The sequence below is a fragment of the Haliotis asinina genome, chromosome 14, assembly GCF_037392515.1.
Source record: "Haliotis asinina isolate JCU_RB_2024 chromosome 14, JCU_Hal_asi_v2, whole genome shotgun sequence".
In the NCBI taxonomy this organism is placed as follows: domain Eukaryota; kingdom Metazoa; phylum Mollusca; class Gastropoda; order Lepetellida; family Haliotidae; genus Haliotis; species Haliotis asinina.
In genome coordinates, this window is record NC_090293.1 from 22236773 (window position 1) to 22525130 (window position 288358).

The window sequence follows — 288358 nt, forward strand, 5'->3', positions numbered from 1 at the left end:
GTAAGTTCAGGACACTAAAAATGCAATGTCGCCAGTAATGGTCGATAGTTAAATAAGGTATGGTGCAATGCTGTTGTTGGAATTGTCAAACATTCATGTTATTTCTTGAAAAAGTCCCACCGCAGTGTATCAAATCCATACTCAAAATTTTCTAGATGTTTTCAAGTCGCCCAAACTCGTCTAACCTACGTAACGTTTCAATTATCACCCGTGACGTCAACATACAACCAGAAATAACTGCATTTGTCATTCAGAAGGGTTAAGAAATAGTCACTGAATATAATTATATTGTTAGCGTTAATGTCAACATAACAAATCATATATGTTTAGCATGGCAATATAACTAGATTTTGTGAATGTCGCATTTAAGGACCTAACCCCAATAATGTGTATTTCTTCCTGTAAGCAATCCCCTAACAAAAACTGAAAACACTCAATACATAATTAATGAAAGAAGGCTTCAAATATGTAACGTGAACGCGCATAAGATGACAGGTTTTGTAATTATATGTCTTAAACTCCATAACGTATTATTTCTGTATTCTACACTACAAACAAACAGTATGTAGAAACTTAAACGCGATGACGTCATATAAACTCTAAGGTACATGCAACTTTCTGTGTGTTTAATGGACACTTTAAACATTTTGGAACATGCAGTGAAGTAACTCATTAAATATTCACTGAGTCCATGTGAGAGGACTGACTTCCCTCGCAGCTTGTGACAACTGGGCACTGGCAGTTGTAAATCGGTTCCTAGGGACTTGGAGCAAAACCTATCGGTAATCGGTGTTTTTCTGGGTCTTCCAGAGCGAGGTCTGTCCTGTACTCTACCAGGGCTCTACTCTGTCGTGGGCGTTTAACTGTCTGAGCTATGGCGTGAAGAAGAAGTTGTGAGGCTTCAATATTGTCTGTAGCTTCTTTTACAGGAAACTCTGATACATGCTGCATGGGAAGTCAGTCTTCTCACATGGACTTGGCTGTTGTGTTTCGGAGTTTGAATCAAACATGGTGCTGGCTTGTTGCAGCACACTTGTTTTTTGACAATGTTTCATTCCACTCAAACTCAATGAGTATTGAACCATGTACTTCACTATATGTTGCAGCATGTCGTTGAAGGTGCTCATTAACAAAAGGTGTATTTATCTTTAGTATTAATGAGATTATCAAATGTACGTTTATGTATGATTATTAAATTTTAGGGTGTTCCCATACTTTTTGTTTGTAGTATATGCACGGCAAAGTGAACATTACTTCACAGAGTTCTTCACATGCTTCACGTTTCCTGTGGACACGTGATGGACTTTTACGTTTACCTTTTGATGAAACGGACAATTTTGATATATGTATCACGTTCAATTTCTATTTTAACCTCCAGTGTTGCTAAGTATCGCATGTGTTGCTTTATCAACCCGTTAGTCGCCTCTTACGACAATCACAGTCACCTTTTATGGCAAGCAAGGGTTGCTGAAGGCCTAATCTACCCCGGGACCTTCACGGGTTATAAAGGCTCGAGGTAAACAAAGATTATTCTGCTTCAACAGAATACATATTCCTCTTTAATTTGAAAAAAAAATGACTGGCTTATCATGATAGGAAGAGATAAAATCTAAAGTACATAATAATTCTCATTTCCGTAAGAGACGATTAAGATGGTGCATTTGGAGGTGGCATATCTCGAAGCCAAAAATATCTTGTGGGTGAATTGTTTGTTTGTAATAGGATGGATGTTTGTTTAATAAATAAGTAAGTAAATAAATAAATAAATAAATAAATAAATAAATAAATAAATAAATAAATAAATAAATAAATAAATAAATAAATAAATAAATAAATAAATAAATAAATATTTTGTTGTTGGTGTATGTGTAACCACCATTTGATCAATTATGCTAGAATGACTGTTTATCGCAAGAGGAGATTAACGGGATCGGTGACCTGATCGGTCAGGCTCGTTGACTTGGTTGACACATATCATCGTATCCTCAATTGCGTAGATCGATGCTCATGCTGTTGACCACTGAATATCTGGTCGACTGTTTACGGACAGATGCCATATAGCTGGAATATGTTGCTGCCGACAAACATGAGGTCCTGAAGACTAATTCTAACCCAGATTTTCAGATTTCAGAATTAGTTGCAGGTGGGTTTAAAACCGACGTTTCAGTTCTTGGCGAGCAATATGGGTTATTCTTAGCATGGCACACTTGTTAATGCAACTCAATTGAAATCATCATCAAGATTGGTCTCATGAATAGAGTGCCCTGTTTGGGTCTATAAAAAACCCCTCATTTTAAGTTTTCACTATGGTACCTCTTCCCCTGTCCTTCCCTTGCCCCTCTTACTCCTCCACAAGTTCCCCCTTCCCTTCCCTCCCGTGAATGAGTGAGTGGGTGAGGTCACAGCAATATTCCTTGTGCGGGATGAGGTTCACACATTGTACCCATGTGGAGAATCGAACCCGGGTCTTCAGCGTCGCAAGAGGAGGCTTTAACCATCAGGTTAACGTTACCCAACCGTTCTTTCTTAAAAGAACTGTAATGACCTTGGTTTCTGCTTTCAAACTGTAGTACACGTTGACCTGGTATATCCTGCACTCTGACCATCAATAATTACACTGTTATGATGTGGAATTCTGTCTGTTTCTCCTGACGAGGGTGCGTCGCAAATAGCATGTATATCCGGTGAGGCGAAATATCTGTTTCCGGCTGCAGATCTCTACGATGTAATTCAGCCCCCGTTCAATATCCCAAGCGATTTTGTAAACACATATCTCGAGAACTCTCAAACTAATCCTGTTCGTGCATATAGACATTTACACTGTTAAACTTCCAAGTCTAGCTCCTCGGCGATAACTTGCACTACTCTGTATGAGAACAGCGATCATTTGCAAATCATCTTGACCGCAGCCATTTTGCTTGGCATTGTTGATATTCATTCATACAGGTTGCAACATCACTACTAATATTTCGAAAAATACTTGCCATACTCCGTTAACTATGAGTCATCACACAAAGTGGGTGGGTAATGGCATAAAAGAAACTTGACAAGGACCCTAAGCCAAGACTCTCTCCTTCTGTTATAGTTAAGAACTAAAATGACAGTTAGGGAGCATTCAGTTACTCATGCTGACACGAGCGTTCGACATATTTGCACAAAAAAAGATTACTCGCTTAACACCTAATTGTAGATTAACCTTATCACCGTTCTTAAAAAAGTAGGCCGATGTGGCCTACTTCTGATGTGATGATGTACCATATATACTTTATTTGGCGTTAGACGATCAATGTGAGCCAGACCAGCTTCAGGGTAGGCAGCGCTTCCTCGTCTTGTTCCTTATTAACGGGATGAATTGCCTTGTCTACTGTGTTGACACTGGCGACGTGGTGTTCAGTGACCAGACACTAGCACATCAACACAACCGCTGCAGGTTCAAGGAAAGGATTCCCAGTGGAATAACACTGGAGGACATGGATAGCTACAGCATAACGCCAATGTGACCATCTGTAGAAAAAAAACACAAACTGGACATGAATGGTTGTACAACCAAAATACCATTGCTTATTAACTGCAAATTCATTCATTCAGGAGGTATCTGAACATGCATGATCATTCATTTTCATTAGTCAGTGAGTAAGTGAGTGAGTTTAGTGTTACTACCCATTCAGCAATATTTCAGCTATATGATGGCGGGCTGTAAATAATAGAGTCTAGACCAGACAATCCAGTGATAAACAGCATGAGCATCGATCAGTGCAACTGGGAACGGATGATATGTCAACCAAGTCAGCGAGCCTGTTAACTCGATCCCGTTTAATCGCCTCTTACAACCACAATTGCCTTTGGTGGCAAGCATGGGTTGCTGAAGACCTATTCTTCACGGGTCCATTTTCTGCACCCGTGATATTTAACCTGTTGTATTGCTGGTGTCACCACCATAGTGTTAAACTGTAGTCTTGTCAAAGGTTATCGGCAATATTTAAACTGTAGTGTTGCTAGTGTCTTGTCAAGTGATATCAGCAATATGTAAACTGTGGTGTGGCGTCCGTCACCAGCAATGTGTCAACTGTCATGTGGCTTGTGTCACCAGCAATAAGAAAACTGCATTACAATACTGTGGCAGGTGTTATCAGCAACTATGGTTATGCCTCCAGCTTGATCAGTAATATTAAAAGATGTCAGACTGACATGTGAGTACTAATATGCCAGATGAATTATGAGGACAAGACCATTCGAAATACTATTCCAGTACCCAATGTCAGGCGATCCATCCATATGGTGCTTACAAACCTGGAATCATAAGTAGCTTAGACCATGATCCCAACCCACATTTGCAGGTTTCTGGTTTGCTCAGGAGACTCTCCGCATAGCAAACCAACAACTAGATCACCAGTGTCTCACTGCCTCCTTCAGCAGGATGCTGTTTGAACCACATTAATATCTATCTATTCTGGTTTAGACAGCCTTGAGATGCAGAACTGACAACTGCAGGATTGCAGAGCTTTATAATGATGATAAATGTACAAGCCACAGACCGGACTGAGTTGTGTTGTGATGACTTACTTGCCAGATTGGACAGCTACCGGTTTTGACAGCTTTAACAGTACCCAGTCACTCTGGCTGCCATATACCTGGAATATTGCAGAGAGTGGAGTAAAGCTAACCCACTGTTAGTCTGACTGTGGAAGCAGCTACACAGTCTGGATGGTAGAAAGTTGTGAAGTCTCTTCACTACTCTAAAACTTGTTAATTGTAACCAATCTGTAAACAGAACAGTAAGCCAAATTGCCCATTTGCACCGAATGGCATGGACTGGCATGGACTGGCATGGTGTAGAGTGGTGGTGTGCAACGTGTGATGGCATGGCGAGGCGTGGCGTGGCACCTATCATCACACATTTTCACCATTCACCAGGTCCTTCCAAATCAGCATTAGGGCATCTCAAAGCTGCAAGGTTCACAATAAACCAGTAATAACTGTCCACTGGATGGTTACATCATAAACCTCAGGCATTTTCAATCCAACAACGGCAGCTCAATGTTGTTCAGGTCATATCTGACACTAGCATATCTGCCACTCTTTTCAACACAACACAAACAAACTTCTCATTTAGTTCATTTTATTACAGTAGACAAACATTACAGCTGTGTAGGAGGACCACAACTACCATTAGGTGCTCATGCCACAATACCGAGCTGGAAGAAAATCAGGACACATGAAAACTTTATCCTTGCTTTCCAATCATGGCTACTCTACAAGAACACCAATTGCTCTAGATATGAAATTTCAAAATTGAATAGGTACCGCAAATCCCTAATGTTCATCAAGTGGATGAGTAATGAATGATAAAATCCATCATTTTCATCCAGGCTTTTCCTATTTAGCTGATGATTTTTGACTTAATGGTGCTTATCTTGAGATGCTACCAGAATCAATGGTTACTGATGAATGTCACAAAGGCATCTAAATTCTGGACATTCTTCAAAACTTTGGTTGTTCAAATGAATTACATTTACAATAACAACAATCTGATTTGTTCATCTACACAGCATTTACTAAGACACAAAAGTGTAACACATTAAAAATTTGCAAATGAACTTGATGACAATTTAAAATAATGGTAACAAAATGCCTTTCATCTGAACAAAGATGATCGAATGAATTCATAACTGACTGAGATGATTAGCTGGTGGACTGCAGATGCACAGCATCTTGGATCTCGGAAACAGTTTAGTGATAGAGGAAACTCTTTCTTGGAAGGATTTCAAACAGTTCGGGAAAATTTTGTCCAATCCAATGATGCCGTTTACAGAACTTGGCATTTCAATACAAATATAAAAAGGTAATTGCTGCACATAAAACACTGTGAACTGTCCTTAAAACAAATCTGTGAACAATCGACTAGCATTATGATCAAATGAAATCAAGGATGCAGAGACTTGGAAATTGCAAAAATCGTCGATTTAGATACTCCAATTTAAAAAAACCCTGCAAAATCATGTTGGCAAGACTGATGATGGAGGATGTGATAACAATATTTACCCTATATATACACTACAGCATGAAATGAGCAAAATTAAGTCACTGCAATACTTGACATTGTGTGAATATTGAGACAAATTCTCAGTGGTAAATGTACCAGGGTATGAAGTGTCAATTCTGAGTGTGGTAAAGTGCTAGCAGAGCTTACAACACACACGTGATCTAGCTCAGTAGAACACCGACTCAAATGCATGTGCAGAATGTCTAAACTGTTCTGAAAGTCTCACAAAGGAAAACTGGAAAATCAGGAAGGTCTTCATTCTCCGTATCCATCTTCTTCCTGTGGTGGTTCTGCCTCGTTTTGCATTTCCATGCCGGGATAACTTCCATTATTGTCTGGTGGTGGTGCAGACTCTTCTGGTGCTGGTGGTTCTGGTTCTTGAGGAACATTTCCGCTCCCGTTGATGCCACCATAGCCATAGTCATCACCCTTCTCAGTTTTGACGACGACTTCATCAAAACCATCATCACCACCTTCTCGTCGCCTGCGCCGTTCCTTGCTGCGACTACGGCGACTGCGCTTCCTGTCACGGGACCTGCTCCTTTTACGATCACGGGACCGACTGCGTCGCGAACGTTTTCTGTCCTTGGAACGTCCCATTTCCTCTTCTGAAACAAACAAACAGGATTAGGTTATGTTCATCCTTTCACCAAAAAGCATTCTTTTCTCCCTGCTCTATTATATATCAAAACAATACTGAATGTGTTTCATTGACAAAATACTGATGTATGCAAGTGAGTGAGTGAGGAAGTTTTGTTTTACAACGCTCTTAGCAATATTTCAGCAATATCAGGGTGGTTGACACTAGAAACAGGCTTCACACATTCCTGGTGGGGAAGGTTTTTGGCGTGATGAGCAAATGCTTTAACCACTAAGTTACCACTCCAGTATCACTGATGTGATGATACGCAACAATCTGATATGTTCAACACAGTATTTGGTAATACTGCAGCTACAAGACAACAGCCAGTATCTAAAATACAATAATATTGTAAAGATCATGTATTGTGTATTCTTAAATATTCAATTCTTGTACCTTCAGGTGCATCTCTGTCCCGGCTTCTCCTTCTCTCACGACTGCGAGAACGACGCTTCTCTCGGCTCCTACTCCGGCGTCTGGGACGTTCACGGTCTCGCTCACGGCTGCGACGTTCTCTCTCCCTGCTACGGGAACGTTCACGGCCTCCTCCACCAACACCTCTCTCATCCCCACGGAAACTGTGATATAAATAAAGATTAGTCTATACATGATTATGGAAACAGTTGACGAGGAGCAGGACTCTGAGCTGGAAGCGGAGGCGGAGGTCGGTGACACAGTAAGTAGTTAGCAACTGATAAGGAGACACTGACGATAAATACTGCCACAATGGGACACATTTTGAAACACAGCATCTGTTAGCCCTGGCTGATCTCAATGATCACCAATTTGTTACATGTACGCTTGAAAAAGAATCAAGACCCTGATATGTTATAAAGGCCCTGTAACTGATCCAGTCTAAGTCCATGTTCAGGATCAGAAACTTTCACTGTGTTCTTTGTGAGTTTGATTCAACTAATCAAGTGTATGAACATTCCCATATAAAAGTCTACACACTGCTGACATATGGGCAGGTGCTTCACTCATTGCCTACATTTGTGTGTGCAACATTTTATGCAGATAAGTTCTTTATGACGCTATGACACCTGAAATATTGTTTGCATTCATTCACTTCTTCCATATTGAACATAATAACAGTGTTTCTAACAAATGGAGATCATAGGGTCTGTGAGGTATTGCTGTAATTACTCTATCAAGAGACCCCCAAAATATCTATTTTTTCAGCTGTTCTTTAGTTTTACCCTAACTTTCAAACACACAACTGGATACTGAAGTTTCATGCATCATCTTACAATGTAAAGTGATATTTTGGCGTTCAATGTATTTCAAATATGCTTACTCAGCAAAAGCTTTCATGCTCAGTTTTATACAACAGACCTCTCCGAAGGTCATATTATTTTACTTTTCTATGGGTGCTGTGACAAGACTTAGTGGTCCACCTCATCTTATCAATCAGTTAATCATCCATTAATTAGTACGTACATGCTGAACAGCCAAGACAACTAAGCTATGTGTGACAACAAAGAGCTCTCACCTCTCACGTGCGTACTCATCACGTCCAGAGAACCGCGTGTTCTCGTCTGGCCCACCTTTGCGGGTTCCTCCAAGTCCACCTCCTGAAAACCAATGAAACAATCATGTACTTGTGTTTGCCTTTTATATCCCACAAATGAGACTAAGCTGAAATATCACTACAGTTTAAGAAATGGAACATAACAGCGAAAAGAAAGCTTTTCGACACCTGTTATCAGCTGTCAATGTCACATTTCAAATCCATGGACTAACAGATTCATATTTTCATCTTGGAAAACAATATGTCTCAAATCCACTGGTAGGGCTGGCTTAACCTGCTCAATGGCTGTGCTACATGAAAATCAAATACACAGAGTCATTCAAAGCATATATATTCTTCAGACTATGATTTAACAACAAATATCGTCTTTGAGACTTGTAGTAAGTGTAGATCATGGCGTTATGGCCTTAAAGACTTGCGTAAATCTAGATAAGGGTGATGTGATCTCAGAGACTTCTGCAAGTCCAGTCAGTCCAGAATTGAGTCTTGTGCAATTCAGTCAGTGTCATGTGGCTTCAAAGACTTATGAAATTCTAGATCAGAGAGTTGAGGCCTTGTACAGGTCTAGATCAGGGTGATATGGCTGTACTGGAACTTATATTTACACTGCAATGTCTAGAGTGACACCTTTATCCCACACATCGGGTTAATTGTGTGTAAAGAAACCAGCATTCCCTGCCCCGTACATTGTAACAATGGCAGTGTAAATATAAACCCTATTGATCCTTCACATCAACAATTAACCACTGTCAACAATTAGAGCTGACACCATGTCGTGCATGTCCCCATCTCATCAACTCAAATAGTACTTATCAATAATCAGTTTGGACAATGGTCATGCGGGCAAGACAGGCACAGACAAAGATACTGATTCTCGGCATTGTCATCAACCAATTAAACAGCTGACACACATGCACTTTGGTTCCCGTACAAGTGACTGCAGATTAATGGCAGATTCACATGAACCTGCGTCAGATGGTGCTTGGCACCAGTTGTTTATGGGACGGAATTCTTGCTTCAGCACACAGAACAGAAGTCATTTGGTTTCTCTGGGTAATGGAAAGCTTTCCTTTGTGAAATCAATTAAGATTTCAGAAATTTGTATACAGTACTTTCTACTCATAATGATCACAAACTAACAAATCTACCTAATTTGTCTTTTTTAAAATTGGCCAGATTAGAAACTGTAAAATGTGTTAGTGCAGTCATTGTTGCCCTTTGATTGAAGATCTGATCCTGTCAGGGTTCTGACTGACGTAAGAGATCCCGGATATATATCCAGTTGATAGACTGTTCATCATGAATGTACTTCGTTTTGAGAAGGACGGGTCTTGTGGAATACACCTCGGAAAAAGCCCTTACAAAAACCTACAGGTAGGAGGCCTAACAGTAATTACTACTTGAACTCTGTGGAGAATGTTCACTCACAGATACACTTCCTGTTATTCTGGCTGAAGAATAAGCTCGTCAAGCATTAAAGTCTGTTGTCCACAATATGGTTCCCATCATCATCATCATCATCATCATCCTGTTTGCCACAATCTTATTAGGTTCTGTTGGACAAATTTCTTTCTTTGATTATCAGGTCTATGTTGTGTGTTCAACTTGAATAACTGAATAAATGTTTGCTCCTTCAAATGATATGATCTGCCTCATTGAGGAGATCGTCAAGCATTAAAGAGGTACTCCTAATATAAACTGTACATTGCTCTTTGCTGTTTAATTGTTCACTCTTGTACATTCATAAACTGCTAAACTGAAGTTTAGGAACACCTGATTTTTTCACCTATTACTATTATAGCTTTGACAGATTAAAAAATTATAGGCGTAAGGAAATTATTTTCAGAAAAATATACATAAAACATCTGAGAAAAATATTGTGTAAAGTTATCTTACTGTGCTGAAATAATGCCAAAATGGAGAAACTGGTTCTAAATGATTCATAGCAGAAAAATATCATATAAAAAATACTGACCAAATAACCAGAAGGGTGTTTACATAATATCTAGAAACAGAAACAGACATTGACAAATGCCCCACACCTGTAATCTAAATATATATACTGGAGTATGTAGCAGAATGCCTCTAGCTTACATCATCAGAAAGTGAAATGCACTGATGGTCTGAAAATGTCACATCCGTTTGGGGAAACATTAAAAGAAGTCAAATGCTCACAGCTTACATTATAAGAAACATATGAGCACTTATAATATCGAAGTAACAGTCAAGTAAGATCTGATGTTTCCAACATCATACAAAACCTTCATTTTACGCCATGGATATAAGAAATCTGTGAAGCCTCTTGGTTCCATCTAGAGAACTCGATTGATTTCATGGAAATTTATGGACACTATATTGAATGACATTTTTAATAAATGAAATAAAATAGGCTAAAACATAAGTCCAACTTAGGGACTTTGGTCATTGCATTGGTCATTCCCTGTTTGTAACCCACATGCCAGAACAGCTGAATGTTCCATGCCAGTACAGGTTTCCAGCACAGTGATTGGGAAAGAGAACTTTGACAATGGGCCTTTTTCAGGATTATTAGTCATTTCCTGAATTTTGAATGGGCCACTGCCCTTGTTTCAAACTCAAAATTTTAACGGGCCCATGGCACCTGCCTTTTCCAATCCCTGCAGCACCCCATTCCGATTCTAGGATGGAAAATGTCCACAACGGCACATGTAGATCTGATGTCAGGATAGGTACATGGAGTAACTTGAAGATGCCTGCCTCACTCTGAGAGCATGGGTTCAAAACCCAGATGGGTCTCAAAACCAAAAGTATTAGAATACTACAGGTGTTGATGCAGCTAGAAAATCACCACCCTCTCTCAATGAACACTACCCACCTAGTCGCCTGGGTCGCCATCCTTTAACAGTCCGGCCTCGCTCAACGTCCACAAGTACACGACGCCCATCAATCTTCTTACCGTCGGCATGCTTATAAGCAGCTAAAAATATAACACAGATAACAAATGAAAATACAAATAGTGTCAAGTTTTTCAGGAAAGGAAGCAGATTCTACAGAAATCTACACTCACTCGTGTCATACTTACCAGTTCTTTAATAACAATCTCTATGACAATTGATTGTGCAATGATTTCTTTTCAAAGGGAAACATACCTTGTAACTACAAACGAGATTTACCTCCATTTCAGCTGTTTTCAAAAAAGTGATCAAAGAGGCAATAAAATCACAAGGATGTCTTTGCATTTTCAAAATTCTCTCTGGGCCAAAAGAGTTTCCTGAAAAATGTCACGGTTAGGAACGGTTGTTGCTTAGCAACGAGAGTGCAGATCTCTATGGGTTCACCTTGTCTCACCTGTATTTCTGAAAAACAATGTCACTGTATAAAACACTTATCCACACTTATCCATTTTTCAGAGTCCAACATTCATAACAAACTCCTATTCCGATCCTTGCTTACCACTAAGGACAGGAAGGTAGAATGGTATAAATGTATTATCCAAGAATCAGGTTAAAAAGGTTGAGAGTTTAATCATTCCATCTTAAGCACTGGAAATATTTCTGAAGGTATCAGAACATCAAAATGTAGTCTAGTGTGGATAAGTGTGGCATTTTGAAACTTGACACAGGTCATCACATTCCACTGTTATCTGAAAACAAGCTTACCTCAGTTAACTAACACAAAGTGTCATTCATACCTACCTGCATACAAAATTTAGAAATTTGGAAAACTTATAACCTGAAGTGTAAAGAGCCCTAGTCACACGAAAGATTGAAAATATTAGAACACTTACTCCACCCTACCTACCCAGCTCACAACGGATGGTCCCTTCCTAAATCTGGACAGACTTGCAAAGGCGGAATACATGGTCGCCATGGAAACGACGCCATCTATCTTGCAGTCCTCCGGGGCGTGTTTTACTTACCCGAATAACTTACCCGAAATTAAACCCTTTCTTACCTGACCACATGGAAAATGTCACATAAATTGCATTACAAAAACAGATTCCCTCCCTTAACATTTCAGGATAAAATGTGACAGTTTTTGAGTAAAATATTGTATGCATTCCCACTTACTACCCACCCGTGAGTTCATTACCCCTTAAAAATATGATTGGCTTCACAAAAACTAAAAAAAAAAAAAAAAAAAAAAAGTTTTCTTGTTAAGAATACCAATTGAATATCCAGTGCTATTTTATGAGTGCTGTTTGAATGAAATAAGTCAGTTATACTTATCATAGCACACACAAATCTATCCATCCAAAGAAGATTTACTCATCCACATTTTAAGTCATTCTAAAGAAGATTTCATTGCGACTGGACAAGATCTGACCCGGCTGTATAATTTTGAAACAGAATGTTTAAACCAATCATTTTGTCCCAGCTAGAGTACACCCACGCTTACCACACATACAAACCTATGTGACTGTGTTAAGTTTGAGCAATCTTTCGTATGTTTAGGCAACATGGATGCCCCGTTAGGCCATCATGTTTGGTTGATGTCTGAAGAGAAATAAGGAATAAAGCCATTAGTCTCAGAACCTAAGTAATACCAGCCAAATCCTGCATGTACACACACATACCTAACGGGTGCACTTACAACACCCACCAAGATTTCAATTAGTTGCACAATTTAATCACTTACCAATCCAAATTTCGTACCCATTTCAATCTCCGACTTACCAATCATGAAATTCTTGGTATGCTTACAACATGCGTTTTTTTCCTTTTGTTTTCATCAACCCTGACTTACCAATCCTTATCGTGGCTTTCCTATTTCTCTTCAAATGCTAACACATTTCATCCATCATTTTTTCTATAAAATCTGCAGATGTCAAGATTTTCGAAGCGTTTGTTACAAACGACGTGAATATCTTGTATCATCCTAGTACACTTGCAGTAACATAAAAACTCTGCTGAAACAGGAACAACATTAGTAACATCAAAAACATCGCAAGACAAAACATTCAACCCGATTAGTCCAATCCCGAACAAACCAGGTGAAATATTAAACAGGTAACATACACTTCATTCAACAAACCGAAAATAGATCAAAATGGAGAGGCATAGTCTTTCAGGGAAGATAACTCTGGTGTGAAGTTTCATCACGTAGAAGATCAGTGTTTACAACCAACGTGGAGCTACTTGTCAATGAAAACTAATTACTCGAAAGGTCATTATTCTCAAGGAACTGATCAATGTCTAACAGCCTCTCAATCTGCCACATATATCTTGATACAGCGACCAGGACACTTTCGAGATGGCTGGGGAATACGTGATGAGGAGGCCAACTTCATTATCACACCCTCATGCAATACAGGCTACATATATTCTTTAATCTTGTCAGAGCAGAGGCGTTTTATCATTTTTCAATATTCCCCTCTTGTAATGTAGGAATATATTCTTCAGTTGTGTCAGATAATTCTGCATCATACTTATTTATCAGTGTAGAGTTACAAATTACCCTCGGGCATGCTTTCATAGTACTTGATATGGGAACCCTTAAATCTTCAATTCACAACAACAACCCAGTGACAGTCTCTTTCAGGCTATCATTCTTAATTTGATCTTGTAATATAAGCTGAATATATTCAATTTCTGTGAAGCCGTAACTGTACAACATGAACACAGTCATGTGTTATAGTCATGGAAGCGCCTTTATCTATCAGAACAGAGCTATAACAAACTCACTGTCTCCTGCAATAAATGATATTTTGCTGTAACCATATTATTATCTAACTGCTTTAGAAATGATACCCCTGATATCGAGTCATATTTTCTTACCCACTATCAACACTGTAGATAATTAAATATAGAGTGGGTAATAGTCGCCATGATCTCATTAAGAGCCAGACAAGTACTTCATTATCAAATTACAAGCAATAATTAGGTGTTTCATTATAAGTATTCATTATAAGTAGGTATCAGTGGTTCTTTCGGTGAGTAGTATGGCTCCATTACAATAAGTGGCTTCACACCTCTTCTGCACCAATACAAGCCCAGGCACAGTTCATTGTGCAGGCTGGGTTAGAAATCGCATGCTCTTGTCCTTCAAAATTACATAGTGATGTATCCTGTTCAAAAGTGAAACAGTATTAGTTTGTCATTGAAAGTTTGGAGACAATTTGGGAATAAGATCTTTTTGTTAACTACCACTGCCTGTCACAATTCATCATGGTATGGAGCTGTCAGATCATGACCTCGTGACATGAAAGTCAGTTTGCTGATTGAAACCTGCTTAGTCATGAAGACAAGGTGTCCAAGCTTGTATCAGAAGGTCCATGGCCCATGTCTTGGGCCTTCCGATTCATTCATCTGTTTCAGAAAAAGAAAACATTCAGAAGAAATATTTTGGACGCGGGATAAACTTGATTTCTTTGCCCTACCCAGCAGCCACTAACATGTCCATAACAGAAGAATGATGCAGACAAAAAGGGTATCGAACAAACCCTGGACACTACAACAGAACCAAGGCCAGTTACCACACGAAAGGAACAAGCGAGCATGACACTGGTGAAAACTACTGAGGGATGTGAAAGGAGTAATGATCAAGCTGGGCCATAATGACCAAACAATGCCTAATGATTGGGAGAACAGCCAGAAGTCCATCAACTGGCAGGAAGAGATCATCTCTCAAGTGGAAACATTGGTGGCAGAACTTAGTCCAGGGCACGTGACCAAATCCTCTCTCTCTAACATTTAAGAATGCTGCGTATATGCAATAATCCTGGGGACTTTGGATCCTAGACCTGCACATTTATCAACAACAGCTTCGCTAGCTATGTCTTACACAGCCTGTATGTGACATCACAGCAAGTGTAGCACAAACATCACCTGGCAAAACGTGAATGAACACAAACAGCTCGAACTGTGGCTTCTGTAACCACCTGCTGCCCTTCTTAGCAACTGTGCAATCCCTGTTCTTCAGAAGATTCCACCACCAGTGGCATTGCAAAAGAAAAAGTTAAAGTAAATTTGGGCATTTATTTATGTTTTGAAAGGAATCTCTTCTCTACCACTGCCAGGCTGAGTACCTTCAAATGAACTGCTCCGAAACCATGACACCACAGCTCAACAATACTGACTGGAGTCCTGCTATTCTGGTAGCACATGAATGGTCAAGGGATATTACAATCACCAGATCCTCTGGACACCAACTTAGCTTAATGGGGGAGCCGAGTAGTGTAGTGAATGTTGATGAAGAAGCTGATTGCGACTTTCCACGAGACCCCCCAATTGACCGTACAATGGGGCATTCTCCTTGCCAGATGAATAAACACAGGCCCTCATCAGAATACAACAATACAACCTTGTCAAACATTTGAAAGACATGAAGGAGGCATTAATCATATCCTCAGACGACAAGCTTTGTGACATTGTATCAACCAGACAACTAGCTATCTTCACTGACAGTGACAGCACCTTACAAGTAGTCATTGTCAGCATGCACGAATTGTTGGCTTCACATGTCATTACTTGTTGCAAAATAATTATGGTCATACTCATCAAGATGGTTCCACATACAGGTATTACTGGTGCTATATTAAATAAGCATTTTAACAAATGATTAAGACGCATAACTAATAGACAGTGTCAGCACTTGACAAATGGTCATCGTCACCAAGGTTGTTCGAAATGCATGTATTGTTGGCACTATATTCCATCATATTTGTGGCATAGATATAATACTGGAGTAAGTTCCATGACAGTACTGGCATATGAGAAAGGGTCATCCTCCTAGTGGCGCTTCTGCAAGCTTAGATACAGTACATGTTGTTCTAAAGCACATCCTTTTTGTTGAGAGATGGTCAGGAAAAATACTGTTACAAGCTTGGAATGTTCAGAAGCAAATGACTTGAAACCATAATGTTTAAAGGTTTCAGATGCACTGGTGCTTCACTGGACCCAAAACCAACAAACATGAAATAATTAAGACTACCATAAATTTCAAATTCAAAGAAAACCTTTTCTGAATCATTTTCCAAAATGTTAATGCCAACCTTTCCTTTAGCATCGAGAAAATAAGCCTAACATAGCATAGCCATTTACAATACATCTTATAAATACTGTCATTTTCCATAACTTTAAATCCTCCTATCACCCCTGCTCTAATGAGACAATAATGTGATATATTTGCTTTGTTTTCATCACAAACATCTCACATTTCCTAGCATTCCCTCATAGTTTCTCAAAAATCAATAAAAGAGCATTGTGGATTTTCTGCTGTTACACCAAGACTGGATTGGGAGAGCGGCATCTCTTCCTTTAACGTGTACTTTGAATGTCGCTTTGGCAACAACCACATATCAATCGGCTTTAACAAGGAACTTTCTCTTGTCAGCAAATAATTATCTGCTTTTTTAGGTTTAAAATTCTCCAAGATTTATACCTTGATGTTGAACAAGCATTTACCTAGAAATAATTTTGTTTAATGGTACAAAAAGATCTTGTTTAACTGCACACTTGACTAGTTTAATATGCATCCAAAGTAAAACTACTTTATATTTCAAGTTTCCATGACAAACACTTCCCAATTTATGTTACACTGTAAAGTGTGCTTCTTGAATAATTTCCAATTAAACTGTAGTAGGTTTTAAAATAACCTTGATTAGTTACATTTTGAAAGTGAGGTGTGTAGGTTGGAAAGTAAGGGAATGGGTTTGAGGTGTTTTATCAGCAAGCGCCGAAGTCGGTCTGTGGCTTCTTCAGTGGGTTGTTGGCAAGGCACTTGGTTCAGAGAACTGCAGACAAGAGTGACAGAATTTCATACTGCCTGGATCTTGTCCGCCCACCACTTTAACCCCTTGTATCTCACAGTACAGCACATGCTAAGGAGTATCAGCTTATATCATCATCTTGGAAGTATAGTTTGCCATTTAAAAAGCTTTTTATGCTTCCAATTCTCTTCTATGCTGTTGATGTAGCACAGACCATGATTTGCCTAACTGTCTGATCGAACTGATATGGTTTGGTTATTACCTCATACTTTGTTAATATAGTTAGGGTATAAAAGTACTTATGACATTAACTTTCGTGACCAGTACTGACATGGAAATCAATGTTTTCATGAATGTGTGCCTGGCGAAGAACTCGTGGCTTTAAAGAGAGCACTGATTTGAACATAAAGACCCAGATCACCATTCCTAAAGCACTTTTTAGTGGAGTTTCAAAGGTTAATCTGTGTCTTTTCAAAATATCCTCATAAATCGACCCAGGAAGACACAATCTTCTAATTTAAAGGCTCCATATTTAAGGGCCTCACCATATTCAGATCAGACTCGCTTTAAGCGTAATATTCACTTTCAGACCATAAAGGCAGCAGTACAGGTTATCTGTAGCCTGTTGCTTGTGCAAAGAGTTAACAGAGGGTGCTGGCAGAAGCCTAACACACGGGGATGTCGGATCACTGTCATCGAGTGCTGGTGCTGGTGCTGGTGCTGGTGTTGCTGTTACAACTGGGGAGACACTGGGGTATTACTGATTCCAGTCACTGGCGCTGGCTGGATATTCTGACACAGCCTGTTATGTACAGATAGGTCGACAAATTATGTAATTTCCCCCTGCAGAAAGTATTCATTCAGCCGAGCTGATGAGAGCTTTGCTGTAACGACACCACCGTTTCAAGCTGAAAGGCACAAGAGAAGACCTGCCCTATCGAAAGCCATTGCGGTCTAAAGCCACCCCAGAATGCCAATTTCATGCTTTAATCATTTTGAAAACATTAGCATTCTTTTTCTTTTGCATCTTATTCCGTCCACAGAGCAGCTACAGACAATTTGCCTGTAAGACAGTTGCATACTCAGAACCATTCTAGATATTCGTTAGAACGTAAACGTGAACAAGTTAAATAGCTGATGCTGTCATGGTAATATTTACTAGCTTCATTACTCTCAGTGTGTTTGCAGTGAAGCATGCAGGTTCTAGGTAGACTTGTTTCACATTGTTAAACAAAAGAAGCCACATATTTAATGCATCCACTTAATCTGTTATACAAGGGGTTCAAATTATATTTTTTAGAAAGTTACTTGTCCTGATTAATATTCCATTTGCCCTGATTTTTACTGCATAATCCTGATGTTGATATTATCAAAGAATAAATCAACATGGTGTCTGATGTTAATGTTTACTGGACTTTTTATCAAGAAATGATATATAGCGAGAAAAGGTAACTTTCCTTTATCATCACTTCAACATTTAATAGCTACATTTTGTGCAGATTTGAAATGAATCCAAGGTTATTTGCAGTTTGAAAACATAATTGGAAGTTAGCCCATATCTAGTTGCCCATGGACAAGTAAGATGCCATTATATGAATGCTCGAAATGAAAATTGACTTTTTAATGAAGGCTATATTTGATATACATTCATTTCAGAGACTTACCAAGTCTACTCAACAGAACTATGCTCCCTAAAACTAAAGTTACTTATATATTAAGAGCCATTGCCAATAATGTATAGGCAATTAGCCGATTATGCCATAAATATTCTAATCTAAGCAGGGAAAATAAGCTGCAGTTTTCAAACTAATTACCTAAAAATATACTCTGGCCCAGTTAGCAAACCATTTGAGCTTAGTGCAAAACAGGATTTAAAAAGAATCTTGGCACCTCACTGGAACCTGCCTTGGTGTTAACTAGAACCTAGAAGTACCTTGGCGCTAAACAGGATGCTTAAAGAACCTTGGCGCATGACCGGATCCTAACAGTACCTTGGTGTACGCCAAGGCTCCTAACAGTACCTTGGCGTATGACTGGATCCTAACAGTACCTTGGTATATGACAGGATCATAACAGTGCCCTGGTGAATGGCTGTATCCCAATCGGACCTTGGCACATCATGACTGTATGCTAACAGAATCTTGTTGCATAACGGGATCCTAAATGATCCTTGGCACTTCACTGGATCTTGACAGTACCATGGTGCTCAACAGGATGCTTAACAGGATCTGTAAAGAAGCTTGGCGCATGACAGGATGCTAACATCACCTTGGTGCATGACTGGATCATAACAGGACTTTGATGCATGACAGGATCTTAACTCTGAATCCAGGGTGAATGACCGAACCCTCACAAAGACCACAAAGGAACAACTTCAGTGGAACATCCGTGACACCACCAGAAGTATTAAACTAGTGATCTGGGCATCCCACTGAAGCCTTATTCAATTCAGGATGGCGCACCATGTCAATTACGAGGGCATACTTTTTGAAACAGATGATTCCCAGCAAAAGTCTGGCAGTAGGCCAGATACCGACGGATCTGACAAATTCAGTCTTTATCGAAGAACCAATAATTGGTACTCAACACAATAGACAATATCTGAAATGTGATTACCCCAGCCTTGTCCCTGGAGTCCGTGGATTCTTAGTTCTATATGGGATAACAGACATTAATTCTATGTTGCATCAAGCTAGAATCAGTTTTCTGGAAGAAGGGTATAATGTAGCAAGGGGGAAGTAGACGCAGAGACTGTAGCATTCAATGAAGAGACTGTGGATTGTCTGAGGAGTGGTGCTACATTCCTGGCATTCCACAGACTAATACAATACCTTCATCAAGAAACTTAATTAACATTATCAGCCCTGAAATCTGTTACCAAAATAGACAAAGCGCCATATTCTGTAAATTTAATTTGAGATCAACGTTTTTCTAAACAATTTGACAATATTATTATAACCTTTATGTTTTTGCCATACAGAAATTAATTCTCAGTCAAACCGATTTTTTTCATCTTTATTTTAAGCAAGTTGCATGTCAAGCTGTATTTTCAGGAACAATTTTTGATAGATTATGATGTATGATTTTCCGTTGCTGATCTGACATCGGCAAATTCCTCTCGATGTTTAACAGTCTGGTGCAAAACCTCCGTTTTCTGATAAGAGTTTGTCAAGCGGCAAAAATAAACGAATTGGACCAGTAATTATATATCGCCAAAAATATTGCAATAGCTGATATAGTTCATCCGGTAGAACAGAAGCAGTAATGCAGAAATCCCTCCAGCAATATTTCAACCATAATTAACTTCACTGCATCGGTAACTGAAACATCCATACACTGTAATCATAATTCAGCCACATCATTCAACTGGATTAAAAAATCCTCCTCCGTTTCAGCATTGTATAATGAGCAGTGGGTAGACCCTGCTGCCTTTCCAGTCCGTAACAAGTGAGAAGGAAAAGCCTTGCTCCACACATCTAGCTCAACTGATGCTTTACTGCATGGAACATGCTATCAGTTATGTGGCAGAATGGCTTGCCCGCTCAATATGTTTTTCAACACATCATAGTGGCATTTCTTTAGCTGGAGCAATACTCCCAAGAAAACACGATCAAGTTTCTGTTAGCCTAAAGCTTGTTCTGTCTTTAAAGCTGTTTTATACCACTTCACAGAGGTAGTCATGTAAACGCTTCAAGGTCAGGTTGATGAAGACGGGTTCACGTTTCATCTATAAAAACTGTCCTTGATTAGGATTAAAATGGACAACCTTGACGGGCCGAAATTGTTTGATTTTACCAAACCCATGAGAAAATAAAATGTTGGCCAATAATCGGAACCTTTGATAAAAATATCCCCATATATCAATTGAATATCAAGTTTTTCCTCATTTCCATCCTTCTATACTGCTAAAAAAAGTTTAATCCATCAAAATGAGCTAAAATAGGAATGTAACTGCTTGGTTGTTAAATTTACAGGATATTCATTAAGCAAGTTGGGAGAGGTCTACGAAGTTGTTTCAACTGCTGCCTAGACTGTACCAATTCATTTCTAGTTCCCTCTGACCTTGACGAAGCATATTATCAAAACATACTGTATTCAACACATAATGGACCTGTTCCAATAACAATCCTTCACTCTTTGAAAACAATAAAGAAGTGTCCTTCAGCAATATATCTCCTTCCCATCTGCACCACAAGCTGTTTATATCACACAGATGTACCAGTTTGGAAGCAGTCATCATTTTATGTTTCTCATGCACCCTGGGCATCTTATATGATGAATATGGTAGTTCTAACGATCTTACTCATTGATTCGGGCAACACATGGGCCATGATCGAGCTTTATCGATTTCCACTTCCCTATTTCTGCGTCTGGCGTCTGTCAAGATGATCTGTTGCATAATTCGTCGAAACAAGCAGGTGGTCCTGCACCGGAAATAGCTCTTTCTTATAAACCTAAACCTTCAATTAGATCTGTCCAAAAAGGGCGCTTTAGACATTCCTTGCCAAATTATCATATACAAATGTTTTTCTCATTAGGCAACAGGGTAATTCAAATTTCTTTTACTCCAACGGAAATGCTCTTTCAGCATTATCAAACCTCTGACCAAAATGCATATCGAAATTTTAATGTGTAGGAATTTACTTTCTCCATGATGAGACAAAGTTCATGACCATTTTCTAACCACAAAGTCTCACATCTGTAGTCAAGTTTAGGACAGAACTACTGACTACTACTATGAAATAGACGGGTGAGTGAGTTTAGTTTTTGTGTTGTTTCTCAGCCATATTCAAGCACTATCAGAGCAATGCTACCATGAAAACAAATATTTTTTCCATCATACGATAGCTGTTGATTAACCGGAAACATTTTTTACCCAACAGTGATTTTGTGTAGCTGTAATTAGAAGCAGGATGCTCCAATCATTTTATTCTTGTAGATAAAGAGAATTATTTTTAGGACCTGAATTGTCGCACCCCCTATTACTGTATACGAAACATTCACTTGTCTGATGAGAAATAATTGGAAACACTGTGTTGCATTATCAACTGGTGCATGGTGTCTGGAGTGAACGTGTAAAAATTAGGCATTTGGCAAGGGCAAGGGGCAGTAACTCTGCAGCAATGTCCTCGAGACAGCCCTCCAATTGATTTGCAATTTCACATGGCAAGGGACAAATATAGGGGCCCAATGGTCTTATTAGCAAGAAGCCATTCATGAGATCAGGGGGCTCCAAGTATGGAATAGTTATTGAATGGGAGATGGAGTCCACTGCATTCAGGAATATTCATGCTCAATGGGAATGGCCTGTAGAGTGTATCTGTATCTTGCAAACAAGTGGTTGACAACAGAGAAAAGCAATATCGACTTTTAAAGCTACCAATACTTGGTTGGTTGGTTGTTTAATGCCACACTCAGCAATATTTCAGTTATACGGTGGCAGTCTATAAATAATCTGGACCAGAAAATTCAGTGACTAACATAATGAGCATTGATTTATGCAACTGGGATTGGATGACGTGCATCGACCAAGTCAGAGACTCTGACCACCAAATTCTGCCTTTCATGGGTTGTTTAAGACCAATTCAAAACTAGATCTTGATTGGTCAGTAGTCTAAAGAAATTGTTGAGATGAGGATGATGGATGATGGAGGATGGATGATTCAGGATGATGGAACTCATACTTTGGCGGGGCAAGTGCTCTTGAATCAGTGCCTACACCAGTCATATAGCCTTGTAAGATACCATGGGGCCAATCCTGGTCATATCCCCATATTTTGGTACACCGATTCCGAGGACTGAATTGCAACCTTTAGCAATATTGCTTTTATCCACTTCTAGGTTGCTGTGTCTGAACTGTGTGAAACAATGATCATACTACAAGTCATTGGTATTTCTGGGCAGAGATCGCTACCAGCTGGACTGACATCTAAGCTATTCAAGCAGAAAGCAACCTTCAACCACTCATCTACCGCACTGTTGACAGTCACAGAAAGAAGAAGACATGCCTTTTATCTTGACATTATTAGCACGATAATTACCTTTTAGTAAAGCTGAATATTGTTTTGAACGTAACTGTAAACACCAATGTGGTATCAATCATGGATTCATCATTTTCTGTTTTGAAAAAAATCTAGCAAAGCTTTCAACTCAGAGTTATCTTCCCTTGAAATAAAATTGTGGGTCATAATCCCTTTTAATCCATCTGCACTAAGACTGATGGACTGATGGACTGATAAATGGATGGATTCCTTTACATATCAGTGTCTGAAGTATTAATGGTTCCTTTCCTGGGGAAAATAGAAAATGGCTGCGGTTATACTCACAATGCATGTCTCGTTCATGTTCATACTCGATGAAAGCATATCCTCGTGGTTTTCCGGAATTCCGGTCATGGATCAATGTAATCTGGAAGAAGAGATTTATCACATTAGGAGGAGAGCTAAATTGAATCAAAGGCTTATGATGTTAATAAACCATGTACAGAATGACACAACAATCATTTTTAACAACCATAACAGAGGCTTTGTGAACCATCTTCTGTCTGTTTAGGCATGCATGTGTGGGCATTTGTCTCACCAAGTAACTGAGTGGGTGTCGGAGTTTGAGTGGGTAGACGAGGGAAAGAATTTAGGGTGATGAGTGAGTTGGTGAGCATAGTGGTGGGTTTGGTGAGTGAGGTGGCAGATTTAGTGAGAGAGGTGGCGGATATGGTGAGCAAGGTAGTGGTTTTGGTGAGCTAGGTTAATGAGTGAGGTGGTGGGATTGGTGAACAGGGTGGTGTGTTAGATGACGAGTTAGTGGACAGTTTGGTGAATGAGTGGGTTGGTCAGTAAGCTGGCCAGCAGCCAGACTACGCAAGTCATTTTACCATGTACACTTATTGAATTACACATAAAACATTAGAAGAAAAAAACAAAAGACTGAAATTGTACTATTTTATGTGAATCAGGACATGATACAAATCTTTTTTGACATTGCTTTGGTCTATTTTCCTGTTGTGGAACCAATTTCCTGAAGAAAAACCTCACATTAGACAAAGTAGATTGCAGTTCTGTGGGAGGACAGGCTAATTTCAACGAAGATAAAGAAATAACTTAAACAGCTTATTCATGTTATGTACCAAATATCCTTGAGCCAAAGCAAGAAGAATAAATTGGAAAAGTCTCATGCTTGACAAATGATATTATGAGTATGTCGTGAGGAATCATTTCTCCTCTCAGTCTCCATTAATCCAGTCTGATAAGTCCTGCACTGAGGGCAAGGAGAGATGAGATTATGGCGCTGCATCACTGTTGGTGATGGAGGACATGTCAATGGAAGAAAAACATTCAAACTGATTGACCGAAAACCGATACAAATGACCAGTGGTGACAAAGGCGGGGAGGATGGGCTTGCCATTTATAGTAACACCTAAACTTTAATAACTCACTGATGCACGACATAAAAAATATCGAAAGGACAAATTTTTGTAACAGGTTATTTCATTACAATGAACTCACAATGGACTTACCATGAACATATTGATATTTACTATTACCATATTGGCATAAAAAGGAACATAATGGAAAGGCCAAGACAATATTGGCATTATCATGACCACACTGGCATCATCACGACCATACTCACAGGTATTATCACGACCACATTGGTATTTCCATAACCATACTGGCATCATCATGATCATACTGATACTATCAAAACCACACTGGTATTATCACGACCACATTGGTATTTCCATGACCATTCTGGCAATACCGTAACCATACAGCTATTGTCATGACCACAATGGTATTTCCATGACCATTCTGGCATTACCGTAACCATACTGCTATTGTCATGACATTGGTATTTCCATGACCATACTGGCATTACCGTAACCATACAGCTATTGTCATGACCACAATGGTATTTCCCTGACCATTCTAGCATTACCGTAACCATACAGCTATTGTCATGACCACAATGGTATTTCCATGACCATTCTGGCATTACCGTAACCATACAGCTATTGTCATGACCACAATGGTATTTCCATGACCATTCTGGCATTACCGTAACCATACAGCTATTGTCATGACCACAATGGTATTTCCATGACTATTCTGGCATTACCGTAACCATACAGCTATTGTCATGACCACAATGGTATTTCCATAACCATTCTGGCATTACCGTAACCATACAGCTATTGTCATGACCATACTGGCATTACCATAACCATACAGCTATTGTCATGACCACAATAGTATTTCCATGACCATATTGGCATTACCGTAACCATACAGCTATTGTCATGACCACAATGGTATTTCCATGACCATTCTGGCATTACCGTAACCATACAGCTATTGTCATGACCATTCTGGCATTACCGTAACCATACAGCTATTGTCATGACCACAATGGTATTTCCATGACCATTCTGGCATTACCGTAACCATACAGCTATTGTCATGACCATTCTGGCATTACCGTAACCATACAGCTATTGTCATGACCACAATGGTATTCCCATGACCATTCTGGCATTACCGTAACCATACAGCTATTGTCATGACCACAATGGTATTTCCATGACCATACTGGCATTACCGTAACCATACAGCTATTGTCATGACCACAATGGTATTCCCATGACCATTCTGGCATTACCGTAACCATACAGCTATTGTCATGACCACAATAGTATTTCCATGACCATACTGGCATTACCGTAACCATACAGCTATTGTCATGACCACAATGGTATTTCCATGACCATACTGGCATTACCGTAACCATACAGCTATTGTCATGACATTGGTATTTCCATAACCATACTGGCATTACCGTAACCATACAGCTATTGTCATGACCATAATGGTATTTCCCTGACCATTCTAGCATTACCGTAACCATACTGCTATTGTCATGACCACAATGGTATTTCCATGACCATACTGGCATTACCGTAACCATACAGCTATTGTCATGACCACAATGGTATTTCCATGACCATTCTGGCATTACCGTAACCATACAGCTATTGTCATGACCATTCTGGCATTACTGTAACCATACAGCTATTGTCATGACCACAATGGTATTTCCATAACCATTCTGGCATTACCGTAACCATACAGCTATTGTCATGACCATTCTGGCATTACCGTAACCATACAGCTATTGTCATGACCACAATGGTATTTCCATGACCATTCTGGCATTACCGTAACCATACAGCTATTGTCATGACCATTCTGGCATTACCGTAACCATACAGCTATTGTCATGACCACAATGGTATTTCCATGACCATACTGGCAATACCGTAACCATACAGCTATTGTCATGACCACAATGGTATTTCCATGACCATTCTGGCATTACCGTAACCATACAGCTATTGTCATGACCACAATGGTATTTCCATGACCATACTGGCATTACCGTAACCATACAGCTATTGTCATGACCACAATGGTATTTCCATGACCATTCTGGCATTACCGTAACCATACAGCTATTGTCATGACCACATTGGTATTTCCATGACCATTCTGGCATTACCGTAACCATACAGCTATTGTCATGACCACAATGGTATTTCCATGACCATTCTGGCATTACCGTAACCATACTGCTATTGTCATGACCACAATGGTATTTCCATGACCATTCTGGCATTACCGTAACCATACTGCTATTGTCATGACATTGGTATTTCCATGACCATACTGGCATTACCGTAACCATACAGCTATTGTCATGACCACAATGGTATTTCCATGACCATTCTGGCATTACCGTAACCATACAGCTATTGTCATGACCACAATGGTATTTCCATGACCATTCTGGCATTACCGTAACCATACAGCTATTGTCATGACCACAATGGTATTTCCATGACCATTCTGGCATTACCGTAACCATAATGGCATTACAGTGAACACATTTCGCATTATAGACTGATTCCTGGACTCTGGATATACATAGCTTTGATAGTAACAGAGGAACCCCATTGAGATGTGACATACAGAACCTGAGGAAATCTAGACTTGCTTCATTTAGTGCTTTAGCACTGCAGAGAAGGCAAGGCTGTACAGAAAATGAGCACAAACTTCAGGCTGTTCATAATAGCTGTTGTAAACTGTCCTTGAAACTATTTGCTGTAAACTTACTTTCTAAAGAATGAAATGGTATGCAGTGTCACATGACTGAAGGCTCTACTTTGCTGGGTAAATACAAACATTGATTTTAAAATTTAATGGTCTTAGCAGTTTGCTCCTGAAATATTTGAATCTACGGACCATTTAAATCTGTAACATTATGCATTGGGCGTATGACAAGGACTTTCATGCTTAATTTCAAACACTGATGAGGATACCAAAACAAATGCACTTTGCAACTGTTCCGGAAACCAGCACCAATTTCCATCAAAATGTTTCCATAGAAACACATAAAAATCTTTAAACAAAAAATAACTGCAAAAAGGTACCATCAGAGCACATGCTTCAAATGGAACGGTGTCGCACCACATCTTGGAACTGTTTGGGAACTAACCTACCCTGGTTGAATAAGTTTTCTGGAAGAGATGGCCATGGTCGCTGCAATTGCTGATAATGGATAGTTTATACAGTCAGTTTTACTGAGACCAAGACATTTCTCTGACATATCTGCACCATAAAACAAAAACTAATAAAATCCTGTTTATTGCATTTCTTTCAATTACAATGTTCAGTAAACTGAACACCATACAGTCTTTAATAATAAGTACAACAATAAATTCTGTCGACAACACTATTCTATCAAAACAATTGGCCTTGGAATGAAAACTCTTGTCAGAGTTAAATCATCCTTACCATTCTTCAGTGCAACCACTTCAGTGTTAAGCATCCCTTTTCTTATTGAGGATTTAAGTTCGTAAGTATATTGCTTTTTCATCAGACTAATAAACGGCATAACAATGAAAATGGTTAAGATCCACTAAGGCTGTCTGGGCAACCTTCAGTGCCAAGAGACAGCGTCGTGAAGGCCACGAATGACGCAATGAGCGTAGAATCCACCTCCCTTATTTCAGTCTCAACCAAGCTGTCAATCATGACCAAAACAATAAGTCTGTTATAATGGCATGTGGGTCTCCTGGTGGCCAATAATAACACGCAAAATTTCCTGTTTGGGACCAAAATGGAATAACTATCAATAAAATACAAATCTTGCATGCGCTGCTACTGGTTCATTGCGCAATTCAACTCAATCAAGCGGGAGATTTTACATCTTTGTTTCAGGACTTAACAGTATCGGGTGTACTGTCCTGTCTCCTGTACCGACCCAACTAGTTAATTCATTCCGCTTCAGTTACCATTATTACTTGACTCTAGGGAAAGCTTTCCCCTTCCTGATATCAATCAAATGAGACCATTATACTACTCTGATCATTAACTTTGTCAATTTGTCAATTTTGAGGATACACTATTACATAATTTAGATAACATCACCAATAAATGGCTTACTCGGAGATTAAGATGCTCCAAATCATTTCCAACAGAATAAAAAATTCAGACCGAACCAGTATGTGATCCTAAATTACAAAAAGCACTGACTGAAGTGACTTCAATTTTTTCCCCACAGCTGAACATGAACAGTGGTGTAATAACCTCCCTACTTAGGATTAAATGTCTGCGGATGTTTGTGGCAGCTCATCTATTTCAGGAAGGTTGGAATTTCTTAAAACCTGTCCTCTTTTGCAGACCCTTCTAGAGCTTTCTGTCTACAGAGAACCATGTGTCTACCGTCCAGCCGGTAACCTAGCTTCCAATAGATGCATCCTCATGCCCCTTGCGAAGTCTCTGAACCTAGCCAGACATGTTGAGTTGAGTGGGCAATTATACCTTCATCAAAATGCCACCTTGCCCGAAACACATTTCATGAATACAATTAATTGTACATGTCAATTATAGCGTAATTGTATGCTTACATTTGCAATCAATCATTATGGCACGTCTACCAGCCTTTCGCTGGGGTTATTTTGCATTTTTTCCCTCCATGATCATTTTCTCCATGCACCCATTACCCTCTTATATTGCTGATCACTTACTTAGTCCCAGTATCACCCGCTAATGATACTGCACATCAATGTTTAATCATTAGTAATACCTTTGGGAACAAACAGAAAACCCAAGTCTCAATGCTTGGTTGAATAATACTGGCAATATTACGTTCTGGTTTGGCACTTAAATTGCAACTTTGTGTTAATATCGTTAGTATTGAAATATATCAGAGTTGTGTATTGATTAAACTGTATTTACAGTGACTGGCAGAATCTAGTCCAGCTCCCAGCTGTGAGAAGCGTGTTGTTAGCTACAAAAGGTTCTGTTTAAGTAGCAGGCATCAGTCTTTAATCATCGTTGCAGAGACAAACACACTGGCTGTACGTGCAATTTCCATCAGTAGATGGTAGTGTCTATATTACATCGGCGACACAGAATATGCAGCTGGGCATCCATGGGAAGTTCAGAAACGCAACCTGCTTATTAATCAGGCTTGATCATGTGCAGCCATTCATTTCCCTGGGATCATTGTCAGTAGAAAGACACCCCTTTTGACTTGAGATACTCTGCTGTGAAAAGTCAGTTTTTCTAAAGGATGCACTTGGTGTACATTAGGCAGAGAATGTCTCAGTACATAGACAGACTGGTAATTCACACCTCAGATCCCAACCTATGGAGCTTGATCATGTTTGAAGTACATTTTGACAGAATCCAATCCCAGACTGGGGAACATTTGCACCTGAAATCTCACCCATCACTTTTTTATAACAGACTCCTATCTTTCAAAAAACTCCATCAAACTCAGAATTACTACTGACATTAATCTCTTCTTTAATTGGATACCATAATTCATCAAAACACCATGTCCAATCACATATCCATATTCAAGACTGATTCTCACCCCTTCAAAGAATCCAAACCAAAATTGACCACCTCTCCGAAAAAATTGAGACAACATTCCTTAAATCCAATCCTGAAGAGAATCTCTGCCAGTACTGAATCCCATCCCTCAGAATCCAACACCATCAAAATATTCCCTGCACTTATTCCACATGCCAACAACCCTAGGTGCAGTCAAACTCAGTTACTGGGCTAAATATCTCAAAAATAGATACCCCAGGTTCAACCAGAAGACAAATCTTTCAACAACAACCGAGAATAATGACTTAGACATACGATATGCACCTTCACAAATTCCATGAAAGTTACACCATAATGACTTCATGAATGCCATCTCTGAAGAAACAGGGCAACTCTCCTGTAAAAGCCAGAAGAATTCCCCTATGAATGTCTGAGCAAGGACAGCATGTCTGAGGGGTCAGCGCGTGTGTATTATCGCAATTATTTGTTTGGCGGAGATTGAGTTACTGTTTGTGTTATGTGTTTACTGCTGAAGCAATGCATGTTTCCAAGATGTCTGACCCATTTGGGTTTCATTGCCATCACTTCTGTTTACAGAACAAATACCTGTCTGATTGATACATGTCTTACTCCAGTCCCTAATCACCTACATTCCCTTTAAATGAGCAAAAATAATGCGACTTGTGAGAACAAATGCTTGCACACAGCTTGTAACATTCATTCATACTCATGCTAGATGGAATGATCAGAGCTTTACCCACCCCTGTTCACTCACTAAAAACGGATAATTTTACAGAATGCCTTGAAAATTGTCATATAATGGTTCTGAAATGACCAAAATAGGGACTTTTCAGCAAAAATACTTTCTGACATTTTGGGATAAAAAAGATGAATGGGTTTCACTGTGCATTACCAAGTTATATAATAACTAAACTACAAATGAAAAGAAACCATAAATCCCATTAAGAAGAAGCATATGAATCTGATGATATCTGGCCCTGAATATGTCCCAGAAGCAAACAACAATAAAAATGTCAGTAGACAACCAAACCTCTTTCCTCCTAATAATTAAGTCTGTAGGTAGGGGTTCAAAATTTTCTTAAAAGCCACTTGCCACAGGGCAGGTAACTGTAAGAAAGTAACTTGTTGTGACTAATGTTCCACTTGTCCTGATTTAATGACATAATCAAGAGTGATAAATAGCAAAGAAAGTTAACTTTACTTTATTATTATTGCGCAATTTACTACCTACATTTTGAACAGACATGAAATTAAATCCAAGATATTTGCACTTCAGAACTAAAAGTGGGAATTATCTAGTAGCCCACAGATAAGTAAGATACCATTACAGTGCACTGTCTAAACCAGACCAGCTTAGGACTGAGTAAAAAGTCCGAATCAGACAGCAGTCCAGGTTACACAGAAATTTCCCGTATCAATGCCTGAAGATGGTACTGTAAATTCAGTCTGGACAATACAGCAATCTAAGAAATACAGAGTTCTTGTTGGATAGAATGCACTGTATTTGATTTCTTGAAATGAGAGCTAACATGTCCCCAGTGCGGGCGATGGGATATTTGAACAGCTGATAGGTCCAGCAAACAGGCCTCAGTTTGGGAAAACCCAGGCGACAAAAAAACCCCAAAACAAACACTTTGTTGTTGTCTAGTTGTAAAACATTGGACAGTAACCATCTGGTCTGGCTTTGGAAGGAAGACTGCTGGTATTAGCAACAAGTCAAAGCACTTCTCACTGACTATATGCTGCTGACCTCTCTCCACAGCTAACCCTGAAGTCTATTATCAGGGAAATAGGCTAAAAAACTAAATTAATGACCGCCATAATTTATCATCAGAATGTGGGATATGCAATTTTCATGTCACTGACAAAAGATTATAAACAATGTTGGGAAATTAACACATACCACTGTCATTTGAAAAGTTTTTCATTGACAAAAGTTCATCTGTATTGATTCCAAACGTTTCATGCCCACATTAATTGACCGCAGTTTGCAATATGAGTCTCACCTGTTAATAAAACCTTGACGGTTATCGGAAAGTGTAAATTATAACCACAATAGCTGTGTCACAGCTTTGGGTGTACACATACTGCAGACCTGGCCTCAATACGCCGATCATGTCTTCCCATCAATGGCATTTATTACAGTCAGGAACCTTCCTATCTTTTGTCCACTCACAGACGTTCTCCTCTTCATCTAGATTTGTCTTGGACAAGAATTAATGAGCTAGATTCCGAGACCTAATGGACAAAGCATTTTCACAATCAAGAAGTGTTTAGTTTGAGCCTCGGATACGGAATAATTGGTGGAAGGCACCGTGTGAAACAGGTACATTGATCACGTGTAACAGATGTACGTATTAAGACTGTGAGAAGGAGCACGATATTCAATTCAAGGCATACTTCGGAGCTTACAATTCAGTACCTTGGGCAAAACTGTGGATAGCTCAGCAAATACTGGATACATATGTGCAAATGTGCTGGACTTGTGTTACTGTTGACGGAGGATATTTCACGTGACGCTTTTGAGAGGAACAGAACAGGAGAGCCGGCCACAAGTTTTTAACCAGGACACGAGGAATATACATGCAAGAAGTGCAGTAGAACTCCACAGTGCAGTTGATACTCCAAGAACAAACAGGATCTGGTGACCACATGTAGCTCTTAGAATCCATCCCAGGAATCCAGTTATCTTCTGGCAGCGTTGCACTAGAGTAATTCATGATGGTGGACCAATGACTGCATGTCATTCCATGAATGTCTATATTACCAATCTCAATAGAGACCAAGCAAAGTGCCTCAGTGGGCAGGCGAATTGTTCTTCCTCTGATATTAGCAGGAGCAATGTCTAGACTAAGGCGACTGGTGAAAAAAGTTTGAACATTAACTCAACCACATTAGCATTTTCACTCAATTTGTCAATCCCGTGTGGGCCAACTTAACCCCACTTTCAACTTCTCATTACAGCAAAAAGTTACTTCAAAGACTTTGGTTATCAACTGTTGGCTGGCTTTTAAATATTTTCAAATTTGCTTAATTTCATGAAAAGTTAATAACTGCATTCTGAAAGGTTATTACCGGATTTATTTATCTTTTTAAAGTTTTTATCCAGCAAAGACAGAATCTACATAATGAAATATGCAGCTACTGCAATTTCCAGGTCATGATCTAACTTACGAGACGTACTTAATCAATCAGGTAACAATAGATGCCAGGTATGAAACATCTGAGTATGTATCATGTAGTGAGCAGGTAAACTTCTAATCTTTATCTAATGTGTGCTGACAACTGCTGGTTCAATATTTCAAAGCCTCCAAGATACTTTATTGACATCAGTATTGTGTTTACTTAAATGTTCAGATTGTACAACCATTCTATGGTTAGTGTTAATGCATCTAGGTCAAGTGTCTCAAGTGTAAATTTTCTGAGTTGGTGAGGTTCATAATCGTGCATTTCATGAACAGATTTTTTAAACACTGACAACACATTTATCCACTGAGAAGAAATGAGATCATCATGGACAGCAGTGTATTTCGGGGTACGTAAACAATAAATATCAAATTCGATCAATCCTAATCAGGAAAATTTCAGACAATAAATCAGATAACTATAAAGTAATTTATGTTTGAGGGGAACACCTGATATTTCTTTTCTAGACGTGGACAGTCCCTGCAAACATTTAAGCTATTTGCCAATAGCTCCCCTCTGTCCAACCACTGAATGCCAGGTGACACTGACAATGTCCACAAGCATATTAATGGTTGTGGAAAGATTTGATGGATGCTGTGTCCTAATTAGAAAATGAAACAAAGCACCTTGCTACAACTGTATGGTCAATCCCAAGTTCTCTGAATAGCCTTTGATCTTTGATTGCGTGACAGATCTCAGGTGTGATCGTGGCTTTGGTGAATATCGCCTTGTGAAGGTTGGCTGTGGGGGAGGAGTACGAGTTGTGACCGTGAGAAGGTGATATACACCCACCATAGGGTTGCAGCACATGTAGTGTGTTAGCCAGCTAGAGTTGTAGACAGGCCCTACTTTACATTTACCACATCTGTCAGCACACCAAGCTATGTAGAACAAGCTGGTGTGAGTAAACATTGTGGCATCTTCATCAGGGACTCACCAGAAACAAACTATACTTCAAACCAGAATCATCGCCAAAAACTTGACGACCTTTCCCTATGAACCATTAAGACCTGCTGAGCATCGCCTACCTGCAGACGTCGGGAGTAGAAAGACACGGTGTAGGAAGCCACGGAGCAGTAGTTACTATGAGCAGTTCACATCAGAACCATGGGGGACGTAACGAGAGAGAAGGGGATTGTACCAGGATACCAATGAACAGGGATACTACTATGTGAACAGGGACAGGGATGTACGCATCAAGATGGATCTGGTCTAGTGATGCACACGAACCGGGCGCTGTTTGTATGGGGGGATGAGAAGGTAAGACTGCCTCCAGTTCTTCAACTTCTAACTAATCATCCTTAACTAAATTCCAAGCACTACCAATACAAGATAGCTGAAATCAACCCTTTCAGATTTACTCCAAACTGTTGAAAAATAAACTAGATCCTGTGAAAAGATCGCGAAGGAAATGGTACGACATGAATGCAAGTAGAACGTGACTCCACTTACGACCATCTCTTGGCATACAAAGACACTGGTTGTAACACAATGGAAACTGAATCCCTACCGAAATGAATGACTAAAAAAAATGCAGCCAAGCTAGACCATAAGCATCATGCGGCAACATTTGGAGAGTTCAAAGACAAAAAAGTGTAAAATGTTAACAGCTTTACCACGCAGTGGTAATCCAAGCTCAAACTGCAGTAGCGAAAGTTGCTCTCAGTTTTGTTCTCCACATATTTTGAGAATCGTAAAGCTGCAGAGAAGTCAAGTCAGGAAACATTTTTATGGAAACAGCTAATGACGCTGAAGAGTATATCAATCACCTCCTACGTCTCATGTTATACTGTAACTGCACTTAAACTTTCTGCAAACGGATCAAATTTGGTACTCTGATCAGGTCAGGTGCATTTGCAAAATTTCTTGAATTTCTCAATTAAACCAAAAATTAAACTTCTTGTGTCAAATTTTGCATGAATATGGGTTTTACATTGACCCACAAAACCAAAGCTATTTGATCATATAAGAATTTAGTAAAATATTGAAATAGTGTCATGTGTTCAAGATTTGATCATAGGACCTGTACACTTCTTGTCAAGAACTTGTAAAATGAATGCCTCTGTGCGCTCCCCAAAATGCCACATTTCTTTTCTCTGCACCGATTTCATACACTAGCGCATTCTGGGAAACACTCTGCTGTTAAGATCCTGTTAAAATCTGTCTTTAAAAAATCATTATCTATGGTATAGTATATGTCACCTAAATTCTTGAAAAAGGAAACCAATACTACCAAATTGGGTGACAATCTATTATCCCGCCAGAGGATAATGCATGTATAACACACCTATGACATGAAGACAGTATGCTGCCCTGTGAAGAAAATATGAACACATTAAGGAGATAACAAGGGTTAAAGACTGCTCTCAGCAGTCATTCAGTGGTCTGGGTTATGGGAAGACCTCTAGTGGAAGAGTCGCTGCACCTCCAACACTCACTGGAACTATCTTTCACCAGATAATGACAGCCCTACCTCGTCCCTAATGGCACCCTAAAATAGCTGCAGGTATAACTTAATTATTTCAACTCTCTCTGCTCTCTCGAGCATCAAACTCTGGTAGTAATATGCACCAACGGTGGAAAGTAAAAACAAATCCATTATGTCCTAAGTTTGTTAACATTTAGCAAGTAGAACCTCTGACTTGCATTATATTTGACAAAACTCTGGAAAAGCAAATGCAGGGACTGAGGACTTTACTGAAAATCAATTCCTTCCTTCAGCTTGTCTTTTCACAAGTTCGAGTCGAACTAGTTCTGGTGTATCTAAATCAAATGTTTCATCATATCAAAGGATTCAATATCTAATAAAAGGTGATTTAAAGTTGCAGACTGTTGCACAATTAGATTGGAGCCTGCTTCAACCGCATGGCCCTGACAGGTAGTGGTGCTAGGACAATATACACCATACTATACACGAGATGATATTTCTGTGTATCCCATGTCAATTCCAGAGCAAAGTGCTTCAAACACAGCTCTGAACTCATTTCACATCTCCACGCACTGTTCATCACCAAAAAACTTACATCCAAGCTAACTCCAATGCTCAGGATTTTTCATCAACACAAAACATTTTGCACCACGACTGTGAATACAGCATGGAAATTGCATACCTTGATAGTATTGTTGGGAATTGGTTGAAATCTCACAATTGATGATTGGCAATCATCGGGAAACTTCAGCTGTTACTGTAGATAAGTATTAAGAAAAAACATGCTGTTTCATGTTTTATGAAGGAACTACACAAACTGTGTTTCCAAATTTCACATCAAATCTAAAAATGTGCAACTTGCTACTATAAAGCAATGACTAATATATCATGAACGTAAACTTCCCAGTCTTCAAGAAAAATTCAGTTGTGAAGTGAGTTTTCTAAGAATCTAACACGTTTTCAGGCCCTTACAATTCCATGATATGTTCCATCACCAAATATTTCAAACACTTTAAAGAGTAGTAACAAAATTGTTTCTGTTCGAGTGTGAGAAGATGTGATCGATTGTTTGATTGTATGGTCACTCTGACCAATCTCGATTATTTCAATTAATCGGAACACCACTTGACAGAATGGCGGAGTCATTCAAGCACAACCACAGAGCACAAAGCATGACAAATGCTGTAATACATGCACATTACAACACATTATAAGACAATGTATTGCCCATGAGAATCCCAGTGATGAAACCGTGCTCTTGATATTCTGCCAATCTTTTTCAGCAACTGTATAAACACACAGGTAAAATTATTTCTCACTGCAGATATTTATATTCTTTAAGCAAGCAGTGATAATGTGTAAACTTGGATGCCCCTACCTTCTGCAACATCCAGCTCTGGCAGCCTACACTACATCCCTCCCCACATACATACGATGTTGCATGCTTAGAGCAGTCTGCCTGTAAGTCCATCATGGACGATAGTGCATGCAACGCTGCAGTTTTACTCACAAGATACTTCTTGCACCTTTTAGAACACAAGGTAAAGAAACAGATGAAATGCACCTGCTTATTTTTGGAGCATTAGAGTTTGGCTTAACAAAGCTGTAACACTGATTGATCCATTCTCTTGTGGACTTATGTTCATATGAACATAGTACTTGATTTGTGAAGGGAATTATTAGCAACTTCTGTCGACAAATCAGATGGAAAACAAAAAATAAGAAGCAATCAACCAATTTGTATTTTTCATCAAATATACATAAATATATATAAGATTTTTTTCCCGGAATATATCCAAACTGTTACCAAATTAAAACTAGTTTTACTTTAAAAACCCAATTCCAAATATCTGTATACGTGGTTCAACATATCCTGGTTTATACATGAAAATTAAGACAACTGAATCTGGTAAACATATTTGCCCTGATCAGTTTGCTCGCAGGATGGTATCTTAGACTGATCAGAAACATGGTATCTTAACAGTGATTTTTTCAAATTGCCTCTCCATGGCCTTGAGATGAATACCAGCTGTACAAGCTTGAGGGGAATGTGCTCCCATGTGGTATGCTGTCTATTATCACAATGTACTCAGACTGGCTAGGGCTTAACTGGAAACATACCTTCGGCATGTGCTTATAGTTGACAACTACTAACTTTTCCACTGAACCTGCTGGACTAGTAAGTTCAGTTTTACACCACTTATAGCAATATTCCAGCAATGTCAATGTGGGTGACACCAAAGACAGGTTTTCACACATTGTGCCAATGTGGGGAATCAAACCGAGATCTTCGGAGTGATGAGCGAAACGCATTACCTAAAGGTGATCCCACCACCTCGTCTGTTAGACTAAGGTTCAAACTAGGGATGTCATGATACCTATGTTTCATGAATCTATATGCATCACGATACCTATGTTTCATGAATCTATATGCATCACGATACCTATGTTTCCTGAATCAATATGTCTCACGAAACCTACGTTTCATGAATCTATATGCATCATGATACCCATGTCATTTTCGAGGCATTACGTAAATTCAGCTACATGTTGAACATTAATATTTCAAATTATTTAACTTTTCAAGAAAGATCAACATGTTTTTATTCTAAGCGACTAAAATGTTCTAATTTCCCTTGTGTGTGCATGAAAAATAATCATTTACAACTCTCATAACATGAAACAAACATAAAATGTAATGATACATAAACAAATTTACTCTGGTTCTTTCAAAACTTAAGATAAATACAGTTTTGAATGTATCAATAATTGCATCATCTTAGAAAAAGTATTGATGCATGATCGATGTACTGATGTATCCCTAGTTTAAACAGCTTTAGACTTCATATAATCCAGGTTAGTCATGCTGGTCCTTTTTAAGTTCACTTCTCCTCCACATTTAAGTCAACGTGGAGTGTTGATCATAACGTCAATCACTGGTTTAGACTTGATCATATGGACACCATTTAGATGCAGCATGTGAGCGTACAACAAAAATCATTTAATCAAATTCAGAGTCAAAAGCAGTTGTAATTGAATTAAAACTCCTAAATCACTTACTTCAATTTTGTCAGTTTTTCTGATCTCAATAATTTACAGCCATTTATGACACATATTTAAAAATATACATAATAGTATATAATATAATATAATATTTATAATATTGGAGACACAGCTTGCTGCTCCGCTTGTGTTTGATTTGCCGAATGAGTCAATCACTATGTTAAACAGAATCAGATCAACAAATTGAAAGGACCCCCTAGCTTTGATCCTTAATTTCCAAGCACTTCTGTCAAAGCAAAAATCTAGTGTTTTCGAACAGGCTAACACTTCCGTCTACAGCATCAATCCCTCATTAATGAGGGTTCAGCTCCAGCTCAGAAAAGGTCAGTGTTGGTGGAGACATTGACTAGTATTCCCTTGATGGTTACAGGTATTTTCAACACGAAGGAGGATTACACAGCATAGGTGCAGCTATTTACGAGGGGCTGTTGATCTGAAGCGGATTAACTGCCAAGAATTCCGCGTGGATGTTGAGCTAGGTTAAGATATATGTACCTTGACTTCTCTGACAACACTGCCAGATATTTTATGTTCCGTCATTTAGCAGTCTATCCTAGCGGATCTGCAGCCCCTCGATTAGGTGCATTGGAGGTTAACTCGTGTAATAAGTTCCCAAACACAAACCGAGTAAACGACTTCACAGGTGGCACAGCACACACCGCCCTCGCAAACAGACCCAAAGGCAGCCAGATTAAGATATTATCAGATGTTATGACGAAAATTTATCTCTGTATGTTTCTAATCAAACTGTTTAGGTTCATGGTTCCAAATATGTCTGTTTGTCGATGTTTATTAAGGCCAACTCAGCAATATTTCAGTCCTATGGCAGCAGTCAGTAAATAATCGAGCCTGAACCAGACTATCCAATGATCAACATAAAGATCATTGATCTATGCAATTAGAGGTTCAAGATATGCACAGATTCAAAACTAGCATCAAAACCATTTTAGTATAATTCAAACTTCAAAGAAGTGGTCAAAAAACTTACTACAGGTCTAAACTTAATGGTTTAGAAGTTTAATGTAATTAATAAACAAAAAAGAAAATTGCCAAGAGTGAATATTGACAAACAAAAACGATAAATCATCCCCGTGAAGAAGGATACAGGCCACTGCAAATTCTGCCTCATCTTGGAGAGATGTTTCATCTACAGAGTACTTTATAGCTCACTAACTTGATAGTGAAGAAACTGCATGTTATCCCACACTGGAACACGTTATGCATACAAATAATACATACAATAACAAACAGAAGCATTGCTCACAGTATTTTGTCAGCCTTATTTTGTATCACATTAAGTGGGAGTGTCTCTGTTACCTTATGTGGGAGTGCCATTGAGCCGTACTGTCAGAGTGGGTATTTCATTACCCAGCTTTGAACAATGAGATTCACTCATTCCATTCTTCCAGCATGTTTGCAATAATTAACCAATGTGGGCGAGTCAATATAGATGTTGTGTCAATACAGATGTAGATATATTTACTAGCACTCTACTTTGTAGATCACTGGTAATTCTTGTTGCTGCAAGGTAGCCATTATTTTCTTATTAATGCTAATTTTCACAATGTGACCCACTGTGCTCAGAGTTCATTTCAAAGCTTTAACTATTTATAATCCCTCGCCATTCCATTCCTGATTTAACATCCATACACTTCCTAAGGTGACATTTATCTCATAGCATTGCATGCTGAAACTGAAATTCAGCAATGAAAAGACATCAATAACATGTCTCTTGTGAAAAACACCCTTCTGATACATAAACCCCATGGTGAAAGTGTTGAAAGAGAAAAGTGACAAGATTTATCAGAAGTCACATCAGAACCACAGATAATGTGAACAGAAGGACTTAATGGTGTTAAGAACTAATCCTTCAATAATCAACAGGGGTAGAAAATGATCAAATGTTTCCGGGAACCAAGAGTACAAGCCATTAACCACAGCCAAGCATACTATTTCTCTACACTTCAAAGATGTTATAATCCAGTGAGTTAAAATCAGGTCCTTTAGCTGGTGCCAGGCTAAAATGACAGCATAGAGATATAATTTAAAATGAGTCCAAATTGAGTTTAGCAGTGAGAATGAAATACTTGTCCTGAGTATCTAATTTCTGTATAACCAAATTTTAAAATTAAAGTGCCATTGGGAAAATGGAACAGCATTAATCATATAATAAGTTGGATTAATAATGTACTTAGTTTTATTTGTATTTTTCACATGCAGACAACCAAGTGTGTTTCAGCATCACTGAACTATATGTCATCAACTGTTGATTGCATCAAGTTATCAGGGCTTTCAGCAGAGGCGTCATGCATCTCATAACTTTCGCATCTCATGTTGATAAACAATATGTTTTTTTATTTTCTGTAGTATCAAGACATGTTTTTGCTGTGCTATCCCACACTTTATCATCACCTCCATATCTGAAACACATACTGTTTATCTATTAATTTGATGACTTGCAGAGTACCGTGATATTAATAGATATTCCTGCTGACTTAGCATTTTATCTCCCACTGCATCGTGGGGCACAGCAACATCGGTCAGCAACAACTGTTACACAAATAATTCTAGACTGAAATAATTTAACCAGGTACTAAAGAAATAAACAGATTCTTAATTTAATTCAGTCTTGAGGAAACAGTGTTATGAATGCATAATGTTACACAGCAGCATGGCGAGAATGTTAACTCAAGACTTCTCTGATTTGTTCTCATGAGGTTCAAGACAGATTCTACAGCATACAGTCCAATATTTGAAGGGGTAGGGGTTTTGGTAGCTAGGAGTTTCAAGGATAGACATTTTTAGTCACACGTTTGTGGTCTTGGGGTTCGAGAGCTTAAAAGCTTCGAGAAGTCAGTTTTCATTTACAGCAATCAAGTAATGGTATCTCACTTGTCAGTGGGCTACCAGATAATTTCTGCTTACAGTTTCAAACTGCAAACAAACTTGGATGTCATTTTATATCTGCTCAAAATATAGTTATTAAATTGACAAAGCAGGGCCATCTTTCTTGGCTATTTATCACTTTTTGATAAACAGTCCAGTAAACATTAACATCAAATACCATGTTGATTTATTCTTTCACAATTTCATTTCATGATTATGTCATATAAGTCAGAGCAAATGGAAAATTAGTCAGGACAAGTACCTTTCTTAAAGTCACTTGCCCTGTGGTAAGTAGTTTTCAAAAAAAGAAAAACTGAACCCCTGCTTTAAGGGTCTGGGGGCATGATATCTGTGGGCATAAAATCTCAGGTCTGGAAGTTTCTTTCCATGACTTGTTTCGGGCAGTTTTATTTAAACATTGTAACTGAAGTCCATAAAGTTTAGACAATTATTCTTCAGTGCAAGACACAAACATTGATTGAGGAGCTGTTGGCTACAGGGACCAAAGAAACAAGGATCATCAGGGTGATCATGGAATTTCAGTGGTCAGTGAAGTTCAGATAATGTTTCAAAGGAGGGCGCCACCTCAAACCACCAAACACATGTGCCTCAAACTTATCAAAAGCGTCCCATGCATGTTGAATTACACTACCAACACAAAGCGGGGTGGTGGGTCAGCCTAGTGTTAACCAAAGACTCTGGGTTCCATTCCCCAAATGAGTACAATGTGTGAAGCCCATGTCCCTATAAAGTGATATTGCTGTGATATTGCTGGAATATTGCTGAAAGCAGCGTAAAGCTCACTCATTCCAACATGCAGCTAGCGAGTGGTCATGTCTGAAAAGGATCAACGAACTTTTGACAGAGTGGATACCAACACATGCAAGAAGAACTTAACCTCAGAGCCCCTTTTGAACATGCTTTCTGACCCTTGCTGATTCCATCACGCACCCCTGTTGTAAATGCTGGTGCCTGAAGATTGAATACATTGACTGACAGAAGTGTCATAAAAAGAAATGCGCAACTTCTTACTTGACAGCTCAAAGTCCATGCAACTGATCAACAATTGTGGATTTAACCATGGCTTCACTTCAATGCTGCTGTAGTCTCATAAGATCCACACAATGTCAGCTGATCATAATTGAACAAACTACCATCTATTCATTCCCTCCTAAGGGACCATGTAACTGATCGAGCCTTTCATGTCTCAGCTTTACACTTCCTGAACACAATTTGAAATCCAGAACAATCACTGCCTATCAATACCAAACTGCATTTTAACAATAACGCAATTAGGTCCAAAGGCATCTGAAACTACAAAACCATTCATGCATAAATCATGTTTCCATAGCAACAAGAATATATTTGTATGTAGGCTACAAGCACAGGTGTCTTAGTTGACAATCAAGAAGCATTAATGCCATAGCTAAGGATGAGGATAGCTGGGTCACTGTAAACATCTGGTCCTTCAGACAGCGGCAAATAAATTTGTTAAAGGGCAAACTATTAAAACGAATCATACAGATATCTACACAATGTATCCCTGTACGTTTAACAAAATGCTTTCTCATAACTGGGAGCCATTCACTGACAATTTGAGACATAGATCCAACCCACAAGTAAAAGATATGATGCTCCTGGTAGTAATGCCATGTTTTTGCCAGAAAGGATCATTTCCCCATATAATACCCTTGTTATAATGCAAAAGTGGATATAATGGCATTTGTCAATGGTTTGGGGATGAAAAGGTTTTTTTCCCTCAGGTGGTACAATATATTGAATCAAAATAGAAGTACTTTCAAAAAACACCATAAAGAACTTGTGATAAAACCAACAATTCTATGGTAGAACTGAAAAATGCATGGACAGAAGATACCCCATATCGAACAAGCATTCCAGCCAAAACTGTCATAACAAGCGATATTGTGACATTAGTTGCTTCATTTCAAGAAGGAGAGTAATTTTAAGTAATATGCATATTCCAGAATTAAAAAATCAGAAATAAGAACAATGGCCACAAAATAGCATATATGAAGAATAAATACATTTACAGAAGAGTTACTGCCCAAAACACTGGTGACTGTCAAAAATGTCTCCTTCAAAAATTATATTTTTGTTCCGTATATATATTCTGAGAAATCAATGTCATGAATAAATAACATAGAACCAGTGGCCAATGATACAGTGAATCCCATATGATCAGATCAGGGTTTTGTCCAGAAGAATGCCCTAAGAATCGGTTCAAAGACACATAGCGACCTTTTGACACAACAGAATTATAAAGCTTTTAGGTTGACTTAAAACAATAATGATCCTGGGAGAAATGATGGAAATAATGGATGTATAATTGTGATGGGAATAGGATTGAGATAACAATTTCCAGGAATGCTGACTTTAGTTCTCCATTATTTGCAAACACAAACAGAATTTGCCTCTCACATCTTGACTCTCTGCCAGCAAACGAAACAGTGTTGATCGAAATGTAATGAGATCATTTGTTTTTGTTTTGCACTTTCAAAAAACATGAAAGCTGTGATTTGTAAAGATTATTTCAGAATTCGAACAAAGGTCACCAGTTTGAAGAAGCTTTGAGGAGATGTGACTGCCTGCAGTCTTCAAGTCCATGTGTTTTAGAAAACCTTGAAGTGTGTTGCATCACTCAGACGCTTAAGAATATTTATATTCAGCATCACCTGTGTCGTATTTGATAACTCAAGCACTCCTGGTTGCTAACGGTTTCAAGATGTTGAGTATTATATTCCGTTTCATGTCGTTTGATAACAATATGAAAAGTTGCAAGTGCTCAACATATCCTTTTGACGTCAAGTATCAGTGGCCCATTCATGACTACTTACTCCGCTGAAGGCAATTTGTAGCAAAAAAAAAATATCGAGGGAAATTTCAAGGGAAGTCTCAAGTCAAAGAATCTTCAAAGTGAATTACATGACTGCCTATATCCAACTTGAAGGGAAATAACTTATGTAAGAAAGAAGTATCTCAAACAGCTGTGAGCTTATCTGGATGGCGATTCTTGACACAACTGACTGATTTTCAACACTGTTAAAGAAACACATAAAACAAGCTGATGCATTGTAAGGCTTCAAACAAAAATCCATTGGTGAACGCGAACATTGACATTCATCTTGAAACAAAACTGATCAAATGATATTCAAAGTCTGCCAAACAGAGACAGTCACAGTTCAACTTGTCATGAGGTTACTGTGGAGCTGTTGGGAAAATTGGTAAAGGCGTCATTAAAATTGGACAGAGACCTTGTAAATTAAATTGCTGAATTTTATTGGAATATTAGCTGACAAAGGAAATTTGTAATTCTGAACATTCAGTAATAATCCCCAACATACCAAGCTATTTATGAGAAAGGATTCAAAGCCTGACTGAGTCATGTTGTGTGTCTTGGTTCTTCCATGGTCAAAATAGCCACTGCTGTAGAAATTGGAATAATTTGTTGTCTTCAATTAGTGTTTAAGTTCCAAATGGCATTTCTGACACCAGAGCTGGACAGGAACTGGCCAATTAAAGCATCACAAAATTTGGAGGTGGTCTATGCTAAGTAGCAGTTCAGTCTGCTTGGACAAATTGAACATGCAACAAACAACCTCTGACTGCTTCATTGTTGCTCATCACTGGACTTGTGTAGCTCTTACATATACTATCTAAAAGAAGTTAAGGTCAACTCAAACCCGCAATATGACGAAGGGAAGGAACAGAAATGACCTTCACACATTATGTCCAAGTGGATAATCAAACCTGGGTCTTCAGTGTGACATGTGAACGTTTCAACCAATAGGCTACCTGACCACCCCAGTAGGAATATGAAACAGTGGCCCCGTAATAATTTTAAGTGGCATATGAAACATTTGTCTAGTCTGGTCAAGTTGTAGGGCTTCGTAGTTTAGGTGATTAAGATTGGTTTGTTGGTCAGACTTGGTGATCAGGCTGACTGTTCACTCCACCTCCAAGAATCATGGGTTTGGTCAAGGCTTGACAGGTCACACAGTTGCACAATGGGTTGGTGCCTAACTTTGGCCTTAAATGTAATTGTGATGGTCCTAACACAATGTAATACTGTGTGAAGGGTGAAGGTCAATGGGAATCACATTACAGTACATAGCATATTCAACATTAGAAGTCACATGAATAGTATTGATATTTCTGATGGGAGTGGTGTTCAATTAGTTATGCTGCAATAGTTCCAAGAAACCCCAGTCAGCTCAGATAGAGTTGCAGACATTCTGCAGCACAGACAAGGTCAAAACATTCCATACTGCAACTGCTGTGATATGTACTAAGAGAAATAAATAAAGGATCACAGGAAAATTCAAGTGTAAACGTAGATTTTTTCAGTTTTCATCACCAGCTTTGAGTGGTGCTGTAGTAAAGAAAATTGGAAATAAATAAAGGAATGCTCAAATGTTCCTGCAATCCTTTATTTGGTTCTCTCAAGTAAATTTTCAACTAATCCCTCCAAGGCATGCTATGCGATAACTCATGTGTCCTTCACTGCAGCATTTGTCCACCAGTGTGGTATAACAGTACATATACTGAACCTAGAAAAATAGGGATCATGAACAGAGGTCCAAAAACATGTTGAAACGCCACCTGCCACAGTGCAAGTGACTTTACGAAAGCAACTTGTCCCGACTAATATTCCACTTGCCCTGATTTTTCAACACAATGAGTAATGTTAATGTTTACTGGACTATTTATCGAAGAGTGATAATTTCACTCTCTACTTTATTATCATTGTGAACTTTAATAGCTTCATTATGAGCAGATATGAAATTAAATCCAAGATTATTTGCCGTTTGAAACCATAAGTGGAAATTATCTAGTAGTCCATGGACAAGTAAGATACCATTAGCGGCGGGCGATGGGATATTTGAACCCCTGATGAACACTTCAGGAGATACTGTTTCATACTGACACTATTGCACAAACCTATTTTGGTTGAGTATGTATACTGGAAATATCTTCTTGACGTCAATTTCTGCATCTGTGAGATACAACGCATCTTGTCCATGCTACTCTACTGTTAAAACACCTTCACAAAGGGATCTCAGCATTTTAAGCCCATCAATCTTACCCAGACCGACTCCCCAGCTTTGATTGCTTCGTGAACATGGTTGTAGGAGATATGTTTAAGATTGGAACTTACCCTCTTGACCGGTCCGTACACTTCAAACTCTCTCCTTAGTTTCGACTCGCTTGTATCGTAGTTCTGTAAACAAAGAAATACTGGTTAGACCAATGCTGTAAGCATAGGGGAAGAAAGCACGGATGACAAGAGGACGTAAGAAGTCAGTTTAGAAGGCTCTTAAGTCATGTCTAGCCTGAAGATAAGTGCCCCAATCTACAAAGTGTTCGTAACTTCACGACAAGTTGGAACACTATAGTTAATCGTAGACTTATGAATGCCATAGCACCAATTGTAGATTGTGACTCTGAAGAGTAAGTTTTTCTCGGTATACCACTCCTCTTCAACAGGCGTAATTGTTGATTCTGTATCAGAAGAAACATGATACAAAAGTGCACAAAATGACAAACATGAACGATTTCAAATGTCTTTCTAGAAAAACAATATTGAGATTTCCATCAACCTCAAGCAATCTGAGGATATTAAACAGAATAATTAGTTTCAAATCTTCTTTTAGCATTCTCCAAGGTCAACCTCATGTGAAGCCAGGATTGGTTGCATGCCCCTCGAATATGCAGATTAATCACGCCGATCTCAGAACCTGTCTCACAGAACCAGCCAATACCTACATCAATCAAAATCAGGGGACTTCAAAATTTAATTGGAGAAATGACGCATTACTCCAACATGATAGTGAACTGACTATTCCTTTCCCAATGAATCACTGTCACATTACTTAACCATGCACAGACTGTACAATCAGTACCTAATAGTGATAAATGACTTGTTGCTCAACCAAAGCAAATTAACTTGACATTCATCTGAGATGACTCCACGTCATGACAAAAATATGCCATCAGTCTGTTTTGGTCTCAGATGTTGAATATGACAGATGTGTTTATACCCATGCAAAAAGTATACTCCAAATTTAAGATCATTCCACTGGAATGACAATTTTTGGCATGATAACTTTTGGGTTATATTTATATCACAAAAGAACTCAAAAAGAAAAAAAACTTGAATAAAAAATATTCATTTTTATAACTAAAACTCATAGAATTTTTAAGAAAATAAAAACGGCAAAACAAATTGAAGAAATTCCCTTCCAAAAGTCTAACAAGCCATCAAGGACGAAAGTCACTCCATCTTGATGACCTTATAAAATACCAACTGGCTGAGGCCAGTGACCAAACATATAAAACATGTTAGAATTTCTTTACTGGTAATGGACAATACATTCCCCTCATCGATATACACATATGTTGACAGGTTGAAGGAAAAAGAAGTACTATAAAACCATTTCTATGCAGGGTTTACTTTTTACGGGGTCTATTTGAGGATAATGACAAATCCAATATCACCTAATGCACTTCTAACGACAGATTCCCCTAACACCAAAATATTTGTACAATGCTTTTATATACTTTGTCGCTATCAACCATTCCACAATAGGATACAGTTAGTCTACAGAATCAATACCTTCAGCCTCCTGAAACGCAGTACTCAGATTGTCTGTTTAACGAATAACTAATTGCAATCAATTATATTGCAGTCCAGAGCTAGGTGGATGTACCTAGAGCAGAGAAGCTGAAACGTGTAGCTCTCTGAAGGGAAAATCTCTAGTGTTCTTGCCGACATGCTATCACAAAAATACCACTCTAACTTGTTTAACCTATAAATTACAATAAAAAAAAAAAAAAAAGGTAACTAAAAACAAAAAACATTCTTGACTCTTTTGAGGTGTATCAATGAAAAGGGTATACGTATGTGTGTCCCAAAAAGTTGACTCTGCACTGGAAGAATATGGAAGTTAAAACATGGAAGTGGCCACCATCTTCAGCACAAGATTGGTTACTTTCAGATTTAATGTGGAATAACATCCTAATCCTATCAAACGTTTGATGGTACAGAAATAAACTTCCATAAGTTCAAGATTAACCAATCCGATTATAGGCGACATTGACGGCAGCAAGTGAAGCAGTGTGTATTTTCACCAGTTGCAACTCAAACATGATAATCTGCTCGTTCTAATTCCAGAAATGTGATAAATTACCATAACATCCGATGTAAATGACCATTAAGGATGATTTACACTCCCAGAACAGAGAACAGAACAGATGCCACTTCAAGATCACCCTCCCCTAGGTCAAGACCAGTGGCCTGTTTGTTTTGCTGAGAAACAGATGGTCAAGAGGGTAAAATACAATCAGCAGGTTGAGGAATAACAGCTAGTCGTTATTTGCTTAGTATGGTCATAATGTCTTAAGTACACTTGGGGTGAAAGGACTCCGTAGGGTCATGATACATTATGTATCACAATACATGGGTTTAATATGATATATATCACAATACGCATGATTACGCCAAACTGAGACGATGCATCAGAGCAGGTTCTAAACGAACAAGATGCTCGAGAAATATTTTTGTTGTGGTCTTTTGGTAATGAACTCAACATGCTTGTTACAACACATTTTTCATAATATGACAAAAATGTTGCATCACTGAAAGAGTAAGGACTATATCGTTTTGTGTCTTTATCAATACAGAAACAGACGTAACATCTGATATCGTTTCTTCAGATTAAATAATCCATGATGCATTTGTGCACCTGTTATAGCCAACATAAGGATGATGCACAGATCTATCTGCTCAATAATGCTCCATAAATGAACTTCACACAGCTGCTAGCTGACACCCAAGTCAAAATAAGGTAGGAATGATTTATGATGTTGCCACGAAAAGAGAACCCCATTAGGAAAAATTATGTTGAATAATGTTGAACTTAAATATCCATGATACACAGAATTAAATAGCTGCACTCCCCTGTGTCACAGGTTTTTAACACCAATGCGTGTGATTCAGCCACTCAGCTCAGTGCTACGTGGGCTGGGAGATGAATTCACGCTATAGCTTCATCCTTCAATCCTGACACAAAACTGTTTTTTGTTGTCAATGACATGTCCTTGGTTGTTTTATACTGTTCAACATTTGCTAAGGATCCCACCTTGGACCAAATGAGGCCATTGTGATCCTTATCAAATGCTGAACAGCACACATTCATCATACGTCTGCATGTCATGGTTACCAGAAACCTTGGTTTCAAGGTCGTGGTCAAGGGTGCCAAGACTAGCTAAACTCCCATGAACTACTTGCCTACCCTTCCAGACTTCAATCTGAGTCTGCTCCAATTATTTCTACAATCTTCAGCCATATACAACAGGGAACCAGCAAGGTTCCCAGATACATGAAACTAGCTGACCGAAGTTATCAAATTCAGAGGATATTGGCCAATTTCACCACAATCTCTGGCACATTTAATGAAGTCTTTCACAATTTTTTCTTGGTGGCCAAAAATGCATTCTTTTTCAGCCTGGTGCATCCATCCAAAAACTGCTAATCAATCTTGTACCTATCCTGCTATTAAACCGAACATGAAAAACGTCTCTTTCCTGCGTAATCAGGCTTTTCATGTCGTAATAAGCATTGATCCATGAGATTTGGTCTCTGTTTTTACACTTAACTGCAGAATTATCCTTGCATGTGTAGACAATTAAGGCTTCCTTGGGGTAATATCCTCCCAAAATTTATAAAAATATTCCCATTTGCATTTAATGATAGGAGAAAATTTGTCTGTTTAATGCAGGAACAACAACTGGGACAAGAAGTTTTCTTTTCATCTTCCGATGATAATGGAGGGCCAACTACAGGCACTTAGCTAGTTTATCTCAAAGGAGAGGACCAGTGATGGACATTTAGTCTATCTACACTGGTTATCCACAACCATGTATTCAAAAGTCGAATCCTTCTTGACTGATAACAATATCTGCATTACAAGAACACCAACAGCGTTGCTTTTGAACATTTTCTTAATTCCGAAGCCTTTCTTCGGAGCTGCTTTCAGTTATTTGGCTACTTTTCACTTTAAAGAAAAAAACAGTTTCTAGATGAAAGGTCATGCTTTCCAGATTCCCTATTCAAAACATCTTGTGATTATGTTTAAGACATAAAAAGGTGACTCTTTAACCACTCATCTTGAATTCTCCAACTCTGTGTTACAATGATCAATCATCACCAGTGAAAGTCAGACTTGGACAGTGAAGCTGGGTAAGAGCTTTCAGTCAAGTCCAGATTGTGTTAACGATGGTGGTTCTTGCTAGACACTTCCCACCCTGAAGTCAGAATTACTCTTATGCCAGGGTGAATGCTTCATGTCCCAAATGGAATCTCGTACAGTGTGAACAAGGGACCTACACACTTGACAGAGTTAGTCTCTGCACTGTGAATGTGCCAGTCACTCAGTTATGTAATCGGCTGTTTGCCATGCTGATCTCAACTGTCTGTACACGTTACACATTAGGAAGCGAATCGGAAGGGGCCTTCACCTTTACTAATTAAATTGTAGGTGGAGCAAATGTTAATGGGCTGTTTGAGAAAAGTGGTTTGACAGAATCATGGAAAAAAATTGGAGGAAAATGTCAGAAAGTTACCAGAAGAAGGATTTGTGAACTTATGTGAAAGTGACCTTGGGACAACACAAACGGGTTGCCACAAACGGTTGGCACTGCTGGATGAGGTGCCTTTGATCTGAACAAAGAAGAGGAAATAAAGCAGAGCCATGTTGTTGGTAAACACGATGGTTTGAAGACAAGGTCTCTTGGGAACAGACAAGATTGATGATAAATTCAAGCAACTGCCAGTGATATATCTCTGAATCATAATACCATGTTACCACATGTCATTACAGTGAGAGTGATAGAAAATTGGGTTTAGTGCCTCTTTGAATGGTATTTTCATTACATCCCAGAGTGGAATAGATGGAAAGTCTACAAAAAGCAGGCTTCAGAGGATTATCACTTTGAAAGTATGTATGGGTACCATGTGCATGTTGCTGAATGATAGAGTTTCCCAACTGGGTTCAAACTGATTCAAACTTCCGATCAATGGATCCATGAAGATCCAGGTTAGAACTGATCTCCAGTAACCCATGCTTGTCATAAAAACAAGACTAACAGAACTGGGTGGTCAGGTTCACTGACTTGGTTGACACATGTCATAGGTTTCCAATTGTGCAGACTGATGCTCATGTTGTTGAACACTGGATTGTCTGATCTAGACAGGATTATTTTACAGACTGCTGCCTATATTATAGCCATCATACTGCTGAGTGCGGAATAAAACTAACTTCACTCCCTATGATCAGTGGACCCTGGTCAAGAGGAACAACTGACCAGCAAGTAATGTCATGCATGAGGTAACTGGATGTCTCAAACATACAAAGAGGTAACCAGTGACGCAAACAAGCCCATTTCTACTGTGTATCATCTTCACGAACATGACCACCACAGCTCAGATTAGCAAAAATATGTGACCAATCTCGAAGGTAAACAAAGCAGTTCCTTCTTTAGGGTTTGTTTCCATCCTGCACTAAACAGTTCCTTAATCTCACATTAACTTTTTATTTTTGCTCAGCACAGGAGTGTGTGTTTACATGAAAGATTTCTTCAGGGTCCTTTTTTTAAACCAGCTGAACCTAATTAGGGACAATCAGCATTATACTCGACCTCCCTGGATGTTTTCTAACAGCTCAGAACACTTGTGTAATGCCTCTCATGTCTTGGCAAACAAATTCCCTCAAATGCGTTGGAAGCACCTCTAGCTCTTCCTGTTTACTGCATAATGTTAATAAATGAACTTGATGTTTGCACAGATAGCCTGAACTATAGTCCAGGTTTTGCTGACTGCAACTGTGGCTTTATATTCCTTGAAAGAAGTTAAGCACCACCAATTCTTTCCTATTACTGTAGGTAATTTATCATGACAGATTATCCATAATGATGAATCAGGTCATGGTAAACTTTTCCTGAGGAGTATGTGTGTTCCACATTAGCAATGTAAGCAGCTTCAACACAGTGTGCATGCAGTCTGACTTTTATGACTATCTGAATAATTCAACTAAACACTAAAAGTCATGTGTGTCAATAGTTTCGTACTTGGCAACATTCCAGCAGTCTTTAAACACTTGAGTCTGGATCAGACAATCAAGTGACCAACAGTGTAAGCATCTATCTACACAACTGGGGTAAGATAACGTGTCAACTAAGTCAGTGAGAATGACATCTCTATCCAGTTAGTCACCTTGGATAACAATCATGGGTGGATGAAGGCCAATTCCAACCTGGATCTTCACGGGATTCAATAGAATACTTCATAATCTAACATTGAAATCCCAATCTGTTGGTGGCTTTAGACCAAGACTCTGCAGTATGTCTCGGGGATGCTTTGATATTAGGTGTCATTCAATGTCATTTAGACTTCAAGCATGGTCAAGGAATATCTCTTCCAGGAATATGTCTGAGTAGCTCTTCATAGTACAGGCTGCTTTAGAAATTCCATCTCATACTTGTTGATTTGCTAAATCCTGAATGTAGTTTCCACCTGATTTTATTTTTTGTGAACACATAGTGCCACTCATTTTCAGTGATCCACTCACAGGACTCTCACTGCCCTTGTCAATATTTGTAGGGAAAGTGTAACTGACAATTTTCTTGCAGTGATGTTCTATATCTACATGATATGATACAGAATGTCATGGTTCTTTGTACTTAATGCCTCCCCTAGTAACAGATGGATCAGGGTCATTGGGTCTGAATCCTGGCTGAACATGTGGTAATATTTCCTGAATACCAGCATGTATAGAAGGTTATTCTGCTGGCAAAGCCGTCGTATCACATAGCTGAAAACAGTTGTCACAACATTGTTTCTCTAAACATTAACTGTTACTTCAGATATGAAGCAATAACAGTCTATCCATCTGTGATAATGGTTCAGATAATTGATATCTGTGACATGACAAAACTGTTACACAGTACTGAACTGTCGTAGGAGTTGTAAGTCTGAAAATAAACTATTTGTTGCAACAAAACTCTGAAATGCCCTGTGATGCAATTATACACATTGTGTCGACTTCGATCACACATCCTTTGAGCAGTCATACACTCTGCAATGCAATCAAACACTGTTATGCAGTCACAACCCCTGTGATGCAGTCATACATGTTGCAATGCAGTCATACACTCTGTTATGCAGTCACACACTCTGCAATGAAAGAATACCATCTGAGGTGCAATCACAACCTGTGATACAAGCATATTTCCGGAGACATACAATGATACTGTCACATGATCTGTCACTAAGTCATAGTGAGTGATAGAACCACAATGTGACAAAGTGTTACTATCTGATCGAGAGTCATACAGCAGCCTCTTCATAACTCTGCTAATGATCGTGTCCATCTCTCATTCCAAACACAATGAGATGCTCTGTGCAAATCCCTGACCACTAGATCAATCCAAGTGTCCACTCTCTTCATTGGCTCCCCACCATGGCTGCTTCTAAATATTGGTCAATTGTGGCAACTGGACACACATCACAGAGACATCTTTCACAGCTGGAGCTATTCTCCAGGACCGACAACTGCCTGTTTTCTGACATATCAATAAATCGCCAAGCAAACTATCTTTGTACTAATAGCTAATGGTAGTAGTGGGGGCATTCAAGGTGGATGCTGATAAATACCTCAATTAACAAGACCTCTCAGAAGGACAATTGTCGATGACATCTTTAAGTTGTTAGCCTGTAATCTGCAGACAATTTCAGTCAGCTTGGTCTTACAGAGGTAGTCAAGCGTATGAAACCATGTCTGTTTGTGAACAGACACCAAAGGAGGGACTTTCCCCATCCATTTGTGTAGCTCGAGGCATCATCTGCAGTTGGGTCACGAATCTTAGATTCCTCCGATACTCCATCAGACAGCCCCAATTTCTTCCTTATCAGCAATTCTTTTTGATAAATTCACTTGTGATTAGAAGCACACTGGTTGTGATCGGTCCTGTAAGTGGCGTTGACAGCACACTTTCTCTGACCACCACATAGGTGCCGAGCCTCAGGCTCTGGCTACTTCAATTATTCATGGTTTTACCATAAACACCATCGCATCTTGCAGAAAAAGACCCTGTCTTTAGGTAATAATTTACCCTGAGTTTGGGTGAAAACATTACCCACACTTTCTATGGAGGCTAGGTTCACTACCCGTAAATCTGATTAGATGAAAAAGCTTAAAGAACAGGAACAGGACAATGGAGAAGTACTTCCATCCCACAATCAAATCTAGCAATACTTACCAGGAAGGTGTTTTTACTTATCTAATAAACTGGTGTATCTGTCCTAATCTAGATCAATCCAATCAGTTTTGCATCTTGTTAACGTTTCAGTATGTTGCTGATGATAACAGCGGCAGGAAAACACATCATGTAACTTCAGGACTCTAGGCACTACCAAAAATTTCTATCAACAGAACTTGAAACTCACTTCAATAAGACACTGATGACTTTAACACTAAAATCCAAAGCAACTGGTTAAGATTGTAAAGGTGTTGGTTTTAGAGCAATGTTCCATATTGCTTAATTCAGATTTGCAAAATCATAATGATATTATTTATATAGAATCTCACCCAAGTGCAGACTCATATCAGTTAAATCAACATGAGCTGATAACGTCTTGGCTTGCCAGGATATTTTTACTATTATCACCGAGTGTTGATATAACTGATATCAGTTGCCAGGAGGGTTAGATTACATTTATCATCAAAAATCATCTTCAATAGTTTTTAAAGAACAAGACAAAATTGGATTCGAGGACACGGATGCCCCCAGTACTGTAGGAAGCATTCCCCACACCAAGTGTGGTCTGGTGACTAATTTCTAGTAAACAAGTTCAATAAACATCTTTATCTTACCTCACACATGAATGTCGATTTCTGATTGGTTATGTGCCCTTGTATTCTTTTTCAATGTACCACGCTTACAGACGATGTATTTTTTTTCAATGTACACCGCTGGGAATGCCAAACTGAGCCCATGGACCCCTCGTGACCAGTGACCAGTGACCAGTGAACAACTTATAATGCAACTATGAGATGCACACCTTTCGAGTCCCAATGAAACACATGTATAAGCTTTAATTGATTCTGCTGAGCAGTTTTTGTGGAGAAGTGGATAGACTTAATCCCCTATTTCACTATCATAAGAGAAAAATTCCACAAAATGTATCTAGGTTCAAATGTCTCTAAACATACAAAAAACTATAAAACACAAAAATATGAGATGCACACCTTCAGAGTCTCTATATAAGACATACGTAAGCTGAGTTTTGTGCTGTGGTTTTTGAGGAGAAGTGGATGAAGTACACCCCCTGTTGTATGGGACAAACAGGATGAATAGAACAAAACTTAACTAAGTTAAAACATCTGCAGAAGTGACAAAATTAAGAAACTGGATGAACAAGGTATGAGAATGCACACCTTTAGAGTCCCATTTAAACACACATAGAAGCTCAATTCTGTTGAGCAGCTTTTGTGGAGAAGTGGATATATGGCTGGGCCTAAAAACATCCATCTCTGAAAACTGTACTACCATTAGACTTGCAGTGCAGTGATGACATAACATTGTGATGTCATCAATTTATGACATCATAGCATTGTTAGGGAGTTGTACAAAATCTACTGTCAAAATGATATCTCCAAGGAGATAAAATATGATCTCACACAAGCAATATCTCTATGGAGCAGAGTTTTGGATGATAAAAACATATACACCTGAAAAAGTTAGTCAAATATTCATATGCAAGAAATTACTCTCTAATAAAAAGGAGAGGACTCTCTACCTGTTGATTTCCACAATTATGATCTCACGTTGATATGATATTACTGACCGATCAGTATCTAGACGTTTCACAAACAAATGCAACTACATGAATCATATTCCATTAACTTGTGTGGCGAAAAGATGTTGCCATGGCGGCTACTACCCTGGAGTCATTCTTTCTTGATGTGACATGAGAAATATGTCCTGGAATCCTGATAGATTATTAATGATGAATTGTGTTTATCGGGGTGAAGTATCCTGTTACCAATTGTACAACTCTGAATGGAATAATTTGCAATCTTTTCTTGTATGGATACTGGCAAATCAAATTTGCATTTACAATTTCACATTTCAAATAGCAAATACAAACCTATCTTTGTTTTCAATCTTCAACTAACTTCTAGTATATAAGAGATTTAACATTGACAATTACAGCTTGCACACATCACGATTTTAAACATATCAAGCCAACATTTCAATACGTTTCAACTGTATTTTACCCTGTAATTACATACATAAACACAGTTTCGACAATATTTTCCAAGTATCAAATTTGAATAAGCGTGTATTAATTCTCAAAAGCCATAGTTATATGTTTAAGAGTTACAAGAGTTAACTTAAGGCTACTGCACACATATACCTAAGCCAGAGAAGATCTAAACGCTGACTTCTCTGGCACACAAGTCTGGAGACGATGAGGTGTTTTTGAGAGTCTAGATTGTGTTAACGATGGTGGCTGTGTTGAGATGCATCATGCTATTACAATTTTCTCAACAATTATTTCTCCGTGGGCTATAATGTTATCTCCGTGTGGATCAATACCATGTTCCCTATTAATTTTTAATGTTGTCGTATCCCAAAACTGTTACCACTGAAGTGCGAGATTGATTTTTTAACACAGCTGGGTTGAAGTCTTGACAAAATGTCCAACTGTGGGAGCAGATTTACTTAATTACTGAAATCATTCTTCATATCTTTTCCACATATCACTGCTCATGACTTAGCCTACAATCAATAGACACTCAGTGTAGACACTTCTGTCCTAAGACTGCTGACATAAACATCAGAAACTGGTGTCTTCCCTCTAATGTGCCCTTCCTGTGTGAACATTAGTTTATCATGTGATAGCTATTGCATGTGACTATCGACGTAGCTGATGAGCTGATCACTTGCCACAAAAAGCATGTGCTGTGCTGTGGAGAGATTAAACAGCGGATCAAAGCTCTGTGTAGGCATCTTATGTCCAGACACTTAAACCCTGCAACTTGATAAAGTGGTATATTTGATTTTGTATTTACAGGAATCTTTTCAAAGAAATAAATCAGAAAATTAAAACACTGAAAAGTGTTTTAACCCACTGAAAGAAGGATTGCCAGGTTTCTATGCACCTGTCTGAATCTTATGCAAAAACAGTACATGGTACAGACTACCCTGAAGGTATATCCTATGAATCAAATGCACACCTATTCACTTACAGTTGTCTACGAAAGAAAAGGGTCCTAAATGTCATAATGAAATCTCAAGGCCGCTCACTCCAAATTTGTTTTCAAAATATTTTCAGCCAGTCATCTTGTGGTCTGAAACCAAGTGTCAATTAGGGCTAGTAAAATATGCCACTTCACTCTTGGAATTTTGCCTCCTGCACACGGTTCTTCAAGAGGTGTTGATGGATGACAAGGCACAAGAATACCTATCATGAAAACATTCAGCGCATCACCTATATACGATGCAACAGGATGATTCAAACACTTGAAAATAAAATTAGGCTGTAAAGAAGGTTTTGCAAGTGAAGAATGTCAACCCAAAGATTGTTGAGTGAGCAATGAGTAAGAGGGTAACCCAGGTCAACTCGGCTTTAACAGGTCAGAATGACAGCCACTACAATGACCCAGAGCTGAAATGTAACTCATGGTTAAGTGACCCTGAAAATGCCCCACCTTTCTGCAAAACAGGGATTCCATTTGTTTTAAGAACTTGATATTTTCTGGTTTGTGAGGTACTTCAGAAAAACAGGCTATATTTTCAACAATTGGGGACTGTGAACTGTTCTTCCATACATTAGCATGTTCAAGCCCCAAAGACATCTGCATGTGCTACAACACCCAAGCACCTGTTATCTTGGGGGAATAAGCACCTTTAGGGAACAAGCACCTGTTATCTGGGGATTATCACTTCTAATTGATCTCTCCTACCTGCTGCTTGCAACAGTGGGAAGAAATCTATCACTGCAATCAATGTGGAAGTAATACATGGAAGTGTGTTTCCCCACAAACCATCAATAGCACTTGAGAAAATCCTTCCTTTTTTTCACTGTTAACGATAACCTGACAGTGAGGGTATTAACAAATTAGCCCCACTCTGAAAGACGTTTTACAGTAATGATTTCATCTTACACTAATTACAGGACTTGTCTGACGTTTCAGTTTGTTGTTGAATTCAATACAGCCAGTACGTGCTAATTGGAGACAGCCAGACTGAGCCATCATAAAAATCCATTTACTAACATACCAGGGTAGGATTACAGCTCTTGCAACAGATAATGGAGTCTTGCATTACTATTCTGATCATTAGCAAACAGATTTAAGAAAAAACAACACAACGTTTACATAAAGTGTGGGTGATTTGCTTTCAATATATTCAGCGAAAAATCATTCCAATCTAGGTTTACGTGTCATTATTTTGCAACATAATGTTTATGATAGAGTATGTTATTAAAACATGGTCTTTGGTTGGTATGTTATTAATTATCATCATTCTGATGCCACTTGGCTCCAATTTATGAATATTGATAATCAACAATTTACACCACAGAAACATTATTAGTAGTATTTCCTTGATTAACATGGACAATGAAAAATAAGACAAATTCAATTTTAAAATGCAACGGATCAGTTGTTTAGCAATACCTATCAAATGCTGGTCTTCTTTCTTGAGCTACAAAATACACATATAAAATATTCCATCTAATAATGAACCGAGATCTGATGATAGTTGTTAAGTGGTATACAGATGCCAACTATTCAATCAATAACACAAATGGCTTTTTTGATAATCATTACAACGTTTCATGTAGGAATTCTGGTCCAAAGCATCCTCAGGGTGATTAAAATGTGGACTGAGGTGACCAAAATCTGTGATGCCTGTGTGTGTATAGCGCAGCGCCATGCCATACATTTGTGTTGTCATATTGTAGACTAGTAGCAACATAGCTAGAATCTGTGTTAATGCTTGATGAAACAAACTCTGGCCTGTACCTAATTCACAATACCAAATCATGCTATCAAGCTCATTTGCTAAGGTAAGTGACAACTTGTTAATAAACAATATTCAAGCTGTTTGAAAAGTAATCAGTACATATCAACAAACAACCACCATTCATTTCACGTATGTTCAAAGCAGACAGAACAAACAGAAACAACTATATGTGGTGCAATTATCATGGATGGGTTCAGTTTACCTTGTTAACTCCCGTTAAGTTCATTCTTAATTATCACGCTCCACTGCTTTAAATCTTTGTGTGTCTTCATGTTGAAATGAGAGTGCACCGAAAAGCAATAAATATTTAAAGCAAGGGAGATGTAGGGGAGAAGATTGGTTAATACATGACAATCAAAGTTGTGACCTACCTGACAGCCCCAGCCATGCTTAACATCACATCAATAGGCAATCATTTATTCATTTTCTCACTTTCTATGGCAGAAGAGGTAATGTATGAATCGGTTATACACCCTCCGGGTGCCTAACAGCAGAGTCAGACACAGCAGGAGATGCTGTGACAGGATTCCTTGCCGTCATCGTGGAACACCTGTACAACAGTAGTATCACCTGATGCTAGCCTGCCAGCCTGCCTGCCTGCCTGCCGCCTGCTCAGTTGTTAGCTTGGCTCAAAGACGCTTGCAGGTAGCGAGTCCTCTGTGGTCACCGGAGCCACACACATGGAAACTCGGATGACATTTCAGATGCAGCAATTAACACCAATCCAGGTGCTATTACCCATCAGTGAACAGAGAAGTCTGTCATCCATACATGAGTACAACTGCTAGTGGGCAGAGTAAGATATATTACTGGGATTTTACGACATAGATTTTCTGCGTCTGCCTGTTGCTGCTGCCGCCTCTACAATCCTCCTCCTCCTCCGTTCCTCTGTATGTGCGTGTCTGTTTTAACGACAGGGTGGCATTAAAGTCGACAGACTCTGGTTCCACTTGTCAATGAAGTTGGACGGCCACATTCTAACTCCTGAGTGCAGTATGTTTATTAAACTGCATACATTATGCTCATAGCTGTAGGAAGTGTTGTATCACAAGCTTCCACCTCCTTCTCCATGACTCTGTCGGGAAGTGTGACCCTATACTTGTCGTCCCTGGGGAGGGGGTTCATCAGCTCAGGAGGACACATCTCATGCTGTCCGAAGGTCTGGTAAACCAACCCCACTGTCGACCACCACGCACATGTGTGATTATAGTGCTCTCTCTCACTCTGGCCAGTCAGCTCAGCTTCACTGATTAATCTGCAGGAAAAACAGCATGGAGCCGCTTGGTGATAGTGTCGTGTGTCTGTGAGAGACTGCACCCACCTCTTACTTCATGTTGTGTGACCAGTGCGACCATTCATGACCCACGTTGGACGACTCCACACCATGCAGAACAGGCTCCCCTAGCACATCAACCTGTCACTGGTCACATGGTCAGTTCAGGGAACACAGACTCCCTCACACCTGGATTACTTGATTCCGCTGGATGTCATTCATTAAAATGTTAATAAATCTGTGATATAATGTAGTGAATGGATAATGCTTGGATTACCTTAAGTTTTACCACCACCACTTCTGCTACTGGCTCTGCCGTCGCTGCCGCAGGCTCACCAGGACGTACTGCAGACCAATGACAATGATATCGTACACAGGAGGGGTACGTACTTATTTACCATTACCTCTATTGTCACATGTCCAAATTGTCCTTAGGTGATGGTATCAAGCCACCACCTCCACAACATACAGCCTCATTAAATCCAATGGCTCCTCTCAATATCGTATGTATCACTGTCAAGGCATCTCAAACATTTTTGCAGCGTCTTTGACAAATCTCTAGCTCTAGCAGATACATGATAAGAGTGATTGTCTGGATACAATCAGGCAAGAATGTTATGCTGGGTAGTGTAATCTATGCCATAGCACATGGTTGATACTTGTTAGTGAAGCTGCACCATGCTATCTCAGCCCGTAATTCACTTGTGATGCAGGGACTGAGATACACAAGTTGGTGAAAACATTTGGAGGGTCGGCTGCTGAGGAAATTCAACAACTTTCCGTTGTCAATGTTGTGGGTACAACTCAGTACAGTGACAAGCATAATATGTACAGGTGGGCAGCAAGGGATAGGTGAGGAAGGGATGAGGATGAAGAAAGCTGTGGGGTGGGGTTGGTGGGCGGCCTGTAGGTTGAGTTTTCAAATTCAATCTGGGCCTACTGCACATGTCAACACATTTAAACAGTGAAGAGGTGACCCTGGCTTCAACACTGTCATCAACTTAATGTAAAGCATGCTTTACAATGGTTCTTATTACAATGAAAAAAGCCCTCTAGGAAAATGCCATGCTGAGAAATCATATAAATCATTTAAAAAAATAAACAAAAAACTTAAAAACAATCTTCAATGAAAACATACTGACATTTTGATCCTTGCATTTAAAGAGAAAATGAATGAGTTGTGAGAGGTGTAGGCAATTCCATTCGGAAGGCAACAAATGAAAGACTCGTGTTGCCTTCCATAGCACTGGGAGGGTGTAAGTAAGCATGTCCATAGAATAGTCAGGAATTGAAAGTGTCATAAATACTTATTGCAAAAAAAATTTAAAAAAATAAATAAATAAATGACACTTGGGTCTATATGTTGGTTGATACAAGAAGTCATTAGAACTGTTCACAGCTTGATGATGTACAAAATAATCCTGCCAAACTATTACAACTGCAATAATGGGCGATTGTGTTGCACATGGGATAATTTCACTAACTACAGAGGCGGTAACCAACAACTGTTAATATCCCTCTTAATGCCTATAACAAGAATTACGTAAATGAAATTAACATTACATAAGTATGGTGGAACAATGAACCAAAACCTCTTTTATACTCAAGAAAAATAGTGGTCATTCACTCCAAAATTGCTGCATACTGCAGCAAGAAAGTAAATTGTATTGGATATTATGTCCCTAACGGGAGAAACAGATTGATTATTTCCCCCGTGTTAGAAATGGGCTCCAGCAAGTATTTAGAGAGAATTGTCAACATGGTGATTACTGATGTAAGGCATGTATTGATTTACACAGTGCCTGCTATTAGCCTTTCACACTTGTACCGAGAGATAGGCATCAGGCACACTAGTGTGACCAATACCGTACACGGTGCAACATTGGCCCAATTCTTTACTGCAGTAATTCAGTCACATATCTCTCAACAGAGACCAATACCGTACATAGTGGTATGTTAGTCCATCTTGAAATTCCTTTGTTGCAGTTTAGTCACACATTTCCCACAAATGACCAATACTGTACATGGTGCTATGATGTCCCAAACTGAGACTGCAGTTCAGTCACAGATCTTACACAGGCGACCAATACCATACATGGTCATATGTTAGCCCATGTGGCCAATAGAATTAGAAGCTACTGTTAGTTGAAGACGGTCCTCACTTACAGCTCAAAGGCCTTGTAAACCCCTATGTAATGTCCAAACCCAAGAATTGCTCCTCATTTGAAGCAACACAAATTCATTCAGCTTTTTTTGGGTTTTTTCCCCCCTGAGTTTTGCTATAGTCCATCATGGTGTCCCCAATATAGAATGTGGTCTTGCCTAGTGGATAAAGTTTCATGCCAAATATGCCAGTTGGCACATGAGCACAATGTGTTAAACCAATTTCTGGTGCCATCTTCTTCAAAATTCCTGAAATATTGCAATGTTTGAATGTTTGAAAGCCCCACCACCACCCCCCACAGGACGGGTTATTTTAAAAATGGACTGTCAGATTTTCACATTCTCCTGCCTGATGGTCGGGTAAAAATTTAGACATACACATGAAGCTCTTCACCACATTTCAGGGTAATAAATCATTATTAATGCACTCGTAAAAATGAAAGATTAAGTCCAATTGGATGATAAACTACATCGCTTGTGAAACCTAAATCATGTGGAGACAGGTTAATTTTCGTCAGGGCTGGTAACTTTTACATGTAAGTGGACCAGAGGTCAGGCTGAATTTTTCTTTTTTTTAAAGTTTCATACCCTGAATACTGCTTACAAATTGGCATAAATCTCGACTCCTCACCATTCTGTTACACCTTCATCACAGTGATGGATCACATATACTGAAACTACGCACTTAGATCATTTAACATTTTGAACTCTAAGTCCACAAACTACCACAACTCTTCTCTGAACCTCAGTGGTTTTCTGGTGAAATTTAACTCACTCCTTACTACCAACACCCCATAAACATGTTACATTCATCTGAATTTTCAAACAAAACTGGCAATGTAAGTGTTTTCTCTTAACGCTTATCAATAAATTCTTCCACTTCACAAGAACACCTTGAATGTTGCAAGTCTTATCATATCTCTGTGTTTGGGCTGCAAGATAATTTTATCAAATTTGGCATGGAATGATTCCACCTGCTGACTGTTGTCATAGCACAGCTAGACATACATTGCAGTTCATCATCAAATTGTGTTACTTGTATTTTCTATTTTTTTTGAGAAAATTTACTTTTGCTTCACTAAACCCACATTTCTTCTTATTCAATACCTCTTAAACTGTTCATAGTGAGTGAGTGAGTGAGTTTAGTTTTATGCCACTCAGCAATACTTGGTACTACTGACAGTTTGATTCTTCTGCACAAATAATGACAGTTTGCAATCTGCCTTTGTATATTGTTTCTCATAGCCCAATGTGAACTGTACCTACAAACTCAACTCACTACTTGGACCTACACCCCCAACACAACACACTGCTTGCTATACATATTCCCTACACCCCAACTGCACACACTACTAGTAGAATTATGTCCTGCTCCAACACTTGTTCTCTGTACTTGATATTTATGCTGCTGACAGAGCCACAAAGTCTGACACCTTCTTGTGTACCATAGTCGGCCATATAAAGATTCAGTAATAATCTTTATGCCTTCCATGGTGGCATTAACTGACACTAACACTGATAAGACAGTTGTGAGGATGTTATGTTGTCTTTAACTGCAGGCATCATGGTTGCCAACCCTTTTTTGTGAGCAAGCGGAATTTGGTCACAGGTCACAAACAGTTACTATTCTGGTACCACCTACAGCTTCGGCCTTGTACTCAAATGCTCAAGATTATAATCAGTGCTTCTGGAATTCAAAATCAGGATCCTAGTAGCTAAGGGACGTAACTCTCCAGACCATCCCTGAACACACTGTCACAGATTTCTTTTCCCAAACATTAGTGGCAAAATATGGGTGTGTTTGGAGTGATGAAGTCATTTCCACCTGGCTAAAACAGTCAGGGGATTTTTTGGTAAAGGAAAATAAGCACAGAGACATTTTACCTACCTCATAATTCCAAACTGACTATGTCATTTCAAACCTAACAGCTATGCCAGCCAGTTTAAACGGATGATGGGTTTCTAATAATAATCACACAGCTATCTCAAGATCTGCAGTACAGAACTGACTGCCATTCATGGTTTTTGACACACCAAGGCAAACAGGTTACTGCTGATCACTTTTCCTGTCACAAAACTAAAATACTCACTCCATGACATCTTGGCTACTCTTCCTGATTGCCTGTTATGAAATGTCCTCAAGATATGAACTTAATTGCAATGATTTTATGTCTGTGCCTTCCCTACCATACTGAACCAATGCCAGCTTTTCCTCTTGGTGTTCAAGACTTTCATCACATCCTAAATAGACAAGTTTCAATGGCAAAAGACAGAGCTGTAATGATGTCACCTCCCTTCCAGCCATTGTGGTGTATACTGGTTTGGACGACACCTTACAGACACAATCATAAAATATTAGCTTAAACAAACATACCTGCATTTTCCCAGATTGTTCTCTTGGCAATCCCTGCATATCTTCCACATACAACCCCGATATAATGTATTCTTCCCATGTTCAATAAAGAACTTGTATCCCTCAACTGACAATTTATTTACACAATTACTAAAATATTGATGAAAATCAGATTATAGAGCAATTTTGGCAATCAAGGTTATGGATGCACCTGATATAAATACTCTCACTTCATACATGTGAAAGTATTCATGAGTTTGTAAGAGGAATTGGGCATAATTCAGCATTAAACAAGCAACAACAGATTACCACTGGACTAAACAAATCAGTTACTCTTTGTCCTTTGTACACTGACAATTCAATGACAAGGTGTATGTTGATCAGTGTTTTTCAGGCTACATGCAGCAGTACAGTAGCTGTTGAGATGACAGGCGCCGATCACTTAGCGTGGCGTTCAATAACTCATTGATTTCTGTGTTGGCTTCGTGCTACCCGTAAATGATAATGTGAGTTGGGAGTGATGGCCGTTGTATTGACTGTCATCATCAGCCTCCTAATTAACAATCATGTTTTCGACAGATTCAATCATGTAGAAAGTTTCTATTGCACACCTCAGATAGCAGAGTGGAACCAGTTTTAACTTCACATTAGATAATGTTATTTTATAATGCACTCAGATAAGAATTTACAGCAAAAATTCAAAATAGAGAATCCACGATTGAAGTAATGGCAAAATGTGACAGATTTCAAGCTAATGCCAGTTTTACTGACATAGATACTAATACAAATGGTGGTTATGCTATGTATAATTAATAACTATCTGACGGTAACAATTTCATGCGTTCTTGCATTGACTTTGCCACAGTATTTCGCTCTCGACTGATATCAATTTTAATTTATCATTTGATACCAAACATTCCTTTACTCTCGAAAATTGTATTATCTGTAATTACAAACTTTATGAATGCTTACAAAACAGGCAAAAGCTTTTACCATAACATCTATTATTCAGCAGAGAAAACTGGCTTTGATAAAAAGGGTAATAGATGAATGTAAGGTACAGCCTAGAGAGTTTATGACGATTAGGACGAGCTGAGAGTAGGAAGTGACACTAAACGGAGTAATGCTGTGGCATTCTGCCAAATCCTTGACTTCTGTGCCTACAAATGGTGATAAGATTGAATGTGTAAGCAGTAAATTTCCTTTCCAGACCTATCTTCAGCTTCCAAGATGTATAAATGGAATTTTGCCTGTGATCAATAGACAGGGTTCAGTCTTCCCCTTTGTCGCTAAACATTCATTCTGGCAAACTAGCTCAAAACAGGGTCAACTGACTGAACGAGAAGCGTTTGTAACACTTGAAAGAGAACCATCTACTACAGGAGAAACAATCACTTTCACCAGTTTACTGTAAAGGAACTCTTCTACAGTAAAACCTGTTGCAAGAGCTGTTTTACATTGCTGCAAAACTGTTACGCAATAGGAAGAGACTGTTACTGAAGGTCTGTTGTATGGTGTTATGGAACTGTTATGCAATAGGCAGAGACAGTTATTGCAGGTCTGTTGTATGGTGTTATGGAACTGTTACGCATTGCTGCCAAACTGTTACGCAATAGGCAGAGACTGTTATTGCAGATCTGTTGTATGGTGTTACAGAACTGTTATACATTGCTGTAAACTGTTATACACTGTTGCAGAACTTTCATAGAACAGGCATACAGGTTTCTGCAGAACTGTTATAAGGTGTTGCAGAGCTGTTATACACTGTTGCAGATCTGTTAACAATAGACAGAGCCTGTTACTGCAACCATCATACACTGTTGCAGAACTGATATACACTGCTACAAAACTGTTATACAGCAGGAGGAGCCTGTTACTACAGCTGTTGCACACTGTGGCTGACCTGCAATACTGTGTGGTAGAACATTGTAGTACACTGTTATGTAATTCCAGGACTATTCATTGTCTTGCTCTAGATAATCTGCGAACATCTAGGCCAATATAGGCCAAAGTCTTTGCATGGGTGGTCTGTCCAGGAGATGTCTCTCTATCAAACCCCCGAACCATATTATTTTCCCTACAGCCTAGCCCCCATGCAATGCTAAAATCCTAAAAGAAACAAGTCTGTATTTCTGCGGTTCTTGACCTCTTGTCTCCTTTGGGCTCTTTTTTCAATTTATTTGTTACAAACAAAACTATATGTATTCAGAGACTAAGCGTTAGTCTATACAGGTGAGCATAGATCTGGGTTTGGGAGGTTTGCATTTTGTCCTATTTCGCACACAATGAAGTTTTTCAAAGCTAAACTTGTTTTCACGGATATTTCCTAACCAGCAACTTGTTCTGGATATTGCCTTAGGTTTTTATTAGGAAAATTCACAGTTCAAAACAAAGCCGTCAACATCACAAATACACAGTCATCCATTTAAATGTATCGGAATGATCAAATGATCTACTTAGAGTGAAAAATGATTCACAGCAATTCTAAGAGCAAAAGGTCTTTGGTCCCAAACAATTCCCAGACAAGTTTTCTTGATCCCGACATTTAAACGAGTTACTTCCAGCCACAGATACAAATGCAGCAACCATCTGTCCATGCAGTCTGGTAGCTTTGTCCTTCCTGTGTGACTGCATCCTCTGTTAGTGTCTCAAATAATCCTCAAGCATTTCCAAACAGTCAACCTTTTTCCCAAATTGGCTCCAACACCCAAAAATATTTTTGACTGTTGTATTACCTTTACAAAAATGTTAGATTAGCAATTGTCATTTGAATGTGACAGAGGAGTAGAGATCTGTTTGCCGCATAAATGGAATTATTATGATAAGGAAAGGAAATTCTCTACAACCACATACCAGGAGATCTAGTCTTATTGCTACACTTCTCATTTCAACAATTTCAGAATTGTCCCTTGTCATACACACATTGATACATTGATTATTATCTGAGGGGTGGTGGGGTAGCCTAGAGGTTAAGAATGTTTGCTCATCACACTGAAGACTGGCGCCTTGATTCCTCGCGTGTATGATGCGAGTCCCATTTCTGGCGTCAAATGTGGTGATATTGCTGAAATTTTGTAAAATCTGGTGCACCACTAAACTCATTTCCTTGATCAGCGCTAATGGTAATCTTGCCTGAACTAAGCCCAGTCACCCAATCCACTAAGTCGCCCTTTATAAAAAAAACCTGGGAGGTGAGTCCATTCCACAGGCAGCTTGTGGCACAAGCCTAAATACAGTATCACATTTTCACTGACGATTCTTTCTTCTCATTATAACACTACAAATCTGATTTATAAAGTAATACCTTCCTCATCATAAAAACCTATGATATAGATCATACACATCCAGGAGCTGTAGTTGCAAATCTAATTCCCTAAGGACAAGTAATATATTCTTGTGGCTTATTGAACTTTACCTGAGATAAGAGGACTACCTTTTCCACCTATTCTCCTTGAAAAACCTATGACAATGAAAAACAAGTTTTCCATGCTTCAGTCAACACTGTATTATACAATCCACCAAACAAACATCTGACCAATACCGTACACGGTGCAACATTGGCCCAATTCTTTACTGCAGTAATTCAGTCACATATCTCTCAACAGAGACCAATACCGTACATAGTGGTATGTTAGTCCATCTTGAAATTCCTTTGTTGCAGTTTAGTCACACATTTCCCACAAATGACCAATACTGTACATGGTGCTATGATGTCCCAAACTGAGACTGCAGTTCAGTCACAGATCTTACACAGGCGACCAATACCATACATGGTCATATGTTAGCCCATGTGGCCAATAGAATTAGAAGCTACTGTTAGTTGAAGACGGTCCTCACTTACAGCTCAAAGGCCTTGTAAACCCCTATGTAATGTCCAAACCCAAGAATTGCTCCTCATTTGAAGCAACACAAATTCATTCAGCTTTTTTTGGGTTTTTTCCCCCCTGAGTTTTGCTATAGTCCATCATGGTGTCCCCAATATAGAATGTGGTCTTGCCTAGTGGATAAAGTTTCATGCCAAATATGCCAGTTGGCACATGAGCACAATGTGTTAAACCAATTTCTGGTGCCATCTTCTTCAAAATTCCTGAAATATTGCAATGTTTGAATGTTTGAAAGCCCCACCACCACCCCCCACAGGACGGGTTATTTTAAAAATGGACTGTCAGATTTTCACATTCTCCTGCCTGATGGTCGGGTAAAAATTTAGACATACACATGAAGCTCTTCACCACATTTCAGGGTAATAAATCATTATTAATGCACTCGTAAAAATGAAAGATTAAGTCCAATTGGATGATAAACTACATCGCTTGTGAAACCTAAATCATGTGGAGACAGGTTAATTTTCGTCAGGGCTGGTAACTTTTACATGTAAGTGGACCAGAGGTCAGGCTGAATTTTTCTTTTTTTTAAAGTTTCATACCCTGAATACTGCTTACAAATTGGCATAAATCTCGACTCCTCACCATTCTGTTACACCTTCATCACAGTGATGGATCACATATACTGAAACTACGCACTTAGATCATTTAACATTTTGAACTCTAAGTCCACAAACTACCACAACTCTTCTCTGAACCTCAGTGGTTTTCTGGTGAAATTTAACTCACTCCTTACTACCAACACCCCATAAACATGTTACATTCATCTGAATTTTCAAACAAAACTGGCAATGTAAGTGTTTTCTCTTAACGCTTATCAATAAATTCTTCCACTTCACAAGAACACCTTGAATGTTGCAAGTCTTATCATATCTCTGTGTTTGGGCTGCAAGATAATTTTATCAAATTTGGCATGGAATGATTCCACCTGCTGACTGTTGTCATAGCACAGCTAGACATACATTGCAGTTCATCATCAAATTGTGTTACTTGTATTTTCTATTTTTTTTGAGAAAATTTACTTTTGCTTCACTAAACCCACATTTCTTCTTATTCAATACCTCTTAAACTGTTCATAGTGAGTGAGTGAGTGAGTTTAGTTTTATGCCACTCAGCAATACTTGGTACTACTGACAGTTTGATTCTTCTGCACAAATAATGACAGTTTGCAATCTGCCTTTGTATATTGTTTCTCATAGCCCAATGTGAACTGTACCTACAAACTCAACTCACTACTTGGACCTACACCCCCAACACAACACACTGCTTGCTATACATATTCCCTACACCCCAACTGCACACACTACTAGTAGAATTATGTCCTGCTCCAACACTTGTTCTCTGTACTTGATATTTATGCTGCTGACAGAGCCACAAAGTCTGACACCTTCTTGTGTACCATAGTCGGCCATATAAAGATTCAGTAATAATCTTTATGCCTTCCATGGTGGCATTAACTGACACTAACACTGATAAGACAGTTGTGAGGATGTTATGTTGTCTTTAACTGCAGGCATCATGGTTGCCAACCCTTTTTTGTGAGCAAGCGGAATTTGGTCACAGGTCACAAACAGTTACTATTCTGGTACCACCTACAGCTTCGGCCTTGTACTCAAATGCTCAAGATTATAATCAGTGCTTCTGGAATTCAAAATCAGGATCCTAGTAGCTAAGGGACGTAACTCTCCAGACCATCCCTGAACACACTGTCACAGATTTCTTTTCCCAAACATTAGTGGCAAAATATGGGTGTGTTTGGAGTGATGAAGTCATTTCCACCTGGCTAAAACAGTCAGGGGATTTTTTGGTAAAGGAAAATAAGCACAGAGACATTTTACCTACCTCATAATTCCAAACTGACTATGTCATTTCAAACCTAACAGCTATGCCAGCCAGTTTAAACGGATGATGGGTTTCTAATAATAATCACACAGCTATCTCAAGATCTGCAGTACAGAACTGACTGCCATTCATGGTTTTTGACACACCAAGGCAAACAGGTTACTGCTGATCACTTTTCCTGTCACAAAACTAAAATACTCACTCCATGACATCTTGGCTACTCTTCCTGATTGCCTGTTATGAAATGTCCTCAAGATATGAACTTAATTGCAATGATTTTATGTCTGTGCCTTCCCTACCATACTGAACCAATGCCAGCTTTTCCTCTTGGTGTTCAAGACTTTCATCACATCCTAAATAGACAAGTTTCAATGGCAAAAGACAGAGCTGTAATGATGTCACCTCCCTTCCAGCCATTGTGGTGTATACTGGTTTGGACGACACCTTACAGACACAATCATAAAATATTAGCTTAAACAAACATACCTGCATTTTCCCAGATTGTTCTCTTGGCAATCCCTGCATATCTTCCACATACAACCCCGATATAATGTATTCTTCCCATGTTCAATAAAGAACTTGTATCCCTCAACTGACAATTTATTTACACAATTACTAAAATATTGATGAAAATCAGATTATAGAGCAATTTTGGCAATCAAGGTTATGGATGCACCTGATATAAATACTCTCACTTCATACATGTGAAAGTATTCATGAGTTTGTAAGAGGAATTGGGCATAATTCAGCATTAAACAAGCAACAACAGATTACCACTGGACTAAACAAATCAGTTACTCTTTGTCCTTTGTACACTGACAATTCAATGACAAGGTGTATGTTGATCAGTGTTTTTCAGGCTACATGCAGCAGTACAGTAGCTGTTGAGATGACAGGCGCCGATCACTTAGCGTGGCGTTCAATAACTCATTGATTTCTGTGTTGGCTTCGTGCTACCCGTAAATGATAATGTGAGTTGGGAGTGATGGCCGTTGTATTGACTGTCATCATCAGCCTCCTAATTAACAATCATGTTTTCGACAGATTCAATCATGTAGAAAGTTTCTATTGCACACCTCAGATAGCAGAGTGGAACCAGTTTTAACTTCACATTAGATAATGTTATTTTATAATGCACTCAGATAAGAATTTACAGCAAAAATTCAAAATAGAGAATCCACGATTGAAGTAATGGCAAAATGTGACAGATTTCAAGCTAATGCCAGTTTTACTGACATAGATACTAATACAAATGGTGGTTATGCTATGTATAATTAATAACTATCTGACGGTAACAATTTCATGCGTTCTTGCATTGACTTTGCCACAGTATTTCGCTCTCGACTGATATCAATTTTAATTTATCATTTGATACCAAACATTCCTTTACTCTCGAAAATTGTATTATCTGTAATTACAAACTTTATGAATGCTTACAAAACAGGCAAAAGCTTTTACCATAACATCTATTATTCAGCAGAGAAAACTGGCTTTGATAAAAAGGGTAATAGATGAATGTAAGGTACAGCCTAGAGAGTTTATGACGATTAGGACGAGCTGAGAGTAGGAAGTGACACTAAACGGAGTAATGCTGTGGCATTCTGCCAAATCCTTGACTTCTGTGCCTACAAATGGTGATAAGATTGAATGTGTAAGCAGTAAATTTCCTTTCCAGACCTATCTTCAGCTTCCAAGATGTATAAATGGAATTTTGCCTGTGATCAATAGACAGGGTTCAGTCTTCCCCTTTGTCGCTAAACATTCATTCTGGCAAACTAGCTCAAAACAGGGTCAACTGACTGAACGAGAAGCGTTTGTAACACTTGAAAGAGAACCATCTACTACAGGAGAAACAATCACTTTCACCAGTTTACTGTAAAGGAACTCTTCTACAGTAAAACCTGTTGCAAGAGCTGTTTTACATTGCTGCAAAACTGTTACGCAATAGGAAGAGACTGTTACTGAAGGTCTGTTGTATGGTGTTATGGAACTGTTATGCAATAGGCAGAGACAGTTATTGCAGGTCTGTTGTATGGTGTTATGGAACTGTTACGCATTGCTGCCAAACTGTTACGCAATAGGCAGAGACTGTTATTGCAGATCTGTTGTATGGTGTTACAGAACTGTTATACATTGCTGTAAACTGTTATACACTGTTGCAGAACTTTCATAGAACAGGCATACAGGTTTCTGCAGAACTGTTATAAGGTGTTGCAGAGCTGTTATACACTGTTGCAGATCTGTTAACAATAGACAGAGCCTGTTACTGCAACCATCATACACTGTTGCAGAACTGATATACACTGCTACAAAACTGTTATACAGCAGGAGGAGCCTGTTACTACAGCTGTTGCACACTGTGGCTGACCTGCAATACTGTGTGGTAGAACATTGTAGTACACTGTTATGTAATTCCAGGACTATTCATTGTCTTGCTCTAGATAATCTGCGAACATCTAGGCCAATATAGGCCAAAGTCTTTGCATGGGTGGTCTGTCCAGGAGATGTCTCTCTATCAAACCCCCGAACCATATTATTTTCCCTACAGCCTAGCCCCCATGCAATGCTAAAATCCTAAAAGAAACAAGTCTGTATTTCTGCGGTTCTTGACCTCTTGTCTCCTTTGGGCTCTTTTTTCAATTTATTTGTTACAAACAAAACTATATGTATTCAGAGACTAAGCGTTAGTCTATACAGGTGAGCATAGATCTGGGTTTGGGAGGTTTGCATTTTGTCCTATTTCGCACACAATGAAGTTTTTCAAAGCTAAACTTGTTTTCACGGATATTTCCTAACCAGCAACTTGTTCTGGATATTGCCTTAGGTTTTTATTAGGAAAATTCACAGTTCAAAACAAAGCCGTCAACATCACAAATACACAGTCATCCATTTAAATGTATCGGAATGATCAAATGATCTACTTAGAGTGAAAAATGATTCACAGCAATTCTAAGAGCAAAAGGTCTTTGGTCCCAAACAATTCCCAGACAAGTTTTCTTGATCCCGACATTTAAACGAGTTACTTCCAGCCACAGATACAAATGCAGCAACCATCTGTCCATGCAGTCTGGTAGCTTTGTCCTTCCTGTGTGACTGCATCCTCTGTTAGTGTCTCAAATAATCCTCAAGCATTTCCAAACAGTCAACCTTTTTCCCAAATTGGCTCCAACACCCAAAAATATTTTTGACTGTTGTATTACCTTTACAAAAATGTTAGATTAGCAATTGTCATTTGAATGTGACAGAGGAGTAGAGATCTGTTTGCCGCATAAATGGAATTATTATGATAAGGAAAGGAAATTCTCTACAACCACATACCAGGAGATCTAGTCTTATTGCTACACTTCTCATTTCAACAATTTCAGAATTGTCCCTTGTCATACACACATTGATACATTGATTATTATCTGAGGGGTGGTGGGGTAGCCTAGAGGTTAAGAATGTTTGCTCATCACACTGAAGACTGGCGCCTTGATTCCTCGCGTGTATGATGCGAGTCCCATTTCTGGCGTCAAATGTGGTGATATTGCTGAAATTTTGTAAAATCTGGTGCACCACTAAACTCATTTCCTTGATCAGCGCTAATGGTAATCTTGCCTGAACTAAGCCCAGTCACCCAATCCACTAAGTCGCCCTTTATAAAAAAAACCTGGGAGGTGAGTCCATTCCACAGGCAGCTTGTGGCACAAGCCTAAATACAGTATCACATTTTCACTGACGATTCTTTCTTCTCATTATAACACTACAAATCTGATTTATAAAGTAATACCTTCCTCATCATAAAAACCTATGATATAGATCATACACATCCAGGAGCTGTAGTTGCAAATCTAATTCCCTAAGGACAAGTAATATATTCTTGTGGCTTATTGAACTTTACCTGAGATAAGAGGACTACCTTTTCCACCTATTCTCCTTGAAAAACCTATGACAATGAAAAACAAGTTTTCCATGCTTCAGTCAACACTGTATTATACAATCCACCAAACAAACATCTCATTAAAAACCCTTCGACAGTTAATTGACAATTTAGATGTGGAATGTATATTTCTCTAACCAATCAATAAAACCTTTTTGAATAAATTCATACCAATAACTTGATGCGCCAGCTTATCCCACATATAATCAACTCATTACATGCATGCATTGTTGCATTCATTTTTTTCCTCAATGTACAAATTCAATTTAGAAACATTCACTGTAGTTACTTTTACAAGGGTACTTACCTGCCATCAATGGTTAATTTTAGAGACAGAAAACAGTTTAACAGTACCTGCTAACTGTGATCAAATAATGCCAAAATAACATCTGATGGGTATGTGAATGGTGACAAGATCAACAAAAGGTAAATCAGCAGCACAGCTATGGAAATTAGAACACATCTGCTTGATCAAAACATTTTGTTATTTTTCACGTATCTTCAGGGCAAAAGAATTTCAAACAGTTAGGACGTACTGCTTTATGTCATTCCTACTTGAGGCAGTTGAAGATCTTGGTTAATTTTGATCTGAGCCATAAACAGAGCACTGGAATTATCAGACAGTGTGTGGCCTTGCGGACAGTGTAATGCTTAACATGCCGAGGACCAGGTTCAGTTACAGTTGCAGTGAATATCAAAGTGTTCCTATCCAAACTATAGACTCAGACATTACTTCAATATGATCTGACAAGCACAGCAAAAACAGGCAGAGCGAATAACAGCAGTGTCATCTAAACCTTGTTAGCCACCTGGAAATAAGAAAGTAATTTTCTGCTAGAGGCAATAATGTAATGTTGCATTAACATTATTCTGGCATGTGATGACTCTGCAGTTATGGAAAGAAAGCGTAAAATGTCAGAAATATATTGCTGATGGGTAATTCCTATTCCTGTATAGTGGGTATTTAGCTTTTGAATGGCATTTTGTTGGATGTTCCTTGCGATCTAAACATAATCAAAATGTTAGATGGTGTATTCTTCAACCCTATGGCAGTATCAACTACTCCCTGGGTGAACAAATCAAACGCATCCACACCAAACCAACCAGAGTTGAACCCACCCTTCTGCACGAGCAATCACTGCTTGACCTGCTGGGCCTCTACAGAAAGGATTGTCTCGTTTAAATAAAAGCAGTCTGGAGGGCGATAACCTCCAAGCAAGATTACCTTCTACTCCGACTTGTCTAATTCGACCAATAGAAATACAAGCAATCATAGCTCAACAGGGCTGCTTCTTCGTGCAGAAATGTACATGAAAGTCACACAAGACTGCATGTAGTGTACAGGGAAAAGGTTTTACATCAATTCCAGCACCTCAACTTACATAAACTGAGGCAATCAATACCGCCTGTATAGAGATACCATGACACAATGAGCTGCACTGTGAAGGGAGAGCCAGATCTATTGGGAGCTCCCTATTCACATCAGCAGGCTGGCCATAGGGTTCAGACAGGTCAACACTCCAACTCACTGTTACCCACGATGCAACACTCCCTGGATGTCATTGGAGAACTGAACTATCATGCAACAACCATAAACACAACCAATAATGGGCTATTGGCCTGTAAAACCTGGAAATTGTCTAAGTAGAGAAAAGACAAAAATCAATCTTATTGCAATTCTGGATTTCTTTAAAAGTTAATGAAGCAATGACATATCACAGATACAAACACAGACACATATAAACTGCAAACTAAAATAAAAATGATAAAACCTCCAACAGTGTTTCAACATCACAACAATCTCGTGTAGCGTCATCGTCCTGTACTGGCTAACAAGAAGATAAAGTAATCACTGTCGTATCTCAGCGTTGCAGAATGCTTGTCAAATGATTGTTTGGGAGTGAACACTGTTTTTAAACCACTGTCAGAAATATTCCTGAAGGTAGGAACCTGTAAAGAGTTGTCCATACAAGAAAGTGTCTTGATGAAACATGGCTTCAAGGCATGAACAAGGTTTTACACTGCTTTAAGCTATAACCTGCAACATCATGACAAGAAATGGACTTCACATTGTGTAGTCATGTCAGGGAACAAAACCTGGGTCTTTGACGGGATTAGAGAATGCTCTAACCACAAGACTATACAAACACCCCTAACATGGTTTCAGACTACGATGACAGGCTATTAAAGTCACTTTATGGAATATTCCAAGCCTTAAAAAATTCTCAACACTCTGTAAGCAGAAGATGGTATCATGACTGCGAGAATAAATTGACTGGCATTGAAAACCAAATATGGACACAATTCCTATCCATCTTTCTTAGGTTTCTCAACAAACATTACTTTTGCCATTTCCCTCACACTCTTATTTCTGATTCCCCTATAATTTACCCAGATCCTATTTCAGCAAGAGCAGATCTGGGTCTCTGATGTAAAAAACTTGAAACCCAATTCACAGTAGCCTCTCAAAAATATCAACAGAAACACATGGTCTTACAGTAAGGTCAGCTGGATAAAAACATAATCGGATATAGGAGGCATATTTGTCACAGCAGAAAAAGCCATGACTAATTTCATGCTCAGACATCTCTTCCCTGAGTAGAGTTCCTGATCGGCTATGCCCTTGATGGAGAATGCCCAAAAGGCACGTATTACGTCAATGTACCGACTAAAACCATCAAATAGCATAATCGCTTTCACGACTGAGACAGAATTTTGTAACATTTCTTGAGGGTGTTCTTACATGTACTGAACAATGACAGGGGAAAAAGGGAATTCAGAGTGATGGGTCTTGGCATAATGCGATTTCATTTCCACTGGAAACAGACTTTCATATTGCATATTCCCATGAGAACTCTTATTATACAGATTTTCAAAAATTTCAAAACGTTTTTTTAAGTTTTAGGAGGCAATTTTTTGTGAAAAATTGCAGCTGACAGGTTGGCAAAGTAAAGAAAACTATTCGGCATATTTATCATAATCTGAAGACAATAAGTGAAAATTGTGCCAGGCATGCCTTGCTTATGGAGACTTTTCTCATTCATACCTTTCCTGCACCTTCCTGTCTAGCGGTTTAACACCTGCAAAACTAATTTGTCAACTCAAAGACACCTTTTGTTAACTATCTTGCAGTTAAACAAAATATACACAAATATTTTGTAAAAAGATAAATTAAGACTTGGTTGCTAAAAAATATTTCCCATCAATAGTTCACATTCTTTCCAGAGTAGGTGGAATGTAAACCCTGAAAGTACAGCCTGGGGCTGAAAACTCACATCTATTAAGCACATCCCATGTGCTACATCAGCAAATCTTATTATCTCCTCCTGTAACATTTTCACCAAGTCATCACTTCAGCCTGAAATGTGTGTAGGTGTATCATATCTATTCAATTACCTTTCATGATGCACATCAATTTAAATTTTGCTGACATTGAACAATCAAGAACTCCATTAACCTCTTGAGAAATGTGCCGTCTCCTTGTTTTAGGTGCATTTGGCAGCAATATCATCTTACATTTTCTCCATGGAGAAATGTTATTGTTGTCTCTACTACTGTGTAGCCTTCAGTCATGCTGTCATGAGCTGACCTGAATTTGACATAGAAGGGGCTCAACAGCATCACTTGATGTTCTAACTCAACATACAGCTGCTGGGTATCCTTTCTTTGTGTCTTTGGGAAAAAAGTTCAAACATGTCTGAATGCAACCTAAAAAACTGTGAACTCAGTTTTCATTATTAAAGTAATACGACACAAATATACATGAACCCAACTTTCTCATCGGCATGTGTTGGGCTTTTTTTTTGTTTGGCAGAAGTATCAGTTATGTATGTTATGTAACAATGTGCCTAAGTATCAGTTCTGTAATTTATACAAAATGCCCAACTATCACTTTCGTATTTTATACAATGTGCCTAAGTATCAGTTATGCATTTTATACTATGTGCCTGAGTATCATTTCATATTCATACAAAATGCCCCAGTATCAGTTACATATTTCACAAAATGTACCCAAGTATCAGTTGTGTAATTTATAAAATGCCACCAAATAACAGTTAATATACAATGTGCCAAAATATTTGTTTCATATCATATACAATGTACCCAAGTTTATGTAACATACTGCATACCATGTGCCCAAGCATTGGCAATGTTTTTTCATACAATGTGCCAAAGTATCAGTTGTGTATCTTATACAAAGCCCCCAGGCCTCAATTATATTTCACTATGTCAACTCAATGCTAGATGAAAGATCATGAACGCATTCATCATTTCCCTTTGAGGAAATCTATAAGTACTGGTGTGGTGCTGATAAACCTACAAATCAGAGCTCATTTGGGATTCAAACCCATCATCATGGTTCCTGCACACAAAAAGGATGCAGTTCTGCAGAGCAATTCACACAGCCTTACGTGACTGGGGTATGCTATGAATGGATTACACCATGTACACATTATCTTTCAGAGCAGTCATCATCTCATCAAGATTTACTCATCCATCCTTGAAGTCAATATGGTACATCTTGTGGAATAACAATTATCCGCTGTGAGCTCACTTAAAGTTATGAAAGCAAACCCTCCTAAAACATTATTTATAACCCTTGAGAAGAAATGGTTATAGCTGGCAAACAAGATACCAGATAAATCCTTCCCTATTCATACAAAATTATATTCTTTCATACATATGCCCTGATGTCAACCCAAACCTATCGTGCTTCAAGAGAAATAAACAACCCAGTACTCCAAATGACTTAACTGCCTTTAAAATGCCAACCAGACCATTTTGAGAGTTCTTGGCAACACTGCAGAACATAAAGTGTGTGAAGAGGATATTAGTCCAAATCAATTCTTTTGCTTAGTAAATAAAACAAGTGATAAAGAAGCAATGAAACGATCGCTCAAAATGGTTGATGATTTACAGCTATTGACATCTTGTCCCGAAGAGGAACTGTCCTCATAGGCGCTGCATGTCAATAACACCCAATCTGAAAGTGAAATCCAATTCAATACGTGACTTGTATACGCATGTATTCAACATGTCAACGCAGATGATATTTCTGAGAGCCTTCGCTTCGAAACATATTAGGGCTTTTAAGAATGTAAATAATACAAACTAATCAATGGTTCACAGTTTGAATGACATCAGAATATCTGAATCTGGCTGAAAGGCTTCTATATTTTATGACTATCCTCTTAATAACAGATATCAGATTGCTAAATTCTGATTCTGTAAACTTCCCCATAAACTTCCATTGCACTACACAGAATACCACAAGGAATGATATTATGTAATTTAATATTAATTAACTGGTAACTAAAAAGGTGCAATATGGACATACAAATGAGCACAAACATTAATTGACATTCCAGATCTGATATATTATGTTAGTCTGTTAATAAAAACGTGAGTCCATGACAGACTTTCAAAGTTAATTGCAACACTTTGAAAACGAATATTTGGGGGAAAGTATTTCCTATTTGTGCTAATTCACAAAATGAATCTATTTTGGAATTGGCTATTTCTGAAAAGTAAAAAGTAAAAGTCTAAAAGCGAACTTTGCCATCTGGCATTTAAATAAAACAGATCACAGTGATGGACCAGAATGCACTCTATCCCTTTTCACTGTGATCCTTATAACACCAAGGGACAAAACTCTGCTCATCCAATATGTAGTGGCACTTAAGATGTAGCAATTGGGATTGTGCACATTTGACAGCCATGCTTTCAGGCAATTCACACTGCACTTGTTTCAGGGTTACAGGGGAACAGTCATGTTCTTGAATTATCAAAACACTTTCTTGCTGGGCAGTCAGCTCTGTTGCATGGGCCTTGGTGTGGTCTACTGCCAACACTGAATGCATTTGTTTTATTTCTATGGGCTATTACCAGTGTGCATTCCACAGTGTGATTACTACCAGATTGTCATGTAAATCTTATAGGAAAATGAACTACCTTTTCCTGGGTGGTACTGGCAACAGACCCAATGGAAGCATGTTAAAGACCGGAAATACATGTTGGGGTTTGGAAGAAAACTGTGGTGGGTGAATGAATGTTGTTTCATGCACATGCTCTGAGGTGAGGAGGTGTTTAAGCAGGACTGTAAATCAGGGTTAATGGGTGTGTGAGTTGGCTGACGTCTGCCAAGTTGGTTCAGATGGGCCAGCTCTTTGATAAGTGGGCGGTCCTTTTTATGGTGGATGAGGTACTTGATGCTTGGTGATTTGGGGGGTTGAGTGGATACCAGTGCTTGGTTGATGGGTTGACAACATCACAGACAGTGTAGCAAACACTCACCACCCTAATGCACTGGCAGGAAACATGGACCATGTTAACTGGCGTCTAATAAATGTCATAACGCATGAAAGGCATGATATAACAGACACAATTCAATAATCATTACATACAAAATTGGAGGAAATAACCATTCATAACCAATGATGTTTTGAAGATATGGAAACAACTGGAGGAACCTGTTCATTAAATGAATTTAGCTGCACATTACAGACCATTTGAACTTCATAACTTCCAAGTGGTTGCATCTTCTGATCAATTTTGATGGGGCTCCTGAGTACACTGACCAATGACAAATTAGGATGCAAAGACAGGTTAAATGAAAGCAGACAGCTTAGGCACTGATGAAAACTAACATTAGTCCTTACATCTCACTGAAAATTAACAGTGGTTCATCATTCATCTGACTAGATATGCCAAATTCATAAGCGCCCATTTGAAACAAAAGAACTGCATCTGGTACAGAATTATGGCACTCCTATGTTTGTGAACTAAGGAAGAGACATTTACCATTTTCGAAAGTCATGGGTAAGATGCTTGCGGTATTGTCACTAATTTTGACCAATCCAAACATATAGTGGATCCTGGCATACTAACAGGGGGTAACTATTCACAACAAAACCTAGTGCCTTGAAATACCCAGTATATCATGAAAAACAAACCAGTGTATATCCATTTTGTACAAAGCACAACAAATAACTTAGACTGAGCTTGGTTTTAAGCTGCTTTTAGCAATATTCCATCAATAGTCACAGTGGGAAACAGCAAAATGAGTTTCACACATTGTACCCATGTTTGGATTTGAAACCAGGTCTTCAGTGTGACGAACCAACGCTTTAACCACAAAGCTAACCCACTTCCCTAAATGACTAAGAAGAAAGTGAACAACATTAATACGTTTCAAAGGGCACCTGTCAAGTTTTTAAATAAATAATTCACAAATCTCAAAGCAGGATGATGTATTGGCTTGCTGAAAATATCCTGATTCAGAATCAATTTTACAATCACTTTTCAGCACGACATAAAAAGTTGTTCAAATACACTGCCTGTAAATGCAGACGGATTCTCTGATGGGCACATGCAGAGTTAGTTAGATTATTAAATACTGTATATTGGCTTGAATCATTACCTTATTGAAATTCCACTGAAGTCAACTACTGGAAACAAAGAGGACACAGGCGATTTATCCTATATGATGTTGCTATTTTTGACCAAACACCAACAAACCGCATCACTTATTCAACCTCTGACACACAATGAACATACTCCACATTAGGATGTTCTGAAATGTGATTGACTTAAACACCCAGGAGACATCATTGTCCATTAAGTTCATTAATGCACAAGAGTTGCTCCATCAGTTACTGGATCACAACTTCATTCAACTTTTCTTGGGATTGCCTCAATTTCAACCAGCTATTGTATAACAAGTCGTATGTCCCTGTGGTATATATCCACACAACATGTGCCATGTTTCTGAGGATGATAATAGTGATGGAAGGCGAAACTCTAACCGAGGTGTGTCGACATTATGAAGAAGGACCTGTTGCCAAGAATCACATCTGGTCCAAGACAGAGAGGGGAAGGAAACCTCTCCAGCACCAACTCATCGTCTCCAGTAACTTCTCACTGGCCCTCTACTGCAAACCTTGCCCTGTTCATTACAGAAATGGCTTGTTGACTGTGCTATTCTTTACACTGCCACTGTTTATTAATTATTAGTGTCACAGTTCTGTTCAGGCTATGAGCTGACAGGCAAGTTGCGGCTGACTAAACCTTAGAGTTGAAGTGTGCAGGTTGTACCGTTTGTAAGGAAGCATCGCTAGCGTCAATGCAGTGTGTGACAGACAAGGAGGACATTCCATGGTAAATGGAGAACTGACATGGATACCGACATACACAAGCAGTTGTGCCCCGCTGAATGTGTATGCTCCATGTAGCAGTTACGATTCTACGTCCTGGCTGTAAATGATTAATTCTCAGCTTCAGTAAGCTGGTAGTGGAGTACCGTTTGTTCTGGATGTTGATACTCCCTTGTCTCTGTGAGGAAGGTGTTTCACGCTTGTCTTTTCTATTCTGCCTCCTCTGGCAGACCATAGTGGACGGTGTACCATGGGATGAGTAGCAGAGTCGCGTGATATGTCATAGTGGTCACTTTCCTGAATGTCCAATTCAAGTGTCCTCGTAACTTCCGCCAACTACTGACATGTTCCGTATAGTGAACCGAGAGGTAAGAACATTGGATATTACCCACCAAAACAGCGACAGGCTCCTAATCTTGTACATATGATAAGAGGATTATGTTACTCACACTGAGAGCAAGTGCAGTCTTGTCGCAGACCTGTTCACTGCGCTGAAACTGACATACTTTTTACTGATTCAAACTTCCACCAACTTACTGACATATCCCATTAATACAACAGCAGTACTTGCAAAATGTACCAAACCGTGATAGTACCATCATATACTTTGCTGGTTTTCATGTTTAAGTATTTCAAGCCATTGTATCATACAATGGAACTTGTCATTGCATCATTCTTCGGTGATTACAAGGGAGATTAGCATTAACTGGACAATGCAAAAATGCCACTTAACCCACTGCGACTGACAGCTAATTCATAAATTGTTCCCTTTCATTAATTACTAGTTGCTTAAACGCTGGCCTCATATCAACTGATTTTCTTCTGTCTTTCTTGAAGACAAAAATATATAAGGTCTGACTGAAAAGTGAAGCTCCATTTACAAGAAAAATGAATACATGTTGCAATCTTATTTCAAGTGAAGAGTTCATAAATGATGATCATTTTAGGAGGGGTAGTGAGGGAAGGGTGGTTGTGTTGGTGTGCAGGGTTCCTGTGTCTTTTCTGACAGTTCAAGAACCCAAGACCACTTGATAATGGATGTGTACCTTTATCATCAGGGTAGCTTTAAGAAGGACCACTTGACTTTCAGACACCATTTCAAACATAAAACCATACATCAATCCTCTTTTCATGGCATCAAGTACTTTAAAACAAAACATGTTGTACACTTATAAATTCATCATGTAGATCTGATGTCAAATGTCACACGTGTCCTGATGATAGTAACTATTTTAGTAGCGAATTGTTACGGTCCACATACTCATGACACCAGTGGCAATTCACAGGTTTACCTAATCATTGGTTTAGAGTTGGACTTTGGCCTGCAGAGTAATTAGTTCCAACTGAGCTCACAGTTGTGCATTTGCAGGACATGATGCGTGCCTGCTTGATGAAACACACTCTCATAATTAGTAAATTCTCCGAGTTAATGCATAAATGAGCTCTGTCCTGTGAATAAAATGTTTTCTCTGTAGCATAATTATATTTGCCATTCGTGGCACTGGGTAGCTGGAGGTCCTTGTGTCCTCAAAAGAGTCCACTGAGAGATGAGTAGCTGAACACTGCAATATACCAGATTTGTGAAAAGGATCTATAAATCGAGTCCAGGCAACACAATGATAGACATCATGAGCACCAATATATGCTACTGGGATACTGTGACATGTATCCACAACCCTGACCATCAGTTCCTGTTGTTCGCCACTTGTTATAAGCATGGGTCAGACAAATTCTAACTCTGATATTCTTTGAGTCGAAATTAGTGGTACTAGCAGCATGTGTCTTGTGTATATTTTCAAAGCTGACATCAACAGTAAATATGAAGTAAAAAAAAAAAAAAAATCAATATACCTGCATTTTAAACAAATGAAAGTCTCCAATGGAGGACCTACCTTTTGAAAATGTTGTAACAACACTCAAAAGAGGACCAATATACTACATAGAATACTTTCTTCATATTTTCAACAAGAAATAGTATGTTTGAGAATAAGGATTACTTGTTACAGTATCCATTAAATCAATTAAAAAGCTTTACCTTATTCAGTACAAAATCATTTTCTCACTTAGTCTGAGAAACATTTGTCAGTGGATGATAGTTCCCTGACAACTGACTGACAGGATACTCATGCTATTCCCCTGACAACAAGATAGGACAAGTAAACTGACAACTGAATCAGGAGTCAAAAGCAAAAATCTCTTGAAAGAGCCAAATTCCCCATTCTGGTTCTGCACAACATCTTGGTGGTGGTCTAAGGTGTTTGTTGGATGTGCTCATCATGTAAGCCATCATCAGTTCACATAACTGTAAAATGTATTGATGTGTAGAAATCAATAGATCTAAACTGAATAATTCAAGAGTTGTTTCAATTGTTTCACAATGTTTAAAACCGTGTGCACAATGAAAAACGCCTTATACTTGACAACCCTGTAGAATCAGGAACATGAAGATTCATGGGAGGCATCAGTTCAAAAACATTTTCACACAAAAACAGCTGAAGCACATTCAGCACAGCAAAACAGGTAATATAAGTATGCACTTAATATATATTGAACAAAAGGGATCTTGAAATATTTTTCTGTGAAAACAAAAGCAAAAATTGTATCAAAAATATTCTTCGTCTGTACATGACCACTAATTTCATTGTTCAGAGTACCATCCAATTTTCAAATTGGGATGTTTATTTTGTCATTGAGAAAACACAGAAAAGTTCGTAAAAATATTCCCCACAATATCCATGATCCCTAATTCTGTTGCTCAGCATATCACCCAATTTTCGAACATATGAATCCTTCAAACAAGCAAATAATGAAAATGTTATATTGATCTTTATCAGACACTCAAGCTAGGCACTTACTGGTTTTGACATCAGATGAAACAACACATATATTAATGTGTGAACAATGTACATCACAAATTCAGAAATGAACCAGTACTTCAATATATTCATAGTTTTAACAATACAAGCAGCCTGGATTATTCAATGACAAATGAACTGGTGTAGTATAATAGAGTAATAGCAGGTGCTTGATACATAATTAATGCACTAGGACATGTAGGTCACATTTGTGTCTGAATGAAACAGCCTTTTGAAATTGAAATTGATTTTTGTTATGGACTGTATTCTTTCCAAACTGCTTCGTTTTTAGTTAAATAATTGCTCAATAAGTCTAACTGAATTCCATTGACTCATGTATAGGTACACGATATATCTCAATATTGATCAATGACTTTCATTGGACAACAGTTCATGGGTAATACATGACTTCAGAGTTGTAACTAATACTGATGATCATGGATGTAAACCAGATTCTGAAATGTTGACAATAAATGTCTTAACAGTGAAACAAGAATCAGACTGGGTGAACACCAACTCCAGTATTCCACACCCCTTGACCTCTTCCTTTGCTAGTGGCTACATTGTTACATTCCTGTTAATTTGCAGTAATTATTGTCAACAGTCTGTTGGAATGTAAATGGTACAAAGACAGTCATGTGATACAATGTAATCAGTTGTGCCCTATCCCAATCAATGCCAGCATCCAATATGTCATCTCACAAAGTCCATTCTTTCAATGCCAGCATCTCTCAATGAGCAGAATCCTTTCATAATCCCTGCCAGGAAGTCCTTCACAAAAACCCTGTATGGAAGGTAATGCATTTTGTGAATAGTTGGAGCTGATTCTTGTTCTATCCCAAATTAACTCAACCTGCACACTACCAGAAGCTGTGTCATAAACAGTGGGCTGACAACATTAATGCAAGCATTTTGTAATGGAGTAGATATAATTTGGTGATGCGAACGCAGCCAGGATCCAACAGGAACGGTGCCGGTGCTCCAACACATGCTTTGAATCAGGGCAACAGACCAAAACCCATCACCATCCATTTCAATTTATCAACCATAGTAGCCAAAGGTCAAGGTCACACCGACCCATTCTGTCACAATCGCATCCTGCCAGACTGAACCTCGGTCAACATGATACCAAGAGACACATCCCAGAAATTCCAAATAAGGTCCACCAACGTGGCCATGTAATAAGATGTTATAATGATTATAAATAAATAACATGCCATGAATATAAATACCTGCAAACTTGACACAACTACAGTACTACTCAAAGTTAATATGACTAAGTTTCCAATGCAAAGTGTTTCTGTAGCACATCATACTGAAGTTTCAACTGATAATGACAACACATGTAAATCAGCTTGTCAAGTCTTCAGTGTTCATGTTTCCTTGTAACTGATTGACATGTGCAAATATATCCTAGTCACTACTCCATCCATGCTTCCACCAATCACAATGACTCCTATCTCTTGAAGTCCTTGGGGGCCACATCAAAACCTCAAATAAACTTAAATGAAAACAACCTCCAGAGTAACATCATCTAACGATAGTGTGATGCTGTACATGATTGATGTGCCCATAAACTGCAGATGAAGCAGACATGGACCAAGGCTGGGTTGTAAGCTTCCGATTGTGCAAGACTTTGTCAAATGGGACAGATGCATCGAACAGCCTTGTCAAGTGAGAATGTTTATCGGAATAATTACCAATGTGTAGCTGCCAGTTCAATTGAGTATTCAGATCTGTAAGTGTGTGGTAAACCTCATTATACCAAGCCTGGCCTTGTATCATAGCCCTGTAGTAGAGTGCATGTCTGTGGAAAGGAAGGCATCACCAACAGATAGTACAGTAATTACCAGCTACTTAACAGTTGGTATCTCTAAAAAGCTGATAAGAGCATCTGGGACAAAACCTAATTAACTAAAACAGTTTCCAGAAAGAAATTATGCATAAGTTTATTTTGATTCCAAACCATTTCAGAATAAATGAGATACTTTGTATAGTCATGTCCTGAATTAATGACGAGAATTAACATGAGATATGTTTATAGCGGCAGTAAAAGGGTGAATTCCTCATATGTATGCACCTTGATATCCCCGGGGATACTGTTAACAGAAACAGCTGGCTGTGACAACCAAAGAATGTCAAAACCGGCATTCAACAGCTCCATCATCATTATGTACATGGAAACATGTGAACTTGCATGGAGTATATATCATATACACAACAGACATCATATACTGAAAATTACCCGCTATACCTTTCTGGTTTTTATTTTGTATCAATTTCCTTCTGATTGAATTAGAAAAATTGTTTCTGTAGTCTTCTAAGCTCAATCACTTCACTTCTGATAGGTGTATATCTCTACTTAGACTAAAACTTAGTTTCTGAATATACATAATTTTTTATTGTCGTAAATAAACCCATTTCAGTTGAAAAGGAGCCACAAAGAAACCTGCCCACAACCTACCCACTTGATACAGTGGTTTCATCAAAGCTCCTTATTGACCAGGCACTGTCAGCTATTCTTGCTGACCGACAAGTGCTGGACAGCATCTGGTCAAAACTGCTCCTTGACAAGCTGCTGACGTCTAAAGAAGAGACTGTTGGTGTTGATGACCCTCACAACAGATACACAAGTGTCTTGTGTGGCCACTGATTATTATATTGATAGCCATATAATAGTGTCTCACTAAACACTGCCCAAGAAACTGGCCTCAGCGGTCACTAGCTATTGACCATTTCCACACTGGCCATCAATACCAGGAACCGGAAAGGGCACCTGTTGAGCAGGAAATCATCAACAGCAGGACCTGACAAAGGGCACTTGTTGAAATACAGCTTGATCAAGTTCTGATTAGTTCAACAGCGCTTTGCTTCCAGGGAGTCTGTGCAGATAATCTCTCACTGCAAGTGCTTCACAGTAACTATGGTATATGAAAGGGCATATATTAGTGATATTACACTGTGACAGCCATACTTACATACGTTATGAGGAAAGCTCCCGAGATCATACGAGTTCTATGGTGCCATTAACTATTTACCCACACAGTTATTGTGGATGGCAATTTTCATCCCCTCAGGGACTGCTTTCAATTTAGCCCGACATTTGAAATGCCTGTATGAATGAACAGACACCTTCTTTTACAACGTATTATGCTGTATTAGAGATTGCACTGGACAAGAATAGCACAAATTCTTGTCCTTTATCGGCGGATTCCAATTCTCACCTTGAACCCGCCACCACCTTACTGTCCGCAACCTTTCAGACTCAAAAAAGGCATAGACAGCTAGACGGCTGTGTCAAATTTCCCTGGCAAAGTTCACCATCCAGCAACTACTTTACTGCATGTGACATGATACAAAATGTAACTCTCTTTTACGAAGATAAACATTAAGAACAGTTAGAATGTCATTATACAGCTGAACCTTCATTGATTATCCCTGCCTAAAAATTGACAAAAATGTTTCGTTGAAAGAATCAAAACAAAGATTTCTTAGTCCTTCAACAATAGTTCTATACGATTATCACAAAGATCAACTTGACTGGGTTCTGGTTATTACACATGCAAATGAAACAATAGGTTCATTCACTAGGTCAGTGAATTCATTGGCAAGCTGGATTGTTTCATGTAGGTAATTGGACGCAATGAGACAGTTCGTTCATCACCAAGGCCTGGCAACAGCTGTCCCTTTATATACATGCACACTGCACACCACAGGATCATTGTTGTAAGTCCCTGAAGTTACGGATCTGCTTTTATTCATAAATTATCCTTCCAACTGGCAAAGAATCATTCACAGCAAACTCAAAGTGGTACAAGCACAATACTTAGCGTAGGCTGCGCGACAGTATTGGGAATTTTTCTAGCCTGTAAATTACCTGCACTCCTGTGAAGATTCAAGTTCAAACTGATCTTCAATAACCAATGTTAGAAGTATGCGTTGCCTAACGAAATCGGCTGGAAAGGTTCAGTTACTGTTGACACATTATTGTATCCCAACTGCATGGACCAATGCTCATGATTTTGATCACTGGTCCAGACTTGATCATTTACAGACCGCCGCCATACAGCTGCAATATTGTGTATGGCATAAAACTAAACTCACTCACTGTAATACCTACAAGAGGTAAGTATCGATACTGTGAACCCTTTCTAATCTAAAAACCTACATACAATAGACATTGGTATTAAGTGCCTAGTGTACATTTGTATCACTACATGGGACACTATGCCTTCAAATGACCTACAAGAATGCTGGAGGAAAATAACACCATAGGAATGCCAGAATGGTTTCCCAACCTGACAGGACTCAACACACGTGGCAGTGTTAAAACACATATCAGTTTCATAACATCAATAGAGCTCATTGATCTGAATTCAAAGTGATCTTATCGATGCTGTGACATATTGCCCAGGTCACAGGTGCCTAGCATGGCAAGAGAGTGCCGCAGGCAACCCTTTCGTGTGTTGATTGGCCACTTGGCCTGCACAGCCAGACTCCTAACAGCTTGTAATGAATGGATAGAGAGCCCTACGGGAGTGACGCCGCCACCTATCAACTCAATCCAACAGCCACTAGAACAGTGAAGAGAGGTGTGCCTGCATGGAGAGAGAATTACAAAGAACTGTTGGCTCTGACTTGTTCAAACTGAAACCCTGCTCATTCTACCCCAGGCCAGGAACAGTCAACACTGACTCCTTAACACAAGTCTTCCTTCCTTCTAATATGGTTTTTGTCCTCGTTATTGCTTGATGGATTCTAAATGTTATATACTGACAGAATGATAAAAGGTACATTAACATCTAGTCTCTGATATGAACATATTCTACATAAAAAGAGCTTGTAGTTCAAATAAAAAATAATGAAAATCAGGCTTTCTACTTGAGACTTGCATGGGCTTTGTTCTGACATATTTGCTACGGGGTGTGTATGACAGACTTGGACTATGGCACCAGTTACTGACGGGAGTATATTAGGAATAAGAGTATTTAAGGCTACTGAGAACTGTATTCCATCTACACCAGCTTAATTTGGGGAGAAAGCATGAAGTCATACAGACATTTATCGCTTGTAAAACCCACGTGAAGGGGTATAGTGTCAGCAAGCCAAGAAACCTAATTTGTGGACATCAAGGACTGAGAACCATGACAATTGGGTTTTAACATATGTAAGTGATGCAAATTGTGGTGCCTTACAGAATTGGCACAATCTTGCCTCTGCAGATACGGACATATTACCCCAAGCTTGATCAGATGTTCTTTCATCCATTTTTCAAACTCAGAACAGTTCTGCCATTAATCAGGTGATGTCCAAAAACATTTTATCTTCACAAAAAGACTACATTTAATTTACTTTAAATGCGAGTAGACGAGACATTTGAAATTCAACTCCCTTTACTTAGAACAATAACTACAAGATCTTACTATTGTAAACATATCTATGTCACAACATTCACAGTGAAGGGCACAGCCTGTTCCTGAAAGAAGACAAAACCTACAACACCAATCATCACTGCACATAGTAACTTTAAACCTGACATTTCAGTCAGAGAAGATATGAGATACTAAACTGCAAATGTTTGCCCATTTGATTGTGATCCGACTCCATTAAAGATGAGATGAAGCCACCTTGACATTCAGCCTGTGCTATTTCATATATACCAACTTGACAAGGCATCCTTAGAATAGATAACAATCTGCAAAATGTCAGCAAATTTCAGTTTTCATTCATGCCGAAGGACAATTACCGATGTCTTCAATGCAGTTAAGTTCCTGATTATTGCGTCAATTTGCACTATATTCACAATATCTGCAAACTTCCAGCCACACAACAGCCGATGAACAATTGTGACCAGAAAATCAGTGATCAATATCATGAGCAAGCAAACATCAGAGTCAATGACACGCCATCTAAGGAAACACCAACACTGACCACTTGATTCCAACTGTACAACAGGCGATGACCTATCTTGACCAGGCAATCCAGTGATCAATATCATGAGCAATCAACCATCACAGTCACAGACATGTCACCTACAGAATCCCAAACACTGACCACATGATCTGACAAGCTGTACAACCAACATGAGTCAGGAGTCAGTTCTAAGACAAAATCATTTCTAGTATAAGTTCTTGCGCAGACAACATATGGAATTGTTTAGTTTGACGGCACTACAGACCTGTCACAGGTGAACGCCCTTGGATCCATCTTGAAGGCAATGTAGCATGTACTTCCTGGTTTCACATCAACAAGTCTGTAATTGGACTGCTTCTGCACTCATTAACTTTTATGACATATTTATCACATCTACTACAGTCCTTTGATGTTCTTGCCATTGTATTTAACCACTGTTCTTCCATCAAGTTCGGTTCTGTCAAAGCAGGAAAATTAGTTCATGGGAGAACATATTAATGGTAATCCACCTCATAAAGCTTGTCTCAGGGGAAAAAGAAGTCTGATATATTAAATGGTAAAGTATGTTCATTTGTTCCATATAACTGGATCAAGGATATTATCTGAATGGAATAAAACTGTTCTACTATTCTTTAGTCTTCAGCTTATAGGTTTTACCAGACAGATTACAGGTGTCTAATCAAAATAATCTCACTTTAAAGATGTGCGTATACACAATGTTATCTTTGAGACCTCTGCTCAGGTTCCAGGAAACAGTCTGGGATTATTCTTACAGAGCTGATCTGCTTATTGCCTCGAGACAGCTGGACATAATAGGACGACATACTGTCGCCTCCTTCAATTCTCTAATGCCAGCCTTTAAACAGAAATAAAATAGAACAAAAAACGTGTGGGCCAGCCTAACATACTTGTTTGATGGGGGGTGTATCATTATTTTTTATGCATTTTTGTTTTTAGGAAACCAAGTTTTTTGTTTGGACATCAGGATAATTGGTTCAGATGATACGTGGACAAGATGGAACCCACACGTCTCAATTTGGCATTGATATCACTGACAAAAAAGACTAAGGAAGTTAAAAAATGTCAGTCTTGTCCAATTATCCAATAGACTGGGTAGTAATGATGACAGAAGCTGGATATAGTGACCTTATACACCTCTGACTGACAACATTGTTGACATTTGCCAGGAAGAAGGCATTGTGCAACATTTTCTGCAGAGGTCTTTGGTGTGAGGGTGGAGGCATTACACAACTCTGTTGACCTGGATAGTGACTCACTCACAGAAGACAATCAGGGATGTTCTTCCAGCCACTTGACTTCAGTGAGTGGGAGGCCAACATGACAGGTAGAACACATATTGATGAGTCAGGTTAGCTGACATCAGCCACATGTACCGACTGCAAGAAAGACAACGAGGCGGCGGTCATGTGTGGGGAAGAGATCGCAGCGGATGAAATATTCATCTTTATTGCAAAAGACCATCCTACTGATGGAGACGGCCTTGACATAATATGTCTAACTTGACAGAATTGTTCTAGTTGGGAAAATCTGACTAGGATGAATTCAAGTAGCCAGTTTGCTTATCACAAAAGGTTTTCTGAGACTCGTCATTTCAGCTTTGGAACATTTGTTTTTCTCTTCAAATGTAATGACTATTTGTTTTTCTGGACAGATCATATTCTGACTGAGATGGAATTCCTTTAGTCAGTTTGCATATCAAAAAGCGTATTCTGAAGACTCATGATTTCAGCTTTGTAGCTTTTTTTATTTTTCCCTTCAAATGTAATGACTATTTGTTTTTCTGGGCTGATCATATTCTTTCACTATTTCATGCTTAAGAATGTAATGTCTCTTTAACAATTTAATCCGACATGGGGGTGGGGGGTGGAGGGTGGAAGATGGAGGGTGGGGAGGATTTCATTCAATATAACATGCTGGTACTTAAATGTAATTGACTCTACCTACTTTCAGTAGCACTAAGAGCTGGAGTCATCACTCCTTTAACACCAGTGCAGTGCTTTCATTGATTTAAGATATACAGCTATGGATCTTGGCATGACAAGCGTGTTGCTAACAGCACCACATTGACAAGACAGTCTACATACTGCATTATTGATCAATACACATCATCAACACATTTAGGTGGGAATCTTCAGAGATGCTTGTCTGGAAATGACTGATCAGTTTCACGTGACTGATTGGGGATTTCCTACACCTACCACTGTCTCATGGCGATCAATTCTTAGGTAAATATATAGTATGTGTGTCAGAGAGTGTATCTGACTCACAAGATGGAATAGAATTCTTTTAGAAAACTGGGTGGATTGTGGATATGTATGTTGAGTTTTCCAATACTAGGTGGCAATCTTTGTTCGACAGTCTGGGGGTGGAGGTCTGGGGTTGGCAGGACAGACACAGATTTTCCATGTCGGCATAGAGAACTCTGTCAATGAGTGTGTGTTAGTGAGTCACAGGGTGTAGGGTGGATCCACCACTAATTGTGCAGGTAGAAATTCCAGGGATTTCCCCATCTCTGGAGGTGGCATGACTCAACGGGCATAATATCTAGTGGGTCCCTTCAAACAAATGAATGTATCTCACTTGTAAGTTTATCATGTAATGAGGTGGACGATGCCTTTCTCCAGCTGGATGGTATGTTGTTTTATTCTATATTGCCTTCTTAAGACTTTACTGTATCACTGACAGTTCTCACATGAGCGAGACTGAACTGTGTTTTAAGCTAATTTTAGATAACATTCTAGCAATATCACAGCTGAGGACATTTGAAATGGGCTTCACACATTGTACCCATGTGGAGACTCGAACACAAGCCTTCAGTGTGATGAACGATAGCTTAAACTACAAAGCTATTCAATCACTTGTTTCAAAATTTTCTGAGCCTTTGGTGTCTTCTGGTTTTCAACAATTTTATTTGAACCTCTCAAGAATTTCTCACGAACCAAAATCTTTACTTTCAAACGTATCAAGAAAAAATTTGAAAAATTGAATTTGACTGACAGCAGGATCCTGTATTGCAGGAAAAGTCTTGAATGACAGGAATGTCTTCTGATATGAATATTCAAATTACTTCTATTGTGCCAAACTGGTTAATCACAATACAGACATGGCATGGAACTCCTTCAAGTCATTTTACTTTGGTTTATCCGTGATTTCGGTTCTCTTCTTCTTAGTAAGCAACATGGTAAGCTTGGCAAGAAATTCTTTAGCGACAAATACAGGGATTAACTTACTTACAACAAAGGCAAGAGCAACATGAAAGGGATTAAAAAGACATCGCAGCTTTTGTTCAAATGAGGAACTTTCTGCTTGATGTCTCCAAAGGAGAGACAATTGAAATGCAAATTGCAGATTGAGCCAACATCAGATGAAAAGTTCCTCTTGCAAAACAGCGGAAATGACAAAGGCTTTTACCCGGACTAGTGGTATTAATTTAACTTTCTTGCAGAAGTTGGACACAATTTTTTTCTGTTCGGCTAAATACAACACTCTTATAAAGCACTGTTTTGTAGTTGTTTTATAGTACCACAAATCCAAACAAGAGAATTACAGTTTTACTAAATGCTACCTCTAAATAACTGGTACACAATGCAACTCAAAGATCACTGTCGCAGTGAATCTGTGAAGCACTGATGAAATACCCACAACAAATATGAAATAATCTAGTGTTCAAACTGTTTCGGAGGCATTCTAGAAGTTGTTAGTAACACGACTGACAAGTCTTTCTCGATCATCAGCTTCTATATTGTGCAATAGCGTAATGTTTCAGTGTACTTCTATTGACTGTAAGTATCTATACTGAAATGTTGCTATAGCACAGGAAAGAAGTTGATCAACCATAATGACATGTCATTCCTGATTTAGTTTTCAGGGTAGATCAATGTTGTTGATAGTGAAGCATCAGATGGTTCTAAACTTGAATGGTATATCACTTAACTAAGGCTAATACCCTGGATACTGTTCAAACTTGTTATGTTAAATAACAGCTCCATGTATGTTAAATAACAGCTCCATACACTTATATTCTGACCGAGCATGGGTAACCCTTGTCAATTCAGCACCATATGAAGAAGGGCCTGTATATTAATGACTGGGAGATGACAGTCTAGTGATTGATATTAACAGCATCGAACCACTCAGCTGGTTCACACAGGGAAACACCAAGTCAGCCATTCTGACCATCTGATCCATTTAGTCACTGTATTCATACCCAGAATCCGTTGGTCCCTGAACAGCCATAAACAATAGTTTCCATCACAGCATGGTTCCCAGTTGCCCTCTTGGCAGCGCATTTACCAAGTTAGGGCCATGTGTTATTTCAGACATTGTCAAGATGTAATTAGGGTTCCATTAACTGTTTGACATAATTACAGCAACATGATCAATTACCAAGTACACCTTACGATGCCCCAAAATATACAAGATTAGGCATGAACCTGACTATAAAAACGTAATTCCCCCCTAAAATATCAACCTAGCTGAAAAGGAATTTACTGCTCAAATACCGGGGCAATTTAAAAATCTACAAATCTGCCACACGTGATTATCACAAAAATGTTTAGGGTTGTTCTAAACTTGTTTGAGACATGACAGGTTAACGAGAATCCCACACGTGATTTCTTTGAGGGGAGGGAGAAGGCAAAGGGGGAGACATAAGTGGGGGGGAGAGGAGAAGAACATGATGTAACTCTTGTAATGAGAAAACATAGGTGGTCCAGAATGGGTTTTTTTTAAAAGTTTAACCATACAATTCCAAAGCATGTTTTGAGGCATATCAGATCAACCATGTTGGTGTGAAAGAAATATGAGGTGTTAAACAATTTTTTCAGGCACGACAGATTTACCAATGAAATATCAAGCTGTTTTTCTTTGTTTTAGTAGTAATCATCTATGTCATGTCAAGTCACACATACAGTGTACACTGGCATGTAAGCCTGAATGTGAATCAACAACACGCGTTCATCAAAAACATTAGCTCCATCCATCATGAATTCATGAACACAATGATCCTGAATACCCAGAACAGCACAAGGTAGGGAAGATGGGGCCTCAGATCAGTGCTGAAAAGCCCTATTGAGAGCAAGTATCAATATTTAAACACACTCTATACTGTCTATTGATACCTTGTTTCATCACATACCGCCCACCTGCCTGTCACTCACATTTAACTCCATCACTTAAGTTTCTGTTTTTTTCTGCGGTGTAATAATGAGAAGAGTTTTCATTAACAGACCATGTGTTAATGTGATGAAATTGCTTACTTTCACTGATACATGTTTGGCGTTGTTTGAATGAGGTCTTAATAGATTCACTGGAGTATAAGCAACATGTGTTGTAAATTACCTGTAACTCAACCATTACCTGGAACTATCACCCAGGTAATAAAACAAGTCATTTTAAAAATAGTATTCAGCAAATGTCAGTGTGTATACCAATGCTGGTAAATCAATCATATTTAATTTGTCAGAACACTTTGATCTTATTTAACAAATATATGTTTTACAAATTATTAAAGTTATCTTTCCATTTTTGTTCACTTGAGCAAAGCAATGCCAGGACTAGCAACTCTAACTCCAGTGTGTTATCCAAGTCTTTTGATAACAGAAGCACTAAAATAGCTTTGTCAAGTAGGCCAAGATCAATGTATGGTTTTGCTATTAAGTATTGCGTTGATTTGATCCCATAATGGCATTGCCTGGATCAAACAGACAAATGGCTGTTTTTAGAGGTGGTGGGTGGACATGAAGTGTATTTAGGGAGACACAAATATAGGAATGGTGTGAACACTTCGTGTGTCTGCATAGCAGATGTTTTCAAATTCAAACAACAGTTCTGTAGTGCGACATTACACTCAGTCCCAGGTATATAATGATCTTGTTTCATCATGTATCTAGAAAATCCAACATAATCCAAATGGATCCTGATTGATTTCAATCAAATCCAAAGCAAATAAAGTTCCATCTCGTCACTTTAGGAAAAATATATAAAATGAAACTGAAAGATGAGAATAAAACAGGTCGATTTTAACCTGGCAGATTTCACATCCACAACTGAAAGCCGCATAGCAGAATTAACACTGTATCATTTGATACAGGATATTGGTGAGGTCGAGTTCTGGATTAGAAGCTTCAGTGTAATATCACTTCTAGTTTTGATACGTTCCCCAGAAGAGCAGGCTCTGATACTGACAGGCAAATCATGACACACATCATAGAATATTGACCTTCCTTTTGAGATCAGCTTTTGTGATAACATTAGCCTTCATGACATACCATCATCAGCTTTTGTGTCATCAATTAATGTGCCACCATCAGTTATTGTGACATCATTGGTAATATCACAATCAGTTATTATGACATAATCAGTTGTGTCACCATGTGTTATGACATCGTCAGCCGTTACATCCACCCGACCCTACACCCTTCAGTCAATAAAGTAAACAGACCCAACCCAGTCTGGAGATTCCCTATGGCATTGAGCGAGTAGGCAAAATACCCTTCTATGATGATTCAGCATATATGTGCCAGATTATATTCATGAAGCTGATAACCTGTTGTTGATACGGAACCGTTTCTCCATCACTGCGTACGAGTCCTACGCTCGCATCTTTAACTCAACTTATTCATTGCTTTCCCTGAAGAACTTACTTCACTTCACATAAATCTAAGCAAAGGACAATCTCCATTATAATGGCCCTATCACAACTGACCCATAAGTGGAATGGCAAAGTCAGCTGATTGGCAATGTGCCACACAGTGGAATGTTGCGATATGATCCTCAATGGAGTTGTTTCGGCTTTCCTGGATCTGCACCACAAGTTAGCGTGCAGAAAGTTCAGTGATACAAACTTAAGTCTTCTGCTGCGCAATTCACCTTCAACTTACCTTATAACACCATCTCAAATTGCAGCATATCAAATCCAACACAAAATGTTTTCATTTGGTCACTTTGGAGAGAGTCATCAAAATGGCATGGAAATTTTGGTATAACATTATTGAAACATAACTTCAGTATGACATTCTACTTTGGTAAGACAGAAATATGAATGCATGACAACTTTGGTCAAACAGAAGTTCGGACAGATAAGATTTTGGTCAAATAGAATTTGGGGTCTAATAAATAGAGGATACCAAACGACCTACCGTGTAATACCATTTTTATTAAACAAGTTAATGACTTGGTATCAAACGAGCGAAAGTGAGTTTGATACTAAATCTTTAACGAGTTTAATGAAAATGGTATTTCACGGAAGCGAGTTTAGTATTCTGTTTATTACTCGCCAACATAAATTGACAGAAACTGAGGCAAAATTGCCTACAGTGTGAGGACTCTCAGCTTTCAAGTCCAGCAAGGTCTAGTAAAATCGCGACATCAACATTAGCATTGTGACGTCACAACTTTGAACCATTTTGACGTCACAGGTCAAACGGTATTACACTAGTGTAATATTGAAGTGAAAATATTACACTGCAGTATCTTCCACGGGCGAGTAATAATATCTTTTCCTCCTTTCACGGAGACCAAATAAAACCTGACAAGATTCAAGTCATAAATCAATGTTCAACAAGTATTTTTTTCAGGAAGCCTGTTGTACTAAAACATGTTCGCCTTTTGTTTATGTTTAATAATTTGCACTGATTGTGAACTACTGTATCGATGTTGCCAACCTCAAGTTTCAGCTTGTTTCATGAGCTCTGAATAGTTCATCATCCACACAAATGGGATATGATAACATGTCAACCAAGTCAGCATGCCTGACCACCTGATCCTATTAGTTCCCTCTCATGACAAGCATGGGTTGCTGAAGACCAATTCTAATGCAGATCTTTAAGGCTTAATTAACTGAGCAAGATCATATGCATCATTGACTAGAAGTTTACATACTGGTATAGCAATCCAAAAGTACTTGTGAGTACCAAAGTATCACAATGTTATTAATAATAAAAAAAATTGGTACATATCAATAACAAATAAATAATTATCAATAGACCCGCATTAGAAAGTTCAATGTCAAATAGGAATTGTGTTACTCATATTAAACACTGGGGGTTAAAAATTGAAATTACTGCCTACCAATTGTTCCTGTTGACAATATAGATCATTAATAGCAGTGAATCATTAATAAATTGCTCCTGCTCATACATAAAACTGTACTACCATCAAGTATGTATGTTACTTCAATTTTTTAGCGCAGTGTACACCGTTCCTGCATATTACTGGTACAATGTACTCAATAACCTTGTCATCAAATGATGATGTACAGGAACATGATGTATTGCTTTGTAGAATCATGAAGGCAATTCTGACTGAACTAACATATGTGCAATGCTACCATGTGAATGTTGACATTAGTCTGTGGCTGTGTTTCGTGGATACTGTGGCTGTTCCTAAGTAGGGGTTAAGGAGAAAACACTTACAATTCTTGCAATAAACAGAGTCTTGTAGGCTTCACCGGGTGCAGTGGAGGCTGGGTCCCCTGAAACAACAGATACAATGAAATTATTACAGTGGAAGGAGCATCTGGTTGTGATGACAGTAAGCTTGGGATAAGGCTTAAGACAATTTACCACTTACATCACTGCACTGAAGTGTATTCCTGTTATATCATGGCATGTGAATAATATTCGGGTTATATCAGGACATGTGCCTAATATTGGGGTATAATAAGGGTTGTGAACATTCTGGTTATACCATGGAGTGTCAGTAATATTCAGGTGAAGGCATGTGAATAATATTCTGGTTATATCACTGCATGTGAGCAATATTCCATTTGCATGAAGTCGTGTTTAAGCAGTGTAAGTATATCACTGCATGTCGCCTAGTTTTGCGTGGAAATCGTGAAAAGATGCTTGCATTTAGGTGTAAGTAACTCCTCGGGTTTGTGACTCTAGACAGATGTTTGAACCCATGGTCACAGGTTGCTGGCACATCCAAGGGACACAACTCTGCTAAGCCAAACAAAACCATGTTAATGATGCGACACGATCCTTAATGTCAGACAAGGAATGTAATCAAATATGCTACAGGAACTAAATATTTATGGCGGCCATAATGTACATGAGTAGTTATCAATACAACATTTATACAAGCTCTGTACATCACAAGTCCTTTCCAAATATAATTCATACGTTGATAATGCATTTGTGATCAATATATATCTTTCCATGACTATCTCTATTCGTCCTGAATTTGATTGCAGGGCTCTAACATTTCCTTACCTAAACTATGATGCAATTAAGTCACACCCGATATAATTTCGATGAAACAATTCAACGGTTATAATAATAAACATGTTAAATTCAATGCTAAAGAAGAATAACAAACCACATCAACTTGAATTAATGTGAAACAACAGCCTCCGTAAGTTATCTTTCAAGATCCAAAACAAACAAATCCAATGACAATGAAATTACTAATACTCAAACAAATAAATTTGGTAATGAAATAATTTGTTTGAAATGAGATCCAAATGTAAATAATCGTAAGATTTTCTGTTTTGCTCATATGTACAAAAAACATTTTTCTTTCATTTCAAAATGGATTAGCTAGCTTAAGAATTGATCCTATCATCAATTATCATGCCGAGGTATGCATGGACAATTTAAGCTGAAGCCCTTATTGGTGACAGTCACCAAGGACACATGTGTCTCTCCAGCACACTATGGTCGAGACAATTGTTTCTTTTCCACCATACATTGCGTGCCAGAGACTTTCTCTTCCTGGGTTTTACTGCACACAAGTTCATAACGAGCAAGTATGTGAAAACCCCAGGGACATGCAATATCAAAGTTTATCATATAGATAGAGTGGCTGGTCTCCGGGGGCAACCAGGAATGAATCTAACAGCCACATACTGGTGAATACACATTCATAATGTACAGTAGTGTAACTTCAGGTTCGGCTGTTATTACCAGGAATCATTACCGGCCATAATGGAATCTTATATCAACATTTACAGAAATGCTTTGATATGATTAGGCATTTGCAACTGAGTGAGTTCTGTGTTGAAATAAGGAATTGGGAACACTTAAATGTAAAGGATCATAAGCCATTTAAAACATGTCAGGGTCATCAGCTTCTGCATTGGCAATACAGATTTACAAAGTTTTTTTAAAAAATATCATGTTTTTAACTTCTGTCACGATCACATCAGGTAATTCTCACACAAAGGCCAAGCTGCTCTCATACAAGATGAAAAACAGAGCAAATGATAAATAGGTCATATTTTGATTTCATTAAGAATCAAATTAAATTATCTGTAAGGAAGGCAGGCATGTAATAAGGCACTGTATCTCTCAAAGCATAAAATTCAAGAGAAAGTGTTTATTTCATCAGAAATCAACAAAGGATGCCTATTTTAAGCTTGTGTATTGTTTATTTATGTTCCCCCGAGAAGATGAGAGCCAATTAATAAGACATATGATGTTCTGTCCGCATATCCATGTCACTGAAACCCTGCTACAAGATTAACATGCACAAGGCCTCTTGAGAAATGTCCCAGCTCAGTAGACCAGTGCAAGACAATATCAGTAAAAATCAATTATTAATAACTACTGGAAAATCAAACAGGCAGGATAGATTTTTTGTCCAGAGACAAATTAGCTTCTGCAAGTATAGTAAAATCAAACATTTTGTAAGACACAAACAACTGTAGCATAACCAGCTTGGAGGAGTTGTGTCCCCTTAAGTGTTTCTCAGAAAGTGTGAAAATGTAGCTCTGGAGTTATATCGAGAGTTTTGAAAAATATCGATATTTAGTTGTCCTTGTGATAGAACTGATGCTGAAAGTTCAGTGGTGGCTTGATTCCAAGACAATGATTTCTGTCCTTTAGCCATCACTGAGATCACAAACAAGAATCCCTCCCTGCACTAAAGTACAATGTGGTGCTGTGAATTTCCCAGGGCAGTAATCTGGATCTGCTGAAAGGACGATATTCTGTCCAAGACAGCACAAAAAAATTCAAATTTATTTTCACAATTTCTCATATTTTATAGAAACAGGGATAACGAAAAATCCATTTTTGAACAGTATTAAAAACATTTCCATAATGTTCTGCAAATGCACAAAGTTATGAATCCAAGATAAATCCCAGATATATTTTGCCAGTCACAAAACATATGACTTCCATTGTGGAGTGAGCTGACATATGATGTAATGGCAATAATTCTATACATTCTGAAAGCTGAAAATCAATGGTTACTGGTACCAAACTGCTTGAAATGATTCATATTCAATTTTGCAACACAGCACTTTTTAACACTAACTACCTCAAACACAATGCCATTAGCTCAGAGTATGTTATATTTTCCTTGCCTGTGAGGTAAACATTTTAGCGATTTAGTTGTTAATGATGCCTGTTTTCTCAATTTGGGGCTCTTGATGGTGAACTTCATGCACAGCAAGGGCTACACCTCTTCCATGTCCCATTTACCTGCTTCTAATCATTTCGCCCAAAGCAAACCATCCTGGATGAACATACATTGAAGTCTGTGATCTTGACAAAACATGCAAATATTTATAAAAGGAATAACTATCGAACCTTTCAAAATCTGAATGACACGCAAGCTCCACTAACAGAGGAGGTTCAATACTAATGGAGATCTGCCATTTTCATTCCATCGCCATATTTATAAAAATGTTTGAAAACGGAGGAAAGAGTGCAAGATCCATTTTATTCAACATGACAATATCAAGCTGTGCTCAAAATTACCCTCTCTTTGGTTTTAGAAAATGTCACTATCTTTGATGTTGAGAAAAGCACAACAAAATTGCTTCCACAGGTAACTGAAATAGCAGAAACAAGTATTTCGCCCAAACTGTCACAATATTATTATCCTGCTGCATGAAAAAAACAAACAAAGCAAAAACTTATCACAGAGTTGTCTCCCTTAGACTGGTTGGCAAAGTGCACAATTGTTTTTTTGCAGGGGTACAAGGTCTCAAAAGATATCTACACTTTTTCTTTTGGCAATATAATACTTTACCAAAAAAACAAAAGGTACAGAAAATTTCCATTTATCAGATTATAACTGCTCGTGGCTCAAAGATACACATCTTTACTCACGACAAATGATCAAAAAACAACTCTTTTTATGATCAAAAGTTACTAGTGACAAGGGGAATGAAAAATGTTTGTTACACAAGCAACAAATACACTTTAAGCCAAAGTGATCTAAAAAGCATTGGAACCTACTATATAATACTTGCATTACCAGTACCAACACATGATTATAAATCACAAAGCCTTTCAGATCAATGACTGTCTTAGTCCAAGCATCTTAAGAATCTCCAAGAGTTATCTCCCTTCTACCACAGAAGCAAGTCTGCAAGAACCAACTTACTGACATCAAATACAGCAATATATATACATATGCCATTCTTAAGGTATCAAATTGTTTCAGGCAATCATCTTCTAAAAGAAATGTCAACCCTAACATTCCATTATTTTTTTCCCACTTTGTCTCCATTGAGAAATGAGACCTTCAGAGTTAGGCACATTCAAAGTGACATCAAAAATGAAGTTAGTGATAAAGTAATTTTCCGTGTGATCCATATTGCTCCTTATCTATATAACAGAATTCTGAGTACAAAGGGTCTTGTTCAATTTTGCTCACGTAAAACAATGGGACACATATCAATCTGGACAGTCTATTCAATACACATATTTCATCATTCCCTCCTCCCAGTGTTCACGAATAGTGTCTGACCCTCTGACAAATCTGGCAGATTTGCCAATGGTCAGACAGAAGTCCCCAACCTGCTGACCCCAGTGTCTGACTGAATATATTCCAATAACTTTGTCTGAAGTTGTTATTTGTGGCATGTAACACTTGTTCACTGTGTATAAATTTAGGTTTATAATGTTTGTCATAATATTATGTTAATAATTTCAAAGCCGATTATGAGAAATGTTAAATTTGAAATGTATGTTTTATTTTATTCTGTGGGTCCTGTGAATTTTCAGTGGGTCAGACAGACATCTAAAACTTACAGGACTCTATGTCCTGTTACTTTGAAACACCATTCAAAAACACTGGGTCCTTCCCCCGCACCCCCCGCCTCATTTGGTATGCAACATTTGTTGGCCAAGACATGCAATGCATGATCTCTACATCCCTACTTTTGCCACAACTATCACCCCAACTACCCCATCCCTTCTAACAATATTACATAACTTTCCAAAGGTTTCCAAAGGATAACACAAGTTTTCGTAGTTCAAAATTTACACAAAAAAACATCTACTCTTCCCGTCAACATTAAAGCAAATATTGGCAGTGTATTTTCCTTACTACATATTTCACTCCCACTTAAATGCTATTTTCCCAATGTCCATCAGCGCTTTCTACTGAACTGCCTTCTTAAATTAATCTAGCCAGACCATTCCACATGTCACTTGCTATTAGACATGTTTCAATTACACCCTAATGGAAGCAATGGCCTTACCAATACAACAGCACACACACATATATCCTGTGAGAGGACAGGAATAAATGTTCAACGTAGAAGATAACAAAGGAATAGCAGAAAATGCAAAAAGTTGAAGATATTTCTGCAAGACTAGGGACTGTACTTATTAATCACAGCATATCTATGATATTATAAAATACCACACAGGTACTCTTTTGTAGGTAGCCACATAACAAATGGATTCTAAACCAATCTATTTTTCATACTTGACACTTTAAGGTGGTGAAATAGGGCATAAAGTGAGTTCAAGATGATTTGACTTGTGCATGTATCCTTGTCTTGAAGAGATACTATGCAATAATTTAATATGTATTTCCATCCTAACAAATCATACTAACTCCAAGCTAATCAGCTGTCTCCGCTTGTCTGAGCAGGAGACAGGGTTACAAGAACTACCATCTCTGAACATCTTATGGTCTGATGTAGTCAGGGTTTGAACTCCAAGGTCCATGTGGATCCTCTACTGGAAACCTCAATCTGAAGTTTTCACATATACAAGAAAGTGATAAGTGGACACTCTTAATTCAACATTATTCTTCATGGAAATCATACAGCTGTCCATGCTCCTCAGAGCTAAGTCAATATGAAAGCTGGACAATATAAAACAATATACACCAGTCTTGCAGAGGCGTTATTATTCACAAACCATCTACCCAAGTGTCTCCTGCAACGATTCATGGCAAGCAACATTTGCATTACACAGGGAGGTTGGACCTTCAAGTCCCAAACCACATCCCCTAGTTTCCACGCCAACTGATGGCGTCATCATGAGACTGCAGGACTAGTTGCATTGTGCTTCAAAAACATGTCCTAATTTTGGCTCTGCATAGAAAACCAATACCAGGCATAAAAAGCATTAATACTGATCCTGTCAATTTCCAAGTCATTGGGGAAAAGCCTGATCAAGATTTATGGTGGTAGTGTGTAAGCTAACATTAATAAGATGTCAAAACAAGCCTAAAGATGTTTTATTGTTTATGTAAATATGCAGAGAAATAAGTTCAGTGCACATCACAAAGCTCTTCTTTAGAAAACAGTGCCAAGGCAGGGGTTCAAAAATCCCATCGCTGACGCCTGGGACAAGTCAGTTTTCATTTCGGGCAATCAAATAATGGTATCTTACTTGTCCGTGGACTACTAGATAATTTCCACTTAAGGTTTCAAACTCCAAATAAACTTGGATTTCATTTTATATCTGCTCATAATGTAGCTACTACATATTGCAATAAAAGTAATTCAGAGCTATCGTTCTTTGACATTTATCACTCTTTGATAAATGGTCCAGTAAAAATTAACATCAAACATTGTGTCATAAAATCAGGACATGTGAAAAATTAGCCAGGACAAGTTACTTTCTTGAAATCACTTGCCTTGTGGCAAGTCTGGTTTTTTCAAAAAAAATTTAACCCCTGCAGTGTATAAAAATGGCCACTTTGTGTTACTTGATGATGGTTTCAACTGGGATCCAAGATTCTCACACTTAAAGTAACTAATTGAAAAATCATTATGTTATGTGCCTTCAGTGAGTGAGTGAGTGAATGAGTTTAGTTTTACACTGCACTCAGCAATATTCCAGCTATATGGTAGCGGTCTGTAAATAATCGGGTCTGGACCAGACAATCCAGTGATCAACAACATAAGCATCAATCTGAGCAACTGAGAACCGATGACATGTGTCAACCAAGTCAGCAAGCCTGACCACCTGATCCCATTAGTCGCCTCTTACGACAAGCTCAGTTGCCTTTTATGGCAAGCATGGGTTGCTGAAGCCCTATTCTACCCGGGGAACTTCACGGGTCCTGTGCCTCTAGCACCATTGATAGTAGTATATATAAACTTTTGTGTACCTTACTTGTAAACAAGAACAAACAGAATTTTACTGAATGAAGCCACATACAATTTCAGTAACACAGAATATTATCAGTTCAGTTTAACTGATTCGATTGAAATTTTGAAAACAGACTTCAGAAAGTTTTGATTGTTCTTGGAAAATCAACATCTGATGTTTCTCAGAACCTGGCAGTAATACTGAGGTGCCTCATTCTTTGATGCAATGTGAGCACAATTTATATCACTGTAATTCAGTTTAACCAAACATAATACATGCTTCAGCACCATGGCAATGTCAAAAAACTGTATCTATGACATCACTAACACCACATCCAGACACACAAAAGAACCCTATCAAAAAATGAAGAGTATCAGTTACCATCCATCTATGCTATTCCTATAATCCTGCTTATCACACCTCGTCTTAATACCCCTAAACTGTCCACAAAGGTACGATATATATCTCTGAAATACCAGCACTTTTATAATCAAGAGAAATGATCAAATCAAAAATCCATGACAGGAGACATTTATTTTTTTTAATCTGGTTCATAACATTCAGAAACAGTAGTCAATGCTCATGTCAACACTAATATTTTTTTTCAATTTTACTTGCATTATCTGTAGGTAATAACTTCAAACAACGTCAATGTTGAGGCATAAAAGAAATGAGAGTTCGTGTAAAAATAAAGTGGTTCAATGTTCACACCAGTTCAATCACACATGAAACATTCTATGTGATGACATGACATTATCAACACTAATCTGGTCAATAAGACCATTTTTCACCTATTTACCCATCAATCACTGATCAATGAAGATAATTTGTTTACTAACGAGAATCTCTGCGATACGAGAAGCATAACATCACTCACACCTCATACATCATGTTTCCCTCACAACCGCCACACGTAACTAACACAGCGAGACTCAAGCCATATTTGCCGAGTTTAAAACATCAATACAAATCATTAAATTCCAACATTCCGCTCCACATCCATTGAGGACATGTGATATGCAGCGATTAAAATCTCTCGCATTCAGTGGCCCTAACCCAGTCATTGATCAAGTGGTTGATCACAGTGCAACGCTTTGTTTTCTGGGTAGTCTCAAATACTGGACAACATTTCGAATCAGTTAATGATCTCCAGCGCTGGAGCATATTGACCCCATAGTTCTGTGATTGGAGTGTTTTAATTCAGTCTTAACTCCACCCAGTATAATATAGCATGCATGGGGAAAAATGTATAACAGCTTCTTCAACCTCGCGTCACTTGGCATTAATGGTTATAACGCTTTCAAAACTGGATAAATTTCATTGAATTCAGAATTTTAAAAAGAATCAAATTAAAGAATTCAGTTTTATGACGAAACACCTCATACAATGCAGCAATACGAGCAACTTGCATCCTGCATGGCATCAAACATACTGGCAATCACCTTTCTGTGTGTAATTTGAATGTTAAGTAAGGGTTGACATAAAAGATTGACAATTTGAAATAATGTCAGTGATAATATTATACATAAACTTATTGTTATAGAATATAGATTTAATTTACTATTACAGTGCAAAAAATTAAGTTTTTATTCATGAGTTTTTCCAAAATATCTTAAGGATGCTATTTTTGGTTTAATACATAAACATGTCACCTATCAACACTGGTGTGAAACATATTTATGTCATTCTGATTTCTTTTGCATTTACCTCTCTAATATTTATCAATAATCAATCAATATTCAGTCAAAGATTACCAATCTGTGATCTATGTCGATAGCCAGCTGTAATGTCAAGTGGGCATGGATAGTCACTGCTCTAACTGATCTATACTGTCTTGTCAGGACACAAGGAGCAAGCATGTTCTATATACCATTGTCTGATGAGGCATGTAAAGACTTACATAGATACACAAAGTTACCCAGTCAAAGAATCTACCAATGAAATATCACTAGTACTGAGTTGTAACACGTACTATGCACTTCAAATGTCAACCTGAGATCATGTATCATGATACGCAACGTATCACACCCCTCATATCACCCCCCAACAATTACATTCGACATACTCTTTTAACAGGACCAACAACTGGAGTATGTGATTAGTCAATGTACTGTGATACGCAATGTATCACACCTCTCAAATCACCGCTCCCCCTTGGTAGTTAGGTCCCGTATCAAGACATCCCTGACATCCTTTCTCACTAGGACCAACAACTGGAGTATCTGAATACTCCATGTACCATGATACCCATCCTGTCACACTCCTCAACCCACCCCTGATGATCCTGGTTAGGTCCCTTTGCTGACATCTACGACATCTGCAATCCCTTCTCAACGGGACCAACAACTGGAGTATCTGAATACAGCTGTCAGGACTGACCACTCCTCCTGGACACTGCCTTGAGACTTGCACATTGATTACGACTTAATCGATACTACCACCGCTGGCACCAAATGCGACTCCTACTGCAGACAGCTCTGAGGCCCAAACCAGATTGATACAATAATGTATTTACATCAGCCAATTAGGAGTCCCTTCTTTTCTGCCCACAACACAACCCCTAGTGATTGGATCACCACACTCGTGTGACGCAGGGCAGCTTGTAATCAAACCCAAATGATATTTACAGCATACCAATAAAACTTGCCACCAAGTTTAATCAATTTACTGCAATACTATCGCATCAAGAGATTCTTGGTCCACAATTAAGATGTTATTTTATCAGTCTATCCGTTTCAGTTACGACTGATCTTATGAAAATCATTTCGTATGCAGGCCATAAACCTGTTGTCTATGCTTCCACAATCATTCAGTTGAGAAAGTTACTACCACAAATTAATCATTTAAGTTGCATTTATGGACACTGGGTCCAGAAACCAATCCTACAGTAGAGGCCATAAACACTTGTTGAAAAAACAAGGTCACACCAAGGTCACCTCTTTCCCCTATAGCAAAACCAGTGCATGTAAATTCCTGAGGAAATTTGCCCGATTTTGCTCATTAAGTCTGAATAATTGATGAAGTAGTCACCAATGCTGATTAAATTTGCTCCTTGCTACATGCATGAACCAGTGCCTGCCAAGCCAGTCTTTTGGCCAACTTGACTCAACACACAAGTCCAGGCTTTTCTAGTTCAAGCATACTTATCAGGAGAAAGAACACAAGCGCATTATTTGTTCCTTTGGAATTTTGTCATTCAGTTCCAAGTACCAATGACAGGTAACTTTTAGTTAGAGAGATAGAACAGTATCTCAAGATTTTAATACGACAATTCCGGACGCTGATCAAGCTTGATGTTCAAGTGCACCAAATGTGTTTGTGATTCTAGAATTAGCAGACACAGGTTTTGGCAAGACTTTTGTATTCCAACTGCAATAATCTCCCATTTACTTGTGATACATACCTAAAATGTACATTTATTATAAATATCTTACATGTTATCTTCAGATTGTAATTTGTTGCACTAAACTACATTTTCAGTGGATGTCACTGTGTGAGTATTGTTAAATTTGCGACCTCCTCAATGGAACACTAAAATGCACCACAGTGCATTCTCAGTAAATAATTTTACTGAAACAAGTGCCTCGCTAAATTTTTTTTCTCTCTTCAGCCCCACCATCACAAATCAGACTTCGCCTGACAATGCAAAAAAGTAAACTTTATCAATCACTTCCAGGGTAATATAACCAACGGGGGAGTTTAACAGCTTTTTGAGAAAGGCGGGCATACTCTAAAGGACAAAGGGTGGGACACACTTCATTTTCACTCAAGTTTCAATGGTCACTTAACAATATTTTAGAACAATGGAGGGGTGCGCACCCCTGCAATATCCCTCTGGATCCACCTATGACAAAGCCTCTTCACACAAAGATGATCTTGGAAGTAGCAAAGATGAGGAGTATGTTGATAATCTATACTTACAAAGGGCTAGGTCCTGTTCCAGCTTGTAAGCATGCTGTTCTGCACGTTCCTTGCGCTGAAATTATAAACATTTATTTGAATCAATTTGAAAAATGCAATATCAAGCCAATACGTGGATGTTTCAGTTTGACACAAAAAACAAAACCAATTGCTATTTAAACATTGCTTTCATTGCAAACATTGGATTGTGCCCCACGAGTCAATTTCCTGTCAGCCAACAATGCACAACCAATTCAACCATGCACACAACTATTTCTTACTGACGTCATGATCAGGAAACAACTGTTTCCCATTTAATGTCATCAGAGCAAGGAAACAACATACCCTGTAACAATATCCCATTGGAATACTGTGTAATAATATTATGATCATTTCCCACGTGACATGTTTTCAATGCAGCAATAATTGTACATGTTATATTCTGATAATTCCCATGTATTAACATACAGTACAGTAGTATCTACGGATGGAAAACTTTCATTTGACAATACCATATATACTGTTCTGTTTGAACTTAATCAAACCTGCCCATGTTAGATATGAAACCTTTTTATTCGCATAAACCAATAGCAACAAAACAGTTGACAATGGCTGTCCAGTTCTAAATCTAATACGCTCTTGGTAAGATCTGTTTTAAATTTTAAGCGTTTTAGTGAATAAACTTGTTACAAAGATTTCTGAGGTTGCACCTGTTGACGAGGTTGGTTAGTTAGAGAATATATATTTGATGATCCATTATTGTATACTATGTGCATAGGTGCATAAAATTCAGCATTGTAAGCCAGGAAAGGCATGGAAGAAATATTTTTGGATTAATGATCATGAAATTACTTTGGACCAATTCCAACAATTTCAGCTTGGGTTAGCTTTAGTTAAGCTTTAAAACCCTTATAATAAACAAACACAACTAATTAATATTTCCCTAATCTCACAACTGGGAGTAAGATGACATTTTGTTCAATGGCCTCTCAACCATGACGCCCACTGTGTACTGGTATGCAATAGAAGACACAACCTCTCTAATATCCCATAGACAAACTGAATAACCATATTAAGTTGATACCAAACCATGACTTCGGCTTTGTATTGACTTGTAAGTCTTTAGAGCCACACACACATTGTGAGCCTACTAAATGGGCCAAGTTGTCAAATGTTATAAAGCTAAATATAGCTCATTCTTAATAACATGAACCCAATGGACAAAAACTGTTTTCAGAAAGCCAAAGTGTTCTTCAGAACTGCCCTTTCCCATGACCTTTAAAGAGAACATAATGAAGACTTTAAGCTTAATCAATGTCAAATTTGTGAAAAGATTTTAGTCATTCCTTGCATGTTTAACAAAATCTTGACAGCCTGTTAGCTTTCCACATTTATCATTCAACCATTAATATATGTAATAACAGGAATGCATTATCATGTAAACATTTAAACTGATAGATTGAACAATGTAATATGTTATTTTGGTTATTCTTTTGTTACTAAAAGGTAGTTCAGTCTTTGGAGATTCTGACAAATTACCATTTCTAACAAATATGATGTCAGGATTAGAATATCAGGTATCTGGATACAGTAGGATAATAAGGGGCAGGTACCCGAGTAGAACATTTGGGGCTGTCCTAGCCCTTATTCTGATCATCACTTTTATATTTCACTATTTCCAAACAAGACTGTACTCGACAGGCAGTAAGACAAAGGATAGCCATTAAAAATATTATGCTGTAAATCCAGATTAGTGTGAGCTTCAAGTACAGTGGGGTAAATAAGAACTGTAAACTGAAGCTCCTTGCCATCATCTCCCAGGAGTACTGGGTTACACAGGAACAAATGAACAGCCATGGAAACTCTCAGAAGAAAGGTAAAGCTAGTTCATAGATTCATAAATTGAAATTCTTGAAAGTTTCACATTTTTAATTAGAGACAAGTGCACTATTCACGGTTTGATTAATTTCTCTTGCAGTCACTTAGTACTCAAAATGTCAAATGTTTACAAGCACTTAGTATTTCTAAACAGTACTGACTTTATAAATTGTGCTGTGAGAAGGATTTTTCCATCAAGGAACAAGTATTTGCAAAAGACTAACCATTAAATATTATTGGAGGATTACAAATGTGGTAGCAGGTACATAACTGTGAAGTAGCAAATATAAAAAAGCACTTCAAAATAATTGTTGTTTTTTAGCATGTTGAACAAAAGGTAAATTGCTTGTCACCACAACTACATTAGTGTACTTGCATAATTATTGCGAAGTTCTGTGCCATAAAATATACCTATTAACCAGTATAGCCAATTCATAATGAAGTAGATATTCACAAACCTTTCTTTCCTTTCGCTCATCTCTTGTTTCAACACGAGTGGGCGGCGGGGTGTCTTTGGGATCCTGAAAATAGACATAAATATACAGTTGCAGGAATACCCAAATTCAGACTCACAGCATCACATGGAGCTATAAATCGGGGATTTATGGGACACAAACTCATGCCTCCTATATGCAAAAAAATTAACAATGGATGCAATAATATTTATTCGTATTTCTGTATCCACAAGGATGCAAAAAGAGTCCAAATATTTTTTGTAGAAATTTCGATTAAGTAACAATAAGTTATCATAAGTCATTACTTGCCAGTTTATGGTATCATTTGCAATTTAATTGCTGTAACAATGTGATGATCACGATACACAATACAATAACAGTAACTCAATAACAACAATATTTCAACATAGTATTAATGATAATATTTAAGTGTCTGGGACCTCCATTTTGTAGTTCAGGACCCCCGAAAATGAGGAGTAGTAGCAGGGACCCTATAGCATAAGACACAGGGTAAATCCCTGTATATATGTTCACTGGATCTACCCTGAACATGCATGAGTGTACAACACATCACTGAGCAGTTGAATGTCATGATCGAAAGAAAGTGGACACATTCATCTCCGACACATGCCAAGAAGTTAACACTTGAGTGTGTCACACTGTAAACCCTGTCTCAGTGTTCAAAGTAGGTTTTGTAGGAGTGGACATGTGTCATTTGTTGCCTATTACTGCTCATTTGGGGGGCAGTTAAGTATCGATTGTATTGATCATTGCACACTTTGAAACAAACATGAAATATTAAATTTAATTTTCATCTCCAGTTGACTATAGACAAAAGCAATCAATAACTACTGATCCTGGGCATCGGATCAATTTGAAAATCATTAACTCCATAAAAAAGTACAATCAATGTAGCAGAAGTCCCATCAAAAGTACTCTTAAAATTGACAAACAGCTTAATACTTTTATCTTCAAGTGTTTATACTTACAGGGTCAATAAATCTGTCACTGAAGTAGAAATCTCTTATTACAAAGTCTTAGAATCAGTATCACAACTAATCTCCATCATGTGTCGAAACCCTCACCAACTAACAACATAACCTGTGACTTTTAATGTCAACATTTTACTATTCACCATGCAAGTCAAACATTTTGTGAGTGAGTTTAGCAATATTCCAGCTATATGGCAGCAGTCTGTAAATAATCGAGTCTGGACCTGACAACCCAGTGATCAACAACATGAGCATCAATCTGCAGAATTGGGAACCGATGACATGTGTCAATCATGTCAGCAAGCCTGACCACCTAATCCTGTTAGTCGCCTCATACGACATGCATAGTCACCTTTTATGGCAAGCATGGGTTGCCGACAGCCTATTCTAACCCGGGACCTTCACAGTCAAACATTTTGTATTAGAATGAAATAATATATACCATTCAGAAAAGTAGGGGATATTCCATTCTGCGAGCATTCCACTAGCAAATGCTAATGCAAATAACTCTTTATCATGTTTCCTCTTTGGCTTCATCAACTGCATCTAATCAATCATGTAAATCCAATACCTCTACTTTTTTTGCACGGTATGTTTTCGTACAGGACGTCTGACTTATAATGAGCAAGTGGAACAGCAATATTTCACATCAACAGTTGAGTCAAACGACAAGGTGACCGAGTCATGTGACTCTGACGACAGTGGTGCTACTTTCCTGGCAACAGTAACCAGGTGCCTTCCCTAACTTGTACAGGAACATGTGGTACAAGTTACATGTGCAACACTTCCCCGTGGCGGCTGCCAAGACAGTTGCCTCCAGCACGGAGGTATTTGTCGCATCCCTTCCAATCTTCGTGGGTAAATTTAGCAATGGACTGGCAGTACCATGGTGCACTGTTGGTTATTGTCTCCCCCTTCGGCGCCATAGAAGCAAGAGTTGTGCTTCCGGTGACCAGGGTATATGGAGACAATGGCTTAACGTGTATGGCAGATATCCTAACTGTGTTCCTTTTCGGCATGCACTATCGTTCTGGCCATGTCTCCACAAACGAGGTATACATTTTATCCATTTTTTGTCCAACAATCGTGATACCCGATACCAAAGTAAGTTACAAGGTGATGTGCATATCCCTTCCCCATACCTGCATGCTTCAACAGATGGTGCGTCATGTGCAATAATGGTGCAGCTATCAGTTACCATCCATATCTCTAGTGTGGGTGATACAAGCTCAATAATCATCTCACAAGCCATAAAGATCTTAAAGAAAAACTAAGTGATGTGAAAATCATCAGCCATAAACCTGTCTCTACAAAATCCTGTCTGCACATGTGTTGGATTTTCACACCATGATTTGATCAAAGTTCTGTGACATGAATTCAAATAAGTTGATTCCCTTACTTTCATGGCAGAGTAACTGTTTGACAGATTCAAATCTAACACCTAAAGCAGCTTTGGCATTTGATCCTATGGATGTGATCACAGTTCAGCATGCTCCAGGCATGTCCATATAAGCAGACTGCAAGTATATAACTAAAATCATTGTTCCAAATTCAAAATTACATATACTCAAGGAAACAAATAAGGGAACACATTGGAGTGCATATGTTCCCATATTCTTTTCCAGGTTTCTCCACAAGGTATGTATTGCACTGACTGAAATTCTAAATGTATACAAAAGAACACATGTTCTCTTATGTTTCCCTTATTCATTTCTTGGGGTATAGATGGTACTGGAATATCAACTTCAAAAATATGAATATAGTTTACGTTTATGGCATGACAGTTTAACAACAGTTGTATGAAAGAATTTTTTATTCCTTAACATCTATTGAGTAGAATATACAGCTTTAATCAGATAAACAAAATATGAAGCTTAAAAGGATGGCTTAAAGCTCAGTGATGACATTGCTACCCATTATCTGGTTAAGTGGTGAAGAGACCAAAACTCTAGAAATCGATTGATAAATTACTGAGTGATAATATGAATTTCCAGTTAAGTCAGTTTGTTATTCTCTATTCACAGATTAATCTGTGATAAAATGGACACCATTACCTCAGGAATCTTTCTAATAATGCACCTCTGCAGCCCTAAACTACAACTAAATAATGTCTACCTCAAGAATCTTATTCAAACTATTTGTCCACACATGAAAGCATTATCTAAAGTATCACCTGAACTCATATCTAACAATTTACTTATGTCTCACATTTCACTGTAAGCCCATGTCAATCTCCCAGACCCTCACTGAAATGCTGATCATAACGTAATTTGTCTTTGCTCACTGAAAAACAAAATGCCTCGAAACAAACCTTTATAAACCAATTTTCCAATTAATACTAACACGTGTTCAAGACAGTCTTTATATGAATTCAAACCAGAAAATTCTTTCCTATACCAAATTATTTCTCAACATAGGATACAAAACTAGAGAAAACCTTTCGTCATGCTCAAAAATCATCACCCACCAAGTTTATTGTAAATAAACATTCCTTGTTAAAAGGATAGAATATTTAAATGATCTTAATAACATTGTAAAGAGTATGCTGCTTCTACATTAGAGAAATATCTGCCTCGTATAGATGGTCCTTGGCACACTTGGGGGCAACTTCATGCTGCTTGGAACAGATAGCCTCTCAGTTTTACCAATTGAACCCTGATTCATGCAATTAAACACCACTCACTAAGATACTTTTGATACCTTATCTACCCACCTAGATTCCCAGCATCCCAATTCTACATGTACCTCGTTTTAACACTCTTGGAACCGAGTCGACAAAGACAGGATGAAGGGTGGGAGAATGCCAATCATCAGTCGATCTCAGTGCCTTGTTCCACATACACAAGTGTTAATGACAGGTTTGGAAGCCCAATTTTTATGAAGTTAAATGGTATAATGAGGCAATTGTGTGTATATAATCAGAGGGAGTGGTTCCAGTAGAGCGAGTATGCAGGGAGACATGGGTATGGCAGTTCGACATCACACACAACGCGATGTCTAGCAACAAGTGCACTTCCTGTTAAAATCGGTAGGCCTTGGTTTGTAGATGTGACAGCTAATTCTTATGTACTAACAGTTTTCACAGGTGATATCATCTTAATGAATGTCTTAGAATGTTCATCTTCAACTTTGCCTGTATATGAGCTGGTTAAACAATTCTTCTGATATCTGAAAGTTTTATAGAATTTTTAACATTGTGATATAGATTAATGTTTTGGATTTTCAAGGTTAATTTCTTTGAAATTCATGTCAGTTCAGTTTTGATTTTGCTTATCTGCTGTTTAATGCTGAAATCAGCAACATTCCATCATAGTATGGCACCCAATAACTGCATGCCCCAGACAATCAGGTGATCGATAGTATGCGCCACAAATGACATCACTAGGCATTTCACCGAGGCATTCACCAACGTATCAAACACCAGTCAATTCAGTTGCCTCTTTCAACCAGAATCTGTGTCTTGAGAACTAACACAGAATTCCTGAAAATTTGTGCATCGTCTCAATGTTCCTTTTATTAATGAACTTATTTCAGGCTTAAAGTTAAATTTACGCAACCACTAAATTCTACAATGACATCAAAGCAATGGAACCGCTTTTTACAGCATTTTCTTTTATCAAGACACACCCAAGTATATTGCGCTCTCAAAGGACAAAGCATATTGTCCACTCTCCTCTAAAGGATTAAGTATTCAAGAGAAAAAATGGACTTGATTTTTATCTTTCCTCATTTCCAGCCTATATTTGTCAACCAAATTTCTTGAACATGAAAACCCATGTAGGTCTGGGTTAGAACTGATCTTCAGTAACCCATGTACTAAGTATGTCGTAAGAGGCGACTGATGGGATCAGGTACTCAGACTGACTTGGTTGACACATTATCAGTTCTTTTCTTCACAGATAACAAAGTCTTATTCAGATTGCTTAACAGAACTTTCTGTACCTGAGATCCCACAGTAATCCTTCCCAATTTAATATCTACATATCTGCATTCTTTTCCAGTCAAAGGACATCGATGCAATCGAATCCCAACGTCACGATCGGATCCAAGCTGCCAAGCGGATCCGTCGATCTAAATCAGCCCAGAGTCAGCGTTCCTACTCGGTTGACTCAAGGACAGAAGAGAGCAGTACAACATGCCTTCCCAACTGTCTGAGGATGCAGCAGAGGTCTGACCGAGACCAACTCTATCGTCCACAGAATGACCCCAGCAGTTCCGACTACCCTTCCCCAGACTCTAACCCTCCTCTCTCTGAAGAGCACTATCCTGGTCATCGCTTTACACACACCTGGTCTGCCAACAACAAGAGCTTCCCCGACGAATTGCGTGATGACCAAACTGCCCCTCTTCTTGGAACCAATGCACAAGACTTTCGGTAATTCAAAGATATATTTTCTACAGTATTTCCAGATTCTAAGGTATACTTAAGTTTGTTCAAACTTAAACTGCCCTTACAACTGATATAATTAAAGCAGTCTTTAAAAATAAAAACAGGGATTTCTACTTGGGGAGAAAATTAAATCAAACCAATCAATAAATGCTTAATTCATACATTAATAACATCTATTTTGGAAAATTCTGTAATTAAATATTGCATTGTCCTTTCAAATATTACACAAAATCATATATATATTTCCAATTACTACATTGTGAATTTAAATCTCAGTTCAAAAACACCATTTCAAATTTAATCAATTATCCAGCTACATAGAGTAATAATGTATCGCATGTATTAACTACCTGGTTGTTACTTGGATTCATCCTCTCTGTCAGTAGCTGGCTCTGAGTTCATGACCTCGAGCAACACAATACATGGAGATGTGACAATACAACAACAAATCAATGTCATCATCACTTGCAATATTAATACTGTTGCACTGGACATACACGAGACTAGTATTGACAATAGACATATGCACTGTTTCTACTTTTTTAAATGGTCAATAAATACTCCCTTTCTTAACAATACATAGGGTGAACACCTTTTGGTACTTATGACCAACATTACTTGTTCTGCTGTGGAAAAATTTGGGCCTTCCAGTTTTCATAACAAACCACATTAATCTGTACTGTATAAGATATATATGGCTGTGTATGAGGTAATATTGTAGGGTTGTATGAGATGCATGATCATGATTTTAACTATTCTTATTATTTCATAGAAGAAACACAGTGGAAAAAGATTGAACACTCTTCACTCTCTTTAAGAAAGATTCTGTGATCATAACTTTTGTGGCTTGTAAAAGCTCAACAAAAAACACTTTACAAGTCTTTTGATCAACATAGACTTTTTTAAGCGACAAGATTGGCATGTCACAATTTGGCAAGAATATTAACAAAATTTACGATAAAACATATTCTTCATTAATTCCTCTACAGTGCTGGATATATATGCTGTAATTAACTGAGCACTGCAGTTATACTGTTTGCAAGATATATTAAATATATATCAATCCATACATGTATTAAATTCACCTACTAAGTACAAAAAACATTCTAAACTAGATAGAATGGGCAAATCTAAAGACTTCAAATGAAGAAATGTGTACACATATATGATAAAAACTTGTTAACACTTGTTTCATTTGTGTGCGCCTAAATAATTCACTACAGAAAACCACCCGTGCAGCACATCAGTAACAGGCTAACAGCACTGTATTGATGCATGTCTCTCTCAGCAATTATTTGGTAAATATTAGGATTCTTGGAACATATCATTTTGGTGGCACCAACAATCAATGACCTCACCAAAACAATTCTAGTTCTAGACATACTTGCCAGCATTCCAAACAAAATTCACATCTTAATAACATGACATTTCTTTGTGACAGGGGCCATAAATAGATATGAATCATCTTGACATCACAATTGCAATATCAGCAACTGTTTACTTAAATTGTGAACTTGTCATAAATCAAGTCTTTAGCATGTTTAGTATCCAAAGAATTCACAAGTCAGATTGTCAAACACCTTGGTTTGGTAATTACATATATTTTGAAGTTCGAACAACAATGAATGTTCTTTTTCGGTTAAAGTAGAATAACTTTTTAGACTCATCTAAAACAGCCTTTAATGTACAGAGTATGGCTATCCTGTATATAACTTAGTCTTTACATATCTACAAACACAATGTATGTGTTACGTCATATAATACCATACTTCAGAGTTTAGGTAAATTATAGCTTATGCTGCTTGTAATAACAACCAATAATTGTTACAAATGCTATTTAGTAAATAATGCTCTTAACATTTACAAAACATTGCATAAACACATAAACCTGACTCATACAAATAACTTGTTGTCACCAATAAAAATATCAATCATTATCAGAAACAGACTATACTACATTATTCCTGACTGTTCAATCTTTTATGTTGTTCCTCAAAGCCATACATCAACTAACAATTAATGCACTAAATAACGACAGTGCAATATGCTGCCATTAAAGTGGGCACATCCCTCTATGATGTATCTGCTAAAGCTCTGGCATGAATGCGATCAATTGACCCACAATGCCTGAACAGCAATACATTATGAACGAATTTGTGTACATATGTTAATGGCAGCCACTGATACTTCAACCTACAGCATCCTACAGCAGATTATGAATCTGTTCAATGCTTGACTTTTCCACGTTCCAACAATGGGACAATACGTCACCACTCCAGGAACTATGGTACGTGTGACACGCTTATTAAGCACTTAGGAGAGTAAATTGCTGTAGCTGATCATGTGATGATTCAATGTAAAGTGTATCCCTACGTGTTTGCTTCAGTCCTCTGCCGAGAGATCAATTTTTGCAACACTACGTATTCTTTCGATGGCTGGGTTCAATTGAATTATGCGCGCCTTCTGGGGAAGTGTGTGTGAATTATTTATACATTTCGTGTGGAGACTATACACTATCTAGTCAAGAGACTGCTGCACCAGCCACTGTGCTCTTAGCCATGTTGGTGGTGCTTTCAACATACACATCTAGTAACGACAGACTCTTTGAGTAGACAAGATGTGCCAAAAACTCATGTGGAATTCGTTGGAAAAGTCATCTGTTGACAAATTCAAAAGACCGAAGGCTGCTGGGCGCATTAGCAACAGCCATCCAATCGATAATTTCAAGCTGTAGCTATAACTAGCCGCAGTGTCACGGCGTTTGTGCCCCGCTGAATACTGACTAGCTTACAATGGCGACATTAGTGTCCGCCATTTTGGAAACGCTGTAAGTTCGTTTTCTTTGATAAGTCAACGTTTGCATTTATATTTCACAAGCACACTTTCACGACTTATTTTTCTTTTGGCACTGCACGAAATATTACCTCAAATTCCTTCAACAAATGTGCCAATCCCCCGTATGGCACTCTCTTCTTCTCGTGGCTCTGTTTGTCGACTGGCGGCTTATATGGTACAGGATCGCGAGCGGCGAATAAAGCCAGCAAGTTAGGTGGTAGATACTGAGTCATCTTGCACGCTCTGCTCTAGTTACAGCCACTAAGATAGTCTTCTATCCTTCTCCTTTTGAATGTTCATGCGTATATTTGAAGATAGCAGCCCTGTTTCCCGAATTTCACGCGAAAAGCCAAACGCACATGGTAAATTACCCCGTCCCTAAAAATGACACAGCGTGGTTGATCGATCCTTGGTGGAAAGCGGCAGGTGCGCGAGCCGTACAATAAAGACTAGGGTAAGCACGCTGTCCGCACCAAATGATGGTGCGGGGCAGGATGTTGTTGTTGAAAAAATAAAAATGGTATTTTGAGGCTAGTTATCAGACAGACTATTGGTCGCAATTATTCACTAGTGTCTCTTTACACCATTGATTATTTTTTAGGTTGGGGATTCCATTGAGTAACATTGGTCGCGCCTGATTGGTCAGTATTTACTACTGTCTGTTTTTAGACAACAGAAGCATGAGATGCTAGACGGGATCGGTATAGGTACTATCCGAAAGGTACAGTGTTTGATTTCGAGCTTCTCTAGGCCTTAACCTGACATGAATCCTCTCACACTTTCCTCTTAAATACGCACGGCCTGCATAATGTCTGTTTCGTTAGGAATAATAGCGCTCGTGAACCAATGGGCTTGTGGAACATTTTCGGACTATTCTGCTTGCATTGTAAGTAGGGTTCAGGCTGGTGCGCTGCCAATGTAACGCCATGTCGGGGTGTGGATTGTTAACCATGGGCCGGAGAAGAATTCTCTATCGTGTTAGGGATTTATTACCGAATGACAGTGCTCGCGGGTATGACAATCTCTCGCTTGAAAATGACGGACCCCTGGCGAGAACGAGTGACGAAGTGACGTCAAAATAATCGATTCTAAGCTCTTCTCTGTACCATCCGGGCATGGCGCTCGGGTAATATTTTTGTCCGCCATATTTGTCGATATATAATAATCCTAAACTGACCAAAATTGTGTGTAGGCTCCTAATGAATGTGGAGCATTGACGGGGGTGTACCCCGTGCATGGATGTAGCAGACGACACCGGAGGATGGAGGTTGCCATGGCTGGCCTTGAGGGCAATGGCGGCCCTGCTGGTTTTATGTCGCAACGTCCCCTCATTTCACGTTCATCTAATCTTCCCAATTCCAGGTCTTTTCCCAAGCTGACTGACAACGACGATGTCAATGTGGATGATGGGATGGGTACGGCAGGGAACGACTTCGAGTGTTGTGAGCGGGTCGTGATAAACGTCAGTGGCCTACGTTTTGAGACACAACTGAAGACACTTAACCAATTCCCTGATACATTGCTGGGAAATCCACAAAAACGGAATCGGTATTATGACCCTCTTCGAAATGAATATTTCTTTGACCGGAATCGGCCAAGTTTTGATGCAATACTGTATTTTTACCAAAGTGGTGGAAGGTTACGGAGACCTGTCAATGTCCCACTGGATGTGTTTTCAGAGGAAATTAAGTTTTACGAGCTCGGGGAAGATGCATTTGAAAAGTATCGAGAAGATGAAGGATATATTAAGGAAGAGGAAAAGCCATTGCCTCAGAATGAGTTCCAGAGACGTGTGTGGCTATTATTTGAATACCCAGAAAGCTCAACAGCGGCAAGAATTATAGCCATATTCTCAGTACTGATTATCCTGCTTTCCATTGTGATATTTTGCCTGGAGACTTTACCAGAATTCAAACACTACAGGGTTGTCAATGCCACCAAAAATGACTCCCAATCGTCAACCACACAACCCTCAATTGAAGAAGATGATATTCCAAAGTTCAATGAACCATTTTTCATTATCGAAACATGTTGCATAATATGGTTTACATTTGAATTGCTTATTAGGTTTGCCTCTTGCCCTGAAAAGCTGGGTTTCTTCAAGAATATAATGAATTGCATTGACATTGTGGCCATCATTCCATACTTCATAACCCTTGGAACTGTGATTGCTGATGAAAGTAAGAGCAACAGTCAGGCAATGTCTCTGGCTATTTTGAGAGTGATCAGACTTGTGAGAGTTTTTCGTATTTTCAAATTATCTCGACACTCCAAAGGTTTGCAGATTTTGGGCCAGACACTGAAAGCCAGTATGAGAGAACTGGGCCTACTGATCTTCTTCTTGTTTATAGGCGTTATCTTGTTTTCCAGTGCAGTGTATTTTGCAGAAGCAGATGCAGAACAATCTCATTTCAAAAGTATTCCGGATGCATTTTGGTGGGCTGTGGTCACCATGACAACAGTGGGATATGGAGACATGCGTCCTATTGGAGTGTGGGGAAAACTGGTAGGGTCGCTGTGTGCAATTGCAGGTGTTCTAACTATTGCTCTACCTGTGCCAGTTATAGTGTCAAATTTCAATTATTTCTACCATAGAGAGACCGAAAGTGATGACAAACACAATTATACACATGTGCAGTCATGTCCAAATTTCCCAAGGAAAAAGAGTTCTTTGGATTCTGAATGTGGCTCTGATATCATGGAAATGGAAGAAGGGAATAGTCTGATGGTTACGGACAAAATGAAAGAAAATCATGCAAACAAAGTAAACAATCCTTCTAGCATCAACAATTTAAGTATTGAGACAGACGTTTGATGTATGGCACATGTGTTTCGTTGATGGTGTGTTTGAATTGTGCTACAGTATCCCAGCAAGTATGTCAGGTTTTTATCTTGCCATTTTCCATTGTTGAAAGACAAGAAGCACACAGGTCCTGCCCAACATGTACCTGGTCATGATTTCTACAGCAAACCCTAGGACTAGGTTGTCTAGTCTTGGCTACTGACACCAGTAAGGATGAGATGTAAGCCTGATCCAAAGATTGTCTTTGATTCTGGAGAACATGATATTACCAAGTTTTTATGTGATAATTGTTATATATCCTCTACTGACAAGCATTTCCTGCATAGTTTCAATGAGATATTTCATTATGGTGTTAACATTAAGCGTTAATACCTAGTGCTGATGACCATGAGATGCCCTCCTTCCTCTAAGCTGTGTTTCATGTTGAGCCAAACCACTTGTGCAAATTATCTTACAACATTGAATCTGCTTATCATTCAAAATTAGGTGTGTGGATTCCAGTATGTATTGATGCGGCTAACAATCAGACAAGCAGAAGAGACAGTATTTCTTCATCAATAAGTGTAACAGATATATCTACCAGCTCATTGCTTTCATCTATGCATTCTAAAGAAATGGAAAAGTTTAGCATTCGAGTTGTGAGGAGCACCTCCTTTCTCTAGTAGCCTGAGTGACTAGCTGTGACTGACGCACATGCGGATACCAAGGTAGTGATGGAGGCAACATTCCCTAACGACGATGTCCCCAGCTCCAAGTAGTGTCCCTCTTCCAGCTGTGTCTCTGCCAACTGTTCTAACCAACCACGAAATGCTGCACTACATCATATTCACACCTAATGACCAGGAAGGTTACCTTCTCAGGGAACTTGAGGATCACAGTTCAGGTACGTTCTTGTCTTTATTATTTGTGTCATATTGTCCAGGGAAAAATGTTTTTTCATTCAAGCATGTCATGTGCCACCTTTTAGGATGTTTACATACAGTGTTGGCTCAAGAGAGGTTTTTTGAGTGTTTTAACTCATCAAATTCAGTGAGGACCCCCTCTGTTTTACATCTGCCCATCTATTTAACATTAGAGGGGGTCCAGAAACATTATTTTCTTCAATTTGGACCCACTCAAAATTTCACCCAAATCTAACACTGTTACATATGCCCTTTGGAATTTTAAATATCAAGAAAAGAGCGAGAATGTTTTTTAATACTTTCTGTAATCTCAGAAAATGTAATTTTATGAGCAATAAGTTTGTCCCTTTTTTCAAAGCCTGAAGATGCTCTTTTCCGATCTGATTTTCAAAGATTATTTTAAGATTTGTTCTACATTTACTGTTTAGATCAAACATTTTACATCTGCTGAAATTTATGTATCAATGAATTCATACATCATGATGTTTCAGGTCTTTACACACTAAGAATGTACATATCTTCTAATATTCTATTGTGATTGCATCAGTGCCATAGATAACACAATGCACCAATACTTAGATCTTCTATAAAGAAACCAACTTACTATGACAGTACAGATTGGTCAGGGCGGTGGGGTAGCCTAGTGGTTAAAGCATTCACTCAGCACACCCAAAACACATGTTTGATTCCTTGAATGAGTGTATTATGTGTTGCCCATTTTGTGTATCCGCCATTTTGATGTATCTGGAATATTGCTGGATAGTGGTAGTGTTTTCTGTCTGAGTATTAACTATCTTGTTTGAAATGTCATTTAGACTTTAGAGATAAAGAATTATAAAGTTGTGCTGGCCTAGTACCTATCTTTAGTCACTTGTAGTTTAGAAGATACTAAAACTTCAGTTTAATCAAACTTGTCTGTGCCATGTTGAGATAGACCTGTTTAGTGCAAGTTGAAAGCAGTGACAGTTCAGTTCTCCTGTAGCCAGTTTACCGTGTTTATAGTTGCCTTGATTCTTATGATCACTGTTTTCGTCAGTGCATCTGAGTAGAATATCACCTTGTTACTGCTTCTACCAGAGGAAATGTTGCATTGTCAGTTAATTTGTTCCTCCTCATTTCTCACGGCACACTCCAAAAGATGGAACTATCCCAAACCTTCCATTAGACCTAAATAACAGCCTTTGGAATTCGCACTTGTCCTCAAGATTGGGAGGGGCAGTGAGGTAGCCCAGTGGGTAAATCAGGGTTCAGTTACCCTTGTGGGTACTGTGTGTGAAGACCATTTCTGGTGTCCCATTGTGATATTGATGGAATCTTGCTGAAAGTGAGGGAAAGCCTTACTCATTCACCTCTCTTGCCAAGACTAGTAAATCCTGAAGACCATTGAAAATCCAGTTTTGGTAGTCCTCAATGGCAAGTAATATTTAAGGCTGATGATTCTCCTTAAATTTGGCTGCAATTTGGAACAGACAGAAAATGCAAACATGGTAACCCATAGTTTTGTTCAAGGTGGTCCAGCTGAGGTTTCCCCAGTCCTATGGAGTGAGTGAGTGTGGTTTGTGCCACTTTTAACAAAGTTCCATCAGTTTCATGGCAGGAGGACGCCTAAAACAGGCTTCGAACAATGTACCTATCTGGGGGAATCAAGCACAAGTCTTCAGCATGACGAGCGGATGCTTTAACTGCTGGCCTACCCCACCGTACCCTCTGAAATAACTTGAACAAGTACATGTTCACCAAAATTAACACTAGTTGGACTACCGCCTCTGACAAGGTATTGACATGTTAGATAGCACATGACTGCTTAAGTTACACACCATGTGACAAGGCCTTTACCATGCATCAGTGATACATGGCGCTGCAATAGAAGTACCTTGCGAAGTCTTACAAAGCTGAGATGATACCTTTTTGTATGATTATGTAAAGGAGCATGTAAATGCATACTAGCTATTTTATATTTTGGTCAAGTGGCTATTGTATGTCCAGGGTCTCTGACAATCTGTAATATAACTGTTTATGTATCAAAACATGACCTGACAACCAAGATATTCATGGTGTCAAGATACCAGTGGGTAACCTACATTAAAAACCCATAGCTTGTTTCACTGTGAAAGTATTGCTGAGATATACAACAACAGTCATTGTCCTGTCAGAATACTCTCACTCATTGTAATATACTTTAGCCTGTGTGAAGCACATGTTATTATAGAATGTCATCACAGTGCCATATGATCACTGTGCCACACCCCGGCAGTTATCATACTTAAGGGATAGTTGATAGCATAGTGGATAAAGCTTTCTGTTCGTGCATCAGACCAAGGTTCCATTCCCTTAAATTGGCACAATGTGTAAAGCACAGTCCTATTGTCTTCCCTGCCACCTGTGCAATGATAAAAGCAGCACTTACCCATTCTAACTTTCTTATCATAGCCATACTACTAGTGGGCATTAACATTGTTAGAAATATCTGCAACTGATCACCCAATTTACCTCATTTTCATGTTTCCAAGTTAAAAGAATAATTTTAGCTGTTTGCAGTTTTCATTATTTGGAAATCTGTGAAACACACAACAGTATTTTTTCCCCGTCAAGATGACAGCGTATGTAAGACCATCCACAAAACTGCATGTGATGCCAGAATCTACATGTGCCTCCTGTCAATCTCGTAAGCTGTTTAGTCAGTGTTCCTAACGGTTGATCTCAGTGCGTGTCAGGGAGCCATACATGGCTGTTTATGTAATACATTAAGTTTGGCTTTAAAGAGCAATGGTGCAAGGAAGGATCATAGTCCTGACAATCACCATTTATCTTGTATGCATCATTTGTATTATCAGTTATTTTCTATGCATCCTTTCCCCAACTGCTTGAAAGAGTTTGAATATTTTTGTGTATTCATGAAAAAGACACTGTTCGGAGTTATGGAATGGGTGCCCAGTTGTGAGTCGTGAGAACATGTAGATTGCAACACCAACAGCAAGTGTTTCCTGGCTCATGTTTCCAGAAAAAAATCCATGCAGTTTAGCATGTATCATATTTATGTACATTTGGGAAAGCATGTTTAGTTTCAGAAATGTGCAAACAGTATGGAAAACACTTATTTTTATCTAGATGTGTTTTTGTCACAATTTTTCAATTCATGCGACACTGATGTTACATTGTTATTGTAAACTTCAGCTAAAGAGAAAAACAAGTTGTATTTAGTCCAGGAATATGTGTTATAACTGAGATATGTTTTTGCATCAATTCTAAATGTTTTGTGGCACTAAAGCATATATTTTGATAAAATAAAATGTGGAATAAAATTTAAGATAGCAATACAGTATGTCTTAAGATGTATTTTTGCGGTAATTATTTTTGTTATGTGGTGCTGGTGGTTACGATGGATTTGTAAACTTCAGCTTCTGGGAAATATATTTGTATTGAGCCAGGAATTTTGTTATAACATAGACATCTTGTCCAACAATTTTTTAAGTTTTGTGGCACTGATGGTTATATTGGGGTTGTAAACATCAGCTGCTGAGAAATAAATTTGTATTGAAGAAGGGAATATTTTCAATCCAGTTGTCGCAATGATAAAAATATTTCATACCTGGCTGTCAGTGTTTTGGAAATATATCTTTTGGAGTAATACGTATTGGAATATATGCCATTGTGATCTTGCTCACGATGTGCAGCCGAGTTGTAAACCTATATAACCATTTAGTATCGTAATTGATTATCATGAGAAGTTCAGCTCACTTGGTTATTGATCAGAACAATTTTTTGAATGACATCCATGCAGATACAGATCTTGTAGCTGCCTGTGTTATCACGTTGTTTGACAGCCGGCTAAACATGGTAAACAGGTTTGCGAATACTTGAATACACCCACAACAGTGGGTCAGTGTGTGCTGATCAAATAATGAATGTTGTAATAGCATACCATATGTTATGTAAGTATTCATTGAGTGGGATCTGTAGTGGGGTTGTAAATAGTTCCCAAAATACAGCCTTGGTGACGTATTCAGATAACTATTGAAGTTAAGTAATTATTTTTTCATGATACTCTTTAGTCACGTTTCTTTGTTTTAAACTCTTCTGAATGACACCCTCAGAACCTTTTTGTTTTTACAGCCATAGGGATCTTTTTTTCTCTACCTCACTATCTGTCGCTGGTTCTGTTTTAAAGTAGGCAACAGCATTTACTGCATTTACATTTTATGTTTTAATGTGTATCAATATTGAATCCCTAAGAGCTTGTGTCAATGTGTCAGTCCTTGCTGTCTCAAAGGAGGGAAAGTGGCTGTTGCTTGGTGTGGAATAATAGGGGCCAAATGGTCAGTTTTGTGACGGCTAGTGTGCATGTGCTTGTCCACCTTTGATAGGGTCAGTCAAATATACAATGCTGCTGAAATATGCCCTTTGTTTGTTTTGTGAATGAGAGAGAAATAAGTAAAGGCTCCATCAAGCACAGAGAGTAGAATACACACATGGACACGCGTGCACACATGTGCACACACATGCACACGCATATACATAGGTTATATTTCCAACTACATTTGCTATGCATGTGGGTTGCTATAACATTTGGTTACAAGTGTGTATAACTGGAATTTTGAGTGGAATAATGCATGTAACAAGCTGATAACATACGTTGAGTAACAGCAATCTAATCTAGAACTGCACCAGGCAAGGTCTTGCATACAGGGTTCATTGATGAAAAACTGGTCTGAAATCTTGCATCCCAACTGTAGCTGTAATGAGCTTATCAATGTTGTGTTCATGGTTGAAAGGTGATAGGCCCTCCAGGTTCTTTGATGATTTAAGCGTACCTTTAAATTTGGTAACCATGGCATGATAATGGTGTACAATTTTAACACTATTCTCATGTGTCCATTTGGAAACTCACTGAGGAACAGTTTTTAAGGAAAATGTTGGCTTTTGATAATACATTTTACTTTATTTCCCATACATTTGTTTAGGCCCAACTGTGATTTAGTAGCATTGATTTAAATGTACATTCTACCGGGAATGTAATGGATGGCCATTAGCGAAAAGCAGCCTTTGTAAAGGAAAATAGGAAAAAAATAAGAATGGCTGTGCATTGAAAAACTTCTCATTTTTTGTACAAATGGAAGTTGTAAAAATCAATTATTGTATTAAGAGACTTCTTAGTTGGATCAAATTAGGAAGAAAGTGCTGTTGGTCCTGGCTGTGACGGAGGTTTTCTCATTAATTATTTATTCATTATTCTCACTTTATTTTGCCTGCTGGAATAACAAAGCTGTGCACAATGTGTGGTTATTTTTGTGTAGGTCTGTAGGGTCACGGAGGAAACTTTTGTTAAAGGAATGTGAATTTCCACAATACGTCTCTCTTCCATTGATTCAGGGACAAAGCTTGAAATACCTGTCTCAGTTTGAGGTATGAAAAACCAATTGTCAATACTGTATTATTCATGTATCAGTCAAACACCATTTCAGTGTGTGCTGTAGATACTTTAACCCTTCCCCTTAGCCAAATCAGACACCGAAATAGTCCTGTTTTCTTGGAGCACACTTTAGGCCGTTCAGGGCAATATGAGATGATAAGGAGCTCAATTGTGTGTGTGTTCGTCTTTTTTCTAAGTTAAAAGTGTGTAAATGTGTGTTACTGGATTACCTAGTTTGCACATGTAAACTGAAAATGGTCTCTAATCCCAATCACGCCAGCAATATTTAGTTCTTAACTAATTCAGGGTTATAGCATTATGATTATGGCTACATCCATTATCTGTTCAAATGTCTGTCAGTGTCCAGTGTTCACGAATCCAGACAAATTCGTTAAATTCACAGACAGTCCGATGGCAGGTAGTGTAGTTAAAGCTTTGCTCGTCACGCCAAGACCTGGGTTCAATTCCCACATTGGTACAGTGTGTAAAGCCTACTTCTGGGCTTAAATCTGAAATGTGTGTGGAATTCTTATTTTATGGTTCCTGCAAATTTTCAGTGGGTCAAATAGACATCTGAAACTTACATAGTCCAATATCTTGTTACTTTAAAACACCATTCATGAACATTTGATGTCAAGGGTTTGAGCTTTGGCTATATCACACCAAAAACATGTACAGCTTCTATTAATGTTGTCTAAACCTTCAAGTTGCTGCATCTAAAGGTCATGTCAGAATATATTGTAAGTCATCTAACATTTGAGTCTTACTAATTGCACATGGGTAATAAGTCATATTATATTTGATGTATTGTACATGGTGAATGTGTTCAGAGGGCTTCTCACCATGATTACCGAGTCTGAGATTTGTGCAGAGTTGATATTCCTGAACCAGATGGTTGCATCAAGTATGATGAGGGGAATGGGGCCATGATTTTGGGGATCCACCCCATGCTAGATTACGTCCACTTTCCAGGATTCCTGGTGTGGGAAAGCCAAGAACTCTGGCCTGTATTATCAGAATAGTCCAGGCACTCCTACCAAACACAGTAACCTTTGACCTTCCCACTAATGAATGGTACCTGGTTTTAGAAGCAGACCAGTAAGCTAGCCAGAGGGTCAGGTAGACTTGTGCAAGTCTCGAGACAGATGTGGTCCACGTTTGTCATTTGTTGCCTTGTGTGCACACTCACTTGTTACAGATACTCATAGTATTGTCTTATTTTCATTAGTTAATCATCACTTTAGTGATGATTATTAGTTAAAGTGATGTTACATGGAATGTGTGTGTGTGTGTGTGTGTGAGACAGAGAAAGAGAGAGAGAGGAATAAGTTCTAAGTATGTTTGACTAGAGACACTTGTATTCTTATAATTTTTTCAATTTTTATACTAGTCTCTATGGTAGTGATTATCAGTATAAATCATGATCAAACCTGGCTTATGTATATAGCATGAATAAGTTCATATGAGAGACTGGCGTCCTTATGACATGGATGGAATCAATATACATCTTCTGTGGTTGTCCTACAGTATAGACTTGCAGGAAGGTTGAAGCTCAGTCTGTTGTCACCAGGGTGATTCTATTATGGATGAGGATATTTCCTGTGTTTCATTTCATGCAAAGGTGAATGCTTTATCAAGGATTAAATTAGCAAAGTGACTTTGAAATTTACCCCAATATAAGCAGGTATTTCAGCATTCATATGATTCAAGAAAATAGGACTGTTGTTTTAGTAATTGCATAAAAGTCATACTTGAAAAGAAAATTTATTTGTTAGTTTTGATTTATTATTTTGAATAATGTCCTGGGTGTTTTTTTGGTTTTTTTTGTTTTTTTTTTTGTTTGTTTTTTTTGTTTTTTTGTAATTTAAGATTAGCTGTAAGTTAGTAACGGACTCAGTCAGCCAAAGCCGTATGTGGTAACTTCCCTTTTTCAGTTGGCAAAACAATGAATAAGTAATCATGGGAAGGAATATTCCATTGATTGTCGACATAGTATTGACAGGTCTGGATTGTCAAGGTGACACTGAAGTTCCTTCTCTCAGACTAATGTAATAATGTCTACCTTGAAGCAGAAGTGGCCATCATGCTCTCCTCAGAGGTTGTGAAATTCCATTGAGCAAATTATATTTGTGGGTGCCTTTTTCTATTTTCTATATGAAGCTTACTGTATATAACTCCCAAGCAATCCATACAAGTTGGTTCTAAGATTACAAGACGGGTGGTTACCACAAGTGTGGCTTGATTTCTTCCTGGCATGATCTGTTATTGGGACTAATTGTCTTGGCCTACACTCACTAATTTACAGCTTTATGTATATCCAGAATACAGCTGACACCATTGACAAACTCACCCATTTCTGGTGTCTCCTGCAATGATATTGCTGGAATATTTCTGAAAACAGTGGAAAAACCCAACTCACTCATTCACCGCTGACCCAAACATCCTTTCAATTTCTTTGTTGAACAAAACAATATTTTGACATGTCAAGAAAAAGCAGTAGAATCTTGACCAAGCAGTGCTATAAAAGATAAACCCTGGAGTTATCACACAACAAGATGGTCAATATGGAGTAGTTCAATTTCATACAATGTTAGTAATCAATGGTGTGTGATTATACGTTTTATCAGCCTCCGCTACTAAGTGCAACATCTCTTAACAAGGCACTTGAGGCATTGTTAAGTCTGCATTCCTGTACTGAGTTGCACTCCGTGAGATTGAGCATGTATTACGGTTATTTTAATTTTTTTTTGTACCATGTGACATTTTAGATTTGACCCCACTTACATTGACCTAGAATACAGGCTAGTCACATGATCAATATTGACTTGTCACATGAAGAACATGAGGATCATGTGATGAACATTGATTCTTCTGCCAGAAAACAAGATGGCATCTGGTACAAATATTGCTCTGTCTGCAGCGAGGTTAACGCAATGAAACAAACTATTCATAATCTTTAAAGTAAATTATGAAATGATTAACCTTGAAGGATAATGTGTGAGGGAACAAATCCAACTTCCAAATTCTTGATCGGTCTTATTGGACCACCTCACATGACAGGTACCAGAATGGTGGTTCCAGTAAGGCTATTCCCTTTGATTATAGGGTTGTGTGTTTGATTCCTTGGTGTTTTTTGTTGGTCGCTGCTGCTGAAGTCCAGTTCTAACCAATATCATCATGGTTCTCAACCATCTTTGGATTTCTAATTCTTGAGTGGAAACGTTAAACAGGTTTTTCTATTTTTTGGCCTGAATTATTTGAAACATATGCAAACAGCCGAGTGAATTAGGTCATCATGCATTCCATACTTTCATTAAGGTTCATTAGTGACACTTCTGCTCAAATAATCAGTTATTATTAATTACAGAACAGAAGGGGATGTAGGTCATGCCAGCTGTGGGCCTTGTAATAATGGGTAGTGGACACAAATCTCAGCTGCAATTTGGTAGCCTTGAGGTTTAGATACTCTCTGCTCCTACCCAGGTACAATTTGAAGTGGGTGCTTGGCAGTGTGCGAAATAGTTCTAAAAAATGGGGGTCTGAATGTTACAAGCCCACAAAATAATTCACTAGCTGGAAATTTGAATGTAAACAAGAGTTTCTTCATTGAGCTGCTATTATGATAAACATTTTATGACTCCATAATCTTGCATGGATTAAAAGTGTTTTAAGACTTAACAATTCGAAGAGAGTGGTATATTTTCAAAATGATCATTCACTAGCCAGTGACTGTGGAGATTTGCAGGCTCAGCTGGATTTTTGCTAGCCACTTGCCGGTGTCTATTTCACACACTGGTGCTGGGTACTGCTGGTGCTTATGATCACTGTTAGAAACCAGATATTTAGCTTACTATGTAGACTAACACTTGGTCTCTGAATTTACATAATTTTGATTGTAACAAATAAACTCATTTAAAATGAAAAGGAGGGATTCAGACCCAGGAGAAATCTAGACTTGCTTCATTTAGGACTTTAGCATTGCAGGGAGGGCTAAACTGTATAATAATATGCTTCAGGGACCGTGGAAGAGACAGCTCACTATGCAGTCCAGTAAGTTTTCAAGTTTGGGAACAGGTATCAGCTGGCCCTGTTAACATTATAGATTGTCATTATCCATGTGACATGAGCAAATTTCTGAAGAGAGGTTTACAAAATGTTTTGAAAAGATCTTCTTAGTTTTTTGGGGTTTTTTTTTAAGTTTTAAATTATTCTACAAAAATATTAAAATATATGAAGGCCCATTGAGGATTTTGCAGTACAGGCATCGTTGTTGTCAATGTCAAACACTGCTTGTGTACTGACAGACTGTGACAACAAACTGTTATCACTTTAACCTTTATCATGTACAAATTGGAGAGTTTTTTTATGAGAATATACCCTCCAGTATCTACTTTTATGGAACTAAGCAAGTGGACTCCAGCTGGGAGTTTGCACACCTTCATATCATGTTCGTATGGAGCATTGTTCATAGTATCAATCACTGGCCTGTCTGGACCAGATTTCATTAACACTGGAACATTATAGGATGCAGCACTAAACAACAGTGAAAGTCTATGTCATGTAAATCTTGATAATTTTATGTGTGAAGTTGAAGCTGACAGTACTAAGCTTTCAACATTTGTCAGCGAATACACTTGCTTAAAAAATTCACTATTTGTTGTGTTGCTTGCTAAATGTTATGAGCATTAATGTTAGGACTACTGAAGTTTCCGTTCTAAGTTTTAACGTGTAGTAGATGGAATTAACAAGATCCATTGCAAAGATGGAACAAGTCTTTTGGCTATGAACTGGAGCAGACCAAGTATGTTCTTGTCCATGAGGAACAGTTTCAGGAGAGTGAAAGCTACTGTTTGTCAAACTGACAGATTTGTCCTTTTTTGTGTTTTTTCTCAATTTTCTTTCATTTTTTTGTTTTTCTTTTTGGCTTCTATATATAAGCAAAAGTTGATCAAAGAGATACTGGCTGTTGAAAATTTTGAGTTTATTCTTCAGTCACTTTGGTTTATCGTCTTTCAGCTATCTCTAAATAGCAACAGGTCACCTTCATGTTATGAGGCCTACTAAATAATTGATGAGAGCTAATCTCTTTCTGTTTAAACCTAATGAAATAATCAAGTCAGTGAGACACTTAACTGTTACATGCAATGTAAAACCTGTTTTAGATATTGGGGACCATTTCACAAAGCAAGTGTAGCATTATGACTGTTGTAACTCCTTTCACATATACTTATATTAAACCATCATAAAGCTTTGATTGTGTCATGATACGGGCCTCTGGTTAAGTAACTATGAATGTGGTGTGCTAATAGTGTTTAAAACATAGTTGAATATTATAATATGCAACAGTGATTAGTGTATTTCATACATGGCTCCTGCTAGCAGGGCAGTGTTTAAGCCCAGTGGTTAAAGTATGCACTCATCATGAAGACCCAGGTTCGATTCCCCGCATGGATACAATGTGTGAAGTCCATTTCTGGTGTCTCCTGCTGTGATTTTGCTGGAATATTGCAGCGTAAAACTTAACCCACTCGTTAACTCACTCCTGCCATTAGTAATAAATTCTGTATTTTGCTGTAATTATTTTGCATAACAACCTATATTTGCGTTTGTTGTAATTTATGAAGTGCTTTTCAGAATGGCCTGTGTATAGCTTTATCTGACTCAACAGCCAGAACAATAACATGACATCATAATGGTTCTGTATTCCATAAAGCTTGCTCATTGTCACAAGGTTGACAGACCTTCTTTTGGGACTGCAGTTGAACACATAATTTTGTGTTATTATTGTCATGTTGATTTAGTTTCTAATATTTTCAGTTAGTTCTGTGTTTGACTTGACACATAAATCATGATCCAAGATAATACAAGTTATTTCCCAGTCAGATATTGAAAAATCAACACATGATTTCTTAACTTTGTTTGCTGTGTATCTAACTAGAGACTTGGCAGCAACTCCAACAAATACGATGTGATAATAATGTTATACACCTGGCATTGTATCTCTAAAACCCATCCAGGATACTGTGAAGCTATATTGTATACCATAAGGTGGTCATAAAGGCTGTTTTGTTTATTTTCATTGTGTCGTGTTATTGGCTTTTCTGCTGAACTGGTTGAGGTGCTGATCCAGTAGGTCATACTGTGTTAACTTGCTCTGGAAAAACTTCAACAATCATGAACACTTGACCATAAGTTTCCCAAAATTAAACATAGACCTTTGAACAGAAAAGTTATGGATCAAACGTAACAAAATGCTAACCTTTTTTAAGAAGCTTAAATTAACTTAATGTTTCTTCCTGAAACAAAAAGAGCTAAGGATCATGAATGTTTGGAAGAATAGTTTTCATTGGCACACAATTTTTTTAGTGTTCAAACACATTTATGAATATTCTTTTCCAACCCTGATAGCACTCTCTAAAATAATGTTATTAATTCTCAATTAAAAGATGTCTTTGACATCAGTGATTAGGGCTGTGAAAAGGCAAAGAAATTGTGTCACAATATATTGTGATTCAGGTGCCCATTTTACAATATGTATTGAAATATTAAGTGTTTGACAGTTGTTGACAGTGTTTATACTTGCAGATCCTATTTTATGCAAACTACGACCCATGTTTCTTGTAAGAGCAATCTCAAAATTTTGTTGGATCATTAGAGGTTTTTATTTCTACAATTCTTATTTTGTAAAGTATGCTTTTTGTGAATTAGACACCTCCTGTGAATTATTCTTTTTCTTGATTTAAGCTTAAATCAAAGAGACAATCACAATACCCTCCTGTATACCAGTTCTTGTAAAAAAAGGCAATTGTATTGTCTGAAATGTGTATTGTGGTATACTGGTACTATTTTGGGGTTCAGCCAAGGATACCAATTAGTCTCCATTGTCCAAGATTGTTGTTCTATCAACATGATGACTGAAGATGGCCAGGGTTGAGCCATGTGCTGGCAAAGTGGAAAGGCTTGGCATGCCTCCAATATGAAAATTGACCCTGTGCTCTTGCCTAGGGCCGAGTCTGCTCTAGTCAGAATAGTTGGATTTGCAAATGTAGTCAGAAGTAGAAGTGTTTGCTGGTTGAATTAATAAAACCAGGATTGGTAGAAGTAGGGGCTGCCATTTACCTTCCACCAAGCTCCCTTGCTGCCATAGCCAGGTTCTTGTTTATGTGTATATTGGTGGAGGTCATTTCAGACAAGTGCTGTAAGGATTGGTTTGTGAAAGTGATCATGTAAACATATAACCATTTTGGTTTGTCTCTTGGTGCCATTTGGCTTTGGTGTTGTAATATTGGGTGTGTATAATCAAATAAATGTGATGTGCTGTGATGCTTTTGCAGGAGGCATTTAGGCGTTGTTTGAAATCCTTGCTTGCGGTAGAAGCTGTCTCTCCTCTTTGAGACTATCCTAAATAACCATTTACGTATGTAGAGAGAAGTAGCATTATGTAGTTTCCTTTGATGAAGTATCAGATTCTTTTGCAACGACAGGAGAGCTAGTTTATGACAAACCTTTTTTTAAACAAACATACTACCTGATTACTGTCTGTTCTGTTAGATGGAATTTATTGTCACAAACCAAGCTCTCTCCGTTATTTTCAGCAGATCTGAGTGTTATTATCTACACAGCTTTTAACATTTTAACTCATTAGACCAAACAGAATTAAACTAGACATTGGATTTTGAAATTCAGGTTGGAATCAGTTCCAAGGAACTGGTCATATGAGACAACCAAATAAATCGTAAAGATAGTCAAAATATTATCTTCCTCTATTGGAACTGTATTTATTCTACGCTACATTATTCTATGATGCACAAAACCTGTTATTTCAGGTGGTGTCTTAGTATGGTAATGAGGGTTGAGGTACTGATGGAGACATGAAAATATATGTGTGATGAAAACTTCACTGGACAGTCACGAGGTCATTTCACAGAGAAGTCTTGGTTTCATATTACCAGAAAGAAACAATGTTTAACATTACTCCTTTCTTTTGTTTATTCTGTTATTAGAGCCTTTCATTGATGAATATATCTGTGAAGACCCAAGTTAAATTTTATCATCAGAAATCATCGCTCATCTGTAAGGGGCAACTAAAGGTGGACTGCCTAGAATGTGTACCATTGTATCCCACATGCTTGTGACCCATGAAGGCCTGAGTTAGAACTGGTCTTCAGTAACCCACAGTTGTCGCAAGAGGTGACTAACAGGAACGGGTAGTCAGACTTGCTGACTTGGCTGACAGATCATCATATCCAAGTTGTGTAGATTGATGCTTATGCTGTTGATTATCTGATGTAGACTTGTTATTTACAGACTGCAGCCATATAGCTGTAATATTGCTGAGTGTGGCGGAATACCACACTGAACCAATCAAAACCAAATGCTAGTGCATGATAATGATGTTAATCCCTGGATTGTCTGACTCAATTATATACAGATAGACATCATACAGATGGAGTGTTGCCAAAATACAAACACGAAAGTTTATAAGTCCAGAGATTGCTGCTGCAGAATATTTCATAATAATAATCTTTGCATGTCGCACAAACATTATTGTCTATGATATGATTTCTGATGTATAAAATCATTACTGACCAAATCTTTTCCTTCTTTGATCCTGTATAATAAATAATATTATCTGTAATATGATTTCATATTTCAAGATGTTTGGTCAGTAGATAAGTGTGGATAGTTCTTGCTTTGGAACCTAATACACTCAATCGGTTTCCATTACAGTTTGAATATTTTGGATCAGTGTTTAAAATAAGGGCCAGGATGTTTTTGTATCCGGCCTTACTTAATTTCATGTTTGTATTGGTCCCTATGGTATCATGTTAATTTATGAGCCTGTTTGTTAGTGTCCTTAAAACCATATTTTCTTTTTAAATAGGACCTTCAGGAGATTATTCAGGACCCGCAGCTTCAAAAGATGGTGAATCCTGTAGGCATTCGGGCAATTTTTGTTATTTCGAACACTGACTTGGGTGATATTTTCAGAACCTAATGTTGGGTGTTGGCCAGCATTCTGTGATAAGGCCGAGGTTGAATGTACAACAGTGTAAATGATCATTCATACTGAAATGAAAAATAGCCTCCATACCCCAACACAGACCACCTGCTTTGGCTTGAATACATAAGATGGCCTCCACCAAGTATTTATAAAGACAATTTAAACCTGATCAGAGCTTCCCACAAGTACAGGTTCATTATCTGTAAAGAATGAGCATGGCTCACATCTCCAAGGGATGTGTGTTTGTTTACATACGCACATATACACTGCTTTCGAGCCACATGGATTACTAGGCACACTGCTCGATTCTGAAACTGTTTGGGTTAGGAGGATGAGAGGGACTCTGCCAAGAGTTGATGGATTTAGACATTTAGATGTTTTGGGTGTTTGGGTTTTTCCCTAATTCAACACGACTGGAAGCTTTGTTCCTCAACTGTCATGAATGAAACCATTTAGATTTATTGTGTTTAGTTAACATCTATAGAACCTTCTCTTGTATAGTTTCATTTTTGTTTGAGTTACTGATATATATTTTTTTACAGTATTCACATACATCTTTAGAAAATTATGTCGTATAAGAGGAAAAACATTATCATTCATTGGTTAGTGATTTAGATCCTATTTTACCAATTTACCCTATTTCACTGATTTACCTAGGTTAGTTAGTAAACTAGGGGAGCAAGAGCCATTAGCAAATGGCATCAAAACATACGGGTCCCTGAGAAATGTCATACACATATTTCATTCACATATGCAGCTGAATTCATGAATTCAGTTTTTATGTTAAACATTAATGCAAGATCAGAGGTTTTGGGATTTTTTTTTACATCAAATGTTTTAAATAGCAGTGTTTAGTAGTAAATGATGGTTATTGCATAACAGATTTGTAAATTCATTGATAATGGTTACTGGTTCAGATAAGGTTTTCTTTGATAAATCAGAGCTGGGTCTTTTTGTTATTGTTCATGTGATCAGGTGGAAATTAGGGAGAAGCTTTACCCAGTCTAAGTAGACTTAGTCTCAGTGTATTTCGTTATACTCCACCACTGAGTCTAACAAAACCTATTAGAAGGTCGCATCAGGTAACCTTTGAGCGACCAATGACCGTCCAGTCAAACGCGAAACGGTTAAATAGATTTAACCAATCAGACAACGGCTACTACTTAGGGATCAGAGGGACTTTCAAAATATTCATGTCACTGACTCAGGTCTTTCCACAAGCAAAACTCTGCATATGACACAGTCATTTGATCTGCAGTATATATTCTGTTGACATGGTTACCATAAGCTAATATTTCTGTAAGATGACATCCTTGAATATTGCCAAAAACACTATTTTCAGCGACTGTTTACTCACAGTTGTCATGGTTGCACGTACACCATGTGCATCACCCAGAAGCGAGCGTACACAAAATAGCATTGGGAATCGTTCGGGTACGAACCTTTTCAAGATAAAAAGTTCAAAAGGTATGTGCGAATGTCCACTTTCACGATTTGGTAAGCTGTGTTCTGATTGGTCATTCTCAAAGGTTACCTACCGCGACCTCCCATATAGTTTTGTTAGACTCAGTAGTGGAGTGTAACGAAAAGTACCAAGGATAAGTTTACTTTGACTGAAGTGTCTCCAGACCCGTAATACAAGGCTATGTATAAGTTTTATACATCTTTGTTTGCACTTGGAGATGTAATCAGACTCAACCCACCTAAAGAAAATCTATATTTATTTCTTTCTGTTGCCATGCTTTGAAGCACACATTTAACCGTAACCAATACGGACACAGTACTCAACCACCAGTGACATAAAATTACATGCCCCAAAGGCTGCTTATTAAAAATGGATATGGAATTCCTCAACTGAAACTGCACCAGTTTGCACTGGAGGATTATGCAGCTATTGACTGTGTATTAATTTTTAAAATAATTAGCTACAGCTGTTGATTTTGTCAAGGGTATCAAATTATGAAATAAAAGCCTTCATTCCTGAACATGCTTGCAAAGCTTCTAGGTCTCAAAGACACATTGTCTTTTTCATCAATTTTCAATGTTTATGCATGTGATGCTTTCTTTTACTACCGATTAATGCCCATGTTTTTACTTATTCTTCAAGGGTTATTTCTAAACAAGACAAGATAGATTTTCAAATTCTGCTGACTCAATAAAAATTAAAAATGGAGAAGTAATTAATCTAAAAGGCATTATTCAATTGTTTGCAAAGTTACATCAAAAACATTGTTTATATTCGGTGTACTGTATACAGATTAAATTGCTAAACCATCAGCAGTGACATTAGCTTACTATAAATGTTGTGTTCCATATTCCTTCACCAGACCTTGAGCTGTACTGCATTTGTAATTGATCTCATGTGGATCGGCAGTGTAAACGATCTTCATCAATCACATTTAACCAGTATGTGAGCAGCATGGTTTGTCTCAGCCATGTTTGACTGATCCACTACAGTTTTGCCCCTTCTTAACTGATCCATAACAGTGTTCCCCTTCTTGTCTGACCCACAGCATTGTTCACCTTCTAATCTGACCCACAGCATTGTTCACCTTCTAATCTGACCCACAGCATTGTTCACCTTCTAATCTGACCCACAGCATTGTTCACCTTCTAATCTGACCCACAGCATTGTTCCCCTTCTTGTGTGATCAAGAGCAGTGTTCCCCTTCAGGATTGGTCACCAACAGTGTTCCATTTCAGGACTGGACCACAACAGTGTTCCCCTTCAGGACTGGACCACAACAGTGTTCCCTTTAGGACTGGTCCACAGCAATGTTCCCCTTCTTGACTGATCCACCTACCGCAGGATTCTCCCTTTTTATCTGATCCACAGCGGTTTTCCCCTTCCTGACTGATCGAAGACAGTGGTCCCCTTCTTTAACTTGTTGTCCTGCCTTTTCGTTTGATACAAGTAATTCATATTAAAACTTTGTGGTTTTAATTTCTATTTCATGTTGAAGTTAAGTGAAATGACTGTTCTCTTTGAGCGTTTAAGTATCACTGTTTATGAATAACTTAACATGTACTTGGAAATCTGTCCCTGCATGCCCTTTTGGAATAAGGGGTCCCTTTTGAAATTCTGTTGTCCTGCCCTTTTTAGATGCTGGGGAAACCCTAAGAATATACCAGGGTGATATTTGTTGATCTAAATCGCTTCTTTGCAAGGCAACATTGATCACATTGAGTAGTACTGCTACTAGTAGGATCAAAGGAACTCCTGACTCTGATAACTTAACCACCTGTGGCCACCTACAAGTGTACTCTGCCAGAGGTTTTAATAAACACCTCCCTGCACTGCCATGAGATGCAGAGGTTAGTTCTACTCATCATCCTTCAGAGCCTGTGAAGATCAGGGGTAGAGTAGGTTTTCAGCAACCCAATGCTTGCTGTAAGAAGAGACTATGCTTGTCGTAAGGGGGAACTAACAGGATCGACTTGTCAGGCTGGCCGACATGTCATCGGTTCCCAGTTACATAGATTGATGCACATCCTGTTGATCACTGGGTTTTCTGTTCCAGACCTTTATTTACAGAGCATTATCAGATAGCTGGAATATTGCTGAGTGCAGCGTAAAACTAAACACTCTCATTCCTAATCCTTCAGCACATATAATCATAGTGCAGATGATTATCAGCCAGTTACCCATCCTGCTGTCAATCCCTTTCATGTGGTTTCTGTGTCTTTAAATGCTCTTTTGTCTTACCTTTTGTCCATAGTTTTGTACTACAGTAATATGAAGACATATCACAAGGATAAATAATTTTTTAAATGTCCAAAGTATTCATTTATGGTCAGGTTAATGTTGTTTAAAAATCACTGATTTTGTTTCATTACTTAACATATATGTTGAATGCAGTAACTTGAGAACCTGTTTTTCTTGGTCAATAAATAGTGAATTTACTAAACAAACTAAGAATTCTGTCATTAAATTTATTGCCGCGAGTTAAAATTATACTGTTTATGTATTATACCATACCGCTGTTTATGTATTATACCATACCACAAGGGTTATAAAATGCGTAACTTCACCCTAACTGCCTCATGAAATTACACTTGATATCCTCGGTATTGTTATCAGTTTCCACAAAATCAGTAAATGCACTGTTATGTGACAGAATTTTCTGGCCCAACATCACATCATTATCTGGTTTGTTTAGACACTGCAGTTGTGTACTGCTGTGTGGTTTCAGGAAAGTTTTTGTGCAAATTATGTGAGTGGGAAGAACTTCTGCTAGAGCATCTTTTGCTTTTTTCAAATGTTGTCACAATAGTAATAGCTTCACTGATTCAGTTCCATAAAGTAGCAGCTGAGACTGAGAATGATCTGGAGCCGAAAGTTGAAGTTTGATGACAGGCACCTGAAGGAGCTCCTACAGTCAGATCACTCAGACAGCCAGGTCCAGTACTATCGACAGCTTGGTACACTGCCTTTAGTCCATTTCAGTTCAATATGTGAGTACTTACTGCTGGGAAAATACCGACCACCTGGCTAATAAATAGATTTTGACAAAATGATTTATAGACATTTTAGAAAAGGTTTAATAGGATAATAAAAAGATTGTACGATAACTGAAAATACCACATTTTTGGATTGCATTACCCTACTGAACACAAAATACACAGTTCTACAAATACCACCTATCAGTGTATGAAATAGTTTTTCAGGATCACTAGCTAACCATAGCTACAATAGCAAAACGGGCTACCGTGATTCTATCCCGGGACAGTTTTACCTAGCATCGGACTACTGGGTTAGTGGTTATTTCGAACGCTGCCACCTATACGTCATGTCAGACTGACTGAGGCTCATCTTGATTTGCTTCCCCTGCAATCAATACCATGAAGAAGAAACAACTAAATTTTTAATGCACCAAGCCTAGCTTAAAAAAAGTTCACTGAAAGAAATCTATTGCAATTACTCGCCCGGTGTCTTTTTGCAGAGTGTTGTGAGACAGTTTTGCATGCTTATGGATTGCTGGATCTTTTCATGTGTGTTTGGCTTTGTTAAATATTCTTGATTGTTTCTGATGAAAACACAAACAGCCATATCAACTTTCAATAAATCCATTAAGTATTGTGGTATGCATTCGTTTGGATATGTAAATGTTTCTTCTTTGAAACGTCATCGGTACTTACGAAATTTCCCATTATTGTATTAATGAATCTGTATCAATTGCTTGTGTTGCTAAGGATTTGTACCGTATTCCTCATGTAAATGTGGGCACCAATAATACCTATGGGAAGTTGTTCAGTAAATATGTAGAATTCATGCATTCACCATCTTATAATATGAATGTCTTTGATACTTGCTGTGGAGTATATGATTAATGTACGATGTACCTACAGGACTTTAAATGTGCATTGAGTTCACACAAATATATAGACTAGACATGAAACAAATGAGTCTATTCCATACCGGTGACAAACAATGAACACATGGTCTGGTGTAGTTAAGTCATATTTGGTGGTTGCAGAGTTTGGAATAAGAACTGTTGGTGCAAGCAAAGAGAGCCAGTAACAAAATTAGTACCAAAGTAGCACCTTGCAAGACTTACAGTCCCTATTACTAGGGAGCCTCTGTACTTCTTGTTTTGTAGGTCGAAGTATAACCAACACTGCTGTAACAAATGTCGAAAGTTAGTGTAAAAGTATGGGACTAGTTATTGTTTAAGCACTACAATGGTTTTCGGATGTGGACCTTTCCTGAGTCACAAGTTTCGGAACCACATTATCTTATATTTTTCTTATGCACAACACTTTCTGCATTGCCAAAGCCATAAAAAAAAGTCTAGATTCCTTAAAGTTCTAAATGTCACTTCTCACTGGTGCTCCTTTTATGTATAAAAGGGATTATTTGTTTTTTTTAATTTACAGTCAAGTGTTGTTAATCCAGCCTCTGTTTATCCGACAATCTGACACATTGGTTGGTAACAAGTTGAATATACGTAATTTAGTCTTAATTTTTTAGTCCGACATTCTTAATAATCCGACAGTATGCTGTGCAATGAACAATGTTGGATTAAAGAAATAGGACTGTATATATATATTCAAGGACTAAGCATTAGTTACAATATGTTAATCAGTAGTGGTTTAAAGGGAGTTTAGGCTTGCTATATGTGGCAACTTTACGTCCTAGAAATCACACTTGATGCTGTGGTTGATTTTGTATAAATGCAAGGGAGAGAGCTGTTGCTCATGATGACAGTCATCAGGTTGTCTGGTGTGAGTCAAAGGTTGGTCTCAGGTATGAGGTGTGTTGTTTCCATTTTGTTGCCCTCATAATCGATCCTCACTGCTTCTGAAACTAAGACAGTGGATAGAGGATGAAATTTCAGAAGTAAGATAAAATGATATTGTCAAATCCATAAGAGTGAGTGAGTGAGATTAGTTTTATGCCACATTCAGCAATATTCCAGTTATATAGCGGCGTTCTGTAAATAATCGAGTTTGGACCAGACAATCCAGTGATCAACAACATGAGCATCGACCTGTGCAACTGGGAACCGATGACATGTGTCAACCAAGTCAGCAAACTTGACCATCCGATCCAGTCTGTCGCCTCTTACGACAACCTGAGTTGCCTTTTATGGCAAGCATGGGTGGCTGAAGGCCTATTCTACTCCGGGACCTTCACGGGTCAGATCCATAAGAATTGTGCCGTCATAAGTGCCAAAACTCAGGTGTAATATATCAGTCTTCATGATAGAGTTTGTATGAGTGGGTGCAGAAACAAATATATAAATATTTAGTCAAAATTCTTTTGTGCATTAAATTTTTATAACAATTCTGAATCTTTTCAAAATTTAGTGTTTTTTCTACGTGTTGCTGGTTCAATGTACTTTTTGTAATTAAGTAGATCAGAACTGTGCATCCAAAACGTATATATTTTTCGCATGTTTTTATTATTCTTTTTCATGAAAAACTGAGGTTTCTTCATTAATGTGAACGCTGTATGTAATTATGTTGTACATCAGCAGATGCCACAGATTTGACAACAGGATGTGTATAGTTCTGTCATTGAGGATTTGCTTCAACAAGGTTTTTTTAATTTGCACCCATTTTGTCTATTATTATTATTAATCTATTTGCTACCAATATCAAGTATCATGTAAAATCTTGACAGATCGAATGCAGGCTTGGGACATGTTTCAAAATCGGAACCAAATTTAGATCCGTTATTATGGAAAATATCATATTTCAACTGTGTGGCTTGAAAAGTAGACATGATAATTCTGCAAGTAATGAATTCATTGTGAGTATTCAAAATGCATTGTTTACCAGCATGCTATGGTACGATTTCTGCATAATCTAATATATCCTGAATATGGTGATCTCATCTGTAGATGCCAGATGTAGCTCATGTTGTCATATGAGATACACACAGGTTGTAGCATTTGTGATATAGATGTGTTTTATCATTTGATTGGACAGTTGTTCCATCACTGAGCATTACTGGATGTTGATGTATGCAATTCCTGCCATCACCGCGGTAACCAAGTGGAATCTTATGATCAATATTCATCGTAGCTGTGTTCAGTGTTAGAAATGCTGCTTGGTAAATGTTGTATACGGATGTCTAAATACTTAATGTAGCAGTGTTCTAACTAGAAACCACTAGTTTTTGTGGTATATGGCAGGGATTTATCTGGATTATTTACTTTGGGGGTTCCTGAAAATGTTTAATCATAGGGATTCAGCTTAAAATGGGGACCTGAAATGACAAAAAATAAATAATCACAAATAACAGAAATTCTCATTTTCTGATTGTTGGTTAAAATACATGTTGTTTCCTAACTGCATTCATTGTATTGGTGGGATATTTCTTAACTGTGTACAGATATTAATTCTGTTGTACTGTATTGTCAAACTGTATCATTCATTGAAAAACAATTTGTTCTGTCACATTGGATACAGCCTGAATTTATTCTTCTAATGCCAGTTATGTGTGAAAATGATAAAGGCTTTCACACTGAATAATCACAGTGAACATTTGACAGAGATACTAAACAGGCTATAGTGTAGACATTAGTTTTCATACTGACTAGACATTGATTTCAACACGATGAATGATATGGACAAGAACATGATCATGGATTCATGTAGATCTGCTAATAGGCTGATGTCCCATTCATATCCACCAAGACATTAACTCCAAATATGCAAAATGAAGAACATAAGAAGCGTCAAGTTTTAAACAATGTCCAGTTTCTTTCCCTAAATGTACCTGATATTTTCACTTACTTTGGAATCGTAGACCAGTTCCAACATGGAACCATTTTCAGGGTTCCCCTTGACTAAGAAAACCTACATACATGACATAATGTAAAGTGAAAATGCACATGAAAGACAAACACTATGTCACTGCTGATGCAATAAAATCACGAATCAAAACCACACAATTCAATGCGATAGGTAACAAATGTAACTAAATTGATTTCTGGTTTCAAACTGCCTCGAAAGTGCACGATGATTCTATGAACACAGACATCATATTCCTGTCAGCTGGTGAGTACTTCAAGAACATGATAGTTTAACAACTTTGTTCTCAGCATTTCCTGATGGTAGCTTCACAGCCTAGTTTTATGTAGCTGGTCTCGAAAATGTTCAAGGAAAAGATAAAAAAAAAAAGGCTCATTACTTTTCTTGTTTTTCTTACTTTACATTTGGAGGACTGTTATTGACTTTCTGGGCTTGTTTCCATCATCAATTAACTTGTACAGATTTAATGCCATGGAAACAGATGACGTTGCTTATTTTTCAAATGGAGAGATCACAGAAGTTCCAAGTTTGAAAAATATTTTCACTCATCTTGTGCATGTTTTCTGAGACATGATTGCTTAACGGTAATGAAAGCATGAAGAACGTTTTCACTCATTTGACGTGATTTGTTATTTCTAAGACAGGACTGCTTCACAGCATGTTGGTAGCACTTCCCTTGTCTTGCAACAAGCTGTGCAAAGTTTGTAATGGAACTTTCAAACTCATGTCAATGAAAGTCGTATTGTGTTTTTTGGTCATCCTACCTGCACTGACAATAGTTTTTTTCGTGCATCTTTAAAAAATTGATACAATATTTCACAATACTGCCATTCTCTGATGCCACTATACCCTGCCTGTTCCTGATACGATAGGTATCGTAGGACTTATTTTCTGGCGACTTATTTACTGGCGACTTATTTTCTGGTAGAAAAGGCCTTCAGCCACCCATGCTTGCCATAAAAGGCAAAGTTTTGTGCTTGTCATAAGAGGCGACTAACAGGATCAGGTGGTCTGGTTCACTGACTAAGTTGACACATGTCATTGGTTCCCAGTTGCGCAAGTCGATACCCATGCTGCTGATCAGTGGATTGACTGGTCCAAACTCTATTATTTACAAACTGCCGCCATATAGCTAGAATATTGCTGAGTGTTCCATAAGACTCACTCACTCACTCAGTATTTTCTTGCAGTTTTGTAAGAATTTCTGTATGTCATACGGCATAAATGCTTTTGAAATGATTTCTTGTTTTAATAATGCAATGTTTTTAAAATACCAATGTCTCATTTCAATCAGTCAATCAAACTAAAGTGTCAACACTAGATAAAAAAAGCCTGGAATTCTCCGTACAGTGTGCTTGCAGCATAAATGAAGAATGATGAGCTGGTTGTTAAAATGTGCGTAGGTCTATTTTACCAGCAAAGTGGCAATTTTAATTGTTGCATGTGCTATATAACATGGAAATAACATGAACAAAGGTAGGTGTATATTGTCTGTGAATATTTTGAATATATTCGCCATATGTATTTCATTGTGTTATTGACCCATGAAAAAAATGGTTAGAATAGATCTTCAGTAAGCCATGCTTGTTGTTAGAGGCAATCACTGATGCTGGATGGTCAGACTCGCTGGCTTGGTTCACAGATGTCATCATGTCCCAGTTGCGTAGATCAATGCTCATGCTGTTGATCACTGGATTGTCTGGTTCAGACTCCATTACTTACAAATTACTGCTCTATACCTGGAATATTATTGTGGCATAAATTCAACTGATTCACTCACTCACTCACTCACTCACTCACTCACTCACTCACTCACTCACTCACTCACTCACAAATTGTATTATTAGAAATAGTATATATTGAAAAATATTCCATAGCATATATTGCAAAATATTCCATAGTTCCATTAGAGTTGTTTGTGCTCTTCAAACCAAGCCCTAATCAGCGCATTTCTCATTATACCTGGACCCAAGATTGGTCTGTATGTAAGTACGACAGGATCCATGCATATCTTCATTCTCAACTGCTGAGTAGAGAAGATGGAGTGAATTGCGTCACTGCAAGGAACTCTTCATATAATGAGATTGAAAAAACCTGGAGTTCTGAAGCAAGCACATGGCACACCTTGGGAATTAGTGTAATTGTAAGATGGAACGAATGTCTCGATGTTGTCTATTAGAGTGCCTCTTGGTCTGCCCCAGTGTTGTCTGTTCAGTGTTCTTGGAGGAGGAGGGAGGTCCCGATGTGATCTCCATTGCGATACCATGATTGCAATACGATGCATATGAACTCCTTTGAGCAGTATTGTTAATTCCTCCTGCTCACCTGTGTCTGTTTAGTGTATACTTTACAGACCAAACATTTTCTGTGGTCTGGTGTCGAGCAGTACTGAAGCTGAGAAAATAAGGATGAAAGGAAGTATATTGTAAGGGCCTGATAAAGTTAATATGTGATGCAATGAAAAAACATGTGGAATATATTCTATGATCCAGTATGCTTCAGATTACACAGATTCGGTTGTATTGCATATTTTCTTCAAATGTGTTGTTGATTCAGGTATCTAAATTTTCAAATAGTGGGATGTATAAATATTCACATCACGTGATTTCGGATGCTATGGGTTTTAAACATGACTTCGGATAGGATTGGGATGGTGGGGTAGTGGGGTAGCCTAGTGATTAAGTCCTTCACTCAACACACCAAGGACCCGGGTTCGATTCTCCACATGCACACAATGTGTAAAGGGCATTTATGGTGTCCCCAGTCATGATATTACTGGAATATTGGTAAAAGCGGCAAAAAAACATACTCACACAGTCTGATAAGATTGTGGGGTAGCCTAGTGGTTAAAGGATTCACTTGTCATGCCGAAGACCTGTGTTCTATTCCGCACATGGGTACAATGTGTGAAGCTCTTTTGTTAATGTTCCCTTCTGTGATATTGATGTAATATTGCTAAAAGTGAAGTAAAACCCTGTTCATTCACTCGCACTGATTGGAATTGTGGCCAAATATCAAAGTGCTCCGAGAACACCAACTTGTCCGTGTCAGACTGACTCTCCACCTCACTCTTTTTCTGTTCTAGATGTAGAAGTAAATACACTTCAGTTCTGCATGTTGTTGATGGTGAGAAAGATCAAGAAAACAATATATTTGCAGGAGTGGAAGAGGGTAATTTGTCAGCGACTTGTATATTGTTGTGTTGCCATGACTGAATCAGTTTCTGGCTGTTCCTTGTATAACCAGCACAACAGGGGGATAAGTGCATCATCATCCTGGGGTTGTAACTGCGGGATACGCAACTTATGTAAGGGTAGAATATCATAGCTGTGTGTCAGTGGAACGTGCCAGTGCTGTAATGAGACACAACTGTTTTTGTAATGGAAGGACACCCTGTCTTTCTGTAATGGTTGGACACCCTTGTGTTTCTGTAATGGCTGAACTCCCTTTGTGTTCCTGTAGTGTAGGACACCCTTGTTCCCCAAATGTAGGAAATGCTCTAATATGTAACACCACTGTGATTCTGTAATACAGGACACCCTTGTTTTCATGTAATTTATAGAGCACTAGGGGTTGTAATTTATGTCAGTCTGACTTTACTGTAATGTTAGGACACCCTGGTGTTCATGTCCCATAGGTCATCCTTGTGTATCTGTAATTGGCACAGCCTACAGTTCCTGGAATTTCCTGAGACTGATTGGTGTAAAGACCATCATGTGCAAATAGTAGTCACTTCTGTTCATCTGTATTTGCATCCATCATGCAGCTGTACTGGTGACAGACCTTGAAACAGCTGAAACATTTCAGTATCAATATTCATGAAGCTCATACAAATCTCTTAAAATAATAAATGAATAGTCTGAGTATGCCACTATGCTTTACTTTGGATTACACAACAGCAAACTGTGGGATACGACTCTGTATTACATGTCTTGCTGGTACATGATAGCATTGCATGATGTAATCCTATCAAGCTAAGGAGCTGTAAATATTCCTGCCATAATGACGATAAGTGGCCATTTTGAGTGTTGAGGAGCTTGTATAGGCTTTGTAGCACATTAATGTCTGAGAGTGACATACAGTCAGCACTTGGCCATGGATTTTGTGCAATGACAACATCATTGTTTTGTCAGGATAACTCCTCTCAGGCTTGTGTATAAAGGAATTCAAGAAAGGAATTTGTTGACTTGGATTGCTGTTTTTGATAGTAAATCTGTTAATGTAAGTCCATTGTTGTATATTGTTCAAACAGGGAGGAAATGTCAAACCTATAGTCAAAAAAGTTAGTTCATTAGTAGGACACACTTCAAAGGATAATAAATCACTTGCATTATTACAAGCCAACCATTAACTTGGATTTACAATGGGGAAATCTCCAGGTGTGACTCGTACTACTCAGACCTATGAAGATCTGGGTTAGAATGGGTCTTCAGAACCCATGCTTGTAAGATTTGACAAACAGGATTGGATGGTTGGGCTCGCTGACTTGGATAATGCATTCATCATATTCCTCTTGCTTAGGCAGATGCTCATGGTGTCAGTAAGTGGAATGTCTGGTCCAGAATCATTAATTTCCATAATGTGGCTGGAATATTGTTTGTTTACCAACAAACTGACTATGAATGACTGACTGAAGCATTTTTTTTACCAGTGCTTGAAATGAAGAATAACATGTAAAGGTTGCTGAGAATAATGCAAAATTGCTACAAACTGAAAATGCCATTTTAATTGAAAAGGAACCCAACTTGCTTCATTTATAATTTTTGGGCTGTAAGGGTGGAATAGAAAATGATATAGTTCTGAGACAGTGGAAGAAACTGAAGTTACTTCTGATTTTTGACAATTGTGTGGTACGTTTATTAAGGAGGCTTCTCGAACATTCAGCTAACATACCATGATGTAACTTCAATATTCTTCACAGCAGCACTGACACCATCTCACTGTGATTTGATATGAAACAGATATGCATCTGATCAATTGTCTGTCCCACGGACATTGAAACATTTATTCAACACAGCCAATGAAAGTTTGTCACTTTTTGATAAATAGTTCAGTAAACAGTAACATCATATGTCATGTTGATTCAATCTTTCACAATTGTATGTTCACGATTATGTCATTCAAATCAGGGCAAGTGGAAAATTAGTCTGGACAAAAAAAAAAGTTTTACTTTCTTAAAGTCATTTGCCTTATGGGAAGTGGCTTTTAGAGCATAATTTGAACTGCTGCTTGAGCACTCAGAATAACCCTAAAGAAGAGTGATGTGCAAAGATGAGGGATGGAGAGGGAGGGGTGCAGTAGGCACATATTCCTAGTGCAGATCCAGATTTTGAGGAAAATCAAATGTGTTTGTGATGTTTTAACACAGAAAGAGAAATCTAAGACTGAGCATTTGTAGCTTTTTGTTGCAATCTTTTTGTTGCATATGGCAGTGTAATCATTATAGTATTCCAAACATGTAGTAGAGCTTAAGATTGATTCATTTTTCAGGCTCCTGAATAATTTTAGGTATCAACTGGGACCTTCCATCAATCTTTGGTCTTAACCTGTTTGTTCCAATAGACTCTTCATTGAATAACAGTGGTTTACCATTTATATGTTTTATTATGCATCATTTATGAAATTTCATTATGGACACCCTGCTTTTGCATTGACTTGATATAGAACATTGTTTCATTAATGATGACATTTGAATGGCAGTAATTGATCATGATATTGTATAATTATTGTAATTATTAGTGGGCGGGCGGTATAAAACCTTACTAGATATGATTGGCCCATTTGGCAACAACATGCACTCATGCATGCTTCTTAGTATGTGATAATCTGGACTGTGGTATTAAACTCTTATTCACATTTCCACATCCCCTCAACTGCTCTAGCTGTCTCTCACTCCCTCCCCACACCCGCCACACCTGCATCCCCATATTGTTTTTTTTTTTTTCGCCCTTAAATTTCACTAAACCATTGAAACTCGCATAAAAATAAACTGCACCCCCTAATCTCAAAAAGCTATGTCCGCCCTTGAGTAAGTACCTGTAATGGGGTCTGTGAGTCCCACCCTCACTAACTTGACCTTGGGGAGACTATACTGGGAACATATGGGAATGTTTGGCTTATGCAGTCAGGTAAGGGCCTCCTTGCTGCCGTAGAGCCACAGTCTAACATAACCCATATGCAAAGGGTAACCTTACATTGCATCTTGATTGAACAAGTGCAAATGCACTATGGCATGTGAGCACATGTGTAGGTTGTAGGTTATGCTGGTGTACAACTAGTGCATTTTCATGTTGTTGCTAAAGGCAGGTAACTTGGAATTTGACACATTATGAATGCATTTTTACTTCAAATATTTAAAACAGTTACATGAAACTTAAAAACATGCCTAGATGGATCCAGAGCAGGGATGCATGGGTGAGCACCACCCTCCCACCTCTTTTTTGTCCTGTAATTTTGTTAACTGACCTCTGATACTCTCAAGAAAACTGATGGAAATGAACTGTACAGTGTAAGACTAAATTTACTCACTAACTCACCCACGCACACAAGAAGGCAGGCAGCTTCTATCCTTTGCCTTCACCTTCACATTCAAAATACTACAAATCAAACATCTCATTTTGTGGAAATTACTCATAGACTTTTTAAACAGTATCAATAACATGTTGGTCTAAATTTGTGTTCTTGATGTCATATAGTCATCAGTTTCTATTCAGCTTCTTTTCCTCACTGCCTATTAATCTTCAAAGAATCGCCTTGCTTGATGGTTCTTCACAGTTGCAGGTTGTGGAATCAAATGGTCTGTCAGCACAGTTTTACTGATGTACCCTGTGACATAATGTGAGATTCAGGAGAAAGTTTAGATCTTCTTCTAGTAAAGACCCTTTAAGTGATAAAGTGGGCCTTTGGGGCCTCTTGTATGGTTCTCATCCCTTTGCTTTGAACATTTGAAAAACTGGATCAAAGTGTTGCTCTGGCCTTTGAAATGTGCTGTAAAAGAGATTTAAATTGTATTGTTTGTTATTAACACTGCAAGGCATGATGTTTTTTCTTCAGATTGGTCTTTTTCAGAATGTTACATTGCAAAGATGACCATAGATCTATTTTCTTTATGTATTGTCATCGCAATCACTTGTTCTTCATTCTGACTCGTTGTCATGACAAATAGCAGTTTAATTTCTTTTAAGTTTCCCATGATGATGGTATTACATTAATACATATGTTGCCATGACAATAGCTAGTTTTATGTTGATACATATGTTGCATTGGCAAGCATCAGTTGTTCATTCATGCATGTGCCCCTAGACATATATATTCCTACAGATGTCATGATGATAGCTGGTTGCATATCAGTACATGATGCTATGAGGACAGCTGGTGGCACATTTATAGATATTGACGTGATGGTGGCTGGTTGCACGTTAGTACATGATGATATGATAGCCCCTTGCACATTAGTTCAAGCTGCTATGATGACAGCTGGCTGCACATTCGTTCATGTTGACACGTTGATAGCTTTTTGCACATTAGTACATGTTAACAATAGCCTCCTGCACACTGGTTTGAGTTGCTATGATGACAGCTGGTTGCACATTCATTCATGTTATTGTAATGGCTGGTTGCACATTAGTACATTGCACTCTGGTTCATGTTGCTATGATGACAGCTGGTTGCACAAAATACATGTTGCTATGACAGCTAATTACACATTACTTCATGTTGACATGACAGCAGGTTACACATTAGTACATATTAATGATAGCCCCTTGCACATTGGTTTATGTTGCTAAGACAATAGGTGCACATTGTTTCATGTTGACAGGATGGCAGATGGCTGCAAGTTTAGCATGTTGTAAAAATGGCGACAAGTTGTTCATGCTATACATGTTGCCATGATTATAACTTGTTCCCCAAAGGTGTGCAAGTTGCCAGAAGATCAATCACGAGCATGTAGGTTGACATGCTCATTGTCTACCTGTACAACAGCGCAGGTAAGGGGATCTCAGCCAATTGTACAGGTTATTACAAACTAATTTTACACTTAGGGAAGTGTAGTTCTGGAGATTAGATGTGAGTAATTGGAGCTGCTGTTGTGTACAATATTGAGACAGTGCTTAAGCAAACCTATCCCTCTCCACCTCTTTGTCTCCCTTCTTCCTCTTTCTCCCCCTTTCCCCTTCACCTTTCTTACCACTCCCAATCTGGTCTGTGTCATGCATACAGTAATGTGTTGCCACCAAGGCATTCAGAGGATCAGATTGTTGAATCTTATGACATGAAACAATAGCTAACCAAGTTTTAATTTGTCCCATTTGATGCCATTATCACCCAGTTACAGATTACATACCAATGATGTGTGGCTGGATTGATCATGTAATTAGACAAATGATCACTTGCATGCAAACATGGTCGGTTTCTTGTTCTGTCTGGTCAGGTGGCTGGGGCAGGTTTGGCAAAAAAAAAATGTTGCTAATGAAATATGTGTCTAAAGAGCAAGCCAACCTGCTGTTCCTGTTCTGTGTTATTGTACTCATATCCAGAGTTTGTACCTGGTCTATCTTGAAGAAGAAAAATCTGATGACATTATTTTCCATTTATGTCAGTTTCATTTAGTTCTTATTTGTAGCAGAATTAAAGCTTTAAGATGAGTTTCAGAATTGTGGCTGTGTTTATGAGCCTTGTTTCAGTGAACAGTATTATTACTTATAAAACAGAAATAAGTATTTGAGACACACAAGACACACAAGACTGTCAATGGTGATATGATATGATATAGGATATTTATATAGCGCACCTATCCACGCACTAGTGCATGCTCAAGGCGCTGGTAGGCAACAAGAAGTTGGCTGCCCAAGAACCATTGTCCTAGAAACAGCCAGGTCACACAAATATTCTGATTCATGTAAAAGTAAAGAGTTCACAGCAAGGGTCTATTTCAAGACACATACATGTGACCCTGTTATCTAAGATCCATCATTTTTCAGAGTTGCTTCCCTTGATCCCAGAAAGTTATATTGCCTAGATTAGCCCTGATCATGGTTTGAGATTTTTTAGCACCATACAGTGGTCAAACATAAAGTGTGAATATCTGCACCACTTTTGTATTACCTCTCACATTTGACTCGTGAAGATACAGTTCAGAACTGGTCTTCAGCAACCCATGTTTGCTGTAAGTGCTGACAAACAGGATCAGGTGGACTTAGCTGACACATTTTATTTTGTCATGTCCATATTATGAAGAGCATGCTTATGACATTGATCACTGGATTGTTTGAGTCAGACTTGATTGTCTTCAGACCACTGCCATAAAGCTGGAAAATGGAAAATTGCTAAGTATGGCGTTAAAAACAAACCAACTAACCAACCCTGTCCCAAGCTTAGCCTGAATGTTGAGTGAGATACTTTGGTCTTTCACATGAATCCATTCAAAGATTCCTATCACATACAACACATGAAGTCTGGGTTATAATTGTCTTCAGCTACCTATGCTTGTTGGTCAGGCTTGCATGATATCATGTCCCAACTGCATGGATCACTGTTCCCAGTGTTAATCACTGGATTTTCTGGTCTGGTCCAGACCTCTGTCGTATATTTGGAGTGCTGCTGAGGACAACAATTAACAAGAGGGAATGAAAAGGGGTTAAAAATCCCATTGCCCAAACGCCCAAGACAAGTAAGTTTTCATTACCAAGTAATGGTATCTTACTAGTCCATTGGCCCCTAGATAATTTCTGCATATGGTTTCAAACTGCAAATAAACTGGGATTATATTTCATCTCTGCTCAAAATATAGTTATTAAATTTCACAATGCTGATAAAGTATATTTCTTTGCTATTTATTCTTTCATAATTACAACATCATGATTATGTCATAAAAATCAGGGCAAGTGGAAAATTAGTCAGGACAAATTGATTTCTTCAGTGTCTTGTGGCTTTTAAAAAAATGTTGAACCCCTGATCAGTCACATACAGGGAATGAAGTAACTCAGAACAGTTGATAAATTCTTTCTGCAACTGGCAAACCAAGACATGTGATATTGTTACAGAAAGACTGACACTTTAGCTTTATCCTGCTTTTGATCTACACCATGACACAAAGCAAGGCTGCGTGTAGATGTTTGTCGGCTATGCTCCAATAGTAAAGTAAGAGCACATGAAAAGTGGAAAGTTTGTTTTGCTTATCAGTGTAATAACGTCATGCCAAGTTGAGACAGCTTTGACTTCATCTGTTGAAGTCAGCCATGTTATTCCCAAGGAGGGTAACTTACACTCAGGTTTTATGACTAGCTTTTGATTTACGAAGCCCTATGTCTTGAATATGTTCCGGTTGTAATTGGCATGTTCCGAAATGATCCTGGGTAAAGGCAGTGATTTCATGTTCAATGTAGCCAGTGTCAGTAATATTACTGTCGTTATGACAGTAAGGCTGTATATTAACAGTGAGAAATGTTATTGTACAGTTATACATATACCAGTAGGCAAAATCGACAACTACAAACAAATATCTTCCAGATATGACGGACATCAAAGCCTTACAGAATGCTGTAAAAAAATCAATTTTGCAACAAAAACCAGATTCGTAAGCTAATGACCTACGGCAATGTCTTTATGATTCTTGCATGCACTGAGGTTTTAAAAATGGAGGTCAATATGTGAACCATCACTGTTTCCCATTTGTAGAAGACATTAGATGTTCACTGTGTAGAGTTGAGTCCTTTGAAGATACGGAAAGACATCATGGTGGGCATTGAGCCCAGTAATTCAAGATTTGTCTCACCGTAAATATCTCAAACCTGCATTCCCTTATTTACCTTCCACATTGGGTCAGGGTCTGATAACTTGACATGATATATCTAGAACACTGTTCAATGTAGTATGAAGCCAAACTCACTATCACTAACTATTGTTATGTTGAGAACTGACATGCAACCAGTTGTTGACCTTGATGTCTTCTTCTTGCAACTGGCACATACTCTTTAGAAACCTGAAAGGTCACATGCAACCAAATAATCAAACATAATTAAAACACATTTATCACTTATTTATGACATATAATATACATTGCTGCTTTTAAAAAAAACAAATAAACACAATTATAAGCGTACAATCGCGGTTCAAAAGTGCAATATTTTGTACTTGGGCTTACTTCCCCCGAAACGAAGCCCTCGGGAGACTGAACCCAGTCATAGCGGGTGGATATGCATTCAAGTGTAACGACGGCTTCCGATTGGTTGTTTCATTTGTTGATATGCTGAGGGTTCATTGTGTGTACAGAAAGACGATCTGTTTGATGGGCATTTTAGAAGTATGGCCAGTCACAAGAAAGTAAGATTCTTTATGGATAACAACTTCTTTTTGTGTACTTGATGCGTCGTTTCAGTATGGATTCATATACTGTTGTCAGACAAAATCATATATACACGAAAAGAAGTCGTTATCCATGAAGAATGTATATAGAGATGTTGGGTTTGGAAAATAATGTTCTCTGAATTTGTGCTCGATCCAGTAAAAAATCATGTCAGTAGAGATAGTAAACTACTGCGTGGCTGGAATCTGTCATTCGTCCAAGTACAAAGCAGGACTTGAAACTGACAAGAGTTTGCACCAGTTTCCGTCAGATCCAGTCATCCGAAAAAAATGAATTTAGTTTGTTTGCAACCCAGACATAAAAACGTCATGTGTATCACATGTGCCTAATTACATAATGTGGCAGACACGGGACTCGGGTGCACGAGTCATAAATCAACTTATTTTCTTTATGTCGTATAGTCTGATAGGTGTTAAGTTCAAATTGCACGTGGTCAATGATTGAAGCTGTGTATTGCATGTTGTCTTTAGCAGACAGGCAGACAGACATATAGGTGTGAATAAACCATTGAGCTTGAGCTTTGAGCTTGAGCTTTCTCTGTGACAGAGACTGCTTACCACAATCAACAAGTTGTTTTACGTAACGAGTAGATTAATTACTTGTTTGTGTACACATCCAAGATTAGACTACTGCTCACGACCTCAGACGCTGGGCATGCATACTGTTTCATGATCCGCGAACCTATTCACTGCGCATGCGTCATGGACGCAGCGCAGCACAGCTGTTGAAACCAGTTTTCCCCCCAGCGCTGGGGGGAATTTAGTGAAACGTTTGAACTCCGATTTCGCGGGCTTTTTTTTCATCGCGTTTTTTTTTTCAACTTTATAGGTTGAATTGGCATTTTTTATGATTTGTTTCGGTAAGTGCATACCGAAAGGTACCAGAATCTGCAAAGTTATGTTTTACGTTGCATGTGACCTTTAACAATATTCGAAACCAGTATAACTATGCTACCATTTCAATTATGTTGATGTTGATGCTACATATATACTATGCAGAAACAGGTGTTTAAAATGGCGTTAATCCTCACTCACTCCAGCTCACACTCACTCACTCACTCACTCACTCACCCACTCACCCACCCACCCACCCACTTATTGCAGGGGATAAAAACTTTTATAACATGTATACCGATGGGATAACATACATGTGGTCACACATGTGGTCATGATATTCTTACCAAGTTCTTCCAGCCTTTGGACCCAGTTCCTCAAGGTGATTGTAACATTATGACAGTCGTAAGTCTATGTTAAAGCATGGGAGTTACGATCACATTAGGGTTACGATTGCTTTGAGGAACGGGGCCCTGATGTACTACTGGCAGTGGAATGGTGGCGTATAATGAAGTGAGAAGGGGAATTTTTCATTATAGTCTATACAGCTAATGTTCATTGTCTTCAGTGCTTTTTCTGACAGTGTAATATTCATGTGGTCAGTCTGCCAGAATTGTTCAGGCAACCAGCCAAATAATCCATCTAACACAGTTCATATGTCAGTCTTTCTATGGGATATAAATAACCATGATTACTGGTCTGACCAAAAGTATACTAGATTTGGGTATAGATTATTAGCTGGTTGCCCTGTCTTGTGCAGCATGTTTAGCATTTGTAAGCAACAGGTGGTGGCAATACAAAGGAGCAAATCTTTATGATATGCTGTTTTAGCCATGCCTTCTATTTGTCCCTAACTTCAGAATTAAATTTACATTGTGGCTTGTCACCATTTTAAAAGTTATTTAGGTCAACACAATCTTTGGTGATGGGATAGAGTTGACGCTCATCATGCTAAAGTTCCCTGTTCAGTCCCCTCATGGTTACAATATATGAAGCCCATTTCTGATGTCCCCTGCCGTAATATTTTTGAAACATTGCTAAATGCAGCATAAAACCAAACTCACTCACACACACGATATGTCCACTATTTTTAAAACTCATTACTGAGGATAAGAGCTCTGATGTTACCTCCAGTAAATCATGGAATGTTTGTGACATTGGTGACAGTACCCTCCTCTGGCATTTTACTACTGAACTAAATAAACAAGAAGGTTGAAGGTACCTTACTCAGTAAATGGCTTTATTATGCAGACATGTATGTAAACAAATTTTCTTTGCCAAATGCTTCACAGGTCATCAAAGTGCAGCAACAATACTCCATTCAGTTTTCCTGTTAGAAGCTCCATTATGCTTGGATGGTGACAGAAAGAGAACAACATATTTTAACCTTGCTGCAGGAATGACAGTTCTCTTGTATTGATCTGCACAATGGAGCCAACCAGAATGCTATTTGTGTTCTGAGGCAATTTGTCATTGTTCACCAAGCATACCTCATAACTTACATAGTAGACATTTTCCAGAGATAATTCTGCCAAAGTTGAAACAGAATTCAATTATGCAAATTACTCCTCTGTTGCCATAGCAACAAACTAAATGTCAGTTCTTGTGTTGGTGTGATGACGATTGTAATGTGGCTTCAAGTTGACATCTGACTGGGTTCAGTGTTCATGTTCTGCGTACCATGCTTTCTAATGAATTAAGAATTAACTTGTCCAAAGTGGCACAGATCGCATATGGTAAAGTAATTAATCCATTTGTTGGCAAGTATTGAGTGGATGTTGTGCAAGCCTTTGACTATCCTGTTATATTGCTGTACTAAGGGTCTATTTTGTGTTCAAACTCTATACACAGCGAAAGTCACCAAATTAAGTTATCTCCCAACAGTGACATTGATGAGATTACGTTGTCATTCTGATTTTTTTCATAAGCTGTCCATATTTTGAAATTTCTAAATTGCAAACTGCAGTATGCTGACAGGTCATAGGTTTTGAACAAGGGCTTTATTTCATTTGAGGTGTCTTCCTCCCGAAAGTAATATAGCTTCTAACAGCAATTTTTCATATTCTAGATTAAGATCATATTTATAAACTCAAAGCTCTTTAGATTAGACGAGGATGGTTTACAGTTCTCCCTTTATAGAAGATATTTTCATCAGAATTCCAATATGGCTGTCATTTTCCAAGCAATATTGCCACAAGCAACACAAGAAAGCAGCTTCATCCATAATGGATGCTAGGTTTATCAATGAATTATTCAGTGGTACAGAAATGGAGATCGGAGTTAAAAGCTGCACATTTTGATTGTATTTTGTTTGAAGTCAAAAGCTGTGTATAAATGTTCAACTCTACCTCTTTTGACCTGTGTGACCTTCATGTGCTGCTTCAGACACACATCATGTAATCATTTATTCTTTAGAATTGTTGAACAGGCCGGAGAAAGTAGAAATCAGAGGGTTCCCTAATGTATCTCATCAACTGGTTCAGTTTATGTGACAATTTACATTTGGTACCTATCTCGTTCTGGCACCCAGTGTTACATGAATAGATGATAAATCACCTCCAGAATATTGTACATTTCCCCAAACGAGACATTTTATTGCTCAAGGATCAACTGCCTAATTGTAACTACCTGTTTGACTGTTTGAGGATTTATTAGAAATGTGTTTTCCGAATCACCCAAGTTCCTGTGTGCATCAAATTCTATGTTTTTCAAAATAACAATTCAAAATTGTAGGTAAAATTAACTGATAGTTGTGTCTGCTCACATTTGCCAGATGTTCACATGTTGTTCAAATTACATACCAGCTACATTTGTCATTTATTATTGCTTGTCATGTAGATATATAGTATATATTGACCTGCATGTAATCAGTTGTGCAGCAGCCTAATACACTGGAGGACTCGGGTTGCAGGTAGTTCTGAGTGTTGAGGCAGATGTATCAGCTCCTAGCATAGGGATACCTTTGAAGGAGTAGATGTTGTTGCCTTTGGCTATCATTTATTTGATCTGATAGAATGGTGTGCTATCTTAAGGGGATGGTTTAGCCTGATGTTGTATGTTACTGTAGTATTGTCTTCCCATTGGTCAGCTTGTGATGTACTGATGAACAAGATTCTACACTGTTGGCCCCATTTCCATCTGGGTCAGAAATGCCCCTAGCAGTCTATTGCTTTAGTAAGATGCAATCCAAATGGATCTCAGTAAAGTAAGGCCTGACAAATGTGGTTCTGATTACATGACGGACCAACACATGAATTCTTGTGCTGACCCTATATTTTTAAGCAGGATGAATAAAATAAACTTTCAGATACCATTATTTTTTCCTGGCACTGACATTTAGCAGTTATTCTGATATATAAAGTCAACATAATGGCCACAAACTTGATTGAATAAACAATTACACATTGATAAATGTCATATTAATTTGTACTTTACTTCCGTAAAAGAAATGTTTAAAAAAAAATCCTGTAAATTTTAAAGAGGTATAATTGGAACCACAAGATTCTTTTATTGGGCATAAATCTAATAGAAAGATAAAAGATAAAAATATCATGTTTGAATTACCTTGATTGCTATTACCTGCAGAGTGTATTATGCAAATTGACCATTCGTCCAAAAAGACTTTCATCCCTCTTAAAATTAAGAACTTCTCTAATTTTCCAAGTGGTTTTAGATCATAGTCACTACTCATTATAGTAAGTGTGTTTACCTTCTAAACACGTTTTTGTGCCAAGATTTAAGGTCTAGCATCAACCTCAGCACTATCAAGTATCCTTGTGACAATGATGCTGATTCAGCAGTTTGTAGTAGTGGTATATTTAGATGTCGACTTGTGCTAGTTTGAAGTTGTGAACCTCTTAGAAGTCTATCAGAAATTCTGGTTACGTCATCAGACAGGTACAGTAAAAAACAGCTGTTTCACTACACTTCAGTGACGTGTTTCCATTTGATCTCAAGCTCTCGTGTATATACATAACTGCAGGTATTTGCTGGCGAGGAATGTTGGAACCATTCTTTCTTTCAGAATAAAGCTATCAAAATCAGTTCTTATGAATCTTGTTAGAAACCGTGCCACTTATCTATGTCATTCAAAGCATCTCTGTTGCACTGATGAGGCTGTAGGAACCAAATTCCTCAGATCAGTATTTCCAGTGTATCCTTCATCACCTCTATTGTGGAGGAGTCTGATAGGGAGGAGGACTGCCTCACAGCAGTGGGACTGACGTAGGGGTACATCCAACTTGGCACAGCCCAAGGCAGGTATTTAGGCCTCTGGGTTACAAATCACGTTCAGCTAGTTCAGTTTTCTTCTCATATGTTTCATTGCTTACACTAAGCAAGCAAGTACTATGTAAAGGGTCTTTAGATAAACTCGTGGAGAAAGGTATTGCTGTTTCTCCTCTATGAACAAAATTAGGTGGATTGACTATGTTCGGCTTGGTATCTGGGCTTTTAGGTCAGTCATACTTCTGAAGGTTGTCTATTCAGAAAGAGGACTAATTTGCACTGTGTAAGCAATTTACACGATAGAAACATAGAAACGAACATCAAAAAGTAGTCTCAGGATCGAATGCTGTACAGCCTATGGAAGAGGCTTGGGTGTTGACTAGGTAGAAGGTGTGGAAAAACAGGCCTTTATACAATGAGAGAATGAATGAGTGAATGGTATTTAATAAACAGTGGTTAATAGTAAGAGCACTTTTCAATCTTATGACAATGTAACAGACAGACCCCATTATTGAAGGATTGCTTAACCCAGTTCTCTTTTAAGAACTGCCTAAGTTTCTTTCCATGGCAGGGTTCTCCACCATAGATCAGTAGGAATTTGACCTAAAATCTGGAACCATTAGGCATATTTATTAACATTTTTGTTCGTTATGGAATGAGGTATTTGTAGACCTTAAGTCCTGTCAACTTGTCAATACCATACCTTTGCTTAAATGTTCAACTGAAGTGGTTAACATCTTAGGCCTGTGAACACACAATGCCACTGAGAAATACCTTTTACTTCTCTTTACTACCTGGGCGAGTATATCAGGGTTCAAATTTTGGATAAGATGGCCAGGGGTAAAATATCACTTTGTCAAGGGGACTTGAATCGTCATGTACAATGCTATGATGCCACGTTTCTTTTGTGACATATTCTTCAGGATTCTAGCTTATGTTTGAAAGATGATTTGCCTATATTTTCCTCAATTTGACGACTTTGCTATCAACAGAATATCATATCCATGCCTATATATACTGTGTATACAACACTCGTGCCTAAATATTGGTATATCACGCACTCTCAGTCTGGAAATATCAACATTTGGGTATAGTATGACATAGTAAACGTAGTATGACATGGGCACTCATATAATATCCTTCATATGCTGATAAATGTAATCTCAAATGTAACATGTGTTGCAACTGAGACCTGCTTCCCTTCGGACTGTATTCTCACACTGCGCTGACACGCAGTGATATAACTCTAATACTGTTCAGTGTGGCAGTAATTACGGCATTTATTGCTCTCTAGTTCTCCTGAAACTGCCACACTGGGAAGACTGAGTTTTGGTAGGGGACTGTTTCTTATGATGATGACATCATATATGTTCAATCATTAGGATTTACCTAAATCTTTTACCAATATAGTGCATACACAAAAGTAAAACATGCACCCTTTTTAGGGATTGCAGTATTTTGTTATTCTTTGTTTTAAAACATGCACTCTAAAAATCTACATGTATCCTTCAGCAAATTCAGGTTAAAGGGCAGGACAACAAAGTTACAGCTTTGCACACATTTGAAATGCAGATCTGTTAACTGTCTTTTCTCATTAAACTGTGTACTGGTATGTGTCAAGACAAGCTGCAATTCAGTGGCTATAGTTTGTTTCAGTGTCCAATGTCTTTCGCCATGGCCAACAAAATGTTCCCTACTTTGTCCACAATATATCTGATTGCTCTCAAGCAGATCAAATGTGATGTCATATATATTTAGGGTTGTTAGGGGTCATACTCCATTGATATTTGATATTAAAGAATTTGATCAACATTATTGAATGAAGGGACACTTAGTTTTGACAGTCCTACCACCTGTAACTTCAACTCTAGAATACATTTATGACCTGTCTGAGCATTTACATGTCATCACCTGTTTCCTCTTGTGTATGGTGGGTGGGTTAACCTAGAATTTAATGCATTGGCTTATCAAGCCAAATTCCATTATCCGCATGGGTAAAGTGTGTGAAGCCCAACTCTGGTGTATCCTGCTGTGAAATTGCTGGAATATTGCTAAAAACAGCACTCAAAACACACTCAATCTTGTATGTGGTAAAGCAAGGCAGCTGGGATACATGCTGACTGGCGATGGAAGCCTAGTGGTTAAAGTGTTTGCTCGTCATGCTCTAAGATCAAGTTTCTATTCCCCGCATGGGTATAATGTGTGAGGCCCATTTTCTGGTGTCTCCATCTGTGTTATTGCTGGAATGTTGCTAATGGTGTCAACTAACTCACTCACTCACATTATGAATGTTGATGCAGACAGTGTCATTGGCATTAATAATGATGTATCTGCCTCGAAAATCTTTAGGCATTTCAACTTGGTGATAGTGGAAGGATGATTTGGAAAAATATGTGAGATCCATCTATTTCTGGATGTTTTGTGTTTTCAAGACATGTTTAGGTTCATTTGATTATGTGATAATTTGTTTAAGACTGTGATTAGTGAATTAACTAAACTACTTTGGTATAAATGTTTGATCATGCTGTGATTATATATAATTGGAATGTTCTAATTACCATTTAAGAACGTCTGACTGATTCATTCAGATGTTCAGCTGGTCGTAAGACCTCTATGTACTCATTATAGGAGGTAAAATTGGCTGAAGTATCTAAACTCATTTTGCTGGGTTTACATATATTTTTAAGGTGTTCTATTTTAGGAAAAGTGTGCAAAATCAGCCATTTGTCAAAATCCAAGTCCAGTAAATTTATGTTCAGTCTTTTAGGTTAGGCAAATAAAACACTGTATGATAATACAAAATCAGTATGATTAGAGCCATATTCAGGCAATTATGAAAAGGCACTCCAATAGAGGAAAGAGGGTAGGATCTTGTCATAAGTCTTCATCAAGATGTATCGTCATAATTTTGTCTTCCTCAGATTATGAAATGAAGGAAACGAGACTTGATTTGGTTTGATCTGGAATGGCTTAAGCTTTCTGTGAATGATAAATAAAGGTTTAAGTGAACAGTCATTACAGTTGACTAGCTCTCATCCTGTTACCAGTTCTGCATTTAAGTAGTCTGACAATCATGGTCTGCTAGTCATTTTATCGGAATCCAAGTGTTTCTGCTGGAGAGTTTGCGCAGCAGTTAACCAGTTCAAGCTCCTGTGAAAGTGCTACACAGCGAATATGTGTAAGTAGAAGTTCACCTCATGGTTGTAATACCTTCATGAGGCAAGGAATAAACACAATGATTCTCTTGCCAATGTTTCTATTTTTTGTCTGTACAATATTGGTTGATTGTATGCCCCTTGCAAGCTTCCAGAGGCAGAGACTGGCATGTGGTGAGGTCTGGTTGTGTGCTGGTGACACACTGGTTTGATCAAACAGCTTCTCTGCCTTCGCTGCATCTGGAGCTGGGCCAACACATTATTTATTCCTAGAGGGAGGTGAATGGAATGTCCTTCAAATGCATGAGACATTTTTTCTTTGCTTCGTGTTGTGATTACTTGTAGAAGATGAGTAGAATGTGTTCAGTATGTGTAAATAACCTACCTGTTCCCTAGTGCTGTTCTTCTCTAGATGGTAATGAGAGGGGGATGAATGGAATAGTTTTGATATGAAATGGTCATTCCAATTTTATTTAGAAGTAAGATGTCCAGATGTTCGGATTTGATTGCTTGTTCTTAATTCCAGTCAGCCGTTGTCCAGTTACATAACAAAAGCGTGTAACTTGACCAGATAGTCCTGTGATTGACCACATGACCATCAATCTTTGCACCACATAATGAATTGCATCAAGTAAGATGCCTGACCAGCCCGTTTCTGTTGTTCTACCAATACAACAAGCTTGACAAGGACGAATTTTAACCCGAATTCTAACCCGAGGGACTGATATGAACAGGAGTTCTACTTTTCCAGCATATTGGCCACAATTCTACGGTCAGGCAAAGAAATTTAAAGTATGCAATGGTTTTGACAGCATGTGAAATAATAAACAGGATGGATATGTTCACAGTCAATCAGACCACCCAAATGTTGTTTTAGTTGGTTTGAGTTGGTTCGAGTGGTCTCTTGACGGGCTCGTTACTGCTTGTTTGTATGTAGATTGGATAGACCTATGGTGGACTCCTTATTTGTGTACAGATGGTGTACTCAGTGCCCTTTGATACATCGTTCAGATTAAGTTAAGGAACTCTGTCTTATTACACTTACTGTGTTCTTCTCAGGAATAGTGGGGTAGCCTAGTCGTTGCAGTGTTCACTGGACATGCCGAAGTTCCCACTTTGGAACCATGTTTGAAACTTCTATCTGGTATCGCCTATAAAGAGACTGCTGTACTATTGCTGAAGGCAAGAAACTCACTCACTCACTCACTCACTCACTCACTCACTCACTCACTCAATCACTCAATCACTCAATCACTCAATCACTCAATCACTCACTTCAGGCAGTAAGCCAAGGACTGATTGTAAGTAGAATGTAAAGACATAAAAATGCTTTTCTGAAAATTGTCAGTCTGTCTTTCAAGTCCTGTATCATGTGTTGTGGCTGTTTGGTAGTTGATGAATGTAGCACCTTTGCTTCCATTTTTATGCCTTTCACCCACCAGACAGAGGCATGCAGCATTCTGCCACCAGTATCTAGGTGTATTGTGTCGGAGAACAGACGTTGAACTGTATTGGTGGCAACCTATTCTGTGCCTGCTGCCACATTCCCCTATTCCAAGCATATTTCTCCCTAGCGATGTACACACTGTGATCAAAGACAACTTGAAAGGAAAGGAAACTGGCATTCATTCCTCATCATTTGTATTCTTGCATCTGACGTAATTCATTTCCATATATTCTACACCCTTCCAGTAATAACAATGTGTTCATTTTGCCCCACAGTAGTGGCTGTAGCTGCCGAGAGCAGGATTCTTCCTACAAACATGCACAGCCAAACCCTAGGGACATTCTTCTGTATTCTGTTTTTCCCTCCTAATTTCATCATATTAGCCAGAAATTTTCTAATCCCAAGGCAGTCTCACCTAGCCTAGTTCCATGAACACTTTCAGTTCTCCGAGCTGAAAATGGATCTGAAACCTTATTATTCAAAATCATGTGACACTTCTAGAAAGAGGGTATCTACTGTGCTCCCAATTCTGTGCTTGTATCACAAACTAAAAGCATGTTCACTTGGCCATGCAAACTTTTTCATTGTTCTTCATACACAAGTAATAATCTCTCTTCCGAGATTTGCTGGCTCAGTGCGGTATGCATTCAATGTACAAAAGCCTGATCCTTCTTTCAGTAGGTACTGTGTGTCCGGAAACTGTATATTCCCTCTGCAGTGGTCATGAGTGTTGGAGTGGATTCCACACCTGTGAAGAGACGCTTAGACTAGACACTGAAGCTTTGGTTACCCACTTCCCATCTTCGTCTCTATCCCTCTTTATGAAGCCTCTTGTCTCGAGTGATCCCAACAGGTTTTCCTAATACAGAGGATTGTTTATAGTTCATGGCATAGCACAAGAAGCATGCTTAGTATTAACCTTTCATCATCTGAAAGCAAGACGCAAATCTTATTCTAGAAGTCCATGCATGTGATAAGTAAATTTTCTGTCGGAAATGGGGCTTATTTTGTTTGTCACATGGGCTGACTAATCTGCTTCAGAAGAAGAACAGGTTGTAGTGATGATACTTAATTGAAAGGAATTGTAAGGTAGCCCAGTGGTTAGAACATGAACTCCATATTGCCTTGGTGTTGGTATGTTACATTTGGCAAAGGATGCTTGAATTAACTGTTTCCTATTAACGTAAGGAGCTGTTTATCAAGCTTCTGAAGCAGTAAAGTTGACGGATCCAACAATCCCACACAATTCTGATTTGTGTTCACACATGGGTACAATAACTGAAGCACAATCTTAATGAAACCTACCCTAAAGGAAGAGTACAACCAAACTCAGAATATCTCTCTCTCTCTCTCTCTCTCTCTCTCTCTCTCTCTCTCTCTCTCTCTCTTCTCTCTCTCTCATCTCTTCTCTCTCTCTCTCTCATCTCTCTCTCTCTCTCTCCTCTCATCTCTCTCTCTCCTCTCTCTCATGACCATGAAAGCTGAGCTCAGCATGCGTAAAGTAATGTTTCAAGCAGTATGAAACTCCAAGTCTCCCACTCACTTTGTTTATTTAAAAGACAAACCTTATTGTATATGTCCTGATCAGAATAAAGTTTTCACTTGTTTTTGCAAGATTTTTTTAGAATTAGATTTTAGAAAGAAACAATGTAAGTAAAGAAAACTGTTGAAATATGGTCCCAGGTCTTCTGGTAAGTTAATCAGTCACATCCTCAAGTTTAATGTTGGAAGTGTGAGTGGGCAAGTAGAATGTAATTCCAAGTAAAGGCCAATGTGCTCCTGTTGTAATGTAGTGGTAATTACGACCTTGACTTCTCATAGGAATGGCATGTCGATGGACGTAAAAAGTTATGATTTTGAACTCCCATTCTCCTCGAGTGTTTAAACTGTCTCTCTGGCTAAGGAGCCCTCTACAAGTCTTAGAGCATTAGTATCTCATAAACAGTGCATAGTTTTGAGGGGATAAAAGTTATTATCATCCTTCATGTTGTAAAAAGGATCACTTGACATGTGTTGTTTGAAAAACGTAAGCCCTGGATGATGTCCTAATTATCAAACTGATCTCTGTGGCAGCTTTGGATGGTGGTTATTGATGTTGGCGCTGTTTGACTTTGTAGATACAAGTTGTTGAAGTAGAGAGAAATGGGTGAATCAATAGTTCCAGAAATATGCAGCATCATGGATAATAGTAGAGGCATTTGCCTAACGGCCTGCTGAAGCAATCAGCTCCTTGTTAAACCTTTAATGTACTGATTTCCAAAGTCAGCATTTGGTTAATGTTATGACCATTGTTTGAACAGATTCCCCATGTTCCATGATACTGATAAAATGGATAATGCTACATTGTGTCATCCCAGTTGAAGCAGTGAAAGGAAGACTTATTCTTCCACAAAATGAGGGAATGCTTCACATGCAGCCTGTAAAATTCAACCAAATTCATGTCTGCATCTTAATGGATTTCTGAATTCTTTCTGTTTCATTTCAAATTAAGTGCATGCTTCCTCACACCTAGACATTCACAGGAATTATTAGAATGTTCAAGGTCCTATATTTGAATATTTGAGCTGTTATTGGGAATTCATTTATCACATCAGAGCACTGGTAGGAATCTAAAGCTGCTTCCTTACATTCTAAGACATTACATTTAGGTGGTTTCTCTTAGATGGGTTTTAAGAAGCATTAACGACCAATCTTCCTTTTGGAAAACATGCCCATAGAATCAACAGAACATCTATAAATAATCAGTTTGGGAACACGTGCATAGACAAGAGGCTCCGTGATCTACACACAGTAAGTTCTGTGAGGATTTGCTGGTTAATTGCTTCTTTCTGTGACTAACCACATGTGCTCATTATATGTGAGAAGAACTGGGAAAATGGCACACTGTTTGCATTGCACTTTCAACCATTTGGCCATGTTTGTGCCAGACCTGCAGAACCTGTGATTGTCAGTGAGAGGCGCTATAACTGTTGTTAGCCTACAGGTGGACACCACATACATATACAAATACACACACACCGTGGTAGGGGTGGGAACTTGGCCATCATGTCTACTTCCAACGCAATGTTGTTAGTACTTCTGACATACTGGAACCCTGCAGTCACCATGTAGGATTGATTCTTGTTTCCACTTCCAACACAATGCTGTTAGTACCTCAGACATACTCGAACCCTGCAATTCCTATGTTGGTTTGACTCTTTTCTTTCCACTTCCATCACAATGCTGTTAGTACTTCAGACATACTCGAACCCTGCAATTCCTATGTTGGTTTGACTCTTTTCTTTCCACTTCCAACACAATGCTGTTAGTACCTCAGACATACTCGAACCCTGCAATTCCTATGTTGGTTTGACTCTTTTCTTTCCACTTCCAACACAATGCTGTTAGTACCTCAGACATACTGGAACCCTGCAATTCCTATGTTGGTTTGACTATTTTCTTTCCACTTCCAACACAATGCTGTTAGTACTTCAGACATACTGGAACCCTGCAATCCCTATGTTGGTTTGACTCTTTTCTTTCCACTTCCAACACAATGCTGTTACTTCTGACATACTTTAAACCTGCAAACCCCATGTTGGTTTGATTCTTTGTTTCCACTTCCAAGACAATGCTATTAGTACTTATGACATGCTTGTACCTTGCAATGACCATGTTAGTTTGATTGTTTGGAAGTGTTGTAATAATAGACAGGTTTCTAATGTACCACACCTTACTGCACAGGCAGGCCATGATACACTGTTCCTGGGTTTGAAGTCTGTATTGAACCTGATATTAATCTCTAATCTGAGGGAGGGTAGGGTAGCCTAGTGGTTAAAGCGTTCGCTCGTCATGCCCAAGACCTGCGTTGGATTCCCCACATGGGTACAATGTACGAAGCCCATTTTCTGGTGTTCCTCGCCATGATATTGCTGGAATATTGCTAAAAGCAGCGTAAAACTAAACTCACTCACTCAGTCATTCACTCACTCTTATCTGAATAAGTACCAGCCAGTGTTCCAGTATTGGGTTTCTTCTACAGTATCTGAAATCCTGTGGTTGGTCATCCCATTCTGTTTAGCACTGTATCTGGGTTTAGACTGTTAAACTTGCATGATTGAGACTGTTCCACATAAATGACACAGGTGTCCAAAGTGATCTTTATGCACATACAATTTTCACAAACTCTTTTCAAAACCGAGAGATAATAAATCTGATTATGTATTTGTTCTTTCTGAAGTCCTAATTCCAACAAAAGATAATAAAGTGGACACCTCTAAGACGTTCAGTAAGATAACCTGAAGATTTGCTGTCTCAGCAAATTTCTGTTTGGTTGATAAAATCAGAAATCAACGATTTACTTTCTTTAAATCATATCTAAGCAGTACATCAGAAAACCACATCAAAACATATTCCATCCTAGTTACTATAGTAACTGTTTGTGTTGCCATATTCTAGGGTGAAGTGATTTTGATTCCTGGAAGATAACTTGGCTGCTGAAGATGAGTCTATTGATTTGGAACTGCCCCTCATAGTCTCCTGACCTTGGCGCCAGCCATAAGCCAGGATTGGCCACAACACTCTGTGGGGTTGAAGTATTGAACTTTGTATACACTTGCAGACAAACTGGGCAGTCAACAAGCACCGTCCTTCTTAAGATATTGTAGAAATAGTTCAATAGTGCCTGAGCCAGTTAATAGGGTACCCCTGGGCATTGACTTGCAGAAGTATCCTCTGTTTACATCTCCCAGTGGCAAATGGGGAAACTGAATCAATATCTCTTCACTGATATCATGTAACCAAACATAGCATGAAATGGGAACTTAAAGTATACCATCATGAAATTAATCAGTGTGTGTTGTATTTTGTTCTGGCAGGTTACATTTCAAACGATTCTAAAAAACAGTTGTGGTAAACCATTTCAAAGTCAAGTCAAACATTCTCTTTCAGTGTGAGACTTTTTTACAGAGTATATGTCGAAAATTTCAACATCTAGTCATGATCGATTTTAGAAAATTGTTGTAGGGTAAAGTGGGTAAAGCTGCTTTCTCACTGCACGTTAGTCTATTGATTTCAGACTCTGCCACTAGTCAGGTAAAGTAGATTTCAGTCATGCAGCCTCAGCTAATAATACCCATACATTTTGATTAAACGCTTGGAAACAGATACCAACAGACACAAATTTGGACAACTCAACTTAAAAGCTTTAGAAGGCACAAGCTGTGCAGTGCACTTTCCTGGGCAATTTCATTAAAGCATTCTTTTTTTCTGATTAAACAAATGGCTAGGTTTATTCTAAGATAAATACCTAGACAAATGTGTTAAAAGGCATCCAAGGATTGCTATATTCCACAGATCAAAAAGTAACCTTATCAAGTCTGATTTGTAATGAAACAACTGAAATGAACTACCAGAGTTTATCTTGCTTTAAGATTGCACAGCATTTGTTTTATTCAAATAGACCTATCACCACGAGACCTGGCCCCACCATGTTTTCCCGAATGAAAATCTTTGAAAAATTTCTTACTTTTCTATCAGTTTTTTCCTTGAAGAATTCATCTCCCCAACCCATTGGTCAGCATCTTACATGCACAGGATTTGTTACAACACTGAATTTATAAGGGGCATAATTTCATTGACAGAGGATGTGTGTGTTTGGAAGATTCTAACATTGGCTAGCGACCAGTTATCGCCATTTTTAAGCGGTTTTTAACAATTTGCTCAATTATTTCTTCACAGAATGAAATAAAATTTGTCTTGATGATAGATCAGCTATTCACCAATGTTTTCTGCTTCTTTACTGTTGTCCATAGCAGGAAGCGCGGTAGTGTAGAGTGTGCTTTCCCTTCAACTAACAAGACCAATTATCGCCATTTCTGAAGTTTTTATGTTATTCACCTAATTTGCCATAAACCTGGTGATAAAACTATTGTGTTTCAAACTTTGACATATTAAAGAAATTTTATGATTGGAATTTGTTTAAAAAAAGAAGTTTAAAAGAACAAATCTCGCTTTCATTGTGAATGTTCATGGATGCTGATATAAGCTGATGGGACTGTGGAGATGTCACCGCGGGGTTGAAGTTACCAAACTTGACATTTTGAGTAGTTGTTTGCAGTTTTGGCAATGTTTGCTTTCTCGGGGGAAAACATAAAGATAAAGGTGAAAATTTACAGTTACAATTTGTCAGTATCGTCTGCATGGTATCTGTCGAGTCCATAAAGCGGAGATGGTCAATTCAAAATTAAGTGATTGACTGTTGGCATTATGGATATGTTCAGACGCATTAAAATCTGTACTTTTTGTGGAGTGAATTGTCAAGTTGGAGACTACAGATTCACAACACAGCCAGGATGATTTTCATTCAATTCTCATCATTTATGAAATTTCATGTCAACCCACTAATGGTCACGTGACAGCCCCCCGATGTGTTTGGGTCTTGTCTTCCGAGGGATTCATATTTGTAATGTCTACAACGTAAAATACTCAAAGTAATTTTAACTCTTGTAACCTATCGTTTTTTGGATGTGTCAATATGTGAAATACTATAGAAGTACAAGTAAGGCTGTCTGCGCAAGCGCTACAAATAAGTGTTGGCGATAATTGGTACGCGGCGATAACTGGTCGCTAGCCAGTAGAGGTGCACAAAGTCCTGAGTTACTGAAATGTATGTTTATCCTGGAACTGGCCCATGGGCTCAAACTGAATGTCATTGTCAGATTTTCACATGTTGACAGAGTTTATTTTACATTTATTTACAGGACCCGTGAAGGTCACGGGGTAGTATAGGCCTTCATCAACCCATGCTTGCCATGAAAGGTGAATAATGGGCTGGGGTTGTCAGGCTCGCTGACTTGGTTAACACATGTCATCGGTGCTCAGTAGCGCAGATCGATGCTCATGTTGTTGATCACTGGATTGTCTGGTCCAAAATCGATTATTTACAGACTGCCACCATGTAGCTAGAATATTGCTGAGTGTGGCGTAAAACTTAACTCTTTCACTCATTTATTTACAGGATGCTGCATGTGGAATGTTACATGAGATAGCATTGGATTATGTCTGCCAGTTTATGAGACTGGCTGTTTTGCTTTATCTGTCAACAGTAACATCTGTTTATTACTTGCAAATTCGTACGCTAAATTCCACCATGATGTCATCATGTCATGTGATAATTCTTGTGGTGTTGTTTTAGTCATGCCTGATGCCTATCTACTAGTTATAGTTTAGAGTTAACAGAGTGATTTCTTGTCATTGTTTTGACTTGGATAACTATTCAACATAAACTGCTAGGGCTTGAAAGGTGTCCTGTAGACTTAAATTTAGTCCAGCTAATAAGGATTTCCTTTTGAAAAATATTCATCTACGAATCAGTGTTCGCGAATGGATTTTCAACGTAACAGCACACAGGATCCTGGATTTCTGAAGATCTCTTTCTCACTCACTGAAGCTTCGCAGGACTCATGGAATAAAAATTAAACACACCTTTCAGATTTAACATATCTGATGATTGGCACTGAAAGCATTAAAAAACGTAAAATTTGTAAAGAGCGAACTTATGTCAAAGTCATCATGAAATATACATTCGGATACTAGGGACGGTGGGTTGTAGTCTTCCATCGGTCCATCAGCAAATCTGCCAGATTTGTCAGAGGGTCAGATGCTGTTTAGCAACTCTGCAAATGTGAAAATATAGCTCTCATCGAGCTCAAAGCGTACAATATTTCAGGGTGAATACAACTGAGTCTTGAGGAATCTAGGAGAAGGATCTAGGAGACAGACAAGGGTGTTTTTGAAGTTGTTTCTGTGTGTGAACTTGAAACTCAAAATCTTTAGTGGTTTAGCCTATCAGCCTTTTGGTACCACTAAGGTTTTGAAATTGACCCTTAAACATTTATGCTAAATTTTGAATGAGGTATTCAAAACAGACTTCGTAAGCAAACCTTTCACTAAAAGCTGGACTGGTAAATATACCATCCAGTACCAGAATAGAGATGAAATGACATTGGATGTGTTTGATAAATGAGTAGTGGAATATTCAATATTGTCACACTCCAGTTAAAAGCAGTGCAGTACTAGTTTGTCACTGGTACACCAAATGCAGCCATTACAAACTTTACATATTTGTTCAATCAGAAATGAGTAGACTTCTGAGAATGCCACATCACTGCCATCATCTGTGCACTGTCCTCAAGTACATGCGGTTGTCCTTCTCCAACACCCAAGAGAATAAACTGAGCTAGGACTCCAACTCAATACTGGAATCATAGAGAAAGTCTGGATAGCCTCAGCTCCATAATGTTCCTATGGGACTTCATTTGGATTGTATTTTAGTGTTTTGGTGCTATATTCTTAATTAAGGTGAAGTTTTTTTTCTTTGATTAATGTCCACCGCATCTCATACTGTCAAAGATGAAGTTCTTTAGATGAGTGGCAGTGACCTAGTTTGTAAATATTGGTAGAGGGTCTGGCATATACATGAATGCTGCTGTGTGATATGCTTGACAAAAGAGTTCAAACAGCTGTCACACATGGAAACAGGTGTTTCTTTGTCTACCAATGCAAGCAGACCACAGATAATGGAACATACCATCACTGCAGCAATAGCACTTGTACCATTTGTAAGGAAATATTGTACAGCAAAGAATGCTGCATCGGCAAATATTTCTAAGGACATAATGTTTAAGTATCTTATATATGGTCTGTCACTCAGATTTTTCTGACATGATTTATAGTAGTTTTGGAATGTCATTCATTGCAGTTTATGTTGATGTAAGGTAATGCCTTGTTCCATTGTCATTGAACGTACAGTGAACTACATTTATAAGGAACACATGTATAATAAATAGACAGATACAACCGATGGATTATTAGTCAACAAAATGCTAGGACTAACATGGTTGTAGTGAAGTTATATTATATAGGTCATAGGTTTCTTCCCATGAAGGTCCGGGTTAGAATTGATCTTCAGTAACCCATGCTTGTAAGATTCGAGTAAGTGGTCATTCTTGCTGACTTGGTTATTATGTCCCAGTTACGTACATTCGATGCTCATGATCTGGATGAGCGGATTGTCTGGTCGACTGGTCTGGTCAATTATTCACAGACTGCCACCATACATCTGGAATATTGCTGATTGCTGAGAAAAAATAAACTCACTCACTCACAGGTTGATGCTTTTTTGAAAAGGGTATATTGGCGTATTTCAGTCTGCATTACAATGTTTTTCTTCTTTTTTTTTTTGTTGAGATTTATATTAAATCTGCAGTAGATACCAGCCTGCAGTAAATACCAGTAAATATTCAAAAGTTCAAATTTCTCGTCAGTGCATGGACTTTATAGGTTTAAGTAATATGAAAGCTTTGTAGAGGTTGCTTGTTCTTCACCAATGTGGTCAATAAAGGAAAGGAGGATGTATTGCTTAGTTTACATTGCAACATCAAATGTTGAGTTATATACACCAAAAGACCTCATCATTTGAGAAAATAAGAACCTATCAAAATAACATTTTGAACAAAATGATGATTGCTTTCCAATTTATTTGCCAGTGGCACTAAATCTGGAATGATACCTGAATCTCAGCATTCGGTAACATTGCTCAACATTCCTGCCAGAGATGTTGTCATTATGCCTACCAACAATCTCAGACTGGTAATGATAAAGCAGAATTGGTATAATAAGTGATCAGTATGATAAGAATTGACTTCATGAATCGTATGTTGATTTTCAGTGCCATTAAGTGTTTGGTAATGGGATAGTTTTCAAAGGCAGTCAGATCATCATCAACTGTGGCACATTCGGCTTGGAAACAAAGCTGTTGCATCCTTGCCAGTGACTCAAGGTTTGGTCTATCTTTTAGTCCCTGGACCATGTATATAATTTGGCAATGGCCCCAATTCCATTCCATCCTCAATCTTGCTCTATCCTGCTTTCAGTTGTCAAAGAAGATTGAGGCCCCTTAGCTCTGTGTTGTTTGTTTTGTTGTTTTGGTTGTTTTCAAGTTAATACATAGCTTTAATTCAGTAACTGTAAGTGAATGGTAGTTCCATGTAGAGTTGGCATATACTGTCCTGTTCTTTTTGTCCTAGTGAGGTTTCGTACCACTCTTGACAGTTATGGTATTTGATGCTCTGTGGTCCACTGGATAGTGTCAGTCTGGAGACCGACCAAGAGATTGTTGCCATGCCTGGCACTTAGTTTTTAGAGTATATTGGGTTTGAGTAGGATTACTGTATTCATGTGATAATAAAGCTCATCATGGTGATGTAGCAAAATGTGTTGCCATTCGGGATTCAAACTCACACCCTCAGAGTCAGGCACCTAATAGCCAGCACACAAAGTCAGCCACCTAACCCACTCAACCAACTGTAGTCCATACCACCAATTTTGTCTACCCTTGTAAATTGGCATTGGCTCCCTTGGCAAAAGCTGTGAATAATGAAGGGTGCAGGTCTGAAGGTGTAGATTTGAATCCTGGTTGGGATTCAACATAACAAAAGTATTAGAATCTCTTCATTACTAAGAAAGTGCAATCCCGAATATAGATTCTAGATTTGAGTACAAATGTTATGCCATCTTCTACCACTAGTTTGTCAGAAACAGACTTGATTACCAGAGTATACCAAAGCTTCACTTGTTCTGACAGCTCATCTCACATACCATGTGCATGTAATGGTATCTCAACACTCACATTATTCTAGTAACATTTAAAGGCACAAGATCACACATTTTCGGCCAGATTTTGACTTGTGTTGTATATGTATCAAGGCATATGCACTCGCATTAGCTTCCTAATAATGCAGCAGGGACGGTGGGGTAGCCTTGTGATTAATGCATTCACTCTACTCATGGTAGACCCAGCTTTGATTCCCAACTGGTACACACAGTGTGAAGCCCATTTCTGGTGTCCCCTGTCATGATATTGCAGGTATATTGCTTAAAACCATACTCACTCACTCACTGTTGATGCAGGAAAAGACTTTTTATCCCTTAAGATGTGCCTGAAATTAATAATTGAAACTTCAAGGAGAGCAGCTTTCGAACAGAGAACACTGACCATATATGGAATGTATACAGTTACTCAGTACATCAAAAACTGTCACACAAGGTGGGTGTTGTCCATGTTCTCTGAACAAAACTCAGTGGGGTTCACTTGAAATAATTTTGGCCAGTAGAGGGTGTAAGTGTCGATTTAATGCAACGTTGCATTATTTCATTCAGACTTTTTAATCTAATATTGTAATCTAGATGTGTGATTTTTTGTAATAAATCATATGGTGTCTTCCATAGGGGCTGATGGTTGGTATTATTGAGAAAAATGCATTATTTGTTTTTACAGAAGTGTGGTGTGATATGATGCCATTATTAAACCCTGTCCATTGCTTGTGTAGTTTGGAATTTGATGTCACTTGAGTTGAGATGACTAAACAAGAAATACCGATACTGGAAACAGTGTCCGAAATGAATTAGTGTTCATAATATCTGTGTACAGCAGGGTGTCATTTTCTGTCTTCTAAATGGATAGATACTCCCAGCTGTCAACAGTGAATGACGTCAATACTGCCTTCCTCAGATGATAGAACACCCTGTGCAATGATTGCTTGTTGGAATAAGATGTCAGCCCATCTCATTGCTACACTTGCTGCTACACTGTAATCAACTATAAAGGCCTGTGTTGACAGTCCCATACACTGACTGATCTTTTTGTCGATTGTCTGGCTCTGGTGCCAGTCATGTTGCTGATGCTTGGAAGGGTACCCCCTGGTTATTGGGCACAACCAGGATAAAGGTTATTGGCTCATCTGTTGACTTCTAGGAACATGATTATCAGACTGTTATTTCAACAGTGGCCCAATTGGCTCAGGAGCATGATTTTGCCTTACAACAGATGTTGTCATTAAGCTCAACATTTTGCCAGTCAAACAATTTTTAACCTCAACACGTAACATAAATTAATTTATGAATTAATGTGGCCCCAAAAGCTAATATCCTTGTCACTTGTCAAAAATGCATTTATTGTTAATTTTCTCTGCCAAACACTAATTAACTGAACTTTTGGCTGAAACATTGCCTCAAAAGTCTACAATGTTTGTCGTAAGAGGCGACTAATGGGGTCAGGTGGTCAGGCTCGCTGACATGGTTGGCACATGACATTGGTTCCTAATTTAGTGCTCATGCTGTTGATCACTGGATTGTCTGATATATAGCTGAAATATTGTTGAGGATGGAGCACCTGTTGGGAGAATGTAAGATCGATGGGTCTATCCAAATGGCTGTGTCATGTTAACACTAAAATGTTTTGTTTTATTAAGTATATGGAATGAGGACCAACCTGTTTAGAGTCAAAATAATGTGTTGTGACGTCATGTTCCAATTCAGCATGGCATTTGATTGACTTATGATGCAAAATAAATAAATTGTGCATGTATCTTTACAAGGAAAATAACTTAAGGCAGTATTTAACCACTTCTAACTTCATGTTATTGCACTAGTGCTCTATATGCATTAAAAGTGTGATGCATATTTTCATGAATTTTTTTATATACATTACCTCATAAATCCATGTTAAGAAGACATGAGGTAGCCAGTATGTCATGAAAAGATGTATGACAGAGATTGATTCCTATAATTATTATCATGTTCCAAGTCCATTCATCCTCCGTGAAGCTGAGAAATGGCTAAAATTATCATGGAAGCCTACTCACTCTCCAGAGTTTCTTAACAGGTTTCTTTTCTGTCCTGCTTTGAAGATTTTTTAAAAATAGATGGTTTTTTTTGCTATTTACTGATCCATAATAACTCATTAATTGATTTCCAAACAAAAATATAATCATTCCGAGAAAGAAGTATGAATGACCCACTTGAATGAGATTTGAAAGATTGCATTTCCGGAGAGAAAATGCCCCCCTTCTGTGTACAGATTCTATATGTTGGTAAAGTGATTGAATAGATGGCAATGAAATGTTCTCATTTCTTGGGTCATGGATATTGAATATTGAATATTCCTTCCAAAGCCATGAAATGGTTTGTGTAAATGAGCAAATTTAAAAGGTGTATGATCTTTGCAAGCAATCAGGCAATTAGTTACAGCAAATTTAGCGAGTCACAGCATTAACGAAATAATCGCGAGCAACACAGCACCACGGATCTGACAGTGTGAAATATTGATTTTGTATGAAATTAGACACAAGAATACTAGTCGCCAGAATAGCCTCGGCATGTATGTTTGTGTCCGCCCAGCGCAGCACCAATAATGTAGTATTAGTTGATTAGTAGCACAGGCTTACAGCAAGATTATTTTGCATGAGAATATATTGTACTATTTGCATTCTCAAGCCTGTGAAATGGTAGATTTAGACAATCAATACGATTGGCTAAAAGATTGGTGGAAGCTATTTTGGCCTGGGCAGAGTACCATGTAAGTTGGGAGGCTATGTCATTGATTTGTCGATGTAGCAGCCATGGGAGAAATTGTTTGCACATAGATACCCATGACTTGAAGATCAATGGTTTGTTAATTAACCCAGATATGAGATCTTCATGGTACGCTTTAGAAGAAAAATGCTGCTCTTTGGTGGAAGCTAAATGGCTACGAACACATTCTGAAACAGTAATGAAAACTCTGAACCATTTGGGGATTGCCAAATAGACAACCTTCAACTCTTGTAATTTTCTTAGTGACTAAGGTTAGAATATTGGAATATTTGAAAAAGATTGAATATGGCTGTTATAAGCTTTATTTTTTAAAGATAATATAAAAGTATCCACTAGTCTGTTAAAAGGAGACTAAGGAGAATTTAGATGTTATTTTATGTGTCCAGCAAATGTACATGCACTGCTAACAAGTCCAATATGACCAGTGAGTTTTGGCATTTGTATTTTTTCCCATTTTCAATGGGAACGATTTGGACTTAGTCTCTAAAGGGAGGGATGGGCTGCATTTCCAGAGCACAAATCAAAATCTGTTTAATATCTTTCAACAGATATTGGCAGATATATGATACTGATTTTGAAATAGTGCCTTTTTCCTGCTTACAGATATATGACATTTATATTTTTTTGTTATTTCCATGGAAATGATTCTAACTTAGTCTTAAAAAAACATCAAGTAAGTGTCAGATGATTTGTCCTTTCCAGTATGTGGGGGCTGGGGGGATATGTCATCTTCTGATGACTTATTAAGTTGAAGAAATCATTATTATGCATCAATGTTATCGGTCGTGATACCAAACAGTACCTGAACTCATATCATGAATTAGTTTTTTCACAAGTATGACCTTTGAACCTTGATTGTATTTGTGTGTGGTGTTTGTTCTTGTGTGACTTTTCTTGCAAACAAATGAAAGTACATGATTAGGATTTTAGTGGCTTAACTGAAAGATGTGCATGAAGAGTCAGTTTGAAAATCAGTGCTATCAGTTATATTTTTCAAACTATCATTTTCATAAATATTTATTGTGTTGTTCGTACCCTGGAGTAAATGCCAATTTGAAAGCTGATTAGTTTCCAAGGCCTTTCAACATCCATATTTATGTACAGAGGTTTGTTTTGCCCTTTCACTTAAAGAGACTCGGTTTCTATTCTTACACTCTAAAAACCATAAATTACAGTCGGTTATGTATTAATCATTAAGCTATTGACTGTCTCTAGATATGGCTTTCTGTTAAAGGGCAAACATCCTTCCTTGTCAGTGAATCTTCTTGTCAGAAGAACTCATTCTTTTAGCCTTTGCAATGATGAAGAAGGAGGACAATTTTTGTGGGTATGCAAGTTCTTTATTCTGTAAAGGCAACATTTCAACATAGGTTTGTCATTGCCTTTACAGAGTAAAGAACTTGTATATCCATAAAAATTTTCCTCATTCTTCCTCTCGTCAACTTCTAGAATGCCATTGAGAGAAGTCTTACAATGATGTTTTTACATGTTAAGATAAACAAGGACATGTGGATGCTTGTGTTCCTTATTGTAAGTCCATATTATTAAGTTTCCATGATTTAATCGAAGGTCATTGATTAGATTTTTATGACATTTAGTCCTTTCTGTGTCATTTCTAAATTTGGGAATGTTCTTCAGTGCCATCAATTTTGAAACCCTTGTCCATATGATTTGTAGTATTCACAGCACAAAAATGACAATAAACATGAAAATTTGATATCAACAGAGATCATGTCAGAGGGTTTACTAGAAGTGCTTGTGAAGAAAGAGCATTTATATAATGATCAGTACTAAGGCACCATGTTTTAAATGTCAATAATATGTCTTCTTTCACGTATTGCCTCAACAATTATCTGTTCACATAATAAGTTCATTTGTGACAAGGTTTGGCAGTGGTGTATGGGCCCTCACACGTGGCTTCAAAAACTTATACTGAAATAATTGAAAAGGATCATGCAGGGCCCCTCCTAAAAAAGTAAAGCATTGCAGCAAATTTCCAGGATCAATGACATAGGTATCACGAAAGCAAACACAGAAATATCAAGATCACACTATGGTGATAACCTGGGTATGGTTTACGTTGATGCCAGCCTAAGCATGTTACTTGAGAGTTATAGCAAGCGCTGAACAAACAACCCATTCAGGTGAATCTGCCATGACTGACAATGATAATCTGGCACCAAGACATTGCATAATTCAGTAGAGAAGCCCCTGCAGGCACTCTCAGTGGGCAGTCCCTACCGAGTTCAGGTCACCAGATGGCTCTATAACCCTCTGTAATGGCATCCACCAAACAGAGGCTAGAACCAGCAGGACCATCTGCAGTGGCATCCGCCCATCTCTTGACTGTAGCAGCAGGAAGGCCATGATACGCATTTATCCTGCATACCTCCTCTAATGTGTGTTCCGTGTTACAGGGACCATGTTGAGAGAGATGGGAAATGTGAAGGTTCTTAGGGTGACTTGTTTCAAGAATTGTAATTGCAGATGAAGACGATTATTGATTTCTCAAGTGTAGCCAGATCTCAATGTTAGGTTGTTCTGATTTGGCATATTATTTTTAATTTGTGTTTGAGGTATTTTGTGTCCTTGCTATTCTTAAGTGCATCCTTTGAACATTTGCATATATGTGTATCTTCCAGCTGATGTTTCTGCTTTTTAGGCAGGGCTACATCTCCATGAAATATTGGTGTATTAACAATCGGGATATTTCTTCGTAGTATTTCAGGGGTTTAATCAAGAAACCAAGAAAAAGCTTCACAAATTTTGCTACTCTACATGGAAGTCAGAGATAGTTTCACTAATTTCTTACGTTTAATCCATGAAAGGATGCAGTTCCTGGCCTTAATGTTGAAATTCAACTTGGTGGTCAGGTATGGCTTGCAGATCTTCAGGGGATTAATTAAGAAGTCTTAGAAAGGATGCAGTGCCCAGCTACAAATTTTTAAACTCTACATGGTGGTCATCTGAGGCTTAATTGATAGACAAAACGGCATCATATTTTTTCGGTCATCATGTCTGATATTTGCAATGCCTACTTGACTAAACTTTCTACACACTCAAGTACCAATAAGATTGTTCTGGTACTCAGATTTTGATTTGATTCTGAGCTTTTTCAAATTTTTTTGTCTTTAAAGTTATTTGCTTCTTTGGTGGATAAAGAATGAGATTGTGAGGAGATAGGATTGAAGTTTTGGGAAGAAATGTTAAACTTGGATTGTAGGATTTCTTCCCGATGCGCCTGTCAAGATTGTGGAGGACTGTTAATTGAGAAAATACACAATAGTGGGGCTCACATTGACTACTTGTCATTCAACAGATTGCCAATTTATCATGTACAGTCAGTCTAAGTTTGATTATGGGCGCAATAGCGGTATAGTGCATGTTGATGTCACAGTTCTCATTGTATCAATACATTGGCAGACAGAAACAGCGAGCTGCCATTTAACCAATGCAGACTGGGCAAGTATTTACCATATTGTTGGTTTATTTCACATGCTAGTCTAATTGATTGCCCAAACACAAGCATAACGGCTCTGGTTACACACCAGACAGTCTGTCAGTAGGTAGGAATTACCCATTACATTGATTATATCTGGCTGTTATGGAAGGCAGGTGATAGAAATTTGAACAACAGTTATATATCTTGAGAAGATGTGTATTCAAATTTCAAAGATTTTAGTTCCATATTTAAGTTTCAACAATATGTACCCTATCCAATTTGATGTTCAGAAAAGACACTTAAAGAAAGAATTGACTTAAAGCCTTGAATGCCTGACTACTGATTATTATCAGTTAAGTTTAACAAATCCATCAGTTTTTCAGATGTTATATAGAGGATATTATATGAGTGCCCATGTCGTACTATGCTTACAACACGAGTGCCTAACTGTTAGTATTTCCAGAGCAAGAGCAAATGATATACCAATATTCAGGCATGAATGTAATGAACATGGTATGTTATGGGCTCAAATATGATATTCTGTATATTACTAAAGTCGTCAAATTGAGGAAAATGACCCCACATCTACTTTCATCAAACAGGCTGGCTACCAGTCGTCGCGGCATGTAGAACACAATGCCACAGGAGAAACGTGATGTCACAGCATCGTTCATGATGTCACCTCACCATGACAAAGTGATATTTTGCCCTAGGGCATCATATGAAAAATATGAGCCCCTCATAGGTAATAAACTGACTTTAACCATCATTATAATGGCAAAGGATACCAGACACGGCTTCACACAGAAAAGGTCTTTCCGTGTGGGAATCAAACCCAATTTGATGAACACCTTAACCATTAGGCTTCCTGACCATACCCAATTGAATGTAATAAAATGTACTGAAATGCTATAGGTTGAAGTTTTAGAGATATGGTAGAAAAGCCCTCATGAAGCAAGCTTTTAGAGAGATATGGTAGAAGAGCCCTCATGAAGCAAGCTTTTAGAGATATGGTAGAAGAGCCCTCATGAAGCAAGCTTTTAGAGATATGATAGAAGAGCCCCCATGAAGCATGCTTTCAGAGATATGGTAGAAGAGCCCTCATGAAGCATGCTTTCAGAGATATGGTAGAAGAGCCCTCATGAAGCAAGCTTTTAGAAATATGGTAGAAGAGCCTTCATGGAGCATGCAATGGAGTTAGGTGCTCATGATGTGGCATGCACATGGCCATCGGAGTGCTCAGTACATTAGCTAATGCGTCTCAAAGCATGCGTGTGCCACTAGCTCTTGTTGATACATTATGAAACACGAGCAATGTTTTATTACTTAACCAGGTATGGCGTATGTAATTACTTGAACCCTTTGCTTATATTGAACGCTGTGTAACTTGCTCATTTGGATATATTCAAATCCCCCAATATTATTACACTAAGAAGTCCTTCTCCCCTGTTTGATAAGGTTGTGACTCTCAAGCCATATAGAATTTTGGGAATTGAAATTGTGTGCTGGAGCTTTTTCTGTTTTTGTTACGTCCATTGAACTTCATGAACATTAACACTCCACCTACAAATATGTTTGTGCTGTATGTTTTGGGGAGGTCGTGGAAAGGTCAGGAACATCATTGCTCATTCTGGAAATACAATATTGACTCATTTTGTTGGAGAAATAAATGCTTAAACTTTGTATTAGAAGTCTGAAAAAGACAATCCAGAGACTGAGCAAGATGCGTAACAGACAATACATATTTCTGTAAATAATCCCTCGACATACTTAGACAGAAAAGGTTATTCAGTTGGTAGAAGCCATACAGATATGGCTGCGGTGTGTGGATGACAAGGTCACAAACATGCTTCATACTATTTGAAAGAGTCATTATATCTCAAGGTATGTCCAGGGGTGCTGGTTAAAGGTTCAAGTCCATCCTGAAATTTTCTGTCAACACATGTACACATGTTGTATTACTGGAATAATAATTGATACTGAATTGATACTTTGATATCTGCAACATATAGTTGGCATGTCATCATATAACTGAAATTTTCTGTCAACACATGTACACATATTGTATTACTGGAATAATAATTGATACTGAATTGATACTTTGATATCTGCAACATATAGTTGGCATGTCATCATATAACTGAAATATTCTTCAAACCCAGCTCGCTTACATCATCTGAAACCCTCTTCTCAAAATGTACCTCTACTCAGTGGACCCACCCCAGAGACTAGCACTGGCTGACGCTTCTAGATAGCATTGGGTGATGGATAATATGATTATACAGTCCCGTCCCTTGCTGATAGGTAATGTAATTATATATTCTAGCCTGTAGCGCAGCCTGTAATCCAGTGAGTGATCACTTCATACAGTCGCACACAAGATGTGTTCATTTATGCCTCGTCAGCAATGCTTGCTGCAGGAAAATGGCCGAACACAATTAGGTCTTTTAGATGAATTGTATTTCATCAGTAAAGGTACATTCAAGCTCTAGCCAGAGGACCCAGGCTTGCATGGTATTTTTCACACTTGTAAATTTAGTTGACAGAAAGTATGAATGCTGATGTGTAAAATCTTGTTTAAATGTTGCCAAAGGCATGTTTTGACTGGTGGAAGAAAAGGATTTGGCCACAGACTGTTTCGTGGGTTGGATGGAAATGAAATGGGACTTTGTGATTCTGAGTTCATCTGTCCGAGGTTTGTGTGACCTAGGCCGGTTCTGCAAAGAATCATGGTGCTGAGGACTTAGTAACTCCCCTACTTCAACAGAGGCTTACAGAAGTCATTGCACTAAAGATTGCTTTATTGAACAGAGTGCAGGCCAACAGATCAAAACTTCAAATAACTCCATAAACAAGAAACCTCATAACAAGGAAATGCCAAACGTCTTGACACAGTTTGATTTCCCAATAAAGTTATTTCCCTTTGCCAATTCAGGATCAACTAAAAATATCTAGGATCAAATCCCAAATTCTACACAATGTGAACCTTTCTCACTATTCAGTATGTGTGCATTTGTACCATGACTTTAGGCTCAAATAAATCTGACAGCTGAATTCCACTCACTAACTTGTTAAGAGTACACATGATTTTCCTATTGATTATAGTGTTCAGAAGAGATGGTATATATCTGAAAATGCAACAAGAATTGTGGGTATTGATCACTGCAGTATATACTGCTAATGCCTTGCCAGCTGTTATAAGTCAAATATTGAGGCTAGGCTGCTTTCCATTAAAAACATGTTTCACTGACAGAATGTATATGTCAGATTGTGCCATTAGAAGGGGAAATCAATTGAAGTTGTGAAGGTCAGACAATGTCACTTTGTTATTTTGGGGGTTTTCATGAGCCATAATTTTCTGTGATTTATGTGACGTACTCAACTCATCTTTGTGTGCCTGTTCTCACATAATATTAATTGTAGACAACATGAATTATTAAACTCCTTACTGAAGCACCTTAAATTGTTATCAAGATATGGTTTACACTTCACCATTGGCAATAATATTGGAATATTGTATAAATTTTTTTGACCATTTTGTGAGTAAGTTTGGTTTTGTGGCACCTTTATCAGTTTTCCAGCGATATCATGGTAGGGGACCTTTGCATAATATAGTGAGTGAGTGAGCCACCATTTTGTGACTGTGAACATTAGTTTACAGAGTATACATCAATAGTCAGGCACTTGAAGATGGTATATTTGACAACTCATTAAGATCATGAACTGACATTGATGTCATAAGTATATGTACCTACGGAAGGTTTGGTCAAGGTCAGTCATAGGTCAAGGTCACCATTTCCATTATTGTAAAACATGGTAGTATCATTGTAAGTTGCTGAGGCGTTGTTGCCTCCCTAGTCAGTGAAACGATGACAAAATAATTATTTGACATGTTTTGACCATGGTGACAGAGTGAATTTATCATGACAATGATCAGAGACCATGTTACCATCAAATTACATCCTACTGAGTACTGTTTTCAGCATGTCAGATCTTGTTTTGATAAATAATACCCAATTCAAGTGATAAACACACATTTGTACAAATTCAGGAATTTTCTGTTCTAATGATCATGACTAACAAATTCAAGAATCGATACAGCTCAATTCTCCAAATATGTGTATGAGTTTTGACAGTCTTAATACTCAACTGACGCGGGAAGATCCAGGGTAGAATAGGCCTGCAGCCACCCATGCTTGCCATTAGAGGTAACTCTGCTTGCTATTAGAGGTAACTCTGCTTGTCGTAAGAGGCAACTAATAGGATCGGGTGACTAGCTGACTAGATTGACACAGGTCATCGGTTGATGCTCAAGTTGTTGATCACTGAAATGTGTGGTCCAGACTCGATTATTTACAGACCGCCACCATATAGCTGGAATATTGCAGCATAAAACTAAACTAATTCACTCACTTAACACTCAGCTTGTCATACCAATGTTAGTTAGGTTTCCCACACACGAGACATTCAGTTAGTACGTGAGCCATCTGTTATTGTTGTGGAAAGGAACATTTCTTTACTCTGACTCATATGAGCAGAGATGTGTTACTCAGAACAATGTAGGTGACATCAATACAGTTCACATGAACAGGATTTCACATACCAGCAACTGTAAGTCCATGTCCATCGTCTCTCTCTACTCTTATCATTGGCTTACAAATGGCATAGTGCTACGAACATTTTGTGGATTGGGGAGTAGGAGTGAAAGACTTCTCAAAGGAATTTTGTTAAATGTTTGTTTCTAATGGAATTCATTTTGTGACATCTCTTAATCTCTTTTTACAGTATTATGGACAAGATGACCAAGAGATTGGCAAGGAATATCTCCAGGCACCCATCCCTCAACCAATCACATGGCCAGATCATCAGCAACACCAATGAAGACACCAGCCAGTCAACTACAGCAACCAAGTGGGAGGCAAGCCAGTCAGCAACAACCAATCAGATGGCCTATTAACCAACAACCAATCACAGTTCAGGCATCAACTCAACATCCAACCAGTGGGCAGTTTTCAGGGCTATGTGTTACGATGGATGATTATAACCGTATTATAACAACTTATATACAGCCACAAAGGGGTTGTTGTGTACCAGTTACAGCCAAAGGAGGGTTTCCTGTGTCCCTATTAACCAATCAGAGGGGTTGCAGTCTCCCTATTACCCAATCAGAGGTGATCCATGTCCCAACAACCACTCAGAGGGTTTCTGTGTCCCAACCAACAAATCATTGGGTTTCTGTGTCCCTTTCAACCATTCAGAGGGCTCCTCTCTCTGCATACAGAGGGTCGACTGCTAAACAATGATCAGTCAGATTTTATGCAATTTTCTCATTTTCTTTGACCAAGTCTCAGGGGGACAAGCTATATGCACAGGATATTATGATCCAAGGCTGATATGATTTCAAGCCTTGGTTCCGCACTGGAAATTTTCACTGTTATACAGTTGTGGGGTGAAAATGTCTCTTCCAATTGGAATGGTTATGTGTGAAACAAGGCAGGATATATATATATATATATATCTGAATAACACCTATGGAGTAGTGTGTGTTACGTATATACCCAAGGAGTGTGGATACGGTTCCATATATAATGGGGCTATTTGGTGTGTGATGTGAAAACGGTCCTGCCTTTATACCATACCATTCCCTGCTATCACCCGGATTGAAGCATAGCCAGTGGACAGATACAAGTACCTCTGGCTGGACAGAAAGACAAGCGGAAAGATTGACAGCGTGATCCTGGTGGTAATGTGATAATATACCTGTGTGAACTTCCAGTCTGGGTTATTCCCCAGGCTAGCTCTCCACTGTTTCATACAGGTGTCATGGCAACATTTATTTCTAGGTTATATATCTTAAGGTTGGACACTAACGTGAGCCAAATTGTTCTGTAGCTCAATTCCCTTCATTGTTGGCCAATTGAGACTCTTGGTTTTGCTCTTTCCGATTCATGTGTATGTGTATACTGTGAAAACCGTTGTTATTGTTTTACATATTTTTACATATTAACAGTTTAATTACAGTTTATGAACCTCTTGAGAAGTGCAGACACATAGACTAGTGAGTTTATTTCTTGACGGTGGTAATGTGTGTTACATTGAATCATTGGTCAGGAATATAGTATGTAGCGGAGCTAGTGGATGCGTCATGTGTCCAATGTCCTCTGCCTTCCTAGGCACGACTCTATGCATTGTTATCTCACTCCTTCAGATCTCGTAGCTATACATATGTACATCATGTAGACAATGTTATCTGACATCACATACTGTGCAGGGTCGAATTAGAGCCATCTACTCTGATATTTCTACAAGAATGCATGCTATACCTAGAACAGTCATAGCCAATGGTGATAGCCGTCTGGCAAGTAGTAGTGTGCAGCGATGCCAGTCAAGGGGGATAACTTCAGCCACTGCATGCGACACTCCACTTCACTGAGCTATGTATATTGTCTTGTAGCATCCAGCAGCTTGGGTTCACTCATGAATGATATATATATGTGTGCATATATATATACATGTGAATTTGGTGATAGTGTCACCTCATTTCCTACCAGATCTGTACATATTTCTCCAGTTTAAACATTCCAGCCGTACTTAATTTCTAGCTGTATGTAGAGAGCCTGCAGTGTTGCATACAAAAGAATACTTGGCACATATCCAAAATGGCTTTTGCTTAAAAATCTGTTGCCATTGGTAATTATTACCTGGAAACATCTTGCTAAAGTAAGCCAATTTGACTGAAAAATTCCTAAAGGATGAAATTTAATACAACTGCTACCCTGTAAGAGTTTCAAAGCCCCTTTTGACCAGATTAGACTCTTTTCATGTCTTCAACCTTTACCTTACACCCTCCCAGTAGAGGTAATGCCTGTGCTATCTGCATTCTACATGTCAGTGATATCAGCTAATTTATGCAGATTTCTTGCCCTCTTCCACCTGCACAAAGATAGAGTTATCCCCCTTGGCTGCTGTCTGTAGGTGGTGCTGTGTTCAGTATTTCACAAGTTTATACGATACTTGTGTAGAAAGTCCGAAGTTTCTGTAGCCAGTACACCATAGCCAATCAGGAAAACGTTCCCATGTAGCCAGTCTGAAACAAGTTCTGGTGAGGCAATCGTCAAACAGACCTGTCACCGTCGGCATCCATGCAGCTATGCCTCATCACCCTCTGGTTGCACTAAAGACCTGTGCGCTCAGCTCGCCGGCAACAAGTAGCATGTCACATGACCTTGTATTCATGATGGGCCAGTAGTACCCATATTGGCCTCGGCGCTATCTCTCTGTAGGTGCCAGAATAGTTCAGGGACACTGTGAGGGATTCCTTGCCATGAGAACTGGATGATGCCTGCATTGTTTTAAAAGTATTTTCTTATTCTGAAGATGTGATAAATTTTAACATTTTTACAGTCAGGTCAGTATGCCAAGCACAGTAGTGTCACTTAAAGACAGAACATAGGTTTTCATGCTGAAGGCAAAAGTTTTACTACATACAGGTCAAGTTTGTAACAGACTTTAACATCAGCATACACCACTTGTTTTCAGATCATTTTAACATACAAGCAGTTATATTTTAATAGCCCAATGGTATATTTCTGTTTTTACTGGTCCACCATATTGTTATACTTTATCGCATTGATCAAAAGGCTGCTTGTTTTATTAGCAAGAAACGCATACTTAAAGAATGTGATCAATGTATGCTACTTAAAAAAATATTGTACAAGTGCTATATGTGCCTGGATCATACAAGAGTGAACTGGATAAGGTCATTTGACGGGCATTAGAATAAAATTTAGAAATAAAGGGGGCAGTGGGGTAGTCTAGTGGTTAAGGTATATGCTCATCAAGCCGGCCCAGGTGTGATTCCCCTCTTGGGCGCTATGGGTGGTGTTTCCTGCTGTGATTTTGCTGGAATATTGCTAAATGCAGCATAAAACTAAATTCACTCATGCACTCACCCAGAAAAGAAAGTATTTTCAAGCATATATCTCCAAAGAACAAACTAGAATCCAAATAGTGCCATGCTTAATTTCAGTAACAGGGGCAACCTTGACTTGCCAACTCACATTTATTTATGTTCCAGTGTGTGCTTGATACATGGACATACAAACATATAAAGCATTATAATTCCATTTTCTGATTTAATGCATGCATGAACAACCACCAATAAGACCATCAGATATTTTTTACAATATATTTCAGTTGTAACATGACAAGTAATTGAAGGTTACTTCATGCATGAGTTTGTTCCTACTGTAAGTCAGTAGGTGTACTTGTGAACAGTGAAACAGAAAAATATGAAAAAATGTACTTTTTCGCAAACATGTTTTTATTTCACCAGGAACATACAGGCACATCAATTCATTTTCATTGATTTGTGAATCCCTCTTATAAATGTAAGAATCTCGGGTAATACAGACCTTCTACTCCCTACTGCTATGCCAAAGATCTTAGGTTGTCCCGCTTCAGGCCATGTCAGAACAACCATTGTGCAAGTGAAATGAATAGCAGGTAGTCAACATCTGGCAATCCGAATACGGGGGGGGGGGGGAGGTTTGAGCTTCATGGAACTAGTTTCAAAATGGTAGCTCCCACTGTCCTTTGAAACTGTTTTGGACAAAGTTTCTGATGCAAAACATGAAACCTACACAAGAATACTTTGGAATGTCTAATAGATAGCCGAATTTTAAGAACTAGTTTCAAAATGGAAATTCTTGATTTTCAAAATCTGAAAACTGAGCACAAGTAAATTCTGGAATGTCAGATCAATGTCTAAATGTCTAATTTATAAGCCAGTTGTTCCCAGCAGATTTGTGAAGTCTCTTCCATTTCATACGCAAGTCATATTGAAGTACAAGGGATGATGTCTTGCATGAAGAATCAGTTTTAGAGACTCTTGTTCTGAATGCCTCATGTTTTCATTTTCATGGTTACATGATTAGAAAACATCCACCCTTCCAGTTTCACAACATCATATGTAAAGCTATGATTAGTCACATGAAAGGTTGCTCTGATGTCACCTGTACGGGGATGACCTCAGGCATTTGTGTAACAGTCCAGAGCAATGAGGTCTGATTTGCATGAGATTGTCCCAACATGAGCTATTCAGGCAGGCAACAGACAAGGATTCAGCCCTGTCAGGGGTGGTTTCATGTATCCTATTTTTCCACTGTTTACAAGGACTGAGTGATGAACTGTTACGTTGAGACTCACTTAGCATTGCTTGGAGAATGACGGTGTAATATCTTCATGTTCCCATGTAGTATGTATGTACAAGTTAAGTTTTTACACCTTTATCTGGAGATATAGTAGCAGACCTTCTCTGCTTGATGTGACCGTTATTAGAGGAAGGGAGATTTCACTTAGAATTGTTTCATTTCACATAGAAAATGCTCAGAGAATATTTTGGAGACTGAAATTCAAAGAATTAGGATTAAACTTGAATAATGATTTTAAAATATCTGTTAAAACATCTCAATTAACTTATTTTTATTTCTTTATATTATGTCACATCATAATGCATCAGGCTTTAAGTACTGGTTAAAGAATTGAATCTATGTAAGATTTCCTTCAAGTTGCTATTAGAGGTACCTCGTTTTTTCCAGTGTCTCTAAGCCTTACTTCTGGATGTAGCACAATGCCTCCTTTCTTATTTTTGAGCATTAAGTGCAAATTGAAACAAAGGAATCAGTTTTACAATTTATACTTAAATAAGACAAATGTCTCTGAGGATTTTTTATATTTCCTCTCAGATAGATGCACAGTGTGCCTCTCCTTCTCCAATACTTCCTGTGTTAAGGCAATGTTTTGTCCATATTTGCAGAGCCTTTACTTTTCAAGATATGATATTGTTATTTATTCTTACTCATTCAGAGTTAGGATTTTTTAGAAATTCTCTATCATTTCTGATCAACAACACCACTTGGACTTAGCTTTTCTAGAAGTCAGGTCACTTGTTATATATGGTATGAAATGGGAACCTGTTCCTGTCCCTAAATGATTTGAGAGTTTGGGAGATGACTGCTATTCTGCCTTGAGTCTGAGACGTGTGATACGTGCCTATATTCTGCTACTTATGTAGGAGATATTTTGTGTTCTTTTGTATGAACATCAGTCACAGTCTCAATTGAACAGCCTCTTGTTTTGGATATTCTCTCTCCTGGGCCCTTGCAGATTGGTATCCATGGCAACCAGCAATATGCGACTGGTCTCTGCTAGTTTGTAATTGCATTCTTGTAAATATTGAACGGAGATGATTAAACAATGGAAATATAAACTCAAAGAAAATGACGGCTCTGTCATTGGAACAACAGTGCATTTGGTGATTTAAAGCATGATACATTTCTGGTGTCCCTGCCTTGATATTGCTTGAATATTGCTAAAAGTGCTGTAAAACTAAATTCACTCATTAAACCATGATAGTCATATTGGTAGTCAATGAATGCTAGTTGCTTCTTTATCCAAATGTAAGAACACATTTAGTTAGTAAAGGTAAACAAATGGTGGTAAAGAATATGAGAACACCAATCTTTCATGTGAAGGTAATGGTGTTTACAGGTAAAGTAGGATCCCTTTAACGCAACACAAAACGAGAGGTTGTTCAGCAAGTAACAGTGATAGAATTCTCTATACATAGTCTATCAAGTGACACTTTGTAGGGGTTTTCTATTGTTTTAGTGTGTTGATACATGTTCCTGTCCTGAAGTTGTTATCAGCCAATTCTAGTACAGGACTAGGCTGGCACCAGATAACCATAGTGCCATAATTCAAGCCTGCTTCACCCAACATATAGCAGTCCTTGACCGCCCAGAGCTGCCCATTGGGCAAGATATTACAGCATGGAAAACCAGCACTCCCTTACATTATACCATTGTTTTTGCTTCTACAAGATAGCACCAAACTGTTCACTGGTAAAGTACTTCCAGAACCTTTGATCTTTCAGCAACACATCGCATTATCCAATTTATTACGTATTAGTAAATTAATTATAAAATGCATCAAAGTTCATTTCAAATAAAGTTTTTAATTAGAATTTAAGTATGTTTAATCAATAGTTCAGTGAACTAAAATTTTTTGATTTTGTACCTGAAAATTAATTCTTGTTATTTCTTGTTAAGATTAGCTTTTAATTTTGCCTAAAATTGGTCATGTGGTAATAATAGACTGGGCTGGTCTAAGGAGGCTACTGTTGCTTGGAAACAGACTTGTTTGTTTTTCTGTACTTTTATTGCAGTACCCTTGGTGGGAAAGTTGTTAAATTTGTTCCGAAATTAATTTGGGTTGTTTATTGAGATATATGATATGTATATTATGTTTATCTTCCGCACATGCGATATGAGTGTATTCCACTCCCTCTATCTACCAGTCTGTGATGACTCCCTTCTCCCCCAGGATATGAGTGAACTAGTCCAGAGATTGAACCTTCCTTCCCTGTAGTCAAGTGGCACAGTCCCACTTTGATGTCTTGTTGATCAGCCACACTCTACAGACTGTTAATGAGTTATTGATTTGCGCAGCTATGATATACTGACAAATGTTTCCATCATGTTAGTAAACATTCATAGCAGTAGAATAAGTTAAGCAAGGCACTTCTCAAGGAATAAGTTTGTGCCGGCACTGCAAATGATTACTTAAAGATGATATTCTGTGTATATTAATATAATGAATCCTTATGTCCAATCATGAAGGAACAGATTTGCTTTACTTACACCAAGGCTGTTGATCATAGGGTTATTTTGAGTTTTTGTAGAACCCATATCTAGTCTCATGTGTCAGTGACACTTTCCTCAAGGCTAATTGAGATTTGTTTTTTACCTTATATCTTTTTAATGGATTTGGTCTTTTCAAAGTGTTTGGAACACAAAATGGACAGATCTAAAAAGAATTGGAATATATGGCAATGTATGCAGGTTTTATTTGTTTTGTATACATCATAATATATAAATTTTGCTGAGATGGAATAGAAAATATTTATATGGGACGCAAATATTTCATGCTACAAATTCAATCTGTGCCAAAAATTAGTCTTCTGGACTAAATTTATTTATCAGTGCTCCGAAAATTGTACTGTTTAATTGTGGGTTATGGAAAATATGGGCTGACTGAAGTGATGTTATGGGGAAATACAACAATACAACATAAATCACATTGTGGGAAATTGTGTAATTTAGCACTAAAAAATTAAAACAGGATTGCTGACCATGAAACATTCGATAATACAGCATTACTGCATAAATAACATGAAAGGTTTTTAAGCAACATTATTTTACAATTAAATGGCATTGCTGTTGATACATTAATATCAAAATGGCATTTTATTGAGCACATTTACCAATATGTCTTCAATTCAGAAACATAAAATATTTTTTGTTCAGGTATATTAGGAATATCTTTTGGCTATACTAGGGAGTGTGTAAGTAATGTGAGGATATGGCTTTTCTGTAAATTTCTAAGTGAAATGGCGTATGAATTATTAAACACTGAAAAGATCAAATCCTTATCCTCATACACAACTTTGCTCAGAATTTACAATTACTCATCATCAGCAGGGTCTATAAAGACATAATGCTCTATGAATCTCATGTTATATACTGTGTAAATATTATATTATTATTTCCTTTAACAGTTTGTTCCGTTACCAAGACAAGCGTTGCACAATTTGTATTCAAGAAGTATTGAAAAACTGATCAAGGTTTTGTTATGCTCTTTTCCATTTGCTAAGTTTTTGTAGAAGGTTTTATTGATGTCATTTTCTTACAAGCGAATAATCTTTCCTAATGATATGAATATGTACAAAAGTGTTTCAAGTTGATTCCACTGAAATTTTATTTTTTCATTTTTTCATTTTGTATTTTTTTTCAGGGGAAATGCATTGCTTATTTTGAATAAGAGTCAGAAAGGTAGGGTCTGATCCAAAGCAACCTCACAGTTTTAATGTCTGGGAGCTTTGGCTAATTTGTGCAATGTTTGAATATGATTTCAGAGCATTTTTATCTGTAAAGAATAAGTACCTCTGCAGAGATTTGTGTAAATTTGGGTGTAAATTTGAGACACTCCTTTATGGCTGTGACGATGTTGGCAGCTTAGCTGTTGCCATAGCAACCCCTCCACTCAACCAGCTCCACTCAACCAGTCAGTGATGATTATTTTAGTAGTCATGTTTTATCTCAGCTGTTTGACTAGTCACTAACATCCAGGGCGTAGATTTCCGAAGCTCTCTTAGCACTAAGATAGTCATAAGTGCCATACATTAACATCAGCTTACAACTATTTTAGAGCTAAGAGAGCTTCAAAAATCTAAGCCCAGAATTCCTTAATCTGTGATATGCCACTAACGAGGTAGAGAAAGACAAACTCCTTTTAGTTTGTATTTGTGTTGGAACTCTGTCTCTGTTATTATGCACACTTTGCAGTGTTTTTCTTTGTGTGTATGTCTCATCTCATGATTATGATGATGATGTTTTCTAGATGTTGCTCCCTATGTCAATTAAATATTAAGCTCAGCCAAAATGTATTGAAGAAGGGTACTGTGGAATGTTTATAGCCATCTGATATGTTCATTAAGCTATTAATGCACAAATGTTCCATTTCCTTATGGTTCTTAGGTTCAGGGGTTAAGGTAAGTAAATTTTGAAAAAAAGGCAGTTTAAATGTGAGATGTAAATATATTAGTTATTTCATGTTATTCTCTCACCACAAGGAGTAATATTCCACCAGGTAAAACCAGCAAGTGGATGCTGTCGTGACCTTTCTGTGGGATACCTTTTAATTATAGGTCTGTAAACTTTACAGTAATGGGGAAAGGCATCTTCATTAGTACAGCCATTTCATTTCTGCAGACAGTTGTTAAATTGTCAGAAGGCAGGTGTTGGTGAGGAAGTAATAGTAGTAGTTAACATCAAAGGTGTAAGTGCATGCAGGCTATTATTATCTAAAAGTTATGAAATAGGGAAACTAATGTAATGTGCAAATGCAAGTCAATTAGGAGTCTGTACGTGCCTTCTGTGTGCACAAGCCATGAATAAAGGGAGGTAACCCAGAGGATTTACAGGTCTCCCTCCAGACTGTCATTAGTCAGGGTTGTCATGGCAACCTAGAGTTCTGATTAGAAAGTGACCAGTTTGGCAGAACGTACTGCAGAGTACATGGAACATTGTTCTGCTATGATATTGCAGTATATGTTATAGTGTGTCAGAATGAGATACAGTCACGAAAGATGTTTCATTTTGCAAAAGCTATTAAATTTAGAACAAGAACAAGCCCTGTTAAGTTACAGACATCTCTGCCTTGACATGAGTAGGCTATGTCCATATGGGATGTATGCCATTTCTTCGCTCTTGATTAGATTTTAAGTCCTCTGAAACCCATGCTTGTTATAAGTTTCGACTTACCAGATTAGGCCCCAGTTTCTGGAAACAAACTTGTGTCTTTGCTCAAATTTCAAACTGAGTATGACAAATAGAAAGTTTCTAAAATAAAAGAGTGAATAGAAACTTATGTAATCAATCCACCAAATTCAAATCATCTTCTATGTTTGAATTTAATATCATTTTCAGTTCCATCTGAAAAATGCATTTTCCTCTGTCTTCTCAAATTTGAGTGAAAACTTTACCTTAAGTTAAAACTCAGAGTTTGTTTGTTTTAAGAAATTGGTCCCAGAGGAACAAGCTCATTGACCTTACTACACATCGTAGTATCCGAAATAGATGGAATGATGCATGATGTCAATCACTGGTCATTTATAGATTGCCATCATGCAATATAAATATTGTTCGGTTCAGCTTCAGCTTTGTACAAGAAGGAGGCGATACATGTCAGTCTCATATACTTTTGAAAAAGTTTCGCATTTTCTTGAGTCACTTCTGTGTACATCTTGGCTGAGCTTTATGCAGATACTTACGCAACACATATCAGATAAATTCCATCCTGTGCTGAGAAATGATGAAGAAGGAAAACCATGTGTTAATGCGACTATTTATGAATCTTGTTTGACTTTGACTAATATTACTTATATTTATCCACGTGTTCACTGAATATTTCTAACTCATTATAATGCAAACAATCACATGTCCCTGACCTTAGGAGTATTACCTGTATACTGATTTGTTGTTGAGTCTTTATACTCCTGTTATTCCCCATATTTTAGCTTGTAGCTCTTTTTTCTGTTTCATACCATTTTTCTGGTTTGTTCCTAATTTTAGATATGTGAATCTCCCAAATAGTATTGAGACTAGATTGTGCACTTCAGGTTTTAGTCCATTGCAATTGGTCAGTACAGGTGACTGTTAGCCAATCAGGATAGCCTTTAGTGCCAGTGATGCTAGTTCTCAGTACTGAAGGTTTTAGTGTAATGTTATTGGTCACCTTGTTCACAATCAACTAATCAGAGCGTTGCTCAAGTTTTGAAATATTTTTAAAAATCATTTACAATTCTGTAAGGTTATTCTCTGTGAAAATATCTCAGTTGATAGCGTCTTTTTTTAACTTAAACATAAACTTGTAATATACAGGTTCATAGGATGATACATAACGATTTGTGTAAAATAATGGATTTGCTTGAACCATGTTCTGATTGCCTGGTTGTGACCAGGTTTGACATTTTGTTGTGTGGGACGTGTTCCATCAGTTGTGAGTGTGGTTGGCACAGACACACACACATCGCCAGGGTAACAGTGTAACCAGTTATTATGTGTGAATAGAGTGCCAGATTATGAAAACTAGTGCATTTATATTGCTGATATATACCCTGACAATGTGAGTCTGTATCTGTCGCCATCTGGGGCATATTGCTCCCTATTGTGTTCTGATGATGCGTGAATGAATGAAGTTATGTGAGATTGTTAAAGTGAGTCTTGTACATACCCAAGCGTTATAGTTGAATCTACCACTGACCGCTGTGGCCATGTTGGATAGCTGTCAAACTCATCATAAGTACTGGCAGTTAGGTCATGGCAACATCCAGTTGTCCAATGAAATCCTTTCTTTGTGAGATCTTCTGTACATTTACTTGCCACGCATAATTTTCACCGGTTACCTCATAGTGGAATAGACCTAGAAAACCAATTTTGAAGTTTTCTCGGAGGAATGAATGTCTTTTCTCTCTTACTCTATACTTTACCTTCCTCCTGTGAGAGGTGTTTACGACTTAATGTCAATAAACCATCGGCGGGATTGAGCTCCCACACTCGCGATCTCTTGTTCTCATCCTGGGGCTTCACAAGCTTTGACTGGTCAGTATGGTATATATAAGCGGCGTAAAACTAAACTCACTCACTCGCTTAATATGGTATATGAACTGTTCTCTACGCCATATGGCTGTCATACGGATCATTTCACAGTTTTTACTCACTCAATCACCACATATCCAATGTAAAACCGTGACCACTTAGATGCTCCACAGGAAACATAACTTACACATGAATTGAGATGTTCTTAAGAATTATTTATTCGAGATTTCTTTCGTTAAGTGTGTTCAGATTCACGGAATGGGTCATTATGAAATCAATCATGAAGACTGCAATTCAAAGAATGATATTGGATGTTGCAGAGTCATTGTCTATATTCCATATTTAGAGATCAGTGAGTAGTCTGTTATTTTCATGTGAATTACACAATAATGCATCTAATGGGCCATGTCAGTTACAAACAAAGCATTCAAATGTAACAATAAAGCTGAACCCACAAAGAACAAGAATGAAATATGTGGGTAAAGTGGCATTCTTTCAAACATAGATGTGCTCCTAGAAACCAATGATTATGGATGGAGTCAAGGATTCTCTTAACACCAAAGCCCTCCTCATAGGTCTACCAGAGTGCTAAAGATTTAAGCCCTGTTTGGACTTTTCTCCAACATGAAGCTTACACAGCAGGATATAACTGAAATACTTCACAAAGGAGAGTTAATCTTCTGTCACTCATACACTCCATGACATGTAAGATAATTTGTTGGGCAAAGTTATCACTGGTGAACATGTTAACCATCATAAAGAAAAAAAACCGACTGGGCCTAGATTTTTTAAGCTCTCTCAGCGCTAAGATAAGTCATAAGCCAATGTTAATGTATGGCTCTTACAACTGTCTTTGCGCGAAGAGAGCTTAAAAAATCTATAATGAGTTATGAATACTGATGCAACCTTGTTGATAGCTTTAGAAGCACTAACTCTCTTCAGGAGGGTTGTTGATTTAACTTCTCACCTTTTAGGCACTGGCTATCAAACATTGTGAGCTCTTGGAATTGTGAGCACTTGGACGTCCATTCACATGCACTATATATCTGTGTGATAGGGGTGAGTGAGTGTAGATTTTCACCTCTTTTAGCAATATTCTGGAATTGACACCCGAAATGGGCTTCACACATTGTACCCATGTTGGAAATCGAACCCTATCTTCAGCATGGCAAGCGAACACTTTATCCACTGCGCAAGCTACCGGCTCCACCAAAAGGGATAAGTGATACACCTTGCATAAACACACTGATATGCACAAGCTTGGATAAGATATCCAAGACATGATCTAGATCATCCTGTGGACTCTAGTTTGGGAAGAAAACCTTCATATAAGTTCCTTATGCGTTTGTTCAGCTATTTGAATGGGTAAAGTAGTATGAACAAACAGAAAAATTGTAATATGATGTTAATTATGAATGAAAGAGGTACCTATATGTCTTCACCAAATTCCCACCAAAGCCAGGCTGCCATTTAAATGGAAACATTTTCAGAGACCAGACCAGTGAAATATAACTGGAATATTGCTTAATGCAATTGGCATTTACACTAACAGCAGAAGGTTTGGGGGTTAATGCCTAAAGACATTAGTATGTGGTAATACCCTTTCACACCAGGTGTCTGGTAGATAACGCTCAGTCTCTAAATTTATGTATAAATATGACAAAAACAGAAAGGTCCTTTTGAATTGAGAAGGAGTGCCAGCGAGATGGGGGATACAGAACCAGAGGAAATATGGACTTGCTTTATTAGGTCTTAATAACATTGCAAAATGGGCTCTGCGACTGGAAAAATTCTAGAACAGTGAAACATGTTAGGAATTCTGGGGAAAAACAAATTGACTGAATTAAACGCACGCTCGTGTAGGTGGAACAGCACATTACGTAATTGCAGCAAAATCCCATTTCGCTTCATCTCGCATTGTAAATATCTTGGCTGTTGAAAATGTGATCACAGCAAGAACACACTAAATAATACCCACATAGGGATTTTAACCAAGGTCAACCCATGCTTGCCATAAAAGGCGACTTTGCTTGTTAGAGGCGACTAACGGGATAGGGTGGTCAGGCTTGCTGACTTGGTTGACACGTCATCGGTTCCCAATTGCACAGATCGATGTTCATGCTGTTGATCACTGGATTGTCTGGTCCAGACTCGATTATTTACAGACCGCCGCCATTAACTGGAATATTGCTGAGTGCGGCGTAAAACTAAACTCACCAACTCACTTTAACCTAGGTGCGTTGAAAGCCTTCCGGGAACTACCCTGGATATCTCTTGATTGAATGTGGATGTGGTATTCTATGCCGAGCATTACAAGCATTCTTATCGACCATCACTACTTTATATCCTTTCAAATGACTTGGGCTACCTCTGCAAACGAAGAAACCCCAAGCATTCCGATATTTCTATGTGCTGATTTTGTTTACCAGTTTGTCCACGAAACACGCGAAAGTAGGTTTACATTTGTCCTGTACACGAGTGGCATTCACGACGAACCCAGGCAGTAAACAGCATGCAGGTACGAACATGAGAGGCGAATGTAGTACACCTTGGAGGCCATGTTGATGAGCAGGTTTCAAGGAAACGATCAATGTAATTGCAGTAACATATGAAAATAAAGAGACTGACAGGTAAGCTGTGGAGGACAAACTTGCAGCCAATAATCTGGATCCAATAATTCAGACCTGAAGGAAGAATTATTCTCCTTCAAGAAGCCAACAACAAATTAATGGCGTCCATCTATTCCAGGCCTGAAATTAGACAAGGCGCTACAGTGGCCACAAGATTGAGGCAGTATCGATTGGAACACGAACCAAGACGTACACACGTGATGGCGAGATTGATGAACGTGACACGACTCTTGGAACAATGGTCACTACGGGCACCTGCTCAAGCGGGCCCTGATTTCCACTTTGTAGGTGGAGCTGCGGATACGACCACCACAGGCTCCCTAACCATTCATTGTCACTGACCTGCAACTGATAAGTAGTATTTAGCTGGAAATCGTACTTGCGCCAACCGTCAATAACTTGCTGCGCCGACAGACGGGTTAATTGTGTGTGTCATTGTGTACCTCGCCATTGACTTCGTCTGTGATTCATTATTTATAATCCTCATTTAACCAGGATACGACATCCAACCTATTTGTTTTGCCGAACAGCTTTCATGATATACTGATGACTGTTAAAAGATTAATTGGATCTAATGCCCATACTGAAATATACCCGTGTGTGGTGTTGAGCGGAAACGACTGGGGTAAGGTATATCTATGGACGCGCGTCAAAGTGGGAAAAATCAAATCACACTTAAAAGAATATATCAAAAGCTCTTGGCCCATTTATTGAGTGAGTTTAGTTTTTGCCGCACTGAACAATATTTCAGCTATATGTAAAAATCGAGTCTGGACCAGAAAATCCGGTGATCAACAGCATCGATCTGCACAAATGGGAACTGATCACGTGTTGTCCAATCCAAAGCATGGGTTGCTGAAGACCTATTCTACCCCGGATCTCCACGGGTCTCCTCCCACGAGGGAAGATTGTTTAGAGAGTGGTTAAAGCGTTCGCTGTACTCGGGTTAGATTCCAATCTGGTCCTGATGCAAGCGTGGAGACAGTGGAACATGGAGGCTGCATCGCTGCACTAATGAACATTGCAGCTGTCTCTAGAAAGGCGGGACGTATTGTTCCCACGAGTGAGTAAGTGAGTTTAGTTTTACGCCACACTCAGCAATATTCCAGCTATATGGCGGCAGTCTGTATAAAATTGAGTCTGGACCAGACAATCCAGTGATCAACAGCATGAGCATCGATCTGCATAATTGGGAACCGACGACATGTCAACCAAGTCAGCGAGCCTGACCACCCGATCCTCTTACGACAAACGTAAATGCCTTTTACGGCAAGCATGGCCCATTTAGAAGAAAGTATTTTCCCATTCAGCGTTATCGTCACTGACTCAGATTTGACACCCAGTTTATGATCGCCTCAAAGCTACATCTGGGCACTGACCTGTGCTCAACATATTAGTACATATATACCAGATGTATGATAGCGACATTATCACAACTGCACCCTAAATATGGAGAAATAAAGAAAACATTGTACAGCTGTATCCACTTTTTGGTGCATATCAAATTCTCTAAGGTTTAGAATCTACATGAACATTTCGACACGATCATAATTAAGAAGTTTATCCACATTTTTTCATCTTTTAGGGGGACAAGTACGTTTCTTCACCGTCATCTGTGATAACGTTGACTGAGTCCATATACGACGTAATTACTTTAATGAAGAACGCATATCCCTTGTGTCATCTGTACTTAATTATCCCACTTTGCCCCCACCCACTCTGGAAGAACAGATATTGAATCCCGAGGTACTGCTTTTGATCGGTTCAAATATGCACGAGAGAAATACAACTACGAAACTGACGTGAAAGAGTGCAAATAAAATTCATTTCAATTACTGAAAAGCAGTCTTGTCCCCACACCCAGCGATCAATTACTTGATGAAATCACTTGTCAGTATGTATTTAGCAAGCGTGATTGACTGCTAGTTCACTGTAGCGTGACCATGTTCACTGAAGTGTGTCGTATCGATCTGCCACAAGCCTGGACACGTGTCGCTCGTTCATCTATCTGTATTGCCCATAACGCCCACGTTTAGCAGATGCTCATCCAGCTGCACACTGAGCAGGTGTTGGGAGATGCTGAGATATACACCATAACTATTCAGCGTCTGGCGGCTCCCTCAACACAACCCAGTGTCGCCAACTGAAGTATATACAACCAACTTACTACAGAGTACCTGATAATCAGATCTGTGGAACAGGTGTGACCCTGCAAATGAGGCTACTTTCCACAATCCCGAATGTTGCATCCGCTATTTTGCACGCCCTATCTTGACAAATCTTACCATCACTGTCAAATCCAGACAAAATTATTCTGTACTGCTGTGTTCGGTATGAATGTGCGCGTTCACAAGTCTCGCCGTTGCTGAATAAAAAAATATACGTTATACGTGCAACAAGTGTGAGTATTTCATCACACGCTGTGATCATTTTCAGCAGATAGAATGTTTCAGAAATGAAGACGTTCCAGAGCAGCACGGAAGTTAGTTTGAGTAACATTTGTAATACAGACCCAAAAATGAAGACTGAGACGTACACTGCAGACATGTTCTAGACGTTGCCAAAAAAAACTTCCAAATACACATGTCTGTTTTATGTGTGTTCGTTAAAGGATGATCACAAGTACTAAAGATCGGGGTGAAAGCGAAAAGAAGGGCAGGTCGGATCTTTTGACAAGTGTTAAAAAACCGACGAAACGCTGACTAGTACAGGACACACACGCGCGCGCGCGCACACACACACACACACACACACACAATGAATCTTCACAGTCTAACACTTGGCATATGTTCAGAGATATACTTAAACTAGGCTACCTTCTCCAAAATGCAAAAGCAAGAAGCATAACTCTGCAGGGATCAAAGGTACTTGTTTAATGGGCATTCTAGAAGTTGGTGAAACACAGCTTTATGGATTACAACTACTAGTGTATTGCGTTGAGCGACGTTTCTATGTAGATGTACATTTGGCTTGAAAACGATGTAACAATCTACACCGAAACGTTGCTCAACGTAATAAACAAGATGTTGTAATCCACAAAGGTGTATGTTTCATATTTTTAGGTATCAAAGGGGCTAGTGATTTTCTGGTGATGAAACTGACTGTCAGCAGGGAGCAGGAAAGGGCCATTCCAGTCATCCCAGATGTGAGAACTCCAGGCGATGATTCTCTTGTAAAGAGGTGGGCAGCAGAGTTCAAGCAGAGCATTGAAGGTTATGCAAGACCAGGGCGATTTTTAAGTGCCACTGTTGGGGAAAATAGTGCTAAAACACAGTTGGCAGAATATTCTGATGAAACAATGAAATTGTCATGACAAGGGTCTCACCTCCTTGGTTTTCAGGGATTTTAACTCTTGAACAATCCAAGTTAATGAAATCTCGTGAAAACGCACCTCGTTCTAAGCAACTAAGCTGATCTTCAAAGGCAAGAATCTATGGATGTCATCTTCCATATTTTCATGGATACGACTATATCAAAACAAAGACGTTGACATCCATAAATTCTTGCCCTTAAGATCACCTGATGAAAGAGAAAGAAGATACTCCGAAACATAATGTCCTTGAGTATCACTTCTTACTGCCGTTCAAAGGCTCTAAGCTGATCTTGATGATGTATGGCTATGGATGAACCCTGGATGACCCAGTCAGCCAGAAACCAAACGCCAGTCAAAGCAATGGAAACATGTCACGTCTCCTTACATCGCAAAGTCCGTTCGATCAGCTGAAAGTATGATGGCTTCGATTTTGTGTGATGCCAAACCGATCCCCTCCAGAAAGGTCAGACCAATAACATGTGGTCTTCAACCGGGATAATCCATCTGTCCGCAGGTTTGTTTCCCCTACGGCTGAAGTGCACGACGGATGAAACCTACACAAGTGGGATCCACAACACTGCATCATCTGTGGCAGAATTCTGTGGATCTTTGTGTAGTGGACCTCACTCGCATGTTGCATGTAATATATACTGAAAGGCAAAAGAAACGTAATATTGGAAATGACATTTAAGTATCAGTGGATAATTTGAACTCATGTCGTTGCTCGCTTGTTAATCTAGCCATCGCTGCTGTGTTCAGAAAACAGAGTTAGCGATTACAATTCAAGTCGGCAGTTCATGCCTAAATGCGTACATAATGCACGATTTCAGTGTTGTGTTTGTGCAAACTCTTCCCTTTCCACAGACGAAAACATTTCTAAGCACAGTCTCAAACAATGCTTTATTGGGCAATACAGGCTATACGATCACGATTCATTTTCTTCTAACTAGGCTTCCGGTGTCTATTTTAGAAATAATAGGTTAAAACGTTCTCAATGGATACTTAAATTTCCATATAACGTTTCTTTTGCCTTTCAGTATATATATATATATATATATATATATATATATATATATATATACCCCATTAAGAGGTAATTTACACATACATGGTATTACCAACATCAGCATGTTACATACATATACCTCACTGACAAACAATATATATGTATGTAGCCCCACCACCCTAATCAGCATGTGATATATACTATCCTAAAAAAGAAACGCATAGACGAGAAACCTGTTGCGAAAATGTTGTATTTTCAAATATGTATAACTCGTCCACAAATAGACTTTAGAGCATGAAAATGTACACCAGTTTAGAAGACTGTAGTGTCTATACAACCAAGTGGATACATTTAGGTAACGGAAATGTTGACGACGTAGGTCGACCCTGACGTCGGGTTTCCTGACTCTCGTACCTCTTTCAACCTGTTCCGTACAGTTTGATATCCTTTGACGTCCAGACATCCTGGCTGCTGTGCTGTCACCCGTGGTAGTACTATCAGGTCGGGGGACGGCCATTTGTTACACCTTTAAGGTTGCAACACGCTGCAAAGCATGCAATCCTTGTCTGGACCAGGTTGTGCAGTGATCAACAACATGAGCATCGATCTGCACAAATGGGAACCGATGACATGTGTCAACCAAGTCAGCGAGCCTGACCATCCTAACCTGTCGATGACCACTTACGACAAGCATAGCCTCTTTTGTGGCAAGCATGGGTTGCTGAAGATCTAGTCTATCTCGCATTTTCACGGGTCTCTTCCTGGTTAAAGCGTTCGCTCGTCACGACGAATACTCGGGCTGGATTCCACACATGGGTACAATGTCTGAAACCTTTTTTGGATGCCATGACAAATCAATGGCATTTTTGGGGTGTCCCGTGCTAAAAGCGGTGTAAAACTAAACTCACTCAGCTTTCCTGAGACCTCATGTCCTTTTTAGTAGTTGTCATTTTGACAGGGGGCAGTTTGTAGCCTACTGGTTAAAGCGTTCGTTCGTCGCGCCCAAGACCGGGGTTCGATTCCCCAAATGAATACAATGTATGAAGCCCACATCTGGTGATATTGTAGGAATGTTGCTAATGCGGCGTAAAACTAAACTCACTCTCCTGTTGACATCAGTGTGTAAATGCTGCAACGACAGGGACAATACTTAACCTTACGCGGTCAAGCAAGGGTGTTGGAGTGAGTGAGTTTAGTTTTACGCCGCACTCAGCAATATTACAGCTATATGGCGGCGGTCTGTAAATAATCGAGTCTGGACCAGACAATCCAGTGATCAACAACATGAGCATCGATCTGCGTAATTGGGAACCGATGACATGTGTCAACCAAGTCAGCGAGCCTGACCACCCGATCCTGTTAGTCGCCTCTTACGACAAGCTGAGTCGCCAAGGGTGTTGGATGACGAGTATTCATGGCCAGACGCCTTCGTGCCTTTTAAATTAAATGATTGAAATCGATTGTTTAATGCGTTTGTGCCATTTGGCACTCATTTAATCATGAAGCTAGTTTTGTCCTGACGAACACGGAAAGAAACAGTTTTAAAATCTATCCCCAGTCAGCACAACCCCGTGAAATACATCCCTATATTCAATGTCTGTGTTTGCGTTGCGTCTACACCATAACCGATGCTGGGGTAGCCGAGTGATTAAAGCGTTCGCTCGTCACGCCGAAGACCCGGGTTCGATTCCTCACATGGATATAATGTGCGACGCTCAATTCAGGTGACCCCTGTTGTGATATTGCCAGGATATTAGTTAAGCGGTGCAAACCAAACTCATTCACTCACTACAAGACATAATACAACTAACACTCAGCATTTGTACAAAGGTTGATTATAATAACATTAAATCTCATAACAAACAAACAGTATCATGTTTGGTGTCTTTGCCACACTCTGCAATATTCCAGCTATGTGACGAGTTGTACCGGACAAGCATGGGTGACAGAAAAGCAAACTAAGCCTGATCTTCACGGGTTAGTATGGTGACAAAGGCACTCATCATGCTTTTTTTTTTTTAAAAAAAAAAAAACAACAAAAAAAAAAACCCGTGCTTTTTTTTTTTTTGAAAAAACAAAACAAATAAATTAAAACCGTGCTTTTTTGGAAAAAAACAACAACAAAAAACAAATAAAAAATCGAACAGTGCTCCTAAAGACCCGTGAAGATCCGGGTTAGAATTGGTCTTCAGTAACCCGTGCTTGTTGGTCAGACTCGCTCACTTGGCTGACTAGTCATCGTTTCCCATATATCGATGCTCATGATGATGATCACTGGATTGTCAACTCGATAATTTACCGCTGGAATATCGCTGACTGACCCGTTAAAGAAACACACCAACCAACCTCAATAGTGTTATCCTCGTTGTGTTTACGCACGCAACAAATAAACAAACATAAACAGCACACGGGGTGAAAAAAAACATTTGCCATTCTGTCAGTTTATTTCTTCTACTGTCTGCGCTCTGTTCTAATGCGCATAATTCTTGTATGTGTCGCCTTGTGATGAGAGCCAAACCGTCATATGATCAACTTACCACACAGCTAAGAAAAGACTAGCGGTATCATTCTTAAATGAAAGAAAAAATGCGGAATAATAAGGTAAAAAAGGGGAAAAAAGAAATAAAGGGGGAAATCGGTGTATGTAACATATTTTTATGTAGTTGTGAGTATAATTGGCAAAATAAACGCACCAAGATTTTGTTTTACAAGTATAAGAAGTGGTATTATCATTAGTATCCAGCTTGGATTCTGGTCATTGATTGTAGGTGCTATACAAGGGAACGTGTTTCTTGTATCCCCATGTACCACTTGGTCAAGACATTTTAAGACGTTCTTGATGGGTAGCTGAGTACCTAATGAGTTAACATGGCTTCTCATTGGCTTCTCATTGGCTTCTCATTGGCTTCTAATTGTGGTAACTATTAACAAGGGATTAGTTACCTTTTTAAGTGATTGGTGAGTAGCTAATGAGTTTTCTTGGCTTCTCTTTGACTTCTCATTGGCTTCTCATTGGCTTCTCATTGGCTTCTCATTGGGAATGTATCAAATAGTAAAGAATAATAAAGAAATGCGTTTAGTGTCATTGTGAAAATGGAGGTCATAGAGAGTAACAAGGGTGGCAAGAGGATATGCTGGAATGGATCCATGTATAGCAAAACATCAGCATCAAAGACCAATATCTGGTAGAAGTACTCTAAAAGATCAAGTGTGGCTTGTTCTGTTGTTATTATTATGTAGTGTGAAGTACACACGTAATAAACTATGAAAAAAGTATTTCTTTTTCTCCTTTTCCCTTTCCTTTTCCATTTTAATCTTTTTTCACTTTTACCGCGATTCTTGCACTGACAGGAACGAAGGATGCAATTGCTAGAGTAGTACAATACCACCTTCCCCTCGACATACCACCTCGTCCTCTTGAACATCAATATCTTTCTCCCTGAGGAACAGGGATCGGTACAGATCCCAAGTACCCATATGATCTCCCTTGAAGATAAGGAGTAAAGTTACCTTCGGTACCGCACGCTTGTCGTACGAGGCGACTAACGGGATTCGGATGGTCCGGCTCGTTGGTTTGGTTGACATTTGTCAGCTTATCCCAGCTGTACATGATACACGTCACTGGATTGTCTGATTGAAATTCTACTTACGAAGCGCCGTTATATAACTGGAATATTGCGGAGTGCTGCGTGAAACAACAAACAAAACATACTGAAATTACGGGAAATATCCGGTCCCCAGAAGCTTGTGCTTGTTGCCAAGGCCATGCCATAAACATTGGGTGGCTACAACGCCCGATACTCGACGAATGGATCGTTGCTTGTGCTATCAACCACGTTACGCTGATGTTCATCACACGGCATGTACGTTACGCTGATGTTCATCACACGGCATGTACATTACGCTGATGTTCATCACACGGCATGTACGTTACGCTGATATTGTTCATCACACGGCATGTACGTTACGCTGATTTTGTTCATCACACGGCATGTACGTAACCGCTGATGTTGTTCATCACACGGCATGTACGTTACGCTGATGTTGTTCATCACACGGCATGTACGTAACCGCTCATGTTGTTCATGTCATTCATATACATCGTTTATTAGACGACTTGGCCCTCTAACAAAGTTGTACATTACTCTGTGTAATGTATACCACTAATGTATATTGTATTTACATAACGTCTCATCAACAATGTTGTTAATTTCACCGATATATTGTCTATTACACGACACGATCCTCCAGCAAAGTTGTACATTACACTGTTGTATATAAAAATGTTTACTGCTGATGTATATTGTCTATTACACAGCATGGCCCTACAACAATGTTGTTCATTTCATCGATATAAATTGTTTATTACACGGCAACACTTTCCAACAAACTTGTACATTACAACGTATATTACACGTATATCGCATGTGTTAGGAATTACAAGCAAATATATTCAAGCAGCCACATGTTTCAACCCTAACAACGTTGTCCATACACCCAGATGATCGATTTAATAACACAAATGTGTTCGTATGAACTGTGCATTCATACACGCCGTGGTTAATGGAAGATACATTGCATAATTAACGCACTAATTTCCCGATAGCCGTGCGCTATGTTACCGAGTGACAGTTGTAGCAGACTGTCGGAGTAGGCGCACAACGATACTGTTGCAAGCTGCACATGTAGTCGTGCATGACCTGGAGCAAGAGTCATCTGCAATGTTCTCGATATGACAGATAGGTGGCGCCAATTAGCTCCACAGTTATGTCCCCTTGTCGTTGACAGCTGCAGGTTTTCCCCATAGACGCCCGTAGTAACGATATATTGTCTTAAATAGCAATGTCTACAACAGCAACTGGGTGTATAAATATGCACAGTTTGGCATTTAAACTAAAAGAAAACACACATTTGGGCTAAATAAACCAATACCTTTACCGAATACAGGGAACTGAACAACCCAACTCCAGTTCCGCATCAAATATCACCTACTTGAAAATATCTCAAAATACAGCACCAGACATTGAAAAATATGTTTAGTTTTAATTAACGGTGCATGTACATTTACAAGACACAAAAATCTGAACTGGGGACTGAACAGGATATGGAGAACATAGTACTTATTCAATGGTATGATACATTCAGGTTCCTCTTAACTTGTAGCAATATTGCAACGATATCGCAACGTGGGGGTGGGGTGGGGGTGTTTGCACTCGAAATTAACATAACATATATAACTATTTTACGATAAACCGGCTAACTTTTCTCGAAACGTTCTTAGCTCTATGAACTTAGGGCCTTTCACAACATATTGGCTACGATCAAAGTTAAGAGTTCTTTGGACAACGGGCGTTTCGAGAATAATGGCTCTGGACTCGAACCCAGTCCTTAATTGTCGTTACGAGCAAACGCTCCCACAGCGAGATTATTCCTCCAGAAACTGGAGGGAAGGTAGTTTGTGTTTGATCGTCATATAACCTTTTAGGGAAATATATCACCATATTAGATATTTTGTTTTACCTTCGTATGTTCAGTGTGCTTCAGCTTTGTGTCATGCAGGCCCTGAAACACAAATGTCCAATACACCCGATGCGAGTCTCTCATAAATCGCAAGTGTACAGTAATTTTCAGTTTCTGAGAAAGAAGAAAGTCACCTGTTGTATTATGTTAAACGAGGTGCTATTTGTACGCGTGTGTGTTTGTGTGCGTGCGTGCGTAGGTACGCGCGCGCGCGCGCGTGTGTGTGTGTGTTTCTTCAAGTCTACAATAAAGGATCAGATATATTCAAAGGACTTACTTGTAACCTAAAGGAAACCTAACTTATTGGTGAGGTTTTTATCACACCTGAAATGTCACTGACCGGATAAAGAACATGTTTGTGCACGAAATGGAGTTTGACCGACGCAAATATCTGGACTAATGTCATTCTATATATAGTCATCTTCCCATTAGACAATTAAAGGTCATACCAGCTCGAACAAGAATACAACACGATACGCTACTCAGAGACAGCTGGGATCGGCGGACGATCCTTCCAGTTCTACACTCTGAAGTCAGAACCAAACCTGATAGCCTGCTTTGTAACCTGAATATAGCTGCAATTTTATTTGATGGAAGTTTACTGTTAGCTTTATCCAAGATAAATGTCTGATTCCATTCAGACCCCTGACAAATTAAACTTGCACGGACACAACGCGCATTCTCGTGTTCAGATAAGCGTTCGACCAATCAGAAATGAGGTGTCTATTTCTTGTCCAAACAATGACCGGTTCGGGTCGTGTGATCATTTTATCTGAGCTTGCAGCACGTTCATCGTGCTTGACGGCCAAACCAACACGCCTGGCTAACACAGCCGCTCTTTACGGTGTTCTTTTACACTCACACCCACGATGCCGAGCCGTGATATTGTGATAGGTTTGTGGCTCAATGCATTAACGAGTAATATTCAGTGCAAAAACACTTGAAGTATAACGTTTTACAACTGTAATGGGCCCTGAGCTATTACACTCACACAATACAGATATAACCAAATATTGAACAATTTCAGTTTAATAAATGATTATTACACTCACATATAATACAGATATGAGAAAATATTGAACAAATTTAGGTTAATAATCGATTACTACACTTACATATAATACAGATAGGAGAAAATATTGAACAAATTTAGGTTAATAATCGATTACTACACTCACATATAATACAGATAGGAGAAAAATGTTTCGCAAATTCAAAGATTTTTTTCCTAAGTTCACCTAATTACAGAGCTGTGGAGAGGATAAGCGACTGACATTTTATCCAAGAATTCCAGTTACTCAGAATCAGATTTACAATTATAAGACGACATGAAAATTAACTAAAATCAGGCTGTAGCTAAAATTAGACGGACGAAAATCTAAACTTGCCGAAACATTTTAGACATGACTCCTTTCTATGTATTCTCTAGGGTCTAAGAGATAAACTACAATGGTGAGAACAGGCTGCAAGAGATGTGAAAATGGAGGAATGTTCTGAAAAGAAATAAATGCTCTAGGGTCTAAAAGATAGACTACCGATGGGTAGGCGATGCATTTAAATCAGTGGGCAACAACAGTATCACAACCCAATGAAGGTGCCTCCTAGGCAAATAAGATATACCGATTACAGACTGGTGGGATGAGAACTCTGTTGTAATCGTATTAGGAACTTTGATGAAATTGTGATGAGATTGTTGATAGCTATGGAACATTCAGGCGTAAGGGAAAAGTGTGTTGTTCTTTGACAGTGTTTCATGGGACGCATCGTCGGGTAAATAATATATTTACCCGAAACGGCGGAGGTAATAATTATGCGTTTATTCCTGGTATATACTGTTTACATTAAAGGTTACGTCTAACACGAAAGGAAAAGTTGGCGTGCTCTTGTTTTTGGTTTTCTTGCTCTTGAAAAAAGGGCACATAACTGAAACCCAATTATTCAGATGAATGTAAAATGTGGATCCTTTGATTTACTTTCGTTAGATTCCTTAACATACGAATAATATATTTGGAATTCAATATCTGATCAGTTTTGCTGTACTAAACACAAATTTAGGCAAACTGAACGTAATGGAACAGAACCTTCAGCAGAGCTTACGCTGCTCTGCTGACAGAGGTGCCACTGAATGTCAGCAGGTACTGTGATGTAAGATGATGTTTGGTTATTGTTTAATGACGCACTCAGCAATATTCCAGCTATATGGCGGATGTCTGTAAATAATCGAATTAGGACCAGATGATTCAGTGATTAACGTCATGAGCATCGATCTGCACAGCTGGGATACGATGACATGATTTAACCAAGTCAGCTAGTCTGACCACCCGATCCCGCCAGTCGCCTTTGTCAACAAGCATGGGTCAACAAATTTAAGAAGACAAATTTAACCCGGATCTTCAAGGGGGATCATATGGGTACTTGGGGTCTGTTCCGATCCCTATTCCTCAGGCAGAAGGGTATTGTTGCTCAAGAGGACCCCCTGATATGTCGTGGGGAACAAGATGGTATTGTGCTACTATTACTATTACACCCTTCCTTCATGTCCGTGCAAGAATATCCTCAGTTTTTTCTTAGCTGTGTGGTAAGTTGATCATATGACGGTTTAGCTTTCATCACAAGGCGACACATACAATAATTATGCGCATTACAACAGACCGCAGTCAGTAGAAAAAAATCCAAACTGATAGGCTGACAATGTTTTTTTTCACTCCGTATGGTGTTTATGTTTGTTTATTTGTTGCACGTGTAAACAACGAGGATGAGGCTATTGAGCTTGGTAGGTTGGTGTGTTTTCAACTGGAGCACTCAGCAATATTCCAGCTATATGGCGATGGTATGTAAATAATCGAGTCTGGACCGTACAGTCTGGTGATCAACATCATGATCATCGATCTACGCAATTGGGAACCGATGACATGAGTAAAAAAAGTCAGCAAGTCTGATCATTTTATCCCGGTAGTCGCCTCTTACGACAAGCATGCATGGCTGCTGCAGGCCAGTTTTACCCGAGATTTTTACGAGTCCAAGGATGTAAGCAGCTGTCGGTGCACAGTCAAGACCATCCTATCTAACTAGGGGTATCAAAATCGGATATATGACTTACTGTTAGTAACCTAAAACTTGACTTACTTTAAATAACTATACATATGAAGCGACGTGAAACCGATTTCTAGAAATTTATTAAGTTTCAGCTGAATAGTCACATGTCAATATACGGAAAAGTCTTCCTTTATTTTTTTTTACAAAATATGTTTTCAACCAGACAATACATTTTGATAAAAGTGAGATTAGTTTTACACCGCTTTCAACACTATCACGGCGGGGACACCAGAAATAGGCTTTACAATGTTCACATGTGAGTAATATAACCTAGGTTTCCACATGACAAACGAATCCTAGTTGATAAATGAGAAGTCGATTTTATTTTAAATGCTTGAAATATAGACATATCTTATACTTGAAATAATAGGATGATTAAGCGATTTAGAATCTGTTGCTCACGATCAGTAATATCTGATTCTATCAATCATAATTTCGAAAGGTAAACTATTATAAAGACAGTCTGACTGTAAGAATGTTATGTCAGTCTGTAGTCAAGTATTTCAAATGATCCAAATTATGATTGTTTTTCAGTTGTCAGAAAATCGTTTTGATACCATTCACGTCTCCTTGGAACGTATACACACAACAGCTGACAATACCTGCTTATTTGCAATACAGGTAGGTCATCGCTAACGTTGAGTAGCACCACTGGCTTCACCTCGTGCTCCGTTGAATACAGAGCGTTCTTCTATAATGGTGAATTAGTTTCCTGACAACAAACCCCTGATCGTGTTCAAACATAATTACTGGACACATGGGTAGGTACCGTTATTTTAGATACGCACATTGTTGACTGGTGTATAAGTAAATAGACTCCATACTTGACAAAGGTGAACACATGTTAGGACCGGTCGATATTGTCCTGGCGGACAGATGGTCACTTCTCTGCATGCTGGAGCGGGTAACATGTGACACAGTTGTGAAAATTGTACTTCGGGCATGGTCTTAATAGGAGCGCGTCTCAGAAACTTTATCCTGTACTAATTCTCTAATTGGTGAATACCTTGCAAAAAGGCGAAGGTATCTTTACCTTTTGAAGAATGGTTGAATGTACCTTTACCTGGTGCCATGGTGAATACACCAGTATGTCATTGGCAATATATCATTAAATATAGACTGTAGCACATACATGAATGCATTTAGTAAATCGTTGTGCAGATGGCAGGGTCACTACTTGGTGTTCATGTAAATACATTATTACCTGGTGTTCAAGAGAATACACTATTACCTGGTGTTCGGATGAATATATTATTACCTGGTGTTCTGATGAATATATTATTACCTCTTTTCCCGTGAATACATTATTACCCGGTGTTAAGGTAAATGCATTATTACTGGAGTTCAGGTAAATGCATTATTACCTGGTGTTCCAATATATAAATTGTTGCCTTGTGTTCACGTGAATACATTATCACCTGGTGCTCAGTTGAATGCATTAATTCCCGGTGTTCAGGTGAATACATTATTACCTGGTGCTCAGGGGAATGCATTAATATCTGGTGTTCAGGTGAATACATTATTTCCTGGTGTTCAGGTGAACACGTTAATACTTGATGAATACTTTCATGTCTGACGTTCAAATGAACCCAAAACCTGATAAAAACGCAGACTCTGGTGTACGTTCTGAAAGTGATGCCGGAACACATGTTTATTCGATGCCGGAATCGTCAGTGCAGTCTACTGTCAGCTAGTGGATAGTTGTCATCACTGAACTAGTTCCTGCGTTTGTATTACGCAGAAGGAATGTCAACACTTCTGTACTCGATTCACAATTTTATACACTGAGGAGACATATAAGCGACTGCGTTGATCGATACGTATGTAACATCATCGTTTGCCTGCCCGGGGAACACCTGGATAGATCATTTCTCTGTAGCCTTGTACCTGGAAATAGATGTGTTCCTGATACACTTGGCTCAGTTCCACGAAGCGACCTGAGCACTAAGACAACCCACGCTTCAACGCTTTAAGACAATCTACCGAGATCGCATTGTTTAACGAGGCCAAGGGTGTCCTTGTACAATACGACCTCAGCGTGTCTCTGTTAAGATGTTGGGGAAGAAGAAGAAGCAGAAGAAGCAGAAGAAGAAGAAGAAGAAGAAGAAGAAGAAGAAGAAGAAGAAGAAGAAGAAGAAGGGAAATATTTTATTTAAGTGTCAAGTGATATAATAGTTAGACACAATATAAAAAAATCAGGTAAAATATCACCAGTCCAACGTTGGCCTATTTGACACTAATTCTCTTACAATTACTCCTAAGATTACTTCTCACAACGCTCCCTGGTCAATAATGATGTCAGCCACAAAGGCGAGTGCATAGTCACACAGGTGTAACTACCAGTGACGGCACACGTGTGAATGCGTCTTTGCCAGTGTGAGAATATATGGTGCAAAGCATCCTTTTGTTCTAAGAAGCCGATACGTGCAAACGCATCACCACTGATGCAGGCAGAGATGCTATACTAAGATACAGTATCACAAAGGGGAATCTTGCAGAGGGGAACCAGTCTCCGGACCACCTCCTTTCCCTGCTTTCACACGCTCGTATCTCAACTGCCACATCCATTATGTCAGTGCCATAAAATGCTAACACCCTGAAACTGCATTTCTTCTGTGCCACACAAAACTGCTGGAATATTTGTCATTCAGACAGTCAAGTAGCAACTGGAATTATTCAAAAGCACCAGTTACAATGATCCATTGTATTTATGAAAGATGCTCAGAACAAACCTTTTTAATTGTGATTTGAATACCTTGTTCGTTTTTAAGTGGCTGTCAAGGAAAAGTCACAGTCTGTGGGGTCCTGATATGAAATATCCCAAGTACCGAATGCCTTCTTTGAGGTCCGCGTGAGTGAGTGAATGAAAGAAAACGAATTAGCGTGTCATATCGTCAATTTTCAGGCATGTTGTGACAAGTACAGGAAAACAGATCCCAAAATCTGTCGTTGGACAGTAGAATATCACAAGATTGAATATAAATTACAGATTTGAGCAACAAAATGTAGATCTAAAACTAAAGGTAGACCACCATGCTGGGAGTCGTGGAGACATCCCCTTACACCGGCATGAGGGTACCAAACCTCTCCCCATCTTCACTCACAATATACTTTTAGCGGCTGATGATTTGTGAAAACAAATTAATGGTTCTCCATTAAAACTTTAGGAAGGTATGAGAAGGAATGTGCCGGTCTTAACGACCTATGATAGAGACAGCAGGGTTACAAGTCTGAAATGAGCTTCATTGTAGATACTGTTTTGTGTGGTGCATGCTGTTACTCAGCGCTGTTTGGACATGCAGTTAACCCTCTACATGTGACACCACAGAAAACCTCCACGTGGCACATCAGAGCGACAGTTAACCTCCATCATGACACACCATAAGGACAGTTAACCATCTACACGGGACACCACAGGGGCCGTTAACTCTCCACATGTCACACCACAGGGGACGTTAACCTTCCACATGACACATCACAGTAACAGTTAATCCTCCATGTGACACACAGCAGGAGCAGTTAGCTCCCCAATGAAACACCGCAGAGACACGCCTACACGGTAAACCACTGGGACAGTTAACCCTCCATCTGGAAGACCACAAGAGTAGTTAACTCTCCACATGGTACAGGTCAGTGACAGTTAACCCTCCACATGGCACACAACAGGGACAGTTAACCATCTACTTGCCACACCACAGGGACAGTTAACCCTCCATAGGATACACCATAGGGACAGTTAACCATCTACACGGTACATCACAGGGACAGTTAACCCTTGACATGACACACCACAGGGGCAGTTAACCCTGAACATGACACACGACAGTAACAGTTAATCCTCCAAGTGGCACACTGCAGGAACGGTTGATCCCCTATGATACACCAAAGGGACAGCTAACTGTCCACACGGTAAACCATAAGGACACTTTACCCTCCACATGGCACACCACAGGGAAATTAACCCTCAATATGGTACACAAAAGGGAGATTAACCCTCCACATGGTACACCACAGGGACAATTAACCCTCCATATGGTACACAAAAGGGAGATTAACCCTCCACATGGTACACAAAAGGGACGGTTAACCCTCCACATGATACACCAAAGGGACAATTAACCCTCAGTATGGTACACAAAAGGGACAGTTAACCCTCCACATGATACACCACAGGGGAAGTTAACCCTCCATATGGTACACAAAATGGACGGTTAACCCTCTACATGATACACCACAGAGACAGTTAACCCTTGACACGACACATCATAGAGACAGTTCACCCTTGACACGACCCACCACTGAGACAGTTAACCCTCCACATGATGCACCACAGGGACAGCTAACCCTTGACACGACCCACCACAGGGACAGTTAACCCTCCATATGGTTCACATCAGAGGCATTAAACTACAATTCCTGCTCATTATAACCTGTGTGAGATCCTCTCGCTCTTCCTGTAACATCTGTTTAGTCTTCCGCTGCAGTGGCACACTACCTAGAAGATGCTCTGAAAATTCACCGTGTCGCACCACGACCCACTGACATACTGACGAAATAACAAATTAATACTTCGCGTGTTAAACTCTGATGAACAAGCTAATAGTAGTCCACGGGACGCCATTTAATATTGGCAATATCAGATGGTTCAACATCTTCATTTTCAAGGCTAATAGGAATCGGGCGCACGGAGAAAACCGTTTTTGTGTCAAGAAGGATTTTTAATACCTTCTTATGTGTTTGGCGGCATTTGACGCCCCCGCTCTGTTCAACGTCCTTTGTTTTGATCAATGCATGCCACATCGCTGTATTGCGTGATTAAACGTGGGGGGTTGGTTCCACACATCACGTAAGTCGAAATATTGGTTTCAGGAACCTGGAGCAGCTGAATTGGCAATTTCAGAAAGGAGCAAGATTTGTGGTATTGTTCTCTGGTGTCACGTGGTTCATGCGCGACAGGAAGTTATGAGAATTATGACATGTGTTTTCTCGGTCCAGTGAGTCTGAGGTTTATGGCAACGAGTTCTGGAACGTTTCCAGTAATATTTATGACCTCGTTTGCAGCACAGTAAAATACGATGCGTATATACAGTAGGAAACCCCAAACCGTTCATTTCTTAACTTGCATTCTTCGCCTTTATATTGAAGAAATATATATTGGAAGATGGCTAAATGCTAAATTTTGTTTCGTGTATTTGTCGTTTAATTCCGCACCCAGCAATATTCAAGCTACGTGACACCAGTCTGTAAATAGTCGAGTCTGGACTAGACAATCCAGTGATGCTAAACTCTAAAGGAAATATAAGAATGGTGAAATGGACTGGTGGCATAGTGCTAACCTTAACCATATAAGTCTTTCCTTGTTGACTGTCGACATATAGCTGGAATACAGCGGCGTTAAACAACAACCATTCGGTAATGATTCCCCCTTGGCACAGGTATTGGTCCTTCTCTACATAGCATCCACCAAGAGTTACACACTTTCCCCAGCGTATTATGTAGCTATCATCAAGGACTAACTGGCATGCAGTAAAACGGCGAACTTCGAAAATGGCAGTCTCCACTTGACGGACTGTGTCTTTATCAGTGGCTGATTGAGGTCGACCAGGAATGGGAGCAGTTTGCACAGATTTCCAAACTCATTTAAACTGGCGATGCCAGAGTTTAACTACGTCATGCAATGGGGTATCCTTCCATAAGTTGCTTTCATTTGATCCACGATCTCTTTTGGTGTACGACCTTTCAAGTACAAACACTCGAACACTGCTCGGTACTCAATTAACTCCATTGTCACACCTTACTTTCATTATAACGCTTGTTAAAGAAATAACCTTCATAGTTCAATGTTGAAATTACCAGTAACCTTGATTCGGAATTGAAACACCCCCAGCTTTTGGTGCCATCATTTCAGGCATTTAGTGCAATCCAGCGTTCTCTTTCCACGTAGATGTCAAAGAGTGTCACACGGCGGATACTTTGAAATGGTTTTGAGCAAGTTACAAAATTCTGGGCTTTTTGAAAGGTTTCGAAATGTGTGCAGGGGAAATATGTGCAGGGCACATAAGTGACGTACCTTATGGCTGATGCAATTCCCTATTAGGTAGTGGTGTGTGGTCCCGTGCATATAGAGCTTAGCCACAAATGAGTTGAAGTTATGCAACGCTGGCTGGAGAGATTTCGTGGGTGATTATGTTTGGCAGGTCTGCTCCTGAGAGGTTCAAGGTCTTCAGTCCTGCTGCACGACGAAGCACATGTGATACAAGTGGTCTTACCTAAGACAAATAAGTTTGTTCAAAATTACCTCTGTTCACCCAGCAGAAAATGGGCATCCGGTGGGATATGTCATGTTATTTGAACCTTCCAGAGCTAACAGGCAGCTTGGGTTATCAGGTGTAATAATATGTTATCGCTTGGAGCCATTAAAAGTGTGAGGAAACAGGCGCTTAATAAACTGCTATTATTATTTATTATAATGTTGACTTGGGTTTAGGTGACTGCTTTACTTGCCCTTGCGTGTGTTTGTGACAGTTGTTATCAGGAGGGCGGGCAGTGCTTTCGTGGACACCTGACATATCTCATATTGATTCACGAACACATGCATACGGTGTACTCAGATATTCGTCCACAGAGATTTCCTATTCTTATGGCAACTGCTTGTGGATTTATAAGATGTGGCCTTATTCTGATACTACTCAAAATTTCCAAACCCAGCTCCCTGACTCTTGAACATGGTCAATAAGGTCCTGGTATCCTGGCACAGGTCATAGACGTGTGATTTGCTGACGGGTCGTATCAGTAATTTGACGCCACAAAACCCGAATCATATTCCAGAAGCTGACAGTGTAATCATCCTAACTGACCCTGGCACTGTCCATGCTGACATAAGCGGGATGTTGTGATTCATAATTGATGCAAGACAACCTAGAAGTGGCCACATCCACACGTGCTATCTATAAGCAGCCGACGTTGACATACCACCTGACCAGAGTGTTTCTTATGACGTCATAAATATGACCATAAATGAAATAATACGTGAGAAGAGTGTCCCAGGTCGTCTGTCAAGAAGCTCCTAATTGTTATGTTGTCACTGTGCCTTGAGCCAGACTGATCTACACTCGACGACAGCGCCACGACGGACACGACACCAGGCACACCTACAAACAGAACCCATGATTTGTTAGAGACAAGATGTTTTCGAGGTGCAGCTTGAGTGATCTACACTCGACGACATCGCCACAAACGACAAGACTCTCTCTAAACACACCTAGATACTGAACCCATCACTCGATAGATTGATTTGTTTATTGTTTAACGCCACATTCAACAATATTCCAGACGTCGGTCTGTAAATAATCGAATCTGAACCAGACAATAAAGTGATTTACAACACGAGCGTCGATCTAGACCATCCGTGTGACATGTGTCAACCAAGTCAGCGAGTCTGACCACCCGATCCTGTTAGTCGTCTCTTACCTACCTTTTGTTAGAGACAGGATGTGTTTTCGACCATCTTCAAAGAAAGAGCAATATTTTCTGAACCAACAACCTTTTCTGGACATTAATCATGTCCAGCGATTTTACTAAGGCAAAACTTTGTTCAATAACTTTCCTTTTCAAATGTATCTCAATCGCTACATCGATGGGCTCTAGAAATTGGTGCCCCCTGATTTTACTCTTAGTATCCGCTACTGGTATAGTTATATTGCATTCTTTATTGAACGGTTAGTCAATAGCTTTCAGAGATGGTATACACAGCTCCAATCCTGACACGAAGGCATACAAGCGTTTATACATTACCCATTATTTGCATGTCACCGAGGGTAAGAGAATATCGTCCGGTCTGACACCACTGAGGTCTATGTTGTATTCATGCATGTGAACCAGAGGTCGAGTTGTGTGTGTTAGATACACGGGGAATAAAAGATACGGTTGTTCGAGGTAGGTATACTTCTACACAGTGGTGGTCTAGTTGAGACGAACAGCCGTGCAATCTGCTTGACTGAAGGAGATTGGTGGTAATGAGGGAAATAAGTTGGATGTTTGGAATTTGATTGTATTCGGGTGTTGTGTCAAGGTGTGGATGTACGGTGTATTTGAGATGTGAATATTTTGTGGTGGGATAGTCCAGATGTGAATGAGTGAGGTTTGGCGTAGTGATGATGTGAATGTACGAGGATTGGGGAAGGATTGGGGTATTTGAGATGTGAATATTTTGTGGTGGGATAGTTGAGATGTGAATGTACGAGGGCTGGAGTAGTTGAAATGTGAATGTACGAGGACTGGAGTAGTTGAAATGTGAATGTTCGAGGATTGGAGTAGTTGAAATGTGAATGTACGAGGACTGGAGTAGTTGAAATGTGAATGTACGAGGACTGGAGTAGTTGAAATGTGAATGTTTGAGGACTGGAGTAGTTGAAATGTGAATGTTCGAGGTTTGTCGGAGTTGAGATATGAATGTTTTGTCCTGAAATAGTTGAGATGTCAATGTATTGCTGTGGTATAGTTGAGATATGAATGTATTGTCCTGGAATAGTTGAGATGCCAATGCATTATTGTGGTATAGTTGAGATATGAATGTGTGGTATAGTTGCGATATGAATGTATTGTCCTGGGATAGTTGAGATATGAATGTATTAACCTAGGATAGTTGAGATATGAATCTGATCTGATAAAACCCTCCACCGTCCAGAGCAACTCGGAGTTCCATCTCTGATATAACTCGTTCCTCGTGTACCATCTTGAACAGGTCGGATTACTTTCTCATTCCATCAGTGCCAAGTAGTTTACATGTCACTATTTGTCACAGTGAGTTTACTGATCGATGGTTTGGAAGCAGTAAATCGGAATCATCTAACCGCTGGTTGTTTTCTTCGTGGGACCCATTACCTCCTAACAGCGACATTTCAGATACAGATGGTGCACATTAAGACGCGCTAAGGAATCGATCGATGACATAGCACCACTTGTCTCTCTGATCTCCATACAGATCAGCCCGTAGGTATGTCGGAACTAGGGTCGTGAAACGACCTTGTGCCCAAGAAACCCAAATTAGGACTGTGTATGGATTAAACAATTAAAACAGGCCTTGAAACAATTCACGATGTCCTTGTTCATCGTTGTTGATGGTCAGCAACGTAAAATGTATTTGATTTGTTATGATGAAATCTCGTTAATCTGGTCCACGTTTATATAATTATCACGGACACTATTTTCTCAACTCGGGATTATCACTGGATGTAGGACTTCTCCACCAATACCTTTGGTATGTCTCCATTGTGGACAGGATTAGTCTGTATCGTTCCCTAGACAATATTTCCCCTTCCTCAGAGCTTTTATCGTAATGTATACCTGTTCTTTGTCATCCATTTCCTCCTTGACTTCACTATTAATTTCGCATTTTGTCAATCTTGTGAACTCCTAGTCCTAGAAATGACGTTTCCTAGTTAAAACTGTATATGAACCAAATCGATTATAACTAAACTGGACAAAAGAGCCAGACTTAAGTCCATGAGCTGAGTTCATGCACTATTGAAGGTGAATCTATCATTCTAGACCGGATAGATTCACCTTCAATGTATTTGCAAAGGTCAGTGTGATAGACTCCTGTAAATGAAACAGTCTTTGATTTTGAATATGTTTTTGTTAGGTTCAGGTGAGTAAGTGAGTGGTTGAAGAAAGTTTTGTGCGAGGGTTCACTTGTCATCAAAACTTTAATCAGATGCTGGTGTAATTGATGACGACACAAGCACGCGTTCTATTACTTACAAGGTTTTTAGTGTCGTAAACTCACATCTCACTGGACCTGTCCAGTTTACAGGCAACGTGTTCTTTATGTTCCAAAATGAATGTTTTCAGAGACTAATTTTTATTCTAAGGGAACTTCTGATAGAGTCTGTTTTGCCCGTATATGATTTATGAAAGTTTACCCGGATTTATGAAATTTAGACAATTCTTTGTAATCATTATCCAAAATACTTGTTCATATGAATGAGAATCAGACGTTAGTCACATAAGTGCGTGCATGTTTGATGCTTGTTACTGAACTCAATGAAAAGATTGAGCTGAAGTGTGTCACAGCAGCAGATATTTGAGCTTTTCGTGAAGCGTTCTTGGAATACTTCAGATTGACCGAGTCAGCGATCAACTTGAGATTCTACATGGTAAGACAAAAAGGGACAAAAAACATTTCCACATTTGCAATGGAAAGGTCTTCTAAAAGGTAGGTATACTGTATGATTCTACATCATGAACATGTATTCATGAATCACTAATTAATAGGTAAGTGTCCGAAAGGTAAGAGAATCCTGCTTAACAGTAACATGTATATGCAAAGGCACGTCAAATATTCACCAGAACATATACATGGAATATACGACTGTTTTACAGCTTTCTTGAAACATCAATGGGTGTAACAATGATCATACAAGTCTCTGAACAGAGTTAATTAGTGATGCACATAAGACATGAGAATTTATGTCAACGTCTTTGTTATGATCAGCACGACGTTTCAAATACACAGATAGCTAGGAAGCATTCTTAAATTCTCACCGTGATGGTTTCAGAAAAATCGTGTGGTTCTGCTAGTTGCAGAAAAAACATGTTTTATGCATGATATCCAGATCATTCTGAAAATAGAAAATTGACTTATTTCAAGGTTTCTCTGGATTGTAAAGTGTGACCTTTGAAAAGGGGATCGAAAAGGCCATTTGGCCTTTTTCTATGTAAGAGACATCACACCTTTAAGAACACATTTAGCACCTTTAGCACCGAGATTAAGCACAATCAATATCCTAACGACCTTCAAGATGAAGGGTTGATTGGCAATTATGATTTCTTATATAGCTGCTTTCTATTCGTCCTGGGGAGTTTTATTATAGATCAAAAACACCCAGCGCCCCCACGCTGTAAGTCATTATTGGACAGAGTGGACTCGAATCACACACAGAGACACGGGTTGGGATTAACGTTGACCACTCAAACGTTAAAGGTAACGCCATTTAGAAAGGTCAGCACGTCAAACGCCATTCAAGAGAGGGTAGGTTGTTAGGCTGGAATATCAGAATCCAACAGAAGATAATTCCTGTAATTCATGGAGCAATATGGTCCAATTTCAGAGCTGAAGACTCTGGGGTCAAAGGAGACATAGTAAATACAACTGACGCCATTGGGCCATACTTTCGGCAACGCACAGGCAAAGATGGTTAAGCAGTTTGAAGCGGTTCTATCAGAGTTCTTTCAAATACCGGGAAATGCAATCAAAATCAGGCGGGTAGTTTAACAAATTGAAGAATAGAGATTTCACGAGAATTAGGTGTGTAAATTTGGTCGGTCTGTTTCAAATCAGGAGAAGCAAAACTAATTATCTTGCCCGGTGAAATGTTATCACTGTAAAGTGATCGCGGTAGGTTTGTATTCATTTATTACTTTTTGTAGCTTGGGACTAATCTTTTTGTCAAACTCCTAAACATTTTGTTCCTAACGCATTTGGTTTCTGCCACTAAACAGCTAAAAATAATATTTTGATGTTATTTTGGATTCTTAGTATAAGTAGGGCCGGTTGACGACAAGAAAAGGAAAATAACTGATAAGAAGTATCTGTTTCATGTGTTTAGCTTTCGTGATGACGACCGACTCAAACAAGTGGACATGTCATTCATATATTAGCTTCTAACTGGCTGGGAATAGTATCGGTTCGTACACAGAGGATGTCGAATGCTGTTGCTGATTTTTCAAGTTTCACTCAGTTTCAGATGGTCTGCAAATAGTACTTTTGTTCTTCTATTTTGAACGACGCACTCAGCAATATTCCAGCTATATGGCGGCGGTCTGTAAATAATCGAGTCTGGTCCAGACAATCCTGTGATCAACATCATGAGCATCCATCTACGCGGGAATACGATGACGTGTGTCAACCAAGTCGCCAAGTCTGACCACTGATCCCATGAGTCGCCTCTTACGACAAACATTGGTTACTGAACACCTGTTGGTTACTGAACACTTGTTCTAACCCAGATCTTCAAGGGTTGAAGAAAATTTAGTGACGACTTCTGTTCAGCACCTCACTGCATTTAAAAATCCTTTCCATAATATGTCATCTGTTACGTAATTCAAAGTTTGGGGCTGCAGTTTCTATTTTGAAATTCCAGCAACAGCTCATTATTGGTGACCTTGTGGTTCAAGCGTTCGCTCCTCACACAGACGTCCAGGGTTCACTTCACCTCATGGGTACAATGTGTGAAGGCCATGCCTGCGTGAAAATCAGACAACTTGTGTAGTAATCCCAAACGACGAATCATATGCGGGAAAATCCTGTATTTGAACCCACGTTTATCGGGAAGACATATGCGAAGCTTTAAATCTTACCACAAGCACCTCCTTGAACCGAAATGTATCAAGTATTTTGCATTTGATAAAGCTTCGAATCGACATCGTTCACTTAAGCTTTGCTTGGACTGGTCGACCATTTCATTTATGAAACACGAGGTCGACGCTTTTCTAGATGCTTTATCTAAGAGCTGTTTGCTACATCCCAACATGGAATTCATAATCAGTGAGAAACAGATTATGGAACAAAAAACAAACAACACATGCTTACAACAACACGTCTAATTATGAAAATCTCTTAAGTCATGCGTGTGATATGAAAAAGGAGAGAGTAAAACTCTGTAAATGACTTTCATACGAGCAATATATTTCACACATTGTTTCAGAAAAAATCTCGACTTTCCAAGTGTGATTATTCTTGGAATCTATTCCAAAAGGTCACCAGCTTAATGTTTACTAACGGAATTTACATTCAAGTTAAACAAGATAATGGCAGTCGTGGGTTTCAAGAAGGAAAGATCCCTTTAAATGTCAAGAATATCGCCTTTTTCAATTTCATTTTCCATCCCGATATCTCTTACACAAATAGTTCAAGCTGACGATCAAGTGTCGACATGAATGGCAGGTACAGATCACTGTGCTGGGTCAAGTGTCTTTTACAGAAAATCCCTGATAATGAAATTGTCCGGCTTCCACTGTCAACACGACCTCATGATGGCAGCCTTTGTCATAGAAGGATGCTTCTGTGCGTGCTGGCTGTTTGCCTGTTCACATATGTCAGCTGGATGTGCGTTCCTGTATGCCTTCCATTGTCTGTTATAAGATGACTGTGACTCCTTGTGAGGTCCTTTGTATGTGAAGGAATGCCTGTCTATATCTATCCCAGTGTGCCTTTGTCATCTCCTTTGTCTTTTGTGGAGTGTCTCTATATCTGGACCAATGTCACCGTATTTGTCTGTGGAGGAATGTCTGTCTACATCTGTCTCCATGTCTTCATGTCTCAATGTCACCTTGTTTGTCTGTGGAACGATGTCTGTCTGTATGTGTCTCCATGACTCTTCGTCAGTGATGATACGTACTGGACAAAAATAGTTAGGGATATATGGAAATTTTGCAGTTATGAAAAATGACGAAATGACCTGTATATGCACTGAAAATCTGATGAAATATCAGTCACAAAGATACCAATATCCCGAAATCATTTTGTCCAGTATATGTCATCTTCTTTGTGTCTGACGAGATGTCTGAATATATCTTTCCCAACGTGCCTGTGTATCTGTGTATACGTGTCTATTGTCTGTGAAGGGAATTCTTGTGGATTGTGTGTTTATATAACTATGAGTTCCTATGTAGTGATGACAAAACATGTGGACCTATATGGCCACGTTTCCATGACAGAATGTATGTTTGCTTTATATGTGTGTTACCGAATGCTTTGCCTCCATAAAATATTCATCCAGCACATGATAGGGCATTTTGAACGACGAACATAGACAGATATGATGTATGATCACGACTTCAGCTCCAGGAACAATACAGGTGGTTCTACAGTCTCAAAACCAATCTCTAGTGATCATCTGTATTGTATCAGCGTTATCTTACAAACTTAGCATGAACCAGATACCTGGATGGGTTGAGGAAACCTCTAGCGTGACTCCCCCATTACAGGAAGACCTACCTGACAAACTAAAACATCACAGGGCCTTTGTGGAAAGAACAAGGCATCTAAATATTACCGGTATATACACAAAGCTTTGAAATGCATATGCTGAAAGATGGTCCTGTGTACACAGATCACAGTAACGTACGCCTTGCCTAAACAATATGAATTCTGGAGAACCGTTTATGTACATACCTGCAAACACTCTGCCTGGACTAGTACAGATGCGAAGACCTTACCTTGGCAGATCTCTTCGTGGGAAACTATAAGGTGTTGTTTTATGTCCGTCTTTCCTTTTTGGTGTTTTTAAAATGATATTTCAGATAGGGTCTGGAATCACACGTCTGAAGTAGATAGGGTAATCAAGACCTCGTTCTGTTGGATGCTCGGGGCTATTTATTTCTTGTTAGTTGCAGGGTGGAGTTAGTTATCATATGGACTGCTTGAGTCAGATGGAGGAAATGGATGCAGGATGGATTCAGCAATAGATGGCAAGAATTAGCTCGGGGTAGAATATGGTGAATGAGATGGGTCAGCGCGGAGGGACACAGTGTACACAGTGGGTACATCGTAATATTTTGCATCAGATGATGGGGTGGATACAAGGTGGAGTTGGGCTCTAGATGAGGGGGTAGGTACAGGGTGGAACTGGGCTTTAGATTATGGGGTGGGTACAAGGTAGAGTTGGGCTCTAGATGATGGGGTGGGTACAGGGTGGAGTTGGGCTCTAGATGATGGGGTGGGTACAGGGTGCAGTTGGGCTCTAGATGATGGGGTGGGTACAGAGTAGAATTAGGCTTCAGGTGGGTACAGGATAGGAGCGTATATAGTGCTGTCTGTTTTATGTGAGTACATGGGTGGTAGTTTTACTAGATCACAAATAACAGTAAACAAAACAGATAACAGTAAACAAATGGGCAAATACGCAGACGTATGAATAGTTACATAACTAGAATCAGTTTCAAAACAAAGAAAAAACAAACGTCGAAACATACACCTCCACTAAGTTTTACACCGGAAACATGTATGGTAAGTAATGAAATCAACACATGGTGATTATACATTTCCTGTAAACAAATTATTCCACCATGATTCCGCTTCACAACCAGGTCTGCTGGAATCGTTACCAAGCAGGGAATCCGACCAATTATTGAGCAAGGTACATATGCCTTCCTTTCTTATTTGAATTTATCCTCAGTCATCTTCCGTCCTATCCAGCCACTGAGGCAGAGATGCTGATTTTACAGCCATTCCTCGTGTGTACGTGTGATAACGCCTTGACGTCACCAGTTCGCCAACTAACCATATCATTGATACTGGAACATGCTACAATGACGTCACAAGGGCACACACGGGCACCGTCGAAATCGGAAACATCCGAAAACGTAACAAGCTAAAAGGTCTTGAGAGAGGGTGATTGTGCTGCCCTGGCGCGTGCCCAGGGCGCTGTTGGGGCGACTGGCAACATCTACTGATGCCATACAGTATGGTAATTCTCCTGCCATCAAAACTTTAGCGTTTTGATCCACGTTTATGTAGTCTGAGAGAGTTTATCAAAGAAGAAATCAATCTTTAGGGACCCAGAGAAGCACTTACTCGAAGCGTGCTCGTATAACGGTGATTCCATAAGACGTGCGTGGAATTCAAGAACAGCAGAGAAGCAGTTGACGCAGTCAGATAAAACTTTTATTCGTTATTCGTGGTTACATTGCTTGTGTATATTAAACATTTAAAGTTGAATGTATCTCGAAAGGAAACGACTTTACAAATATCCAAAATGGTATTCGTTGGTCGTCAGGTCATACAAAGTTAAACGCATTGTATTAACCACACAGACACAGATATGACGTTTGGCGTTTTTGGATTATTTCCTTTCTCTCGCTTAATATATATTCCCTTCATATTTCAGGATGAGTATGTAACATCAGGGGGGCAGTGGGGGTATCCCAGTGGTTAAAGCGTTCGCTCGTCACGACCTAGGTTCGATTCCCCACATGATTACAATGTGTGAAGCCCATTTTCTGGTGTTCCCCGCAGTGATACTGATGGAATACTTCTATAAGCGGCGTAAAACTAACCTCACTCACTCACCCAACATCAGGTATGATGGTACGCATCGTGTGCAAAGGTAAACACAAACTTGCAGGTGTAACGGTTCATTTGTTCTCTTAGTCTCGTAGTACCGCAGGAATCGTTGATGTATTTATACTTGTGTAAAGTATATACAAATACACATTTAGAAGTTAAAATTTATTCCTCTCTCAAATAGTTGTATACTAAACAAAATATCATTATCCCTTATACAGGGTAGCTAGTTACTGACTAAAATAGAATCCCTAGTTGCACATTGCCTATTTAGTATTTACTGGTTGAAACTGAATTCTCTATTGCACATTGCTAGTTACTGAGTAAAATAAAACTCCCAGTTGCAATTTGCTGAATCAATATTTACTGGGTTGAAATACAATTCTAAGTTGCACATTGCGTATTACTGAGTAAAATAGAATTCCCAGCTGCAGACTACTGGTTACTGAGTGAAATACCATTCGTGTTTCCATTTTCACTTTCTATGCTTGCATTCTCGCTCTCTAGAGGTAGAGATCCGCGAAGATCCGTGTTAGAATTGATCTTCAGTAATCCTTATGTACTCGTACTTCTCGTAAGAGGCGATGAGCGGGATCGGGTGGTCAAGCTCGCTGACTTGGTTGACACATGTCATAGTATCCCAGATCGATGCTCGTATTATTGATCACTAGATTGACTGGCCCAGACTCGATTATTTACAGATAGACGTCACAAACTGGAAGTTTAATGAGCGTAACATGAAACTAAACTCACTGACTCTCTAGATTCTGAGAAAAAAATCAATCGGTTAATGCCCTTGGTACCACCACAGTAATGGTCGAAAGTGTTCATTTACGACGTTGTGCTACACCATCTTACAATTGACTGAAGTTATGCTTACATCAACTGTCTTTGATTTCATGAACATTGGGATTGATTGCTTTTTGTTTCGTTATGGAATCTTGTGACAGTTGTGTTTTCACAGCATTGATCATGATACAGAATTTCCTTTGAACATCAAAAACAATACATAATTCTTCTTAGGAAAGAAATCACTTTACCACACGTGGATACATATAGCTGTTTCAGGGATATTAAATTTCGAATATGTCTACCACATGCAGCAAAATTCTTCGGTTACCATGACAATATTGGTATAAGATAATTCCACAGAGCCATTACAGCAGATTTTTTAGAAAAAAAATCTGTTCGAATATCATGAGAGGCGGTAGAATTATAACGGAAGAATCATTTACAAGTGGGCCATGTGATGAAATTATGGTATGTCTGGATTGCACGCGGTGAAACATACAACCATCTCGTAAGCTTCTGGAATAACAAATCAATAACATTTGGCACGTGTCTCACTCAACTGTCATGGCGGCCTGCACACGCAGAACAGTTCCGAGGTGAATGGGTGCGGGATGACACTCAGCGTAATGCGAATGGCGACGCAGAGTTCTGGAATACATCGTATCTAAATATTATCTCTCATTCCATCGTTTATTTTAGGACGCCGTTTTCCGCTGGTTGAAGGGTCTGCGGGCAATGATGGAGGCCTAACTTCAATTAAGTGGAGCACGAATCATTTCCTGCCTTCTAAAACAAAAGATAAATATTGAGATTCCTTTTAGATATACAGGCGAGTGACGTCACATCCGCTTATCTTGTAGGGCGAATCAGGGGACTCGTACAAGTTTGACTTCAGAGTATGCTTAAAGTGTCAGGAAAGCCTTAAGTGCTGCTGGCGTCTGACATATACCAGCTTAGTGAATTCGAAACCACCGAACACTGGCCTGCGTAGCGCTGACATACCATTAAATATGATTTTATGCGAAACTAGAGTCTATGCATCACAGTCCTAGAATCCTGGCGTGTCACCGGGATTGAACTCATTACGACACAGACAACCATCTTTGTACAGTCCTTCTGAACAACTCTCTCTCTCTCTCTCTTTCTCTCTCTCTCTCCACGACGAAGTGTAGTCCCCCCCCCTCCTCTCCCATCTTTTTAGATATTCAAAATAACTGATACAAGCGCTGGACTGCGGCGAACTATTCAATATGTGCACCGAATGGAATCTCGCCAACTGATATGTTACTATGGAAACTCCTAGATGGCTATATGCCTTTGAAGATGACGTCAGTTGTGACGTAACTGACGCCTCACAAGTGTAGGTTTACACGCTGAGGTTTCATAGCCGCACACACACAAGCTGCAGGAGTCAGTTTCATTACTCGGGGTCTAAACCTTAATTCTATAAACTTTGTTATTGAATAAAATGTTCCACTTCACGACTTCGGTAATTCCAGTTCAAGGCTGTTTCAAGTTGAAAATAGAACATATGAATTATGATGTCAACTTTAGAAACAACAAAATTAACAATTAAATTTAGTTAACAATGCAGCGCGAGTTTGTTTATGGTATGCGACTACAGCATGACGGGAACAAGAGGGTATACTAACGAGTCGAGAGAGGATTTCATCTCGATAGGACCGTTTTGTACATATTTGTATGTCTACTTTAACTGAATTGTACACATTTCGAAATACATAATATTGTGAGTCGCATGATATGTGTTGCATTGTATGTCATGTGTGATATGATATGCATTGTATTGTATGTAACACGATATGCATTGTATTGTGTGTAACAGGTTATGTATTGTATCGCATTGTGTTGTATTGTATGTAACACGATATGCGTTGTATTGTGTGTAACAGGTTATGTATTGTATCGTATTGTGTTGTATTGTATGTAACACGATATGCATTGTATTGTGTGTAACAGGTTAAGTATTGTATTGTATTGTGCTGTATTGTATATAACATGATATACATTGTATTGTGTGTAACAGGTTAAGAATTGTATTGTATGCAACACGATATGCATTGTATTGTGTGTAACAGGTTATGTATTGTATTGTATGTAACACGATATGCATTGTATTGTGTGTGACAGGTTAAGTATTGTATTGTATGTAACACGATATGCATTGTATTGTGTGTAACAGGTTATGTATTGTATTGTATTGTATGTAACACGATATGCATTGTATTGGTATGCAATTTATCGTGTCTAACAGGATATGCATTGTGTTGTATGTAACAAGATAAGAGGATATAAATGTGTTGTGTGTAAGAGGATAACAGGATGTGTATTGTGTTGTGTGTAACAGGATAACAGGATAGGCATTGTGTTGTGTGTAACATTATAACAGGACATGTATTGTGTTGTAACTGGATATGTATTGTATTGTGTATAACAAGATAGCAGGATATTTGTCGTGTTTTGTGTAGCTGGATAACAGCATATGCATCGTTTTGTGTAACAGGATATGTATTGTGTTGTGTGTAAAAGGATATACATATATTGCATTATGTGTGACCTTATGTGTATGGTATTGTGTGTAACATTATATAAGTTATATTGCATTGTGTGTAACACGATATGCCTTGTATTGTGTGTAACACACAGGTGGAAGATGATGCAATATCCGATTTGAGTATTTTAGAGCTAAAATCATCAAAGGAAAGCTATTACATATATTACATACCGAATCAGATAGAAACCTCAGTCAAGCTGGATGAAACGGAGCAGTTATCTATGACATATGAAAGGTTGACACGGACGTGACCCCGAGATACATCAGCTGGTAATGAAGGGATGCTGGGGCGCACATGTCAAGTGGTAACGAGACATCTGATAAACTGCCAGAATCTACTGCTGTCAACATCCCAGATTGATGTTTCTCAGTGGAGACCTTGTCCATGACGTAGATGCATCAATGTTAAGAACTGAAGAGGCAATGGTAGAGAGAGAGTACGCAACACAGGACACGTGTTTACGCCCTTTCAGACAATCTTTCGCATCATTTAAACCTGCCTTCAGTGATACTTCCACATCTATCTCAGCATGACAGAGTAAGAGCTTGCGTCGACCAAGGCTGCTTATTTCTACCATACGGTTGTCAACAAAGGCAAGAGGTGGATTTGGAAACAACTCACCGAGTATTTGGTGCACTCTACATAGAAAAGTTAGAAGATTAATAACTAGCTGACAATATTCAGAAGGATCATTCAACGTATAAGACAGGAGGTAAACTAAGAGACTAAATGTGTAATTTAATATGCCATCTCAAGAAGGAATGTTTGAGTGAGTTTAGTTTCATGCCGCTTTTATCAATAATCACCGTGGAGGACACCAGAAATAGGTTTCACAGATTGCGGGGAATCGAACCCGGGTCTTTGGCGTGACCAGTGAACGCTTTAACCACTACGCCACCTCGCCATCCTCATGAGGGAACATTAAATATGCAATACGTCATCTCAAGAAGAAACATACGTCATCTCGACACTGAAAACGGAGATTCAAAATAAAAACCATACAATAAATCTTTAATGATACATTATATAAGACTTAGGGAGGAATTTCAAAATGTGAACAAAAACGTTTGGAAGTCACGTTACATACATATTTCACCAGATCCTGTGTGATTAATGCGAATATACGAAACATTATTAGTCATTACAAACCCTGTTTTTGTCAGTTATTAACGAACCATAACACCATTTGGGGTGATACCATTTGAGATTGGAATGCGAACCCGCATCACCTTACTAACGAAAGTTCAAAGTGAAATTGTTCATAACAGGCTCAAATGAGATAAACGTATTGTGATATTTTTCGTATTAAATTCAGAGCTTGTATAAATCCGTTAATGTACCTCTGATCACACAAGACTGGGTGTACATCCTAAATATACACGCCACGCCCTACCATTCATTTTACAACATTCGTCTTAGCATGAAACCCACAGAACTCTCAATTTGATTTGTTATTGTGTCGATTGTGACACCAGCGGGAGACGACCAACGGAGTGGAACTTGATATCTGGGGTGGTGTGAATTTCAATTTGGACCATGGACTGATCAGGAATGCTGTTTGTGACGTCAGCTGTCACTTACTGGAATTACATACTGTGATGTATGGAACACCGGTCCGGACATTTCTGAAATATACCCAATTAATTTCCTGCCCTTCTGTCTCGGTTTGAACACACAATTGCGTTATACATTATGATGATGATAAATATTGTTATATGGTCACATTCTGTCTGGTGTATCTAGGTCTGCCAATATAATAAATGAGTGTAGTTATACTGTAAGAAGGCTTAACGCAAACTTGTTTCCAAAACTGGTTCGTGATGGAAGAATAGAGTCTTTGTCATCTTAATATGGAAAGGGAAGAAAGTGACGCAGGTAAGGGAAGTTCAGGCTAACGCTTAGACCTCCTCCTCCTCCTTCTCCTCCTCCTCCTCCTCCTCCTCCTCATCATCATCATCATCACCATCATCATCAGGAGCAGCAGCAGCAGTAGCAGCAGCGCCACCACCACCACCATCGATAGAATGACAAACAGATTTCTAACTTAAGGCTGTGTTTTGTGTTCCCTTTGAGGATCTTGGGTGGCCTACAGATCAAAGCTTTCACTTTCACATAGAGGACCCAGGTCGATTCCCCACTTGGGTACAATGTATATAGCTCATTTCTGGCGTCCTCCGCGGTGGTGTTGCTAAAAGTGGCGTAATTATGCTTTTACATTAATGCATTGTTATTGCAATAACTGCACGTCTGCGTATGTGAATGAGTGCATAGAAAGTCTAACGTCAATTCTTGAATATAGACATAACGACAATTTGGTTTCAGTGTATGAACGCGGGCATCGTAACAATAGTATGCCAGTGTTTGAATAGATGCATTATGGAAATATGACGCGCAAAGTTGGGGCATAAAGACATTACGACATCTGTTCGCCAGTGTGTCAAATTTGTTTACGACTGTCCTAAATATGTTAGAAATTGTTTGACGTACGACAATCGTACGTTCCTAGCGAGTGAGTTAGTGAGGATGTTTTCTCATCGCTTTTAGCAATATGCTAGCAATATCACACCAGAAAGACAGTTCATACATTTTAACCTCCTTCCTACAGAGTATGTGAGTGAGTGAGTGAGTGAGTGAGTGAGTGAGTGAGTGACTAAGTTCTGTGTTGCCCCACTTTTAGCAATATTCCTGCAATATCACACCAGAAATACAGTTCATACATTTTAACCTCCTTCCTACAGAGTATATTGAGTGAGTGAATGACTAAGTTCTGTGTTGCCCCACTTTTAGCAATATTCCTGCAATATCAGGACTGGGGACACTGGGAGTGGGCTTCCCACATGGTACCCATGTGGGTAATCGAAACGTCTTCGTCCTCGGCGTAAGGCTTTTACTACCGCTTCCCCACCGCGCCCTCTTACAGGAAGATCAAGTTTAAACCCATATCTACCTTACAGGCCCACCTACTGAAGTATAGCATTTACGACAGAACACATTTAATAATAGGTTATGTACTTATCTTAGTAATTGCTCTGTACGGTAAACCCATATCTGTGATTAACACTGCCAGCACACAACCAGCGCGAAACTCGGTTTCCACAGTGAAAACTAAAGGCTTGTGTCAAAACCACTCTCATTTGTCGTGATCGCCCAAACGCAACCAGGTCTAAATACACATGATCTATCTGAGACCATGTGATGTGAACAGGGAGGCTGATCATACATCAGGTGTAATGGTCCTTTCCTCAGATTCAACAAAATGAATTTAGCTATAGATTGGAGTGGGTGCGGGCCATGATACATGACCCAATTATTTAGCTAGGAATTAAAACTAAAATATTGATTGAAACATCACTCCCAGCAGATATTTCATTGGCGTATAATACGATATGCGGCGATCCAAGAAGTGTAATTTAGATATTTATAGACATGAACGATGGTAAAATGATCCAGCGTAATGATCTGATGTGACTCGAGGGGGTATCGAGTGAGTGAGTGAGTGAGTGAGTGAGTGAGTGAGTGAGTGAGTGAGTGAGTGAGTGAGAGTAAGCTGGGTTTAAGCTTTGATCATTAAACCACTTATGTCTCGGGGTGACAGCTCAACGTGTGTGCTTGTTTGTTTGTGTGTGTGTGCGTGCGTGCGCGTGCGTGCGCGTGCGTGTGTGTGTGCGTGTGTGTTGTGTTGGTGGATATAGTTCAAGTCATTGTCCACTCTTATCATTGAGCTGGTTCAGTCCCTGGCATCAATGCTTTAAATACATTGGGCCATTACATGGCGAAAGTAAGTTCTGAACCGAATACAGCGTGTGAATGTAGTCTTGCGCGACCTTTAGCAATATTCCAGCAATATCATAGCAGAAGACACCAGAAGAAAAAAAGAAACTGGCTTTACATATTGTAACCATGTGGGGAGTCGAACACAGGTCTACAGCGTGACGAGCGAACCCTTTCACCACTATGCTACCCCACCGGACCTGAGCCGAATAAAAAGGAACATACCAAACAATTGTAATAACACATAACTACAATGTGATACAATGTGTGAAGCTCATTTTCTAGTGTCCCCTGTTGTGATATTGCTGGAACATTGCTGGAGGTGACGTAAACCCATTTTCACTCACTCCATAAACACTGCTCGGTGACCTTTGGCGAACATTCTTCACACTAATATTTCCGTCATGTAGATTCCCGACACCCATATAACGTGCTCATGTGTCCCACTGTCTTCCCAGCCAACCTTGTCAGGCAACCAAACGTGCGGAATAACGAGCACACCTCGGCACTGCAACAACACGGCAATTAGAAGTTGGAGTACATGTAGCAAGGATGAATGTTCTGTGATTATCTCCCCTGTGTTTGTGGTAAAGGATCTTGGCAGATTTGGTCCGTCGCCACCGTGTGCACATCATCAGCAACATGAAACACCGTCGTGGATTGTTAAATCACATTCTCATTCCATCACTTAATCTTTAAACGACGTTTAATGCTTGTTTGGACCTATGAACAAGCCACGAATCCTTGTACGTCGTATAAACAAAGCTTTATCTGTTCACGCGATCATTGCAGGGTTTCCCTGCGCTCGAGTTTGTGAGAAGTGCGTACACATCGTGCGAAACATATCATTGGATTAAACTCATCAAATATATGGGATATAATGAGTAAGTGAGTTTTGTTTTACGCTGATTTCAGAAATATTTCAGCAATATCACGGCTTGGACATGAGAAAGATTTCAAACATCATCGATCAACACAATTTAGCCTAATCACTCGAATCCGTCAGGTGCGTTCGTTCGCCATGACGAAAACCCGAGTTCGATTCCCCACTTGGGTACATTGCGTGAAGACCGGCTCTGATGTTCCCTCCGCCCTGATATCGCTGAAATATTGCTAAAAGCAGCGTAAAGCCAAAATTCACTCACTTACTCACTCTTTCGTTCCGACTGTCTCAAATATTTGCCAGTGATCGTGGGGTCTACCGAAAAGGTCAAACGCTACAGAAAAGGCATAACTTCGGGATTCCATCCCACAATAACCAAACACGCAGTGTCATGTAACTTGAATACCGTTCCAAGCGACGTTAAACAAACTCTCACACAATGTAACGCATTCTAATACCATGGGGCCAATGGATAATGTCCACTAATAACGTCTGAAACGTCGAGAAACCTTTCTGGTGGAGTTTCCCAGAACTGATAACAACGTTGACCTGGGACGATAACAACGACACTCAACGTGGTGAATAACCACAGACAATTTAAATGCAATTTGATAGTTGTGATATTTCGTTGATCAGAGATAAGCATATAAATCGGTTTATTGCCGAAGCTCCCAAATGTCACCACAAGGATAAGCCATAGGCCATGACCGTCACACGGTTAGAACTCGTCAAGTGTAACGGCCATAGTTTGGGAAAAAATAGTTCAGCATCACATGAACAACTTACTGTGAGGAAATGTTTCATTACATGAGATTGACATACAGTATTCCGGTTTAAAATACAGCTTCTAAATGATGAACACAGATGACCCACATTTTAGTATGGGTGCACTGATTTCTGTTTTCTGCATATATAGCTAAACCAATCCCTTTCAACACTTAACCACTTTGTAAAATAAAATATGCAATATTCGTGTATTTCCATTATGGGGCCATGTTTGAAAACTGGTAGGCACAACGGTGTAGACCGATGTTTGACTGTGGCTAAACCAAACACACAATAAATTGTGTTGGAGACACTACCAGTTTGATAAAGTTCGAAATTGTTGTCACATCTGTTCAGTTTGTGAGTTTGACATAGTGTAGACGTGGAAATTTGTATCATAATATATCCCACATTCATTAGTATCCCTATTGGTATACATACCATACAAGATAATGATCGTCACGAAAGAATAAAGCGTCTTTGTTTGTTTGTTGTTTAACGCTACAATAAACACTATACCAGCTACATTGAGGCGGCTCGTTAATCGAGTCTGGACTAGACAGTTAAGTGATCAACAGCATGAGCATCGACACGATGACAGGTGTCAAGCAACACAGCGAGCCTGACCACCCTATGCCTTTAATCACTTCTTACAGGAGGCATAGTATGCTGAAGACATATTCTAACCTCCACTGGTTAAAGGTCCCGAGAAACATATTATATGAATCACACACCAAAAGGATTGAAAGTTGAATTATACATGAATACTAGTGTGGCATTCAACTTCATTGAGAGGCATATGGAAGATGAACTGTTGAGTTAGGGTAAGGTACATGTATGAACAAAGTTGTATTTACAATAAGAAACAATTCTGACTGTAATATAGGCTGTACATCAGTATAATTTATGCTTATTTCGAATACTAGCGTCTGTTCAGGCGAATCACTCCTTTGTCCGCTTCTTGAGATATGTAATGAGAACACCGCTGCAGATGCTGTAGACGATGAGGTTGAAGGCGGTGTTGATGAGGTGTGATTGTTATGGGAAAGGATAACGGCACCTTCCAGTAAGGTTGATACATATGACGTTGGAGTCAACCTCAGAATGAGACGTTAACACCTTGACCTGACGTCACTGTCGTTAGGAACACGCTATTCACAACACGTCAAAATCAGTCTTCAGTTGACTCACTTTTATGTTAGATCGTAAATTTTCACACTGCATACGAACGACTTGCGATCGTTATTGACTCTATGACTGATGACGTTTTGAAATGTTTACTCATGGATTTCGTTTAGAACAAATTCTAGTACTTTTTCGGTCGAGTACTTTTTCCAAAGGAAGTCGGGTAGCTGAGCGGGCTTGGCGGCTGACTTTGTGTGCTGGCGATGAGGTGCCTGACTCTGAGGGTGCGGGTTCGAATCCCGGATGGGACTCGACTGAAAAATTACTAGAATTTGTACTTTACCAAGAAAGTGAAATTCCAAATATGACATATGTTGCATTTGACCACTTTCTAAATGGCATTGTGTAATCATTTCGTTTAGGAAGATTATAATCGGAACATAACTCAAGTCAGTAATCCTCAGAAGTAGGAAAATAAAGCGCATGTAGAGGAAGGTAACAGGAATAACTATAATATAGCTATAATGAACATAGCAATCTGACATTTATACACTGGGGGAAAATAGTTATTATCAGTGAAATCCTTTGTGTAGTGTGGATGAATCAGCTGGTCAGTGTCGGTCCCGAAAAGGATGAACCAGCTTTATGACGAGGCCCTGTTCAAATACGGTAACCATAAATATCTACTTTGATTTCCCTATAACAGTGTGCGTGTGTGTGTGTTTGTGTGTGTATGTTGCGTGCGTGCGTGTGTGTGTGTGAGTGGGTGGGTGATTGGGTGTGAGTGTGGAGGTTAAAGCTCTGCTCCTCAGTCCGATGACTCGGGTTCGATTCCCCACATGGGTACAATGTTATAAGCGCATTTCTGGTATCCCTGCCGTGATTTTAATGGAATATTGTTCAAAGCGTCGTAAAACTAATCTCACTGACATACGTCACGGGTTTGACACGCGCGTTTCCCATTTGTTCTTATGGAGTTTTAATGATCATACTATCACACTGCAGCCTCAAAGGACAGTAAACTACATTCCTGAGTACTAGTTTTAGTTTGTTACAAACGTTGCTCGTTACACACACACACACACACACACATACATATATATATATATCTGTGTGTGTGTGTGTGTGTGTGTATATATATATATATATATATATATAAAATCTGAACCAGACAATCCAGTGACCAACAGCATGAACATCATTCAACGCAATTCAGACACGATGACGTGTGTGAACCTAAAACACCGAGGATAATAGCCCAACCACGTTAGTCGCATGTTACGAAGCATGGGCGCTGGAGACCAGTTCTAACCCGGGTCTTCACGGGTCCTATCCCAATGGATTCTCATGAAAGACAATAAACCACGTTTATAATGAACTCAAAGGTACCACTAATTTTAGTTCTTCGTAACCGTAGTAGGCATTACGACTAAACTACAGTGGAGTGTGTCAAAACCGGCATCTGTTGAATCCGGCAAGTTGTCAACACCAGCATAAAGTCTCAGTTCCACCCGTGGCTTCTGCATGTATCACCAGTTCTACAATCCAGCACTCTGTCTAGACTGGGTTATTTCTTCAGTCCCGATGAGTGCCGGTTTAGACAACTTCCACTGTGTATAGAAATAGGTCGCATAAACAATTCGTTGTATCTATAATACGCAGTGCACTTGAAAAATCGGTCATTTGTCAAATGCACTATATTTGGAGTTGTTCTTTCTCAGTGAAGTACATGTTCTAGCAGTTTCTAACACTACAAACCTATTTAAACATTCATGGAAATTTGACACACAGTTCATCCACTTCCTTCTGGTGTTTTCCGACATTTCATATTAAACCTGTTAAGCGTGTACACTGATTTGTAACAGTTATTTATGGCGATTATGAAGCATCTACATGAATATAATGTAGACAACACTTAATCCAATACAAAGACTCTACTGAACTCATATGTAATACACTTCGATCCTTTAAAAAGACGTCGAATAAGCCCATCAAAATGCAGCACAAATGATCGCGTTAGGACGATGTTTTCTAATGGGTTAATAGCATATGTCTACCGTAATTCATCTAATAAAATTTGAAATCATATATATTATCGCAGACCACAAGTCAGGGGCTTACAGGAGGCCAACTTTTGTTTCGTTCACCTGTTCTCTAATGATGCCTGTGTTCGGCCCGTGAAGATCCGGTTAGAATTGGTCTTCTGTAACCCTTAGAGCGGGGACTCGCAGGACGGGGTGGTCATGCTCGCCGACTTGGCTAACACATGTCATCGTATCCGAAAATGAGTAGGTTGGTGCTCATGATGTCAGTCACTGGATTGTCTACACTCCATTATTTCCAGACTGTAAAGTGGATTATGCATAAGTGGAATATTGCTGAGTGCAGCTTTACACAAACAAACAAGCAAACAAGCAAACAAGCAAGCAAGCAAGCAAGCAAGCAAACAAGCAAACAAGCAAACAAACAAATAAAGAACCCGAATACAATACCAACGATAGACGTTATGCGTAACATAACGGAAGGATCAAAATGTTGTTTCATCCGTACGTAACATGTGATAAGTTTTGTGAGAAGGTCTCCCGGTATATGAATTTGTGAAAAATATTAAACAACAGAACATTTGTATTTTGGGGTGTCACTCCAGGAAAAGGGAAGAGTAGCGTTTGTAAATGCTTTACGCGTAACTTCAGTTTCCTTATTCTGAAGAATTACTAATATTTTAGGATTTTGGAACCATGAACCATGAAAGGAGAATGACGAAATTGATGTATTGGCGTTCAGGAAGACCTGACTAGTGATCCATCATTTCAATGGCGGCACATGCTAGTGAAAACAATCCTCCTGATACTGTAAAGGCTTACTGAGACCAAATCGTAAATTTTCATCTCCGTTAGAAGATACTTTCATCTTCATAGTATTGCCTACACAAGAAAAGGCACCATTATTGAATTACCTACTTTGTAAGTGTACGTTCTCGAGTTATCAATAAGAGTTCCCGGTAAACCTCTGGGATGATTGATAATTATCGATTTGTTGAGTTGCGTTATTGTTTTCTTTAAGTGGCATTGAGAAGCAGGTATGGTGAAGAGGGTCGAATGGTGCTGCTTGGTAACGGTGTTAGGATCTACACCGAAACGTCGCGTCTATAGCAAGAAAGATGTCTATCCATAAAATGTGTTTCTTTTGAACCCTTGATGGTTTCATTGTGGTACCATCAGAACATTCATCAAACTCTTCAACACATTCGGTCTTTGTGGCAAATGATAAATACTAAGATTGAAAATAACAAGTCACTGTGTGATGTTTGTACAGGAAACGTAAACTGAGTTTGTGTTAATCGGTATTTGATGTGCATGACTTAGGCAAATGCTCATTAACGGGACTAGGTTTATATTCCCCATATTAAAACACGAGTGATCAGTTTCATATTACTTTTTACTCGTTTAAGAAATAAATGCATCAAACTAAACGTCAGAAACTTATCGAAATCGGGCGTATGTGGCGTGCGTAGTGATATGTATTTTCCCTTGCCGTGTGATCTTAAATATACAATCTGTTTCCTTTTTGACGTTCGGTAGCAGATAACAACACGTTCCTCCGATCATTCGTAAAATATTTGAACAGAATTTTGCTGAATAATTGAAACTTTAATAACGGCCTCAACTATTACGAGTTATTTGATGCTATCGTTCGTATAATTTCACTGAGTTTGTTATAGAATCTAATCGCGCTCTCACAGAAAACTCTCACCTCCGTTCATCATATTTGCATATCTAATTTGCATGCTGATATGATGATTGTTTTTTATTAAATAAAATAATGTCACGGATAAATGCTTTAATTAGATCATAATGATGCTTATGTTTAACTGTGGTTTATGTGTGACTATCCCATGGTGTTGTAATATTCAAACTGTAAATAATCTTCTATTGTTGTTAATATGTCACTACGAACGGTTGTCTCCTAGTCTGCCGCACAGCCCCTGGACCACATTGGTTTCCTTGCCGCCATTTTCAGTTTAAAGGTAAATGTCTGTTACTATCAAAGTGATATACATTCAGGGACTAAACGTTACTTCAGATTGTATCCCATGCCTGTGACTAACAGGATCGGGTGGTCAAGCTCGCTGACTTGGTTGGTTGGTCATCGTATCCCACTGCATTAGATCGATGATAATGATGCTGATCACTGGATTGTCTGTTTCAGATTGGATTATTTACAGACGTCTCTTATGGCGGGAATATTGGCGAGTACGGTGTAAAACAACAGACCAATAAACTCAGTTGTGAGTGAGTGAGTGAGTGGGGGAGTGAGTGAGTGAGTGAGTGGAGGGAGGGAGGTAGCGAGGGAGCGAGCTCGATACCTGTGGTATAGTACTGACACAGCTGTGGTCGCCTATGGTCCTGTGCTTAAAGTTCAGGTCACAATCAGAGGCAGTTAAGTAAAGATGGGAGCGGACAGTGCTTGGATGGGTGTTCAGCAGCTTGACACTTGATAGTTTCCAGGACTTCAACCCTGCCCCACAACGAAGCTCCTGACACATGTGGTGTCACCTTAGGCAAGTGAATTTCTTCAAAATTGCCTCTGTTTACCCAGCAGAAAAATGGGTACCCGGTGGTATAAGTTATGTGACTATAACCTTCTAGCTCCTAACAGGCAGATTGGGGTATCCGGCGTAATAATATGCCTGCTTTGACTGGTAGCTCTATGAGCATTCACCTTGTGAGTTTGGCGCAATATAAATGCACATATTATTATTTAATTATTAGCTAAACGCATCATCAAACGTGTAAGCAGAAGTTCACGACATGCCCAATATATGCAACTCTTCACACAGTTGTGTGGGCCTCTAATAAGCGCCGGGCGCCTCATATGTGCGGCGTGTAAAGCAGCGGTTTAAGGAATTAAGAAATTAATGCCAGGAACGTGTTTTAAAAAATGTATTCTCACTAAATCCAAAAATAGATTTATTAAGGAATGTTCCTTAAGTTTGACTTAAAGCTCACTAACCATTAATTAGGGTACACTCAGTAAGCGCAGTAAGGGCCCAAACTGCAATAAGCGCCTGGTCTCAAATAAGCACCAGCTATGAAAGTCTGCTGAGAAAACAAGCGACCGCAGGCGCTTGTTTGTAAATGGTAATGTGACTAACGGGATCGTGTGGCCAGGCTCAAAGACTTGGTTGACACATGTCATCGTATCCCAGTTGCGTAGATCGATGCTCATGCTGTTGATCACTGGATTGTTAGGACTCGATTGTTTACAGACCGTAACCATACTGCTGAAATACTGTTTAGTGCAATACCAGTCTCTCATAATTAATGATCCACGACGTAGGGTCGACTGACACATGCTCTTCAATGGGTAAAGGAACAAATTTCATGGATGATCAACTTCTTGAAAAACGGTATAAGAATCCATACCGAAACGTCGCCATTGTGAAAATAAGACGTTGATCATCCATAAATTTTGTTCCTTCACCTTTAGCTCAGCAACTTCTGAAATGCCTCTAAAACAGTTTATGCCCCTCTATGGTCTGTTTAAAAATCTCAATTGAGTATGATCTGGTTGAGAATTTTTCTTTCCACATGGTCTATACGATCCATGGTCCGCAACTGCTCTCATCTGTACGTGGCCACAACCAGGAATTAATCTCTCAAGGCGCTACTCGGTTCTGTAAATGTTCTGTAAGTATTCTGTAAGTGTTCTGTAAGTGTTCTGTTGTAAGGGTTGTTGCAACATGCTGTTTCAGTTGCCCTGACACATACAGTCTATGTCAAAATGCTAAAGGTCAAATGCGCACTCAGGACTATCAGTACACAGTTTACAATTCATCTGTTGCTTGTAGGTTAAGGACATATTCCTGTCTTTACGTACATACAATGTCTGGGGCTCCTTTCATCAATGCATTTGTTACACGTTGTATTTCTTAAAAAAAAACCCAAACATCTATGTGACATAAATTTTATACGCTTACCATTACTGTACTGGTCTAAAAGTTAGGTAAGCTGCGATTTGTTTTAATAAAGATAAATTTCACAGGTGTAGAGTATAATTTAAATTGAAAGAACTGCGTCCATGAATTGAATGAGTGAGTGAGTTTAATTTTACGTCGCACTCAGCAATATTCCAGCTATATGGCGGCGGTCTGTAAATAATCGAGTCTGGACCAGGCAATCCTGTGATCAACAACATGAGCATCGATCTGCACAATTGGGAACAGATGACATGTGTCAACCAAGTCAGTGAGCCTGACCACCCGATCCCGTTAATCGTCTCTTACGACAAGCATAGTCACCTTTTATAGCAAGTATGGGTTGCTCAAGGCCTATTCTACCCCGGGACCTTCGCGAGTCATCCATAAATTAAAAAGTGTATAAATAATAAAACATATTTCATATATATTTGGGATTATACTGTCTTAGTAAAGTACAGTTGATGTACTTTGTTGGGTTGAGTCACATCTGGGATTCCACGGGAATCACATCCACGAACCGTCGCCCTCAGAGTCAGGCACCTGACCGCCATCACACAGAAACTACATGTCCTTTTAATGTTTAATCGAATCCGTGTCAGATTATCTCAGGGATATCGCGGAAGTATTATAGCATAAATATTAAGTATTTCTTCGAGGTGTTCTGTCATGAACTTTTAGTAAGTCATCATATTTCCAAACACTGTCGAAATAAATCGAAAAGAATTGTTTTTCATATTTGCCGAGACTCTGGTGGATGAAGGGCGAGTAAGTTCATTTACAAACCAACACGAGTTCCTTCCCTTTATACCATTCGTGTATCCTGTGTGAAGTGGAGGCTAAACGCAATGACAATGTACCGAATCATTGACTGATTGGTTGATTGGTTGACTGATCATTATAAGTTTAATAGGTGCTCGGGCATCTAGGCCCGGGTTCTATGCCTCATATTACAATGTGTGAAACCCATTTCTGGTGTCCATATTCTTGGAATATTGCAAAACGGGCGTAAAAACATACTCACTAACTCCTCCTCAAGTAGCACATAAAGTGCAGGTACTTGATTTACGTTACAAATCGATACTGTTTCAAGTGATTTACGCTACATACAGAGGCAGCTTCAACTGTTTTGCGTTACAAATACACACTGTTTCAAGTGTTTCACGTTACATACAGATACTGTTTCAAGTGTTTTACGTTACAAACAGAGGCAGCTTCAAGTGTTTTACGTTACAAATAGATACTGTTTCAAGTGTTTTACGTTACAAACAGATGCCGTTTCAAAGTGTTTTACAAATAGATACAGTCAAACATCGGTTGGGAATCGTGTTGAATTTATGTCTAAAACCTAAACATATTTATACATACACGATACTCATCTTCAGTTTGACTTTAGATAGTAAGGTGAACGATAGCTTGTGAGATTCAACTTTTTTGATACGTGGCATTTAAATCAAAGCGCATGGCTTAATCAAGATTTCGTCGACATTTAGTTGAGGCAGGCGGTTTTCAGTTTGAACTACGGTGAATACGTGACCTGGGTTTTACCCTCCTTGTAACAATATTCCAGCCATCTCACGGCGGGGTATACCACAAATGGGCTTCATAAATCGGGATATAACTCGAATTCAGTTTGGAAAATTGTTGGTATATATGTAGAATCTCACCTAAGTATCTACTGACACAAGCTGATAAAGTAACAAACATAAAAGGTATGTCGAATATATTTTTACCTTTATCAACAAGTGTTGATATAAATGATAGCAGTATAGACACTAGGGCGAGATACAATTTATCATCTAAGTCATTCTTCATTAGTTTTCAATGAAAAATGTACATCTCAGAACACAGCACTGGCATTGGATTTGCAGTGTCACGATGTCATAGCATTGTGATATCATCAGGTTTATGACGCCATAGCATTGTCAGGGCATTGGAGATATCGTCTTATCTCACACAAATGATATCTCCTGTGGAACACAGTCTTGGATGATAAAACATTGTGTCATTTGTGTTTAAAATTTCCCCTGTTCGATCCAGATGTTGAAAGAGACGCATGTTCAAGATAAATTGTTCAAGTTATGATTTTCCGTCGGGACGTAGGCGATCGTGTTAATTTGATCTGCGATGGTCTGCATGAAGGCTAATTAGAACTAACAAAGGTACCTTATTTTGGAATGTGTTTCTTTCAGAATCAATATCCCCGGGAAGACCATCACATATAATTCTCCAAAGAGGTTTGATTTCATCACCAGCTGCTCTCATGAATGAACCCCTAGAGGGACATATACACTCCCCTCATCCCACATGGGTTACTAAAGGCCAGATCGTTACTGGTTGCTTTGAGTGAAATGTGTTTGATATCTATACGCACTATTGTTGAAGCGGCGTAAAAATATACTCACTCATGTCGGGCATTGTGTGCTGCGGGTGGATTATGTGCATTGATTCTGTGCCTCTCTTGTCATTAGTGTCATGAAGTTCGGCGTGGTGAGAAATGCTTCACAAAAGCCACGAAACATTATAGCAAGAGGTTTATTTGCTTACTTCTCTGATAGAGGTAAACCGTCACTTTGAAAGAAAGCAAAACACTACGATTTTACGGCGCTTTAGATTAGCATCACTTCAACTGAATAACGATTGTTTGGAAGGTAATTAGTAGCACTGATTTCGTTCTGTATCTTAACGTCAGTTAATGGATTCGGTTACCAAGGTAATTTCCCAAACTTCGGTGTACCTTCAGTCTTCAAGAGGAATACAAACACGAGTGTCGTGATTCAAATCACCAACAAACCAGCACGAGTTATCTCCCTTTGTTCTATCTCCTCAAGCTGATCTTCTCATGCCATGGATTGTAGTTTGTTGTAAAGACCCTGAATCATATATACTACAAATACAGCGGCAAGTCTTGACTAATGTCCACAATAAAGAAAGCCCCCGGGATCCTTTTCATGACATATTAGGGAAATAGTTCAGGAACAGCATTTTTGCGTACATGTTCGGAGGCTAGATGTTAGTCTCATAAATACTCAAAAGCAAAGGTTCGTTGATATAAATGAGATATTGTTTACAACCCATGTTAATATTCTATATAATAGGCTTTGTAGGCTCTATGAGGAGAAGGTGTTAAGTATATCGATGCACATAGTGGATATATACGTTTTTGTCTGTGTGAACTGACGTTCTCTTCTCTTGCCGTGACCTCATCAACATGGATTCCCAAGAAAAGTTTAAAATGTGCAATTTGCAGTCCTACTGTGTCAGGATTTTCATACAAGGTATCATCATAAAAATGTCAGTTGTTAATTCATATACCTAACTGAAGTCAATCACAATAACTTTTTCCTTTGAGTTTTGTTTGAACTTCTCAATGAAGCAGCCTGAATCTTGTTCCTGGTACATCACATGCTTATGATAATGATATATCTTAAATCAGTGCTGAGATTTAGTGTGCATCTCAAGTTGAGACATGTCCTGCAGGAGAAGTTGAAGACAATTCTTGGAAAAGCTGGCAGCAAATTAAATGCATGGATTCCAGATATGGCTAGGATTCATTGTCCAAGTACAGTTGAGATATGCCCTGCAGTGGATGTTGTAGATATTTCTTGGTAACACTGCCATCAAAACATATGCAAGGATTTCAGATACAGCTAAGATGTTGAAATATGTCCTCCACAGGATGTTGAAGATAATCTTGGCAACAATGGCAGCAACTCAGGTATTTTAGCCAAGGGACTGCATGCTTCATTCTAGTCTTGGTTCAGAGTCCCTGAACCACACTATTTTCCCTACTGCCTAGCCCTCTCTGCAGTGCTGAAGCCTTAAATGGTCTACATTTCCTCAGGTCCAGGGTCTCAATCGCTGGTCTTCCCAAGTCTCCTCAATCTATATGGGCTAGTTTGTTACTATCAAAATTTTATATATTCAGAGACTAAGCATTAGTCTAGCCTCAGGTATTTACTGCTTGACAAGTGTTACATGAGCCAGCTCAGTGAACACATTTGTGACAAGCAGGCGGGGCAAGTAATCTGGACGAATACTCTTGGTTGCTACAGGTAGACTGGCTACTAAGCATGTGCAACTTATGCTGACCAACGCGTGAAATCAATACTGCTGCTGTTGAACACACACAGTGATTTAGTTCCGCAAAACACCATCCCTACACGAGTCAGTTTTTCAATGTCTGAATTTCAGCTAGATTAACATGCCCAAGTTAGGGAAAATTGTTCATTCTAAGGCAAGGGAGTTAGAATACAATCCTTATCATTTCTATCGAAAAGACATGTGCAACCAAAGCAGATGCTATTTCAAAACGTAGCCTTGCTACTGGTCTTTCCAAGGCAACTTTAAAACGCATTAAAGCGGAAGGTGATAGGGGTGCGAGTAGACCTACTTTTATCAGTCACACCAAGTTGCACAAACGTAAAACTTTCAAGCACAAACTTGATATTTTGACCGATGTGCAGTCTGTCAATTTGCACAAAGTTTATAGGGAGTCCAAAAGCAACTGCCTACTCTAGATATGATATATGATATGGCAAGAAGCCATTTGCACTACCAAGCTTCAAAGGAAACCTTTTGAAAAATCAGAAAGACATAGAGTTTAGTGGTGAAAAACGCAGTCAAATTGTATGGTTTTAATGGAACGAAAAGACAGCGCTGCAAAGCGTTTGTAATACTCGTCAAGCAGTAGTATGATATAACAATCAAAACATGATTCACACGAGGAAACCGAACTTTTCAATATTTAGACGACAACCTGTTACCCTCTTGTTTCAAATGGAATGTTCTGGAGGGCGTTTCCATATATGCAAATTGGGGTCATTTGTCAGGTCGTGGCTCATCTAATACTTGTGAAGCTGTAGTTCCTTTTCCTGCAGTGAGTTTTCAAAACAAGCAGTCAGTCTATGCTTGTATTATTAGCAAACACGAAAGCTTTCGGCTACTTCATTAACCTGTGAAAGATAACAACACCTGAGAAAGTCTGTATTTATTTTACATATGAAGTCCGTATATACCAGTAGAAACATGGACTTGTTGTGCTCCTCCATAACAAGTTAACATAGACATATCTAAAATCAACAAAAAAAAACCCAAACAAAACAAATATCACCCATATGTTAAAAAAGGGTATACCGGTATATCTGCTATTCTATAGCCTCATTTGACAACTTGCAAGCACTATCATAAAAAAATGCATACATTTCAATTATTTTCAAATTAAAGCTCACGATTCACCAATTTCATATACAACTTAAACTACTACATTTGTCCATAATTGAAAAGATGGCATTTGTTGGATATCTATATTTTCAGGAACAATGCATGCTGCCATCATGTCTCCATGGTAACCAACATATCTGACCAAAGGCTTGATGCCAGTAGTGTGAAGTTTTGGATCATATTGTTGCTGTCAATTTTACAACAGCAACCTTCACAAGAATTGAACATCACATTAGCTAGGCCTGTTTTAGAACAACTGATATAGTCATTTGAAGAGATCAATTAGGTTTAGCACAACTGCCAGATGGAAAAAATCATTAAACTTTCAAATTCAATAACATATAAAACAATGCATTTTAACCAATGACCAACTAATCCTTCAAGGAATGGAAATCTGTAATGAATTAGGTGACTGTTGGCACTAATCATGTTTTTCTTTGTGGAATATATCTACTTTGGGACCATGACCTGTGAACAGCTGAATCGAAACCAGACAAACCTGTGATACATATCTACAGAAATGATACATTCTTTGGGGTTACTATGTCACACAATCAACAAGTTGTCGATTCAGGGGACAATTCCAATCTGGATACCCCATGAGTATGAAGTAAGTATATCCTACGGGGATATTTCAATAATCGGATAACATCATTAATTAAGCATTAGAATTCTGAAATCAATTCAGATTGTCTTGCAAGATGATTCACAATATCCAGGACGTTTTGATGATGACATCTTTGTGCAATGGACCCCTGCTGCCAGAATGAATAATGTCATGATGGTAATCACACGATGGGCAATGACGAAAATGTGATAGACAAATACAGTTTCATGTGACTCTACAACACACAAAAGCCAAATGAATAAAATATACTAAGCAAAATATGTTAAGGATCACACAATTCTTACTTGTTACTACAGTTCATCTATGTTATGAACAGACGAGATTGCTTTTACACTGCTTCTAGCAATATCTAGCAACATTACTGCAGGGACACCAGATATGGGCTTCATACATTGTACCATTGCATGGAATTGACTGTGGGTCTCTGGTGATGTCCATTTGGCTACCCCAGGGGTGGATACAGCTTTTTCAGAAAAGAGGTAGGGGTGTGTGTGGATGAGTGCACACTCTAGAGAATGGAGGGCTGTGGAACTGGGGTTGCAGACTTCTTTTTCACCCATTTTTGATGATAATTTAAAAAACTTTCAGTACAAAAGGTAGGCTACGCACCCTTGCACTTCCGCTGGATTGCTACACTATCACTAATCTGTGTTATGACATGACAGAATAACTCAGGTCAATGGTTACTGTGTCTAACGCTTCACTGACCAGTATTTCAAGTTACATCAATGAGTGCCACCAGTGGCAGGAAAGTTGAAAGAGAGGCAGGCTAAGACCTACCATTTTGATAAAAACAGCAGACCAGGAGACCAGACCAAATCTACTGAAGTGAAAGAATCTAGTAATCCTTAACTACTGTTGAGTAGTATAACATCATATTCGTAAAACATAGAGACATTCAGGTTAAAAAATCATGGACAGTTTAAACATATATACAACAAGAACACTTTAACAAAATGAAGCAATCAAACTTCAGCATTATGCAAAGGAGACGTTTTTCTTTTGGAAATTCGTTAATCTGGTAAACAAACTGAATTCCCAATACACAACTGAGCCAGCAGTTTATTGACCAGGGCCTCCTCTCACAAAGCGCTATGGCAATTTGAAGTCACTAAGGTAACCTTAGTGCAGTGTTTAAGAATGGCGGTTGAGGTTAGTCTTAGTAATCTCAGCTTTGTCAAAGGAGTCACATACTGTTGTAGTTTGGAGGAGATTTAGGTAATTATAAGGTTACTTCCAGGTGGTTTTGACAGATGCCACCACTTGGAACACCATTTCCACTCTTCTTCAGGTGCACAAACTGACTTGTCTTTGCATGTATTGGGGCAGAAATCACGAGAGGTGCTCTCTGTTCACCAACACATTCTATCATCAGCACATGACAAGCATACATCAAAACATGCTCATTATAATGTTGGAATAACATAATTACCTTTAAATGATTATGGACATGCTGTTATGTTAAGTTACCAATACAAGGAAAATGTTGGATTCAAATCAGTAAGAAGTTGAGGGACTCATTTCTCCTTGATAGGATGCTCAGCACAGTTCAGCAAACTTCAACCCTGTGACCCTCCACACCTGAGCCCTGTATCACAAAGTTATCGCAGCACTACAACAGTTGTACTTCCTATACTGTAACCACAGGCAAATTGTAGCGCAAATGTGGTTGCGCAGCGTAGAGAATATGACCAGTATTCATATATGCGAGCGAAGCGAGCAAAGGTTGGCAATGCACTTCCCTCGCTTTGGTTCAAAAAGTATTTTTCATGTCAAAATAATATATCGCCACCATCAAGGGTACACTCCAATTTCCTCACTAGGTTGTACTCTCTGATTTCCAACCCCATATTTAATAATTACTCAAGTGAAATATGTTTTATTCAACATTTTAACCGCCACTCGTGGTATTCAGTTAGTTCTTCGCCTCCATTACCCCTGCCAGCTTCCGTAGTGAAAGAACAAGAATAAGCAGAAATTACAAAGATGTACCATATTGCCTAATTTTATCATGATTCTGTTGGAATGTATTTGTCTTAAGTGTCCGCGTTATTGTTAGATCTCTTGTAACATTTATTCTACAATAAACACACTTCTGGCGTAGTGGGCATATGAAGCATGGGAGGTAACTCTTTATGTATGCCATACAGAATAATAATAACTTATTAATAGAACCGGAAGCTGGCAAGGGTAATGGAGGCGAAGAACGGTCTGATGTACGACAAGTTGCGCTCAAAATGTTGAATAAAATGCGAGTAATTATTAAATATGGGGTTGGAAATCGGAGAGCACAACCTAGTGAGGAAATTGGAGTGTACCTTTGATGGTGGCGATATTTTATTTTGACATGAAAAATATTTTTTGAACCGAAGCGAGGGAAGTGCATTGCCAACCTTTGCTCGTTTCGCTCGCATATATGAATACTGGTCATATTCTCTACGCTGCACAACCCCACTTGCGCTACAGTTTGCCTGTGCTGTAACATAGACTTATGACAGTCCTAGTGCTACAAGAGTGTGGTGAAATGGGCCCTGACCTCTACATGGTCAGCAATATGTGAAAACAGATATGGAAATGAATAACTGTGGGCTAAACTCTCACCTGCAATACTGCAGCTGCATTTCCAGCAACAAAATAATTAGTCTACATAGTATAGCAATAATAATCAACTAGATTATACTACTGGCAAAACAAAACATATCTAACAATACATATCTAACAATACATATCTAACAATACATATCTAACAATACAATGCATTTGGAAATCATCATAGCATCTCACACAAAAAGCGAGGCTAAATATCGATCGGTATAATCCTCAAGGTGAGGACATTGAAATGTCAGCACACATTCATTTACTGCGGTAGTGTCATGAACTTTTAGCATGCCCAAGGTGGTAAGAATCCTACTTAAAAGGCATCATCATCATCATCATCATCATCATCATCATCATCATCATCATCATGATGGACTTATGATAGTATTTCTGAAATTTTACCCAAACAGTTATTCGGTCAAAGAAAAATTAATTCACATACCTCAAAGTAAAAACAAACATCATTAAATTTCAGAAGTGAAACATACAGCTTCGTGGATTACAACTTCTTGTTTATTATGTTGAGTGACGTTTCAATAGTGCCTGAAAACTGATCATCCCACATATAAGTTTTTAAAATATATATGGTTAATTATCATCTGCAACAAAAAGGACATGTTATTGGTATATTTAGTTGAAGAGTCTCCGATTATCTTCAATTAATCAGGTCTGGCTTCATGTTTCAGGCTAAGGACTCCACAACAGTTTATTTGGGTGCAAATGACAACGATGAATGATAAAGTAACTCTAAATAGGGATAAGTGTAGTCATATCATGTTATATAGTGCTATTTTCATGGTTCACACTGAGGCGTGACAAACAGCTTGTGCAACTGTGCTGGTGCACACTTCCATGCGAAAACATCTTGTGAAGAAAGCTTGATCCCTTATATTGTTCCCTCAGTACTTCACAATATCGCATGATGGTTTCTCAACCAACTTTTTCTGTGATCGACTATAACACGTAAGATTTATGATCCTTTTGGGTACAAACAGGACCATGTGTCTTATTTATGTCTTGTACACATGTCTATTTCAAGTTATTTAATCATTTAATCATTAAATTAAATCATTAATTAATCATTCATTGTTCTTATTTGAACCCAAACGGACTGTACACTGTCTTTGAACATAACAGTACGGTCTCATGGACAGTCTAAGTGAAACAGGTCATTCAAACAGAACTTGAAAATATTGATAAAATATTTATAAATCATGTAACAAGTGTTGATGTGATTCGTTGAAAATATTTCTTCATCAATATTATTGGGATGAACTCTGGCAGTACCATAAACTGCGATTTCATTGTCAAGAGTGACTAGTACTTATGAACCTTTTGGCAAAAGTTTACAAAGACAGAACATATTACAGCCGTAATTAAAGAATATATACTTCATGAAAAAAATTCTTATTATGTTGTCTAACCTTTGAGGGCTATTTTCTAAGCCTCATATGAGCAATTAATAACAGTAACACTGATTCAGAACTTACATGAGTGAGTTTAGTTTTACACAGCTTATAGCACTAATACAGCAACACCACGACGGGGGACACCAGACATGGGTTTAACACACTGTACAAATGTGTGGAATCGAACCAGTGTCTCTGGCTTGCTGAATGAATAACATTTTATCACCATCATAAAAGGCACTACTCACACCGTGCCGGCCAGCAAGGACAACAGGGGACTGGCAACTGCCTCACTTTGATTGCATTTACACAGTCTAATAGAGGTGGGATGCAAGGGTGTGTTCCTACTAGCAGTCTATTAATGGTAATCACTAACACATTTGAAAGTGGTGTTGCTGTGCCACAAGTTGCAAGTGTTGGAAATCAAAAGACTTGTCTTAGAATGGCATCAACACTGAAATGCTGCTATTTCAGTACAAAAAGTTATGAATCTGGAATCCATTTTTCTTTGAAAGAGGTTGGTTGTCAGCCCAGTCAGGATGTTTCAGTTGGGTCTGTTGGAGTTGATGCTGCTGCAGACATTACTACATTCTGGAAAAGTAGCTAGTTATGATTTAAGGTGCTCCAAATTCACAAACCAGGACATAGATGTGTATTCTGTTGTGAATGAATGAGTATGAATTATGTCACTTTTTGCAACATTCCAGCAACATCATGGTTGGACACCAGAAATGGGTTTCACACATTGTACCTATTTAGGGAACTGAACCCAAGACTTTGGCGTGATGAGCGAACATTTTAACCACTAGGCTACCTCACCCCCCTGTATTCTTCAGTAAAACTGACTTGTAAAGGCATGGTGCTGACAAACGTAATCACAACCAATGTAGGATTTGAACCCACTATCACCGGATCCTGCATGACCAAGGAATGTAACTCATAATGATGATGATGATGATGATGATGATGATGATGATGTCAACTTCTATCATGAGCTAATCTTCGGAAACTGCTCTAAAGAGCATAATCAAATCAGAAACAATTAATTTGAAAGGTGATAATGAATGGATGATTTTTCAAGGCAAGATTTAGAGAAAGATTAGCAATGAAGAATCTCTCAATCAGAGGGGTAGAACTTTGGCAGCAAAACATAACTCTTCACTTTTGACATATTTTAGTGCTTTGGACAAATCCTCCAATTACATAAATATACACCTATTTCAATTCTGAAATCTATGCAGAATAATCAACAACTGACATGTATACCATTAAAAACTAAAAAAAATTAGGCCTTTGGTTTTGCTGTTGAGGTTATGATTGAATACAAAGTAGCAGCACATTTTCACTGCAATGCTACACTTGAAAACCTACTTGAAGGTATTTGATTGACATTCAGCAGAAAAAGCATAGGAACAAATGCACGGAGGGCAAAGTTAGAGAGTTGCACCAAACACCTGTTTTCAAGGTACAAGACTATCTACAAACAAACAAGCAAGTGCATAGAGGTCATTAACAAATATTGTCAACATCACAAAGATGACTAACGAATAATGTCCATGTGTACATGAAAAATGTCCACAAATATATCAATGAATAATGTCAACATGTAGGTCATCATGAATCATGTCAACGTGTAGGTCATCATGAATAATGTCAACATGTGGGTCATCATGAATAATGTCAACATGTAGGTCATCATGAATAATGTCAACATGTGGGTCATCATGAATAATGTCAGCATATAGGTCATCATGAATAGTCTCAATATGCAGGTCATCATGAATTATGTGAACATGTAGGTCATCATATATGTACATCTGCAAATTAGGTCATCATGAATAATGTCCACATACAGCTCAGCACGAATGTACATACATGTCCATAGACTCATCATGAATAATGCTCAGGTTTAGATCATTATGAATAATGCATATATCAATTAATTATATTTACACAAATATCACCAGTGAAACCTCACCTGAAGCCTTCATGAAAAAGGTGGCATACAATTATATCCATGTGAGGAAATACCACTAAACTGTTCCTATGATTAAGTTGGGTTCATCACTGCTCTACATGGAATTTTATGGCTATCACCCAAAAATAATCAACATAAAAGTCATCACAAAGAATGTCCACACACAGGTCAATAAAAACCTCTACGCATTAAGTCTAATTAAGGCCATCAGTGATTACAGATCAATTGGTAATTAAGAGCTGAAGTAATAAACTAGCCTTCACCAATAACTGCCACATGCAGATCATCAGTCATGATGTCGAGATGAAGATCATTAATAAATGTACACTTGAACTTCATCAATGACTGAAAGTTTTCAATAGTTTGAACAATATAGTTCACATCAACTGAACATTATTTGTGCATCATCAATAAATTGTCACATAAAGATGAAGGCTGGTAATGGTAGCAGGTCCATGGACAAGTCATAGCCATTCATTCAATCATCTAAAGGTCACCAAAGGAAGCTAAAAACATTGATACACATACATTATGAATTATTCATATGCTATTTAACAAGGCACTCAGCTGATGGGTGCTACAGATAACTAAATCACAGATGTTCTTTAAATCAGTTAAAATCTTAATAAAAAACTAAACTCTCAAAAGCACCATAAAGTCATCTGATCTACAATGTGCTAATTCACAACTCCCACACTTATTATGACTGAAAATGCTTCCATCACACTCTAAATCTACACTCTAAAGACTGTCTGAACCTCCAGCACTGCATGTATGCCGAGACTTTGTTCACTTGGAAGACCTTGGGACATCTGAAGCAATATAAGTTATGAAAACCTGAAGACTGCCAAATTCGTGCCTCTCTGTCAGCCCTTCATATGTGACAGTCAGCCTATGACCACACAGTTGTGGTACTGATCTGGTGGGTCACTCTGAGGGTATGGACTTGAATCCTGTGTGAGACTCAACCTCACCAAAGTACTGGATCCTGAACCTGAGACAATGTCATCCTAAATATAACATAACTTACATTTGATCCCTTTCCAAATATATTTGTTGTTTTTCATAGCTTTCGTCTATGGGAGCCATTCCAAATGGCCCATGGCTGATGGGTACACAAAGTGATTGGGACTATCAGTTGTCACGTTTCTCTTTTGGAAAATGTGGCTGATGGGGGTAGATTGATGACTGTGTGGTAGCGATCAGGTGCTCTACTTTTTGGTTTGAAACCTGGATGGGACTTAATGCTAAAAGGTTCAAGAACCTGTACTTTACTGAGGACAGAGTAATCTCAAATATAACATGTTAATACTGAGAATGTATCCTCAGAACCATGGCCTCATTCACAAAGCCATCTGTGCATTATGATCATTACAAACCTACAGAAAATTACAAGCAGCAAATACCGAGAACATATCCTCTGAACCACTGCCTCATTCACAAAGCCACCTGTGCACAGCAATGATCATGGCAGAGTTACAGCAAATGACCTACAGCAAATACTAAGAACGTATCTTCAGAACCTTGACCTCATTCAAAAAGACATCTGACCACTGTGTTGATTATGATGGACCTACAGCAAGTAAAGCCATAAAATTACCCTTAAACCTTCCCTACAAACACACTGCCCCATCATTCGTTTGGGTGATACATGACAGAACACAAAACCTCTTGTTCAACCATGTAGAGGTTTAAGGCAGGGTGTGGTATGGAGAACATAAATATCTATGTTGTGTTAAGGCATTACTAGGGCTGACCGTGATTCATGTGTAAGACCTATTATGACCAACATAAGTATTATTTGCTGATCATGCCTAGACTCGGTAACAGGGACAAATATCTACTGGAAATGCCAAGATAGGGAAACATGCACACACTACTATCTGCTTCTAAATCCTAGATAGGCCTACAAACACATTCATCTATTTGTACATGGCAACACACCCACACACGCACGCATGCACACATGCACGCACGCACGCACGCACGCATGCACACATGCACGCATGCACACTATCATCTACTTCTAATGCATATATAGGGCAAAAGACACTATCATCTACTGGTAATGCATATATAGGGCAAAAGACACTATCATCTACTGGTAATGCTAGATAGGTCAGCATACACATTTATACCAATGTTAGACCTAAGTGGGGTAATATGAATCAATAACCCCTAGTGGGGCCATGTTAGGCCAAATTAAACGTGAACACATCCTCTTGTAACACATTCAGGGCAGTACGTGAACATTTGACTTTGTGTTATTCATAAAGTGTGTATCAAAGGGACGAAATGCAACAAGTTTGAGGCAGCAGAAACAGGTAAAGGTTTACAATGGAATGTATTTGGCATTGGTGGATAACAGGGCTGAAACGGTATACCACAGTAGTTTGTCTTTGATTCAGTACAATGCAATTCACATTGAAAATATGGTGAGTTTGGCTTTTGTACTGAAAATATCATTTTAACTTATATACATTACTAATCATTTTAACTTATATACATTACTAATCATTTTAACTTATATACATTACTAATCATTTTAACTTATATACATTACTAATCATTTTAACTTATATACATTACTAATCATTTTAACTTATATACATTACTATCGAAATGTCATAACAAATATTCCATATAACTTAATTCTAGGTGGCATATTCTATGCTTTGTGACATTTCTTCGTCCTTCTCGTTAAGAATTTATGCCAATTTCATTGGATGAAGGAGAAAGTGTAAAGGCACTTTTGTTTGGGTCTCAATGTCAAAGAGGATTTCTTCTCGGAACTGACAGTGCTTTTCCATGAAAACATTTATCCAATCAAATTTTATTGTTACTAAACAGAACCGAATTGTACCAAACCAAGAGCGGTGTACTGCGATATGTACCAAACCGTGGCATGGCGTACCATTGCACCCCTAGTGGATAATCATTTCCAACCTTGATGATGTCTCAACTAGACACTAGACACTGTAGACACTCATGATACATATACCTGTAGGACCAAGACGGCCCGTCATGTTTTGAATTTTCCACGGTAATGTTCTTAGAGTATGTGTATGGCACTGAGAGGAACTATATGGCATCTTGTAGACTGAATGGCACAAACAGTAACATGGGCATGTTCTTCCACAAAGATCCAAAACAAAGGTTCATCTGCACTGACGTTAGCCATGATGACAGTGTAATTTGTTTATCTGTCATTTTCTAGTACAAAGCTGGACAATGCCTCCATCTGTCTTCAGCATGTTTGTGTTTGCCATCTTCATGAGAGAGACATGGTCAATACCATTCACTTATGTTCTTGTCCATATTAAATGCTGAAGCTGGATTTGGACAAGGAGACAGACTGGCCAGTCCCCACAAAACAATAAAAAAACAGTTCTTTCTAAAAGCATCAGAGCAGCATCTGTGTAACAATGCCTGCAGAGAACTTCGAAGATCGTCTACAGATGTGCCAGATCACTGTATAGCACAAGGTAACTGATTTTGTACAGGATGGCATCAGTGACAGACGCAGCTTGCGCTGAGTGACTTTTTTTTTCATCATTGTTGTTAGTGAACCTACCATGATGAACATGTATGTACAAGGTCATCCCATGTTGTACCAGATGTACAAGGTCATCCCATGTTGTACCAGATGTACAAGGACATCTCACATCCTACCTGGTTGGAACTAGGTGTGGGCACATCGACAATAAGTGTAATTACTCAGCAAGTTTGTGTAAACAACATAGTTCCACCATCACTAGCGGATATGTGTACACGGACGACATTTCCTGTAACTGCTAAAACTATTCACTAAGAAAGCCATGGACTGACTCCATTGGGAGGGTAACCAATGTTCAGTCCAGTGAGCTCACATTTCACATCATTCTGGCAACAACGTTGCTTCTCAAATGTGCTGCATCCTTCCAATCATCTAACACAATATATGATGTCCTAACGATCACATCCACACTTATGCAACAGAATGGGGCTAAGTTGACTTTTGTGTGTTGTACACTCCCTTATTCAAGTTTTGACAAATACCAGACACAGTATTGTCTGTGTACCATGGAGGTGTACACAAACCTGTTGAGTACTGATAATGTCCACCAGGTTATCATACAAGTCCATGTAAAGAAAACAAATTGCCTGGAATGTCTTCATCCCATCCCAGGAGCATCAGGAATCAGGAATGTCATGGTGCTTGCATCTTTCACATAGAAATCATCTCTACCAGCAATGGACTCTGTTGGATGGCAGGCCATACATGCATTCTTCGGGCAATTTTGTAATTCCATTCTGTTAAAGTCCGACTTTCCATCATTCTGTCAATGACCTTGGCAAATAGTCCCGCGTCTGATTTGTGGTTCTTCTTGAGCATGTGTAGGAAACACTGGATCAGGCGCCACTGGATCTGCTCCACTTTGCCAGGTTCTTTCAATCCACTGCGATCTGCACACAGATAAAAGTGCCTACTAATGAACCCTCTACTCAGATGGGTACACACTCATGAATCCCTACTTACACAGATGTAGGTGCAAACAAATCAACCCTTCACTCACACAGAAATTCACACACATCAACCTGAACTAACAGAGATGAAGGTGCATATAAAGGAACCCTCTACTCACATGGGGATACACACTCATGAACCCCAACTTCCAGAGATGAAGGTGCATACAAAAGAAAACTTTACTCACATGGGGATACATAAAAATGAACCCCAACTTACAGAGATGATGATGCACACAAATGAGGCCTTTACTCCTCTTCATCTATTAGAAATTGTCACGCTTCACAGAAAACATTGTTTAATAAAAATGATTGTAGACAGTTGGCGTGGAAGGGTGCATGGCAGCAATGGGAAAAAACAGGTATGTGATGCATGACATTTCCTGATAGACGAAAAGTGTTTGGGTATAGGTTGTTCATGAACTCCTTGCCTCGTAATATTTATAAACTACCTTTCCAAACTGATAGATTTAGGGGGGCATTTTCTTGAAAAGAAAACCAGACTGTAGATGAGGCTCTTTTCACCATCACATCATCAAACTAGACATCAACACAACAAACTGTTACATACTCACCAGCAAATGTCACACAAATACACTTCACCAGTACAAACTCGTCTGGTAGTAATGGTAATTTTTTCAATGTCTGTGAAAAACGGAACATTTCAGCAATAAAGTTCTCATCCCAAATCCTGCACATCTCACTGCGATGAAGGCACTTTCCATTGGGAAGACATGCTACCATCAGTTCTGGGTTGTAGCCTTGGAAGGTTCCCCACATCCAGAATTCAAACCGAGAGGCTGCAACAAACATATTGGCCCAGTTTCATAAGTGAAATGCAACAGGAAGAGGTTAGGTTAGTTGGTTGGCCCAACACCAAACTCCGCAAGGTTTCAGCTACCTGCAGCAGTCTGTAAATAAGTTGGTCCAGTGATCAACAGTATGAGCATCAATCTTTGCAACTGGGACATGATAACATGTGTCAACCAAGTCAGAGAGTTTGACTACTGGATCCTCTTCATCACCTCTTACCACAAGCAGGGGTTGCTGAGAGCAATTCTACCATGTATAGGATAGGGATCAGGACAGAGTCAGGCTGGTTAGGCACATAATCAGCTCAGGTACCCTTGCCCTCTCTACACACACAAAGAGAACGGAGAAGATATTTCACAGGAAAAGCTGCCCAGTTGAATCCACCAAGAATTGCCCTGAGAATATGGACACACTTCAGGGCCTAGATTTTCAAAGTTCTCTTAGCGCAAAGATAATCTTGAGTTAATATTAATGTATAGCACTTATGACTATCTTAGCGCTAAGAGAGCTTTGAAAATCTAGGCTCAGATTTGTGGGATTTCAATATCCAGATTATGAGATGGACTGTGCTCTTGGTGAAGAACCCAGGCAAACTGATCTGACGATGGCTGTATTTGATGATTGAGATCAGGAGGTACAAACCAAGGTCACTGAAAACAATGGGGAGCCTGATGACAGTGTAGATGGGATGCAAGGGTGGGTGTTAACCTTCCCTACCTCTTTCCGAGATAAAGTCTGGCTATGGATAGGGAAGGACTTTTCTTGTTCGAATCTTCATCACCTCCATTGTTTGTAAAGTCTGGTCATGGGTGGGGAAGGTCAGACCTGAAGTGAATCTTCTCCACCTCTATTACAGGTAAAGTCTGGCCATTGGTGGGGAAGGTCAGGCCTGAAATGGGTAAAGTCTGGCCATGGGTGGGGAAGGTCAGGCCTGAAATGAATCTTCTCCACATCTATTATGGGAAAGTCTAGCCATGGGTGGGGAAGGTCAGGCCTGAAATGAATCTTCTCCACATCTATTATGGGTAAAGTCTGGCCATGGGTGGGGAAGGTCAGGCCTGAAGTGAATCTTCTCCACCTCTACTACGGGTAAAGTCTGGCCATGGATGAGGAGCTATGTACATGAGATCACTTGAAGCATGAGGCTACCCTAACAGCCACTGAGGGACAGATGATAATTAATGGCAAGATGTAGGGGATGATGATTTTTATGGGGAAGCACATACAATGTGAATGAACCCCTCTTACATTTGTGTATGTGTACAAAGAAAGTGACTCCCCATGCATGTCAAGCACAAAATCAATAGACAACCCCCTTCCCCATCATCACTCCCGTTCCCTAGCCATGAATCACCTGTGCTCCTTAACCATGACAAGCTTGCTGACTTTCATTAGCTACCTTTAACTAGGGTGGCTTGGTCCTCGATGTTTAGGTCTGTGAATCCTGGGATGAGCTTGACAAAACTGATGTACTTTTTTATGCCATTCTCCATGTGGGTGGCAAAATAATTCATCATTTCCTGTCGGTTGTCAACGTCCATCCCTGTCTTCTCATAGATTTCCATGTATTGGTCATGGGACAGCGTTGATAAGGGCCCAAACATTGCCTGCTTATTCTGATAAACCTCCTGTAACAGATGGAAAGTTCAGTCTGAGTGAGTGAGTGAGCGATTGCATGTTAGTGGAGTGGAGTTAGTTGAGTGAGTGGAATGGAGAGGAGATAGTTGAGTTGAATTTTTGAGTGAGTGGAGTGGAGATAGTTGAGTGGAATGGAGAGGAGATAGTTGAGGGAGTGGAATGGAGAGGAGATAGTTGAGTGAGTGGAATGGAGAGGAGATACTTGATTGAGTGGAATTCAGAGGAGATACTTGATTGAGTGAGTAGAGAGGAGTGGTGTGGAGTTAGTTGATTGAGTGGAGTTTAGTTAAGTTAGTTGAGGTCCGTGAGCGTTGTGGAGTGGAGTTAGTTGAGTGAGTGGAGGGTCTGCAAAATCAAGGTTTTATAATGAGAGCGATTCAACCATCACTTGCTTATAATATTTAGTTTCTTCTCCCAATTTTGTTCGTAAAATTAGCTGATGTATATGAGTGAGTGGGGTGGAGTGGAGCGGAGAGAAGTGGAGTGGTGTACCATATCTCTCTGGTTGACATTGTTTAGATCAGACATTTTATATGAGTGTAGCTGTTATGGAGTGAGTGAGTCAGTAAGTGAGTAAATGAGTGAGTGAAGTAAGTGAAGTGATTTTTGACATGTTGAATGAACACTTGAACCTGTAGTCTGACACCCTTAAGCTTCCAACTGTTTTCTACAGGATCTGAGTAAGAAGTAAGGAAGAAGTAAAAACTAATACTCAAACAAAACTAATGTAAAACAGAACCAATGCTTGTCATAACTAGGAACAAAGATAGATATCACTCTGTCCCTAATTCAATACATGTGCAGAAACATACAGTAGTCTTGTGCACTAACATATCTGTATTGAAACTAGCCTAACATGCATCAAAGGCAAAAAGAACCTTAGAACAAATCATCAAACAAAACACCAAAGACTGTAGTATCAGAATTTCATGACTAGAAAACTGTAATCACAAACTGACTGAGTAATATCAAAAGCCAAAGATCAACAGCCTGGCCTATGATCAAACCCACAAGCATGAGTCTGTCATGACATGCTCTGGCAAAGAGAACAGAAGAGGTCACGCCAAGGATAGCTGCTTGGTGTTAATGCCGCACTTACCAATTTATCAGCTCTATGGCAGCAGTGTGTCTATAATCAAGTCTGGATCAGACAATCCTGCGATCAATAACATGAGCATCGGTCTACACATTTGGGATACAGTGATGTGTCAGCTAGCCTGATCATCCAATCCTGTTGGTCGCCTCTTACGACAAGCATGGGTAACTGAGGTCCAATTCTAACCTGGATCTTAAGGTCAAGGAAGATTGTACAAGTTTCTGGCATTGTTACATGACTGCAATCCTTTGAAATGGATGAACAGTTTCATATGACCGCCATGAGTGATGTTTCTGTATTAGGCTTTTTTGCTACATTGGTCAGTGTTTCTTTTAATCATGAGTGGGTGGGTGAGTGAGTGAGTGAGTGAGTGAGTGAGTGAGTGAGTGAGTGAGTGATTGAGTGAGTGAGTGAGTGAGTGAGTGAGTGAGTGAGTGAGTTTTTGTTTTACGCTGCTTTTAGCAATATGGTTTTAAGCAACATTAGCATCGTTCCAGCAATATCATAGCTGGGGACACCAGAAATGGGCTTCACACAATGTACACATGGGGAATTGAACCCAGGCTTTCAGCATGAAGAGTGAAGGCTCTAATCACAAGAACACCCAACCCCTGTAATTACAAGAATATTTCACATGTCCCTTTCAACACAGATGCTGTCATACACCGTTGCTGACTGTCATAACTGCTACATGAACCACAGCATTATAATTAAGCATGGTGACCTTGTTCAGGCACTGGGTTTAAATCGAACAATATTCTCTGCCAGCTTTGTTGTGGTATCACATTGTTTCCGTCCATGTGCTGTGAACTGGGCACAAAATATTCCAAAATGTCCAGATGTGCATGTGTCGGTTCACAAAAGCCAGAATGGGTCAATTTGCATTTTACACATTAATTTCATGCATCGATAAATTCCATGATTATCGGTAATATCTCACACTGACAAATGTATAAAGGACATAAACGATAACTGTCTCAAAAAGATAAGAATCCTAACTAGTCACATGATGAAATAAAGTTTATTTGAGAACCATGGTTACATATTTCAGTAATCGTATTAGTATTTTCGCCGAGTTAAATTTTGAAAATAAACCAATTTTTGAGCAAATCAGTCAATTTCAGATGTGCGTGGGACAAAACAGTTCCTACTTTGAAGAACAGAAAATCGTTCAATCGTTTTTGTTGAAACAGGCGATAGCTATGTTCCTTAGTGACAGTTCATTATCTATGGCTGGGGGTGATGATATTTTTAATCATTTTCATTTTGTTAGGCGAGGTAGGGGGACCATCAATCTTGTACACATGTACTAGGGATGGTTTGGCAAATATGGTATATAAAAAGATTTTACAATCATGCTTAACAATTATGGAAATGGGCTGGGGTGTCATTGAATTTGTACATGACATGCTGGGGAGGTCACTTACATTTGTGTGTGTGTGTGTGTGTGTGTGTGTGTGTGTGTGTGTGTGTGTGTGTGTGTGTGTGTGTGTGTGTGTGTGTGTGTGTGTGTGTGTGTGTGTGTGTGTGTGTGTGTGTGTGTGTGTGTGTGTGTGTGTGTGTGACATGCTGGGGAGGTCACTTACATTTTACAGGTGTGTGTGTGTGTGTGTGTGTGTTCATTTATATTGTACATGTTCTTCCACAAAAATCATTGTCACCCAGGCTAGCTATAAATAATTCATAAATCATTAACTGTCATTTAACTGTCCTGTGTGGTATGTTTGCAATACACTGAGGGGGAAAAAAAAGTGCAAATGTTCCAGTATCGCTTTCCAGAAACTGTGCGATGCAAGGTGTGTGAAGAAACCTGGAAATTATCAAAGGAACACATGTACTTTCATGTGATCCCTTTTTTAATTCCCTCAGTATATCATCTGTTGGCAAAGCAGATTGCTGTACAAGAAGCTTGTGAAGCTTTTACTGGAGTTTAAGGGGTGGTGGGGTAGACCTGTGGTGAAATCTTCCCTTGTCATGCTGGCTGCCTGTGTTTGATTCCAACTATGGGAACAATGTATGAAGCCTGTTTCCAGTGTCCCTCGTCATCATATTGTATGAATACTGCTCAAAGCAGATTAAAACCTGACTCACTCATTCCTCCAGGATTTGAGTGATGTGCTTGTACTCAGTTTAAAAGAGCAAAGTGGACTGTTTGTTAGTGAATAGGTTTGTTTGTTATGGTTTTACCAAAATATGGTCAGTTTTTTAAAAAAGTGATCAGAGAAGAGGAAATAAGCAGAGAATAAAACTGACACATAACACTCAGGAACATACAAAATGGTCTGGTAATGTGCAATGTTCTCTAAACCAGCCTGTACCCAATGCCAAACAATTTTGACTACAGCAACACCAGAAGATCAATTCTAACCAATATCTTTACATGTAAAATACAAATTGAACCAGTGATTGATTATGTGAGTACGGATCCATGAAATAACAGATCCATTAGGTACCCTAGCCCAACAAACAGCCAGTTTTAAACCTAAATCCCCACCTGATATTTCTGGAACACTACTAAAAATGGTATAAAACGAGACTCACTCACTTGTGATAAATTCATAACTTACATAATGTTTCGTCTGACAATCCAGTAGGTAGGCCTTGGACAGGTATGTGCTTGAACTGATGTATGTATGATGTGCTTCAATCAAACTGGCAATCATGGAGTCACAGTCAATTGGTTCTTCTGGCGTAGGTGGCATTGGTGTCGCCAGGGGCAACATAGTAAGTGTGTCGTTCTGAGTAGTAGGAGAAACACATGACAAGGCCAGGTGACAGAATGCTTCAACAGCGGGACTCAAGGGGCTGGGAAACGAATCAAAGTCTTCAACTGATGGCGGTGCCTGTTCTGTGTCTGATGGTGGCGTCAGTATTGTGTATGATGCATCCTGTGCTGCATCCGATGGTGCCACCTGTGCTGTTTGCGAGGGTGTTGACTGGGTTGTACAAGTGTTTGAGGCAGTTGCCTGTGTCAGAAAAGTGTTTGATGTCAAGGTCTGCACTGAGTAAGTGTTTGACGTTCCTGTGTGTTCGGGAAAAGTTTTAGACGTTGACGCTTGCTCTGGCAATGAGTTTGATGTTGATGTCTCTTCTGGGAATGTGTCTGATGTCAACGTGTCCATTGGATAAATGTTTGATGTGAGTTCTGGAAACATGTTTGATGTCAATGCCTGCTCTGGTGATGAGTTTGATGTTGATGACACTTCTGAGAAAGCGCTTGATGCGAATTTCTGTGCTGGGACAGTGCATGTTGTTGTTAAATCTTCTTCCAGAGCAAGTGATGTTGTTGCCTGTCCTGTGACAACATTGGACGTTGCTTCTTGCACTGTTTTAGTGCATGATGTTGTGCATGATGTCTGTATTGTGACAGCTGTGATGGACAGCTCTGGCTCTTGGCTTGATTCTGTTGTGGGGTTTCCTCCGGATTTTGTCGATCTTGAAGGGCCTTTATCTCTGGCCTTTGAACGTGTCACTGTGGGGTAGGTTGTGGTTGTAGCTGTGATCGGAGCTTGCTGTATAGAAGCACCCTCCACAGTTTGAGGTAGAGTTATTATGGTAATGTTATGGTTGTGGTCCTGTCTAAGTTCCTGTTGTTCAAGCTGTTTCACCTCCAGAATGTCCTGTGTTCGCTTCTCGTGAGTGTAACGGCCAGTCTTGATAGCTGAAGCAAATGTCCAACACACAGTAGGGTCATCAATGAGAAAAACACACATTATTTTGTTTACGAGTCACCTAATGGTGACCTCCGTAAAGTTACAGCTATATGCCAGGGTAACTGTAAATAAACATTGATGCTGGTTGGTTGATAAACGCAGTGGTCTGTAAATAATTGAGTCTGATCAACACAATCCTGTGATCAACAACATGAGCACTGATCTTACAATGGAGGTACGATGACATGTGTCAACCAACTCAGCAAGTTTGACCACCAATCCCCTTAACTGCCTTTTTTGACAATCATGGGTTACTGAAGATCTAACAGTTACATTCAGAAAGTTTTATTGGACATCAATCCATCAAGTACCCTTGACCAACAAGCACAGTTTGTTGTGAACCCAGTTTTTAACTAACCAGAGATGAAAACTCTATTTTGGGCCTAAGTGTAATACTGGATGTCAAAAATTGTAATTTAGACCCAAAAAGTGTAATACTGGATGTCAAAAATTGTAATTTAGACCCAAAAAGTGTAATACTGGATGTCAAAAATTGTAATTTAGACCCAAAAAGTGTAATACTGGATGTCAAAAATTGTAATTTAGACCCAAAAAGTGTAATACTGGATGTCAAAAATTGTAATTTAGACCCCAAAAGTGTAATACTGGATGTCAAAAATTGTAATTTAGACCCAAAAAGTGTAATACTGGATGTCAAAAATTGTAATTTAGACCCAAAAAGTGTAATACTTGTCTCCCAGTTGCTTTGACATAGTGCACATCTTCACAAAATGAATATTCTGGACAGAAATCACCAATCATTATGAAACTTGATGCATCAAAAATTATTGGTCAGGTGACACATGATACTTTAATTACTTACAAATTAACTGGAATGAGCGTGATTCTAAGAATAAGTGATTTCTATGGAGGATGTCAGGCAATTTCTTAACCCATACCTGTGTGTGTTATGAAACACTTCCTTGAGAAATTTTATCCACTTTATTAATTTCCTAAAACCAGTAGAAAAGCATAATTTTTGTATATCAACAGTAGTAGTGTAATTAATTGGTCAAAATTGTAATAATTACACCCAAAGCATAAGGCTGGAATCTCTGGCTAAATCCCATACAGTTAGTCAAGTACATCTCGGTGATGAAACCATGCTGAACAAGCCAAATTATCAACAAGAATGAATTGGTTGACTTGTTATTTTAAAATTACTGAATGAAACCCACATATAAACAGCAATGATAAAATAAGAAACGATACAATGCAGACAACCTCAACAACACACACAACCTCAACAACAAAGACAACTTCAACAATACACACACAACCTCAACAACACAGACAACCTCAACAACAAAGACAACTTCAACAATACGACCCGTGAAGGTCCCGGGGTAGAATAGGCCTTCAGCAACCCATGCTTGCCATAAAAGGCGACTCAGCTTGTCGTAAGAGGCGACTAACGGGATCGGGTGGTCAGGCTCGCTGACTTGGTTGACGCATGTCATCGGTTCCCAATTGCGCAGATCGATGCTCATGTTGTTGATCACTGGATTGTCTGGTCCAGACTTGATTATTTACAGACCGCCGCCATATAGCTGTAATATTGCAGAGTGCGGCGTAAAACTAAACTCACTCACTCACTCACTCACTTCAACAATACACACACAACCTCAACAACACAGACAACCTCAAAAAACACACAACCTTAACAGTACACATAACCTGAACAACACACTTAACCTCAACAATAGACACACACACAGCAATACACACAATCTCAACACACAGACCTCAACAATATGCACAACCTCTACAACACAGATAACCTCAACAATAAACACAACTTTAACAACAAAGACAACCTCAGCAACACAGACAACCTAAAAAACACAGACAACTTCAACAATACACACACAACCTCAACAACACAGACAACCTCAACAATACACACAACCTCAGAAGTGCACATAACCTGAACAACACACCTACCCTCAACAATACACACACACCCACAACAATACACACAATCTCAACACACAACTTCAACAAAATACACAACCTCAACAGTGCACATAACCTTTAACAACACACTTAACCTCAACGATACACACAATCTCAACACACAACCTCAACAATACACACAACCTCAACAGAGCACATAACCTGAACAACACACCTAACCTCAGCCATATACACCCACCCACAACAAAACACAAAATCTCAACACACAACCTCAACAATACACACAATTGCAAAAACACAGGCTACACTCTCACTGACTGTCAACAATACAGACAATGCTACCAACAGATCCACAACAGAGACAATCTTTTGTGTCTGTTTCTGTAAAGTAAAGTAGTATGTGTTAGCTTACCTGTCTTGGACATGCCCACACTGATACACTTCTCGTAGCGGCATGACGGGCAGGTGCTGCGTCTCCCCATACCAATCTTGCATCGCCCTGATGCCGAACATTTGTATTTGTCTTTACGCTGCAGACTCCGTCGAAAAAAGCCCTGAATATAAAAACTGATTCTGAGCTACCTAAAAAAAGAAAGTTTCAATGGCTTTGAAGCTGTGCAGTTTCTAATGCCATGACTTGATCAGTATTGGCTGCTATAAATGTTTAGAATCCTTGCAGTTATCAATGGGTGGGTGAGTGAGTGAGTGAGTGAGTGAGTGAGTGAGTGAGTGGGTGGGTGGGTGGGTGGGTGAGTGAATGAGTGGGTGGGTGAGTGGGTGGGTGGGTGGGTGAGTGAGTGAGTGAGTGAGTGAGTGAGTGAGTGAGTGAGTGAGTGAGTGAGTATATTTAATGCTGCTTTGTACTTTATTCCAGCAATATTATAGCTGGGGACATTACAAATGGGCTTCACACACTGTATCCATGTGGGGAATCGAACCCAGGTCTATGGTGTGAGGAGCAAATGCTTTAACCAGTAGGTTACCCCAGCACTAAATTTGTGTATACATTTCAGGCAAAAAAATATAATTATGTATCTTCTGAAACTGATTTTGTGGAATATGCAGAACATAAAGGAATTTGATTTAATGAACTTGTCAAAATGGCCGATGTTTAACTCTTACCTTGCAGGCTTCACATGTGTTGACGCCATAATGGAATCCGCTTGCCTTTTCCCCACACACTCGACATGGAGGAAGGGAATTGGCAACAGCTGTGGGGACAACTGGTGGTCGACTAGTTAGGGAAGTGGCGGAGCTTTTCCTGGATGGGGACGACGTAGTCGATGATGATGTTGATGTTGATGCTGTAGACGGTGAGGATGAGGATGACTGGGCGTCAGTTTCCTCTATCATTGTCTTTGGGCTGCAAAATCAGAGTTTAATGATGAGGGCAATATAAGTTGCTTAAAATATATAGTTTCTTCTCATTGCCCAGCCATTAAAAGTTTTCTCGTAACTCAAACTCAGTCAGATGATCTTAGAGAAAAAAATATTACCCATTCTCAATCAATTCTGATCTTTAACTCTGATTCAATATCTCTGTGGGTTCCACTGTTTAGATTTGAGATATACGAGTCTGTTTGTACCTGTGATAGCCTTGACCCAGATACAAGACAAACATTCCTTTGATCATACCCCTTGTCTGGTGCAGCTGTACTGAAGCTCAGAAGTGACAGGAAGAGTGAGTTAGAGAGAGTGTGAGTGAGTGAGTGAGTGAGTGAGTGAGTGAGTGAGTGAGTATCTCATTGACAACATTACACTCATATCATGACAAGAACAATTTATGCCATTTAAAAATAGTAATGGATATTTTTAGCAAGCCATGTGAGATATTTTTTTATTGTCACATATTCCCTTAATTTCTCTTCATCATTTATTTCCTGAATGGCTTCATCATTTGCATTGTATCAATCCTTTAAATCCAATATCCCCTTCTTCTTTTGAATGGTATATATCAATATTCAAATTAATCAACTTAGAGCGTAAAACCTGTCAACAAAGAACAGTAAAAATAATAGCGTATTACAGCTCTAAATTTAAAACTAATACACTATCATAAAATATATATCACTATGAACACAGGCAATAGATCACCGGCAACTGAAGGGTGATCACCATATATAGAACCATGGGGACCTATAGGACTCTAGCTACCTGCATGGACAGGAGGTATGAAACATCCACAACCATACTACGGCGCTGATGTAATTTCTACTGCCAGAAATGTCACTTTAGAAACGAGACATGCTGATTTGAATGCTTCCTTCCCTTCGAGTCACTAGTTTAAAAAGAACGTAAAAATCACTGAATGGCTGATTAGAATGTTCCCCCTATCTGACTTGCACACACGCACAGAGGTGTCATGTTGACATATGCAATATATAGATTACCCTTGTTAATGTCAAGTTAGGTCAGTCCCTCTATGATGTATTAATTCAGGTTGTGCATACACAATCTCCCTTGATTGCTCCCAAACATTTACCTCCCGGTGAAATAATGATACTATCATTTTGTGAAACTAAATATGTCAGTGTAGGTTGAACTGGGATCTTAGCATGGCGAGCAGATACTTTGACCATATGGTCACTCTACCACTCTAACAATTACCTTTTGTAAGTTAAATTATAGAATTTGTGTGGTTCGTATCCATTTTCAAGAGTTTGGCTTCAAAGCTGCCAAATGTAATTATGTTGGGGTGCTGCAAATATCAGCTTGCATTCTGTCATTCACTGATTCAGTACAATACATGTTATGACCAAAATTGATCAAACCAATATCGAACAAAACTGTTATTAATATTAATAAATAAAGTACATGTAGTAGTACATGGCTGAATATACACTAGTGAACACATTGTACTTCTTGAAAACGACCTAAAGTAATGAGTTTAGAAATGGTGCATCAAAACATATTGAAGAACTTGTCATTCATGAAGCAGCGATTTAAATTTTTTTTTAAGTCCACTTGCCACAGGGAAAGTGACCTTGAGGAAGTAACTTGCCCTTACATATTTCCACTTGTCCTGTTTTTCATGACAAAATCATGATGACAAAATTGTGAAAGAATAAATCAACATGGTGTTTGATGTTAATGTTTACTGGACTATTTATCGAAAAGTGATAAATAGCCCAGAAAGATACCCCTACTTTATTATCACAGCAACATTTAATAGCTACACTTTGAGCAGATATGAAATGAAACTGTAAGCAGAAATTATCCTGTAGCCCAGTAGCCAACGGACAAGTAAGATAAAATTATTTGAGTGACCAAAATAAAAACTGACTTGTCCTTGGCATCAGGCGATGGGATTTTTTGAAGCCTTGTAAAGTACCTTACCTTTCCTTTTACTTCCAAACTTCTAAAATGCCAATAAAACAGACTGAACTGATGTTTATATTTCAAACATGTCGTGACAAAAAGCAGTACATTAATAATACATTTCTGGAACGATAAAACCTGTCAACAAAGGACAGAGGGCCAATCTATCACAGATACAGATGTAACCATCATGTAAGGATTTGAATAATGACTATTCATAACTATCCATCCAAAAATTGGGTCATAGGTCCCCAAACCCAGTCAGTTAGCCTGACCATCCAATCAAGTTAACTACCTCTTATGACAAGTATGAGTTGCTTAAGACCTATTCTAACACAGATCTTCATGGCCCTTGATGGTAAGACAATACAAAAGGTTTCATCAACTTTGCTAATACCAACAGTGTTTGCGTTAACACAGAAACCTGCATTTTTCACGCACAAAAAAAAAAAAAACCATGCAAAAAATATTTTGCAGGCATGCTTTGGACGCATAGATCCTGATCTATGTAATCTTAAAAAGTACCTCAAAACTGCAACATACAGACAAACAAAAGATTTTAACATGGTTGAGGATTGTAAAGAAAATTTTACGCTCAAAAGATTTGGACTACATATGTATAATTTTCTTTCTACACACACTCGTACAAAACCTACCGCGAACACTGACTAACCTATGAGTAAAACAAAACTCTCTCACTTAGGAGAGCTACCATGCATTGCCACTATTCCTAGGATCCATGAAGATCGAGGTTAGAATTGGTCTCCAGCAACCGATGACTAATGGGACAGGGTGGTCTGGCTCACTGACTTCGTTGACACATGCTATTTTATCCAAAGTGTGCAGATCAACGCTCATGCTGTTGATCACTTGATTGTCTGTTCAAGACTTCATTATTTACAGACCACTGCCATATAGCTGGAATATTGCTGATTGTGGTGTTGAACAACAACCAAATGAAACTAAGGCTACAGGTGACCAGTATTTAGTCCAAAACATTTGGAACTATGGGCTATCATGGTACTTCTATTACTTGCATGGCACCATATCTGGATGCACACCTTCCATCTGGCTTCTGACAATGATGAGACAGTTTAGTCAAACAGCTATAGTCTGTCTGCAGTGAAAACGTACTGATGAATTTCACTTTAAATAAAAATGTAAACCCAAAAAAGTGAAATTAAGACTGTGAATCTTCATATTAGAATCATACATTTACGTTACCAAAATCTTACAGGGCATGATTAGAAATTTCATAAGTGGAATTCGTTTTAAAAGACAAAACTCACTTTCACTGACTGTGTACAGATGCTGATAAAAGCTGATAAGCTGAACTTATCAAAGGTGACTTTTCGAGTATTTGTTTGCAATTTTGGTAATGTTTGTTTTTTCTCCAAAAAACAAAAAAGATATAGGTGAAAATTGACAGCTATATTTTGTCAGTATCATCTGCATGGTCACTTATGAAATTTCATGTCAACACAGTAACAGTTATGTGACAAAATACCTACAGTGATTTTTACTCTCATAACCTATCACTTTTGTGATGTGTCAATGTGTGAAAGTCCAGCTACCTGCGCAAGCGCTACAGCCAGGTGTTGGTGATAACTGGTACGCAGCGCCAATGGTTTGCTAGCCAGCAGTAACTTAAATTTGGTTGGAAAGCCAAAAAGAACAGCACAAGTGATGACCTTAATTTCTTCATGAAGTAAGACTTCAGGTATGATTCCACATTCAACCAGAGTTGCATCATTCTCAGTATAACTATAAGTTAGTCATTTTTGGTGTGACATGCTCACAATACATGGATAGAATGTTCAAACCATTCGAAATCTGCCTGTATAATAAAATTAATACCTCCCCCCTCCCTAACATGATTAAAATGTGTTCATTGTACCTCAGGAAGTAATTTCGAAATATCATAACCATTAAATTAAAATATTCACAACAAAAAAGAAACATATGTCTTTATATACATTAGGTCATGATTAGATTTTTTTATCAAAGCCTACATTAAATACTGTATTTTGTGAAAGTAAACTTCAGTTTCTTAAACTTCACAAAACCACATAAACATTATGTTCCCTCAGAATATCACCGATATTCATAACTTGCAGAATCTTGTTGCATTCGATTAGTTACATCAAATCACAGCATACACCACTTTTGATGTCTATACCTCCTAAAACATTAAAGTATTGATAACTCCATAAACTTGTAAATAATGAAGTCAAATTGACAAAACAGCAAATATATTTCTCACTTCACATTTCAACAAAGTTTCAAACTGGTATTGCATTGGCCACCGACAACTGCATTGTAACCCACACTAGAAATCTGTCTACAGCTCTCAAACAAACTGTTGAATGGGTATCGTCTGTCATTAAGGAATTGCACGACCCCAGCGTCTAAATGTCAACAATGAAAATGGGTTGGGCATTTAGCATAGTGACATACTGTCAGCGAACCAAGGACATCGGACGGAATAATCTATAAATAGTATGAACACGATAATTATCAAAGTGTTACATGATGTTTAAAAGTGTTTTAACTACAAACATGTCTCGAACATTTCAATCATTTACTGACTGCCCTAGTTCTCAACGGGGGATCGTGTATACAACAAACAGACCCACCCGGTTGTGGTGCGATCACACTGGCCTACATGTCACAATGATAAGTCGGTCAAGTTACCTTGTGGGGACGCAACCGCTGTAAATCCCGTTGACAAGTGGTAAAGCATCAGTTGATCGTGTATTCACACAAGTATCAACACATTGTATCTGTTGTTTTGAAAAGTTTACGAAATCAACACATTAAAATCTGCATGTAATGCCTCCAACAAGTTTGTTTTCTCACAGTCACGTGAACTTCACTTTTACGCCTTCGCTGGCCGAAGAGCGATATTCCTGTATTATTGAGTCCCGAGACGTAATCGGTTGTATATATCTAATGATTGAAAGGGACATAACTGCGAATGGACTAGTGTGGCATCTGACAAGAACTGCTGAACAGGAATGTGTCAGAATACGCGATTTGGAATATTTTTTTTCTATTTAATAGAATGCACTACCCCCAATGACAGTATTATAACGTTTATCCTACCTTTTTAAAACGATGTTTATTGCTTATGTTTCAGATAAGTTTATTCAACAATTTAAGATGACGGTGAAAATAAGAGTAAGTTTTACATACACTTTAAAGAGATCTTTAGCCTTGAAAGCAACAAGCTGAAGGCCTTGATAAATTTCACTGTATACTAGTACTCAGTAGTGACAATTTAGTGTACTCAGATGTACCCTGGTACACGTGTTCGTAGTGTTTGTATGATTTGACAATTTTCAACCAAATAAGCTGTAAATGCGCTATTAAACGAGCCATATAGCTGAAAAAGTGTTACTGAGATATTGAGTGGATATATCAACATCAAGATTGTTAATTCTCTGAGAAATAGAGAGTGAGTTTGATTTTCCTCCTCGTTTAGAAATATTCCAGCAATATCACGATGAGGGACACCAGAAATGGGCTTCACACATTGTACCCATGTTGGGAATCGAACTCGCGACGGGCACTAGGCTCTAGGGTCTAGAAATAAACGCCGCCAAGGCAATCAATCCACTGATTGATAATGTTTGTTTGTTGCTTAACGTCGCACTCACCAATTTTCCAGCTACATGTATATGGTAGCGCTCTGTAAATAATCGCGTCTGGACCCGACAATCGAGTGATCAACATCATAAGCATCGATCTACGTAATTGGGACGATAACATGTGTCTGTCAAGTCAGCGAGTCTGACCACCCGATCCAGATAGTGGCCACTTACAACAAGCATGGGTTACTGAAGATCAATCCTAACACGGATCTTCATAGGTTGAAAACTGATTTAGCGTATGTATATGGAAAATATGCAAAGTTAAAGTTACGAAACCTACAACTGTGTATCTCTTTTATCATTTTGAAGCCTGTGATATGATCAAAACACCCCAAGATAATAGCACATTCATTCACGTTTACATGTCTTCTTTCTCATTCATGAAACTGATAAGACGTCTAAATATACGACCATCTTCAATTATAGGGAAAATGGAAACACTTTAGTGAATTAAATCAGTTTTGCTTAAACCTCATATGAAATTCTATCTTTCGAAATTCTCTAAAACCTGACTGGGTCATTGTGTATACGTAGTAGTGGGTGAGTGAGTTCAGTTTTACGCCACTTTTAACAAAATTCCAGCAATATCACAGCGGGGAACACCAGAAATGAGCTTCACACGTTGTACCCATGTTTGGAATCGAGTCTGGTTCCTCTACGTGACGAGAGAAAGCTTAAACCACTAGCTGTAGTCTACCCCGAGGCCCATTCACACTTAGTAACTTGTAAATATACAAAGACAACCTTGTTAAATAACTTACAATCCAATATATACATGGCTTTAAAAATGCAATTTAATGTGGCTGTCACAGAACGAAGGGTCGCTCGGCAGTAGTGAAGAAAGGTGCTTTCAACTTGTAGGTTTTCTGTGTTCACAGTAATCGTGATGTTCACACGTCATAAACGACATTTCAAAATCATAGATAGTGTTGCACGACAGCTTCTCCATCGCTTAAATAGTGCACTGGGAGTCAAGCTGAAAGTGTTACAGATTTTGACTCGTTGTAAATGTCCATATGTACTTTAGCAAACCCCCACTCTTTGTACTCCTCATGTTTGTTGTTTAATGGACTCAGCAATTGTTCAACTCTTTAGTGGCGATATGGACGTAATCGGGTGTCGACTTGTGTGAGTGAGTTTAGTTTTATGCCGTTTTTACGCAATATTCCAGTAATATCGGCGTGGGACACCAGAAATGGGCTTCACACATTGCGCTCATGTGGACAATAGAACACGGGTCTCCGGGGTGACGTGCGAACGCCTAAACCACTCGGCTATGCCACCGTCCATGCAGAACCTGACAATAAATGTACAGCGGTCTATGGCCCGATGGTTAAGGTTGTTGCTCTTCACGCAGAGTTCGATTCCCCACATACGAGCAATGTGTAAAGCCCATTTACGATGTCCCTCGTCTGATCGTTGTTGTAGGAATATTGTTAAATGCACGCTCACCCAGTCACCAAGAAACTGCATATGTAGTCTTTATTTGTTAAAATATCATGCGTATTTTCCGTTAAAGTTCACTGATCACATTGCTTTTGTTTTGAAAGTTTTTAAATTTTAATCGAAGACAAAGAAAGAGAACTGACACAGTTTTTTTTATGAATGTGCAATGGTAATAGTATTTTTAAAATAAAATTCATGACAACTGAGGTGAGAAAATCTTTATGGATATGTGCAGAGAGAAAAAAAAGATTAAATTATGAAACACTGAAACAGTTTTGACCAACGGAGACGAATTGCAACGCCTATGGAACATAATGTTACCGTCCTGCTAGGGTTAATGTATTTTATACACAGAAAATATTTCAGTTTCTAATTTTGGTTGCTTTTCTCACCTCAGTCCAGGGTTTGTAACGATCTTCAGTAAGCCATGTTTGTCTTATAAGACGTGTACCCGTGAAGGTCCGGTTTAGAATTGATCTTTTGTAACCGATTCTCGTCGTAAGAGGCGAGCAACATCAACGACGGCGACGTGACGATAGGACAATTAGGTTCCGGTGACTGTGATTGAACAACAAGAGATACTCAATCTTCGATAAAATGAAATCTCATAAAAATAAAGGTGTATGTTTCTGTGTTTTATTTAAACACCTGACAAAAAGCCAGTTTTGCGTTTCTTTTTCTGTTCACTATATTTGACTATTTTTAAAGCATGTATCACTTTGAGAGGATATAGTTTGTATGTCGGGACACGACCTCGATTTCGCTCTTGGTGAGAACAGTATGTAACACTTCAGTCTTACTTTTTTATTTGTTCCTCGCTCACATTGACTACTCTCTACAACACCCCATTCTTCGTTGCTACATGAGATTTGTTATCGGTAAAAAGCGGTGGAAAAGCAATAACAAGAAATCAGTGTGTTGTGATCACGAAAGGTATTACAAAAGTGCTCGTCACACAAACTTGAAACAAACAAATGCATTGTATACACAAGGCTTGCATAATGTCTATTTTTAGACATTTTGTCTTTTGATATGGATAGAAAAAAGGCGTACATGTATATGTCTGTGGTCGAGTGAAGAGACATGCTGACTTTGTTGATTTTGTAATGCCCTAGTTGTGGGTCACTGAGTTATCGGGTCAAACCTTGATTATCTACAGATTGATTTCGTACAGCTTAACTAAAGCTGTGTGCAGCGTTAAATAATAAACTTTATCTTGACTTCATGTAAAATACTTTAATTTCATTGGTCAGTTACGCGTTAGCTAGCCCCAGTAGAGTGACAACTGGGAAAAATACCGCTGCCACGGTTACCACCAAACTCTCCGTCGAGAAGCTGTGTCGCTAACAATCGTATGACGTCATATCACGTAGAGCCCGTTCGATTAGAGTGTTTTTGAGTTTATTATATACACATTTATTTTACTTTCACTGCTATTTTATTTATTGAGTCGTTTGCACACGCAGTTAAAACACAATTAAACATTTCATGGTAGTTTTAAGCTTGTCAGCCATTTTGTTTACATTTCATTTAGTGAGTGGCGATCTAAAAAAAAGTAAAATTATTAATAATGCCGGCTTCAAAGAGGCATGCATACATCAGACCGTATTACCCTCGGAAGAAACATAATATAGGCTTGTTTAACACATTCATTGCCAATGTGTATTTAAATGTCGCACAGGTGACTCACTGGATTGCATTGTATGTTGTGAAGGTATAATTTTGTCTTGTCCTCTTAGTAAATGTTATTTTATAGGGCGTTCGGATAACACAGCAGTCAAAGTCAGCGTTCGCGTGGAGAATTAAGTCCTAGAATCCTGCGATTTGGGGTTCGAATCCCTGTTTGTCCCTATTATGTTTCCTGGTCTGTCAGCTCCATTCCAGTTAGTGAGTGAATGAGTGAGTTTAGTTTTACGCCGCATTCAGCAATATTCCAGCTATTTGGCGGCGGTCTGTAAATAATCGAGTCTGGACCAGGCAATCCAATGATCAACAACATGAGCATCGATCTGCGCAGTTGGGAACCGATGACATGTGTCAACCAAGTCAGCAAGCCTGACCACCCGATCCCGTTAGTCGCCTCTCACGACAAGCATAGTCGCCTTTTATGGCAAGCATGGGTTGCCGAGGCCTATTCTACCCCGGGACCTTCACGGGTTCAGCACCATTCCAGTGCTCGTGGGTGTCACCGAACCCTTCACTACCCACTGATTAAAAAAATAGAATAGATCGTCAGTATTGCTGATCACTGGATTGCCTGGTCCAGACTCGTTTATTTCCAAATTGCAGTCATATAAACTGGAATACTCACTCATTTTAAAGGAATATGTACATGTATTTAGTATATCAGCACGTTATTGTACAGGACAAGTCAAATGCCACGCCTCTTTGAAACTCTTTTGCAGCTGATCGTTCGTTCTCAGAATTTACACCACGACTCATGTCACGTACTATTGGAATCATGAAACACAAAACAAGACATCGCAGTCTGTATTGTGGAAATATACAGTCTGAAAGCCTTTCTCCCCGCGCCGATAAGTTTCAAAACATTCCTGCTATATGAATACAATCTGATGATATCGATTTACAGACGTTGATAACAAATCGCCACGATAACACAACGCCTTTTTTTTCGCTTACATTGCCACGTGACAGGTGCGTGACACAACAACTTGTCCGATTATCATAGCTGACCCTGGACTATTTGTATTAAGCTTGCTATTTACGTACATCACAACTGACAGGTCTTTGTGTTTTTCTTATGCATTAGCAGCTTATGGCAGGAAGTCAAAGAAATAGCTTTCATAAAGTAATAAATACTGGCTATGTAGTACATAATGTTTAATAAAATTCGGAATTTCTAAACATAATGTACAGTACATGTCAGTATATTAATTGGTATGACGTCTTTGTTCTGTGCATACTTTTATGGAAATGTAAGACCACGTGGCAGGTACTGTGGTCGTGGACGAGTCCTGTATGATGGAGAGGAAAATGTATAGGAGTAAGTGCGCGCGTGTGTGTAAAGTAAGAAAATATTAAAAACACCCACAAATCAACAACATTAAAGGTAACCAAAAAATAAACAAACAAAAATTAACAGGAGACAAGTAGAAAACCCAGTCCCAAACAAACAAAATAACAGAAACAACATCAATACTCACAATTAAACCTCCCCCTCCCATAACCCCCCCCCCCCAAAAAAAAACAAAACAAACAAAACAACAAAAAACAAAACAAAACAAAACAACAACAAAAAAAAAAAAATAAAATAACCAACAAAAAACAAAAACAAAAACGTTGCAACAAATTAAACAAGAAAATGTGTAAGGTTTTCCTGGTGTACAGCACAAAACAACAAATGACAAGCGATCACTGAAACAGTCGTAAAAGTACTTTTCAGTCATGGAGAGTCATATCAGGTTATTTTATGGGCGATTCATCTGCCCTGGCAACAGTCAGTGGAGTAGCCATAAATGTCTCCTTGGAGGGAAAGTTTGTTTGTCGTTTTACGCCGCACTCAAAATGTTTTCAGATATATTGCGTCTGTCTCGACTAGAGAAACCAATGATTGACATCACGAACACCATCTTACTCGCTTGGGACATATATAGAGACCCGCATCAACCAAGTCGGCGAACATGGCCTCTGAACCTAGTCACGTACCAAGTTGCTGGTCTCACGTGCACTTAGTGTTACATTTTTGTATTGTGCAATGCAACTTTCAATTGCAGCAGGGTTTTTGTTTGCAAACACCTGATGAATCTGCACTATTTTTTGTCGAATTAAGTCCTTGGTTTCAAAGGGAGGTAAGCAGGGACAGGCAAACGGAAACAATACCTGTTGATGTCCCTTTCCGTAGGACGGTGCAACTGGGGTGTGGTCATACAACGGCATGGTATCGCACAGTTTACAAGTAGAACGTAAGATACTGCATCGTTGTTTTATGAAAATACGACAGTTGTTACACGTGACCTGTTTTCGTGAGTGAAACTAGGCCATAGGTCCACAGAGCCAGGCACAGGGGCTTGTATCGCTTTGAAACGGCGTTCGAAAGACATATAGATGTATTGACCCTACCCTAGTACCATATAAAAGGATCCTTTTATATGGTACTAGGGTAGGGTCAATACATCTATATGTCTTTCGAACGCCGTTTCAAAGCGATACAAGCCCCTGTGGAGCCAGGCATACCTGATACGCATCGGCAGGTGTTGTTGACTTCACCTGGGCTTATAACGCTAAGTGTTTGGCGTTACACACACAGACACGCACACAAGCACACACACCCACACACCCACACACACACCAATACTCCAGCAATTGCACTTCGCGGACAGCAGAAACTGGCTTCACACTATGTACAGATGTGGGGAATCGAACCCAGGTCTTCGTGACGGGCGAGTGCTTTACCACAAGGCTACTTCACCGCCCATGTAGTAAACTGCTTAAGTAAAGCAGGCTGACATGATTGTGATGTGTGTCTTACTGAGTCATTCGAGGCATTATCTTGGATTTCTTTCAATTAACAGATCCCACCAGTTGCATGAGACACGCCTCTCGCCGTGCTGTCAGCTCCTTGTCATTGTAGTTGTGGCTGTTGTCACATGATGGTGGAGGAGAAAGCTGCCATGGAGGCGGTGGATACGGAGCATAAGGGTGAAAATGAGGATGAGGACGAGGGGCACCTGGATGAGAGACTTGTGGCTTGTCTCCAAACCTCAGATATTGACAAGGGTGGGCAAAAAACTATTAATTGGATAAGTCTTGAACGACATACTCACATTCATTAAAAAAATTCTACGTGCG

The 288358-nt window shown here is 38.8% G+C and overlaps 3 protein-coding genes and 1 pseudogene across 4 annotated transcripts; 2 read left to right on the top strand and 2 right to left on the bottom strand.

The window, feature by feature from the left end:
- Window positions 1-5102: 5102 nt before the first annotated feature.
- Window positions 5103-122376, bottom strand: LOC137261222 (U1 small nuclear ribonucleoprotein 70 kDa-like). The gene is made up of 10 exons (XM_067798934.1): window positions 121703-122376; window positions 113400-113462; window positions 111085-111139; window positions 100285-100343; window positions 46560-46622; window positions 23230-23311; window positions 11069-11170; window positions 8176-8257; window positions 7080-7261; window positions 5103-6651 (listed from the first exon to the last, which is right to left on the bottom strand). The coding sequence occupies exons 1-10, from the start codon at window positions 121844-121846 to the stop codon at window positions 6299-6301; spliced, it is 1185 nt and encodes a 394-aa protein (XP_067655035.1). The 5' UTR covers window positions 121847-122376; the 3' UTR covers window positions 5103-6298.
- Window positions 118396-192618, top strand: LOC137261221 (potassium voltage-gated channel subfamily A member 1-like). Of its 2 annotated transcripts, none has more exons than XM_067798933.1 (2): window positions 118396-118763; window positions 122976-124503. In XM_067798933.1, the coding sequence occupies exons 1-2, from the start codon at window positions 118546-118548 to the stop codon at window positions 124426-124428; spliced, it is 1671 nt and encodes a 556-aa protein (XP_067655034.1). In that variant the 5' UTR covers window positions 118396-118545; the 3' UTR covers window positions 124429-124503. The 2 variants fall into 2 exon arrangements, 1 of the variants encoding a protein (XP_067655034.1); XR_010954844.1 differs by lacking the exon at window positions 118396-118763 and adding an exon at window positions 190662-192618 and having other exon boundaries at window positions 122288-125299.
- Window positions 192619-264990: 72372 nt separating this feature from the next.
- Window positions 264991-281314, bottom strand: LOC137261586 (nuclear receptor subfamily 1 group D member 1-like). Its single transcript, XM_067799360.1, has 7 exons — window positions 281145-281314; window positions 276255-276495; window positions 275545-275686; window positions 272070-273163; window positions 268168-268396; window positions 266531-266755; window positions 264991-265895 (listed from the first exon to the last, which is right to left on the bottom strand). Exons 2-7 carry the CDS (start codon window positions 276483-276485, stop codon window positions 265657-265659), a joined length of 2160 nt encoding a protein of 719 aa, XP_067655461.1. The 5' UTR covers window positions 276486-276495; window positions 281145-281314; the 3' UTR covers window positions 264991-265656.
- A 6085-nt stretch (window positions 281315-287399) lies between these two features.
- The window catches only part of LOC137261593 (uncharacterized), a 4813-nt pseudogene continuing 3854 nt past the window's right edge, over window positions 287400-288358 (top strand).

Excerpts from the sequence above, each read along its gene's own strand:
- LOC137261221 (XM_067798933.1), top strand. The coding sequence starts at position 118,546 with ATGCAGCAGAGGTCTGACCGAGACCAACTCTATCGTCCACAGAATGAC. Across the intron at positions 118,764-122,975 it reads ACCAATGCACAAGACTTTCG|GTCTTTTCCCAAGCTGACTG; the intron begins GTAATTCAAAGA and ends TCCCAATTCCAG.
- LOC137261222 (XM_067798934.1), bottom strand. The coding sequence starts at position 121,846 with ATGACTCAGTATCTACCACCTAACTTGCTGGCTTTATTCGCCGCTCGC. Across the intron at positions 111,140-113,399 it reads ATGAGCGAAAGGAAAGAAAG|CGCAAGGAACGTGCAGAACA; the intron begins GTTTGTGAATAT and ends TTATAATTTCAG. Across the intron at positions 100,344-111,084 it reads GGAACAGGACCTAGCCCTTT|GGGACCCAGCCTCCACTGCA; the intron begins GTAAGTATAGAT and ends CTGTTGTTTCAG.
- LOC137261586 (XM_067799360.1), bottom strand. The coding sequence starts at position 276,485 with ATGATAGAGGAAACTGACGCCCAGTCATCCTCATCCTCACCGTCTACA. Across the intron at positions 275,687-276,254 it reads ACACATGTGAAGCCTGCAAG|GGCTTTTTTCGACGGAGTCT; the intron begins GTAAGAGTTAAA and ends TTTTATATTCAG. Across the intron at positions 268,397-272,069 it reads ATTGTCAGACGAAACATTAT|GAGGTTTATCAGAATAAGCA; the intron begins GTAAGTTATGAA and ends CATCTGTTACAG.